Below are 288358 nucleotides of genomic sequence, written 5' to 3' on the forward strand. Positions count from 1 at the left end.
ACATTGGGGTAGCAGTTTCCACTAACTGCCATATTTTTCCATGTATAAGACCATGTTTTTTGCTAAATATTTTTGGTCAAAAATTGGGGGTTGTCTTATACACAGATGGTGAATGCACAGGGGTTCAGGCTCTGGTGTGGGCAGTCTTGGCTCAGGCTCTGGCCTGATTTCTTAATTTTGGGTTCAAAAAAACGGGTTGTCTTATACATGGGGGTGTCTCATACACGGAAAATATGGTATTGTTTACTGCACAATTTATGGCAATGTTTATTGTGAATATTTTATGCTATTATGTGTGAAATGTGTACTGCTCCTGATCTGCTTTAATTGAGCAATGAGAGATTATTTGCTTTGGGACTACAGATTCTGTCAAATATTTACAAAACTGGTTAAAAGGTATGCTCCACTTCATCCTTCACTAACGAGTACAAAGTATGGTTAGCAACAAGGCTGTGGTCCAAATGTTATCTATTTATTTAAAAACATGTAATATGAACAGAAATACCTATTAGCTAAAACGACACTAAAGCCTTTCTCCAACTCTTTACTTGTTGCCTTTAATCATGGAGACTAATAATTGCCCTTTTAAAAAGAAATAAAAATGCAAAGCCTATGCCTGGGTAAGTATGCAAGAATGTTTACGCTTTCTCTCATCGCTGCATATTGAAGTATAGACCTATCACATCTATGCAGAGGCTACTTTTGGGTGCCAAGTACATTGGTGGGGAGCCAGGAGCAGTGAGACCATGTAGAGCCAGACCCAACCTCGCAAGGAGGAGCATGAAATGCTTCCTTCATGGGAACAGGAATTCTGATGGCCCGGGCCTCTGGTACCATGAAGAAAGCCAACATGCATTGAAGCTAGTCATTGTAGCTAGAAGACGCTGCCAGTGTGCCCATTGTCAAGGGAATGGAGCTGGCCCATGCAGCCCCACCAGCTCCTTCATGCATTTAGTAACTAATGCTTAACGATTTAAGAAGAGCTTCCGTTCTTACCTAAACTTCAGAGTATTCTGTGAACAATTCAGGGAAAAATGCGGGCAATAAATTAGGTCATTCCCTCCCCCACCAAGGAGATTCACCGAGTAACTTTTATTGGTCACTACCTTCCCAACATTAAACAAAGACAGGCAGCAGTTTTTATGCTTGCATTATCTACAAAATAAATGTGCAAGTAAGACATTAAAGGTATCAGAGTATCTTGTCCAACTTTCTGGATGACATAAAACATGGGTATTTGCAAGCTTTCATAGAAAAATAATTCCAGTGGCAGCTTTCTGGCAGAGTTGTGTGTGTAATGAGGCAATCCAATATCAAATATTTCAACGCCATTAGATTACTGTTTACAGCAGTCTGAACTGTTGGAATTCTTTAAAGGTTCAATTTATCTTAAAGATACAACTACTAGCTAAAAGTTCAAACTAGGTATCCTGTCATGAATAAGCACAGCAACCTATAAAAATGTTGCTAACTACCGTAGTCATACACATGTTTGCAGAGACTTCAATTGGATTACCTTGAGATATTGGAAGATGGCTATCATATCTCCTCCTGTTTAAAGTAGGCAGGTGTTTGCTTACCTCCTCTTTTCCTACCTTGGGCTGCAGGTTCCTCTTTACATCATTTATCCTGTTATTACCAGGTTGGGCATCACTATCCTTTTGGGTGAAGACCAGAGGCAAAGTAGGTGTTGAGTAGTTCCACCTTCTCTTCGTCACCAAATAGCCATTGTCTCTACACAATGGACCTACCACTTGTTTGCTCTTCCTCTTGCTTTGAACATAGCTGAATAAACCTTTTAAAACTATTTTTAACCTGTCTTGTAAGCCTGAGCTCATTCTGAACTTTAGCCTGCCTGACTTTCACCCTACAACTGTTGGCTACTTGTGTATACTCCTTTGTGATTTCCCCTTTCTTCCATTTCTTACACGCACCCTTCTTAAATCTTAGCTCATCTGTAAGATCCATATGCAACCACACCAGCTTCCTTAGATGCCCCCCTCTTTTCTTGTTGGTATTTGGGTTTTCAATATTTCACCTTTAAGAAACTCCCATCCATCTTGGACTCCCTTCTCCCGGAGTATTTCTGGCCATGGGATCTCCCCCAGTAGCTCGTTAAGCTTCTAGAAACTGGCCTTCCAGAGTGCCTGTCTGACTACACTCGGCTTCCCCTTTCCCCTGTATCATGAAATGCAGAAGGACATGATAACTTCCTCCCAAGGTTCTCAACACTTCCAGTTTGACAGTCAGTTCCTCCGTGTTCATGAGGACCAGGTCTAAGATAGATGATCCTCTTGTTTCTTCCACCTTCTGGAAAATGAAATTGTCAGCAAGGCAATTGAGGATTTTTTCTGAATACAAAGTCTGGATCCAACCCCATAGTCATATATGTAGTCTGTACCCTAGGCATGTTGTATTAATATCAAAATGTCTCATAATAAGCATTGTTTTGATTAAGAAATAAAAAGACAATTCTGAAACAGAGTGAGGGACTCAAGCAATCTCTCTGTCCTGCAAGGCTGCGTCCTTCTGCATTCTTTCAGTGCAAAATAAATTGTAAATATGGGTTCTTTTTCTTCCCTCCAGTTTTAGTATAATACACAAATGTTTTTAGTTGAACTGTGTAATGCTTACAATACAATCTAATCAGCATACTTCTATATAAATATTTTTTTAACCTCCTGTCACAGCATGACAGGTTTAGTGCTTGAATTACAAGTGAACAAATCTTGCATTCCTTAATGATACCGTTTCGTTTTTGCATTCCATTCATTTAATTTATGTTTTGGTGCAATGTTAGGCACTCTTCCTATCATCATGAGCCATACAATTAATAAGAGAAGTGGAACGATTAGTTTCCTTGCATTTAAGTGCCATTAAAAAACAACCAGTTCTGCACAATCTTTTAAGGAACCAAAAGACAATAATTTTTGTCCAATTCATAGGGTTTTTCCCCAGATGAAATGTGCCAGTCTGTAGCCTGGGAAACAAATACATAATTTCCAATATCAGAGTATTTCAAGAGTTATGCAAAAAAAACTTGATTTATTGTAACGTTAGCTTTGTTCCATTTGTGGCTGACATGGGCAGAAACCTCCAGGTTAGGTTATTTCAACACATTATATATAGGGCTGCCTTTGAAGATGCTTTGGAAACTTCAACTGGTGCAGAATTTGGCAGCCAGGTTGATCACAGGGGCAAGATGGGTTGAGCATATAATGCCAATCCTGCCCCAACTGCACTGGCTACCAATTAGTTCCCGGGCCCAATTCAAAGTGCTGGTTTTGACTTATAAAGTCTTAAATGGCTCAGGACCACAGTACCTCAAAGACTGCCTCTTCCCATATGAACCTACCTGGACCCTGCAATCATCAACAGAGGCCCTTCTTTGTGTGCCTCCTCCACAAGAGGCCCAGAGGGGAGCAACACAAGAACAGGGCTTTTCTGCAGTGGCTCCCCATTTGTGGAATGCTCTCCTCAGGGAGATTTGGCTGGTGCCTACATTATGTACCCGTGTGGTGTAGTGGTTAGGAGCGGTAGACTCGTAATCTGGTGAACCGGGTTCGCTTCCCCGCTCCTCCACTTGCAGCTGCTGGGTGACCTTGGGCCAGTCACACTTCTCTGAAGTCTCTCAGCCCCACTCACCTCACAGAGTGTTTGTTGTGGGCGAGGAAGGGAAAGGAGAATGTTAGCTGCTTTGAGATTCCTTAGGGGAGTGATAAAGCGGGATATCAAATCCAAACTCTTATACCTTCAGGTGCCAGGTGAAAATGTTCCTCTTCAGCCAGGCCTTTGGCTGATTGACACCTGATGCAGACTCTCTAAGAGTCCCTACTTTCCAGGGGTGTCCCTGATTTAAAGAAGCCACCCGATTTCTCATTTGATCCCAGAATGTCCCACTTTTTCTTACGACGTCTCTATTTTCATTGGAGAAATATTGGAGGGTATGGAGTTATCTGACCCCGAGCCGTTTGAAGGCAATCCTGTTATATATGTTGGAAGCTGCCCAGAGTGGCTGGGGCAACCCAGTAAGATGTGTGGGGTATAAATGGTAAGATTATCTATATGGAATGGGACGTCCCTATTTTCATCGGAGAAATGTTGGAGGGTATGCTGATGCCCTTTTAAATGTGTTTGTGGTTATATTTTGTTTTTGCATTTATTATCTATTTTGTGTTTTTATCTTGTATTTTTATGTTTTGAACCACCCAGAGATCTACAGATGAAGGACATTATACAAATTTAATAAATAAAAATGAACATTTACACAGAATGGTATTTGCAGCGACTTCCATGAGAAATGCACTTTAATGCATACTAGGAAACATTAAAAAGCCGAGAGACCTAATAAATTTGGTGGCAATATACCCTGAAAATGGAGACTAGTGAGAGATAAATCCATCACAAAATGAATTTCAGTGCAAACTATAATCCACCGCAGCAAGTAATATCATGAAAGCTCATTCCAGTATGGTTAACTATTTAAATATAAATACATCTCTCTTAATAACAGTACATAATTTAACAGATTGGCAAGATATTTGGGGCTAATGGCATGATTAACATACTTGTGTGTAATTGCTTGATAACTCCCAGATGAATGTATTCTACTTCATCTCAATTAAAAGTGAAATAGAAGGAAGTTACCTGAAAGCTCTGTCTGTGCTGCAGATTAGTGACACCAGCCATCAAATTAGGAACATGCATGTATGAATTGGAACTTTTGCCTGACCTGTTTCTTTTACATTTGTATCATAGCTGGATGAATGGGATGACTTTTGCCTCATGTGGAATAACCCAAAAGATAGAACCATAAAGTGACACCCACATGTAAGGCTTCCCTCCTCTCCTCCAGACTGCCCCGTAGGGTTGGGGGGCCTCCTGGAGCAGATTGGAGGGCCCAGGAAGCAGCAGGAAGGAGAGGAATGGGTGTTCCTGTCATGTCTGTTGGTGCCATATCAAGACATGGCCACGGTTATGTAGGGGCTGCATAAGAGCGACGCATTATCTAATCTAAACCTCAATATTCCCAACAAAACAGTGAAAACAAAGAACACAGGCTATGGTGGGGAAGCTGAACCTTATATTGCATTGAAGCATGCATATTTATTGGATGGAATTCAACGTTGTGCTGTGTTGAATGTCCCATCTGCAGAAGCATATCAGCTTGCCAGATGGAATGATTCCTCCTTCCCCACAGTTCTGGGTATTCTCCCGAGCATGACAGGGAATTTCAGGGGGCAATGGGGCACATAGGCAGAGAAGGGAAGGAAGCCTTTGACCAGGGATTCTGCTGCCAGGGTTCTTTATGTGAAATCCCATTGGGTGTGAATGGGGTTGCCAGTCTGCCAGTTGCATATGGAGCTCTGAACCCTTGTAACCCATTCCAACTCTTTTTAGCATTGTGTCACACAAAATAAGTAGACTAACAGTGAAGTGAATAAAGATATGTCAAATTAAGAAGACACCATGTCATTTTGTTCCATGCTTAGAGTGGTGGTCTTCTTAATTAAAGAGGACTATAAGTTGGACATTCAGCTCAGGTGTTTTGTGTACTAGAAATGTATCATGAGCCCTAGGGACAATATAATATAATAATAAGAGAACAGGAGGAAGCAGTTATATTATATTCAAACTATATTTGAAAAAATGATGTGTGGATATAGACAGCCATTTACCAAGGTGCTAATTTAGGATAGTATACACATAATTACTTGATAAGCTGAATGCCATCTCCTCCTTCAAAGCAGTAAGTATTCCACATCCACCCACACTCACATACAATGGTTGCAAATATATCTATTGTAAATGGCTGTCTGTACCATTCAGGTGAGATTCTGAGTGTGCAGGAAAGACAAAGTGACACATAATCTAACTAAAGGTTATCTAAAGGAGTAACTTTCATCATCATACTCCAGTTCATCTACTTCATCATCTTCTAGAAGTCCATATTTAAATTTGCGATAGACTGTGCCATCTTGGCCCATATAAACAATATCATCATCATCATCATCGTCATCATCTTCATCCCGGTCCTTGTATTCAATCACTTGATCTTCATAATAACTGGTGCCCTGGTAGTGGTTACTTTTGAGAGAGGCAAGTGCCTTTGCATTATCTCCCAGCTTTTCATATCCACCTTGCTTTACTGGCTTGGGCTTGGCCCGTGATCTTCTCCATATGAAAACAGGAGCTCCAATGGCAAGGAGCAAGAAAATGAGTACGGCAACAACCAAAGCTGCAGCTTTGCCTTTCAGTCCCTCTGGCAAGTTAGCGATGTGTAATATACATTCATCTGAAAAACAAAGCCTTCATATATATACACATATATACACACAAGCACACATGCATGCACACGCGTTTTTAAAAGTGGAAATAAATTTTAGGATAAGGATGAAGAACCTTTTCCATCCAGTTTTGAATTCATCACTAACAACTGATTTGTTCATGCACACAAAGAGATAAACATGAATTTCTCTCTTCACACTCACACAAGGCCACCACTGCCAATACTGGTTTTGGTTACAATCGTAACCCTGCTTGCTTGGGAGTAATCCCTAATTCAATAGGACTTAACTTTGTGTAGGCATAGTTAGGATTGCACAGTTAGTTAGGAACAAACGACACTAGAGAATTTGCAGGTGAATTCCCATTGATAAAACACCTGAAGAAATTTTGAGGTGTATTTGTAGTGTCTGCTGCTAATCCTCTGTGACACAAAGCTTTGTCTATTAACAAAGAGAACCAGCAGGGCACAGGAGTATTGTGTTATGACCAATGCATGTAACAGATGCACATCTAAGGTGGCAAATCTGGATTTTACCACTGCAGTCTGCTGATTTAATTTCACACTGCAATTCTTCACAGGACTTGGATACAGGAGGGGGAGCGGGAAGGAAGAGAAGGAGAAGCTACTGTGTACAAGACCATTAAACATTTCCCATCAACTCTTTCTGCTCATTATTACCTTGCGTTTTACTGCAGTCACAGCACTCCTGAGTTTGCACAAGTTCAGAACTCTTACAGCATGGCACACAACGATTTTCATCCAGGTAGATCTCCATGTTAAGATGGCATTCTGTACAGTTGAAGGGACCAGGCCCCTTACACTGCATGCAAGTGTCATGACATTTTTCACATCTTGCTGGGTGCTCCTTAAAGTCAGAAACACAGGAAGAAACTTGGACTTTGACTCTATAAGGTGAAACCTACCATACAATATGAAACTGTCTGGTCCCAAACAAAAAGTGTACATGCAACAGGCCAGGTGGCTTTCCTATAGCCCTTTTTAAAAAGCCAGAATCCTGCTGATAACGCTGTTTAGCTAGGAGGAAGGAGCAGGGAGGACTAAATACAGCTATTGAATAGCCAATCAGAAATATTTCACCTTTAAAAAATGTGCATGTGTGTAGTTCTGCCTGTTGCATGGGCTAGGGAATCATGCACACTGTACCTATTTGTCCAGTTCTTTATCCAGTTCCTTATTCCTTGCAATGCCATCTTGACTGCGAGTCCTGCAAGACCTGCTCCTGCCTTTTCCCATTTGGCATGGAAGAGCAGAGCCCTGACTGACTCCAGCTACAAAGGTGAAGCTGCTGAACAGACACTTGGGCTGCGGTGTTGTTTAGGGTTCTTTTTTGGGGTGGGGGTTGTTATTGCTGTTTTTTGTATCTTTATTTTAGAACTTGTGATTTATGTGGAAATTGTTCAGTTTGGTTGTGTATTTTTTAATGTTTTGTTTATTGTTTATTACTACTTTTGTTACATTGTAGTTATGTGTTTTTCATGTTGTAAGCTGCTTTGAGCATGGTTTGAACTGTGACAAGGCAGCATACAAATAAAATTATGTATGTATGTATGGAAGTGAGAGCTGGACCATAAAGAAGGCTGATCGCAGAAGAATTGATGCTTTTGAATTATGGTGCTGGAGAAGACTCTTGAGAGTCCCATGGACTGCAAGAAGATCAAACGCATCCATTCTTAAGGAAATCAGCCCTGAGTGCTCACTGGAAGGACAGATTGTGAAGCTGAGGCTCCAGTACTTTGGCCACCTCATGAGAAGAGAAGACTCCCTGGAGAAGACACTGATGCTGGGAAAGATGGAGGGCACAAGGAGAAGGGGGCGACAGAGGACGAGATGGTTGGATAGTGTTTTCGAGGTTACCAGCATGAGTTTGACCAAACTGCGGGAGGTAGTGGAGGACAGAGGTGCCTGGCGTGCTCTGGTCCATGGGGTCACGAAGAGTCGGACACGACTAAACGACTAAACAACAACAACAACAACAACAACAACAACAACAACAACAAATGTATGTATTTATGTATGTATGTATGTATGTATGTATGTATGTATGTATGTATGTACTTGTGCAGAAGCTTATTTACATGCATGTGTTGCATGTAGCTGGATCAAGGCCACTGATAACCTTCGGAAGCTGGACCATAGGATCACGCTAGAGATAACTGTTCTTATTTGTTATCACAGAATCACAGAGCTGGAAGGAACCCTGCAATGCAGGAATCTTTTTGCCCAACATGGGGCTCGATCCCTTAAGCCTGAGATTAAGAGTCTCATGCTCTACCAACTGATATTTTTTTTCAGCATGCTAAAGCAAAGATTTGGCCAGCAAGTTCCGCTTGTTAGTGACACAAAGATCTCTTTGCTGTGCTTCTGTCTACCTTAATCATGGTCTTCTCACAATGGGTTGTAGATAGCCAACTAAGTCATACTTAGATATTTTCTAGAAGGACCATTGATGCAGCAAGTCCTTTTATCTGTATCAGAGGATTGTACTCTGTTCTTAAATCTAATCTTGTCCCTCCATTAGTTGCTTCATATATGAGAATAAGCGAGTAGGAAAAAATATGACAGAGCAATGGGTGCTGGTAATAATTTGTAACAAGGAGAGAATGGGAAGTTAATGTATGGATCACTTGGTGAAATGTTTCAGAATCACTAGTTTAATGTAACAATGCCAATGAAGGGGTGTGTGTGTGTGTGTGTGACTGTTTTTCTTTGTCGGTTGGTGTATGAAGTACCTCTGAGGCTTTGTATTCTCCCAGCAAGCATTCTGAGTTGCAGATTCCAGCAGCGAAATGGTAGCTCCATACACAGGATGTGCAGAAGAGTGGTCCTTTCCCTTAAAACAACAAATAAAATCACTTTAAAAAGGTAAGTAATAGAAAATCACCCAACTTGCAGTTCAGCAGTCTCCAGTCTTTGCAGTCCTTTAGGCCAAACAGATAGTCGGGAGCTCATTTCATCTTATTATTTTGTAAGTTGGTGCTGCTCTTGGTGCTGCACCTTAGATCAGGCAGCAACACAGTAGTGTGTCCCGACTCACTAGTTGAAGATCAGTGGTTTTTCATTTAATTAACGAAGTAAATAGAGTAAAATAAGCAGGTTGTTTGATCCCTAAAAGCTTAAGCTGATTTTGAAACAAAAACCATTCTAGAGGTATCTTGTCTAGGCTTCAGTTAAATAATTCAACTATTACAATATCAGTTTCAGACACTCCCCCCTTCCCCTCCATAATTACACTTGGGGAATTGTGGTTGTCTTATCAGCCAGCCCTCGGGTCTGCAGCTGCTGAATGCCAGGTTAGCTCTGAGAAAGACTTCCCTCATCCATGGTCTGATTGTGGGTGAAGAGACCAGTCTGACCTGTATCACTGAAACCTGGGTGGGTGAGCAGGGTGGAGTTGGTCTCACCCAGCTGTACCTATCTGGGTACTATTATCAGGGCAGACCTGAGGCCAGGGAGGGGGAGTTGCTGTGCTCCGTAGAAATCCCCCCCCCTCCAGGCTCTCTGTCCACTTGCAGGGGAATCTAGTGTGTGTGTTCCGGGCTTTGGGCAATCAGGATACATTAGCGATTCTGCTGCTTTACCGTTCATCTTACTGCTCAGCAGTCTCCCTGCCTGAGCTGACAGAGCTGGTCTCAGAGGCAGTGCTGAGGACTTCCAGACTGCTAGTTTTGGGGTGCTTCAACTTCCATGCCGACATTGCCAAGGCAACTGGTCCTGGGGTGGCTGAGGACTTAATGGTTGCCACAATGACCATCGGGCTGCCCCAACATGTCATCAGCCCATGTACAGGCCACACTCTGAACCTTGTTTTCTTAACTAGGCAGGAAGAGGGTGATCTGAAAGTGGAGGAACTTGACATCAGTCCCTTGTGGCGGTCAGATCACTTTCTGTTGAGATTTAGGCTTTCAGCACCTTTCCCCCTCTGCAGAGGCAGGGGACCTACTAGGATGGTCCAGCCTTGGTAGCTGATGGATCCAATGGGTTTCCAGATGGCTCTGGGGAATTTTCTGGTGAAGCTCCATCTGACCTCTGATGACACTATCATTCCTGAGCTCCCTCTCCTGCTTCGTGGAACCTGTTTGGTATACTTCAGAGCTTAGGGCGAGGAAACAAGCTGGGACACATATAAAATGCAAGTGGAAGAAAACTCCAGTTAAATGCAACAGAACACTGGTGAGGGCTCATCATTGAGCCTACCTAGTGGTGGTGAAGGCAGCAAAGAAGAAAAAGACTTTGTGAATGCAGAAGCATATAGTGTGGTATCTTACCACTGCAAGTACGGCAGGTTGGATGGCAGCGCTCACAGCTGCCTGCATCACGATCAGCATAGTAATTTTCAGGACAGGAAATGTGGCATTCATTTTTGGAGTGAAGCAGGAATAAATCTTTATCACAGGACAGACAGTCTGTAGATTCTGGTCCCATACACTTCTTGCAACTTTTGTGACACCTCTCACAAGAGCCAGTAGAATTGTCTGCATAGTACCTGAAACAGACGAACAAAGCACACAAGGATTCTAGAGAAGGGTAATGTCTCTTGATTCTCTTTGCATTTTGAAAATCTGAATTGTTAACAGATGCTGGGTGTTTGTGCTTTGTAATAGCCTTGAAGTTCTAACATGAAAATGAGTGAAAGGGGAATCTCGCAAAAGAAAAAGGGAGTGTGTGTTTGGTATTATTGCTATGCACCTTGATCATTTTGGCAAGGATGGCTCATAAATTTAGTCTCACTATCTTGGCATTCACTGTTATGCTACAGCCAGCAGTTCTGAAAGAGTTCCAACTTATAAACTAAACCTTCTTTTCGGGGAGTTGCAATATTAGTAAATATTGGTAAAAATATCTTCCCCTTTCCTCTTGGGTGTTAGTTGATAGGAACATTAACGATCATTTAGATTCAGTATGCCAGGACATCCTCAGGCTACACTCCTCAATTCTAAGGAAATTATGTTACAGTTTAGCATAGCTCCTATCCAATAGAGCTTTTTAACTTGACACGTAATGTCTTACCCAGTTGTACAAATTGATACACATCCCTTTTCTTGCTTGTACCAGCCTGGTGGGCAGGACAGGCACTGTCTGCTGTGCTTCCCATTGCAAGTCTCACAAGTCCTGTGGCAAGTGTGGCATTGGCCTTCATCCCTGTCCATATAATATCCATCTGGACAGACTTCAACACAGGTTCCATCTGCAGAGAGAACAGCACCAAATTACAGACAGGCAGCACTCCCTTTTTGCACTGCAATAAGAAACATCACCTCAACTGTGCTTGGGGATACTGAAAGAGTCTTACAAAAACCAATTCTTTCCCATTTTCGCTTGTAACTCAGGAAAAGGTTATGGAAATCCTGTGGCGGAGTTGCCAGGCACTATCACACGAATGTCAGTGGCAAGCTGGTGTTAAGGTGCAAGGAGTAACTGGTTTGGAAAAGTCAGTTCCCTAGATAAAATCTACTGGAAGATTACCATTAGCAGAAGGTTTGAGACTCTCATGATCTGATCCAGAGCACCTGCCCACTTTGCATGTTTCCCAGTGTCCTTGAACTGATTAGACAGCTCTGTGCAAGTTGCTTACTTTTGTGTTTACGTGATTTGAGTCATTCACAGAAGAACTTAAATACAGAAGATGAAGAAACAGAAGATGACAAAGAAGGATACAACCTTGGGAAAAGGGCAATGCTTACTGAGAAGAAGCAGATCTTGGGGACAGCTGAAACACTGATCTTCAGCAGGGCCTGTACATTCCAAACACTTCCTGTGACAAGGGCTGCATGCTTTGGTGTATCCATCATAGAACTCAGTGCTGGAACAGCCTTGGAGCATCTCACACAGGCCTGAAGTAGTCATCAACAGACCTTCTGCACAGGTAAGGCAGTCAGTGGAAGAAGAACAGGTCTGACATGTCCTGTCACAGTCTGAAATGTGAAGAATCACAACTGTTTGTTCAAGGCTCTTACAAGTCCCAGATGGCTACTTGGCTCCTTTTAGTCTATTTATACAGTTAACTGTCAATCTCTAGCTTTGCCTATGTCTCTATTGCAACTGTTTCTGCATCCATATCTGTCTTTTTCACAGAATGCATGCTGTACCAGGGATCACGTTACATTTATTTCCACTGCATTGGGTGGGCACTGTACTAAGAACAGGCACCCACAGCCAACACAGAATTTTAACACCAACTGATTGATAGGTGGTTGTGGTTTGGGGGGAAATTGCTTTAGGGACCAAATTGGACACCACTGGGGGTCCATGATTGGCTCATAAGTCAAGCAATCCCCACCTCTGGGGTAAACTTGCCTATAAGAAGTGTGTGTGCATGTGTGTGGGGGGGGGGACGATGACGACAAATAAGCCTTTAATTAGTTCATTTGCTGCATCCATACCAGTGGCACATCGATGTCTTCTGGCAGGGAATTACTGATCAAAATGACTTCTGACCTCTGCCTCTGAATTGAAAAACATACCTTTACAGATGTCAGTCTCTCCTTCATAATAAGTGCCATCTGGACAATTTGAAAAACATTCACCATTGTATAGATACAATTCCTTTGAACAATCAGTGCAGTCATTGGAATCTGGTCCATCACATTGTTTGCAGTCTTTATGGCAGGGGAAACAGCGGTTGGAGTCAGCAAAGAAGTCAGGTGGGCAATAACGTAAGCAATTCCCGTTGTGCAGGTGAAATGGTGGAATGCACACTTTTGAGAAAGAGGAGAATATATCAGGATATGCAAAAGAATACAAAATAGCACAGTGTGCTCTTGAATGTGCTATGAACGCTCCCCTTCCTCTGTTCTACGTTTTGCTGGCTGCAACGAAACTAAAATCCATTGCCACAGCTATGTCTCAACAAGCGCTCTTCTCTTCTTGCTATCTGCCGCTTAAGTCGACAGGCTCACCCTTCCCTAATCAGAATACAGCGATTTTCTTTCAGACTATATTAGAGTGGCATGATCCAAAACTCTAGTCATATCTGCATGTTTTTGTAAAAGTCTTTGCAGTACTGATGTGAGGCACCAAATTTACACAAGCCGCTTGGCTCTTGGGTGGACCCCACACAGATATGCTAGCTAGGAATAGCTGTCCAGGGAGATTCTAGATCAGAATGTATTGCAAAGTCCACAGGGCAGAAATATGTCAGACCTCAGTAAGCACCAATCTATTTCTCCCAGCACATTCTTCCCATGCTTTTGGTTTTGTCTCAAAACACCAAAATGGAAGAGCATTAAGCACGCCCCCTGCATTTCTAAATAGGCATTCATTTAACAACCTGGGTCAGTGCCATACTGCTGATTCTCTGCAGTACCTTTACACGAGCTCTTGATAATGCATTCCTGACACATCTCAGGGCAATCTCTACAAATGCCATCATCAGCAAAGTGGTTCTCTGAGCAGGCAAGTTTACATTCTGTTTGTTCTAGGAGAAAAGGACTTTCACAGGACAGACATCTGGAGGCATTTCCTTCACACGTTTTACAAGGGCTGTCACACTCTCTGCAGGCCCCGTCTTTAGTGAAAAAGCCCCTAAAGTAGAAGCAAAGAATTAAAAAAGATCAAGCAACAGAACATGCTGTAAATTCTCAGAGAAATAGAAAAGGCTGTTTGGGGTGAGCTGAGAGCTTTAAGAAAGCATTCACAGTAGACATGGCTTTGTGCACCATATGGCCTTAGATCTTGAGGTGTCAGGTCATCTTTTCTCCACTAATACACAGTATTATACAGCCCATAGGACTCTATGGCTGCAATCCTATCCACACAAGGCCTGAAGCACAAGGACTCATTTGCAATTGAATGGCACAGCTAAAAAAAGGAAATAGAGGACTCCACTCACATTATAAAACTCTTCAGTGAACTTTAACTGTTTAACCTGCTGTACAAATAGTAGTTTGGCATAAAATGTCATTTGGCTGTAATTATGCATGTGTTGCCTAAACATTAGCTTCTGGGTTAGAATGGGATATTTCATTATTTAGAATCATAGAATCATAGAATCATAGAGTTGGAAGAGACCACAAGGGCCATCGAGTCCAACCCCCTGCCAAGCAGGAAACACCATCAGAGCACTCCTGACATATGGTTGTCAAGCCTCTGCTTAAAGACCTCCAAAGAAGGAGACTCCACCACACTCCTTGGCAGCAAATTCCACTGTCGAACAGCTCTTACTGTCAGGAAGTTCTTCCTAATGTTTAGGTGGAATCTTCTTTCCTGCAGTTTGGATCCATTGCTCTGTGTCTGCTTCTCTGGAGCAGCAGAAAACAACCTTTCTCCCTCCTCTATGTGACATCCTTTTATATATTTGAACATGGCTATCATATCACCCCTTAACCTCCTTTTCTCCAGGCTAAACATGCCCAGTTCCCTTAGCTGTTCCTCATAAGGCATCGTTTCCAGGCCTTTGACCATTTTGGTTGCCCTCCTCTGGACACGTTCCAGTTTGTCAGTGTCCTTCTTGAACTGTGGCACCCAGAACTGGACACAGTACCCCAGATGAGGTCTGACCAGAGCAGAATACAGTGGCACTATTACTTCCCTTGATCTAGATGCTATACTCCTATTGATGCAGCCCAGAATTGCATTGGCTTTTTTAGCTGCCGCGTCACACTGTTGGCTCATGTCAAGTTTGTGGTCAACCAAGACTCCTAGATCCTTTTCACATGTACTGCTCTCAAGCCAGGTGTCACCCATCTTGTATTTGTGCCTCTCATTTTTTTTGCCCAAGTGCAATTTATCTATATGTATGTTGAAACGGGGACGCGGGTGGCGCTGTGGGTAAAACCTCAGTGCCTAGGACTTGCCGATCGTCAGGTCGGCGGTTTGAATCTCCGCGGCGGGGTGCGCTCCCGTTGCTCGGTCCCAGCGCCTGCCAACTTAGCAGTTCGAAAGCACCCCCGGGTGCAAGTAGATAAATAGGGACCGCTTACTAGCGGGAAGGTAAACGGCGTTCCATGTGCTGCGCTGGCTCGCCAGGTGCAGCTTGTCACGCTGGCCACATGACCCGGAAGTGTCTCTGGACAGCGCTGGCTCCCGGCCTCTTAAGTGAGATGGGCGCACAACCCTAGAGTCGGACACGACTGGCCCGTACGGGCAGGGGTACCTTTACCTTTACCTTATGTTGAAACAATTGTAATAATAATAATAATAATTAATAATAATAATAATCTGTTTTTAATACAGTGTATTCCATTGGGAGTGTATCCATTAAATTAAAAACCCCACAACACTGTTGATGGAAAGACTGAGGAAGGAAATGGTTGCTTACCCAGTCCTGGGGTGGACGGCGGTTGTGGCCCATTGCATCAGGTCCTGACCCCTCAGAGCAATGCTGGGCTGGGCAGCTGGCAATTAGAAAATCCCCATGCCAGCCAATGGGAAAGGCAGGAGTTTCCGCCAGACCCTGTTTGAATTCTGACCAACCAAGCCAGTCCAAGGGGGTGGGGCTTGGGAGCAGGCTTCACTCTGACCCACCCCCTGGCTATAAAAAGGCGAGTAAGACCGCAGTGCATTTCTCAGCACTCTCATTTGCAAATTGGCAATTGTTCTGAAGCATTCAGGTCATTATGCAGCTTTCTACAACCAGAAGGATTAGATCCATTTTGTGTCACAGAAAATATGGAGGTGAGAACAACATAGAAGTATGTGAAGGAAAGTTGCATGTCTGCACAGATTAATATAAATGAAAACGTACTTGGGACACTCCTGCAAGCATTTGCCTTTGTGCAAATAGCGTGGTATGTCTGCATCAGAGTGACACTCGCAACGTCTTGTCTTCACATTTCCCAAAGTTCCTCGTGGGCAAGTGCGGATACAAGACTTGCCAAAAAGAAATCTCTCTGAAAATAATGGAACAGGCAAAGCATGTTTTGAAAGACATTTGCATGACATTTTGGAAATTCCAACTAATTCAGGAATTAATGGAGAGTTTCTATTACAATGCAGAAAAAGGTGGAATGAGAATTAGGATGCTTTTTTGTAAGTAAGTAAGTAAGTAAGAAGTAAGTAAGTAGGGATGCGGGTGGTGCTGTGGGTTAAACCTCAGCGCCTAGGGCTTGCCGATCGCATGGTCGGCGGTTCGAATCCCTGCGGCGGGGTGAGCTCCCGTCTTTCGGTCCCAGCTCCTGCCCACCTAGCAGTTCGAAAGCACTCTTAAGTGCAAGTAGATAAATAGGTACCGCTTTATAGCGGGAAGGTAAACGGCATTTCCGTGTGCTGCGCTGGTGCCAGCTCGCCAGAGCAGCTTCGTCACACTGGCCACGTGACTCGGAAGTGTCTTCGGACAGCACTGGCTCCCGGCCTCTTAAGTGAGATGAGCGCACATCCCTAGAGTTGGACACGACTGGCCCGTATGGGCAGGGGTACCTTTACCTTTAAGTAAGTAAGTAAGTAAGTAAGTAAGTAAATGAATAAATACTGTTATGTTTTAATGAATTCTTAACTGTATGTTCTCCACTCATGCATAAAGCCCATCTTTAAACAATAACATTTTTTTTCTAGCATTAGCTGAAATCTATGAGAATATACGAAAACCTCTTGATAATGGCAATGTGTAGCAACAAAGAAGATAAATGCTGTTACCTTGGGGACATGAAGTGCATGTGCTGGCAGTTTTCTCACAGGTTTGGCATGAAGGATCACATGGCTCAAACTGAGTGGTTGTTGCTGTATTAGGAGATAAGGAGGAAATGAGTTAATAATGTCACTTTATATATTTGTGGGCTTGCGTGCCCAGAATACATGGTTCCAGCTATGATTATTTAGTATCATTTAGATAATAAAGGGAAATAAATGCAAATCTTGCTGAGACTTTCACCTTGACTGGAGATATTGCCCATAGTAACACAGAATATGAATGAAATAAGGGGTGGGAACAATGTCTACTAATCAACAAGGCAGCATCCATCTAGATTTCTGTTAATTACTTAATTCACTTTTTGCAACTGAAATCCTGATTTTAAAACGTGCAGAAATATACAAGCCACAGTGGTCTTCTACCTATTGCAATCCTATTATAACAGTTTTCATGCCCTCCAACATTTCTCTGATGAAAATAAGGACGTCCTATAACAACAATATTTATATCCCACCCATTTGCCTGGGTTGCCCAGCCACTCTGGGCTCCTTCCAACATATAAAAAGCACAATAAAACAGTTGCTGCCACTGTGGCAGCAGGAGCAGGCAAATGCATTCCTTGGAGGCTGGATCTGCTGCCTGAGGCGGTCGCCTCACCTTGCCTCGTGGGTGAGCCAGCCTTGCAAATCAGGTTCAGTGCAGCTGATAATTGTCCTCACTTTGCTGAAGGGACTTGATGATCCAAGTCTGATCACAGTGCCAGCATGAGACCATCAGAGAGTAACGATGTACCACCGTGGTGTCTATTGTACATGAAACATTGCCTAATCATGTGTCCCTACAAAGGACTAGCCTGTGACAGTGGCTTTTTGTTACCTGAAGTGAAAGGCAATATGATACCTCCTTCCCATTCTACATGCAAAAACCAACTGGACTGGCAGCTTGATCTTCTTTAAAACTCTGGCAGTACAATAACATTCTTCATTACACCTGAGGCAGTAAGCTGGTTAAAGGCTCAGGACAGGCCATGGCGTAAGCAGAGCTCTTTTGTACAACAGAGGGGAATGACTAGGGCAGTCAGAGGAGGAAGGAAAGAGGGCCAGGGGCCAGTGTTGCCTGCAGCACCCCTGACCATCATTCAAGGCACCCCAGGGTGCTGCAGCACACTGTTTGAAAACCACTGAGCTAGGGAGCTCAGGAGAAACAGAAGGAGTACGTCTGCTGACCGCCCCCACATCTACTGGCTGAGGCAGTTTCCTCATTCTGTTCCTATATCTATGATATCCTTATTTATCATTAGCTAGCACAGCTGATCTTACCCTCTGTTCTCAAACTAAAACAGTAATATTCAAGGTCTGCATAATGCTTTTTCCAGCTACAAGATTATTAGTGCTGTAATATTTCTGAGTCTCCACCAGAGGGGACTATGTACTAGGCATTGTGGCCTTACAAAGCACATGAGACATGAAATGCTGACCAGTCAACAATTCTATCTTCCAGTCAGGTGGAAATGCTTATAAATACTTACGTTCACAGCTGCTTTTGACATTACCCATCTCTTAAACTACATTCAGATATAATTTAAAAGGGGCTGCAAATGCATCTCTGTCCCAGGGAAGATCTGAAACCTTCCAGGATTTCCATGAATGTGCTTCTTCACAGGGATACAGAATCAGGTGTGCTACTTAAAAAGCTGCACATGTTGATATGATGCAAAGGTCTTGAACTCTGATGTAACCAAATATGCTTTCACTTCATTTAGTCTAGTAATACAGCAATATCTTCTACTGTATCCACCTGGTCTCCCTGAATGCATTTTGTCAGTAAAGGTAAAGGGTAAAGGGTCCCCTGACCATTAGGTCCAGTCATGGCCGACTTGGGTTGCGGTGCTCATCTCACTTTATTGGCCGAGGGAGCCGGCGTACAGCTTCCAGGTCACGTGGCCAGCATGAATAAGCCACTTCTGGCGAACCAGAGCAGCACACGGAAACGCCATTTACCTTTCCGCCAGAGTGGTACCTATTAATTTACTTGCACTTTGACGTGCTTTCGAACTGCTAGGTGGGCAGGAGCAGGGACCGAGCAATGGGAGCTCACTCCCATTGTGGGGATTTGAACCGCCGACCTTCTGATCGGCAAGTCCTAGGCTCTGTAGTTTAACCCACAGCACCACCCGCGTCCCATATTTTGTCAGTAGTCAAAGTAATAAGTGGCAAATCCAACAACATAATTACACCTATAGGTCCATGGGGATTAGGAATTCTACAATTTGCAATCACTAGGGCATGTGATGAACAACTAGTGGGCAACTGGATGCATATTTGATTTCTTGTAGGTCAGTGAACTGCTGCTCAGGCATTAAGCCACAGATGTATACATGTCTCAATATTATCTGGGCAAGAGTTCTTCTGATATTATGTCTATTCAAGGCAGCTAGATTGATATGCTCATTAATGAATAACCACTTTTCCTAGACAACTTATTGTCTTCAACTAACAAGGAAATCCCAATCATGTCTATTCAGAAACAAATCCTACTGCATTCAGTGGGGCTTACTGAATGCAAGGGTTGCAGCGTAAAACAGTAACTTTAGATGAAGCATAGCTCAACAGACCAATAAACCAGGCAAGGTACTCTCTGTACAAAGTCCTTCATTCCACACCCGAGAAATTCCTGTGATTACTTGTACAGAGTAGATTGTTGTTATCTCTTCACTCAGTACATTTACTATTATTTTCAGTGCCTGGAAAGATAGATAGTACTTTATTCGGCTATAAGCCCACAAGGTAAAACCAATCAATAAATAAAATAGCATTTTACATTCTAAAATATCAACTAAAATATTTCAACGCATAATCTCCTTCACGTTACATACAATCTCTAGATGTACCATATTGTGGCCTTGAATATAAAGATGGTGGATAGAGTTTACTAGATTTTTAATAGTCATGCAGCATTCCATGAAGTCTTTTATATGAAAGAACTGAATTCAGGAATCTGGCAACCTGTAATGTTCTATAAGAGTCAATGTCCTGGAGTAGATAGGCTAGATGTAATTCAGGTGGTTTAGCAACAGTTTCCAAAATGATTGAACTCAGAATCCTTGATCGGGGAACAATATATAAAGGACAATTAAACAAGATATGATAAAGGGATTCTATTGATTTGTTGTCACATGCGCATAAAACAGAGGTTTTACCGTTAGAAAATCTATTGCTCAGCACATTTGAGGGGAACACATTAAATCTGGCTCTAACAAAAGCGAATCTATGCGACGCAAGGTAGACAGATATTGAGGTATCTGGGACATAAATGTAATGCCCTGATTTATCGGGGAACATGTACCTCCACCTGTAGTAAGATTTTGTTGCAAATCAACCTCCTCCAATCTTTGTTTGATGACCTTTTTTGCTGTAATTAGATCTAAATTTGGTATATCGGAAGGAGAGATTCCATAAGACAACAGTTTGGAATGGATTTTTGTTGCCCATGGGCTGGTAAATTCATCTCTCCAAAGGCACTGAATAAGATGGTAATTGGGCAATTTATGCCAAAGGGACAGCCAGTAATTAAAGGCATGTCTCCACATCAGGATCTCTAAGGAGGGGGTCTTAAGTTCTAAGCGAATAGCCGAGTTGCTTACACAGGAGGGTAGTTTCAAAAGGCGTCTGAGAAAAAGATTTTGCAATGTCACCAGAGGCATGAGGTTTACAAAAGCGCCCCATAAAGGGACCGCATAGGCCATAGTTGCAACCACTTTTGCACTATAAACTTTTAAGGCAGATGGAACATGCATAGCCCCCTCTGTAAAGAAAAAGCGCAATAGAGCTTAACACAACGCTAGTGGGATTTCAAGAGGCACTGTAAAAAACAAATAAGTATTGTTTATTAGAAATATTAGGAGTAAGGAGGAATATTGGCAATACGAAAGAAGGGAATGTGTATTAAAGGTATAAATATGGATGATTGTCAGAGACGCTGAAGGAAGTCCAAAACAGATATGATTTGTTGTAATTCGGGATGAAATGTATAATTTGATGGAAACTAATAAAACTTATTAAAAAAAAAAAAGAGAAAAGACTCCTGTCTGAAACCCTAGAGAGCTACTAGCAGTCTATGTAGAGCAGCTTATACTGAGCTAGATATCCTAGCCATCTGTCTCAGTGCAGGGCAGAGTCCTGTGTCCCTAAGGCCTGATGGCACTCGTCCCCCAAAAGGCCTCTTGTCCATGTCATTTAGGGCCTCAATGTACATGCACATTTTTATGTTTCAGATATCAACTAAAACCATTTTTGTGAAGTGCAGGATTCAGCTGATAAGTTCCTCTAGCAGAAGCCAGTGCAAAGGCTCTCACAGCACAACAAAGCTTTCTCCAGTCTCCTCCCTCTTGGCTCCCCCCATGGACTTGGGGGGCAGGAGAACCCTGAGAATAGTGTGTGGTGGGAGGAGAGACAGTATTCAAATGATTTAAATTAATAAAAATAACATTTGCAGCAGCAGTAGCAGCTGTAACAATTTTATCTATTCAGCTATACATTATTATGACCATTTGATGTATAATATTCCTTGAATTATTATTTTTTTAAAGAAAAAGCTCAAATTTTAAAATATATGGAGGCCCTTTTGCAGAACACATATTCTTCTGGATTTATTTCCCTTTTGCTTCAGTGACCTGACTGAAAAACATGAAAGACTGGTGATGTAGCGTGTTAGTAATCTGCCACTCTAAAGCCCTTTCAATTTGTTAAACCTCTATTCTATTCTATTCTATTCTATTCTATTCTAGTCGAGATGTTGTGGGTTAACATACAGCGCAACAACCCCTTCACTATTATGTCTCATGGCTTCCAAAATAATTTCATCATCTGGCGCACAAGATAAAATGCAGATGTTCTTTGTGCTACGCATACTGGCCCAGACAATTTTTTTTCTTGGCTTACACTTAAAAGTCTGAATACCAGTCAAATTCAGACTCATCATTACTTTCTATCACAGTTTATTCACAGTTTACCCTAGTTTGGAACCGAGGATGAAATACTGTAGTGGAGTTATGTTGGATGATGGGCTTTAAGATTTAGTGGAAGACTCCCTGCAGTAATGCCACACCAGATACACAGTCAGCATGACAGATATGCCAGAACAACTCCCTTGAGACACCTGCAGAGTCACTCCACTAGTGAACATATGCCACATGGTGCCAGAGATATGGGTGGGATGGCGTAGCAGGCAGGAGTGGAATACTTCTTCCAAAACCCAAACAATACCCTCTCAATTCATTGTCATCCTCCCGTCAAGGGCATATTTTGATACCAACCTAAAATTTCACTCTTCTTGACTTCATTGGAAAGGGGGAAACCATTTTTAAGCCATCACACACACACACACACACACACACACACACACCCCACACAAGGAGACCATAGTAAGATGTAGCATGGGCCTCTGTCCTTAAGTGATGCCCTTATGTTGCACACACTTAGAATTCAATATCACAGGGAACACAGGGAAGCTATGGGAAAGGGGCACTTTGATCACAGATGAAGCACTTTGCTTGGCTTCAAAACATGTGTAGAAACTTGAATTTGTTGCTAACATTTCTCTGTCTAGAACTCAAAAGGGGTCTCAGCCTTGATACTCCAGACACAAACTTCTAACACTTAAGTCCACTTCAACAACTTGGGGTGCTAGAAAAGAGCACACTGCACAGGAAAGCAAGGGAAGTGAATGCCCTTTTGCTTTACAGGATCACACACAGTGTTTCAACAGCAGAAATATATGCACAGCCACCTCATTCTGTCCCTTCTCTCCCATGGCAGGGAGGCTGAGACAAGAACACTGGCAAAGCACTGAAGTGGCATTGCTCCCTCATCTTTCTTGCTCATAAATGCACCATGCACGCAGGTTGTGGATGTGTCTGCTATTTCCCTATGATTTTTGTATTTTTTTGCATGTGTATTTCCCCCACTTCTGCTGGGCTGAGCATACATTAGTTCTTGCTACATACATTTAAAGCACATAGGTTCCCCCAAAGAGTACTGTGAACTGTAGTTTGCTCCTCACAAAGCTCTAGTTCTTCGCACCCTTAACAAACCACAGTACCCAAGATTCTTTGCAGGAGCTCATGTGTTTTGGATATGCTTCAAATGTAAGTTGTGTACACAGTATCACAAGCTGTTTCACTGTGTAGTGATTATGTATCTCCTCCAGATATGTCATAAAGTAAGAATAACCATGCTCTGCATATTAATTAACCCCCCCCACCGCCTTTCCAGTGAGCAAAGCTGGTATCCTGTTAAATGAGGAAGGAAGCACATGTGCAAAAGCTGTTTGGGCATGTGAGTCCTGATTCAGACAAAAATACCTTCTAGCTGTATTAGGACAAGGCAGCTTTGTTACTGTCAGCTACACTTACTTGACACTTGCAAGTCCTAGAGGGATGCTGTTGATTCCTTGCTGATCATTACTACTCCAGACAGAATGGCAAAATTAACACAGGTGGCATATTCCATCTGTGCTTGTAGAGTCTTTTAGAGTCAATACTCCTCAGCTGGTTACATCTTCAGGTAGATAACTTTCCCCTTAAATTCCTGTTTATAGTATTGCAGTTTTAGAGAAAAGCAGCCCTTGGGAACCTTATTCAGTGAACTAGACAGCCCACCCTTTCCATTAAAGCCCAAGGTAGATAGTAATATTTAAAAACAGATTTTTTAAAGTCTTACATCGTTTCCAGACAATTGGGTTTTGGCGAACCTCCAGGGGAAAGGCCTTCCACAACTGTGGAGCAGCCACCGAGAACGCCTCTTTAAGTGCCCTTTCCGCCTGGATTTGGTGCACAAATGGTACCAACAAGAGATCGTTCTCAGCTGACCGTAAGGATCGTGAAGGGACATAAGGGAAGAGGTCTTTCAGGTCTGCAGAGCCCAAGCCATTGGAGGTATGCAGTTTCAGTCTCTCTATCAGTAAAATAGGATTGATAATCATTATTCATATTTATGAAAACAAATAAGAGCTGCAAGTAAGAGAAAAGTGCTATATGTCATGGTTTATTAATTATGTATTTAATTAATAGGTACTAATCAATCGTACAATAATATTAATGATTTCTCATTTACTTATTCATGTAATGCTATTGTTAAGATTTTTATTTTATTAAGATTACACCTTAAATTCAATTGAATTAAATACTTTTCTTAGATTTCTAAAACTATCATTATGCTCAAAACTGTGCTATATGTCAGGGTTTATTAATTATTATGTATTTAATTTTTAGGTACTAATCAATCATACAATAATATTAATGATTTATCATTTACTTATTCATGTAATGCTATTGTTAAGATTTTTATTTTATTAAATTACACTCTAAATTCAATTGAATTCAATACTTTACTCCTATCATTATGCTCAAAACTGTGTTCATCTCAATGTGTACTGTATGTTTGTGGTGGTGAGGAGAGAATGTGGTTTTCAAGTGCATGTGTTCTCATTTATTTTTCCTGGATAAATCCTAACCAGGTTATGATGTGATCAAAACATTAAACTATCAAACAATCTTGACGTACTGTTGATAGGGGAATGTAACTCAGTCAAGTGAGAGTCACTCCTGTGGTATAAAGTAGATGCAACAGTGCTGTGGTGAGTGAAGACTAATTATCAGAGGGGTCCTCTGTCTTCCAGAGGCAGTGCAGGAAGAAGCTCTCTGAGACTGTTGCTGCTGTTAAGGGGGTGTGTGACCTGTTAGGGGTTCCGGCCCCCCCACTGCATTTTATACTAACATCAAATGTTCACCTTCATTCATAAGAAACTACTGTATGTCTGTTCTTTCTGTGATGCATATAAATATTCTATTTGCATTAGTGAAGATGTAGTTTCTGTATATACAAACAGAATGATACTCATTTTGAGGCATTCAGGGTAATTTATATAATAGTTTGTTGCAGATCCACCTTCCCCTGGCATTGGGTTCAGGTCTGGTGTTAGTCGTGGGCCCTGCTGGGATAGTGGACTGCCAGAAGTTGCCAAGTGTTGATGTTGGTCCTGTATAAATACAATCACTTACATTTCTATACATAAAATCTACTTGAGAGTTTGGAAACGATGAGGTTTCCCCCCCAGTGGGTGTGGGCAGAGAGAAATGGTGGAAAAAATTCAGAGGAAGCATGGGAACATACCATTCCAGAATTTCCTATTTACTTGCTTTCTTTTGAGGTTCACGCACTTTCCATGGAGTAACTGTAAAATTCCTTTGCAACTAGTACAGTCGTTGGAGTCGAACCCTTTGCATGTTGCACAGGTCCGGTGGCATGGCTCACATTCTTCTGTGACCTCATCGCTGTAGTAACCAGCTCCACAATCACTCACACATTTCCCATCTGGAGGAAAAATAAAAAAGCCTTTATGTCATATTGTGACTGATGCCAGCTAAGTCCTGTTATTTGGAGCATTGAAAGTAGAGAACAATGTGTGATTCAATTGCCACTAAGCAAACTGGGGCACCCTAGGAAAGTTTATCTCTACTAGAAAATGCAGATGCACAGCCAAATCTCAAGTACACAGCCAAAATATAAAACGGGGTGTATAGAGCTGTAAAATTAATATATAAAGTGTATTCATCAATGAATGAAGTGTGTAAATGAAAATGCACAACTTTAATCTCTCCACAAATTTCAAATTTGCAAGATGTTTAAAATGTCTGAAGTACCAACGCTATTGAAGTACCAAAGTTAAAACATACCAATTTGCAATGATATTGAAATCTCTGTAGTGTAGATTTCTAATTGGGAAATCTGGTAAAACCCAGATATAAATATATAAGGTTAAAACATGTTTAGCACATGATTATATTTGGATTTTGTCACATTTGCTGGTTATAACAGTGGAGATTTTGATATCATTGCACTTTGGTATGTTTTAAATGCTGCCAGTTCAAATATTTTAAATATCTTTTAGATTTGAATTCTGTGGAGGGATTAAAGTGCTATGTTTTTATTTCCACATTTGTTATAATTTACAGATCTATACACTCATACCCAGGTTTGTGTTTTGGCTCTGCTACACGGCCTCCAACACAAAGTCTAGAGAAGTACGTACTCTAAGCATAATTTCTACCTTATTACTTACAACTGCTGGCCAACTTTCAGGAGCACTCTGGTTCTCTGTTGCAGCTTGGAGTATATGAAAGTTGAAAAACTGTAAACCAGAACCACAACTCCACCTCCTTATAATACCCCAAGCCTGATTTTCTTAACCTCTGACCACAGAGAATCCAGTTTGAATAAGATAACAAGGTCCAAATAACTTATGATAAGGGGACAAGGTATGTACAGCTGAGCCTCATAAAAGGTTCAAAGTGCATTTCACAGGTCTATACAAGTCTGGACTTCTGGAGTGTGGGCTGCATATTTGCCTGCCTGCAATTCCATAACCATACACCATAATAGGAGGCATGTGGATTATGCCACATGTTGACTGCAAAAAGTCACCTACAAAGAATGGAAGTGATGTGAAACCATTTTCAGGCTAAAGTTACTTTGTGCCATTCATTCATCTCTTATATTGAACAAATTAAGTTTGCATTAACATGCTTAAAATGAAAGGCTCATTGGGAGTTCCGTTAATAAATATATATTTCCTCTTTACCCCAAAAGTAGGGGGTTGTCTCTGAATCTCATTGCTGCCATTTAAAATCCAAAGTTGATTAAAGTTTAAATGTGCAGATTTGAAGACATATTTGTGCTTCTAGCGGCATTATTTCCTGAACCTTAGTTTACAAGCACTTAATTAAAATGAATGAAATTTTAACCTTGAATGCTTTAGGCTTATTGAAGCAGATGTCTGGGGGTCATTCTTTTTAAAAGGCAGTTGGGAACCTACAGTCCCATAGATTTAAGATTGTAGTTAGTCTCCCTTAGGGATGAAACGATCTGCCAATTTTAGTTGTCTCAGTTTCTCATGTTTCTAATCTTCAATTCAGTTGTCTACATTTTTTTAACCCTCATGAAAATTCTTCAGGATCTTTAATGTACGTTTCTCCTAATAAACGTATTTGTATATGCAGTTTTGACTAATGTACACATTTTTACAAGCAATTTTTCCTAATACAGTGCATTATTTAATGCTATTTTCACAAATATTGAGTCATTCTTATGCATATTTTCTCCTAATACATACAATTTTGCAAACATTGTTTGGTTGGAGAACTGCATTGTATAATTTGGATAAGTGGGAATTTTGTAGGATGGCTATGTTTTGGTTCTCATATTGTTTGAGAAAGAGCAATTTTGACAGATTCGGCTTGAAATGGGAACTGAATGGAATTTCTGCCCCTTCCCAGTCTCTCTCAACTGAATGCACATTTTGCATTCTTGGGCAAGGCATGAAATCATTTCCCCATGTAAAATACTTGTCACCTTTCTTACCTAGAAGAAAAAACCCTTCTTTACACCAGTAACACTCATATTTGTCGCAGCTTCTGCAATTTGGTTGACACTCTATGCAAAGGAGAGACTTTTCATCATTGTACGTATTCTGAGGACAAGTTCGATAGCATTGCTGCTTGTACCTGGGGGGGGGAGGGAAGCATTTTTGATCATCATAATTTTCATTATGGATGGATAATGGTGCATCAAACAATTGCAATGAACAAGCATAATCCTCTCATAAATGTACTCATGTGTGGCAAGCATCTCCTCTAAAATGACAATACTCAGGAATGTTTTTAAGTACAGTAGCTTAAGAGTTAAGGGAGCCTTTCTCAGACTCTGTCCCATGCTACCCCCAGGTTCTGTGAAGCAGTACAGGCAGGTCTGTGAAGAAAACAGCTGTAATGGCAGATGATGTGTGATTTCCATTGAGCTGCAGTCATGGGGATTAAATTAGTCAAGCAATTGTCCTGGAAATCCCTTCCTGTTTTCATTTCCTCACTGAGGTTTCCAAGAGTTAAAATCTGTAGCAGTGCAGGCAGGATGAAGTTGCTTATCTGCCTTCACAATGCTACACATCACTGCCAGTTACAAGAGGGGGAAGGGGAGGCAGCAGAGAGCTCAGGATGGTGCAGCAATGGAGCCTGTCCATCACACCCACTGTTTGCCCCTTCCCCCTTGAAGACAGCTAGGTTATGTTATGCTAACCTTTGGCTCTCCAGGGGTTCCTGAGCTACTGTTCCCATCAGCCTGAGCCAGAATTTCCAATAGTCACTGATGATGGGAGCTGTAATTCAGCGTCATCTGAAGGGCTATAGATTAACCATCGCCACCCCCCATTCAAACAGCATATTCCACCCTGCTTAGCTCTGAAATATCTAAGGCCACTCTATGGCCTTCCAATGAAAGCACTGTTGTGTTTCAGAAAATAGAGAAAGAGAGGGAAAGTGGGGAAGAGAGTACTAAACTTACATGTAATAATTATGAATGCATGATGTGCAGGCTCTTGGGTCATCTGGAATTAAAAGCAAACAACACATTGGAAACAAAATACTGTGCCAGTTTCTCATGTATCCAAATCTCAATTGGCTAAATGAACAGTGGGAAATTAAGAAATGCTTAGATAAATAGGGAATGCTATCAACATCGTTGTTGTTGTTGATGATGATGATGACCATTCTAATTTAAATAGCTTTGGTGAAAAATGTCTCCTTTGATATACAGTTTTTCTTTGATAGCAAGTTTTTATTGCCTGGCTTAAATTTGCTGTCACTAGAATTCTGGATACATAAAGACTTCATAAGGACTAGCCTCAAACTGTATAACTTACCTTCTTTATTCATTACATTTATATCTTGCGTTTCTTTTGAGGAACTTAAGGTGGCATACAAGAGACCGTCAATTCCATTTTATCCTCACAGTAAACCTGTGAAGTAAGTTAGGCTTCAAGATAGCAAGTTTCATGATCATGTTCACCCAGTGAGTTTCATAAGCAAGTGGGGATTTTAACCTAAGTCTCTCCAGTCTTTGTTTAACACTCCAGTCACTGCACCACACTAATATAAACTCAGGCCTATTTCTTAAGAAGACTCTGGTTCCGAAAGACATAATAGTCAAAGACATATGGGAACACTGAGCAGAACAGTGCTAAAGAAGGCAATCACTAGTTATTTTCATGCAGGTGAAAGGTGTAAGAATGCAGATTATATATTCTTGTAAAAAACAGTTTTTCCAGAGAACAGAAAAACTACATTTCTAAATTGCTAAGATTATCAAAATTACATTGGTAGGCTGGGGACAGACTTTTGGTGTGCCCCCTTTTGATATCACAGGCATCATCTAATAGATACCTATTTCCACTTTCCCCTCCCCAAACAATGCCTAACACTTGCACTGGTGGCAGATAGGACAACCCTCTCCTTTTTGAAGCAGCTTCCACTGGAAGTATAATTGCTTGCACAGAGTGATCTTCACATAATGAGATTGCTTACATAGTTGATGTTTCTTGACAGTTAGTTTCAGGCTGCAATCCTATAATACATACTGACCTAGAAGATAGTCACCCTCTAAGTCAGAGATGTCCTTGGGTCCTCCAGATGTTGCTGGAATACAACTCACAGCAAACCATACCACTAGCCACAGTAGCAGACAGAAGGCCAGCACAGGTGGGCTTCCAAACACCTTGGAAGTCAATGGGGAGCTCAACAGGTGTGGTGCCCATTTGACACTCCTGTTGCCATGCCCATACCAGCTGAGCTCCCACTGTCTTGCCCCTCCCTCTCTTCCTCCCAGGAAGCGTAAGCAGCGCTCAGGAGCCAGGAGAACAGCACAACTTCATCTGCCCCACCAGACGCTTCTGATTGACCATGTTGGTTGGGACCGATGGGAGATGGAGACCAGAAGCATCTGGAAGGTCACATCCAATGGTATTTTTCTGACAGTACTCAACAATACACAGTACCAACACTACCCCCCAATCTTCCAGTAAGGTAAATGGAGGGTTTGGTGAGCAAGCAGGCAACTGAAGATAAAAGGGGGATTGTGAAAAGCAGGATCATTGTGAGTACCAGCACCATTTTTCTATAAAAAAAGCACTGGCACATCTAAGTGATGGCTGTGTAGTCCCTCTAGAAGAGCAAGTCTCTCAAGAAAGACTGCTGGTTTTCAGTATTCCTGATTTTTTTTTTAATCCAGCTACTGACATCAATACTGTAGCCCACTTTTTATGAACTATTTATTATTATTATTTTAGGAAATATTTATAGCCCATTCTTCATCAGTGCTGATACAAGGATGAGGTACAGGACTAATTATTTCTCTCCCTCTTAAATATGGGCCTTGCTTCAGTTGTTATATGATTCAGCCTCATAATAAGGAAAAGAATTGGATGCCATAGTTCAGTTTTGTAGATTGGGACTTAACTTATACTAAATGAGTTGATGACTGTGCAGGAATTTGAACATGTGTGAAAGAGAACAATCTTCTGCATGTCTGCTCAGAAATAAATCTCAGCTGAGTTCACTGGGGCTTACTCCCAGGCAAAGGAGCCAGCCCCCAGGGGCTTCACTCCCCAAAAAATATATTTGAGGGAGCCACCCCCCAAGATGATGGGCATTGCCGTTCAAATGGTGTCCATGCACCTCGTCATGTGATCAATTATGCAGGGCATAATACTTGCCCCCCCATATTTTATTCAAGTTGGCACATCTACTCCCAGGTAAACAGGCATTAAGACTGCAGCCAAAGTCAGGCACCACTCTGAGTTCAGTACTGGACTACATATAATTTGCTTGGAATTTGCTGTGACAATACATTTTGTACTCCCTAAACCTTATGCCAGATGTGTTAGATATTTCACTACCTTAAGGTCAGGCAGTTGAAGATTTATTATGATTATGATTATTTATTCTTAAAGTTAAAATGATTAAAGAGCAATGACTCTTGGGGAGAACAAACTCAGAAAGACATCACCTTCTCTTATCTAATCAGGACTCACATAGTCCCTGTGGATCTCCCATAATTCTAACATATTGTATTCAGCATTCAATCAGGAACCTATTTTACTATATCATCTTTCCAAGTATACTGAATGTCTTTTTTGAGAGAAAACCAGCTCTCTTGCCAAAAGCAATTGTTTAGAACTGTGACTGCTTTAAAGTTTGTAAACGAAAACAAGAAATTACCCGAGGAAGCTGTCAGTGTGCTGCACTCAGTGTTGGGGAAAATCAACCATGTGGGCATCTATAAACAACAAACTACTGTAGGACTACAGGCGATGCTTTAGGCATACCAGGCTAATTTCAGTTCAACAGTATCCTTCCACTCAAATTCAGACTCACCTCCCTATCTGTGCATCCCAGTCCTATGCATGCAGCAGGAAAGAGACCTTACTTCGTATAACAAGGCTTATGCTTTGACATTGAACTATACTTTAATATAGTGAGAAAAGGGGGGGGGTGTACTAAAAATACCCAATACCTTTTCAACCTAGAAGACAACCTGCAGTGAAGCTCCCAACCTATCACATACTGTTTTGATTGCTGAAGTTTGCAAAACAATTCATATATACATACAGCATCAATTTAAATTTCCATTGAAATCAGAAAAATGGAGGGTAATCTGCTTTCTAGAGCAACAATATTTTCTCCCCCCCTTCTAATTAAATAAGCAAAATAACTATGCACAATGATGATATAATTTCATTTATACTGTTGTGGCATTTTCTTCAAAGGTGCAAAATTGATTACTGCTTTGAACAGTTAACAGCTGAGTTGGGTTTAGGAAACATGTCATTATGTTGACTCCAGTCCTTCTTAGAGAATCAGTCTCAGAAGGCGGTACTACAGGGGCTCATTTGGTTTATAAGGTGCTTCGGGCGTCCATTCTGTCCCCCATGCTGTTCAACACCTACACAACACTGCAGGGTCATTAGCGCCGTCTTTCCCAATCTTGTTGGACTACAACTCCCATCATCCCTCGTGAGCAGGGTCAGTGGTGAGGGATCTTGAGAGCTGTAATCCAATGTATGGGGGCCTGAGGTTGGGAAAAGTTGGTTTAGATTTGTGTAGGGATGGATAAATCTGTCAATATCAGTTCCTCATGCTTAAATTCAGCTGACAACAAGGGACTGCGGGCCTCAGGCCACTGTTAGTCAGAAGTAAAGAGTTTCGATTATCATATCTTGGCTGAAGATGAGCAGGCCCAAGCACACAGCCCCTTTACTTCTCCTTGCATACAAGCTGGCAAACAAAGCAGGAAGTTATGGCTTCCAGTTTCATTTAAATCAGGAAAGTATGGTTAAAAGAGCTTTGGATGCTCAGTGCAGGATTACATGGATCTTTGACTTGGTCCAGCTGACTTAAAGATCTTCGATGGTATTTGCAAAGTGCTGCTCATGAGAGAATCAGCAATCAAGTTTTCAGAATTCCAACTCACATGAAGCTCTCAAATCAAGTAGAACAGGAAGTATTTTGCTGCTCAAGAGAAAGGCAAGCAGCTATACAAATCTTAGGCTCTGTTTGAGGAAGGACTTATAATAAGGATAGTTTTCAGCTAAAGGGGGGGCGTTCTATAACACATGAGGTGTGTTTCCCTATCTTTTTGGAAGTCTTTACATGTGAGGTTCAATGTACCTTTGAGACTCTTATGTCTGTGCATCTTACTGATGTAGAATAGAATGCAGATGAGAAATTCAAGAGTCCAGGCTTTATGATCTTGTGACAAACAGGTTATGACACAAGAGACAACACCCTTAATTTTATCTGCTAGGTCAATAGATAAGGCCAAGCTCTCCGTCTTGCTAGGTATTGTAGCTATTCATCATCAGGCATGATTTTGAGATACAGTGTCTTTTTGTGTGTGGGGGGGGGGCTTTCTTTCCAACAGAAACCAAAATACTTTCTCCTAGTGAAAAATGTAACTGCCATAGTTCCAGCCATCAACTCATAAATGTGACAGTTGTGTCTTTTAGATGCATCATTACCTTCTTTCAATATTCCAAAGTCATCCTCGTCTTGCTCTTTCTTTCCTATCTCTGTACAGGATGCATACGAAATAGAATCTGCAGAACCCTTTTCAAGTTATTACATCTCGCTTGCAAATATGCCTGCACTAAATACAATTTAAATTTAAAAGATGGTTTTAAGGAAAGGTTATATTTGTGCCTGCATGAGCTTCTCAGAAAGACAGAGAGGAGAGATTGGGAAGTTTCGCAACTGGATACTCAGCATGCCATCTAAAGACAAGGATAGGTTAAAAAGGACACAGTGAGAAGATCAGTCACCACATGCTAAATCAAGTGCTATAAAATGTTGGTGCTCTTTTACCCCAGTTAAGGCCCTAGAGTGGGCAAATGCTAACAAGGTGATCCAGATAAGTGATTTGAAGCAAGGAGTGTTGAGTGCACCTAGGAATTCTGCCATGCTACTAGTGGTATGAATATAAATTTAGAACTGCAGGGTGCCTTCATGATAGCCACAGCCGTACTTCCTCCCAGTCACACCCCTTCTTTAAGATTATATAAGAATGTAATTGTAGGCAATAATAATAATTAGGGATGCACTTCAATGATCAATGGCGGTCTCCATGTGTTGCCTTTCAGCTAGCTAGATCTACTATCTTCTATTATGGGCAAATGGTTTGGAGTATGGCAATACTCAGAGTCATTCAAGTTGTGTTTACTTGTAGTTCCAACGCAAGAGTTGTTGAGCTTTTCTTTTGGCAAAGTTGTTGAAGGGTAAGGGTTAGGATTTTTGGAAAATCTCAAAAGTTTTTAACCTATTTTTTCTAAAAATTCTGCCCAGACACCAATTTTGACAGGCAAATCCCAGCTACGTCCAGGAAATTCCAGATGTATGGCAGCCCTACCCTTAAAGGTTAGCTTTAGAGCAAACAGAACAGCTATTCCTCACTGTTCTTCTGATGTCCTTTCTCAAGAGTGACCCTAGGAGCCAATCACCAGTGACTGACTCACCTCTATTCACTCGGATTGGCTCCCATCGCCACAAAGAGTGAGAAGACTTCTCAGTGGCTAAAAAGCTTCCCTTTCATGTTGATTGGGTGGGCCTAGGTCACTGGAGAGAGGGATCTGCTGCAAAAATAGCAACAGGTCTTCAATGCCCCATAATCTTGGACCCCTACACTTTGGATTCTCCCACAAGTCCTACAACTGTCCCAAGCCCTCATCAAACAGCATATCTACATGCAGAGATTGGGTGAAAGAGTGGGTTCCTGTTTTTTTTTACATACTTTTACACTCATTGCACCTCTTCTATTCCACATATTCATCTGAAGGTGGGAACAGGAAAGCTTCATATGTACAACTCTCCGGAAAGAGCCTCACAGAAGGATATTCAGAGGTTCAGGTTGTAGGCAACCCCCTTCCCTGACACCACATTTTCGCTGACTGTGGAAATGACCTCTGAGAAAAGAAACAAACCTGTTTCTGCCCAGAATGCAGGCTCCATCAGACCCTTTTACAGTGCAAAAACTGTACCTGCATTTTGCAAGTACCAAGCTGACAGTTTAGCAAACAAATGGTTGAGTAAGAGCACAGGAAGCTGGCAGGGGGTTGGACTAGATGACTCTCGGGGTCCCGTTCAACTTTTCGGTTCCATGACTAAGGCATCACAGCATCATCCTGTTGGCCTTTATCCTGGGGTGGGTTCTCCCAGATACCAAAATATTGGCTTTCAGGAGTTTGCAACCCTGCTTGAAGATGTCTAAGCTTATCTACATTTGGAACTGTCTCTGTGTGATACTAATTGGTTTTTTTAAAAACAAAACAAAACAAACTCTGCTTGTAACTCCAGCAGTTTGAAAATGTGTTTTCTCTGGGTCGTCCTGCTCCCATTCATTCCCAAGGTCATAGATCCTCCCAACATATTCCTTCCAGGCTTTGTGAGCACAAAAGTAATAAAAGTAGCAAAATGAAACGTCTTTGAACTTCTAATTATGTACCGTATAGCCCAGCAAACCACTGAGAGTATTATAAGGGACCAAGAACTACATCTTTCCAACTCTCCATCTGAGTTTGTCAATGTAGTCTGTCCATCTCTTCAGATGGTATTTGGATGGTGACTGCCAATATCAGCACAAAACATCAAGCATAAAATGAACATTTCTCTTAACTCATGGTTTATATTTGGCATTAATAAGCTTAAACATCACAGGAAAATTTGACCTATAATGGAATTTTAATTTTTTTTAAAAAAAACAACAGTATTATAATATACTTCAGAGTTTTCAAAGTTATAGGAAAAACAATAACTAAAGGATAAATTAGACATGACATGGAATATCCGTGATCAGATATCCTGATGTCTTTGATTAAAAGCAGCTGCACTGAGGTGGGGGGTGGGATTTGGATTGAGCTTGTGGTACTTGCTTAGGGGTTCCCTCCCCATGTCATGACAACTTGGCCCTAAGTAAAAATATAAGCAGGCTCAGAGTCCTGTTCTAATTTTCATCCAGCAGTTGGAAGGAAAGGAATAAAGAGATGGCATAAACAGGTCTCCTCCATTGCAGCCCAACAACATATAGCTTCTCCTGCTGCTGTCGTATGAAGGTTGACATACTGTAGTCCGGGAGCAATTTTTATTAGACTGTAACATACCCATAACGAAATCCCATTTCACTCTTTAGAAGCCTCTGGAATCAGAGGTATCCTATATATCAGAGGTTCTAAAACCTTTTACCCCCCAGGGCTCACATAATGACAACTAAGAATTACTGAGGCCTACCACTCACAAAAAACGATAGTGCAGGAGAAAAAACAGTCACAAAATGGTGGCAGAGGGAGGCAGCGTTTGGCATAATAGCAGCTAGTAACTATTGACATATTTTTTTACTGATCTCCAATCCATCTTCGGAAATTGTTAATTTCTTTGCTACAGTATTGCCACTGTGGCAAGGAGTTCCATAGCTCAGCTTTCATCAAGCTATGGGCATACATTTGCTCTGGAAGTATCATCACTCAGCCTAACCAGTTAAGTCAGAATTTGATGAACCACAGGCTTTAAGCAGAGAATGTTTTTTCTTTTATATTTTTTCCTTTCCTACCTGCCCCCATGCCCCTCAATGTATTTTTACCCATCTCTACTAATTTCTACTCACATTCTGTTGCACACTCAACTAATCCCTTTATCCGTGTGTAAAAAAAAAAAGGTAAAGAGACCCCTGACCATTAGGTCCAGTTGTGGCAGACTATGGGATCTCGCTTTATTGGCCGAGGGAGCCGGCGTACAACTTCTGGGTCATTTGGCCAGCATGACTAAGCCACTTCTGGCGAACCAGAGCAGTGCATGGAAACGCCGCTTACCTTCCCGCCGGAGTGGTACCTATTTATCTGCTTGCACTTTGACGTGCTTTCGAACTGCTAGGTTGGCAGGAGCAGGAACCGAGCAACAGGAGCTCACTCCATCACGGGGATTCGAACCGCCGACCTTCTGATTGGCAAGTTCTAGGCTCTGTGGTTTAACCCACAGCGCCACCCGCGTCCCATTCATCCGTGTGTGCCCCCCCGCAAATCAGTTTCTTTCATCCCTTCTCCCTGATCCCTTTATATTAACATGTTCGTCCTCTCTTATACCCTTTCTTTCTTTTCCCAGTTTATATATAATAATATGTAAATAATAATGAGCACTGAGACGCCACCTGAGGGTGGCCCAAGGCCCACTGAAGGGTCCCAGGATATTCCAAGGGGGCCACAGGTGAACACCACATAAATGGGGGGCCACGGCAGGAGACTCAGAGGCTATAAAGGGAAGCGAGAAGTGAAGGGGGGAAAAGATAATTTTTTCTAAAAATCCTGATTGGCTGGCTATCTGCTTAGCCAATCACAAGCAGGTAAGGGGGCAGCCCACCAGGGCCTAGTGCTCCTTTTTCTTGGAGCGGTCCCGGTTTGTTTCCAGGGGAGGAGAGGGCGATTGCTGAGGCTCCCGCTTTGATCCAGAACCCCAATGTCCAGTAAGTGTGGGCGTGGGGTGGCAGTGGGTAGGGCTGGGTGAGGCAGAGCTGCTTGTTGCCAGTCCTGGACCTGGTGGCAGCCCAGGTCTGACTCTGCAAGGCACAGGGTGCAATCCACCCCAGCACCTAGCAGAGTGGGGGCACCTGCTGCTGCTGACTGGCACCTAGTAAATAACTGTCTACTCAGAAGAAAGCCGCAGTGAGTTCAGTGGGCCTTACTCCCAGGTAGGGTGGGGTCCCATAGTGTTTTATCTAGGCAGCCAGGACTCCTCCAAATGACAAGATCTTTTTGCACCAGGTCAGTGAGGACCACTTGCTTTTAAAAATTCTCCCCTATATACTGAACTCCCTGTGTGTGGTTCGGACTTTATGTGTAGGATTCCCCCCCTGTGTCAAATAACTGGGGTCAAATAAGTGTTGTTTACTTTTTTATAACACATGGAAGATGGATCTCCCTCAGGAGGTTCTGGACTCTCCTTCCTTGGAGGTTTCTAAGCAGAGCTTGGATGGTCGTCTGTCATGGATGCTTTAGCTGAGTTTCCTACATTGCAGGGGGTTGCACTAGAAAGATGGCCCTCAGGTCCCCTCCAGCTCCATGATTCTGTGTTTTTCAGCTTCAACAATATTCCATTATGTTCCTATCAGTTTATGTAATTGTATTTTGTATAAATTATCAAAATTATAAATAAAACATGTTCTATTTACAAACAAAGCATTTAAAAAGCTACATTTCTACCGCTAGGACGGAAAGGGGCATGGGCGTAGCCAAGATTTTTGTTTTGTTGGGGGAGCAGAACCTCAGATTAGTATTGATTTGTATTTATTTGGGGGGGGGAGCTGCTCCCTGCCCCTGCTTGGTTATGTCCATGGGGGGCCACAGGAAGAAAACGAGGTCAGAATGAGGCCATAGTCAGAAAAAGGTTGGGAAACCCTGGTGTACTGTACTGACTGAGAAGGCCCTGAGGACTTTATTAACCAAACAAATATATGTTATTGTCTTACTATTTGTTTGGCATTATTTGTTACTTTTGGATATTAAAAATTGTTAGATATATCACTTTACTACAGAACATGACCATGCTCCATTTTTTTTTAAATGTATGCAGGAGTCGCTAACACCGTTGGCCTGTGGAAATATTTTGAGAAAGTTCTGTGGGTGCCAGTCACTACCTGTCTGTTGTGGGAGTGCCGCATAACGCAACATGGCTGTTATGGGGCAAGATGACTGCTGTGGTGACAGCAGTTGGTTACAGGGATAGTAGCTTCCATTGTGCCTGCATCCAGCTCAACTCCAGGCCCAGTTATCTATATGAAGCTAAATTATCCTAGTATGTGCATGAAACAAATTAGCTTTTGTAAGCTGCCAGGGGAGGGCTCTGCCCTGAAGGGTGGCATATAAGAATAAAACAAAAAACAAACATATAAGTACATATTAAAGAAATAACTGAAAGTACAGAAGTAGAAACTTAAAGATTAAAAAATAAAACATACCCAGGCTGCAGGAGAGGCATCCATCTGCGCAAAGAATACAGTCTTCCGAGTCAAGTTCCTCTGCTTCACCTGCGCATTGGACAGTCCATGAAACAGTCAACATACACGGATTTCACTTCATGGGAGTCCAAACATAATTTCTCTGAGACTAACAGAAACTTGTAACATTGGTCTGTCAGCAGCACTCCCCCCAAATATTCCATTGTCTGCTAATATCAATATTAAGGAGATGGCAGGTGACCATCAGGCACAAAGGTCTCAATAAATGTATGCCTGGGGTCTGTGCACCATAAATATACCTATTTATCAGAATAAATTGCCTGGAAATGTTCTCATGTCCACTTTTTAAACTTGTGACAGGGGCCTTTGGTGGCCAATAATGGCTTAAACATTGAGAACCACTGGCCTACCTTACAGGGTGGTACACTTCTCTTTATGCGTTAAACGACATGTGTGAGAGTTCTCCACATGGAGGAGCTCCCTAGGCAGAAGAGACATCCCCTCCATCGCACTGCTTTGGGTGTAAAGACTGAAGCCTCTTGTGTTAGAGCTCTTCTGGGCTGCGTGTGCAGAGGGGAGTTGTGTAATGTCAGGGTTGGACCCTGCTTGCCCTTCTGCTGATGCTGCTGCTTGTTTTGTTCTAGCACTGCTGCTGATTAGCTCCAACAAACTTTACCTGGGATACCACTGGGAAATAATTTTGCATCAACCTCTTTCAGTATAAACTAGGGCTGGGTCACTCTGGAGTCTTACACCCAAGTAAAGTGTAGCTGTTTTACTTTCAATCATGGGCATAGCTAGGCTTTTTGTTAGGTGGGCAAAACCTCAGTTAGTTAAGTATTTCTATTGATTTAGGGGAGGCCATTGCCGCCTGCCCTCGCCTTGGCCTTGCGCATTTCTCCTATGCTAGAGTCCTAATGGTGAAGCTTGTTTAGTTTTATTGTGAAAACAAAGCTTTTACACGTTAACAGTGCACTGTTGCAACTACCCCACTAACATTTTATTTTATTTCATCGTTGTGCCAGATGCAGTGTAGAGAACAGATGTGTCAAGCTGTCTGGACAGAGGGCATATTGTTAGACAGGCAAGTTTCTAATCCCAGAACAAAATGGTTTTCATAGCAAAAAAGCTTATGTACATTTCAAGTTCATCAAACCTGAAATAAAAACAAAGCTCTGCTCATGTCCTTCAGCATACGATGGCATACAAGAGTATTTAGAGTAAATTTGTTTATCATTTTGCACAAACCAAAAGGATTTTATTTGTATTTTCAGCACCAAGCGTTGTTGCTGTTTAGGGAAATGAGCAAGGCACTAATGTGATGGTTTTGCTCTTCACCAGAGGTCAGATTGTTTTAACAATATATGGTGGACGTGAAGTGGAAATGCAGGCGAGCTCCCGGCTTTGGGGAGATGACTTCCAGTCAGAGGTCTTGTACAAGCATGGCAATGTTGAACATAAATGCGTATAGCTTATAAACATTGATGAGTTTGCTGTTATAGGTCAAGTCAGTCTCTATTTTAAATTCAGACCCAATTTAACTGCAACCCCAATGAACAATTTACATGTCTCTCCAGAAGTCAGTCTGTGGGCTGCAGTGGAGCTAAGTCTGAGGTCAGCCTTAGAAGGGTCACCCAACAAGGTCAACGATTTCCCTCCCTGAAGAGAGGGTTAAGACTTTGTGCGTTTAATGTATTGACCTCTTTGGTTTTTTGTCTATTGATTTTAAATAAACATATCCACAGAGACCAGAGAGCTGAAATGCTTTCAGAAAATCTGTGTATTTGAAAAACTGGAGATTGGACAAAAAAATTCACTCTGCATCATTGCATCTTCATCAGAGACATTTTCATCAGAGCAAGACAATCATTTTTGTAAATTGTTGTTAAAGCGTCCCAAAGAGGTCAGCTTGTGCTACTGTAGGGGGATCTAATACTGGCATGAGATTCTTCTCCGCCCTCCAGTAAGCAGTTCCATGCTTGCCACTGTGAAGTGGCTACTTTAGGGCAGGTGTTCTGGGAGAAAAACTCTGGCAATCAGGAACCAGCTTATGGGCACCACATGGCCTATACTTGCATCCCCTCCAACATTCCTCCAATGAAAATAGGGACATCCCAATTCATAATGATAATTTTACCCTACATATCTTACTGGGCTGCCCCAGCCACTCTGGGCAGCTTCCAACATATATAAAACATAATAAAACATTAAACATTAAAAAGCTTCCCTATACACGATAGCCTGGGAATTGTCCTGCATGTAGGTGGAGTGAATTGTCCTCCATTAGGTGGAGTGAAACTGAGAAATGATCACTCTCAAATCTGGGTATGACCTCCATACAGTGGCGGAGCTTTATGCTCTGGCACCGGGGGGTGGAGAGCAGGCGGGGGCGGGGCTGGTGCATGTCCTGGGGTGGCACACCACCCGCAGGGATGTGGCACACGTCCTGTGGAGGCGTGGTGCCCAGCGTGGGCGAGAGGGCAGCCGCGATGGCACCCCACTGGGATTGCACCGCCGGGGGTGGTGCGCTCCCCCCGCACTCCTCTTTCTCCGCCAGTGCCTCCATATTCTTTATGTGAAGGAGAAGCTCCTCAGAGACAATGATGTACTCAATAGCACTCATCCTGATTCCAGACAAGAAGGTGAACTCAGCTGGATGGTCCTTTCCAAGGGTACCATTTAGAATGTCGAGGCTTAGTTTGAAAGACATTTGTGTTAGGCAGAGACCCACAGAGTTTGACATTTGGTCTTTTGAGTCTTGAGTTGTAAGTGGGCCTTCAACCTCCAGATCTGGTGGGGCATGGCCAGACTGTATGTATAAAGTTTGGTCATTTGGCCCTAGTTTGGCATTTAGGTCCCCTCCCAGTACAACCATTGCGTTCGGATTTTGCAGTGTAAGGTCTGGAGCATATCCTTCCAGCTCACCCTATTGGGCTCTGATCTCTGATTTCTAATGCATTGGGAGCCTGTAGGCATTTCTAATTAACAGAGCCTTCTCGTTAAGGTGGGGCAGAGTAGCCAAGGTGTATGTCTTCAGTGAAGAGAGGGGCCTTGTTGTGGAGTCGATGTTGCTAGAAATAAGGGTCCCCAGTCCCTCTTTTGTTCTGCCATGCCTCTTCCCTGGTTCAGCTCCCAATGTAAAGGAGAGGTACCCATTTAATGATATGTCATCCCTGGTCCAGGTTTCCTGTATCAGTAAGATGTGATGCTGTGATAGAAAGTCAGTGAAACGGGCCTTCCTGGTGGATGAAGCCCATCCAGCCACATTTCTGGTTAAGAGGGTAACCTTATGCTGGCCTGTTGGCTGTCAATCCCTCTTTCCCTCACGAGGTGGTTGGGGCTGTTAATTCCACCCATACCTTCGGAAGTATTAAAGAGGCATGCGCTGCAATGTGGGTGTCATTGGCCAGCAAGGAGCCAGCTTCATAAGCAGGGACATCATTTGTCCTGTTCTGTCAGAGATGTAATGGGAAGAACTGGTCCTCCTGCTTGTGCCTCAGTAAGTTCCTGAGTCTTGGAGGTCCGAATGTAGCCTGGGGACTGTTGTGTGGCTTCAGCTGTCTGTCAGCAGCATGATATTTCTTGGTTTCCGTAAAGGTTATTAGCTTAGGGGTAGCGGGGTTGCCAAGCTGCTGCCCTTCTTCTTTGGTGTTGCTGGAGAGAACATCTGGCTGATGCACATGTAGCACATGTGGTGAGGAGAAGTTGGATGTATTTAATTGGTGTGTTTCCAGCTTCTGTGTCCTTGCATCTGGAGTTGAGATTACAGGCTTAATGTTTGCTAATCTCCTCTTCAGATCAGAGAGTTCCAAGGATTTCTCATCCTTCTTGGTGTTGATAATGTTTTTATTACTATTTGTTTTGCTTTTGGTTTCCTCCACAGGGTCTGTTACTCTACTGATGATCAGCTCTCTCTTTCTTCCCTGTATTCTTTTCAGTGCTTGTTAAAAACATTTTTGTTTAGACAAGCCTATTCAGATGTTTAGAAAGTTGATGTGAGTCTTAATTTGTTCTAGTCTGCTGCTATTTTAACTTTTAAAATGTCTTAAATTGTTGTTATTTTTTCTTAGTGATAATTTTATTGTTTTATCATTTTTGTAAACTGCTTTGAAGGTTTTTTTAAAAAAACAATCAAGCAGTGTATAAATCTTATAAAAAAACTAAGCTGTAATTGCTATTACTGTTGTGTGTGGAGGTGGGAGGATATTGGCAACCAGCTGTTTGGCTGGTGCAGTGTGCCTTGATGTGGAACTGTTTCCCTTGGGAGGTTGTGGACTCTCCTTCCTTGGAGGTTTCTAAGCAGAGGTTGGATGTCCATCTGTCATGGATGCTTTAGCTGAGATTCCTGCATTGCAGGGGGCTGGACTAGATGACCCTGAAGGTCCCTTCCATCTCTACAATTATGGAATCAAGGAGAACATACTGAGTGTTTGGCCTTAAGTGTGTTAATGTGCTGTTGTCAGAAGTTTTACCTTTTCTACATTTGTGCTTCTGGCAGCTATTATCAGCCAGGTAGTATCCATCAAAGCATCTTTCGCACATGGTTTGATCAGGGCACACTTCACAATGCTCAAAGCACGGCAGGCAGGTGTTCTCTTCCTCTGAAGAATAGTGGCCCAGAGGGCAACTTTCTCTGCATTCTCCCAGGTACAGGAAGCGTGTGTTGCCTTTCTTATCTGTAAGGCAGAAAGCAAGACAAAGCAGAACAAAAAACACTAGGAGAATTGTTCATCAAAAACAAACAAATCAACCCCAAAGCTTCCTGTTTGTATTAAAAGATCATTTTGATCTGGGGAACTGATTAGTGGGAGCATTTGTGGCTGAGCCAACAGAACAGTTAATTGAGATTTGGAGTTGCTGCTGTCCCTTCTCTTACATTTACCTGTCTGCTTAGAAATGGAAAGGTTTCCCATTAACAATAACTGAACCTTTTTCTTTCAGAAACTCATTCTGAAGCCCATTATTTTCTCTGAAAGCCTGAAGTGCTTAATTAAATTAATGCAGGGAAATCTTCAGGAAAAGCAATGACTGGAAAAGAAAGGTTCCCTGAAGTTGCTCACACTGTAACCCAGGATACAAGCCCCATTGATACTCGGAAGTATTCTGGGGGTGCATTCATACTGCCATGTAAAGCATTGCTTGTTTCCCATGTGCTGTCTGGCTTGTTCAAACCTCTTGTCAAACTAGCTGGATTTATGACAATGAGAACTGGCCTGTTAATTTTGTTGAAAATAAATACCTAGATGTATCAACAAATGTTTAGAATTGCATCTACCTCTGCATGCTTGTCTTCTAGATAAAATCACACACAGTGGTGGGAGGATGTTTCACTGTTTTCATTATGAACCTTTTAACCTAAAGACATAGACTTAATGCAACTTGATTGAGTGTTTTCCAAGTCAATCCAAAAGGCAACCTGAGTTCAATCACCTTGTTTTTCCCCTAGCTGAGAATACAGTCTTAAGAGCTGCTATCCTATCCTTGAGATCAGGACGACTAAATGGGTTATCTGCCACAACACACACACACACACACACACACACACACACACACACACACACAGACTGTTCTGTAGAGTGGTCAGTTATGCATCACCAAAGAGAGGAAATGCATGTTGAAATAGAAAAAAAGAGGACCAAAGAGGGCACAGGCTGGCATAAAATTTACATTTGCACCAGAAGCAGATTTTTTTTTTTGGAGAACCTACTGGAAAGAATTAGGAGGAAAGAGGCCTCTTTGGGGACATTCAGAGGAACCAGAACAGTAACGTTTGATATTAACTGAATTTGGTTTCCCCCCCTTTCCCCCTTTTTTCTTTTTATGTTGAATAATTTCTGCAGAGAGGAGTATATTGTGAAATCGAAATAAAATATGGATTTTAAATGCATTACATGGAACATAAATGGTTTGAATGATAAATTTAAGAAAAATAAGGTTGAACATGTTCTTGTAAAACAAAAATAGGAATTAATCTGCTTGCAAGAGACCCAGAAGAACATAACAGAGTGTTAATTAACAAGAGATTAGGTCTAGAGTTTATTGCATCTAGTAAGGAAAAGGAAAGAGGGGTAGTAATATATGCTAAATCTCATCTGGAACCTAAACTGCTTTTCATTGATGAAGAAGGCAGAATAGTGATAATTGAAATAAAAATTAATTTGGAAAGGATAATATTCATCAGAATTTATGCATCTAATGAAAGAAAAATCAGAATTTTACCATCTATTAGAAGAAAAAGCATTGGAATACCGGGGGGGAAAGTTAATTCTAATGGGAAATTTTAACGGAATAGTTGGTAATCTGGATTGGACAGAGCAGATTAAAAAAAAAAGAAACAAGACAAAATAAGCTTCCAAACTCCTTTTTTCGTTTAATAGAACTTTTGAACCTAAATGATACTTGGAGATTCAAATATCCTCTTGAGAAACAATTCATGCACTATTCTGAACCGCATAAATCGGCAGGACGAATCGACACAATATGGATGACAAAAGAATTATTAAGTAAAGTGAATCACGTAGAAATTGGTCCTAGAACCTTATCTGCTCACAATCTTGTAATAATTAGGTTCAGAGAAGAGGAAGAAAAAACAAAAATATGGCGATTCAATGAAGGATTGATGACAGATGATAATATAGTCCAGAAGGCAAAGCGAATTTTACTTGAATATTTTGAATTCAATCAGAATCAAGGAACAGATGAAAAAATAGTATGGGATGTGAGCAAAGCGGTGTTAAGAGGGTTCTTTATCAAGCATAATGCAATCCAAAAGAAAATAAAGGAAAAGAAAAAAATGGAAATTTGGGAGGAAATTTGGTTAAATGAAAAAAAAAACCTCTTCCAAAAACCAGATGATGAACAGATTAAACTAACCATAAAAACTTTACAGACTCAATTTTCCATGATAATAAATGAGGAAATAGAATGGAAAATAAAGTTGATGAGACATAGAAACTTTGAGTATGCAAATAAACCGGGTAAATTATTGGCCTGGCAGATAAAAAAGAAGCAAGATGACAGAATTATTAGTAAAATTAAAGTTGAGGAAGCTTGGATTCAAAACCCGAAAGAGATCAGGAAAAGTTTTGTCAACTTCTATTCAAAACTATATAAAGAAGGCCCAGAGAAGAATGAAAAAATTAAGGAATTCTTAAAGATGTAAATTACCAATGATTTCTATGGAAAAATAATAACTTCGAATTCCCCCATTACAGCGATGGAAGTACAGCATGCTATTCAAAGATCAAAATCAGGGAAGACACCAGGTCCTGATGGTCTTCCAGCTGTTTATTATAAAAAATTACTGAGCAGCGCACCCTGGGCTTCGGGCAGATATCCGCAAGCCTGGGGAGACCGGCGGGAGTTCCCGCCGAGCTTCCAAGGCTTGCAGATAGCAGCCTGTTCTGGGAGCTGGGGTCGGGGAAAGCTCAGGCTTCCCCTGCCCCAGCCCCGCGCCTGGGGGGGAAATAAATTTTTTTCTTTATTCCCCCCCCCAAAAGACTAGGTGCGCCCTATGGGCCGGTGCGCCCTATACGGTAGATGTTTTATCCCTACCCCTAAAAGATTTAATGAACAACATCCTTAAAACTGGGAAGCTACCAGACTCTTGGAAGGAGAGCTCTATCTCTTTCATCCATAAACAAGGAACAGAACTATCAAATATCACTAACTATAGACCTATCGCTTTGCTAAACAACGACCATAAGATCTATGCTGATATCATCGCAAACAAATTAAAGATATTGTTGAAGGAGACAATTGACAAAGATCAAACAGGTTTTCTCCCTGGAAGATATATGCAATCCAATATAAGAACACTGATAAATGTATTAGAATACTTGGATCTTAAAATTGATAAACCAGCAGCCATCATGTTTGTTGATGCTGAGAAGGCTTTCGATAATGTGTCTTGGAAGTTTATGAAAGAATTGCTAGAAGAAATGGGATTTGGTGAAAATTTTAGTAGAGGAATAAAGGCAATCTATTCTGATCAAAAGGCAAAACTAATCACCAATGGTAATATCTCAGAGGAATGCAAAATTAATAAAGGAACTAGGCAAGTATGCCCCTATCACCCCTAATTTTCATCTTAGTAATGGAAGTATTAAATAACCAAATTAGGGAAGACGATTGTGTTAAAGGTATCACCTTGGGCAACAACACGTATAAGATTAAAGCATTCACAGACGATGTGCTTGTCATGACTGAAAATCCCAAAGAAAGTTTGATAAGAGTAATAGAATTGTTTAAAAACTTTGGAGAAGTGGCAGGCTTTAAGTTGAACACTAATAAGACTAGGTTAATAGTTAAAAATGTACCTACGACTGAAAAGAAAGATATAGAAGAAGCTACGGGACTGAAGATTTTCTGGAAAGCAAAATATTTGGGCATCTGGATTACTCCCAAAAATCTAAATTTATTTCAGGATAACTATATAAAAACTTAAGAAATTGAAAAAAACCCTTGAAACCTGGACTAAAGTTTGGGAGAAATACAAAGATTGGTTGGAGTAAAGGCCACAGTGGTAAAGAAAAAAAAACATGCTGGAAAATTGGCCTACTTATAAAACACTTTTAAAAGAAGAAGAGAACCAATTGAAACTTAAGAGCTTTGAGGAATTAAGAGATGTCATTACAGATTGGTTTCAATATTATCAAATATTCGAAAGATTTAAAGTAGATAAACAAAAAGGGTTCGCCAAGGAAACCTTGATATTTGAATCCGACGTAATAAATTCAAAAAGTAAAACCCTCTCTAAAGCTTATCGCCTCCTCCTAGACTGGGATGTCGAGGAGGAGGAAGTTACATCAGCCATGATAAAGTGGTCTCAAGACTGGGTATGCTATAACAATGTCCCAATGGGAAAACCTGTGGCAGAATAGTTGGAAATTTACTACGTGCTATGCCATACATGAAAACTTGTTAAAAATGCAACACCAGTGGTATTTAACTCCATGGAAATTAGCCAAAGTGTACAAAGGAGCCAAAAGTAATGGTTAGAGATGTGGAGACCAAAAAGGCTCACTGTACCATATATGGTGGCAATGTAGCAAAATAAAGAAATTTTGGGAGGAAATCCACTTTGAACTAGAAAAAATGTTAAGAATCTCATTTATTAGGAAACCAGAGGCACTATCAGTTAGGAAATCAGTTAGGCACTACTGATTCAGATATTCCTAAAAAAATTAAAGATATATATATTTTTATATACAACAGTGGCTGCGAGAGTTCTTATAGCTACAAGGAGGAAAAGCGACATGATTCCTTCTAGACAAGAGTGGATACAAAAATTGACTGAATATGCTGAAATAGATAGTGTATCTGAAAAAATAAACAATAAATCGAGAATTGAATTTGTATCAAAATGGGAGGCCTTCAGAACATATCTTAAACAAAATTATACCATGTTAAAATTTGTAGCAGCTTTTGAGTGATCCCAGCAGTTTTTATTAACTGCTTATATAAATACAAACATTTATAAATTGTGAAAATATTAATAAAAAAATAGTATTTTGATATGGCAGTAAATTTATGTAAAAAGAATTAAGGAATAAATGGGAGGTTGGGTATATATATGAAAAAAATCACATTTGTGAATAGAATGTCCCTATTTTCTAGGGAATGTTGGAGAGTATATTAAATTTATATACAGAGGTGCAAATGTATATGATTTAAATAGACATGCCATGCACCAGAGTGGGAGTAGCCTATGTCTGCTGTCAAGAACTTTTAAATAGAAAGTTCCAAGGCCCCTGCTGTCCCTTCTTAAAATGGTTATTTATCTTCAATGAGCCTTGGACCAGGCAGCCCTTCAAACAGAGGATGCCTTCAGACAGAGGACTGGCGTCTGTAAAGTGTGGCACACGGCCACTCTATCCCTCTGTCTAGGCTGCCACTGCTCAACAGGAGGGAAACAGCAGCTCCTTGAGTCCTGGCAGCAAAAATCCTTCACTTCCATGTTTGATACTGTCAGGACTCTGGAAGACTGGGAACCCATTAGCTAATAAATGGGTATATTTGGTGGGAATCCAGTATAAATAACTGGAATTCAGTTTTGGTCTGGGATTGGAATGGAGTGGGACCAAGAAAATCCCAGTTGTACAAAAATATACTGGCATACTAAATATATAAAATACTGCTTTTTAAAATAACAACGTCATATAAGCAACTGTACTATCCACTTTGGATTTTGAACTAAAATCAAGGCAAAGGAGTGAAGTGGTCAAAGAGCACATCCTTACCTTTTCCACAAGCGGAGCATTGGTTGGGTTCACCTCCACTGCATTCCATGCAGGTCTGATGGCATGAATGACACTGACTTTCAAATTCATATTTCCCTTTAGGGCACTGAAGAACACAGCGCCCATCATTCAAAGAACTGTTACAAAAGAAAAGGGGGAAGTTTAATACTAGAATCAAAGAATAGAAGAATACTTTCCTTTTAAAAAACAAGCTCAAACAGATTCTGAGAACTGCTTCCATGTTCGGTTATATTCCTTATATTCTTTGCACTTTGTTCTCCTATCAGTGTGAAACGTATTTATGACATGTGGCAAGATAAAGAGTAAGGTCAACTAAGCTGTGAACTTTGACTTTATTTTGCCACCTGGAGCCAGATTTTCGTAGACCATCCTCATTGATCTCATGTTCCTCTGTCTCCACATCTTCGTCACTGAAGTATTCCAAGATCCTACTAATTTTTTTAATTTTTTTTTTTTTTGGAAGAATCAATCACTTTTCATGTTCACACACACACTCTCTGCTTTAGCTCATCTATTGTAATTTTTACTCAATTTCGTTTGTGACGTGACCTCCAGGAATCCTAGTGTGGGTTTTTTTGGTGGTTTTTTTTTAAAAAAAGAGTCAACAGTTGATGCTTTTTATGAAGGATGTGTTTGTTTTGGCAGATGAATAGTTTAAGTTGCTAGAAGGATGCAAATGACTAGGTCCTTCAAATGTGGGCCTCATATCAATCTCTTTGTTTTTAATTACTGTATTTCACTCAAAATTTGTATGGGAAAGTTGTATTCTGGATGAGACAGAAATGTTGAAGTCTTCCTGCACTCTGATCTTGTGTGTTACCTAAAGGCAATGAGGAGAATGCTGTACCACAGCTTTTATTCAGAGGGACTTACTACAGCCCAAAGCTGTAGTATCTCCAGGGCCTTAGAGCAGGCATGTCCAACTGTGAGTAGACTGTGATCTACTCACAGTGTAAAAAGACCAGCTGTGATCTACCCATTGTCATTGCCAGGAGTTGTAGAGCTTCTTTTAGGGGAGGGTTGACCAAAGGCAATCACTACACTTTATTCCGTGATCTACCTGGGACACCCCCGCGATCTACCTGTAGATCACCATCTACCTGTTGGACATGCCTGCCATAGAGTATCTGGCCTTTGGCAGCCCTTTCCTGGCTCCTTACACTGTTTGTTTTTGTTTTATCTAGCGTTTATTTCTGGATATTATTCCTAAACAATTACTGCTTCTTAGGCCCTTGTTGAAACCTGATTCTGATTCTGAACATGGATTCAGTTGTCATATTCCTGATTGTGTTAGGATATTTGCTGGAAACAGACGGCATAGAATACACCTGTTCTTAGGGTGATATTTTTAAGTTTTATTATGGGAAATCAGCTTATTAAAGAGGTCTTGATTTTTCACAAATGTTCATTGCAATGTCTGTAAAGTGATACTGAGGAAAAGTTGCCCTTTGTTTGAAATAGCAGGCTAAAGTGCCTGACTGTTGTTTGTGTGCTTCTGAAGAGAAAACCATTTCAATTACCAAACATGAGTTTTTACTTGTGAGAACCTTGATTCATAAGGAGATACCTTAGCCTGCAGTTGCTGTTAATTCTGAGTAGGGTCACACCAGTGCTTTTTTTCTAGAAGAATAAGTGCTGGTACTCACCACTAAGTTGTTACAAAAATGACACTTTTTAACAACAACAAAAGAGGTGCTGGGACTTCCGGGTTAGCGCCATCGCCTAATGGCGGATTCCCTCCGAGCTCCGGAGGGAATCGGCTTAGTAGGGGTCGGGTCCTGCCGCGGCGGCGGCGCGGGGACCCTCAGAAACCACAGGCGCTGAAGCCTGTGGACCTGGTGACTCGGCGGGCACCATTTGCGCCCCCCCGACCCGTGAAGGAGCCTTTCTAAAGGCTTCGGAACGGGGGACAGAGAGCGGTGCGGTGCTGAGAGTCGACTGCTTCCCCTACTGAGTGAAGCCGCATGCCATGGACGGAGAGCGCTGACTTCTTTCTCTGAACATTTGGACTAAAAGTAACAACCCGTGAGTAATACGGAAATTGGACTTAAAAAGGGAAAATTTTTCTTGGGAATTAGGCACGACCGGGAAAGGCGCAAAGAGGAAGTCCGTCTAGCCGCCTTGTAAATATCTTAAAGCAAGGATTTGATAACTAAGGTTGAGAGAACACCTTTCTCTTTAGTGGATAAAAGTAATTAACTCCACGTTTTGGCAATATAAGTGATTTTGCTGGAGGATAAGAGCTAATATTGAGAGCGGAATTGTCACCCCTCCCCCAGGACCCGGGAGCGATCGGTGAGAGAGCCTGCTGAAGAGATATAGAAGACTTTGACAGCTGTCAAAGTTGGGAAAAAAGGAGAACTTTGTTTCTGTTGTCTTTGCTGGTTATATTTGTTACAATTTGGTAATAAATTGTTAAAAATAAAGAAGAAAAGGCTAATTTGACTTTTGGGTTGGAACTGGAAGATACTAAGAAACCAGAACCCCTCTAGAGGGGGTTCAGGACATTACAAGAATGGCTGTAAGTGGAAAAACACTGGCTGAATTGGAGAGGACTTTTTTTCTCTTGGGAAAGTTACAAGAACAAAGTGATGTTTTGGCTACAAATGTTACAATATTGAATGAAACAGTAAATAAAACTACTGAGCCTGGAAGGGACTTGACTCAAGTCTTTGCAACTGAACAAAAAGTTTTTGCAGCTGAACTAAAAATCTCTGCAGCTGAACAAGAAAAGAAATTTGAGAAATTTGAGAATGTGAGGAAAGAGATATATGATGATTTGAAGGAAAAGGAAGGAGGAGCTATCATGCCACAGATGACTAAGGAGAGCCAGAGGCCTGTTAAGATGGATACAAAGGAAAATAAGAACAGGATGATGAAAATTTGGTTTGAATTGAAGAATGGAGAATGGAGAGATCTCCTCATGTGGAGATCTGAAGACCTATGGATTACAAACCTGGCTAAAGTGGAAACTGGAGCTTTTGGGACATTTGGACTTAAGAGAAGCAAGAAACAAGATTTCGGCTCCACTTTTAAATATGGAGGTCTGGCTGGAAGAAACATGGACCTTATTGGGACAGAGCTTCTTCGAGATTTGGTGTCCAATATAAAGGACTATCAAAAAAACCGGCAGAGAGGAATTGAGAGAGAATTAAGAGCCTCGGACGTGAGGTCACCAGGCTGACAGCAGATAGACTGATGGACATTTGTTGGGGTTCGAAATCGGGAAAGGGGGGTGGGACTTTGGGAATCCAAAGGGTGTACAATTATACTCTGTTTCTTTTTATTCTGTTTTGCTACTAATATAAAAATGGGGAATTCGTGGAAGGGAATTGGGGTCGACCTTAGAAAAAGATTTTTAAGAATAGGTACTGATGTATAAAGACTGAGGTTTATAAGTTAAAATTGGTTAACTAAAATGAATTAAATATAATAAGGTAAAATTTGGAGACAAGAACTTGCTGAGCTAAAAATTGGAACTGGAATACAAGAAGGGGAGGTGTGGGGAAGTCAAGGAAATATGTTATTGAAAGTAAGGAATGTAAATTTTATGTGTTTTTAATTGTTTTTTTGTTTTTTCTTTATTTTTTGAAAACTTCAATAAATATCTATTAAAAAACAAAAAAACAAAAGAGGTGCTGGTACTGTGTACCCTTGAGTATCCCCCTTTTTTAAAAAGCACTGGCCATACCCACACTGTCCATTCAAAGCCCTCTTATACAACTTTGCTTCCCTCAAAGAACCCTGGGAACTGTAGTTTGTTGAGAGTGCCAAGACTTGTTAGGGGATCCCTATTCCCCCCACAGAGCTTCAATTCCCAGTACCCAAAGTGAACTCCTAGGTTTCTTTGAGAGAAGCCATGACTATTAAAGTGGTATAAGAGTGCTTTCAATGGATGGTGTGGAAATGACCTGAATCTATTTGCAAGGATGCATGCTAGTTTATTATTAGTCCCTTGCTCTGAATGACACTCAGTAGAGGCTTAGCTGCAAATAAATAAAGCAATAAAAATAGACTGCAGTGCTGACATAGCTTTAGAAACAGATAGCATAGTCTCAACTTGTGGGTAGTTACAGACGCTTCTTAACCACTAGTGGGCACAGTAGGCTGGTGAATTTGTCATCTGAATGAGATCTGGACATGAAGAAGGAAATAGTATTCCAAAGTGTTGCTGTATTATTGCCTAGATTGCCTCCATTCAATAAACATAAGATTCAGAGGAAAGTTTTGGGATGTGAGTGTTAGAGTGATGATGACCTATTTTTGAGAAATCATGAGGCACTTCAGAATGATTTTTGCCAACAAAATCTGGGGGTGTTGACCACACTGTACTGTGCTGTGTGTTTGCAGCTGCTGCATTTCCCTTTAATTGGTCCACATGAGGTTACCCTGAAACAACACCAGTCTTAATTCTATTCCTTTGTAAATTTAGGTGTATTTGATTTGTGGACAATCCAAAAAAAATGGGGGAAATCGGGTTCCACATCACTCTACTCACGGTCTCAGGTGATTTGTTTTCCATGTTTTGAGGTGGATGGATCAATGGTCACTTTCTGCTACTCCCCTTTCATTGCCCACTATGTCATATTCACCAACATTTCTCCAGTGAAAACAGGAATGTCCAATTCCATAATAAGAACAATTTTATTATTTATACCCCACCCATCTGACTGGGTTGCCCCAGCCACTTCCAAAATATATTTAAACATAATAAAACATTAAACATTTAAAAACTTCTCTATATAGGGCTGCCTTCAAATATCTTCTAAAGGTTGTATAGTTACTTATCTCCTTGCATCGGGAGTCACATAGCCCCATAACCTCCAACATTTCTCTGATGAAAATAGGGGCATCCTAAGGAAGAGCGGAAGGACAGATCGTGAAGCTGAGGCTCCAATACTTTGGCCACCTCATGAGAAGAGAAGACTCCCTGGAAAAGACCCTGATGTTGGGAAAGATGGAGGGTACAAGGAGAAGGGGGTGACAGAGGACAAGATGGGTGGACAGTGTTCTCGAAGCTACCAGCATGAGTCTGACCAAACTGTGGGAGGTAGTGGAAGACAGGAGTGCCTGGCATGCTCTGGTCCAGGGGGGTCACAAAGAGGCGGACACGACTAAACGACTAAACAGCAACAGCAAAGGAAGAGCGGGACATTGTGGGATCAGAACAGAAACTGGGACGGCTTCTGTGAAGCTGGGACTGTCCCTGGAAAACAGGGACACTTGGAGGGTCTGCTATTTCCTCAGTGCATTCATTTCTTTTCTGACTGTGCTCATTACTATTTTCAGTATGCTCCTGAATGGAATGATTTCTCTCCCCCGCCCCCGCCCCAGTAAAGGTAAAGGTAAAGGTACCCCTGCCCGTACGGGCCAGTCTTGTCAGACTCTAGGGTTGTGCGCTCATCTCACTCTAGAGGCCGGGAGCCAGCGCTGTCCGCAGACACTTCCGGGTCACGTGGCCAGCGTGACATCACTGCTCTGGCGAGCCTGCACCAGAGCAGCACACGGAAACGCTGTTTTTACCCACAGTAAAACTGTGGTTTTACCCACAGCGCCACCCGTGCCCCAGCCCCGCCCCAGAGATTTGCACAAATCTTAAAAAGTGCTCAAGCAAACTTACAATTGCCTGACTATGTGCTTCTGCCCACTTCATTGACAGGTAATTTAAAAACAAAAGAAAAAAGCATTGAGGGTTGGGGCGCAGCTCTCTGCATGTATTCCCAGTTGGCATATGAATAGCGTAATAAAATCAACAAATTAGGAGACAGGGGCAAATGCAGGGCATGCTTACTGTTATGAACAGGAAAGACTGTAGTTGCTCCTTATATACAGATTCAAATACATGGTGGTGTAGACTACTCTGATCAAATTTGAAGGGTGCGGGAAGCAGATAAACAGCCAAACAATGCTCAAATTTGGACAAACCATAAATGTAAAAATGTCTTCATTATCTTTTTTTGTCAGTGCAGATCTTTATCCTGAATTCTTCACAGCTTTTCTGATAAATTATGCTACAGAATAGATTATTCATCTTTTTAACTGAAACAGGTAGTGGCTTGATGCAAATAGTAATAGTAAAATAATAATATATAAAAAGGGGGATGGGTAGGATAGCAGAGCAACTGGTAATTTTCATGATGCATCAAGAAGCAGGAGCTTAGTCATTCTTTTTTAAAAATAGGGAAATATCCTGACAGCCGATGCAAACAATAGAAGACACTAGTTGTGTAATGTTATCCTAAAGGAATTTTTTCACAAGATTTTTCAGTTCGGGAAGACCCACAAGACTTGTTTCATACTTTGTGGAAGCAAAAGAAAACCTCAAGGTAGGAACTCATCTCCGCTGAATGTCTGGTGGCATTATTGAAGTGTCATTCATTACTTGGTTTGGTCCAAGCTGTTAAAAGGCCATAAAGCACCAGAGGACCCAGGAGATTCTGAGAGTGGAGAGGGCAGCTGCCAATGAATTAAAAATAGCATGCTTCAAAGCATTTTTCTTCTATTAGCCTCGTGACTTATTCCTATATGCAGTACAATCATTTATGTTTCACTTTCTTTTGCTTCTTATGATTTCTTATTGCATTTTCTATAACCTTAAAAGCACCTAGAGTGCATTAGATACATCTAGAAAGTTAAAAATAAAGGAAAACAGAGTAAGAAGAGAGGGAGAGAGAGAGAGATGTAAGAACTCAGGTGAAGTACAAAGGTAGAGTAATCTTATTTGCAAATAGCCTGTACATTGCAGAGGAAAATATTCAAAACAGTGATATGAATGGAGCGGAACTGAAACCATATCAGGCTATGTGGCTCTACAAAGAGCTGCTAGAAATCCTTTCATAATTTCGGAGACAATCAAACACTTCATTCAATTCAACATGTCTAACTAGGTCAGTTGTGGGGATCCTATGGTCATCCCAGATTGTCAAGGAGGATGGGAGTCATAGTCTAGCAAAATCTGAAGGCTCCCCACTCCTGAAATAGGTATTTTGTTAGACTGTGTGGATCATTCCATACTTGGATACATAAAACATGTTATTGTTTCATCACATGCTTGGCTTCGTCTTCAAGTTACAGAGCAGCTTGGACTGTAATGCGCTAGACATGGACCATGCTGCAAGTTTCAGGGAGCTACAGACCCCCCCCCCCACTAATGAAGAATAATCACGTACCTTGTACAGCCAGTGCAGTTCTCTGACGTTGGTTCTGGGCACTTAGAACAGGAATCGTCACAAGCCTGACAGTGACCAAGAGGGTCGATATTTTCCCCTGACAAATAAGAGCTTATTTATTACTTAATTTCTGTTATATGTTACAGACAAAGCCTTTTGCACAAGAAGGCATCATAATACCAGATGAAGAAAGCACCTTGTCAATTTTGTGGGTGTCCAAGCTCCTGTTCCTAAGCTTTGTTCGAGGCTTGCAGCGGTACTGGTCAGGCCACAGGCACAAATTGCTTAGGGCACAGCCATAGAGTTCAAGAATACATCAGGGGTCGGAGACCAGATGAAAGCTGCAGAGATGCCTCAGTGGCCAGGTGGGCAAGAGAGTCTGACTCGGTATAAGGTAGCTTCCTATGTTCCTGTTGTGAAGAGTGCAGAGTCCTGGCTGGTTCATCTGTGGAGAGGCGGTCCTTGAGTACTTGCTTTATAGGTCAAAACCAGCACTTTGAACTGAGCCCAGAAAATAATAGGTAGCCGGTGCAGTTGGGCCAGAATTGGTGTGATATACTCCCTGGTAGTTTATTCCAGCTGGAGATGTGTGAAAGGCTCCTAAGATGAGTTTGTGTTATGTAGAAGAATTATGAGAAATGGTTCTCAAGCATAGGGTGGCAATTTAAGGTATTTTTAAAAAGGGAATAAGGATGATGATGATGATGATGGGGATCAGCATTCCCTTTTTAAAAATACCTTAAATTGCCACCCTATGCTTGATGTCATGGAATACTTTATTGGGTTTGCTTGTTACAGGAACAGCTCCTATATTTACCTATGAAGGAGACGATCTAACTCCTCCTTTCACATACTGCTCTGGAAAGGCAGAAAGAGGTTGTGTAACTCATTCTTCTCAGCTGATGGTAACATGTGAAAACACCCTTAGTGGGTGATTCCTGCAAGCAAGTTGTTGAGATATTGCAATGGGGATGCTGGCAACAGTGTCTTTTTAAAAAAAATAGCAGATTTTTCCTGGAAGTGGTAGATCCAATTTAAATTGTAGAGGTGGTGTGGGGATTTTGGCTGGCGTTTTGATGCCAATAATATCTTGTGGATGATGCAAAGAACTTGCATACACAAGGAGCATTGATATCACAATAAACAACCATTTTGGAAAGCACTCGATAGCTTGGAATGGACAGTGCTTAATTGTCTTTTTTAAAAACATGGATTGGAAAAAGAAAAGCTAACATGTAGGGCATTGCACAACCAAGACTGGTCAATCATAGATTTTGTAAAAGCAAATAAGAATTCAAAAAGGGATGACCTACAGTTTGGAGAAACTCTTTACATGCTTATTAATGTGAGCTGAAAAACAAAACAAAATAGGTAATATCATGTGATGTGGCAGCCACAAAATAGCTAGTAGAATGAGGGAAATACCACCAGTTTAAAGGTACTTGTATTAACATAGGCGCAGGGTGCTTTAGGGGCCACCTCAACTCTTATATTGCAGCTCGGTCACAGAAATAATGTGTGGGAGCCCCATCCTGGGGAACGTGCTGCCAGTAGGGATTTGGGAGGCGCCTGCTGCTTTAATACTTAGAAGTCTCTGAAAACTTTTCTATGCCACCAAGCTTATGCAGGCAATTAAGAAAATATCTATCTGTAATAGCTGATTTCTGATTTAAAAATTTACATGCCTTTTTTGTATGTTTGTTGTAAACTGCTTTGATTAAAAAAAATGAATAGTGGTATACATTTAATTTTTTAAAAATATCTAAAGATTTGTGAGGGGACCGAAGGTGAGAAGCACAGGTGGACAGAGATAGCACATAAGAAGTAGGAAAACGTGTTTCTTTTGTGTAAAAGCAGGACATGGAACACAGAAGAACACCAAGCACACAATAGCTGAGTGCGGAGATGAAATATAGTCTGTATATAGAAGAATTTGGAAATGGGGGTCTTTCAAAATGTGGTTTTGGTTGGGATAAAAAGGGAATAGAATAAATTTTGGACATAATTTGTTCTGCTCAGCATAAATAAGCATGGTAGATAGCTAAAGCTCTGAGAGATAGAGAAATGACACATCTCTGGAGGAATTCAGTCTGCAGAGTTGGCTCTAAACTCATTTGGAATTCTCTATAACAAATGAACTGTTTTGCACCAAGGGATTTGCAAACATACACTGATTTCCAGGAATCATAAGCACATTTGTGTCTGGCAGGGAGTGAAAATGCTGAGCCTTTCCACCTTACTTTTTTGTCTACAAGAAATATTTTTAAAATGATATTTTACTTACTTTTCCTGTGCACATAGCAAATACAAAAGTATTAATGAAGAAATCCACATTTTTATCTGATTTATATCTGGTTTAGTAACACTTGTGACACAGCAAGTAGCATTTCTCCATTTCCAAGACCAGGATATATCTCAGGGAAGAAGGGAGGGCAGGTGGGACCTCCCTGACAATGAATGAATTCAGTATATTGGACAGAATGTTCTTAGTGTATTATCCTTGCTTAATATTTGGCTGCTGCTGTTAAATGGTTTTCATTGTATCTTGAATTCCATATACAAAGATGGGTTATGTTTAACTATATGCATACTGCTGTCCTGACTTTCAGCAGATTAGTGAGACAGATTTTCCATTACAGCATCTGGGGCTGAGATGTAATGGTCCCAGGTCAGTTTCCTCCTCCAAACTGGAAAACTGGTTTAATCACAGATTACTAACCAGGATATGAAACCAGGGATGTTAGCATCGAAACCAGGGTGTGCCAAGAGAAGAAAGAGAGGGGAGCATGTGGCTAGTCGCCGAGCTGATAAGCTGTGAATGTAAAGGTTACAGCTCCTGTGAAAGAACCCAAGTAAATGAGGACATGAAATGGAAGAAAGTCTGGTTTTCTCTCCAAAACCTGCATTACCCAAAGTGACTACCCAAAATACAGTTTAATATTTATGTGATCCATATTTATGGGAAAACAATATAGAGAATTATATCAACACAAATTATCTTTCAGGGAGATATGAAACACAAATAGATATTTTTTTCCAGTATAAACCATATATATTACAGGAAATAACAAATTTCCTCCAGGCATAGACCTGGTTTTTGTGCCTCTGATCCACAGAAAAAATGAAGCACCTAGTACACTACTGGGTGCTGTAAGGGAGTAATTATGCAACAATTCAATACACAGGATTTCCACAGAGCAATAAAAGCTGAAGGCAATACAGTGGAAAGAAATGTTTCCCTGAAAAGTTCTGTGGGTGTTCCTGTGGACTCTGATCTTATGATTTCCCCTGGGCTATAGAATCTGTCGATACACTATTAGCCTTGTATTAAATCATTCTTTGACCATTCCTGTTGCTCTCTTTGTACAATGTCTGCTGTACTGTGTACGTTCCCCCACCTTCAGCCTCTATCAAATTGGCTGCATTTGGCATTAAGGTAGACAATGCCCATATTTCTAAAATACTGTTAAAAAATCAATGGAATCATAATCTTTAAGTCATGTTCTCAGCAAGAATTGACACACTGCTTCTGCCTTTCAAGTTCTAAGTCCCCAAGTGCAAATCTGGAATATATAAAGATCACAATTAAGCAGCCGCTCACTCATCTCCTTATTTTATACCTTTGTGGGGAAATGCATTTTGGGGAGCTAGCCCAGAATTTAACTTCCTCCAAACACCTCTGATTAGATAGAGAATAGTTTGCAAATGGACACATTATGGGACCGATCCCACATCCACTTCGTGTGCAGAGATGGGTTTCTCCACTCCTTTCACCCTGATGGGCTCTCTGATCATTCAATGCTTGACTAGCAGAAGCAGGGACAGCCCCCTACCTTTTGCAATGCCCACCATAGTAACTATTTTTAGAAGGCTATTTTGGGTATGATTTGTCAATATTTGGTGAGAATCAAGAAGTGGGTGAGGCTTGTTGATTTCATTCACCATTCTGAAAATTGTGGCCGCCCTTCCTTTGGCTAATAATATTTTGAAGTAGAGGGAAGAGACTATCACAAATTCATTGGAGGGGGAAAATATTTTTTTCTAGTTATTTTTCCAACTACTGAAAACTGACAATAATGAATAAAATGCGGTGGCATGGTGAATTGCTGGTACTTTCAGTAATGGTAGACTTCATTGTTTGAAATGCATGCGCAAATTCTGTGACCCATAGGGACTGATTCTGGCCTCATTTATTTTTTCATATTAAATCAATACTGGCTCTGCCACACCATTCCTCTGTCTTTGTTCCACTGCTTCTGGGTGCTGAGATCAGTCACAGAAACAATGAGGTGGTGGTGCTGTGGTGTTAGCCGTGCAAGGCCTGAAGGTAAAGGTATTCTACTCTAGCTGGGTAGCAATGGCAGAAGTGAGCCAGGAGTCCAGAATAGTGCAGGGAGCCCATGCTTCCAGCCACCACCACTGCTTCTGCCATCCCCACCCATGGAGTACCATGGGGCCCCCACCTGTGCTTCTCTGGGTGAGTGGACCAGACAGAGGAATGGCCAGAAATGGAAAGGAAGCATTACTGCCTGCACCACTCTGGGCTTCTTAGCAAGTCACTTTGAAAATATCCTTCACCCTAAGGGCACTTTCTTGCTCAGGGCGCCCTCACAAGGAGCAGCTCCTGGTGGGCAAGGTTGCTGCCTCTTTCTCTTCTGGTAGCTGTGAAGCTCAAAATGGCTCCCCCCCCCCCATATTGACAGGGTAAGAATACAGGAAAGGGATGGGAACTCCATCTCTCCTGCATCCACTGCCCTCACATGGGTAACAATACAGCTTAGAGCAGCGATATTGAGCTGGGAAATCCCTCACTGGATTTGCAGGTGACCAGGCTACTTCAGACATTTTGTTTATCAATTTAGTCTCAGCAGTCATAGGTTGCCTTTCACTGTAATGCCCTCCTGAGGCAGTTCAAATACCTGATTAAAAATATAAAATACAATTGAAATTAATTTTTCCTGAAGGGAAGAATTATGGAACATTTCCTAATGCAGGCTAATTTCTGACTAGGGCTGATGGGATTTGGGATTTGTAGTCCATCCAGAGGGAAGCAGGTTGATGAAGGCTGTTCTAATGTGTCGCTTGAGGTAATGAAGATCAAAGTACAGCTTAAGTTCAATGGATTTTGCTTCCTAGTAAATATGCTTAGGAATGCAACTTTAGTTTAGAAATTTGCATCTTCATAAAGCTTTGCACATATTAGTGTTTGGAAAGGAGTCAGGTGCATAGCCTTTTAGTTGGCTTAAGCAGCGGCTTCTCTGCTATTGAATTGTCTGCATGGAAATTGGTAACCTGCTGAAGGTAGTTTCCATGTTACATTTTGAAGATGTAGGAGCACTTCTATCAGTCATTCTCCGTGTAAATATTATAATATGGGGAGGATTGTTAAAATGTGTTACTGCTTCAGAGAAACACATGTGTTGAAAGTTGTTTATGATACTTTGGATACATTTTTAGTCTATCCAAGTGCAATACTTATATTCAAACTGTGCAGAAAACAAAGCTGCAAGCAAGTGAATGTTCACATTACAGCCGCCCTCAAAGAATTGTTTGGCTGGAATTAAAACATGTAATCCTTAGATACAGAGAGTGTTCTCTGTATAGAACAGACTGCGGACTTGAGTTGAAAGACATTTCTGGAGGCAAGAAATTCAAGGCAAGGAGTCCAGAGGCAGAGGAAAGATATCACAGGGGGCAAAAAGGCAAAGTGCAGCAGCACAGGTAAAAGAAAAATGAAGAAATGAGGCTCAAGGTGTGGAGGATGTGTTTGATACTGTCAGAACAGTACGGAGGGGGAAGAAATTGGATTCAGTTCACATTCAAAGCAGAATCTATTAAAATCACACTTTCTGAAATAATATGAGAACTGAAGCATAGCCACCCTTTGAAATTTACTCTTGTCCAGACTTTGGGATGCAGCTTAGCTGTGCAACTAACCAGTGTCTATAAAAATGCATATATGGGGGGAAATGTCAATAAAAACAAATAGATTAGTGAAAATAGTGTACAAAATGCATTCTATCCCGAAAAAGTACTTGCAAAAATGTGTACAGTAGTAAAAAAAATGAGTTCATTTGAAGAAATTTGAACTAAAATGCTGAAGAAGTTTCCTGATTTTTTTTAAAAAATCAGAAAACGTTGGAAATATTAGAAACTGGGCTTTTTCATGATGAAGGGCCAGATGTAAATTCTCCAGGATACTGCACATTTGTTTGGTCCCAGTCAGCCAGAGTTTGGCTTACTGTTACACGTGAACCAGGCCCCTGTGACCTTTGCTCCATATTTGTGTATGATTTTGCAGTCCATTGGATATTATTCTAATGAACCAACATATTTCTCTCCCCCCTCAAAAAGCTCAACAACTCTGGTCAATCCAATGGGTAGATCACTGCCACTTTATTTACAGTGGGAGTAGATCGCAGACACCCCTGGCCTATAGGAATAAATGTCCAGCAGTTCTCCAACTACTTAATAGGCTACCATTACTTTAAGTTAGCCATGCTTACACGCCACTGTGTGGAATAAAACCCAAGCATGATTGCCTCATGATCATGAGGATCATGCTTTTTGTTTCTGCATGCACTAGAGCACATGTTGGCACCCTGTCACCCTCAGCTGCTCTCCATGTGGCTCACCCTCCTGCCCGGGTTATCAGCCATCAGTGGAGAAAACTCAGCTATTCCCATGTTGCTGGGCTGCAACTCTGGCTTCTTTGGAATTGCTGGTGGGAGATTAAAGCCTCCACTCTCGGGAGCCTATGGCTGCTGGTGGGGGTGGGGATAAGAGACACATATTGACATAAGGGAGGGGAAAGAATAGGAGGCTGCATATTAGAGAGTGGGGGAATGTGTGTGAGAGTGTGGAGAAGTACATGTGTGTGAGAGTGTGGAGAAGTCATGCACCTGTGTGAGAGAGTAAATTTGGATGTTCAGTCGTACCTTGGTTGTCGAACACCTTGGTACTCATCCATTTTGGCTTCCAAATGCCACAAACCTGGGAGTGAGTGTTCTGGTTTGCGAATGTTCTTTGGAACCTGAACGCCCAATGGGGCTTCCAATTGGCTGCAGGAGCTTCCTGCAGCCAATCAGAAGCCATGCCTTGATTTCCGAACACTTTGGAAGTCGAATGGACTTCCAGAATGGATTCTGTTCGAATTCCAAGGTACGACTGTATATGTAAATGTGTGTGTGTGTGTGTGTTTTATTAGAGTGGTGGAAGAATGAGGGGGATACCAGGTCTGGCCCCACCCACAGACATGCAGCTTCCTTGTGCATGTGGTCTTCAGTGCCCAAAAGGGCTGCTCCTTCCTCTGCTGGGTGAACTGTGTCACTCATTTGGCCCTTTGCATAAAGTGCAGCTAAGCCTCACTTATCCTCCTGTCCTCTAAAGTGAAAATTCTGCATCAGCTGAAGAGATGTCCAAGCTGATCGATACCAGGATTCAAAAACACTATCAGATTGTTGCAAACACCAGTATTTTTTCTTTTTATAGACAAATATATATTTAATTTAAAACATTATTTCACTTTATTTCAGTGATTTCTTTTTTAGTACCAAATTGCTTCATGAAAAAAATGGGGTGGGGAAGAAGAGAAGCCCAGAAAAACTACGTCCCCTTCTAAGCATAGAACTGTATGCATGTGGTTCATAAATGTGCTTTACTACACCAAAGGAACAGGAACGTAGGTTAATTTAATAAAAAATAAAATATGGAATAACATTGATTTTGGCCAATATCAATTACAACAGTACTACCCTATTTTACAAATAACAACTGGACATTTTACACATGTACAGTATTCCTCAGTAAAAATGTATCTGGATTTAACAATGTGTCAGTATTTAAAAAATTAAATTCTTCTCTATAGTTGTGTTAGAAGCATTTGTAAGTATCCAAATAAATTCTTTACAATTCAATACATTATATCACAATTAGGAATATATATATATATATATATAATATTTATTTATTTATAATATATATATACCATTAACTTAAACTTTGAAAGCATTATTTTCTTGTTAATAATGTTATGTAGAAAAACAAAGCATTCCAGACAGTACTAGCAGTTAAATTAGTACCAACAGAGTTGTGATAGTTTCAGAATTTTTAGTAAGTAGATAGATGCCAATGGAACTAAACATATCAAGCTGACTGTGGTTTCCTAGAAGACACAGTCACCAGCCCAGGCCCAGCAGCTTCAAGTCAAACTTAATTTCTGTTGAAATAAGCTTGACAAATTATCTGTGATTGACTTAAGCTCCATTGATTTCAGTAGGACTTAATCATAAATAACTCAGCTGCACCAGTGACATGATGTCTGATGTTTCCCCATTTTCACCACTTTAAAGCCAAAAATACTGTTAGCATTCCCAGTTTAAAGTAAACTACTTTTCAGGTGCTTTGTCACGGATCATCTGCTTGTGCATTTCTTTCTATTCTAGGTACCTCCTGAATGAGTTTTAGGGAATCTGTAACTTTCCTTTTGCTCCTTACTGCAGGAGGGGAACCTGAGAGCAGGTAGTGGAATGCAGTGAGTTTCTTGCTGTGTGCTGTGTGCAAAAGGCACTTGCAACAAATACTCTTTTCCCCATTGTGTGGATCCCGAATAGTTTTTAGAAGAGTTGTACTCTTTATTCTGTTAGTAATAAGTGTCTCCATTTGTCACTATGTTACTTGCATGTTTGTTTAGCAAAACTTACATACCACTTGATGGTAATAAAACCTGTAAGTGGTTATGATTATTTTATTACAATAAAATTTCCCCTAACTCAGAGAGTTGTCTCTAGAACATAAATGAAAGGAACTAACACTAACTGGCCTATTGACACCATCTTGGGCACTTATGCATACTTAATCCACTGCCATTTTGCATGTCTATTAATGAGTTTAAGTTTATAATAATAACTGTTAAATTGATAATGACAGTGTATATTCAAACCCTGAGGCCTAAAGTGACAAATCGTACAATTTTAATCTTAAAAGTGAGTTCTTTTGAACAATTTATTTGGTGGTGATCTAGAGGGAGTTATCTTTTGGAATAATTCAGCTTTTCTGTTAAAAGAGGGCTTTGTTGTTTCTACAAACTGGCACAACCATTTGTAATGTTTAGGGGCTATAGTGGTGCTTTCAGAAATCTGGAAAGTTCTGTTTTATTTCATGATAAACTAAACCTATTTTAGATTTGCCATACACAGTGAAACAAATTATTTTGAAGGAAGAAATTTGGGTCCCTGTTTTTATCTCAAATAATCTATCGTAATAATGTTTTTATCTCAAATAATCTATTATACGTTTATTTTCCCATGTAGGAATGTATGAACTGTACTTAAAGGCTATTTCTAGATTGCCTAGAAAATACAATATATATAGGTTTAAGGGGGTTTTTGCGGGTGAGATTTTCTCTACTTATTATATGATAGAAGAATATGAATAGCACCAGGCTTAGAACTATAAGTTAACTATTATTGCACAAGTACCATATTGGTCCACTCTTTTATGTTCCATTGATGATGTATGAACATCAATAGTTAAATTTGGTTCAGTGTATTTCAGTTATAGGCACCAATCATGCAAACATTTTGTAGAAGTTTCATTGCAAGATAGATCTCAACACCAATCCCTGTACACCATCGCCACAATCCAGAGAATGCAATCAGTGGGCAGAAAACAGCCTACCATGTATGTATAAGGTTTAGAATGTATTAAAACTCACACACAAGCCATTGTATATGTACCTCCAGAAGGGCAGGCACATGGCAGTGCATACATTGTAATAGTAGGGAGGTAACTTTCACTTTCATGGAGAAGGCAGTTCTAGCTGCATAAAAGGATGCAGGAGTTGGGATGCTCTAAGCAGTCAAGTGAATGGAGAAATCCATGTATACATCACAGCTCACATAAATTCAAAGGGTTTCTGGAATTGTGTGCTGGTCATCTGAGCAGCGCCCCATGTCTAAAAGAGTGGATCCATATTATTATTCATGATTATTGGTGCATTCCAGTTTCAAGTATGAAAACTACATTTTTTAAAAAAATCAAAACCTTAACAGGACTCTGCACCTTTCAGAGTTTATTCACAGCAGGAAGAAAGCCCTGAATGTTTAAGAACTTTGCACCTTTAAAAATATAATAAAACTATGACAAAAATGTCAGCTTTCAAAATATACCAGTTAACATGGCTACACCTTAAAATGTTTTTGGCAAAATGTAACAAATGCAGTATAATTAAAACAAACAACACACAATATAGGATACGACTAGAAACCATAGGCAGATGCATTAGAGTCTTCTAATATTGCAGTGGATGTTGAGCATAGCTCTGATTTGAAGGTTGTTTCTAACTCTCTTAAGGATTGCTTAATTGCCTAACATTCTTCCACATTCTGAGTATATAAGCACAAAAAGACTAATGCAAGCATATTTTTTGTTCTGTTTTAATCCTTGTAAACTTGTGTTGTATTCTTGAAACACTCTACACATCTTGAAGGGGAAACAACCAGGAAAAAGGAAATGAGAATGTGAAAAAAATATGCAGGAATATCCTTAAGTTGATAGGAAATCAAATCTTTAATTTTGGCATCAAATGCTTTGGTCATACCATACTGACACTGTGATCCAGGGTGCTTTGTTCTAAACACCCGGTTAAGAAAGGTAGGCTTGTTGTAGTTTTCTATTTTAAGTTCCAACATACAGTTCACTCTCTCCCCAAAGGGGAGATAGAGAAAGAGAGAGAGAAAGGTGGTTTGCTTTTTTTTCATTTTTAATAATATGGATTAATCTATAAGTCTACAGGAGCAAGAGAACTTGGGAGAGGTGCCCATTCAGCCTTTTAGTGTACATGTTCTGCAGCAAAGTTGCTGAAGTACTTTTCGTTGACAAAGATTGTTCTTTTTCACTAGCATACAGAAGCCTCCTTCGGCCCAAGATTCTTCCGTTGCTTCCAGAGGTCAAAGAGAGTGAAGAGAAGTTGAAGTTTTAAACAGCATGGTATCAGGTGAAGGAAGATTTAATTTGTCAGACAGGCAAATTTGATGGAAGAGACCATTCAGGAGCAGGTAGCAGGTAACAAACAGGAAATTGTGTTTTCATCAAAGGGAGTTTCAGTCACAACAGCATTTGTTTTCAGGAAGAAATATTGTGTTCCAGGAAGGAGTGATTTGTATCCATTCATGAAAGGAGGGGGGGGGGGGGGAGACCAGAAAGAAAAATATTAGAAAACAGTGAAAAATACAGTGGAAGGTATTTATTGAGTATTATGAATACTGTTGAATAAACAGCCACATCCCAAGAATATTTACATAATTTAAAATTGTACTGAATAGTGGGTGGTATTCAACCAAGTTTCATTTAGTTCATTAAGTTTAATTTAGACTGGACCTAACTTAATCATGCTCTTTAATTTCAACTGGCCTACCCTGAGTAAAGCTTAGTTGAATATCACCCATTAATCCTGTTCCTAAACCTTTCTACTCCAAAAAGAAGTGTTTATGGTTAGGAAACAACCAGTGACAATCAAAAGCTTTTATGGGCCTGTTCACTTGTTACTTTCTGGAGAAATCTTAATCTGGTCTGGTGTGGTCTTAGGTGTGGTCTACACCCCCCCCCTTACCTGCCTCCCACAATTACAACCCCTTACACAATATGAGTAAAAAGTAATGAGTGAACTGTATTGTACTGGTCATAATGTCTCTGGAAAGAATGAATGTTTTCACTCAGGTTGTAATGGAAATCCCATTATTAAAATAAATGTGTTGCACCTTAGTTCACTTTTTATTATCTCTCTCCAGTGCATATAGGGTTGAGATTTCTCCCTGGACAGTAAGAAGCAAACAGGAACTATGACAGTATTTCTACTGTAAATTGTAAATCATAGATCAAAGTATGGCTGAAGTTCTCGATTCTCTCATCTATCTGTCAAATGTTAGCTGGTGTTCTCTCGATGAAGCTTGCTCCACAATTGCAAACTTTGGCAGAATTGGAGGATATTAAGCGCATCTCTCTAATGCTCACCCAGTTACATTAGCATTACAGTATATCAGTGCTGCTTAGTTTCAGCAGTTTTATGCCTTGTGTATGAGTGGGGAAAAGAGTTTAGAATTTCTTGTGACAAAGTATCAAAAAATGAGCTATAGAATGTGAGAAAGTGCAAATCATACTTGAAAATAATCCATCCCTGAAAAATAAAAGGTCTTCACAGGAGTTTTGTTTTCTTAAAGCTCAGCATTAGTGGCAATCAATATGAAGTACAGTGGTACCTCGGGTTAAGTACTTAATTCGTTCCAGAGGTCCGTTCTTAACCTGAAACTGTTCTTAACCTGAAGCACCACTTTAGCTAATGGAGCCTCCTGCTGCCACCGCCGTGCAATTTCTGTTCTCATCCTGAAGCAAAGTTCTTAACCTGAAGCACTATTTCTGGGTTAGCGGAGTCTGTAACCTGAAGCGTATGTAACCCGAGGTACCACTGTATGTAGAACAGAAACCTACTTTCAGTAATGCTTCCATGTGTTGTTACGGAGGTTGCAAGCTGTCTACTGCAGGTGGCTGGTGCAACTTTAAGTCAAAATACTTTGCACAAAAATGGTTCACAAGCTAAAGCCTAGTTTCATTTACATATTTAGCATTTATATTCTGCTCTTCCAGAAGAGCTTATAAAAATATGGAAACATTAATATGGAAATTCATGAACATGACTAAGAGCTTTTTAAAACCAAACACAACACTGACAGAGTATCATAAAAAATATATCATAGCCCAATGCAGGGCTTTTTTCCAGCCGGAACAACTCAGGGGGGCACCACTGTCATCATTAGAGAACAAGGGAAACATTCATGGTCAGTTCTGGCACCTACTTTCTAGAAAAACAGCACTGACCAAATCTCAGTTTATCAGTCATTTTTAGAGTGGTGTATGTTTGTTCTATTCACATCATTCACAAATGACCCATTTAGACTGTCTAAATATACTAATTATATACAAATATAGGGTATCTGCATTGATGCATTGTAAGGTTACTCACTGATCCTAGCGAAAAAGATTAAAATTAGCTGAACAATAGTTTTAACATTCTGCCCCCCAAGATCACAGGAACTGGAGAAAAAGTATGACTCTTGAGTAAAGTGTGAAGTGGCTCTAAGAGCATCTAGGGAAGGGGAAGGCAGAATGTGAGGTAGAACCTGGAAAGGTGAAATTTTCAGTTTGGAGGAAATTGTCACTGGATACAAATCATGAAATAGGAGAAGACACTTGGGAAGGGTAGTGGAGTCATCAGAGCTAGAAGGGAAAGTTGCCAGCAGGTGTCCCACAGCCCCACAGTAGAGGATAAGGGGATGTTGGTAAGACACAAAAGCAGCTGGTTCACAGAAACGGGGAACAAAAAGCAGGCGATTTGGGGTGAAAGGCATGGGTGTCTGAAGACAAGGGGGCAATCCACACACGAGCCACCATTAAAATACGTTATTCTGTCATGCCAATCAGCTGAGGCTTCCTTAGTAATCTAGGAAATCTAGTAACCTGGCACTGTTTGTCAAACGGCTTTAGAGTTCCCATGGAGCTTTTCTCCCCTAATCAAAAGGAATAGCAAAACTGCGGTGAACTTAACAGAATCCACAGGAATGGGCTGCTCCATTGTGCAACTCTGTTCCAACACACTTTACTTTGAATGCTGATAAAGTCAACCAGAATGGACATTGTTTACAGGAACCAGTACTTTTTCCACTACTGTAAGCTTAGTCTTCAGTAAACATTTGATTAAGATTTCTGGGCTGTGCATCACAGCATAGTCTAAAAAGCGTGAAATATGTGAAAGGAGGCACAATTTGCTTGCTTTTCTCAGATAGTTTGTTTTTGTCTTATACACTATCTTTGCACAAGGGATTGAGGCCTTGAAGAAAGTAGCACAGGGAGTTGACGGAATAAGGATACCCATTTAGCAAAAAGTAATATGGTCAGCATACAAACTGTTTGGGTAATTTATAGGTAGTGCTGCTGATGCAATTAAGAGAATTTTACTAGTAACTCCTCTGGATTAAAAAGCCAGGAAAATGAACATGGTGGGAATCATCATCATTCCACAGGGGTGAATGCTACTGATGATCACTGGTCAGATGTCCACTTTGATAATTTACTTATTTTAAATAGTATGCAAAATTCTATCCTCTAGCCCTTGATGTCTTCTGAAATCTGTCCTTCAATTTTTAGACTAGTGCAGAAATATATACTGGAATTTGGATGGACCCTCACAACCAAACATATATAGTTGTCCAGCATTATCCCAGCTAAGATCCCCAAATGTGTTTTGAGAAGCACATTTGTATTTTGGGGGAAAAACATTTCACTCAATGAATGATAGTTTACTCATAAACAGTCTTTGGGTAAAAAACACATTAAAATTAAAATCAATAATAAAGGGATAGCAGGCACTATATAGATGATGACACTCAGAAATGTCAGTAATCACATTTTCATAACTTATTTTTCTACTGTATTGCAGTAAAAATAGACACGGGGCACCTATAATTTGATGGATGAATATATAGAAAAATGTACAAAATATTTGTACAATAGTATTTGGCCAGAGTGTGGTTTATTAATTAGAGCAAATGTGCATTTCTCAGAAGATATATCAGTCCCCATTTCCCACTTGTTACCCCCTTATATAGCTCCCTTTAAGACTCCAAAAATTAAAAATAACATTCAGCCTCTCCCACAAGTACATTTACTATTTTATGGAATGTTGTTCATGGATTCTGCTTCTTGTTTTGTGAATCATGGCATTTAAAGAGATAAATAAAAATAGATTATTACTTTAGGATACAATCCTGTATTTCCAGGGACAATAAGAGTAGATCCCAATGGAATGAATGGAAGGGGAAATGAGGGAGGCACCCAAGAAACCATGGGAGAGCTTTGGTGATTCTTCTGCCTCAGATTCTCCCTCTTCCACCCTGCAGAACTGTTGTTTCAGTGGAAGGGCAAGGCAAACAACAACAACAAAGTGTGTGATGTGGTTTCACTTTTTTTGCTGGCTGGTGTGAGCCCAGCAAGGCTCAGTTCCTCTGCTGCAGAAGATCTCTACCACCCAGACTGCTTTTAGTTTATAATATTGCTAAATATTTGTAAAGAGCTGCCCAAGTTATGGATGTTACAAATGAAAAAAATAAATAGTAGCACATGCATTCTTTTCTTGTGAATTGAAAACCATAATTAATTGAGTCTACTACGGTTATGTAATATGAAACAGATGTGAAGAATTTGGAAAAAGACAGAAACAGGTAAAATTACTTACCATCTTTACAGACTAGACCAACTGTGCAGAGACCTGTTTCTAAGATATAGCCATTTGGACAACTTGTACAGTTTTTCTCTCCTGGACCACTGCACCCAAAACAGCTGGCATCACATCTTAATGAAAAGACAGTAGGTTAAATATATGGTTAATCACATTGTCTCAGTATCAAAAACTGTTTGATTCCTTCATTTCATATCAAGAGGTGCTGAAGCTAAGTACAGAAAGTGGAATATGTCACAAATGTGACAAATAAATGACATGTGTATATAGGTGGAAGAACCCCAAGGCGCTTTAAAAGTGGAAAGGAATCTCATGGGCCCATTGCAAGACGGATGGATGGAATAAAATAATAAGCATTTATATAGCTCTTGTGGATGTTTAAAACACTTTATATACATTATCTTGGGAAACAATTGTGAAAGATAGAAGACGGAAAATGGTGGGTGGGTAGAAGAGAGATAAACAGTTGGGAAATTCTTCTCCAAAGGAGAATAGCATAAGACTGCTGAGTGCTGGAGCCAGATGAGTAAGTTTCCTGAAGTCTAGTAGTTTACTACGGTCACCCTATAGTGCTGACTGCTGAAGTCTCCTTCGGTGAAAAGCTAGCATTAATTTGGCTATGGAGAAAAAAAGTCTCCATTTCTTCCAAAGCACTGCCAGCTCTTTTTTTCTATCCCTGGACATGAATGTGATGCATAAAACTTATCTTCTAGCACATAATCAAATCTTACAAATACAGGAATTACACAAAGAACTCACAAGAAAAGCAAGTATTAAATTTATGTCTGAAGGTTTTGCTTGATTGTCATACTTCACTAAATAATAGTATCATATTGCCAGAACTATATTCTCCAATTAGTTATGGTTTACATATTAAATAGATGCATTTGATTTTTGAGGAATACTTTTTACCTTTTGCAAGTTTTGTATCCATTTTCTAGCGAGTGATCAAAGTAGTAGCCATTGTTACAAGCCAGCACACACCTTCCATTCTCCATAAGATACTCTTCGGTGCAATTTATGCAAGCGTCTGCTCCTGGACCTCAGAAGTCAATAGAACAAGGTAACATATTGACAAATTTGCAGCAGAGCATAGAGACAATGGATGTGTATTATACTATGCACATAGAAGTATGAATGACTACTGGAAATACATTGAATAGGACTGTGTACTTAATGAAAAGTTATTTCAAAAAGATTTAAAAAATGAAGCCAAGTATAAGTACAGAAAGGTTCTAGCACCGGAAGAAGTAGCTAATTAACAGCCTACAAAAAATCTCCCCCCCGCCCTTTTATCGCAGAAGGGATTTGTCAGGGAACTGCCATCGGAGCTAGAGGAGGAGGCAAGGCTCTCGAGCGATGCTGGATAGGCAGCCCATCTGCTGGGGAAGGCAATCAGCGTAACACCAGGGGTGAAGGGGGGCGGATGGGGGAATCGGTGGAAAGGCTCCAGGACTCCTCGCAGGAGACCAGCGGGGAGAGCACAGATCCTCCGCTGCCCACGCCCACCCTGCGCAGAAGACTTTCGCGCAGGGAGAGTAGGAGGAGACTTGGTGTCAAGGAACTTCTGTGTTGGAAGAAATTCAAGAAACGCCCACTGACGGATTCTGCTAGTGACTGAGCAGCCACGGAGCTAATGGCTGTCCAGACAAGAAGGGTTTAACCAGGCAACCAAGCCCAGAGTGGCAGTAACTTACGCACAAGCAACCCCTATAACCATTACAGGATTGAACATTGATGAAAAGATATCAGAGGTACCTGCACAAGAAGCACAGGAATGATGGCATGGCTCACAGTCCCTGCCATTGTAGTATTTTCCTGTTTCGCAGCGGATGACACACCTGGATCCTAGTAAACTACAGAGATACACAAGCAGAATTAGAAAATGCTGATTAGCATGTGGCACTTCTGTATGGATTTTTTTGGCAATAGTTAACATATTGTTAATGTTCAAACAAATCCATCTACTCTGAGGAACACTTGTGTTCAGTACCACGCCGTGAGTACAGGGTCAGTCTGGGGAAATGACTCGCTTACAGAGGCTTTCTGTAAGCAAGTCTTTCTCCGCTCCCACACTTATACCATGAACGAGTAGCATGCTAGTGCTGCACTCTGCTGAATTTTGTTCTGCCTGTCCTGGCGCCAGCAGCAACAAATTACAGGCCTTGCATTAACGTGATGTGTAAACCCAAACAAGCCATGATTGGAAATACAAGAACAAATTTTGGCTTACCACTGAAGTTTGTTTAGAGAGAAACAAACCACAACTTTTGGTTTGCTCATTATGGGAATCAAGGCTCCTGGTTAGGAAGGGTAGAATGAAACAGGATCAAGTCAAGAGCATGTGCTAACATGCTGCTCATTCACAGGAAGCCATGATTTATGGCCCACTTTGACATGCAAATGCAGGCACTGTATATTAAACGGACCACAGCTTTCATTTTCCTCAGCTTTTCATTTTTTTTATTCAGTGTTGGCCATGATTACACATATAATGAATATTACACTTCAGCAGATTGTAATGTGAAGGTTAAATAATATTATTTAACTTTCCTTGCTACCATGTTGAATACAATCTATCATTTCCTTACCTTAGGCCATGTCTGCATTCTGTGCAGGTTTGAAATTCAGTGCATGTCTTACAGTTTTCACTGCATTTACGGCATACAATCTTATCTGAAAAGAAAAAGGAACACAACGAAAAGAACCCAGTTCGATTACATGCAATAATATCTTTTTGTCTCCTTGCTTATTGCTACTCCTAATGTGATACCACAAATAGGAGCTGAATAAAATATACCGTATTGGCCCGAATATAAGCCACACCTGAATATAAGCAGCACCTTTAAAATTCAAGGGGGGGAAAGAAAAAAAAGACAATACCCGAATATAGGCAGTTCCCTTAAAATTCCGCAGGCACTCACACCCCTTCCATTTTACCGTATGTTTGTTTCAGCAGCGATATCATAAAAGCCAGTTTTTGTAAGGTTGCAAATTTAAGCTGCACTTTTACTTTTCACGGTCAGAATTTGGGGAAAATGTGAGGCTTATATTCAGGCCAATACAGTAATATTCTGTGCTGCTGAAGTACTAACATTCAAATAATTTCTATTATCTGATTATATAAATGATTTTAACATGGGGTCAATTCTGTAAACTTTTCCTCATTGAGTTGTAGTAAACCTTTTCAGTAATGCCAAAAGATAACAAGCTACATTTATAAAAAATATAAAATATTAGACTTTATTTGCTGTTCTTCATAGCACATAACCACTGGGTCCTGTAGAAATAAACTTCTTGTATACATATCCATGTAATAATTTTTATTATTATTAAAAATATGTACATGATGCTGTACAGAATTAAAGTGTAGATTGTAGACATTCATTATCACGGGGAACTTTCTTGTGTGTGTAAAAGCTCCTATTTTCTGAATAGTTGGCATCAGTGCTGCAGACATAAAGATAACCACCCTGACTGAGGAACTAAAATCAGTATGTTTTACAAAAACAATATGAAAAGAAGAGAAACAATGGGGGGAACCAGAAATGTGGTAGGGGGGCGGCAAGGCCATTGTAGAATGAAATGTCCTGGGCATAAAAAGAGAGGCTAACATCCCACGCATGTTTACCTAGAACTCAGTCTCACGGTGTTCAGTATGTTATTTCCACTAATATGCTAATTTTTATACAAACTTCGTCTCAATAAATGCATATTTGTAGACATCGTTTGGTTGGAGAATTTTGATTAGTACAAATTTTGAAAGAAGACTGTGTTTTGGTTCTCATTTTATTTCGGGAAGCGCAAGCTTTAGAAATTCACCTTTAAATATGAACTGAAATTAATTTCTTCGTGGTCCCTGATGTCTGACTGTATTATGCCAGATTTCCTTTATATTATGATTGTTGTTTTTTTTTATTGCTGTTATCTGTTTTTATGTGTTTATTTTTATGTGTTTATTCAGTGGTATTTTTAGAATTCTGATATGCGCCTTGAGTGTTCAAACTGAAATGGAAAGGCAGTATGTAATGGTTTAATAAATATCATCAGCCTTAATACAGTGGTGCCTCGCAAGACAAAATTAATTCGTTCCGCGAGTTTTTTCTTCTTGCGAGTTTTTCGTCTTGCGAAGCACGGTTTCCCATAGGAATGCATTGAAAATCAATTAATGCGTTCCTATGGAGACCGCCTTCAGACCAGGTCCGGGGACAGCGGGGAAGACGCGCTGCGCTTCCCCGCTATCCCTGGAGCTTGCGGGGCTGGCGGTGCGGAGAAGGGCTCTTCTCCCCACCGCCAGCCTTCAGAAGAGGTCCGGGGACAGCGGGGAAGACGCGCTGCACTTCCCCTCTGTCCCCGGAGCTTGCGGGGCTGGCAACGGGGAGAAGCAATCTTCTCCCCGCCGCCAGCGTTCAGAACAGGTCCGGGGACAGAGGGGAAGGCGCGCTGCGCTTCCCCGCTATCCCCGGAGCTTGCGGGGCAAGCTTCATCTTGCGAAGCAAGCCCATAGGGAAATGCGTCTTGCGAAGCGCCTAAGAAAACGAAAAACTCTTTCGTCTAGCGAGTTTTTCGTCTTCCGAGGCGTTCGTCTTGCGGGGTACCACTGTATGCATTAATGGCAACTTGAAGATTTCCAATTATTTCCAATATTATAACAGGGTTTTGTTTTTAAATACTTACTATTATCCAGGTAAAACCCATCTGAACAGCTGGTAACACAATTCCTGGACTCTTCATTGATATAGTAACCAGGTTTACAGGTATTACATTGATCACTGTGGCTTCCAAAACATGTTTCACAGTTGGGTGAGCACTTTTTACAGCGTTTCTTGTCGGCGCTGTAGTGACCAGGAGGACAGTTGGGAACACAGATTCTTCATTGTACAAGATAATAAAAGACTGAGTCAGAATTATCAATGAATTTGGCAGGAAAAAAGCAACTGCGTTGATTAAAACAGTGGCTCTCCTCTTGTTTATGGAAGCAGAGACTACAACCAGGGATGGCACAAACCAAGCCAGTCTCATTTGTGTCCAAAACCCTGTCCTAGTCCTGACACGATAAGGGAAGGTAGGCTCACTGAATCTACTTCCACTGTCACACCCCAATTACCGGTCCTGCTACCCTCCACTTTGTTAGAAGGCAAATGGCCTAGAGCAGGCCCGTAGGCTCTTGTATGATCAGGTTTAAAAATTATAGAGGGACCCTCGGCATGTAGAGCAGGCGTCCTTCTGCAGATCTTCAGTCTCTAATGAGTGGAAGGGAAGAGACCGACTGACATCAATGCATCAGAGAGGGTGGGCCTACCAGGTGTGTCCCCATTCTCCCCTTACCAAACCCTAATCACATGAAGGCTCAAACTCCTGAATATTGTGTCTAGATAAGATTCTTCACTCGCTTTTATCTTTTGCCCATTAATTGCCAAGCCCCTTCCTTAACATTTTTAAAAGTATTTCAGTTTGTATCCTCTCTTTCTGCATATAGAACCAATGACAGTAATATCAATATCATCAATATCAATACAAATATAATAAAACATTTGTAAGGCAACCAGGATTCTTAACTAAAATAAAATGGTGGGCAGATAAAACCTAGTAAAGACACAAAGCCAAAGGCTTGTCAAAATGAACAGGTTGTCACCTGAAGGACATCTGACATGGCGCCTAGTGGGCATCTCTAGGGAGGGAGTTCCACAGCTTAGGCACTACCATGGAGAAAGGTCTTTTCTCATGTCCCTCCTCATTCTCAGATATTGGCAGGATTGAGAGAAGTGCCTCTCTTGGAGATCTCTCAGCAGGCTTGTATGGGAAAGTCATAAACTGGTCTCAATACATTTAGGTTGGAACCAGCACTTTGAATTGTTCCCAGAAACAGAAATAGTAATTTAGGAATCACATGCTCCCTACATAACTTCCCCCAGTTAACAGTTTGGCTCCAGAAATCTAAATTGGGTAAAGTTCCAAACATTGTTCAAAGAGTATTCCAATTATATATAACGAAGGCATGTATATATAACCAAGGCCAGATCTGACACCTTTAGGAATGGGTATAGTAGGCACACTAGTGTGAACTGTCCAAAAACCACTGCCAAATCTGGAGATCTAGACTTATGAATAGATTCAGAAGAAAACTCAAGCTATGAACCTGAGCCTTCAAGTGCAGTGTAAGCAAATCCTAGCATGGTTGAACCCTTATTCCCTGATCTGCCATTCCAGTCTTGTCTGGATTAAACTTTAATTTGTTCACCCTCACGCAGACAGTAACGGATGCCAGACACCGACCCACAACTTCAGTTGTTTCCTTGTCCTGAGATAGAAAGGAGATATATGAGTGGGACACCATCAGCATACTGATGACCCCAAACTCCCAAAACTTGGACGGCTTCACCCAAGGAAGCAGAATAGAGCCCCAGGAGACACTGTAGGTCAATGGCCAAGGCATCAAATGGAAGTCTACCAGCTACATGTTTTGGAAACTTTGCTCCAGGAAAGATCGGGACTACCATAAAATGAGGGTCCTAAGTCCCATCCCAGCCATGTGATGTGTTGTATCTGTTTGGAGAAAAGTAATAGCAAGTGAGGAAATAATATATTACCTCCCCCTACTTCTTTACTCCAAATTTCACATCCTAAAGCTGCAGGTTTTGTTTTTTTTAAATACCCTGAATCACTTTTAATATGTGCTTTAATGTGCACACATTCATGTAACATATAGTTAGTCTCTGAAGCCTACTGATGCTGAAAATGTAAAAGTATCTTGAATAAGAATTTTGCTAAGATTCAAAATGGTTTGTCAAGTAAGTTAAAGATATTCAGTATAATCTAATAATTTTGTGGGGCAATATACTGTCTTACCGCGTGTTGTTCTTAGATTTGTAGTAGTAGTGCAGGCAGTCATTGCAGTGGTCTGGTCCTGGGCCACCACATCCTACTTTGCTGCACTCGGCATTGCATGGACCTTTGGCGAAAGCAGCGGGAGGGAGAAAGCAAATCACCATTTGTCTTTACTTCAAAGGAGTTGTTAGAAACTATTTGGTCTTATGTATTTGCTTTGGAAGTGAATAATAATAAAAAAATAAATCAAAACTGGAAATATGTATTGTGGGGAATTTTGGATTTCTGAACCAGACCCTGACTGATCTTTGAAGACTGGGAAAAACTATGGAAGGAAAATTTAAAATTCACTGCATGCATGGGATTGAAGGAAAATGTGATGAAAATGTTCTATAGATGGTACATCACACCTGTCAAATTAGCCAAAATGTACAAAACGGATAATAAGTGTTGGAAATGCAAAGAAAGGGAGGGAACATTTTATCACATGTGGTGGGAATGTAAGAAAGTTAAGAACTTCTGGGAAGGGATATATAATGAATTAAAAAAAATGCTAAAATATACTTTTGTTAAGAAACCAGAAGCTTTTCTTTTAGGAATCACAGGGAAAGAAATAAGAAGGAAAGACTGTAAGCTATTCCAGTATGCAGTTGTGGCAGCAAGAATTTTACTAGCCCAGAAGTGGAAACAGGAAGATACACCGACAATCCAAGATTGGAGAATGAAACTAATACACTATGCGGAGCTAGATAAATTGACTGGAAAAATAAGATACTCTAAAAATCAAAAGTTCATCGAACATTGGGGGAAGTTTGTAGATTATCTGAAAAATTTATGTGATTCACAAACAACGCTAGTGGGGTTTCAAGAAGCACTGTAAAGGTTAAGATGTATTGTTTCGGAAAACACATATTGGAAAAGGTGAAAGTTAAAAGGCAATGCAAAAAAGGAAATGCGTTATAGTTAGGAGTATATATGGATGATTACCAGAAAAATCGAAGGAAGTCTCAAAAGTATAATTTGTGAAAATTTGGTTAAAAATGTATAATTTTTGTTGTAAATTAATAAAAAGTATATTGAAAAAAAAAGATCTTTAGCCAGAGTCACTATCCAAGGTTTCTTGAACCAGGACATGACATTAATAGCATTATGTAAAAGCAAGAGAAAAGGGGACTGCTAATCTTTTACACTAGTATATTGGTGGGCATATTTGAGGCAGACACACCTGAAACATTCTGCTTCATATTACCTGCATAGTCATCTGCCCCATAATCTTCTGTAGGGTCTTCTATTGGACTTGAGCGCACTCGTTCGGCTTTTGGGAAATCATTTCTTGGGGAATAAGGCTGAACAGAAGTGCCATAAAGTACTAAGGACCATTCTTTCAATTTACCTAGGTGAGGCATATGAAAAACATGAGATGTGGAAAATACTTTTTCTAAATTTATTTTCTATATTTGTATCATAGACTGAGCTGTAAACGGAAAAAATGTAACAAACATTTTAATAGTTATAATTAATACTAATAACACCAATACAAAAAATAAAATCGCTCCTTTCCCCACCTGAAAAAACCTGTCAACAATGGCAGTATTAGTGCAGGAAAGAAATTACTCGGCACCACAATAACATAGGCCTTAAAATGTCCATTAAGCAATGTTGAGTGAGATTCTGATTTAGTCTTCTTCCATGCATGTCCCAGTAGTTTTCCAGTGCCACATATGCAAGCAATTTCCTACTATCCCCCCTCCTGCAGTACCCCACACTCTTAAACCTGCTCCAGAGGGCTGGAGAACCCTCCGGAGAAGATTTAGAGAGTCCAAGGAATTCCAGGGGGTTGGGAGGACAGCTGAACCTCTAGTAGGGCTGAGTGGCTTACAAGGAAGGAAATGGCAGGGAAAATTTGTCATTATTTCCCAAGGTGAGAATACAGTAAGCCCACAATTTACACACATTTAACTTGTCACATTCAAGCTTTACATGTTTGGTGAATCTATATATATCTGCATTTACTCACACACAAAATAAAAAGAGGGTGGAAAGGGGGAAGGCACCTGGGAAAAAAGACTTTGGTAATCTCACCCACCATTAAACCCAGTGTGTCTTGACTATACATGATTTGCCGGGATCCGCAGAACATAAACCCCCGCATAGGATACACATCTATTGTATTCAACTATTTTCATTCTACTACTCCTACTATCCTCCCAGTGTCTCAGCTACCAAAACTTATAAACATGCATTAAAATGAAATGTACCAGAAAAATGATTTTGAAGTCACCCCAAATGAAACAGGAACATGGAAGTGCAATTATTTTAAAAAGTTTTATATCTCTTTCTAGTGTTTGTAAGTAGCTTTGAGTTCGTTTTTTTTAAAGTGACTGATAAATATACTACTACAACTATTACTACGAGACTTTTCTATCACTGGAACCTAAATGCACATCACTAACAAAATTATAAAATTTGTACCTGGAGTCTTGACGTTTCTTAGCTGTGACGGGGTATCATAAATTTCCAAAATCCAGTCACCAGCTGCTTTTTCACCCCAGCAATGAGTTGTCATAAACTCCCAGCTTTTAAACCCTTCCATGGAATGGTCAAATAACCTTTTAAAGAAGAAGAAGAGAAGAGTTTGGATTTGATATCCCGCTTTATCACTACCCGAAGGAGTCTCAAAGTGGCTCACATTCTCCTTTCCCTTCCTCCCCCACAACAAACACTCTGTGAGGTGAGTGGGGCTGAGAGACTTCAGAGAAGTGTGACTGGCCCAAGGTCACCCAGCAGCTGCAGGTGGAGGAGCGGAGACACGAACCTGGTACATATAATATATAAACTAACATAAAAATACAAATACAAGAACAAATAGGAACATACTTTTGCACAAATGTTTTATGTTATATAAAGTAATATTATTAAAGAAACCAGGCAAGCCCATAAATCCAATTACAGTATTGGATCCAGTTAAAATGTACATTGGAGTTCCTGTCCCCAACTTCCAGGAGAAATGGATGCAGGGTTATTCCTTCATTGCAGGGGGTTGGACGAGAAAACCCTTGGTGTCCCTTCCAACTCTATGATTCTATAGGATGCTACAAAAAGAGCCTGGGAAGAATGACATGACATGAAAGTGGGAGGCTGCCAGAGCGTGGACAATTGAGACCAGCCTATCCTGGACCAGGAACAGCTATAACTGGTGGTCCAGTTAAGCAGGACATAAGCACTCCAGTGGCAGCTTGAAATTCAGATGCAACCCTTCCCAGAATAGGTTGTACACCTAATTTCCAGACTGGGAACTACCCACCAATAGCACCTCCATCTCAACAGGATTCAGCTTCATTTTTTGGCCTCCCATCGAGTCCAACACCTTCTCAGCCTCTCCTGATTCTGATGGAATAGAGAGATAGTGTTGCATGTCATCAGTACACTGATGACACCATGCTCCCAATTTTCACATGCCAGCTCCCAAGAGTTTCATATAAATATTAAATAGCATAGAACAGTGGTTTTCAACCTTGTTGAGTCCACGGCTCCTTTGACAAACCACATTCTTTTTGGGGCTCCCCGTGGAAGCCACTTATACTGGGGTTCTGTTACAGGACATGCATAAGTGGGGATTTCTCTGCCCCATTCCCCTGCCCCATTCCACTCTGTCCCTTTTGGGGGCTGTTTTTGGCGTGCGTGTAAGTGGGAGTGCATGTGTTGATGGGAACCCAAGCAACGCCACTGCTCTGCAGGGCTGAGCTGACACGCTCCACATGGCACCCCCAGCCTGCCTTTCCCAAAATTGCCACCTGTCATGCATTGATCTAGTTGAGATTCCTGCATTACATAGGGTTGGACTAGATGACCCTCAGAGTCCTTTTCAATTCTATTATCTAAAATATCTCTGTAACAAGTGTTTGTTTTAAACAAAGTATTCTGACTTTCAAAAGTAACCACTAGGCAATAACTTATTTGAGAGGAAATAAAGTTCTTGTTTTGTTCTAAAAGTGCCTCATCCTTATTTAGATTCGCTGGTTGAGATTTAATTGGTCACAAGTTCCCCTCTACATACAGTAAACACTACCACAGTTAATAAAAAACCTCTGTTGTGGGAATACAGGAAAATATTTATCAAATAACACACCTATAATAGCAGTCAGGTTACCCATCTTCAGTGTGGGTATGTCTGTCACACTTTCCGTCACCACTTTTTTGGGAAATATTATATAAACTGCTCAAATCTCTTTATTTTGTAACACTGAAAACTTTGGACTGCTGAAACCTGAGACCTTTGGGCTGCTGACAATTGATTTTTTTTTTATTATAATCCTTGAGTATTATAAAACTTGAACAATGAAATTAGGGAAACCAACAGTAATCTCAATATTGAATTTGAATGCCTTCTTCTTTATTAAAGGCCCAAGCACAAGAACTTTTCTGCTGGCCCCACATCTCAGGCCCCTGCTCCTTAAAAATAAATTAAAAAAAAATTCTTTCAACACGAAGCTTTTGTTACATTTCTTACAAGGTTGATTGGCATGCTGCGAAGTACAGTCGTACCTTGGATCCTGAACGCCTTGCAACTCGAACGTTTTGGCTCCTGAATGCCGCAAACCCGGAAGTGAGTGTTCCGGTTTGCAAACATTATTCGGAAACCAAACGTCTGACGCGGCTTCTGTGACTACCGATTGAGTGCAGGAAGCTCCTGCAGCCAATCAGAAGCCATGCCTTGGTTGTCAAATGTTTTCGGAAGTCGAACGGACTTCCAGAATGGATTCCGTTCGACAACCAAGGTACGACTGTACAGTACTAGTGAGTCCTGAGCACACACTATCTTAATTTGCTCAGAAACTACATATGCAATTTTTATGCAAATTTGCACCACAAACCTGTGTCAATTCCCCTGATTAACAGTATTTTGCATTTTGCCTTACATACAATAAAAATATAGGGCCCTGGAACATTGCAAAATAGCTGTTCTTTAAAAAATGTGTCTTTTTCATACTGTTTTGCAGTTTGAAAGAAACAAAAGTAAATGTTTTCCCCCCATCTCCTTACTGGTGCTGCTGTTTCCTAGTCTTCAGCAATACTTATTTCCCCAGAGCCATAGAATCTATTTATTTTTTTATTCACTGCCAGCCTGCCTGGAATGATGCTAATGCATTGGAACAGCACTTGTTTCTGTCAATTATATCAACAGAAACACTCAGGGCCTTTTGGAGGTTTCGTCAACATCCAGTTCAGACAGAGAAGTTGGGGCGTAGGCTATACAGCATTAAAAATGGGTAGAATACTTTTTAGAATTATATTTTTCACTGAAAAAAATAGAATGGAACAGTGGAAAGCAAGCATCTCATAAAAAAACAACAGGCTGAAGGGGATAACAGTGCATTTTGCTTGTTTGCTTTCATAGTTTGATCAAGAGCTTTCAGTAATTCAGTGGATGGTCAGGGTATCTGCCATGCTGGATCAATCTAAAGTTCCATGGACTCCAGCAGGGGCTGGCAAGATATTCTGAGGAAACTCAGAAGCAGGGTGTGGGAGCCCTCCCACCCTCCTGTCTGCCCACAGGATCGGATTCTCAGAAGTATATCGCCTCTGAAGATGGCATGTTCCATTTCTTGCAACTGGGGCTGCTAGCTGCTGAAAGTTATTTTCTCACAATACTATGCTAAATAAACCATAGTTTAGGGCAGCACTAGATCTATTGAGGTTAAGCTATAGGAGGGTAGATTTTGGTTCAACATCAGGAGAGACATATTGGTAACAAGAACATGGACGATGGAACCAATTGCCCAGGGATGGGGATGGGCCACCTCCACTACAGCTCCTCAAGGAGACGTTCTTGCTCTGGAATTCCTCCACTGAGCAGGGGGTTGGACCAGATGGTCTTAAAGGTGCCTTCCAAATTTATGATTCTATGTGTCGCAGTGAAAGTATGTGATCCCTCTCCCTTTCTAAGCTTGCGTTTTACTCTTATTTTCTTCTGTTCTGTCCTTTGAATATCCAGTCTAACCACGTGAAAAGGTAGGTGTTAACTGTCATAACTTTTACAAACAATGCAAAGACTCCAGCAAATGACAACAGAATCCAACCCATACCTAAAAGCAAACACTATCATTCTCACTACCTTAAGGTGTTTTTTAAAATGAGTAACCACCATTAAAAATTGAAGTATTCATAGACAAAACCCTAACACTGTCTGATATAATAGTTTAACTGTCTAATAAAATGCACAATGAAGATTTGTTTATGTTTTAAGAGTTCAAGTGTTAAATACATCTTTGCAGTTCAAGCAATCTCAATAATCACTTCCAAATCAAACCCACAAGATTAATGATGAATCAATGATTTTTCTGACTTCAGTAAAAACATGTGAATTGCTGCTATTAATCATGTGTATCCAAGGTTCACTGTGTCTGAAAAAAGTGTCTGAGTCAGTAGCAACACAGCACTGACCAAGGAGAGGGGATATCTGCTGCCAAGGCATTCTTGAAGCTAACAACATGCAACAATGTTTTCAAGCATTGCTTATCCTATCCTTCTTGCATTTTTGTATTCAAACAAGCTCTTTTCTACAGAACAATGATGATGCACATTTTCAACAGCAGCAACAGCCCACCACATTTATTTTCAGTTACTTAGAAAGAAAATAACCTTGTAAACATTATTTTTGCATCCTTTTAGACATTTTTAAAAGAGTGTACCAGAAATAATAATAATAATAATAATAATAATAATAATAATAATAATAATAATAATAAATTAAATTTATATACAGCCCTTCATCCGAAGATCTGAGAGCAGTTAACAAGATAAAAATACAAGATAAAAGCACAGATAAATAGTTAGAACAAAAACAAAATAAAACAAATCCTCCCAAACACATTTTAAAGGCCGTAGAATATTAATCAGCCCAAGGCCTGGTTGAAGAGGAATGTTTTCGTTGGTGCTTAAAGATGTATAATGAAGGCGCCAGATGAACCTCCCAAAGGAGAACATTCCACAACAGGGAGCCACTGCAGAAAAGGCCCATTCTTGTGTGGCCACTCTCTGGGCTTCTGATGGCGTGGAGACACAAAGAAAAACCTCAGATGATGATCCCAGGGTCTGGGTCAGGGGTCCTTGAGGTATTGCAGTCCTTCAAAGGAAAGCATGGGGGTGGGGGAGACACGGATGACCTACCTTTCCAATATTACTGAGGATAACCTTAAAATAAAACCTGCCAATTACCCCTGACAAACATAGGGTATGCTACAGGCAAAGTTTAACACTTCTAAAGTTGACTTAGAAGTCATGAGCATAATTCTTCCCCACCAATACTTAACCATGTATTGTTTTCAATTTGAATTTATGTACTTGATGCAAGCTGAACTTTATGTACCTTTCTTTTTATTTCTCTATTTTGTGTATTATCTAGACTTGGACAGAGCCAAGCAAAATGTAGTTTAAGGCTTGCAGAGCCAGCAGATTAGGCCAAATGTAACAGCTATACCAAAGCAAGATCACAAAATCTGACATTCTGTTAGTAGTGAAATGATGGTGCTGTAAGCAAGTATGCTAACTGAGGCTCCAATCCAAAACTTTTCATGCAGCATGTTGCATGCATAATGTGGCTGTCCTGTCCCCTCCTCCCCATGCATGTCTGTGCACTCTTTAGAGCTGATCCTAACAGTTGCAGAAGAGTTTGGATTTGATATCCCGCTTTATCACTACTCTAAAAAGTCTCAAAGCGGCTCACAATCTCCTTTCCCTTCCTCCCCCATAACAAGCACTCTGTGAGGTGAGTGAGGCTGAGATACTTCAGAGAAGTGTGACTAGCCCAAGGTCACCCAGCAGCTGCAAGTGGAGGAGCGGAGACGCAAACCCGGTTCCCCAGATTACAAGACTACCGCTCTTAACCACTACACCACACTGGCTCTCCAGCTGAGAGACTCTCCAGATCAATATGGGACATGCAACAGAGAGAGGAAGGAATTGTCAGAACTTGGGAGACTTGGCAACTTGCACATGTGGAAGTGTCACCTGCTCAGAGGTGGATTTAGGCCAGTGCAACGGGTTGTACTTCACTGGGCGCAGAGTCTAGGGGAAGCCAAAGGGTGTTGCAAGTATGATGTAGTGAATTGAACAGAATGGAAGGCGAGAGGCAGGGGTGCAGAATTTTGGGCGTGCCACTGAAGTTTGAAGGACAAAAGTTCACCCATGACCTGGTCATGCGAGAAGCTAACAACTCTGGAGACTTCGCTGAAAAAGTCCTCACATTATGCGGTATTAATTCTAAAGCGACAACAGCCCTAGCCAGACCATTAAAATTAATAGACAAGCCTTTTTCATCATTTCATTGACTCAAACCCAACCAACTGATTATGCTAAAGCATTCTTGGGCCACTTGTCCACTTACCCCAGAAAACAACCTCATAAAAATCAGAGTTCATAAAATATCCAGTTAGACGCTCTTGATCAGCACCAGAACTCAAGACAGACAGACAAGATCAACAATGGAACTAAGGTTTATGATAGTATCATGTGTGAAACATGCAGGTCAGACATGACAGGCTGGAACATCCACTCTGGCATTATCCTTATTTTGGAAGGACAACTTTAACAGCACGTCATTAGCAGCTATTCCTCTATCAACCATCGTCTTGCAATATTGATCTTGTTTCACTTCCTCTGTATTCTGCAATGATCTCATCCCTCAAGGATTTGTCAAAATCTATTGCGCCCAACGCTAAAGATTACAGCCTTATTCTAGCCCTGTTGATATTAACAGTGGCAGCAGATCTCCAATTCCACTTCATTTTTTTATTCTCTCCAAGACACGAGTATCTAAGCGGTTTCTCCAGTTGCCTTTATTTAAATTGGGTACACCCTGGACAGTCAACCCTTATTGGACTGAAAGTTGAATATGATTATTATACCTGTTAGCCAATAGTTGAGATTTTGTTCCAGAAGGAGACGTCAAATAAATTGCCAGGTCACCTCTCCGGGGATGTGTGACAGTGATGCGCACAACGACATGTTCCAGGTAGATGACATGGTGATTGGCATTATCTGCGCAGCCTGTCGCTTTGTATATTGAACGGACACCATTATCTGGTCCATTACGAATATTATCCGGTCGTATTGTTCTGTTTCAAAGACATCAACATAGTCATGGTCTCCAGTGAATACTACAAATAATTTGTTATAAATCACTTTTATCCTTGAACTGTGTATTGAATTTTGGTGATACTGAAATAGGCTTAAGCAGGACTTTTTTTTTACATGCCTGGGTAAGCTTAACATTCTATTCATTAGATGAAATCAATTATACCCTCACATAAATAGTACTACAGGCTAAAAGATAAGCATCACCACAGTTAACAAGAAAGCCAATTAGTTTACAGAAGTTCCAGATTGTGAAACAACTAAAGATACATGCACTATGACGTACGGTAGATTCCATATCATGTAAATCAGTAACTGTCCTTGGAAGTGAGCTTGTCAAAAACAAAAGTTATAACCAGGGCCACCAAAAAAACAAGGCAGGCTTGGAAACGTGAAGGGTAGAAACAGCAACCAACCCCAAGGTGTTAGAAGCTCTATACATTATTAAACTGGTTTCTCTGCCAAATATGTTCTAGTTTACTTTTGGCTCAGGCTTTTATAAGCCTCTATGAGGCTGTCATTATAATTTGATTGGAATTATTAGATTTAGGCCTGATAAATACCACCTTAGACAGAAAAGTTGAGATAGGAAACCTGAGATCCAGACCACAAATAATTTTTGAATTATGGAAAGGGAGGACTGCAGAATTGTGCACAAATTGCCATTGCTCATAATATCCTGGGGCATTGTCTCTGTGTCTGCATGGAATGCATAGGGAGCACAATGCTGTGAAGAAGCAGTCTGTTGAGCCCCACAGGGACCTGGCTGTGTATGGGCACAGCACCCGTACGGTATTCATCAAAGTAACAAAGGATTTAATTAAAATAAAAAATCAGTCTGAATGGAAACTTCATAAACTGACATTCACAGAACAGCAGCACAAATATCCTTAATATATTTCTTTATTCAAAAAACAACTGGTATCATACCTGCTGCAGTCCTCCCTTTCCCTGTGTGAGCTCAGTGAATGCATGTACAGAAGGGGGCAGGGATTTATGTTGCACCTATTTTCCTCTAGTCCTGACTTCCATGAATTCAACTGCAGGTCTGAGCAAAGCATATGTATGGTACAGACTGCACATGCATAGACCTCCCTGATCATATAGCCAGAGCCGACATGGACTGGGAGTGAGAGAGATCTTGGACCCAAACCCAGAAATGTTTGTGAGGTAGAAGTGTACCGAGTGCTGTCACTAGATGGATGCCTCTCAAATGTCTATATATTATTATTAAACACAAAGCATATTATATTAATGATATAATTTGTTATCTAGTATATCAAAGCTAACCAATAGATCCAGAACTACAAAAAAGAGGTTAGGGTCAACAATCAAACACATGGAAGAAAAGGAATGGCACGGCATGGCGCCTAAAATGTAAAAAGGTGCGTCTCCCAGGTGAGAATGTTCCACAATTGGGGAACCGCAGCTGAGAAGGTATTTTCTCTGCATCTCTTCCACCCAGAGGAAAAGCTAATTGCTGACTTGGCACTTGATCATATTGGCTTGTTGTGAGTCTCACAGGCTACAAGGCCCTGGCCTAGGGACCATGGTTTTCATAATATGGCGATATTTTCAATGGCAATGTTGGCACTGAAATAATAATTAAAAATATGAGTTATTATATATGTGCTTTGATTTGTAAAACACAAGCACAAAATTAAGTGATCTGCCAAGAATCTTCAAATGCCCAGTAGGAAAAAAAATGTTTGAGAACCATTGCCTTAGGATTAGCTTACAGAAAGCCAAACAAATACAAGCTGCAATGTACAGCCACAGTAAATGTATGTGCATGCATATGTGTCAACAAACGTCTTCAACAAGCATTACTTGATTTGCCGATCTGTATTTTCAACACACACATGCTGTGGAGGGACTGTTGTCCACTTTTCTGCTTCTATCACCATGGCTTCAGCATCCATCAATCCAAATCCATATAGGTGGCTAACTGCAAAACATAAACAGAATTGTTTACAATTACAAAGTAATTCTATGCTCTTTCATAGAACGCAACACACATTACTGCTACATTCCTCTTAATTCTCCTCCCTCGCCTAATTGCCAAGAACCATACTGCATATAGTTGCCAATCATATCTAAATTCATTGTTCAATTGTTAACTGGCGAAGTCAGATATGGGTCTGATTCACAGATACATGTGCAATCAATTTCCCCCATGTGATTGTAATGTAATTACAGAGTTTGTGGCAGCTGGAAAAATTGCAACTAAGATCACAGAAGTGACTGCCTGCAATCTTTGGATATCACCTGGTTCACATTAACATTTCTGTATGTGGCTGCATGCCGAGATAGTGTTTAAACAAAAGTGTGGCTTGCAGAATGATAATTATAGAACGGCAATGTTTCTGCTTGGATGCCTCAACCAGACCTACACCTGAGATTCTATAATACCAGAAAGCAATAGAAAAATGCCTGGTGGAGCACATGTGTGTGAACCAGATTATCTTTGAGTCTCTTTGGGCAACACTGCCCCACCTTAGCTGGTGCTTTCCCCAAGCTTTTAGAATGAAATGTTGGAATGTTATAAGGAGTAAAAGCCGTAATCAGAATCCACAAACACCATTGTGTGGAATTCTGAATATGATACAGCATAGACTATAGTATAGATTTATACTGTAAGCTCTTTTTCACTTTTTTGAAGCTGAGTTTTGCTTATGTTAGCTGTATAATGTATCATGCAAAGTTATCATGTGCTCTAGGACTCTATGAAGGCGATGATATATGGAAACCATCTCGATTTGAGGATCGGAAGAACGGAAAAATTCACACAGGATTATTATTGGTGTTTATCGGCTTAAGGAGACTATCAGAAGAGATCATAAAGAAAAAAGAGAAAATATATGAACAAGATGTGATGTGGAAACAGCAAGACAAGACTAGATAGAATTATGAACTCTGTTTGGATTGATTTGGACTGATTTGGACATTAATGCAGTAGCAAGAAGATGATCAGAATCCCCCTTCGGATCTTGAAATATGGGTCCCCCAACAAAATTTAAAATTCGGCTTTGTAATTTGGAATTTATGTGATGTGATTTAATTTGATTTGATTGGCCGGTTAATAAAAAATATTTAAAAAAAAAGAATTGCATACGTAGTTCAGCTAGCACCCTGATTCCATCACACTCTTCAAGCTATGGGCAGAAAAAGCTACCTTCCTATTGGCAACTTGATTTTGAATGTATTTTATTTAATAAGTCTATCTTTTTACTCCTGAGAAAAAGATTACCGCCCGACGTTGTGGTACCCACATTAACTTCCCATGGCTGATAGACAGTACACTTAATGTTTCAGAACTTTATTTTTGTGATGAACAAAGAGTAGCAGTAACATGTGCCCTGCCATTTTAAACAAAAATGCACGCACACAAGTGATTTAGACCCCTGCCAGCCAAATCAAAACAGCCTCGGTGGTGCTATTATGGATGGCCATGTGCAGCCATTCCAGACAGCTGATATTTGGCTGTCTGCAATGCTCATACTTCAAAGGCCCCAATCACATGGATTTGGCTAGCAGCTCCAGGTACTGAGACAGGCCCATCATTTTCACAGACTAAATAACAGCAATTTGGGAAAACATTACAGAGTTGATAAAACAGCTAATCCCCTACATCCTGACAAAAAAGATATGCTTACTCATGTGACCACACCATTAAAACGTTATCCATTTTTATATGTTTAAATTGGAATTGCTACTGTTGCTGAACCTGACATTATCAATTTCAGGAGCCTCTGGCAGTGCTATAAGATTCCTTTCAGGTAACATGTTAGAAATGCAATTGCATTAACAACTTCTTGGAAAGATAATGGGTGGGATATATACTTTTATTTATCATGAATTGCAAAGCTCTACCTGAAAAGGCTGATGAAATACTGTTATTTCTGTGCTACCAAAGGCCACCGCTGCTCTCTGCTGCTCTAAATACATGTCTTTATTATGTTCAAGTGTACTTTTACATCAATGTGAGTATTGTAGCAAGGGATCTCATTGTGAGCCAAGTAGCAAGGTGACCTGTGACTCACAAAAGCAGGGTAGAAGCATGTGGAAGACAGACACCTGCTGATGCAGTTCTCAACTAGCTTGTCTGTCCAAAAGAAGTAAATCTTTTAGACTGTTTAGGTAATGTAAATGAGGGAAATATCCACTTACTTTAAAGAATATTGGAACTGTGCAGTTCTGAAGCCTAGTTTTTCTCTAGACTACACAGAATGGTCCCCTGTGACAGTGATGGAGTGCTACATTTTGAAGTGAAGGAGCTCATCATGGCAGCCCCATCCGGACTCAGGCCACCCCAAGGGGAATTCACAGCTTCACCTCACCTCCATTATACAATTGTGCAATGAAGTATTGCCAAATTGCTAGCATGAAATAGAAAAGGAAAGAGCTATACAGCATCTGCTTGATTATTTCTCTCATTCTTTGACTTTTGCTATGTTCCTCTGCCATAAACAATCGTAAACCCTGAAAGCCTCACTTATACCTCACACTTAGTTGCCGGAGCAAGGAAAGTCCCTCCATCTTTTTGGTGCTCCTGCATATGTCAGTGTTCCTGCTATGAAAAGGAAGTCCCAAATCTGTTCTCCATACCACCGGATATCAAGTATGTCACAAGGAGACTGGATACCCATATCTCCCTGCCTGAAATACCGGTGCTTTGCAGACCACAAACCTGCCACAGGGATATGGAGATGTTTGATTTGGGGAAAGAGCAGATCAGCTTCTTGCTCCCTCTCCCCATAAACTATGTCCTTGCCCCAACAAGTCATTAATTAGTGTACGTGCTAGCATTGCTTCTCAATAGAGTCCTGGTGGGTTACAGGATCTTTAGGAAACTTTGAAGATGTGCTGGGAGGTGTAACTCCAGTGGTTTTGGTAAATGTAGATAGTCTTTAATCTGAGAAGGGACCCTAGTCTTGCTTGGGTTATTCCTACACAAGGGATTCACTGACTCCCCATGGGATAACAGCTGTAATACTGTGATTACCATTACTGCCAATTTATTTATTTGTATGACTTTTCTTCAGCAAAAGGGTTGCCAGAGTGGCACACAATATTAAAATTACACATAAAACAGCTAAACACAAAACTGTCATACTGGATAGATAATAAAAACTCAGTCAACCAATCAGCAGTTAACATCAGCTAAAGTTATGTTGAAAAGTCTATGACCTCTAAACAAACAAGTCTTTGCCTGATGTAGAAAACACTGCCTGGGGCTGTCTGTCAACGGTGTGTGTGTGCACACCACGGGGCATGTGGGGCATGTCATCACACCCCTGGCGTGCTGACATCCCTCGTGCACATAGCAGAGTATGGTGACATAGGTGCACATAGCGGGGCCTGGTGATGTTGTGTGAGCATGCCCCATGGCGTGCATGCCCAGCTGTGCTGCGCTTTGTGGGTGCCCAGCCCCCACATTTAAAATGTTGTGTGAACCACAGTATGCAGGGCCCCTGGGACATAGCGCCTAGGGTTGTAAGCCATAGCAGATAGAGATCAATAGTTCTGAGGCCTACAAAGAAAGGACAGAAAAGGGATGTTCCCTTGTTTTTGCAAGAGAGTGAGCTTTTATTAATTATTCTAAAAGTTGTATGAGGTGAAGTAGCAGGTTGAAAAGGAGTCTTTCTGTTTCTATTGAAGCACACTATAAATAAGCCAGATCTCAAGCAGTTAGAAAGTAAAAATGTAGTTTTCTGAGCTGAAAAAATGAATAATTAGAATTCATTTGGCTGATGGGAATTTAAAAACACTGTTTGCTAAATAGTCATAGTGAATACTAGCAGCCCATTCTCCAACACGCATAGCTGGAGCAAATATAAAGACACACACACGCACACACTCATTTATCTCCCATTACTGTGGGGAGCAATGGGTGCATTTCCAGCTCTTTCCATCTGTTTTCTGGCTTGAAATCGGTAGGAGCAACGGCTCTGAGGCACAGCGTTGCCATGCAAGCAAGTTAATCAGCCCACTGAAAAGGCATGCTGACCCACTTTCAGGTGCCAGCTCTCATTGACTCTTTGTTGAGTTTGAGACTCCTTCAGGTTTTTGCTGTTTTACTCCTCTGATTTCCCTTTTCAAAAGAAAGGCATTCTTTCCTTTTCCCTACTTGCTTCTTATTCATTTTTCACAGAAAAAGGCAGTTCTTCCGCATCCTGTGTTACAGTGAAATCCTAAACGTGTTTTCCCAAAAGTGTCTCACAGTGTTCTATAGAATCCCTAGGAAGGTGTAACCAAGAGTAATCATGTCTACTCAAAGTTAGTCCTACTGAATTCAATGGTCCTTACTCCAAGGCAGGTGGGGCTAGGATTGCAGCTTAAATCAGTTTTAGAAGCTTGCTTCCTTAATTTCTCAAATATGCCTTGGTAAGAACATGTCATGGAAGAAATATGTTTCAGCCATCAAGAGAATGATGGCACATTTCTACAAGAAACTCAGTCTGATCAGAGTAATTCATTCTATGAAAAACAGGCATTTAATTGTTATTCTTGGCTGTAGTTGAGGACAATAGTGAAACATTACACAGAATATTGCCATGTGCAATAGTAAAGTACCGATACATTCTTGCCAACAGCAGTGTGCAATTCTCCCCCCTCTCACATCAAATTCAAAGTTGGATATTGTTATTTAATCTAAATCATTTGCTTTTCCTTGATCCAAAACTAACAAGAGGTTTAGAGAGAGCTACAGTTTTATTGGAACCATTGCTCAGCTTTCATTGCCAAACTAATTTACTTAAAACTATTCTTTTTATTTGGGTTAAAGTTGATTCCTCAATTCCACAGTGATGGGGGCCATTTAGTTTTTCCCCTTTTCCAAATCCAACATGAGGTTATAGAACAATTTTGTTAGGTCACATTCTATTCTTGGTATCCCTTCATCTATGGCATTAATCAGGCAGTGGGGTGTGTGTGTGTGAACCCCACCCTAAAATATGGTTGACATATACCAGATGGCTCCCAAAAGCAGCTTAAAATAAAAGATACAGAATTACTGCAAGTGCATATGAATATTGCAATGTTTCACATATATACATATTGACAAATACTGTAAAATAGATTTCATAAATTACTGCCACTATGGCAGAAAGCATGACAAAAATAGTATTCTAGATATTAGCATGTATGAGCACATACAGAAAACAAAATGTGATGCAAAGAATTTGGTTGATTCCTGACAACCTATTTATTCATCCTGATATGTTTGCACGAAGTTTGCTTGCTTAGACAACATTGGCTGTTTATTGAACATTCATTCTGATTTGTTTGCAGGGTTATATAATGCTGTGCTAAGCAATTGTTACTTCACTCTTTACAGTGCATTTTCCAGTCAATTCCCCTATTGCAAAAGGTCTAATTGGGTCCTTTTTGGGGGGGGGGTTGTTGTTCCAAGAACTCTAAATCAACTTTGTGCAATCTGAATCTGCCAGCATGTGAATGAATCCCACATGAAAATAGTGCCTCAATATCCCACATAATATGGCACAGTGTACTTTCCTCTGGCCCTGCCATTTTATATATTCTTGTGCTTATGATACCGAGCCAAGATAGGGCACAGATGAAAAAATATGCCCAGAGAAAAGTAGCTGGCAAGTCTTGCCTGATGACATACATCTGGGGTGGGGAACCTCATCCCTGGGGCGCAAATGTGGCCCTCGTGGCCTCTCTATCCAGCCCCCAGGACATTCCCTCAGCCATGTCTCTTCCCTAGGCCATTTCCCCAATTGGCCACGCTTTGCACCTTCCTGGCCTGTTTTTAGCGGGCTAGAATGTGTCCAGAAATGCCTGCTGCTTGCCTGGATAGAGGGCGTTCGCATGGCTGGACTGTAGTCCACCAGGCAAAGGTAAGAGTCCCGTCTATTGCTCCACCCCCTTTTTTGCCTGACTTCACCCACTTGCATGCAGCCCATTTTAGTTTTATTGTTTTCAGGAACCAAAGGTGAAAGGGTCATATTTCCTTCTTAAATTACTGCATATGCCTTTTTGTTATTCAGAAATTAAATATCCATACAAATTGCATAAAGGAAATATCATATAAGCTTAGAAATACTGTATTGGCAAATATTTTCTCCAGGACTACCATTAAAAAAACCCAACAACTTTCTGCAAATGTGGTAAATGATGTCATTTATTATTTTGGCAGAATGGTGGCATACAGCTAATAGTTTACATCTTGAAGTTTGTTGGTGCATTTGAACTTGGAACTATGTGTTGGTTAGCTTCCTTTGTACTAGAGATGGAGAACTTGTGGCTCTTCAGCAGTTGCTGGACTCCAACTCCCATCATTCCTGTCCCATCATTGCCCGTGGTGGCCAGGGCTGAGGGCAGCTGGAGTCCACCATCTGGGCAGCCACAGGTTCCCTATCCCTGCTTTATACCATGATCCTAAATTTATAATAGCCAGTGTGGTGTAGTGGTTAAGAGCAGCAGACTTGTAATCTGATGAACCGGGTTCGCGTCTCCGCTCCTCCACATGCAGCTGCTGGGTGACCTTGGGCCAGTCACACTTCTCTGAAGTCTCTCAGCCCCACTCACCTCACAGAGTGTTTGTTGTGGGGGAGGAAGGGAAAGGAGAATGTTAGCCACTTTGAGACTCCTGAAGGGGAGTGATAAAGCGGGATATCAAATCCAAACTCTTCTTCTTCTTATAATATAGAAATATGTCTAACTGATTTCAAGGAACTTACTTCTAGGTAAGGGTTGTTTTGATCACTACTTTCAAAAAATCATAATGTTGTAAATACTATGCTAAACATCAGGCTTAAAAATCACATTTAGGCTTCCCAGCCTAAGAATTAGCTGAAGAGCATTTTTGCCTCCAAAATCAACCTATATTAACTGTTCCAATCAGGTTTCCTCTAACTTGCATATGGCATAGCTACATGATACAAGTGGCTGGTAAAGCCACAAGGAGGCAGACTTCCCAAATGTTTGACCTCATGGTCCTGTTTATCTTATTAATCAAAACAGAATAGCTCTAACTGGGAGGCAAAGCGTATGAGATTTTTCTCTTTTGGAAGGTGGAAAAAAGGGTTTGCAATGATGAATAGGAAGGGAATACTCACCCTTGTAACCAGCCCCATTGGTTTTCCAGTCATTAGCAATCAGATGCCCTGCCCGTGAAGTCCTTACAATGATATGCTGTATATCTCTCCATGTCAGTAGTCGACTAGGGAAAGACAGTGAACAGTCATTTTACAACAAAAAAATAAGAAAAGCCCAAGGAGGAGAGGGAGGGGGAGAGAGTGTCTCAAAGCAAAGAACAGAAACCTTTCTCAAAGTATTCAAGCCAATATACAGTGTTAAAAGACTGCAATAAATTTCAATCTTCATAATTTTCAGGGCAGAAAAGTTTTTACAAGCATGAAGTGGTTCATAGATACAGGAAGAACATCTGTCTGTCTATCTATCTATCATCTATCTATATCTATCAATCAATCAATCAATCAATCTATCAATCTATCAATCATCTATCTATCTATATCATCTACCAGTGGTTCCTAAACTACTTTCCCCATCAACCACTTGCTGATGTCTTGGAGGACAACTTAATGATCTCCCCGTCCCCTGACCAGAGAGCGATGCCAGTGTCACACTGCTGATGTGGAGTCTGCAGAAAATCCCATAATGGGGCATTCTGGGGACAGAGAGCAGTAGGGGCTATGTCGGCCTCACTGCCACCACATGACAGTGTTCCAGACTGGTGCAAGATTTGCCTGCACCCTGACCTTTGCTCCCATCTAAAGTGAATGCCATGGCTCCAGAGGCTTGTGGCTTCTTTAAACCCTGCTGGGTAGAGGCTGAAATTCAGATTGCACTGTAAATCTCTAGAAAAACTGTAACAGAAGAAAATAATTGTTTCTTTTATTTATTTAAACAATTTATAGAATGCTTAACTCTGTAGTGTCTAAATAGTAAGACTACTTATCTGTCCAAGAGCACTGAAATAATAGGCAACTTATGGTTGCTTTCAGGTATAACTGTGGTTTCTGTTAGCAATGGAATGGTGAGCAACTACTGCTAGTCTTGCTGCCCTTTTCCTATGCTGAGTCTGCTAATACATTTGAATTAGCAGCAATCAGTATAGTTCATGTCCAGGTTATCCTTGACTTTCATGTTAGTACATCAATGTGTCGATCACCCACAAAAAACCCACAAGGATTGAAAAAAAAATCCAGTCTCTAGAAGCATCTGAGCAGTAAAAAGAAATGAAACAGTAATATGGATGAGATTAAGTTGTCAGGTAAAATAACCATCCAATTCCCACAGATAATTCAAAAGGGTTTTTTGTCCAGCTCAATTTTGAACAGAACCCATATTCTTCCTACAACAGAATTAACCTATAGCACTGGGACAAATGCAGCTGTTGGACACTTTAAAATAAAACACATAAAGATTTTCTACTATGCTTCACATGCAATTCCTCAAATATTTTTTAATAATAATGGCAATATTATATGCATTCCAATCCTACAACTAAACAATAAAATGTACCATAGAAGATTCAAATAATGCTTGATTTCACAAGTATGGAAATTAAACAAAATAAAAGTAGGAAATGAAAGCTCAAGTACTCATCATTGCCTGCCAAATTTCTATCTATAACTGCTTGCCTATTTGTTGATGCATAAATGCTCTCATGTTCCCACTAATACAAATAAAAGTGGCTTGGAAACATTCCCCAAATCATCAAACTTTCAAAAAGGTGGAACTGTGAATATTCTGGGAAGACACAAAAGAAGTATAACTTTATGCGCCTGCTATTCAAACAACAGTGCTGAATTTGTAATTTTCCTAATCCGTTTTAATATATTCCAGACAACATGGTCTGACAAAGAGTTTAGCTTTTTGAAACATTGGATGTGTAGATATTTTATACAAAAGCAAGCATTGCCATTCGTTATTTTCTGCTGTAGATTAAATCTGTGAGATTTTCAAAATTCAACTTGGTCAGGAGAAATAAGTGCTTTGTGTTGCTGCTGAGGAGAGTGTGCCACTTCGCTTTTAGCTATATGCATACAATCAAGATGATAAACTTCAGATTCAGGGAACTAGAAATGGAAGTATGAGGAATCAATGCACATGCAAAAAGGAATGCAAACATTAAAGCCTTTGCGTAAAACTAGGATTCCCCTAGGCAACAAAAGGACATTGATTCCACCAGTTCTTCTATCTACACTCATTGATGGGGGCTCCCACTCTCTGCCAGGTTCAGACTGGAAACGGAATGAGGCCATGAATATGCATACTAAGTTTATGATGTTAATAATTTCCAGGGGAGATGTTGCAATAAAATACAGTGGTACCTCGGGTTAAGTACTTAATTCGTTCCGGAGGTCCGTTCTTAACCTGAAACTGTTCTTAACCTGAAGCACCACTTTAGCTAATGGGGCCTCCTGCTGCTGCTGCGCTGCTGGCATGCGATTTCTGTTCTCATCCTGAAGCAAAGTTCTTAACCCAAGGTACTATTTCTGGGTTAGCGAAGTCTGTAACCTGAAGCGTCTGTAACTCGAGGTACCTCTGTACATAGGAGATATCACTTATTGCTTTAAATATATAAAATTATCTTTTGTTGCTACAAACTAGCAACACAAATGCCAAAAATTAAAGCACATGCCTCACTTTGACCAACAATGTTTATGTGTTCAAATGCAAGATTTTAATAAAATATTTTCTCTTTCCTATGTGGTATTAAACCCGATCCAAACAATAATTAGTTATGTATTGAAGTTCTCACCCTGGCTACCAGGAGTATTGTGTATATAGTTTTCACTCAGGTCCACGTCAGTTACTTTAGGCGGGAAACCCTGGGTTGTTGTTGCTACAATATTGACAGCCGGCTGCCTATAAAAGCAGGCTGGCTGAGCTGTTTGCAGTTCAGTTCTGTTCTAGCTTACAAATAAAGAGCTGCTTTGGAGAAATCGCTGGTGGGATTGATGGACAACAGAGCACAGCCAGACGCAGCCACCCTCTGAGATGAGCTGAATCATGGAGCTGAAACACTGAGTGAAATCACGGAGCAGAACCAATTCAGAGCTGACCGTCTGGCTAGAGCACGGTGTTCCATCCATTGCCCTTCATGTCGGCATCGGAACCATAGCTTCGCTCGTGCCTCTACCGCCGTTTGCCCCAGCCTCTGAATCATGGGACTCCTACCTCGCTCGGTTTGACTGCTACCTCCAAGCAAATCAGCTGACAAGAGGGTCTGTAGAGCAGAAGCGGGGCCTCTTCCTCAGCCTTTGTGGCCCTGAAGTGTTCGCGACGGCCCGAGCACTGGTTGCGCCTCTAGCTGTCCAGGCAGAGCCATGGGACACGATTCAAGAGAAGCTCTGCAACCACTACACGCCAAAGCCGTTCAAGATTGCTGCCCGCCATGCCTTCTACCACCGGAACCAGGCAGAGTGGGAGTCAATTAACAACTACACCACCGCCCTCCGAGAGGCTGCAATGCACTGCAAGTTCCGAAACTTAGACGATGCCATGATGGATCGAATCGTCTGCGGGGTCCGGGACATCCGTCTGCAACGGCATCTCCTCGCCAAGCCAGTCCTCACGCTACAGAAAGCCATTGAGGAGGCCGTGGCCTCAGAAGCTGCTGAACTCTCTGCCCAGGAAATCCGCAAGGCCAGTTGCCCGTATTTAAAAGACTAAGTTCACTGGACAAACTGCACATGTAAAGCTGTATGGTAAATAGGGTCAACTGATATGCTTATGTGCCTTACTGAAACCAATAAGGGTATTGCTGTATGTAATGGAACCTAGAAAGCATCTTAAAAAGCAGAGACATCACCTTGCCAACAAAGGTCCGTAGAGTAAAAGCTATGGTTTTCCCAGTAGTGATGTATGGAAGCGAGAGCTGGACCATAAAGAAGGCTGATGGCTGAAGAATTGATGCTTTTGAATTATGGTGCTGGAGGAGACCCTTGAGAGTCCCATGGACTGCAAGAAGATCCAACCTATCCATTCTGAAGGAAATCAGCCCTGAGTGCTCACTGGAAGGACAGATCCTGAAGCTGAGGCTCCAATACTTTGGGCACGTCATGAGAAGAGAAGACTCCCTGGAAAAGACCCTGATGTTGGGAAAGATGGAGGGCACAAGGAGAAGGGGACGACAGAGGATGAGATGGTTGGACAGTGTTCTCGAAGCTACAAACATGAGGGAGGCAGTGGAAGACAGGAGTGCCTGGCGTGCTCTGGTCCATGCGGTCACGAAGAGTCGGACATGACTAAACGACTAAACAACAACAACAACAACAAATGGAACCACTATGATTGTAACTAATGCCTTATCTTGGTGGGGAGGGGTGTTATGTATTGAAGTTCTCACCCTGGCCACCAGGAGTATTGTGTATATAGTTTTCACTCAGGTCCACGTCAGTTACTTTAGGTGGGAAACCCTGGGTTGTTGTTGCCATAGTGTTGACAGTCGGCTGCCTATAAAAGCAGGCTGGCTGAGCTGTTTGCTGTTCGGTTCTGTTCCAGCTTACAAATAAAGAGCTGCTTTGGAGAAATCGCTGCATCGTCTGCTATGTCTACCCACTATTTAACATAATTTCCCTAGTGAATGCTCTTACTAAATATACCTGCAATGTGCCCAACACAAGGGGAGAAAAAACACTTATGGGAATGAGTTGGTTTGTGATCAAAGGTTTCCCCCTCCCCTTTCCCTTTGACCAAAAAAATCAAGAAATGGAAAACAAATCAACACACTTGATTGCATAATGTTACTTCTCATTTGTATATGTGGCAATAAATCTGAACAAACATAATATGTGCAAATTCACAAACATTTTAAAATACAGTGTTCCAATTACCATAGCTGCAAAAAGGCATGGATTAAAAACCTCTGAGCAAGACCACCCTGAAACAAATCTCACTAATGCAACATAGATTGCATTTGGCAGTACAAAGCACAGAACAGAGACATTTAACTTTTCCTTTTGGTGAAAGTACAAGAGAGAGTCCTATTTTTCAGAAATTTCCACTGCGGTGGCCATTCTGTTTTGGTCCTTATTTAAGAACTGTGGTGTACAGCCGGGCTCCTCTAGCTTCTCCAGGGTTGCCCTTGTCACAGTGTGTACCTGAGTTGTTGTTAAGTCTTGCTGTCACTAGAGGGCACTGTGGTGCCTACTAATCTCCTGCATACTCAACAGTCATGTTTTAAATTACTGTACCTAATATTAATTAACAAATATATTTTGATTAATTTCTCCAATGTTAACTACTTACTTACTATTTAAATTACTAGATATGCAACTTAAATTTTCTTAATTTAAATAACTATATTTCACCCGACATTTGAAGTAGCCATGAGCAGCATATGAACTGAGGGCCTAGCTGGGCTGTGACCATTTTTCTCAAAAAAGAAAAAAGGGTTCTGGCAGGTTTGCAAATTCAAGCATTTACTGTACTTTTTGCTGCTGTTCTTTTGAGAGTCTCCTGGATCAATCCTTCTCACCAGCTAGAGCTACTATGGCAATTCTTGGCCATGGAGATTCATGCATTTGTAACTTCAAGAGCCGATTATCGCAATGTGCTCCATGTGGGGCCACCCTTGCGCCTGGTCGGGAAGCTCCAGCTTGTGCAAAATGCTGCAGGTAAACAGTTGGCGGGGACAGACAACCACCAGAATGTAACACCAGTGCTAAAAAAAATTCTACTGGCTATCCCTATGTTGTCAGACCAGGTTCAAGGTTCTTGTATTCATTTAGTTTGTAATATATTGGGCTGTTTCAAATGCAGAACTTAAATAGAGTTTCTAGCATCATAGGAATGAGCCTCATGCTCATGTACTCCCCCCGTCTCATTTAGCACAGTCACAAGGCAGAGAATGGAGAAAGCCGCTTCTACTTTCAAATTTGGGATTACTCCCAAGTTACACCCAAACTGGGAAAACTGTGGTTAGTCGAAACTATTGTTTGTTAACAACCAGGATCATTATCCTGCATTCTGATGTAAAGGAGGACTCTAATTATTTGAAACACCTCTTGCACTGGAGCACTGGGTGTAGGGAATAAGAATCATAGAATCATAGACTTGGAAGTAATCCCAAGGGTCATCTAGTCCAACCCCCCGTTGAGGAGATTTCACCCCTCCCAAATCCAAGAATCTGCTGATGTTCTCTGCTGATTCTCCAGAGAGGAGGGGGCGATTTCTGCTCTCTACTTATTTCACTCCAGCCTCGCATCAAAGAGAGAGAGAGAGAGACTGAGTGTTAGAGAGAGATCGTGTGTATAGATAAGGTTGCTGCTAAGAGCAGCTGCAGACACTCAGTGCAGTTCAGCATTTTCGCTTAGACCTCATTTAGCTCTGTACATAGTTGTGTATTATAGTTGTAGACAGAATAAAAGAAGATATTCTACAGAGCTGCTCTCCGAGTCATTTATGCTCTGCTATACTCTGCTGTACGACGACAGTCTTCTTGTTGGAGTGAATCCGGTGCTCACAACTCTAAGCTGTGAGTCCACAGCACTTTGACCTGTTCCTGTGCAGAAGGTGGTCTCTGGAAGTGCTACCCAGCTCGCCTAGCCCAGTCGGGGCTGAAGTGTGTGAGTCCAGTTAGTGGCACTGGCTCAAGGGCGATGCTGACACCTGTAATGCAGGAATCTCAACTAGATCATACATGACAGGTGGCCACCCAACCTCTGCTTAAAAACCTCCAAGGAAGGAGAGTCCACCACCTCCTGAGGGAGACCGTTCCACTGTCAAACAGCTCTGACTGTCAGAAAGATTTTCTGAATGGTTAGTCGGAATCTCTTTTCTTGTAACTTGAAGCCCTTGGTTCAAGTCCTACCCTCCAGAGCAGGAGAAAACAAGCATGGTCCCTCTTCCATGTGACAGCCCTTGAGTTATTGGAAGATGGCTATCATATCTCCTCCTGTTTAAAGTAGGTAGGTGTTTGCTTACCTCCTCTTTTCCTTTTTTTTTTTTTTTTTTTATAATATTTTTTATTACGTTTCTTTCCAAATTTTATACATTACAAACAAATAAGGAGTTTACAAGAAACCATTTTTTTTTTTTTTAACAAAAATCCCAACTTGGACTTCCCCACCCCTTCCGATTCTGCGTTCTTTATATTAACAATGTCAGCAATTTGTTACCTTATGTCATACCTTATTGTAACTTTTACATGTTATGTATCTATATTCAATATATTATGTCAGAATTTTTATACCTTTAAAATAAACGTAACATGTTCAATTTCATATTATCTCCTTTTCTCTTTTATCACTTAGTTTACTATTTACTTAATCATAATCGCTAAAGCGTATCATTTTCAAATCATGCACCGTCTTAAGATTCATACAGTTTGTAATACTTTTGCAAGTAGTCTTTAAACTTTTTCCAGTCCACCTCAATTGTTTCTACATCCAAATCTCGGATTCTGCCGGTCAGTTCAGCTATCTCCATGTAGTCCATCAACTGCGTCTGCCATTCCTCCAGCGTGGGTAAATCTTGTGTCTTCCAGTTCTTTGCGATGAGTATTCTTGCTGCTGTACTAGCATACATAAACAAAGTTCTGTCCTTCTTTAACACTTTCTGGTCTACCATGCCCAACAGGAAGGCCTCTGGTTTCTTGGGAAAGGTATACCTAAATACCTTTTTCAACTCATTGTAAATCATTTCCCAGAAAGCCTTAACCTTTGGGCATGTCCACCAGAGGTGAAAGAAAGTCCCCTCTGCTTCCTTACACTTCCAACATTTATTGTCAGACAGGTGATGTATCTTAGCTAACTTGACTGGGGTCATGTACCACCGGTATATCATTTTCATAATGTTTTCCTTCAAGGCCGTACTGGCCGTGAATTTCATTCCGGTGTTCCATAACCTTTCCCAGTCTTCAAACATAATGTTGTGTCCAACATCCTGTGCCCATTTAATCATAGCAGATTTAACTGTCTCATCCTGTAAATTCCACATAAGCAGCAAGTTATACATTCTAGATAACAGCTTTGTCTTTGGTTCTAACAATTCTGTCTCTAGTTTCGACTTTTCCACCTGGAAACCAACTTTTTTGTCCATTTTGAAAACCTCTTGAATTTGAGCATAATGTAGCCAATCTCGCACCTTATTTTTTAGTTTGTCCTGGCTCTGCAACTTCCAATTGTCTCCAATTTTTTCAGTCAATTCCCAATATTTCGGCCAATAGGCCTCCATATTGGGTCTTTTTCGGGCCTTGGCCTCCACTGGTGATAGCCACCTCGGAGTTTTACTCTCTAGTAAGTCTTTATATTTCATCCAGACTGCAAAAATTGCTTTTCTGACAATGTGGCTTTTAAACAATTTATGTGCTTTAACCTTGTCGTACCATAGGTATGCGTGCCATCCAAAAGCATTATTAAAACCTTCCAGATCTAGGACATCGGTGTTTTCCAACAAAAACCAATCTTTCAGCCAGCAGAAGGCTGCAGCTTCATGCTTACCTCCTCTTTTCCTATCTTGGGCTGCAGGTTCCTCTTTACATCATTTATCCTGTTATCACCAGGTTGGGCATCACTTTCCTTTTGGGTGAAGACCAGAGGCAAAGTAGGTGTTGAGTAGTTCCACCTTATCTTTGTCACCAAATAGCCATCGTCTACACACAATGGACCTAACACTTAAAGATGACTTCCATATCTTCTCTCAGTCTCCTCTTTTCCAGGCTAAACATACCCACCTCCCTCAACCATTCCTCATAAGGCTTGGTTTCCAGACCATCAGATCATCTTGGTTGTCCTCCTCTGAACATGTTCCAGCTTGTCAATATGCTTCTTAAATTGTGGTGCCCAAAATTGGACACAGTATTCCAGGTGTGGTCTGACCAAGGCAGAATAGAGTAGTACTACAGAGGTACCTTAGGTGGGACGCGGGTGGCGCTGTGGGTAAAAGCCTCAGCGCCTAGGGCTTGCCGATCGAAAGGTCGACGGTTCGAATCCCCATGGCGGGGTGCGCTCCCGCTGCTCGGTCCCAGCGCCTGCCAACCTAGCAGTTCGAAAGCACCCCCGGGTGCAAGTAGATAAATAGGGACCGCTTACTGGCGGGAAGGTAAACGGCGTTTCCGTGTGCTGCGCTGGCTCGCCAGATGCAGCTTTGTCACGCTGGCCACGTGACCCGGAAGTGTCTCCAGACAGCGCTGGCCCCCGGCCTCTTGAGTGAGATGGGCGCACAACCCCAGAGTCTGTCAAGACTGGCCCGTACGGGCAGGGGTACCTTTACCTTTACTTTACAGAGGTACCTTGGTGTACAACCATAATCTGTTCTGGAGGTTTGGTTGTAAACCAAAACAGTCTGTAACCCAAGGCGCGCTTTCACAAGTGGGGCCTCCCCCCCCAAAAGGGGTTGTAATCCAAAAAATAAAATAAAAAATGCATTGTAATCCAAAAAAAGGGACACGCACTTCCAGGTTTGATGTGGTTGTAATCCAAACAGTTGCAAACCAAGGTACCACTGTATTTCTTCCCTTTGATCTGGACACTATACTTCTGTTGATGCAGCCTAGAATAGCATTAGCCTTTTTTTGCTGCTGCATCACACTGTTGTCTCGTGTTAAGCTTAGGGTCTACCAAGACCCCTAGATCATTTTTACATGTACTGGCTAGCAAGCCAGGTGCCCCCCATCCTATATTTGTGCATCTGGTTCTTCCTGCCTAAGTACAAAACCTCACATTTGTCCCTACTGAAATTCATTTTGTTAGCTTGTGCCCAGTTCTCCAATCTGTTACGGACATACTGAATTCTGATTCTGCCTTCTATGGCATTAGCTACCTCTCCCAGTTTGGTGTCACCTGCAAATTTGTGAGCATCCCCTCAATTCCTTATGCAAGTCATTTATAAAGATGTTGAACAACAACAGGCCCAGGACAGAACCCTGTGGCTCCCTACTTGTCACTCCCCCCCCCCCAAGTTGACAAGGAACTCCTTGGGTTCGGTCGGTCAACCAGCTACAAATCCACCTAACAGTTACCTCATTCAACCCACATTTTACCAGTTTCTCCACAAGAATATCATGGGGGACTTTGATAAAAGCTTTACTGAAATGAAGATACACTACATCCACAGCATTTTTCTGATCCAGAAAAAAGGAATTAATAAACTTCAGTTTGATTAAATTTGCAGGCTGAATATATGGACTCTCAGAACGTAACTCTCCACAGAAGTCATTGCCCAGCATATATGGAGCATGGGGCAAACCCAAAGTACCGAAGCTACTCCTGGCCCTGGGTTACATTTTCACTGAGCATGGTAGCTGCCTTAGAAGAAAAGGGATCTGCTAATTTCAAACACAGATGTGCAGTGTTGTTTGCCAATGCTGTTTCCCTTCTACGTGTGAGCCTCAGGTCTACTGGCCCTTTAACACCACCACGACTCAGACATGATTTTCAGAGTTGCTTTACATGTTGCTTTTTTTGACTCAGAATTATGTGGTATGTGCAGGGATAGCCCCCCTTTAAAGGTATGTAGAATAAAGTAGATGCAGGGTTTTTGTTCAGTTCTGGCACATTTTTTTCTAGAAAAATAGCACTTTTTCTAGAAAGATGCAAAATATATCAAAGTTTCATCCTTTCCTAGGCGAATCACTGACTCAGAGAAAAAACTCATTAATCTTAATTGATTCAGCACTCATTTAACCTCCCAAGAGATAGTTGTTAACCTCTTGTTAAGCCTCTTGAAAGCTGGGGGGGAAATGTATTAGCAAGACTAATAACCAATACTGATAGATAACTGGCCACATTTCAAAAACCAAACTATCTTTTTACCAGAAAAGAATCCCCAAATGGCTCACCAGCATTTGCTTACTGCTTTTGGATTGTGCACTCCAGAATATTTAGCATTAATAAAAATGAGCAAGGGGTGTGGGGTGTGGGGGTGAAATAGGGACCCATCAGCCAAAAAACAAATGGCAAATCTTCCTCATGTGATGCTCACAAGGAGTTGCCCTCACTCTTCAGGATGCCCCCAAAGGGTTTATAAAGATAGTAAATTTGAAAAACTAGAAGTGGAAAATATATATAATTAGCTCACTTCTGTTCTAAACAATGTCTGGAGAAAGTGTGCAGTCCCCACCTTACTGGAGAACATGGCTGATTGCCTTTAACATTTACTGTTCATTTGAATAATATAATGTGGCATACATCTGCTGTGCTACTTTACATAAAATTTTCATGCTTTGTTTTATTAAGTATTTTTATTTTGTAATTTCATATTTTTATGTGTAAACCAGATTGTGTTTGAGTTTATCATAAAAAGGAAGAATATAGATGACGAAGTCCTTCAAGTAATCTGGTCCAAAACAATATAGGGATTTAAAAGCTAAAACCAGAACTTGAAATTGAGCCCCAAACCTCATTGGTAAGTAGTGCAACTGTTTCAGTAATGGTGTCATATGGTCCAAACTCATTATTTGCACCAATAACCAGGGAGCTGCATTCTGTGCCAGTTGAAATTTCCAAACTTGTCTTTAAAATTAGCTCCACATGGAGCACATTGTAGTAGTCTAGTCTAGACACACTAGTCCATGACGAACTGAGGCCAAATCACCTGCCTCTAGATAGTGCTGCAGCTGGCGTATCAGTCTAAACCTGTAAAAGGTGCTCCAATTGCCTCCCCCCCCCCCCAGTTAAGGAATTGTGTCTAACACTTGCAACTGCAAAATGATGCCTTGGTCCAAAAATGGGTTCGTAAACTGAGGTCTCAGGATGTATACCCAACAGAGAATATCCTCAGATCTCAATTTTCACCTTCAAAGGATTCTTTTGCATGGTGAAATGGAGTGGGGGAGAGAATTTTTTGTTCTCTTTTGAAAGAACTGGGGGGGGGGAAGGAATGGGTAATTTCTTTCAAAGGAAAGGAAGGGGGCAGAAGAATAAAGAGTTCTTTGCTTTCACCCTATCCTCTGAATTATTCATAGGTCCCTATTTGTGCAAACTTAATAGGCTCAGTTACTTGACCAAAGGGCTCAATTACTTGGGAATAGCAGCAACAACCAGTTCATCTTGTTTAGAGGGTCACACATTCAGACTAGAGACAGTGTATTAAATGGGCAGGTTCAAAAATGAATCCTTAGGCTGCTGGTGTCATCTATCCTAAGGAGAGATGTTTTTGTACAAGCATGTCAGCAGCAGAATATGAAGGTACACGTGATTTTAAGAGGGCTGGGATAAGCAGACTATTTCCAAATGCCACCATGAAAAAACAACAAAGCAGAATATTAAAAGTGTGGGAGCTATTCAGTCAAATCTAACAATGAATGTTTTTTGCTAGTTAGCATGTGAAGCGGTTAAGACCATAGAGTTCTATTGCTAATAGGCTGACTCAGACCATAGAAACATAAATGGTAGAAAAGGCTCTATGTGATAATACTTCCCCTCCTCTTCCGGGAGGAAAGAAGCAGCAAAGAAGTATTTCCTGTTCCTTCCTTCCCCCATACTCTCTCTCCAGCCAGCCAAGAAGGAGGGTGTGCCCCCAATTGATCTAGCATCAGGCTCATGCCTGAAGCTGTTTTTGCGGCAAACACAAATATTTTACCTTCAGTTACTTTGAATGCAGTTACTGCTAAATACAAATACTCAGCTGTGAGTAAACGATATGTTTTAAATTTACATTTCAGCCTGCAGCATGTTTCTTTGATAAATAGGGTAATAAAGGGGAGATCAGTCTAACAGCTAATTCTTATGCTTCTAATTAAACTACCTAAGATGGGATTTAAACTCTGCTCGGCTCCGCACTTTTAACCACAAGTGGTAAGTGGATCCTTTTGTCTGTGAGTCTGTAGGGGAATAAAATATAGTTTACTTACTCCATTGAAAATGTTATGTATTGAAGTTCTCACCCTGGGCCAGCAGGGGGATACTGTAGATAGTTATGCAAATAAGGGATCGAAAGTGGCGTTCAGTGATTGGATAGTTTTAGAAAACTGTTACAGTTACATGGTACTGGAGCTCTATATAAGCAGGCTGATTGAACCCCTCAATTCAGTTCTGTTCTGGCCTCTGAATAAACAAGAGCTGTTTGAAGAATCGCTGTGTCGTCTGATATGTTCACCTACAACTTAACAAAAAATATAGAGGAATCAAGAACAACATTTTTGAATGGGATAATCCTTGTCTGCTTCCAGCAGCAGATGGCATGGTGGGGCACTGTTGCACAGCTGACCTCTAGTTGGTTGCTGCTACTTACCAAAAAGTAGAGGCATGAGGTAGCGGCAAGGCTGGTGCAGTATACCTGTGGAGTCAATCTGACATTCCTCCACCTCTACCTCCAGTTAAGCAGCAGCTATTTGGCCAACAAGGGGCCAGGTGAGTTGAGGTGCCCCACTAGGCTTTCTACTCTGTTATTCCTGCTCAAAATAAAAGAAAGTATACTGGGCTGTTACCTCATGGTTTGCAGTGAAGCAGGTGGAATAATATCAACAAGAGGGTTTTTTCCTAAAGTATGCTATACTGAAGTAACAGAACAATCCCATACATGCCTATTTAGAAGTGAGTTTAATGAGACTTGTTCCGAGGTGAGTTTGTATAGGATTACAGCCTTAGACATCAATCCAATGCACATTAACCTGGCAGTAAGCTCACTGAACACAGTGGGAGTTCTTCTGAGTAAACATGCATCAGATAGTGAGGTAAGAGACTTTCCAAGTATTATATAACAATAGAATTTTACATTTTTGCCAAAGCTAATTTTATTCACATCTTTGAACCCTTCTATGTTGCAACCCCTCTACTGTCCAATTAATTAATTTGCCAGTAGATCACTAAGAAAAAAAGAAATTAAAAAACACTTGTATTCCAACACATTTCCCTCCTCTACAGTTTCCACAAAACTCCACCCCAAAAGGTCATAAACAGAACATAAGGCAGCTGCCTGGCTGTTCCACAAATTACCCATCACTCAGAGACTAACCCAAAGAACTTCCAGTATTTTGTGCAGCTTAAGATAAATCCAAATCCAGTGATTCATCCAAAATTCACATTCTAATTTAAAGAACATTAGGAATATAATTCACAGCTCTGAGAGCAACAAATTCTTCATACTCTATGGAGAATTAATACATCTGTGTGCCTTCCAATTTCTTAAGACTTCAAAGAACCTTGTCCTTAAGCCATAGTTCATTGATAGTACAGATAAGCAACAATTTCCCACCCTTTTCCATTATCCCCAGACATTATACTTCAGCATGTATACTAGGAGTGGGAAACCAAATATGTCCCCCTCCCATAGCTGTCAACTTACAGATTTGAAAATAAGGGACCAGCAGCCAAAATAAGAGACCTGCAGCCTCACCTGTTCCAGGCACTCCAGTCTTCCTGTCCTCCTGCAGTCTGGTCAAACTCATGCTGGTAGCTTCGAGAACACTGTCCAACCAACTTTGTAACCAGAGGTTCAACTGAACAGAATCTGAATCACATGCAACACAAGGCCTATGCAGCCTCAACTTAAGATGGCTCCCCGGCCTGGCTTTGCACTGCAAAGTTTGCAGTAGCACGTGCAACAAAATGGCGTCCAGCATTCAAAAACCCCCTCAGCTTGCATTAACTAGCCACACAGACACAGCCTCCCCCCCTCACCACGAGATCGCCAGTCACCCACCATTTTAGTCAACCAGCTCCTTTCTTTTCCCCCATAAGTCAATCGAAGGAGCCTCCAAAACAAATTCCAAACCTCCCACGAGATCTCCTTTCCTTTCCCCCCACCATGTGCCCCCGCTCCAGACAGACGTTTTTGCTGGCAAGGGTGAGTGGGCCGTCGATGACGTATCCATCCGATTCCGATCCGAGCACTCAGCACAGGTATGTTCAACTTCTGAGCCCCTCTGAACCAAAGGCAGAAAGCCCAGCCAGCAGCCAAACGAAGCCTCAAGGAAAACCACCGTCACCTCTCCGCTGGGAAGCACTGAGCAAAGGAGAGTCCCCAGGCAACACAGCCGATTTGATAAGCACAAGGCATGCAAGCTCCACCCTGCAGTCGTTCCTGGACTTCTTATTGGGTGAGCAACACAGCCAAGCAACACAGTTGGAACCTCCCTCCTTCCTGGCCGGCAGGGAGGGAGGGAGAGGAGCTGCTTCCTTTGAAATTTAAGGGACATCATTTAAGGGACATCCATCAATAAGGGACAGCAGCGGGGCGTGGCGCTGGAATAAGGGACTGTCCTTTCAAATAAGGGACGTTTGACAGCTATGCCCCCTCCAGGCTTCTCCCCACTCCATGACCCTGCTGACTTTCCAACCTCTTGTTTTTGCCTGGCTGGAATGTGCCATTGAGCTCTGGTGTCTTTTGGTTGTCTGCATGGAGAAGAAAGGAGCATTTGCACTTGTTGCTGTGCCCACTTCTGCTTCTGCCTCCACCCACCACTGCCATCTGGCCTCTGGAAGGCTGCATAGAAGGGGATGTGGCCCTCAGGGTGGAAAAGGTTCACCACCCTTTATATATATCATAACATTCTGTCTGAAAAAATCAGTCACATTGAATTAGGTGTGGTGACAACATTTGAACTAAATCAGGGCTGTACAATAGAGTAACAGAATTGGATGCAAAAATTGTTCCAATGTAATGTTCTAATTTACTGGGCTATGTAACAGACTGTTCTTCTTTGGTTTGCATGTGAGTTATTTGTTCATGTTTGGTGATGCACACACCTGCTGCTAATTATGTAAGTCCTGGTTGTATATTCAGGTATCAGCATTGCATCTTATCAGATATGAAGGCTGATGAAGGGATAAATATTGGTTTGTGCCTTGCTTTTGCCCTGCAGTTGCTCTTAGCTTTGTTTTGTACATATTCTTGAATACAATTTAAAGGAAAAAGAGTGAAAAGTGCCACTCAATTTGATCTTTGGTGTTTGCTCCAAATGAGCATGTCCAAAATGAATGAAGGTACTCAAAGCATCAGCCACTGCCTTCAGCACCAACCTCTCCCTCCTCTTGCCTCCCCAAGGCCCACTTATCTGGGGCTGGAGAAAGGGGGAAGGAGCAGATGTAGCAGCAAGCACTCCAGTTCCACAGCAAAGCGTTACGTCCCACTGAGGAAGGGACTGGAACTACAAGCCCCACCAGTTTCCATGTCAGTTGCGAGGGCAAGGGAAGAACTCAGTGGGTACTCAAGGTGTGGATCTATTGGGACATATTCACAGTCTGCTTGCAAAACACTATAAACAGGCCATGCTTGACCTATACTCACTTTGAAGAAGTCAAACAAGGAAACATACTTTGATTTCTTGAGAGATTCCCTGCAGATAGTACTTAAATAGCCCTGGTGTGAATTTTCAAAACATTTATGGAGCATTTGGCTGCCTCTACTCCTATTTATTTTCTCAAATAATGATCTAAAATATATGAGATCATGTTTAACATTAGTTGCAACACTGCTGGGATTCATCCATCAGTATTATGAATTATACTGGATTATATCCATCAGTATTATGAATTCCCATCCGGAATGTTTACATGACGAAGCTCAGTTGTTACTACATTGAGTTCTAGAAATATAATGCAAGTTATAGTTACTGACAGTGGGAAAGCTCTTAGTGTATATAAAAATTTCCATATCAAAGTCTGATCAAACAACAGTTTTTTTAAAAAAAGTTGTAAGGCTTTTCGGGGGGGGGGAGCTTCCTACTGATGAATTTTTCCTTTGGTTGTTTGCTGAATAGTAGTCTAGACAGTGAACTCTCTCCCACATTAGGAAGAAAACATTCAAAGAATTGAATCCAGACTGGATTGTGTGGAAAGACCCTAATTCATCGCTCAGCGCTACAGCTTTTGTCATCAGTTAATATGAAAACACACACTCTTAAACTTAAAAAACAAAATCATATTACACCACTGCCAGGACTCAGCCAGACTTTGCAGGTCTTTAGGACATGTACTTGGACCTAGAATCTGGGGTGACTATCGAGAACAAAGACATGTGGATGAGGTCTATATATCAGCTTCCTAACAAGAGACTTTCAGGCTGTGGTATTCAACAAAGTTTTATTCACAGTAGTGTCAATGAAATTAATGAACCTGTCATGTTCTTTTATCTCAGTGGGTCTACTCTGAGTAAAACTTTATTGAATACCACCCAGTCAATCAAATATTTTTGTTTAGGACTTAGGGGAAAAAAACCAGCATGATGCCAGACAAAGTATTGTGTGAAATATACAACTGGCATTTTTCTGGATTTATAACAAGTGGGTAATTATTGTAAACAGGGGTGAAAATAGGCCGTATTTCATCTGGGTTAAAGACTCAGTTTGGCACTTCCCACTGCACAGACACACACAGAGAGGCTGGAAGCCTCAATGGCGCCCCCTGGAGGCTTCATCCGGGACAAAAAACCTCCCATAGCTACGGTTCAGGTGTAAGCATCTAAATAATCCCAGAACAAGGTTTAATTTTGATCAAGTTCAGGCTATATTTCTAAGTTAGATAAGTTTTATTTATTATTTACAGGTTCTGCCTTGTTGACAGAAGAGATGCAGTTTTCTTCATCTAAGGCAGGTATCTTCCACATTTAACGCCAACCCAAATATGCATTTGGGGACCCATTTTGTAATCTTTTAAACAACAGTAATTTCTGTGTTAATTGTGCACAGGGCTGAGCCTAGGGACTTATTCTGACTTCCTGTGCTTACATTTATTACGCTTCTCCTAGGCTCAGCCCTGTGCACAAGCAATAGCTAGCATTCCTTACCTCAATACAGTGGTACCTCGAGTTAAGAACTTAATTCGTTCTGGAGGTCCGTTCTTAACCTGAAACTGTTCTTAACCTGAGGTACCACTTTAGCTAATGGGGACTCCTGCTGCTGCCACTGCACAATTTCTGTTCTCAGCCTGAAGCAAAGTTCTTAACCCGATATAATATTTCTGGGTTAGCAGAGTCTGTAACCTGAAGCATCTGTAACCCGAGGTACCACTGTAATATCCTCCTATATCGACCCCACAGCCTTTCCTTTAGCACTTAGGAATTAAGGTTGCCACCTACCTGCTTAGCCTGTCAGCATTTTGGACCTCTGTTTTGGCAGAGGGAGGGAGCTAACCTCTTTGTTGCCTATTCATGCCTTTCTGTGCTCCTGAGGTAAGTACCAAATGTTATGGGGCTTTCCCTACAGCTGTTTCCTCCTCCTCTTCTCCCTTTCTCAGCTTCAAGCCTACAGCCCCATCACAACGTTTGTTTTCCGCAGTATGCTGGGAGAAGAGGCCTGCCCTTCAACCGGGTCTTGGCTATTACTAGAGAAGTGTTCTGCAAATACTAACACCGGCAAGAGCCAATTGTTCCTGCCTCCTCACACATAATAATGTGATGGATTTCAGACCCTTGGTAACACAGATTTATGGGTTGGGTGGTCTCATATTTTGATAGTTTCGGATATTACAGTAATTTGCTTCACTTTTCAAACAATCAGAGGCAATTTCAATTCATTAAATAAGTAATCATATATTTCTGTGTGTGTGTGTATGCACCAGTTATGAAAAAACTATGTTTTACAACAAAGATTAAGATGTTACAAGAAAAGTCATTTGCAGATAATATTACTGTATTAACTTTTCCCCAAGTACTGTATTGGTAACAATCTAATTATAACAAAAGCACCGATTTACTTAAGACAGTATCAGCTTTTCAATTACCATCTATTATTGTCCCTGATTCAAATTCTTATGTCTTTTTTATAATCCTGTACTCCTGTACTCATGCCCTGTAAATTCAGCAATAGCAATTTGACAAGTGCTAGATGCTGGCTCAAAATTATGTTTCCAGTCTTGTGAAACCAACAAAAGGGAAGTTTGCCTGGTGCCTTCATTATACATGTTTAGGCGCCAGGCAAAAACATTCATTTTTAACCAGGCCTTTGGTTGATTTAACTGACATCCTATGCCCTTTTAAAATGTGGGGGTTTTTTGGGGGGGGTTTATTGGGTTGTTTTTATTTTTATTCTGTATTTTGTGGTTTTATATTTTGATTTTATTCTGTGAACCGCCCTGAGACCTCCGGGTATAAGGCAGTGTATAAATTAAATAAACAACAACAACAAAACAAGCTAAAGCAGGTTTTTCAATTTTATGGTTAATTTTAACTACTTTTATGCTATACCCCTTTAGAATTGCTCCTGTACTCCTATTGTACACTGCTTAGAAACTGTGGTTTAAAATAATATTTAAAATAAATGCAAGCAAGTACAATTGGTTATAAGTGATATGTTGCAGCCAAACAGTAACATTTGTAGTAGAGACATTGAATGGTATCTAAGTCATTCCCAGAATAGACTCAATGGACGTCACACCTAATCTGTCCAATTGATTTCAGTGAGACTACTCTACTTAAGTCTGGATACAAACCAATATTCTCAGAAACTAGGTATAATTCTCATTCATGCACACAAATATGGTCCCACATCTGGCTTTATTTTGTAAGAAACCGAGGATAGTAACTATAAAAGCTGATTGTATGTGCCACTTGCATATTTTTAGTTCACAAGCCTGAAACACTGATCTATGATAAACCACTAAGCAGTGGCTAAATATAAACTAACTTTAAGCAAGTGAGAATCTACTAGAATATAACTACAGTCCAAATCCATCTTGATGTGGAGGCATATGCCTACATGTCTTAATTTTTCTCCAAATATCTCAATGTAAACGCAGCAAAAAAGCCAAAAATGTGCAAAGGCTAATGTCTTAATGACTGTTCATATCACTCAAATCTTACTTTGCTTCCAGAGCCAGTGCAATGATTCCTGCAGCCATAGGTGCCGATGCTGATGTTCCCGTGTGGCTGTCTGTGCAACGCTGCCTCAAGTCTGTGGTGATCTGGGGAAAAGGAGAGTATGTAATTGATGGCATGGTTTATTCATTTATTTTTTTATTCCTTAGTTTTATATACTGCCCTTCGTCAAAAGATCTCAGGGTGGTTCACAAGATTGTAGGAATCAAAAACATGTTTCAGTTTCAAAAGTTTCAAAAACATGTTTCAAATGACTTATGAGCACGTGAAATATATTTAATTACTGATTGGGAAGAATTTTGTTTAATTTTTTTTAAAAAAAACAGTCTTTGGTTTGAATTCTTTAAAGCAAGAGGATAAACTAGCTGCCTTGAAATTTCAAGCAACAGGTGAAATTGAAAGTCATTAAAATAATGGGTTTTATTACTGAGTTCTATCAGTTCATTAATTTTCAATATTCTATGCTAACATTGCATGAAAAATTAAACTCCCCCCTGCTTAAGTTTTGTATCTGTCAAAAAATAAACTGAAGATCATTATTGCTTGCACCATCAGTTGCTACAGAAAAGAAAGTTACCAAAACATAGGGTGTGGGGAGTAAAGCAGGCCACACTAGGTGGGATATAAGCTGCTTGGAGAAAGGTTGGGTGCTGTGCCTTGGCTACTCAAGTAGACATAATGATCCTCAGGAATATAATAGCCTGAAGGAACAATGTACAAAGCTGCTAAAACAATAATGTGGAATGCCGATTGAAAAGATAAATGCAATTGCCAGTAGAAAAGTTAACAGGGAGCCAAGAAGGTGACATACAATAGGAACTGAGTTATGTATGTGCTAAAAAAAGCTTGGAAGTCAGAATAACAATATGCAGGGAAGAAAATTATGTGAAAATAAAATTCTTACTTTCTCAACAGTTGTCAGGAATAAAATAAGTACCCCACACCAAGTCTAATACTACTGCATTCAGGTGCACTCAGGAAATAATGACAATACAGTGGTACCTTGGGTTACATACGCTTCAGGTTACAGACGCTTCAGGTTACAGACTCCGCTAACCCAGAAATAGTACCTCGGGTTAAGAACTTTGCTTCAGGATGAGAACAGAAATTGTGCTCCAGCGGCGCGGCAGCAGCAGGAGGCCCCATTAGCTAAAGTGGTGCTTCAGGTTAAGAACAGTTTCAGATTAAGAACGGACCTCCGGAACGAATTAACCCGAGGTACCACTGTATAAGAACACTACTTCTATCTATATATCATGGGCTTGACATATCTCTGAGTTCTAAAACTTTGTAACAGCTATCCTTCATAAGTGATGGCATACTAGTTTGACTCTTTCATGGCCATAGCCAGAAATATTATTCTTGTTGCTGTTGTTATTATTATAATAGACACCCAATAAAAGAAAATATTATTGGTGGTTTACAAACTCTTTTTTTTAAAAAAACACCTTGCATTCATTAATATACTAACTACTAACAAAAACAATCCCAGGAATCATATCAACAGCAGCAACAGTGAAACAATCAGAAGTATATGGACCATACAACCTGCAACAATCTACTTAACCTGGTGTTGGAAAGTTGTTGAAAGTTTGTGCCAGGCAGGTTTAGCTGAGACATCATTCCATAGCTGGGAGGCCACAACTGAAAAGTCCCCTTCCATGACACCACCCTCTGGTAGTTGTTGTAGTGTTGGGAGATAAGGGTAAAGATAAGGGGTCGGGTGGCGCTGTGGGTTAAACCACGGAGCCGAGGACTTGCCGATCAGAAGGTCGGCGGTTCGAATCCCCACAATGGGGTGAGCTCCCATTGTTCGGTCCCTGCTCCTGCCAACCTAGCAGTTCGAAAGCACATCAAAGTACAAGTAGATAAATAGGTACCGCTCCGACGGGAAGGTAAATGCGTTTCCGTGTGCTGCTCTGGTTCGCCAGAAGTGGCTTAGTCATGCTGGCCACATGACCTGGAAGCTGTACGCCGGCTCCCTCGGCCAATAAAGCGAGATGAGCGGCGCAACCCCAGAGTCGGTCATGACTGGACCTAATGGTCAGGGGTCCCTTTACCTTTACCTTACTAGCCCAAGATGTGGTTCTGTGTTAAGAAGAATTCATATGGTGACTCTCCTACTAGCAATAACACTTTAAGAAGTCTTGCTGCATCATCCAGATGCCGCCCATCCTCGTGGTGCTGCCTGAAACAGATTGCTTTTCCTTACTCCATGGCAGGCTCAACCCTAAGGGGGAGTCATTTTAAGTCAATGCAAAACAACAAAACCTTAATACAAGTACTCATATTTGTCTGCTGATTAAGTTTCCTTCTATTCAAATTATAAAGGCTAAAAATAAATGTTAAGTGTTTGACAATTATCAGTCATGTCAATAACCATTGCCTTTGAATTCATTATTCAGAAAGACGAGAAAGCAGTGCTGCTTAATTCTTGCAGTAAACATATAGAGAAAAGAATCACATGCACTTGTGGTGTTGTTTAAGCCCTCAAACAAGGAACAACTAAGAAACAGAAGCCATTCAAAAAAGAGAAACACACTGTTGCCTTTCAGCACTTAGAGCACATGAAAACTCTGTTGGGTCAGTTTCAAAAATTAGCAGAGAAAGGGAGAGCAGGCCTAGCTTCATGACCAAAGAGAGAAACGTGCAACTGGTTTGGGATGTTCAGCTCTAGCAGTTTTCTTCAACCCATTCTAAATGCCAACCTCTTACTTTAACTTCTGTAAAAAAAACAGGCTTTCATGCAGGATCAGTGTGAATGGGAGCTGTGCAAGCTGTTTTTGCTTGGTTAGACTCTTCCAAGGTTTTCCTCAGTTCCTCAATTCCCAGGACAGGTGTTGGCTGTTTTTTGGACTGCTGCCGTGAGATGGGAAAGCCTGTTTTGTGAGCAGCTTCCACGTGGGCAAGTCCTGGATTCAAGCTGATTTCCCCCCCAGTTGTTTGTTTTAGTAGATTTCATACATGATCTACAGTAGAACTAAAACTGTGGGCAACAACCCTACAGACAATCAATCACAATTTTGAGTTTCAGCTAATTAAAGAGCCCTTTCTTTGGCAAATATGTCACTATGGAAAATGTTGAAGAAAACTCATTGAGATGTCCCATTTGAGTCAACAGCAGTTAAGATATTTAGATGAAAGTCTAAAGGCTTAACACGACCCCCCCCCCCGTTGAATGGTTGCTGCTAAGATTGCCTTGTCAGGGACAGCTTGTATCCATCTTCAAAAACGAAGAGTGGGACCACCAAGAAGCAAGCAACCTTCAAGAAGAAAAATGATGTCTGAGATTCCAGGACCACTGAAGAACAACCTCATTAATCACAATGTAGAAATGTGAAGTTTGGCAGGGGTATAAATTTGACATAAAAAGAGGATGAGTGTGTGAAAGATGTCAGTCCATTCAACAGGGCAGGGACTGCACTAATTCTCCATCTTTTAACCACAGCTGATTAAACCCGCCTGCTCCATATGCTATCCCAACTGCTATCTCATGTTTGAGCTTGGCAATTACTTTAACGTGCCAGGTAAAATGACTTCAACTGAACTTAAATAACCATTTCATATGACTGGCACTATATAAATTTACATGACCAAAACAGTAGTTTCACAGATTTCAGAACAAGTGTAATCTTTCTAATAAACGTGGAAAAAGAAGCCTTACATGCCATTCTTATTGCAGCATTCCTGCAATACTACAATGGTTGTGTGGTTAATGATTTTAGAACCTCTAAATAGTATTATTTGTTTGCTTTGTGAGCAGAACTGGGATTTTGCCCTTCTAAAGGAGGCCTGGCTGTGGCTTGCACTCCACAGCTGACAGCCCATCCATCCCCAGGGCCACCTGTTAGCTGGGGCCAGCTGCCTTTCAAAGGACTTTGCAGGCATGGATAACACTGGCTATCAGCAAGCACAATCTATTCCTTCACATATCTCTGTTCCCAGGGAGTGGGACTGGGATGGGGTGCCATCAAGAATTGATACATGACTTCAAATATTGTCTTGCCACCCCATTCTAGCCTTGCTGCCAGGCAAGGATGCTACATCCAATTTAGGATGTATGAATCTCTAAGGGTTCTGGAGAGGAAGATTGCTGTAGTCTATCGGGCAGTATGATCCTCAGCTAATTCTGCTGCCCTGCCCCCAGCTTTTGATGTTCAGTTGCACTCTTTAAGGGCCTCATTATGAATTTTCAGGATGAGCAGTTTTGTGCTTACCTACACCTATCTAGATGACTAAGTTGCAACACTTTTCTTCAAGTGACTTGCTCTGATATTAGGGAGAAACTGCATTTCTATGCAGCTATTATGAAGGCATGCTATTGGGAAAGGTCAATTATTCAGGTCAAACATAGCTCCCTTGCTGATCACATTATCACTGTTTTGATCTTAAACCTATTACAATAGATTTCATGTTTCTTTCTTGAGACTGTAATGTTTGTAACATTATTAACCTGTTAAAGGTTTCGAGTTGGTTGTTTCTCAAAGTGAAAATACAACCCTAATAGAATCTTGAAGGAATCATTTCTTTCCTATTGTGGCACTTTATGATAGAAGGGCAAACAACATGCTAAACTGATTTTTTTTTTGTTAACTGAATCTGAATACGCAATACAGTGGTACCTCGGGTTACAGACCCTTCAGGTTACAGACTCCGCTAACCCAGAAATAGTGCTTCAGGTTAAGAACTTTGCTTCAGGATGAGAACAGAAATCGGGCTCCGGCGGCGTGGTGGCAGCAGGAGGCCCCATTAGCTAAAGTGGTGCTTCAGGTTAAGAACATTTTCAGGTTAAGTACGGACCTCTGGAACAAATTAAGTACTTAACCAGAGGTACCACTGTACTTAGTTGAATACCAACAACAGCAACAAGCTTTACACTAGATCAGTACAAGCTGAATAAACCAAGGATTCAGAAACTTTTTGTCAAATCACCTCTTGAACCACCCAAAGAGAATCCGGTCTCTTTTGTAATTCCACCTACCACACAGGAAATGGAGGTACCACTGATTACATTTTATAATACATCCTACCTATCCGGATACATCCTATTATGCCTTACAATTAGGCCTTACAATCTATGTTATTAGTGAATACACAATTCAAAATTTTAGTTTCATAGAACAGGCCAGCACAAATTCCACTGCACCAAAGTTTCCTTGGTGCAAGGCTTACCACTGTGTAAAACTCTGAAATTTGGACCAGCTTATGCGTAAATGCACATCACTTGATTTCTTATGCATGTATTACTCAGTACTTGAAGACTCTTAGCTGAAGTTTAAAAGTTTTGTTTTTGAGGTGATGTGAGATGCACTGAACTGTAGCATTTGGCCTGTGAAAGACTCATCTCCTCATGTGAGAACTTGCTGTTGCAGGAATCATCACATCAAGTGAGCATCCTTGTGTGAACCAACTCTAATGTGAATGTGGGAAATCTATACATATACCTCACTAATACGTACAGTAAGTATAATTGGTATATTTAAACATGTATTATCAGGCTCATGTATGGGAAGCATTTAGCTTATGAAATGTTGAGCTGGATTGTTAGAAAGATATACAAGAAACACACAGAGACAAAAAAATTTTAAGGCAACTCCTAGGACAGGAGTTGTGTAACTACTGCTGAATGTTGTCAATTTATTTCTTCGTTTTTACTGAAATATTCCAATAATTCCACACACAAGTCCCCTCCCCTCAAATATTTCCTTTTGTGCACTGATTATGCAATTTCCACCATGTTTTAATGTTGTTTTCATTCCAATTCCAATATATCTGTATAGTCAGACATATTAAACATAATTCATTAATTCTAACATTCAGTCTTTCTGATGAGAAGTTTTCCCCATGACATTGTCTTAACCCAAGTGTCACCCTGTCAAAATGCATTCAGTTCCATCCTGAGATATGGACTCAGGATGTAGTAGCAATAATAATTTTGTAAATAAAATAAAAACACAAAACTTAGGGTAGCAAAGAAGATACTGTTATGAATTTGTGGTGGCTAGGCTGTATACCTGAGCCCTGCTTCTCATTACTGGATCCAGCATGGATTCAATTACTGGAATAGCCAGGCAGCCTAGTAATGGCCCACTATATATGGGTCGTTAAGGTAACACAGGGAGTGGTTCTGTGTCAGAGGATAAATGGGCAGCCCCCCCCCCCCACTTTGGCCTTTGACAAAAGGCCAAAGTTGAGAACTGAGTTATGTTAGCTAAGAAGACAGAAACAAAAGCTGCAGGCTGGGTTTCCATTTTGAGCCCCTCCATCGTAGGATCAACTTGCACATATGTGTAAATAAACCATATATCACAAAGACACCAGAGTCTTTCCTGTGCCTCATTCTGAAGGAAACATGAATCTCACACCACTGGGAGATTAGGATGGGGTGCAACAATATATTACAACAGCTATTATGGAAGCACTTGCTATGAGAAAGCCTGAATATGCATTACACCCCACAAGGGACTCTCAGCAAGGCAACCAACACTTTTAGCTGTACTATTATTAAATAATTTTAAATACACAAATTACTCTAAGTATGGTGTGTTAGAGATTCACATGGTATGTATCAGAAAGCCTTACCTACTAACTTACCTATTCTCAGGAAGCAATGTGCTCTAAATTAAATCGTGTTTCCAAAGAAACAGGAAGTGGAAAACATCAGTATTGCACAAGAGGAGGAAGATATAAAATATCTTACCATGAACCAAAGGACCCACAACAAGATGATGAGAAATTTCATCAGAGGAATATGATTTACTGGGGAACTGAATAATCTGTTTTCCTATTATTATTATTATTATTATTATTATTATTATTATTATTACTATTATTATTATTATTACTATTATTATTATTATATATCAATGAGACGAAGGAAGTAAGCCACACACAGATACATTAAAAAAAGTAGATATGAATAGAAATATTACTGGAATGATGAATTACCTCAGAATTTGTCTTTAAATTAATCATTTGAAAACAGCAAAATTTCCAGGAGAGATGGTTAATATCCCAGATTACTAGAAGAAATGATAGACAATATTTTGAAAAACAGCTGATCTTAACTCCTTATTAGTAAGTAGCAAGAGACTGAAAAGGAGAAAATGTTGGGACAAATTTTTAAGGATGATGGAAAAATAGTAAAAGAACTGAACAGGATTTTTTCCTTCAATAGGATGATGATCAGGAGTTTTTGTTTCGTTTTGTTTATTTGACTTTTGTGCAAACCAGTTTTTGCTTGTTTGTGCAAACCAATTTTTGCTTGCACAAAGTGGTTGAGAAATATAAGTACTGATTTTCTACTCCTTTGAATGTGCCTGGTGTTCTGAGCAAAATTTTCTAGCTCAAAAAATATATTCATCTGCATAAAGCCTTAGTTGATATACTTTCCTTTCCCACAAGATGAGTTAAAGACATGCTTTGACAGTGTTGAAAATATTACATACTATTTTCCTGTCATAGGATTCTCCGCTGCTGTAAGTTGTGGCAAGTGTAGATGCACATTCTTCCAGATACCAAGGTTTCCGCCCACTTTCCGCTGTGCTGCTGATGGAGATCGTGTAGATGCTGTTGGTGTAGCCATCACAGGAACAATGGTCCTTACTCCTACCACCATTTCCAGAAGCCCAAACATAAATGGAGCCCAAGCTGTTTCGGCCCTATTTGAAATAAGGAGGGAAAGGGGAGTTAATGCAATTTAGTAAGCATGTAAGTATCCCTTATTTGTTCTCTTTCTTTGGGGGGGGGTGCTATTTACAGCACAATCCCATACCTTTCTCCCCATAAACAAGTTCCACTGAGTTAAATGAGTTCCTCCCACATATGTGGGGTCAGGATAGAATATTCCCTGAAACCAATATATAGCCTGATTACCACTGCAGCCCACTCTCCCCCCCCCCCCAGAATAATTGGCCTGGAGGAGAACTGAGCAAATGATGGGAGACTGCCTACTTTAAAGCACCTGAACTGGCCCAGACAGAATGGAACAAATATTTCTGGTTTAAAATCTAATTTACATCTTAATTGCAATTGATCAGTCATATAGGATTTGCAGTGTACCTTTATTATCTCTGAGAGCATAAAATTCCAAGATATCTGTACATCTTTACTTGATGGATTTCTTGTTCTCTTATTTTCCATTTCTCAAATTTCCAAGAATTAGAGAAGACCGGAATTTTTGTCTTCTCATAATTTATTGAGAGTTTATTGGTTTCACAATAGGAAACCAGGGAGAATAGAAGACATTTCAGAGCTATTGTCGTCAGTGATAATAAGGCCATATCATTTGCATACAGTGGGACCGGGATTTGATTGATTTTGGGGGCATGTGATTCTATTTTTTGAACGTGCTCTGGAAGATCTGATAAAAATAAATTAAAAAGAAAAGGGGCAAGAATACACCCTTGTTTTACATCTTTCGTATTAGGAATGTTGGAATTGAGGTGACCTTTGGCATTGTGTTTGATCTGGCAGATGTTAAAGGGATATAAATTCTGTATTAAGATCAGCAAGTGTTGATTGCTTCCTAACTCTACAAGCTTCTTCCACAATATCACATGATCAACTGATTCAAAGGCACCATGAAAATCTGTGAAAACTGAATAAATCTTAGACTTGTTTTGAAGTCTATATTTTTCAACCAAATGTGTAAGTATGAGACAATGGTCTAAGATAGAGCAGCCTTTGGAAAAACATATTTGTTCTTTTCCCTGGTAAGTTTAGATTTTTCATCCAGGTAAGTAATTTAAGTAAATGGCACTATTTAGCAGGAAGGAACTCCTATGAAAATCCTTGTTATTACATATTTTTCATGGCTGTTTATTTGTATATATCTTAAAGTTTTATATATGGATGTTTTATGATGGCTTATATTTGCAATGCCTAATAAAGGTTTAGTGAAGGAAGGAAGTATTTTGATATGCTTTGGCTACTTACTCTGACTGTATACAATTTCTTCCATTTAAGTCCCATGGAAACCAATGGAATAAGCTAGTTTCAACTAACTTTAGCTGGACTGAGGTTTCTGTGTATGAGGTACAGTACACAATTAAGCATTGCAATTCAATTAGCACTATAGAAAACACATACTATTCCCAATTCATCATTCAAATCTGAGCATTTGTATCTTCCATGTGAATGTGGAATTATTTTAATTCACAGCTCTCTGCTATGATCTGTTTTTCAACTCACTGATCTCTTTCAAGGAACGATTAAAAATCTTTGCTATTTCTAAAGAAAGACCACTTCTTACATTCTGATCTCATACTAATTACCATCTATAATTTCTCTTCACAAATGTATCGTTTAAAAATTAAAGACATGAAAAATAACCTTTTAAAAAACCAAAGGTTTGGATTCTATTGTCTTTGCTATCTGTGTGGTTAATTTCCTCTCTTTGGATTACAAAATTATTAGTACCAAATTGCCTGCTGTTGCCCACAGCTTCTCCTGTTCTAATCTCTCCAGGTCACTGATTCTGTCTTCCTGTATATTTCCTACCACTTAAGATTTAGTTTTCTTTCTCCCAGCCAATTTGGTCACTGTTGAACTGACTAAAGAAAGAAGGGAAGGGGGGGGAAGTAAAGAAAGACTCATTAACTAACTTCAGTTCACATTCAGCATACCTGTCAGTCAGAGAAATGTGATGGTGCTGATTTAGGCAAGAGTTTGTTAATTTTATTTTAGGTGATGTGATGAAAACCAAATACTTAAAGTCAACACTGTATAACTCTAAGCTACATTTTTCTTCCATCAACAGGCTATTAACACAGTGAGACATTTTCCATGATTGACTGGTGCTAATTTCTCACTGGCCTTGAATGCAAGTTTGGAGGGAATGAACTGTTATCTACAGGCAAATCTGGAAGCACATCTTGCCATGTCAAATCCCAAAATATAATCTCTTGGATATAGAGTGTTTCTTATTGTATTTGGTATTATTCAGCTCTGCAGAGTTCAGAGATAATTTTTCTTCTGGCCTAATTGGCTAGGGCTTATACCACTTCTTGGTTCCTTCCAGAAATACTGGTAATGAGTTTTGCTAGTTAAGCAGTTCATATCCTGTTTCCACCACAATTTTCAAATGCTAAGAACCCTGATACAACCATCAAGAACCTATTGGTGAAACTGAAGGGAAAGAGGATCTTAAGACACTCATATGTTGTATAGAGCCCAGAATGTACATTAGGTTTTCCCCTGTCTCCCCAGTCTCTCTATTCCTGCACAAAGTCAGCTTAATGGTTTCTGGTTCATAGTAAATTGTGTTGCCACAGCTATTTATTGGCTGGTATCTACAGTCACAGAAGACAAGCTTTTGCAAGCTTCATAAATTTTATTTAAAAGAAATGGTATGAATGTATTTGAATCAGGTTGCTATTTTTTTTGCTTTTAATAGAGGGGAAAATGAGAAAGGTGCCAAGTTAAAAAACAAAAATATTGTCCAGGATTTTAAGGAGCATTTTTATTCTAGACTGTTGTAGAGGATGGATTTTAAATGCATAAATTGGCATGAATATGCTGCAGTATCATAACAGGCTATGTAGTAACTCTGAATTTTGCTTTTCTTTAGAATAACAGCCAGAACAGCTTCAAGCTATTCCCCAAAGAGCTATAATTAGTATTTAACAGTGCAAACATAAGAAAACAAAAGCTGCTGCTGGCTGGAATCTGAAATCGGAACCTGTGGAATGCAAGACATTTTACTTTCCCAAACACAATAAAGTCAGCAACATAACCACATATTGTGCATTTTCACTCTGGCTAACAGTTCAAGCTGTTAGTATTAGTAGTAGCCTAGCTTTCCTCCTCAAGAGAGAAGTATTTCTGAACATTTTTGTCACTAGATAGATGCTCTGAGATCTTGAAAACAACCTTATATTCACATTTGGTTGTATTAAATATCTTCAACGTAGATTGTGATAAGGATTTTTTTAAGGGTGATAATTTGCTTAAGTCGCAGAGCAGACCCACTGAATAATTTCAGTGGGTCTACTCTGTGACTTAGTTGGATAACACCCAATAATGTCTCCAAATGTCAGAGAGGCAATACACTTATTTATTTTCCAACAAACTCATACAGCCTGAATCAGAATCCCCTTCTGCACACAGCTCCCCCCCCACTCCTGACATTTTTAAAACCAAAAGCAACTGTGAAGCCAGCATATTTAAGTGGAATAATGGTGGCAAGCTGCTTAACTCCTTTCTCACTGGCTGCTTTACCTCCTGCACATAGCTGCCTTTCTACCCAGGGGGGAAAGAGACAGATACAAAATCTACTATGGAAAGGGGGAAAACAATTTGGGACTATGACTAGGTATGTGTGACTTTTAATTATGGAATATGTGACATGCTGCTTTATGCTTTAACAACAATACTATGCATTTATTATTAATAATTTCATTTATAGACCACCCTTCATTCAAAAAACAGAATAGTTATGTACAAGTAACAGCACTAATACTAAACTCAATATATCTGTCTATTGTGCAGATGCCAGGGTTAAGGGATAAAGACAGCATGCTATGACCATGCAGCCCCTCCACAAACCCTTTCTGTTTTGTGTGCAAATCCACCCCCCCCACTGGCCTTAACCAAAGTTTGGGCTTACATCGCTACTCTTATTGCCTGTGCTCCCCTCCATTTCATGTACAGAAGTTAACTGGACTGCCAGTTCAATCTTACTCCAACACTGGCAATGGAGTAGCACACCACCACACCTGAAGCAACGTGATAGTCCAGTGACCAGGATGGGCTGTGAAGCATGTACAGCTTTGTTGTTCTCCAGAGGGCAGTGGTCTGGGTTTACCCCCAAGCCTCTGGTTCCCGAAATGGTCATCCCCCTCTGCCTGGTGTTAGGCTTGGCTTCCCATTCATGATGGTGCTCATGCAATCTTAAAGTATGGTCAATAAATACCTAATTTACGGAAACTGGAGTTGATGGAAAGTGACTTACTCAAGGTCACACTGTAAGTCTGTGGCCTAAAATCTTTCAGTATACAACAAGCACTTCTGCATGAATCGAATGTATCATAAATACACAACCATACAAGAACTGTGCAAACGATAGCATTACAGTGGTACCTCGGTTTACCAACTCAATCCATTCCGGAAGTCCATTCTTAAACCAAAACCGTTCTTAAACCGAGGCGCGCTTTCCCTAATGAGGCCTCCCGCCACTGGTGCACTTCCACCATTCGGAATCCGTTCTTAGACCAAGGTAAAGTTCTCAAAACGGGACACTATTTCCGGTTTTGCGGAGTTTGTAAACTGAATCGTTCTTAAACTGGACTGTTCTTAAACCGAGGTACCACTGTACCTTAATCATTTTGAACACTACAGTACATTCCGTGAATTTTTCTGTGATGGAATCAAGTGATCCATGCCCCAGGCAGAAGCCACTGTGCTGCAGTATTTAGAATGTCAGACTAGGACCTAGGAAACCAGGGTTAAAATCCCCATTTGGCCATGAAGATCACTGGGTGGTAGTGAGCCAGTGACTGCCTCTTGGGCAAACCTACCTCACAGGGTTGTTGTGTAAGGGGGGAAACCATGGTATGCCATCCTGAGCTTTTTAGAGGGAAACGCAGTATTGTAATATTTCACTGAACATTCTTTGGTCATCCTTAAGACGGCCCAATGAAAGGGTTTAGAAAAATGCACAATATTTTTCTTGCAAATTCCATGCCTATAGGTTTCATGGGGAAATAAAGGAAGCTTATTTCATGGAAGGCAACCAATGCCAACACTAAAAACAACAACATACAATTTACTTTGGAAGCAGGACCAAGTACACTTAGTTGGAAAATGTCCATAACATCCAGTACTTAGGATCACAGCCTACTGAGCAGTTAGAATTCATAAAATACAATTGTTACCCTTTAGACTGATGCTTCGGACTCTTGTTTCCATTAAAAAAACAACTTATTTCTGAATAATTAAAAATCCTTCCTCCGCCTTCAGAAAATTGACAGTTGTTTTGTGGTTGTAAGAGCGCCTTCTGTTCCTATCAACACTTTGAACACACACTCCAATGCCAAAGTTGGTGAAGCGAGAGAGATGAAAGGGGGCAGTGATGATGAGAGGGGAGGCACCAAGCAGAGTTCTCACAAGAGACTCAGCAGCACAACATCTGATCATTAATGTCCATCAAACATTTTGGCTCTCATCCAGCTCACGTAAGAGAATGGTGTATTGGGAACAAGAAGGAGGCCACTGTGCCGACCCAGGCAAAAAGCCAAGGTGTCTGATTTAGGTTTCAGAGCCTGTCCTCCCATTCTCCATTACATTAAGAGTGATATGCTATGCCAGAGCTGTGCAGTACTTCATGAGTATGCAGATCTAGCTAGCCCTGCTAAGTATGCAGCTTGTACAGCATTATCATTTGGCTAGCTAAATAATTTAAAAACCTATTCCACAAAAAAAGCTTTAATTTTCTAAAAACCTGACGTTTTGGCTTTGGCTATAGTTTCTGTAAATGCAATGTCAAAATAACATAATATTTCTAAAACAATGCTAGGTAAAATCGTATCCATGAATTAATAGTGGTCCACTGTAAGATGTACTTTGACTCTTTGAACTGATTTCCAACTCTGAGATAATTTCAGCGAAGGCCACACTCTGCAGGCCATGGTCCCATTGAAAATCAACACACCCACCTGAATAATTGTGAAAGGGTTAGGACTGACTGCCCATCAGACCATAGGTCTGAAAACAGAACTGCTAACTTGTGCGCAACCTGAAGAGGAAAAGCAACAGCTGGGTGCAGCGTAAGTGCCATCTCCTTGCCCCACTTGATGCACACCCCACAAGCCAAGTGCCTCTCCTTGCTCTCTGCTTGGAGGTTCCTTGGAGGTTCTGCAAGTGTTAACAGCTGCAATACAGCTGCCAATTCCTAGAGCGGAAGGGAAGGTCGGTGAGAGGGGAGTTTCTGTTTCCCGTTTCCTGGGCTCTGCCTCTTACTGGAGAAGAGAAATGTAGGTGAAATCAGAGAAGTCAGTGAGCCCAGGCTAAGGAGCACAGAACCATCGGCTCAGTCCTCTGTGAGGTTCTTTTCCATAGCAATGGTTTTCAAAAACATGTATATTGAGGAATATTTTCCACAAATGCATAAAGCATACAGAAGTTTATCCACTATGAACATTACAAATAGCTCAGAGCCCTATTAACAATGCAGCACAACAAAAGCAGTTAAGATAATAGTTACTCACAAGTTTGCTGGGAAGAATTAGCACTCCCACAAGTACTTCAAATGCAGCCAGTGAATCAAAAGCATTTCAGTGCAGGAATCTGCAGCTGTCCCACATGGGGGTGGAACTGCAGGCTCTAACCAACTGAGCTATCCATTTAAATGGTTTTAAGGTCTTTAATGCTGTTTTTAATAGGGTTACTTATTAAACTGGTTTTCAATATTTATATTTATTGCATGTTTTCAATGGTATCTGTTTAATTTATGCTGTGAACTGCCTTGGGTCCTGAAAGAGTTCCGTTTGATTACTCTGACCTTTCTTACATGCTGCACACTGGGCATTTTGAGAAGTATCAGCTCTCTTTTACACTGGACATGTTCTGGTCTTTGGGTGGCCAAAATTGGGTCATATAGTTGTAGCTCCACCCACTAGGCATCGGGTTCATGGTATTTTATAGGTAATTACATTTGACTTTATTATATCAGAATGTCCTCACAATGAGCATCAGTCATGGACAATCAGCACACTTTGTGTGGAATATGATGCATTAAAATGCAGAAGTGAAATCCTAATTTTTCTAAAAATCACAGAGCATGAAGTTTAAGTCTCAGCAAACTAAAGAAAGTTATTTTTCTCTAGAATATCACAGCAGTAGGGTATAAGGGACAAGCTGGTGTTCCCCCCTAACTCGTAATAATTTTTATCATACCTATTTTTGTTTATTCTGGATCTTACTTATATCCTCAATACTGGATTCATAGAATCATAGAACTGTAGAGTTGGAAGGGACCCGGAGGGTCATCTAGTCCAACCCCTCTGCAACGCAGGAATCTTTCACCCAAGGTAGGGCTTGAACCCGCAACCCTGAGATCAAAAGTCTCCCACTGTACTGACTGAGCTATACTGCAGCTTCAGCTCCTGTCAGCCCCAGCCAGGCCAATGGTCAAGGCTGATGGGAGATGTAGTCCTGTGACATTTAGAGGCCCAAAGGTTCCCCACCAATGCTTTGCATGGCTATGCGCTCAAGCAAGAGACGTTATCCCAGTGCAAGGAAACATTCTGGCCAGGCAAAGGACTTGTGGAGGGTGTGGAGCAGGGCCTGGAGAAGATGCAGAACTTGCAGAGAATCCTGAGAGGGTTGACCACATTTGGCCCCAGGCCTGAGCTTCCATAGCAGTTTTACAGATAAATGAAAAACAGTAGATGGCATAAAAGGAAATGACCGCTCTCCACATCAGAGGGCGCCCTTTGTGTGCCCACGCGCAGCACCCCCGATCCTACGTGACTCCTGGCAGAGCATTCCTGGACTGCTTCCCCAAGTTGCAAACCTTGAGGTTCCTGCCAAACCTCAGTTCAAAGAACCCATTGTGACTGGGGAGGTGTAGCCAGGGGAGCGGGCCAAGTAAGGGTTGGGTCCGCTCTTTAAGCATAAAAGGGGGTGGAGCCTACATGGGAGCTCTCAGTCTCCTACCTCCCTTCATTTAGGCCTTTTATTGCAGGTGAACGTCTTCTTTACAGGTATGCAGGCGCTGCTATGGTCTTACGATGGTTGCTATTGAAGGACCAGGAAGAAATTTCCCTGCATTGGCAGGTTCCGCCTTCCCCATAGCAAAAAGTCACAACTTTGGCGGTTATAGGCCTTGGGCGGAATCCTTTAGTCTACTTTCCCTAAATGGGGTGTGGGGTGTGTGTGAAGCGGTGGCACACGCCCCCCCTGCAGCAGCGATCCCAGGGTTCCCCGTTAAAGGGGTTGTGTTGAGGGGAGTCACTGGCCATATGCTGAAAGGTTGTCAGTGCACTCCCCTGTGTTGTGGTGAAATGGGGGGGGGGAACCCCTCTGCTTCAACATACGTCTTCCAGAGCCAGCCCAATCCCCGGACAGATTGGTTAACCCTGATGTGCCCCAGATTCCCCAGCTGGAGTCCGTAAGGGATAAATGCCCAATGCCTAAGCCAAGGTCATCCTACATCTGAAAGTTTAATAAAGTTGTGGCCAATTTTTATCCCATAACACGTTGTCACAAGCCATTATTCCACCTGGGTGTCACCTGGGGTCGGGGGGGTCTCCACCTGGGCACACAAAGGGAATAGGAAGGAAGGAGGAAAGTAACAAGCTAGCCATGTATGAATTTTTTAAAAAATTCATGGTGGCTATTGTGAGTGCTGCAATATCACAAAAAGTGCTTTTTCAGGGTGAGATCATGGCATGGGTAACGTGACTTGCCCAGGAATGCAGCATGGAAGACACTCAGCCCAGTTATTGACCTGAAAAAGTTGGGTAGTATTCTATAGCCACAGTTGCATAGGAGGTTTTAATATATGTTTCTTCACAGAACCAACCAGAACTGGGGGTTTTTCCTGGATGCTGTACAATTTTACCTTTGACAACAAAGTACTTTTTGCTCACAGAGTAAAAACATGGAGTCTTCCGTGTTCAAACTCCCCGGCATTGCAGTTTCCTGGCTATTTTCTCTTTATAAGGTATGCTACCGCTTCTGCGAATGCAAACAGCTAATTAAAGTTTACTTCCTACTTTTCTTTAAGAAAACCTCAAGGCAAGGAAAATGTAAATAAAAGGAAATAGAGCTCCTTTGAAAGACAAGAACCATGTCCCTTGGGCACAGAAAATCTACTGACTTGAGCTGTCATCATAATTTATTGGGTCCTGTTTAAACGTACAGATGATACAAACAGCAGAAATCTGTTGCAAGGCTTCTGTTGCAGAAAACATTGACTTAGCTCTGGGGCTGGCAATAGGTCAGTTAGTACATAACTGACCATGTCCAATGGAGATTTTTTAAAAAATAGGTGTAAATGTTTAGACCAGTACTTGTATCTTGATAAAAGCATTGTGGACGCCAGCACAAACTGTAAAAATCACAGATCCAGAATTATACAGCAGAAAAAGCCTCAAGGCACACAATTTTTGTTTCAGTGGGCTCAGCTCCTCTCAAGAGCACCAGGGAAGGTCTTGCTGGACACCCATTGAGGACACTGGGATTAGACAGCAATGTGCTGTGAATCAAGGGCTCTCCTGCCTCCTAATAGGGGTGGTGAGAAACTTCTAGTCATGAATGGTGGGGGTGGCAGCACCAGGTCTTGCACCAGCCCAAGCGCAAGGTCTGGAAGGAAATGTGGTGGTTCCTTCTCAGATCTGCTATACATAAAGAATGAGTAATGAAGTAACAATGAATGAATAATAAAACAATGGGTGCATTAATATATCCATGCATTAATGCTTCATCCAAATTGCATCATTTCTGGAAAGATTTCTAAAGTTCAGAATAGAAAGAGCAGTAAAAGAGCTGAAGCTGAGAAGGTCTGTGTCTGAGTCAGTGCCTGAAAGGGAGACTCCCTAAGGACCTAATGGACGACACAATGAATTTCATAATGGAAGGTAGGTGGAATATACATCTGTGAAATAAATACAATACATATCTTTTTAATTGTGGACAATAGTTCAAGTGATGGAGGTTATTATGTATCATTTGGTGTTTGTTAAGATTTGTTATGATTTTAGCATACACACTTTGACAAAGCTCTATGAAGTATTCAGAGATGATTCTTTGTATGTAGTTGTGCCAGTGTGGTGTAGTGGTTAAGAGCGGTAGTCTTGTAATCTGGGGAACCGGGTTCGCGTCTCCGCTCCTCCACATGCAGCTGCTGGGTGACCTTGGGCCAGTCACACTTCTTTGAAGTCTCTCAGCCCCACTCACCCCACAGAGTGTTTGTTGTGGGGGAGGAAGGGAAAGGAGAATGTGAGCCGCTTTGAGACTCCTGAAGGGGAGTGAAAGGCGGGATATCAAATCCAAACTCTTCTTCTTCTTCTTCTTGTTTTAAATAAGATTAAGAGGGGGGGAAAGCAGTTGATCAATTGATGAGTATGGAAATGGAGATAAGTTTAAAATCTGAATTTATAGTACAGTCCTGCGTAAGGGGTAAATGTGCCCAGAATTGCAGTCTAAACCGCAAACCCACTTATACACATTTACCTGGGAGCTATTGAACTCAGTTTGGCTTGCTTCTGAGTATTCATGTAGTGTGGCAATACTGTACAAGTTTTTTTGACGCAGGTGGCGCTGTGGGTTAAACCACAGAGCCTAAGACTTGCTGATCAGAAGGTTGGTGGTTCGAATCCCCACGACAGGGTGAGATCCCGTTGTTCGGTCCCTGCTCCTGCCAACCTAGCAGTTCAAAAGCACATCAAAGTGCAAGTAGATAAATAGGTACCGCTCCGGCAGGAAGGTAAACGGCTTCCGTGTGCTGCTCTGGTTCGCCGAAAGCGGCTTAGTCATGCTGGCCACATGACACAGAAGCCATATGCCGGCTCCCTCGGCCAATAAAGCGAGATGAGTGGCGCAACCCCAGAGTCGGTCACAACTGGACCTAATGGTTAGGGGACCCTTTACCTTTACTGTATGAGTTTAATTTTTTAATATACAAATAAATTATTAAAAAATAATATTTTTAGAAAACACTGCTCCTGGCTCCTTTTAAAATCCAAGTACTATAATCCAACTGGCAGAATTTAAAGGAACATGAAGCCCAATTCATATGGCATGTTTTTCCAAAGATACAGTGAAAGGGGAGTTGAATTAGTCAGTTTAAGCTAGAAGGAACAAAAAGAGAAGTGCTTACTTGGCCAGAAAATGAATTGAAAAGATCTTTAAGAGACTTGCATTCCAAGACCATGCAGAGTTAGTTGTGCATTAGCCCGTTGGTTTCAACAGGAATAGCAAAGGCCTCAATAAATATGTGTTGGGATATGTACTTTAGCATTATAGATTATGTTTGGCTGGGTGAGTTATGTGGAACTGGGAACCTCCAGATGTTGTTGGACTAAATATCCCTGTATACTGGCAATGTTGGCTGTGGTTGACTGGAGTTGGAGTCTTCTAACATCTTGAGGGCCAAAAGTTCCCACCACATTTCTTTTATATGATAAATGTGTTGAATGTTAAATTGTAAAATCCATTAAAAATTTATAAATACAGTATATATAAAGTTCCCCACCACTGGCTTAAATAATGAACTTCCACAGTAACAATTCCATTTGCTGTAGAGTCATGAAGGAAAATGGTACCTGTTGAATCTTTGCCTGAAATGCAGATTTCAAAAAGCATAGGATTGGTCCCGCTCAAAACACAGGATTCTCAAAATTTAAAAACTTAACTAACTTAACTTGCTTTCTGCTCTTTTGAACAGAAGATACAATGATTTCAGATTGCTGCAACAAAGGGAGCTTGCAATCTCTGTGGCTTTAAAATATAAACATGATGTTGAAATTCAGCAAGTTAATCACTTCCAATCTTGGTTACTCTATTCATTTGAGTTTGCAAATGTATGAATAGAGAGCATTATTGTTTTGAAACACTACAATGAAAGGGAGCCCCAGCCCTTCTGGTTTTATCTGAGATTTTATATCCATTTGTTTTTACTTCTACCCTTCATGCCCCACATGTAAGCCCTTTCAAGTACTACGCACATGAAGGTCGTCATAGAAATACTGAGGAGCAGGGCTGTGCCACTGCCCCTGGCATCAAGTATGCCCCTGCTCTGCCCCAGGGATAGCCACATATTTGCACAGATGTCTATGGGAAGGGGGCCTATGTGTGAGTGACTGCTTGCGTGTAGCCTTCAACACTATCAGAATTTGATTACAGAGTCCCAGTCATGAGGAAGCCTTTATACAAGCAGCTACTCATGTAAAGCTTCCCTTCAAATGTTCATGCCAATGTTCGGATGTTCAGGACACATGCCTAATGCTAAGACATGGGCAACCATGCAGCCAGTCACAGTAAGATAACCCCTTAATGAATACTATTTGTGAAGGTAGCTATGGAAGATTCTGAAATTAAGATTAGAAATTAAGTGTTTCTCTAGAAATCTATGGAGACTGTAGTCCTTAGCAGGTAGGACAGAGGAGGCCACAGAGTGAGAGCCTGCTGTTTGGCTAGCATGCTACCGTGCATGCTGCGTCTTTCAGAATTAAAGGAAACCTGCTGAGATACACTCAGGCCCGCAGTGTGGCTTGAACAAGAGACATCAGACCTTCTTTCCTCCATAATGATTCTGCCAGAGGAACATGGAGGACCCAATCTCTGACAAGCAAGCTGCCAAATATTTTTAATTGCAGGAACTTCTCCCAACACTGGATTATTTTGAACAAGGTCACTCTCATTTCCTATGATGCCAAGCTGGGCATGCTCAGAGGCCTCTAGTTTCTGGAATGCTGACTATGTAATCAGTGTGCAATTCATTTGTACTTCATAATGTCTGGAGTTTTCAGTAATTAGTTCAGGAAAATTATGGAACAGAACCAATGGATTCCTCCTACCCCTGGTTTCAGCAAAACCTGGTACCATAAAATGTACCACATTATCTATTTTTCATTATCTTACTATATTACTTTATTTTTCTTCTTTGCCAAATGCACAAATAGAGGACGTGTGTGTACAAACATACCGTTCTGACGCCATTCTCAAAGGCCTGGCGCGTTAAAGAAGCAGGTCCATCAACTGTCTTCCCATCATCATCGGGACCCCAGCTAGCACTGTAGATGTGTATGTGCTGGGGATTGAGGCTAAGTGATTTGGCTTCTACCATGTCTGTAACATCACCATCTAGCATCCGTACTCCTTGAAAAGAAAAATGGCAAATTGTATGATAATGGACATATTGAAGCACATTGGTGGGGAAAAAATGGTTGGTGTTTTTAACTGACTCAAACATACTTTGGGCCAAAAAGCTTTGTTATTGTTCGTATTTCATGTTCTGCTTGACAATGTGTTCTTTTATTTTATTAATAAACAAAATAAACCAAAGATAAATAGCATTTGAGCATTTTTATGCTCAAATGAAGTCTTTGGATTACTTGTTTTCACAGGATCCAATCTATTTAATGTTTTTTAAATGGCCATTTTCAAACAAAACACATTTTTTAAAAAAGAAAAAAGGGTTTTTCCAGAAAGTAATGGTGTGGAAACAAATTATAATACATTTTTAATTGGCCTCAGTTCATGATGAACATGCCAATCATCCATCTGAAAGGAAGGATAAGTGGGGTGGGGAAGCCAGCACACGGTGCCCCTAAGTTCCTTTGAGCTGCTTGCTAAAGAGACTGTTCAAGAGCGGGGGGGCTGGGGGGCTGGGAGCTGCTGTTTACCTGAGTCCTGGATCACTAGAATGCCTTCTGGCAGTGTCTACAGCACTTCCCTCTAGGTAACTACTGTTACCTCCACCATTTCACCCCACTGCCATTCAAATCCCACTTGGAGAGCTAAACCAGGTAGTTAGAATGTGGAATTATTTCTCTGTGGCAGAACCTGGAAAAGCTCTCTTGGTGGTGACACAAATGGTATATTCACAATCTCAGCAGGGCACACTCAGGCCTTGGCACAAAGACCATTGGTGGTGAAAGAAGCAGGGATAGTAGTGGCAGTGAGAAGTAGGCCCCTTGCGTTCCACCTCACGGTGTGAGGTTTTGTTTCCTCGTGTACATGCATCTTATGTATGTGTACATAGGGCTAAGTCCAGATTTTCTATTTCTCTCTCCTCTCACTTTCATTTCATATTGGTGCCCTGCTTTTCCTTGCAAAACGAAGCCCAAAGCAACTAACAACATTCTAAAGCAAATGTGATTAATATCAAAATATGAAAAAATTCTATAACAATAAAAATTTACAATATTATTTTTTTGGGGGGGGGAGGTCTCTCTGCAATGTCTCCCCATGACCTGCCTCACTGTCACCAAGGTGGTGCTGGTGTTTCCCCCTTTTCCTCCACCAGACAGAGGGCAGGCAGTGCCCACAACACCATTGCTTGCTACGGCCACTCACCCTAGGCAGGTGGGTGATGACGACGGATGCTAGGAGCCACCACAGCAGCTGCCACCCAGAGGAAGGGAGGAAGCAAGTGAACAGCACTTAGCTGCCAGTGCCACTCACTGGAGCAGCAGCTACCACTTGCTTCCTTACCCTCCATCTATGGACAGACATTACTGTTCACTTGCCTGCTTGGGCAGGCTAGTTAATATCACCAGCTGCTGGCTGTAGTATAGGCAACACTGTTGGTGGCATGGCACAGAACAGGGGAAAGAAGGCAGGAAGGGTGGAACCAATCCTTCCAAGCAGCCCAAGGCTAGGGGGCTGCCCCACAATGACAACTCCTGACACCAGCCTTGTGTGTATGCAAGTGTGAGGATGTTTGTTCTGTTTGCTGTCTGTTTCCTTTCATGTAGCTGTGTCTATTGTTCACAGACCCTATCCATGTTTACTCAGAAGTAAGTCCCACTATGTTCAAGCCTAACTATGCCTAACTGAGCTTGATTCATTCTTAGCTTGATTCATTCTTGAAGCATAGATAGATATAAGGTGAATTCCACTGAGGCCCTTATTTGAGTGATGTCACCTGATGAAGTGTGTTCAGAAAAGAAGTGGCCTATGGTGCGGTATGTTTTGCTGGTATTGTATTACATTGTGTTGTTATTATTGTATGCCACCCTGAGATTGCCAGTTTAGAATAGTGTTAGATATATATATTTACTATATGGGAAGGTTTTCTTGACCTTATTTATTATTGCTACAACTATTTATTAAACTTGTTAGTCACTTGCTACACAAAAGGTTTCCAACCAACTAATCACATATTTAACCACCTATTTCTTCTTCTATGCCTCCCTCCAAAAAGGGATGTGGAGAAGAGTCTCAGTTGCAGATTCACATCAGGAGAGGCATTCCATGTTTATTAACAAACACATGGCTCTTCGCAGCCTCTTCATTACACTCTCTGTAATGTCTTCACTCCATAGCAAAACTAATCAGTAACCAAGGATAAAGTAACAGCAACCAATAATTCAAGAACAGACCTCTCTGTATTGCTGCAATTTAGCATTCACTTCAGAAATGGGCACCTCCTCCACATTTATATATACCCACAGAATTCCAGTTTCTTTATCTTTGAGGCATTTATTTATTTACTAAATATGTCCCTTGCCTTTTTATCTATAAAGGGGATGTAAGACTGCTCACAATACTTAAAATACAATACAATAAATCACATAAGAGTAATCACTATATCAAAGGCGTAAGCTAAAGCATCAGCGGAAGAACAGAAGTCCCAAACTATCCAGCCATTATCTGGCCCATATGCTTGCCTAAACAGCCCTGACACCTAAAAGCAGGCCGGGAAGGAGCTAGGGAGGCCTCCTGGAGCAACACAGTCCCAAGGCTGTGTAGGTGTCACTTCCAAAAAGGCCTTTGCCTCTGGACTTTGGACAGTGATGGGACACAAGAGCAAAACCCTAGCCTAGGAACTTAGCAGGCAGGTGGAGGATGGCATTTGACACTGGAGATACTGCACACTGCCAGGAGATTGTTTACATAGAGAAGCAGACGGGGAGGCTTGGAGAACCATAGGTAAAGGTACCCCTGCCCGTATGGGCCAGTCGTGTCCGACTCTAGGGTTGTGCGCTCATCTCACTTAAGAGGCCGGGAGCCAGCGCTGTCCGGAGACACTTCCGGGTCACGTGGCCAGCGTGACGAAGCTGCTCTGGCGCGCCAGCACCAGCGCAGCACACGGAAACGCCGTTTACCTTCCCGCTATAAAGCGGTACCTATTTATCTACTTGCACTTAAGAGTGCTTTCGAACTGCTAGGTGGGCAGGAGCTGGGACCGAAAGACGGGAGCTCACCCCGCCGCGGGGATTCGAACTGCCGACTATACAATCGGCAAGTCCTAGGCACTGAGGTTTTACCCACTTTGGAGAACCATACATGAATCCAATTCATTGCTTATATAAAACGTGCCTTCATTCAAAGAGTGGCATCATGTTTGGATCTAATATGAGCTGAGGACTCTCAATATTATTTTCTAAAATGCAGTTTCTATTATTCTGCCAGAGCAGAGATTCAACTTAAACCAAACAGCATACCATGTCTTGACAACCTGCAAGTTATAAATGTTTCTATTTATAAACCAAATTAGCATCTTTTAATTATAAAACATAACAGCTTTGTTCCCATCTTTGCTATGAATTAGCTTGAGTTGTTTATTCAGTTCTTAACCCAAGCCTGGCTGTTCTATTGAAAGAGCCCGCCCCCCTTTTCTAATTGATTCGAAACAAAACTGCTCATGCTTTGCGAGATCACACTTGTCCAAATACTGATCTCACTGTGAAATTTACTTTATGAAAAAGAATAAACATTAATTCAGGTCGCAACCCTTTTACTTTTATCTTAAGGATGTAAATAATCAGAGCAAGCAAGTTACGAATATAGGAAGCTGCCCGCTGCTGAGTCACACCATTGGTCTGCGCTGTCTGGTCTGGCAGCGGCAGGCCAAGGACCCAAGAAAAGTTCTTTCCAAGCATTCAGCCTAGAAAAGCTTTAAGTGGAGATGCAGGAAAACGATGCTGGCAAATCATGTGCACTTTGGTGAAGTAGTTGCTATTGTTTGCCTACAGTTTGACATTATTTAACTGGATTGCCTGGCACAATCCTGTTGGTCTTTTCAGCACAAGGTGAAGACTTTTCTGTTCACTTGGGCCTTTTAGATAACACATAAGCCTCTTATGTTAAGTTTTAAATTGTGTTTTTTGTTTTGAATTAATATGTTATAGTGTTATTGCGCTGTACATTTTCTCTCTCTCCTTTGTGAGCTTCCTGGAGATCTCCAGTTATGGGCTGTTATATAAACAGAGTAAATAAAATAACTGTAGCCTCTGATAATATTTTATTACCGTATTTTTCGCACGATTGGACGCACCGGACCATAGGGCGCACCTAGTTTTTTTGGGGGGAAATAAAGGAAAAAAAATTTCCCTTTATTTCCCCCCCAAAAGCAGGTCAGGGAAACCGAACCAGGTCGAGGAACAGCGGGATAGTGGCGCTGCGCCTCCCTGCTGTCCCCCGAGCTTGTGGGGCTGGCTGATGTCTGCCTGGCGCGCGGGGCGTTCTGCTTCAGGGCGCCCCGCCCGCCGGGCGGCAGGCTGCAATCCGCAGCTTGGGGAGCCCTGCGGGGAACTCCTGCAGGGCTCCCCACGCTGCGGATGCCTGCCCGGCGCGAGGGGCGCTCTGATTCAGGGCGCCCCGCCCGCCGGGCGGCAGGCTGCTATCCGCAGCTTGGGGAGTCTTGCGGGGAACTCCTGCAGGGCTCCCCACCCTGCGGATGTCTGCCCGGCGCGAGGGGCGCTCTGATTCAGGGCGCCCCGCCCGCCGGGCGGCAGGCTGCTATCCGCAGCTTGGGGAGCCTTGCGGGGAACTCCTGCAGGGCTCCCCACCCTGCGGATGTCTGCCCGGCGCGAGGGGCGCTCCGATTCAGGGCGCCCCGCCCGCCGGGCGGCAGGCTGCTATCCGCAGCTTGGGGAGTCTTGCGGGGAACTCCTGCAGGGCTCCCCACGCTGCAGATGTCTGCCCGGCGCGAGGGGCGCTCTGATTCAGGGCGCCCCGCCCGCCGGGCGGCAGGCTGCTATCCGCAGCTTGGGGAGCCTTGCGGGGAACTCCTGCAGGGCTCCCCACGCTGCGGATGTCTGCCCGGCGCGAGGGGCGCTCTGCTTCAGGGCGCCCCGCCCGCCGGGCGGCAGGCTGCTATCCGCAGCTTGGGGAGTCTTGCGGGGAACTCCTGCAGGGCTCCCCACGCTGCGGATGTCTGCCCGGCGTGAGGGGCGCTCTGCTTCAGGGCGCCCTGCCCGCCGGGCGGCAGCCTGCTATCCGCAGCTTGGGGAGCCTTGCGGGGAACTCCTGCAGGGCTCCCCACGCTGCGGATGTCTGCCCGGCGCGAGGGGCGTTCTGATTCAGGGCGCCCCGCCCGCCGGGAGGCAGGCTGCTATCCGCAGCTTGGGGAGCCTTGCGGGGAACTCCTGCAGGGCTCCCCACGCTGCGGATGTATGCCTGGCGTGAGGGGCGCTCTGCTTCAGGGCGCCCCGCCCGCGGGGCGGCAGGCTGCTATCCGCAGCCTAGACATCCCTGCGGGACCTCCCGCAGGGTTGCCTAGGCTGCGGATGTGTTCCCGAAGCGCCGGGCGCTCTGCTTTCAGGGCGCCCGACGCTCCGGGAAGCAGGCTGCTATCCGCAGCCTAGACATCCCTGCGGGACCTCCCGCAGGGTTGCCTAGGCTGCGGATGCGTTCCCGAAGCGCCGGGCGCTCTGCTTTCAGGGCGCCCGACGCTCCGGGAAGCAGGCTGCTATCCGCAGCCTAGACAAGGCTAGTGGAGCGCTAATCCCGAAGCTTGGGGCTGCGGAGCTCAGCGCGCCCCAAGCTTCTGGGTGCCGGCAAGGTCTAGACGGCTAGCGGAGACCTTGCCGGCACCCAGAAGCTTGGGGCGCGCTGAGCTCCGCACGCCCCAAGCTTCGGGATTAATGCAGCGCTCCGCTAGCCATGGGAGAGCTGGGTCTCCCACGGCTAGCGGATAGCTTCCTGAAGCCTGGAGAGCGAGAGGGGTCGGTGCGCACCGACCCCTCTCACTTTCCAGGCTTCAGCGAAAGCCTGCATTCGCTCCATAGGACGCACACACATTTTCCCTTGCTTTTTAGGAGGGAAAAAGTGCGTCCTATGGTGCGAAAAATACGGTAATTGCTATTTTTTAAGGTGCTAAAAGATTCTTCATTGAATATTTCAAATAGTTATACCCTGACGGACAATCTCCAACATACTCTTTGTTTTTCCAATAACAGACCATTCTTCAAAACATTTTGGGTTTCTGGTAACAGGAAAATCTTAATTGTCTCTCAGCCAATTAAGCTTGAGACAGTGAAATCTGGTTCTGGCAACATCAAGCACAAGTTTGTTCACAGGTTTTAACAGATTATTGTTATTCATAAAATGGGCTGTATTCAACATTTGTCATACCTACTAAAATTTATAGATTTGAGTAACGTTAATTTCAATGGGTCTACTCAATGTAGAACTTAGCTAGGTAACAACAATGCTATTTTCTTCCTTCAGTTTTAGCTGAAATACTAAGATTAAAGTGGCATTATTGAGCTGAATAATGAAATGGGAAAAAACCACCTGAAAATGTTGAAACAAAGAATTTCACTTAAAATTACTGACTTTAAGCCAAGAACGGTAGGCTGGTAGTATAAATTACAGAGGATGTGCAGCTACTACAAAAAAGAACAAGTCTGTATATCCAATTCCCCTGTAACATAAAAAACTCATGAAGAGGCGATTCCATGCTCCTGTTTCACTTCATTGACTGTTGCTTATGAAACTGAGGAAGCATAGGGTGTGATAACAACTTGCAACACCATGTTGCATCCTTGGGAATTATAGGAGGAGAAACAGGATCACTATTTTTAATGGCAGCCAGGCATGTCCCATAACATTGACTTTTAGGCACATTTAAGCAACAGAAATTCTTGTAACTATCTGGATAGACTATCTAAATTTGTTCATCATAACTCAGGAATTGTCCTCTAACTGAGATTCAGCCTAGCAAATAACAAATAATTTAAATTCCACTGTAACTTCAGAAACAGCAACAAAGCAACAATCTAGCTGTTAAAACATTTGGATGGACTAGGGCTGTAAAAAACAACACAGGCAAACATTAATCCAGTTCTCATGTACGTAATGCTAAGCCAAACCATTACTTAGCCATGTGTGGATGGCATGGCAGCAGCAAGATCAAAGGCGGAGTAGCTCCATCCTCCATTCAGGGAAACTGGACATATGCTCATTCATGCTAAGCCATAGATAGGTCGGTTTAGTATGTGTGGATTGAACCCATGTACTAGTGGAAACTGCCTCATTGGGCCATGTCAACAATCCATCTAGCCAAAGAACTAATTTCCAACAATAGTTGGTAGCATAAAATGATTATTATAACAACATTATCATAGGTTTTGCATTTGAGATGTGCTTCTAGAAACAGTGCCCCTGACCAAGCGTTGCCCATCCCGTTTGGCCACCTGTGCCCCCCACCATGGCCACCACAGCCACTGCACCCCACCGCTCATCGAACGCGGTGGGAGCCGGAGGGCTCCTCAAAACTTTGCCGCTCGGTTTCTCTCCCCACCCCCTGCCCGGGGGGAGAGTGGAGTGGCAACATGGGGCAAAGGAATGCCTTGGCTCCTGCTGAACTTGGCAGGATCTGGGGCACTCCTCAAAGCTTTGTCGCTTGGCTTCTCCATCTGGGGGCAGGGAAATGAGCAGCAACGCCACATGTCGGAACACGCCCCGCACTGACAGTAGAAGCAGTGGAGCGGGCACAGTGCCACCTCTCACACTTCCGCTGCCTGAGGTGGGTGCTTGACCCTGCCTCATGGCCCCCGAGGATGTATTTCCCCCCATCCAAAATACACATTGAACAAATCTCATGTCTAGCCAGGGATTTCACCACTTGAGATGAAACAGGAAGTGCTGCCCTGACACGGCTGCCTGCACCGCCCTCTCCACCACCTCCACTGACAGCATCGGCACTGATTCCAGGTGAGTTTACTCACACACCGCTAAATCTCACCCAAAATTAGTGGGGCAGGTGGGGTGCCGCCTTGAGGGCTTCCACTGCCTGAGGCAGCAGCCTTATCCCATCGATGGGCTGCACTGTGTCTAGCTTTAGAGTGTTTTCTCTCCCTCGTCTGGCTTATTTCTGAGCAAGCCTGCTTATGATTCTGCTCTTAGGTTTTTACATTAATCATAGACAACAGTTACACTTACCTCCAATTCTGGCATTATATGCAATTCCAACTATACAGTGTGAGTTGTTTGCACTAGCTGCTACTTCTCCAGCACAACGGGTTCCATGCCTATAGGAATAGACGGATATTTTAATATAAGTACTATTAACCACTAAGAGAGAGATTGTCTGTATTTAATACCTTTGATTGTGTTCATCTTCAGCTGCTATGTGTAAGATGCCCCAGTCTGAAACATGCACTTTAAATATATATACACACCACCATGTATGTTTAGAATTCATTTAAACTTTTGCTTCAGGCACTGCTGCTTAGTCATAATCCTTATCTTTCCAATGATGTCAAACCCAATAACCAAAACTATGATTTTGCTTTTAATCAACATGTTTAGACAACTGCAGCATGAACACAGCATGTTATAAGAACATATGGAATTGATATCAAACTTTAAAAAGTATCACACATCTTAAGCAGATGCTTTTAGGACACCATCATTATAAATTTTAAAAAGCACTTCAATCTATAATAAATACGGCTATGAACACTTCCGTGCCCCTTGGTCTTACTTGCAGCCTCCTCCTTTTCAACCCACTGGCTTCTTATGGGCAGGGAAGTACCACTGTGCAGATGGGAGTTCCAAACCTACAAAGTCACCCTTTCATTTCAACAGAGACTATGTAAAAGTACTTATTCCTGTCTGCATCAAAGTGCACCTGTGGCCCTGAACAGGAACATGTGTTTCTTCAAAATAACTACTGCTGAATTGTCAGTCTCCCCTTCTTGGACAAGGTTCTTAAGTGAATGATCAAAGACCAGATCTAGGCGCACTTGGAGGAAACTGTTTTCTGGATCCATTGCAATTGAGGTTTAGGTCCGATTTTGGCCCAGAAACTGCTTTGGTCACCCTGCATGATAGCCTCTGTCAAGAGAGAGAGAGGGAAAATATGTCCCTGTTCATTCTACTCGATCTCTCTGTGGCTTTCAATGCCATCAGCCATGGTATCCTTCTGGAGCAGCTGCCCGAGTTAAGGATGGGTGGCACAGCTTTGCAGTGGTTCTGGTCCTATTTGGATGGCCATTTCCAGAGGCCAGTGCTTGGGGAGTGCTCTTAGATATGAGTTTCCTTGGGGTTCAGTTTTATCACATACAATGCTTAACATTTACATGGAACTGCTGAGTTGGGTTATCCAGAATTTTGGAGTACACTGTCAGCAATATGATGGCACACAGCTCTACTTTCCCTTTACATCGGCAGGTGTAGCAGAGGGTGTGCTGGACATATTACACTGATCGTGGCTCAATGGCACTGGCTGCCAATTGGTTTCTGGGCCCAATCTGAAGCACAGGTTTTGGTCTATAAAGCCTTAAACGGCTCAGGACTGCAATACCTCAAGGACCCCCTTCTCCATATGAACCTATCCAAACCCTGCAATCATCAATGGAGGCCCTTCTTCATGTGTTTCCTCCACAAAAGGTCCTGAGAGTGGGAACACAAGAGCAAGCCTTTTCTGTGGTGGCTCCCCATTTGTGGAAAGCTTTCTCCAGGGAGACTCACCTGCGCTTTCATTATCTGTCTTTAGGTGCCAGGTGAAAAAAATTCTCTGAAATGTGCTGATTAACATTCTATGGTCTTTTAAATTTGTCGGGGGGGGGGGATATAGGTTTGTTTTTGTTTTCCTATGTATTTTGTGTTCTCATTTTGGATTTTTATGCTGTGAACTGCCCTGTGATCTTTAGATAACGGGTGGTATATAAACTTAATTAATTAATTAATTATAGATAGCAGACAATCAGATAACCAGCTGCCTAAGTGACCTTGGTGGTGGTTTTTGCACCAACTTAGATGTTTGTTAACACTGGAGTTTTGGAAATCATGGTTTATTGTACCTATGAAACAACTCCATATCCTATTTTAAGCATTCAAACTGTGGAACATGATATACTAAAGAGGCCCTTGGGTCTTCTTGACCTGGTATACAGTTTTCACATGGAGACCACATTCACACCATATATTTAAAGCGCTATGATACCCCTTTAAACTGACATGGCTTCCCCCAAAGAGTACTGGGAGCAGCAGCTTGTTCAGGGGGCTAAGAGTTGTTAGGCGATCTCTATTCCTCTCCCAGAGCTACAATTTTGAGAGGAGTTTAACAATCAGTCCCTCTGCAATGAATCAGTATAAGAAACAAGAGAAACTTACTGGACTACAGTGATACTGCACCAAAACTTGTGAGAAGGAAGACATTTTGAAAAGCACAGAGAATATAAGAGCCCTTCATATTGGTCACATCATAGAACTAGTTAAGTCTAGTTAGTATTGTTTTAAAACATGAGCAACGCATTCATGGATGTATAAAAGCATAACACCTCCCCATTTAACAAAATTGCAAAACTTTTAGTTAAATATTTTATGTATGAAAATGAATTGCATATAATCACTTTATTTTTGTTTTTATAATTGAGATTTTGGTGCTTTCCAAAGTAATAAATATTATAATTTTACTGGCATTTTAAGCCTTTTATTATGTTCAATTCTGAAATCCATGTTTATAAAATTTTCTGCTTGATTAATCTCTGTTGTTTGCAATTATCTTTATTTTTCAATGTTGCTTAATGCAAACAAACCCATTGAAGTATTCTGAAAATGAATACTAAAATGGGGGGGGGGGATTTTAGCAGTAGGAAAACAATGCTGAGAGGATGATAAATTGTCACACATGAGTAACATATTAGCATCATGTAACCAAGATATGTCACTACCCAATAGTACAAAGACTCACATTTCTAAAAGCATTAAAAAGATAAGTATGAACTTATTTGTGCAATGTGTCCTTCGAGTTGCTCAGAGCCGTATCAAAGCATTCTCAAATGATCTCTCAGCTATGAACAAAAGGAGAGCCCTGCTAGATCACATCCAGGGTTTATTTTGTCCACCATCCTGTTTCCTAATGCCAACCAGATGCTTGTGTTCCCTAGCCACTGGTATTCACAGGCATGTTGCTTCTGAATTTAGAGGTACTATCCAGTCATTGTCCCATTTTAAAGCTATCTAAGGGAATGGCCATCACTTCTCATAGCAATGAATTCCATAATCAATGTGCTATAGATTGGCTAGGTGCAGGTCAGGGCTGGGTCTACATAGTTTTACAGGCAGAACGCCATAGGGTGTTTTAAAGCCATTTTCTTGATATGTTCTTAGCACCAATACTTTTTCAACAGTTATCTCATAAATATATTGTTTAAAGAACTACTGATGCTATTTTTGTCCTCTGAACTCTACACATTACAACTTTTTCCTTCATAGGTTAGTTTAAGGTTACCAGGTTTTAAGTTGAACAAAATGAAAACTAAGGTGCTAGAGAAAAATCTAACAGAGATTGAGAAAGAGAGGTTCCAGAAAGAGACAGGACTAACACTGGTTAAGAAAGTGAAATATTTAGGGGTTAATATGACAGCTAAAAATGTGAATTTATTCAAGGATAATTATGAAAAATGTTGGATGGAAGTGAAAAAGGATTTAGAAATATGGTCAAATTTGAAGCTATCAATGCTGGGCCGAATTGCTGCCATAAAAATGAATGTATTGCCTAGAATGTTGTTTTTGTTCCAAGCATTGCAAATTATAGACAAAATGGACTGTTTCAAGAAGTGGCAGAGAGATATTTCAAGATTTGTCTGGCAGGGCAAGAAACCTCGAATAAAATTTAAGATATTAACAGATGCTAAAGAAAGAGGCGGATTTGCCCTGCCAGACTTTAAACTTTACTATGAATCAGCCGCTTTTTGCTGGCTGAGAGAATGGTTGCTTCTTGAAAACACTGATGTGTTGGATTTAGAAGGTTTTAACAATGTATTTGGATGGCATGCATACTTGTGGTATGATAAGGTCAAAGCACATAAAGCATTTAAAAACCATATCTTTAGAAAATCTTTGTTTAATGTTTGGACAAAATATAAGGATTTGCTTGAAAATAAAACCCCAAGGTGGCTGTCTCCAATGGAAGCGAAAGCTCAGAAAAAGCTCAATATGGAGGCCAAATGGCTGAAATATTGGGAAATTTTGGAACAAGAAGGAGATAGATTGAAACTACAGAGCTTTGAAAAATTAAAAAATAAAGTGCGTGATTGGCTCCATTATTATCAAATAATGGAGGCATATAATTTGGACAAAAAAATTGGATTTCAGATGGAAAAATCAAAACTAGAAATACTGCTGTTAGATTCCAAAAGTAAGAATTTGTCAAGAATGTATAACTTGCTGTTGAAATGGAATACTCAGGATGAAACTGTGAAATCAGCTATGATTAAATGGGCACAAGATGTTGGACATAATATTATGATGGCTGACTGGGAACAGTTATGGACCACAGGTATTAAATTTATGGCATGTAATGCCTTAAGAGAGAATATAATGAAAATGATTTATAGGTGGTACATGACACCAGTCAAGCTAGCAAAAATCTACCATTTGCCTGATAATAAATGCTGGAAATGTAAAGAGTCTGAAGGTACATTCTTTCACCTTTGGTGGACATGCCCAAGGATTAAGACCTTCTGGGAAATGATCTATATGAAATAAAAAAGGTATTTAAATATACCTTCCTGAAGAAACCAGAGGCCTTTCTCCTGGGCATGGTCGGCCAATTGGTGCCAAAGAAGGATAGAACTTTTTTTATGTACGCCACAACAGCAGCAAGAATACTGATTGCAAAATATTGGAAGACGCAAGATCTACCCACCCGGGAAGAATGGCAGATGAAGGTGATGGATTTTATGGAAATGGCGGAAATGACTGGCAGAATCCGGGACCAGGGAGAAGAGTCGGTGGAAGGAGATTGGAAGAAATTTAAAGCTTATCTACAGAAACATAGCAAAATTGAGGAAGTTTAGAAGGAGGCTGGAATGAAGTTATGTGACTTTTGCATAAACATCATAAAGGACTTAAGCTAAATAGATTGTTGAAGGAAATGAGGGAAAGTAAAATTATATTATGCTAAGATAAATTAATGGATAAAAATTGGGGAAAGATGGAAAGGATTTGCTGAAATAGCTAATTGAAGCAGAATACAAAAAAGGGAGGTGTGAGGAGGTCAAAGAAACAAGCAAATGAAGTTTAGTTATGAAAGGTTTATTCTATTTTTGTGTATTTTCTTTTTTGTTGTTTGATTGTTTTTATTTTTCTTGATATTTTTGTTGTTTCTTTTTTTTTCTTTTGCTGTATCTTCAAAACCTTAATAAAATATTATTATTAAAAAAAAAGTAGTTTAAGGTTACCAGATTTTTTTCGATGAATCCAGGGACACATTTCAACTTCAATGGATTTTGTATGGGGACTGATTTGTAAATCCGGGGACTGTCCCTGGGAAACGGGGACACCTGGTAACCTTAGGTTAGTTCTCACTATGCACTGATGGTAAAAGCAACCCAACCTCTTCGCTTTCTTTGGTCTGTTTATGTCAGAATGTAGGCTGATGCAACAGATCAGCAGAGTTATTCTGAGATGAAGATGCTCAGGACGTGGGAAATCTCATAGAATAACTAGGTGACACATTCATGTATTATGCATAATAACTACCTCACTTGTTTTAGAACGTATTGCCAGGTTGCTCTCAAAATGTTTAATTAAAAAGAAAAAAAGAAACCTGATCCATTTTGAGTTTGTGTAAGATTTTAGTCAAGGCAGAAAGTCAAGGTGTGATTTTTGCTGTCTCAACCACCTGACCTTAACATTCATCCTTTCATTATACACAGTTAGCCTGTTTACAGAGCACACTTCTACCAGATTTTTTAATATAAAAAAATCTAATCCAATATAGAATTTAATAAGCAGAACTGCTTTTCAGTCCCACATATTTGCTGACCATTCTTCACTCTTTTAAGATAATCTTTTATTCCCACCAGATGTAAAGGAGAGCCAAACTAGACATGACCTTAACTATGCAGTTCTGCCCTCAACGCAGCCCCCCCCCCCAAATTGCCAACATGATGAGAGGAGGTTGATGCAGACTAGGAGCTTATGGTGTGGGAACAGGGGAGCCTTAAGCCTTTGCTATGGTGCCAAACTTGATGTGGCTGCCTTTGAAAGCAAAACAATTTCTCCCAAAATATAGAAGCTGAAACGTGTGTGCATTTGCACCACTTTGGAGAGAGGCAGGTGGGGACTGGAGCTAAATTCACTACCTTCCTGCAGCTGCCAGTTGCCCAAACCTCCAGGAGCAACACTACAAGATGGCGCCATGCTAATCTGAAGAGGGATTCTAGGGGAGCTCCCCTGCTGCCGCCAAATCCCTCATCAGGACAATGCTACATCACATAGCGTCATTCTAGGAACTGTGAGAAAGAAGAGAATGAGAGCCACCAGCTGGAAGGCATTGGGAAAAGCTTCAGTAGTATTTTGCCCTAATTCCCCACCATCACCAACCATGAAATATGATTGAAAAAGGAGTTCAGACCTTTCTGTACCCACAAATTCAAAGTGATTTTTAAAATAGAAATAATAAATAAGCCTTAATTAATAATTATAAAGGCCATGAAGGTGAAAGACTGACATTAAAAGGGAAAAAAATCTTATTAGTCTGACCAACCACTCAAGTGATTTTGTTGGCAATATGATAAAGATTAACAGCAACAATTCAGTAACAAAAGTCAACCCCCTTATGAAGTTGTATCAGTCTAACCGTTGATTTACTTATTTTAGGAGTTTTTGCAGCAATGAAGGCATTTGCAAATAATACTTTAAATTTATAGGGTTTTAAAATTCCCGTTCCCTGGTGTATGCTGTGGAAATGAATTTGCATACAAAAGAATTCTGGCAAAAAGCAAGTCACAAATATTCATGTTATTAGCTGTCTGCCCCAAGTACGTCAGCAGTGTTTGTGCAGCTGTCTTGGAAAAATTTCAAGGGATTATATGTTATTTTCTTCTGCCCTCTCTGTTCACCACGGCATCCACCTGCTGCCTTGGCTGATAACTTCCTTAGAAGCAGTATTGGCATACACAGCATCACAGAACACAGCCTTGTCATTTTTTATGAAAAGGGTGCTACCATAGTTGACAATAAACATATACTCAGCACCTAATGGAGGATAAACATCTGGCAGGGATGCCAACAGACAAAAGATTTTTAGTTAACAATTTAAAATAAAATCTCAAGTCCCAAAATATAATATAACTACAGGAATGATCAATTAAAGTCTCTGCATCAAGAATGTTGGGAGAAGGGCAGGGGAGGGTCAATTAATTTAATTTCCACAAGAAAGAGGGAGTTAATAATAATAATAATAATAATAATAATAATAATAATAATAATAATTTGGGAAATGATTATTTTGATGATTAATTAAAGTAGCCACTTCAGAAATAAAGATTTGGAGGAAAGGGGAAACAAACAGTATCTTTCACCCACTGTATGGATGAAATGTTCTTGAAATATTATTTAATAAAAGTGCAGATTATGAATTATTAGTACACTTTTGACTCGAGAGCCAGTGTGGTGTAGTGGTTAAGAGCGGCGGACTTGTAATCTGGTGAACCGGGTTTGCGTCTCCGCTCCTCCACATGCAGCTGCTGGGTGACCTTGGGCCAGTCACACTTCTCTGAAGTCTCTCAGCCCCACTCACCTCACAGAGTGTTTGTTGTGGGGAGGAAGGGAAAGGAGAATGTGAGCCGCTTTGAGACTCCTGAAAGGGAGTGAAAGGCGGGGTATCAAATCCAAACTCTTATTTATATAGCACCATCACTGTACATGACCCTTTACACTAACAGAATAAGAATTCTATGCTGAAGGGCGTATAATCTAAAACTACAAATATAAATAGTACAATAAAAATTAATAGTTAACATGCACGCTTCACAAGCCATTACATCAGGTATACTAAAACAGCCATCCCCAACTGGAATAGATGATAGGTGATTGATTGATTGATAATGCACACACAACCGCCCTCCCCACCAACTATATTTTCCAGTGTAGAAAGTCAGTAACAATTCTGCTTATAGTTTATAGATGGGAAACACTTGTTGTTTAGTGCTAGGAGCTGTTGTCTGAAAGCTTCCTAAGATTCAAGGAGTTCCTCTGAATGATTATTTACAGTGTTAAAGCAAAAGGAATTCCTGTGCGTTTGTGGAACAGGGGCAACAAAAGAAAGTCCTCTACAGTGGTACCACGGGATGCGAACGGGATCAGTTCCGGAGCCCCGTTCACATCCCGAACAGAACGCAAGACGCAATGGCATGTGCGCAGGTCATGTTTCGCTGCTTCCGCACATGCACGTGATGTCATTTTGAGCGAGCAGCGAACCCCGGAAGTAACGTGCTCCGTTACTTACGGGTTGCCACGGAGTGCAACTCGAATGCGCTCAACCCGAAGCACATTCAACTTGAGGTATGACTGTATAGTGTTTGTGCTTTCGAACACCTTTATATCAATACAGTTTTGATGGAATTTGAATGAGTAACTAGAAATGTAAATGTAAATCCTCTTACGAAATTCGCTCAGATGACCCTAAGTCTTTAAGGAGAATTTGGGACAAAGAAAACAAAACATATTTCTTTATGTGAATGGCAGTATGTGAATTATGGGAAGAAAATGGTTCAGATATCAGACAGTAACAATATAGGTTTCTGTTTGTTTTTAACATTGGGTATATAAGTAGAACACACAAAAAATGTGGTAGCCACAATTCACTTGGAAAACTTGTCATTTAAAAAGCATGTTCCTAACCCTCAGGATTGCTGAGAAAAACATGTCAATGTCCTGCCAATTTTTGCTGAAGCTGTACGAAAAAGAAAAGGAAAGGAAAAAGAGAACATTGAGAAACAAAATAAAAAAATTAAATAATAATAATAAATAATAATAAATCCTTCCAGTAGCACCTTAGAGACCAACTAAGTTAGTCTTGGCCTCTAAGGTGCTACTGGTCTCTAAGGTGCTACTGGAAGGAATTTTTAAAATTTAATTTAATTTAATTTGTTTCGACTACGGCAGACCAACACGGCTACCTACTGTAACTATAACGCTGAGAATTCTAGTGCTTGGTTGTTGGAACTTCTTCCCTCAAGCACAGCTATTTTCACCTCCCTCCACTGTTGCCAGAACATCCCACTGCCTTAAAAGAACTATATCCCTTCACGGTTGTATTCTTTCCAGATATTCCCCCAAAAATCCTCACAACAAATTCAGGTCATATAGCCAGAAACAGCCAACTGTGCAATTCTGCACATTTTGTGAGGCATGCAAATTAAACACCTTTTGTATTGCAAAACTTCTGCACTTTAATATATTCCCATAATTTGTGTTTTGTGACTGCACAGTTCACAACGTTTTACTACAGAATTCTAGGCTGGATCTACACTGATCTACAAAAGCGCTAAGAAAAAAATATTACATAGCTGTCAATGCAATTTTCCATTGATTTCTGTACAGTGCCCCCTGGTGTCACATTTTTATCATGCATTTATAACGTTATCACTCACTAGTATAGATTAGTCCCTAGCAGCCCTGGCAATTGACTCAGTACACAGTGAACATATTCTACAGCAAACTGTAGTAGATTGTTGTTGTTTTAAAGAGATAAAATAGCAAAATCTTAAGGGAATTCATTCTGTGTCTTTGTGCTAAATATTATGCTCTAGTGTAGATTCTGCTGTTTTGTACCAGGCTGTAATATTAGACATCTGAAAAGGGAAATTTGTTTTCCTTTTAATTTCCCAAGAAAGCAATAAAAGAAGGTGTGTGTATGTTTGGGTACAGGTGGAAGTTAAGTGGAGAGAGAGAGAGAGAGAGAGAGAGAGAGAGAGAGAGAAGGAGTGAGTGAGTGCGCACCCTTGGAGTTATGTTGACAGAAAATCATTTAAACGATGACTTTTGTCAACTATACGTGATCCTTTTCAATTTATCTTACTGGTAGGATTACTGCAGACAGGTTTTGAGCAAGTTTACACTGGAATATTTTGCAGCAAGGAAAAACCAAAACTAAGGGCCAAACTAGATACTATATTCCCCCCTTTTTTTTATTAAGGAAAAATAGTCTTTTTGGGGCTGCATTCCTTTCACTGTTTTTTTTCCTAGACTAAAGCAGTACAGGGGACTGTTTAACTATTTCCCCCTGGGCCACTTCCCCATTCACTGCCCACCTAAAGCTGCTTTCCTCCCCAGAGAAGCGGAACTATATGGCTCTGCAGAGGAGAAAGCAGCTTGGCCGGCAGATTTGTATGGGGGAAATGGCAGAAGAGGAAATGATTGCGGTCGCTTCCCTCCTCCTCTGGTGCTCCACTCAAGATTGCAGCCTGCATCTGTTGTTTTTCCTTAAGAAAAAATGTGAAGGGAAAGTTGCACAAAGGTGCATGTGAAATGAAGTTTGGTCTTGAGATGAGCTCAAATGGTTCAGATTGATTGGTTGTGTGTTTGAGGATTTCCATTCTTCTTCAGAGGACATGATAGATTTTTACAAGTATGAATCAACTAAACAAAAACACATTATTCCCTAACATATCAGTAGGATGTCCACTTGGGCATAAGTATGTCTTAGATTGTTCAAGAAATTGTTCCTCTCTTTGCCTTTCTGCATTCGGGTGGGTGCCCATTGCCAACCTAAGTCCCTCTAGCAGCTTCTGCATTCTCAGAGGAACTCCTAGGAATCAATAAAGGATGTATCTGTGTGTGAATGAAATGAAAATAATAATTTAAAATACTCCCAAACTGTCTGACAGGAACCTGTGAGTTTACAGAATATTAACAGCCATTTAGCTCCTTCCTTTCCTTGCCATCTGCATGAAATTAGGCCAAGGGCTGCAGGCTAAATAAATACTGATGTTTCTGCCCCCCCGCCCCCGCCCCCAATTCTGAAAATGAATGAAAAGTTGTTTTCTTTGAGGCCAGGGGCTATTAATCCCATTTCTTAAAGCTAAATGAATGGAGCAACCCTATGTGTGTGAGAGAACCCCACAGCAAAGCTATGGCTCACTGTTACTAGGACAGTGGGTGGCAGTGAACTTTTCAAGCCCTTCTTTTGCTTTCATTAAACCTCTTTTTTGATTTTGATTTCCAGCCCCACGATCAACAGGAAGGAATTAATTGTGCCAGGAGTGGTACAGCTGAGGGCTCCTTTGGGGAATCTGTCAGGGGAATGAGGCAGTTTAAGGCTCTGCAAATCTTCAGCCATCCCCAACATACCCCAATTTGAGCCCCACATTCCTGGAACATCGCTGGCCTCCAGACTGTCATATTTGTGATTCAATCACATAGCAGAACTTTAGGTTTGCAAAACTAAATTGGATTAAAGCACTCGGTCGTTTTACTGCAACAAATTCACTCTTTTTAAAAACCAAACAAAGGGACCAGGGAAGTGCTGGGAGAATGCATTGGAAAGTGTGAGATAAATGAACGATGAACAAATGCTCAGTAGACTAGATATGCCACTGCCAACAGCTCCTAAGATGGCCTTTGGTCAGCTCTAGAATTGTACCAGGTCAGTTCTTCATACCAAGGCCCAAGCAGTCTAAGACCAAGGCAGGGCAAGGGGGCTGATGCTTAAACTGTAGGAAAACAAGCAATGGAAGTAGAAGGGCCCAAGATGGGCTACTGGGAACTGCAATATCAGGAAAAGTCAAGCAGAGACTGAGCAGCTTTAGGCTAGTGCAACCAAATTTCCCTTCCTGGTCATCAGTTGAGCTACAAGGTGCTGCAGGTGCCTACTCAACCGGAGTAACCCCTCCTTCTGATTATATATTTTATTTTTGAAGTCTCCTTGCAGACACACAAGAGCTTATCCACCGATTTTTAACATCCCAATGGGTCCCCCTTCATCAGTACTCCATGGAGAAAGTGGCAGAGTTTGATCTGTGATGTGGTGAAGGGCTTTGTGGGCTGAGGCCATGATGGGTCCCAAGTCTCTTTCTCAGACAAAGTACCGTATTTTTCGCTCTATAACACGCACCAGACCACAAGACGCACCTAGTTTTTGGAATAGGAAAACAAGAAAAAAAATATTCTGAATCTCAGAAGCCAGAACAGCAAGAGGAATTGCTGCGCAGTGAAAGCAGCAATCCCTCTTGCTGTTCTGGCTTCTGGGATAGCTGCGCAGCCTGCATTCACTCCATAAGACGCACACACATTTCCCCTTACTTTTTAGGAGGGAAAAAGCGAGTCTTATAGAGCAAAAAATACGGTATATCCCCAATGTCCAGGTCAGGCTCCTAACAAAAACCAATTGAAGTGAACTCTGAATGTTAAATATATATTCAGTCACACACTATGTTCACCTTTCACTTCTTAGGAGAAAATATTCATTGCTTGGATTCATTGTTTGTTTCTCTTAACCAACAAAATTAACTGAAGTTGCTCATGCTTTGTACAGAGTATTCCTTCTAAAGATTTCCATTCTATGTACAGAAATTATGTCAATCAATCATGCTTCCTAAGCAGCAACATTATATTAAGAACAGAAATCAGACAACTAAATGTTTTATAAGCATCCAATTCTGCATAGATGTTTAAGTGGAAGGTCTACATAAAATTGCAGGGGGTAATTAGTTAAGCGTGATGTAAAAAATTTCCCTGGAACCTAGCCTAGATTATGGAACCTAGCCTAGATTCTAATTTCAACACTTACTAACACTGCAGGGATATGGTTACATTAATGATAAGAAGGGCTAGTCTTACAGTCTATCCAACAGATTAAATATCCAGCTTTCTAGTGCTCTGGTAACTCAAGAGTTAGTTGCTTTGTTGTTAAAATGTCAATGTGATTTTTGGTGAGATGAGAGATCCAGATATTGCCTTGCAAAATCCTGTTTAATGGCATATATAATTCATAAATCAGTTAAAATAAGTACTTTTTATTCAAAATTGTTAAAATAAGTACTTTGATTCAAAATTGTTTAAATCATTGTTTCGCTGGTTTCAATTCTCCCCATGTTATTTAGTTATAAGCAGCTACGAAAGATAGCATCCTTTGTTCTATACTAGTGTAGACTAACCTGCTTTCTTAGATTCAACACTAACAACATAATCCCGTGCATATGCCTACCTAGAAGTAAGTCTCATTGAGTTCAGTGGGGCTTATACCTAGCTAAGTGGGTATAGTATTGCATTTTAAATTTTGTAAAGTAACACTATAATTATGACTGCAGATGTGAACATAAATAAATGTTAACCGATGAAAAAACATGTGATTTAAACAATGTATGCTTTAAAGATACATTTTAATATTATCTTGGCCTCAGTGTAAGTGCTTTTCTGTGACATTGGGGAAAGAACACTGAACAACTGTATTTCACATCATATTTTAATCCAATATATACTGGTCTACTATTTAATTTTTAGGAACTGTATAATACAGTGGTACCTTGGGTTAAATACTTAATTCGTTCCAGAGGTCCGTTCTTAACTTAAAACTGTTCTTAACCTGAAGCACCACTTTACCTAATGGGGCCTCCTGCTGCCGCCGTGCCGCTGGAGCACAATTTCTGTTGTTATCCTGAAGCAAAGTTCTTAACCTGAAGCACTATTTCTGGGTTAGCGGAGTGTGTAACCTGAAGCGTATGTAACCTGAAGCGTATGTAACCCGAGGTACCACTGTATGCCCTTAACTACCTTTTAGTGCCTCTATTTCTTTCTGTATACTTTTAAAAAAGATGCTATTTTATGTGTTAAAAACATGTAGCGTCCTGGAATTGATGTCCGGGGGGGGGGGGATTTCCGAAAGGTGGCCCTTTGTCCTAGATCTTAGGCAAGTCAGTCGAAATTTTTTGGGGTGTTCTGGCTTTTAGTTTTTGAAATGTGGCAACCTTAAAACATGGTGTTTTGATATTGTATTTTTTCTTCAAAAATTAAGGAAAAGGTTATTCACAAAAACCCTTGTATCTCACACCATTAAATGTAATCTTTAATCATTTTTTTTTCTGTCTCACAGTAATGAAAGTAGTCTAAAAGTTAGTATGTCCTTGCCTTATTGCCCAGCTATTAAATTTCATCCTCACTAATAAAAAATTGGAACACTTTAACCAGCTAAAACTTTAGTTGACTGATGTATTAATTAAACTGACTAAGGAGTAGGTCACTTCAAGCACAATGAAACCTACCTCTGAGTAAACATGCAGAGGATTGCACTGAACAGCTTGTAGCCCAAATTATAACATGATTTCTGTTTCTGACATCTTTATAACCGCTTTGAGGAATTGCAGTCTCTGAGAATCTGCTGCAATTTAGGGTGAGTGTACATAGCCTTGTCACCTCTTGTAACCTCAAGCTGTAGTCTCAGAGATCCTGGCTTTCTGAATGACTGAAAATGAGGTCTAGCTATGAGCTGACGTGAGTTCAACAAGCCTATAAAATCAGGTCTGCTAAACCTTTGTGGCCTCCAATTAGATTTTATATGAATCATTCACAAAACAAAGATCCATACAGATCCCTACTGAAAAGTAATTCTAAAGCATATTCCACTGAAAATATGGTTGTATGGATTTATGCTTGATTCTGGGAGTGCTTCCTGATTGTTGACTCTGTGCAGGGACAACCTTTTTGGACCAAAAGGTACATTTCCAGTTTTGAGAAAGTGCTGTAGGCACCTGTCACAAAATATCTGCCATGGGGGTGTGGCATAACACAAAATGGCTGCCATTGGGGTCATGACATAACACAAAATTAAAGAGAGTATAGTCATTGCGGCTCCCTCACCCCATCCCTGGACAATCTTATGCTTGCAGTGAGAAGTCATGTATGCCCTGCTAGTGCTGATTGGAGATCACACAATATTGATTCCACACACAACTATGCTGTTGCGGTCTAATAACAGGGAACATTCCACAGTACCGGGGGGGGGGGGAATACAAGGCGATCTCACACCTCTCACTTACAAACGCTCACCACACACATACAGACCACAAACACACATGCAGTTGTTTTTCATAGACATTCATACACAGAGACTGCCCATCCCGTTTCATTGCTTATGGCTGCGACTGCTGGCTTCTGGCAATATCTCATGAGAGATCCAGGAGATCTCACCTGAAGCTGCTTCTCCTTGCTTCTCCAGTGGCAGAAGATGTGAGAAGAGTGCCTACAGGGGTGCCACCCCTTGGGATTCTGCTACCTGAGGCAGTTGCCTCAGTCCTCCTGATGGGCAAGTCAGCCCTGTTCATGCACTTTGCATATCTATAACCACACACACATATCTTCTCTCTGCTCAAGTGGATCTCTCACTCTTCAACAGACCACACTCACAAACAGACCACACATCTCCCCTCTCTCTTTCTGACACAGGCTCCATATGCATATCTCCCTCTCTTTCTGTCACACAAATACATAGAGCATACTTAAGCACACTCTCACACACACTCAGAAGAGCCCCTCTGCGAGTGAACAAAGTGCCTGACCTTTTTTGTTGCTGTTGTTGTTAAAAAAAATCTTTTAAAATTGGTCCCCACTCATTTCAGATTGGTGGCCCCTGCTACTCAGTCATTTTGATGTAAGGTATAATACTGAATTGCAACTGACCTTGCAGACTTCAGGGAGTGTAACATTCTGGGTTACATTCTGCTATGGTCCATGCACACTAGTGGTACAAGGCAAATCACCTATGCACGTCTTTTTAAAAACATGCATGAACATGACAGGCTTTTCTTCAGCCACATCACCCATGCAAATTACCACCATAAAACTGTATTTGTGAAAGTTTCATGCAGTGATGTCCACAGGGCTGCACTGTGAATAATAACTTCTGAAATATACTCAGAGTCGCGAAGTGATTTCATGCTCTTTATTCAGCTCATAGTGGTGAGGAGGAATGAATGAATGTCCCCTCAAAGTATCTGCTTTATATACATTATTTACACAATGGGCTGCACATGATTGGCTAATTCCGGAATTCTACTGTAAGCCAATCAGGTTGTGGATTCACTTCTATCTGGGGCATGATTGGGTAGTTCCTGCCAACCAATCATACTGCTGCATTGTTCTAGGACCAATCAGACTGCTGCATTCTGAATCCTATTGTTCTAGGACCAATCAGACTGCTGCCTTTTGGATCCTATTGTTCTAGGACCAATCAGACTGCTGCAGTTTGGATCCTATTCAACTCAGTACATAACACCCCTCCCCTCTAAGTTCCAGTCCTGCCCGGGAGGTCGCATTCATAGTCCTCGAGGTACGCTGGCGGACTACGTGTGCGTTGCGGCCTGGGGTGTTCCCTGGTCCGGGGTTCAGGTTCTGGCTCGTGTTCCAAGGATGCTGGCTGTGATGGGGCTATTTGGTCTGGCGCAACCGGCTCGCTCAGTCGTGGTTCTGGTTCCGGTGTCCTTTCGGCCTCGCAGGTCCTCTCTGTATTTACTGATTCTGCCTCTCCTGCTGGCCCCTCGTGCTCTATGGGCCTTACTGCCCCTCTGTTCCCTTGGGACTCCTCTGACCTTTCCTCCTCCTGGTTTTCTCCCGGGAATCGTCGCCGTATCTGGTCGCAGTGGCGGCGCCAGCATTGCCCCCCATCTGTTAGCACCTCGTACGACACGGGGCCAGTGACCCTGGTGACTGTGGCGGGTACCCATGCTGGGCCTGCCCCAAAATTCTTTGCGTACACTGGGTCCTGGGCCTCGAAGGTCCGGGGGTTCCTGCCTTCCCCCACCACTACCTCATCCTGAGCTCTATCAGGGTGAAGGCGGTCCAATCTGATTGCCAGGCGCCGACCCATTAGTAGTTCAGCGGGGCTCTGGCCAGTCGTTGAGCTGGGGGTGCTGTGCTGTGCTAGAAGGAATGTGGCAAGGCGGTACTCCCAATCCCCTTGCGTCATGCGGCGAAGGGTGTCCTTGGTGGTCCGCACCATGCGTTCTGCTTGGCCATTGGTGGCAGGATGGAATGGCGCCGAACGGATGTGGCGGATGGCGTTCTGCGCTGTGAAGGTTTGGAATTCTCCTGACGTAAATGCAGTCCCGTTGTCTGAGACGAGAGAGTCAGGGAGCCCGTGGGTTGCAAACAGCCTGCGTAGTACCCGGATGGCTGCGGACGTAGAAGTGGACGGTACCAGTGCGACTTCCAGCCATTTGGTGTACGAGTCCACCACTATGAAGAATGTTTTCCCCTGAAAGGGGCCAGCGAAGTCCACATGCAGGCGTGACCATGGTGCTCGGGCGGACTCCCAGGACTGGACTGGGGCCCTTGGGGGATCTGGGCGGGATTCTTGGCAGGCCTGGCAGTGTTTGACCCAGGCCTCTATCTCTCCATCGATCCCCGGCCACCACACATAACTCCTGGCAAGGGCCTTCATTCTTACTACCCCTGGGTGTGTCTCGTGTAGGGCTGTGAGGACCCTTTTGCGGAGGGGCTGGGGAACAACGACCCTGCTTCCCCATAACAGGCACCCCTTGTGGGCCGACAGTTCATGTTTGCGGGTTGTGTAGCCGGCGAATTCTGCCCCGGGGCTGCTGCTGGGCCATCCCCTCCACACCCAGTCCAGGACCCGGGAGATGACCCTATCTTTCTTGGAATGGTGTGCAACTTCTTGTGCCTGAACGGGGCGGTCGGGAAGCAGCTCCAGGCTCATAACCTCTTGTGCAGGTGCTGGGTCGGGGCCTGTTTCCGGTAGTGGTAGCCTGCTGAGGGCATCCGCATGGCCCATCGCCTTCCCCGGACGGTGAATCAGTGCATACTGGTAGCTGGCAAGGAAAATTTACCACCTGAGGACGCGAGGAGACAGCACTTGGGGGGTCTGCTTTTCAGGGGCAAATAAGCCAAGCAACGGCTTGTGGTCAGTCACCACGGTGAAGGGCCGCCCGTACAAGAAATCATGGAATTTTTTTACTCCCTTCACGATTGCCAGACCCTCCTTGTCGATTTGCGAGTAGTTCCGCTCGGTTGCGTTGAGTGTCTGGGAAAAGTATGCCACCGGTACCTCTCTTCCATCCGGGAGTTGGTGTCCCAGGACAGCGCCAATTTCATAGGGCGAGGCATCGCATGCTAGCACCACCGGCAGCCTCTCGTCGAAGTGTGCCAAGACCGAGTTTGAGACAAGCAAGTCCTTGACTGCCTGGAATGCGGCCTCCTGGCGCTGGCCCCACACCCAAGGGGCCCGCTTGTCCAGGAGTCTGTGTAGGGGCTCTGCTACCGCCGCCTTGTGGGGAAGGAAGGAATGGTAAAAGTTCAATAGTCCCAAGAAGGCCTGAAGTTCAGTCTTGTTCTTGGGCGCTGGGGCATCACAAATGGCCCGTACCTTGTCCCCAGTCGGGTGGACCCCTTCTGCGTCCACCATAAATCCCAGAAAGTCCACCTGAGGCACTCCTAGTAGACATTTTTCCCGCTTCACCTTGAGACCCGCCGTCTGGAAACGGTGCAGAACGGTGCGGAGGCGGTCCTCAAACTCCTCTGGTGTGGGCCCGGCAATCAACACATCATCGAAGAAGGGGGTGACGCCAGGAATCCCTTTAAGTAGAGAGTCCATTAGATTCTGGAATATGCCTGGTGCCACGCTGACACCGAATTGCAGCCGCTTTACCCTGAATGCTCCTCTGTGCGTCACAATCGTCTGTGCCTCTGCTGTGGCCTCATCTACTGGCAGTTGTTGATATGCTTGGGCCAAGTCCAGCTTGCCAAAAATTTTCGACCCAGCCAGGGTGGCAAGAACATGGCTGACCACTGGCACTGGGTATGCATGGGCCATGAGGGCCTTGTTTATGGTACATTTGTAGTCTGCGCAGATGCGGACTGAACCATTAGGCTTGACGGGCGTGACGATTGGGGTTTCCCAGGGGGCATTAGGCACCGGCTCCAGCACTCCTTGCTCCACGAGCCGGTCCAATTCCTCGTCTATACGGGGTTTCAGGGCGAACGGGACCCGGCGGGCCTTGAGCCTGACCGGTCGTACTGCGGGGTCAAGCTGTAGAGCAATGGGGGGCCCCGTGTACTGTCCCAATTTCCCATCGAAAACCCCCGGAAATTCCTTGCATATGGCGTCCACGTCCACTTGTAAGCTAGTGTGGTTCACCCCGGTGACGGCTAGCCCCAGTGGTCCAAACCATGCCAATCCCAGTAAGCTAATGTAGGGGCCCTTGACCACAAGCAAGTCCAGTTGCCGCGTCCGCCCTCGGTATTGCACCCTGAAGGTCCCCACCCCCATTGTGGGGACCTTACGTTTTTGGAAGTCCCGGAGGGTGAATGGGGCCGGTCTGAGTTTGGGACCCCCAGTAGGACACAGTTTCCTTAAGGTCCTTGACGAGATTATGGATAGAGTTGAACCCGTGTCAAGCTCCATGCGGCATGGGGCCCCCTTCTATCTGTACGTCAACATAAATTTTCTCTACGTTGGGGTGGGGCAACTGGTATACCTGGAAGTCTGTGAGCTCTGTCGAGTTGCCTTGGTGCGTTGGGCCCCGGGACCTGGGGCTCTTGGATTGGTCATCTGATGCCTGGCGTCGGGTGGGCCGAGCCCGACACACCCGGGCGATGTGTCCCAATTTTCTGCAGTGCCTGCACTCTGCGTTGCGGAAACGGCAGGTCCTCCTCTCGTGACTTTCTCCACAGCTTGCGCAGTTCCCTCCTTCTCGTCGAGGCAGCTGTGGTATGTGGGCTGCTTGAGTGCGCTGCTGTACTCGGTGCACCTCCTCCCTGTCGGATCCTGAGTCGTCGGTGAGGTCTTCGTGGTGGACCCTCGGTTGGGACAGCTGGCTCAGCCGTGCCTCTTGCGTCGACCTCTCGGCAGCTTCCGTTGCCAGGGCCTCCTCCAGAGTGACCTGGAACGTTAGGTCCTTCTTAGCGTAGAGGCGTCGTTGCAGCTTCTCATCCTTCAGGCCACCGACGAGGCGGTCACGAAGCATGTTCTCCAGCTCTGAGAAGTTGCAGAACCGGGCGGCTTGGCGGAGAGAGGTCACAAACCCAGTTATGGTTTCCCCAGGGGCTTGCCGCTTTGCGTAGAAGGCATTTCGACGAGCCACCACTGAGGGCTGCGGTGAAAAGTGCCCCTTCAGCTGTTCCATTATTGTTTTGTATGGAACAGTAGCGACGTCTTCAGGCGCAAGGAGAGCCCGGGCGATTTCAAACGTCTCCTCTCCGCAGACGCTGAAGAATATCGCCCTCTTCTTGGCGTCTTCTTCGTCGGTGACCCCTTTGGCTTCTAGGAGGAAGGTGAAACGGGAGGCGTACGCTTCCCAGTCTCCAGATGCTGGGTTGAATGGCGAGAAGCTGTTGTCGGTTGCCATTCTGAGTTCCTTGTGTCCCGGAGCTGAAGCCTGGATACACGGTGCGAGGCAGCGGTGTGGCAGGTGGCGGTGCTGCAGTGCTGTGTGTGGCAGTCAGCTCAGCGGGATCCCACCTTCGTCGCCAGTGAAATATACTCAGAGTCGCGAAGTGATTTCATGCTCTTTATTCAGCTCATAGTGGTGAGGAGGAATGAATGAATGTCCCCTCAAAGTATCTGCTTTATATACATTATTTACACAATGGGCTGCACATGATTGGCTAATTCCGGAATTCTACTGTAAGCCAATCAGGTTGTGGATTCACTTCTATCTGGAGCATGATTGGGTAGTTCCTGCCAACCAATCATACTGCTGCATTGTTCTAGGACCAATCAGACTGCTGCATTCTGAATCCTATTGTTCTAGGACCAATCAGACTGCTGCCTTTTGGATCCTATTGTTCTAGGACCAATCAGACTGCTGCAGTTTGGATCCTATTCAACTCAGTACATAACAACTTCAAACATGCAAGCCAGTCTTGCAACCTAACAGAATTATCATTACAATGATTATTTTCCAGAAGAGATTAAAGATATACAACCTGCATTTGCACTCTAAACCTGAATCTTGTTTTGTGTTCTTAACAAATGTACTCTTTCACAATACATTTATATTTGATGATGCAGTGACCAGATTAATTTCTAGAGCCTGCTTTGCTGATCATTATCACCCCAGTTTTGTTTCATCTGCACTGGCTTCCAGGCAGTCTCCAGGCAAAATTAAAAGTGCTGGTTCTTGCATATAACTAGCTTGTGACCCTATGTTGGAAGGACCCCCCCCCCATACAGTCCTATCCACTCATTGTGTTCAACATCAGAAAATCTGTTATGCATCCCACCACTTTAAGAAGCACAATTTGTGAGGACCTGGGACAGTTTTTCCCACTGTGGCATGCTGGTAATTGGGCTCCCTACCTGCACAGGTGTGGCTGCTCCCCTCTTTTAAGGTCCAGAAATGATAATAAGACCATGTTATACAGCTAAGCTTTGAACATACGTTAAAATTCTTTACCTTTTTAGGCCGATTACACATCGCTCCTGGTTTTTAATGCATGAAGTCTACTAATTTCTGGCCGATTGCTTAATGCCTGCTAATGATTAGGGTTATGATGAATAATACTAAATTAAATAGCCTTTTTTTGATATAACAAGGTATTTCTTATTTTCTAAAGCAAGAATTCATAGAATGATCAGCTAATATGGATGAGGTTTAAATAGTAAGATGTTTAGAATATGGATTATTGCTTTGTAAATGAAAAACATACAAAGTCCATGAGAATCTTTTCTTTTAAGGCAATCCAAGACTAAAGTCAGCCCACCTTTGCTTTTAAGTATATTTACAGGTAAAACCTGTACATGATAGAGGTCAGAACAGGAGTTTCAGCATAAAAACAAAACAAGACACTTTGCATAGCAGAAGTGATTTCATACACAGCTGACTCTTGTCTTTAATGAAGCAAACATGAAAGTCTAGTGTGGGCCTGTGACTCCGACGACTTCATGAGTCTCTGCCAATTTGTTCAAACCAAACTAATTATCTGGCAGGACTCCTGCATACCATAGTAGTTAAAGAAACCATAATTGCTTCCTAAAAATTATCACAGGGCTCAAGTGATGAATGTTTGTAGGCTTCTTCCTGGCAGAATCCACACTTCTGAAAACTTGGTTTTAAAAACTGAAAGTGTCATTTAGCTAGTATGTATAGCCTGTCAGCAAATGCAATATAATATAATGAAAGTCTTATAATGGAATCCCTAACGGACAGTTACTTGCAATTTGACCAAATACTGGCCAACTGGCCAAAATAATTACATTCTCTAATCTTTTGATATATCTGCTGTATGTTCCATTTCACTTTCATTTCACTTTTAATTTGTATGCCGCCTTTCTATATTACTGTGCACAAGGCGGTTTACAAACTGAAGAAACAACAAAACGACAGCAAAGATCACATATGATCCAATACAAAAACATTCATAATAAAAACAACTTTAAAATAAACAACCTACTGTATATCAAATAAAGAAATATTCAATAATCCATTAGAATATAATAGTAAACAGTAAAATCAAATACCATCAAATAATGTGACACCTATTAAAAAGCAATAAAGTAGTGGGCAGTGATAAAGAACTACTTTTGACAAAACGATGCCTGGCTAGTTACCAAAGTATAAATTGCCAAAGCTGAACTTTAGTTGGCCACTGAATGGGAGCCAACACAGGAAGTAAGCCAAAAAGAGCCAGCGGAGACTACCATGGCCCAAGCAATGTTGTAGCCTGAGCAGGGTGTGAGTAGCAGATGTAATACCTTCACATCCTTCATTACTAGAGAGATATTCCAGACTAGGGTTGTGGGCAGGGCTTTTTTTCCAGCTGGAATGCCCCGGAGCAGCGTTCCAGCACCTCTCAGACAGCGGTACTGCTGAGCAAGTGGGGCAGGCTGCCTGTTTTCCCAATCCCCACCATCCCCAGCCCCACATCCCTCCAGACCTGTGAAGGTGACTGAGGCACCTCCGCAAACGGAGACTGACAGAGGCTGCCTCTGGCTCACAAGGAGACCCCCCCCCCTTTGCCAGAAGATATTGTCTTTGGGCTTTGGATGGGTCTTCTCGGGGAGGCGAGTTCTGACACCTTTGGAGCTAGAAAAAAGCTTTGGTTGTGGGGGTTCATTACACATGAACAGGGAACTAACTACTTTAGCCCTGGCAGCTCCTGCAATAAATACTAAGAAGTGGTCTTGTTTTGGATTTCTTAATATTAGGAAAAGTCAAATAGGACATGTAAAAGTGTCTCTACAATTTAAGGCACATAAATTACTTAAACTGAGGTAACACGCAGTACTTTTTTTTAAAAAATGAGGATATTACATAAACAATACTGGGCAACCTGAAAATTGTAGCTGTTTCACAGCTCAATACTTGATACTTGTGACACCAGCAAAATAATAATAATAATAATAATAATAATAATAATAATAATAATAATATGCTCAGGATAGCACAAATATCTGTAGCAGGTATTTCCATCCTCTGAAGTTCTTAAGAAAGAAGAGATTCCTCATTACACCCCACCAATGAACTCAAGCAGCTAGAAGTCTATGCCCCCACGTTTTCCCACTCTCATTCTTTGAAGATTTTGGCTTTCATGTTTTGGGCCAAGCTTTCTAATCTTGCAACCTTCTATTCCTGCTGTATTATAGCCCCATATTCTGTTTAATTATTTTATATACATGCCAAATTAACAAGGAAGTTTGACTATGCTGTTTTCACCAGCCAAAGCCAACAAGGACAAAAGGCAACTGGTACAAAATATGACGGCTAGAATAATCTATTGCACATGTTAGGGGAGATACTGTTTTAATTGTTTTGAGTTTAGGTGGCTGATTATTATTATTTAAATGGTCAACTAGCTTAGAGGTCTTTTGTTCTAGTAAGTAGTATACATGTTTTATTAAATAAATAAATAAAAATTCTTAATCAGTACCAAATGTCCTTCAGGGGGCAATCTATGGATCTTGAGTGGGCATTCAAAAAGTACAATTGTACCTACCTGAATTGTAAGTTTTTAATTCCCAATGAAAGGTCAGCAGATTGGGCCTTGGTTCCGCCCACAGGTTGCAGGCAGGCAGCAACGTTTTGGGCCGCAAGACTCCCAGGATTCAGTTTGTGAACTCACAAAGCTTGAGAAAGGACAGGAGTTATAGAAGGAAAAATCAAATTCTACGCCTGAGACAGAGAAAGGAGAAAGTAGAGCGAAAATGATAGGTACTGCAGTCTGCCTTAAGGGCAGATCCTGCACCTTTCATTGGGAATAGCAAACTACAATTAAGGAAGGCACAATCATACTTTTTCCCATTTCCTGGTCAGGGAACATTTTAAGAGTTGCCCCTCTGAGGAATCATTTCAAGAGTGGATGGGAGGAGAGATGGAAAGTGAATGGTCATGACAGGATGGAGGAGAGAGCCACCACTTCTTGATAGTTTTTGGGCAAAGGCCTCTACCGAGGCCATTCTGGAAACAGGAAAAGATAGTAGAAAATTCCAGTTTCTGGTAGGAACATCTTGTGGTCATGCACCAGAGCCAAAAGGTTTTCTGGGTGGATTGGTATAAGTAGAGGGCCTCCTGGAGTGGAGTTTATCAGTGATGTCTGCAGGTAAGTCCAGCTTAGTTAGGTGTCACCGTTCAAACTACATGCAGTCAGCTGGAGCCACTCGGGATCTGGCTCAAGAATCGGACCTTGAGAGAGAAGATTTGTTCTGTGAGGTGCAGTATTTGAGGGAACAAAGAGCAATGAGGCCAAATGGTGCAATGAGGTGGACTCTCACCTTCAAAGGTGGGAGCAAACTGAATCCTGGGAGCCCTGCATCCCAAAATGTTGCTGCCTGCCTTCGACCTGTGGGTGGAGCCAAGATCCTTATCTGCTGACCTTTCTTTGCAGGAATGGGAAAACTTGCTGGAGTAAATAATGTTGGAGTTTTAAGTAGTTCCCTTCCCTCCTATCCAGAGGATAAAATCCTAGATGCTAGATTTCTCTGTTAGGCACTTAATTAAGTGGAACATAGCAAAGAAAAATCAAGCAAGAATGTCCATCACTACTTGGCAACCATAACAAAAAATACTGCTCCATCATTTGCAATGAAACTAAATATGTGAAACAACAAAGGGACCATTGTAATTGCTATGATAACAACAAGGCTAGAGAGAAATAAGTTTTCGAAAAAAGTATCAATTGGGTTAAGATGAAAAATTGACTCTTTTAAAAAAGAATCGTTTCCTTATGCTCAGAAATAGTGACTTTTGTACAGAGTCTGCTTGTGTCATTCCCCTCATTGTACTTACTCAACCATGCCTTTTGTTGTCGATTTGCTTGGCAAAAAGTGTGGCCTCTGGAGTACAGTGGAAGCTTGAGGTCTGAGCTGCCTATTATTAACAAACCTAACATTAATGAGTTGACTGGAGGCCATCAGGTACAAGGGTTATATAGAATGTATGGCTGAGATCAGTGTACTGCCTGTAGTACATGTGAAAAGGATCTAGGGGTCTTGGTGGACAACAAGCTTAACATGAGTCAACAGTATGATGCAGCAGCAAAAAAAGCTAACACTATTCTATGCTGCATCAACATAAGTAGAGTGTTCAGATCAAGGGAAGTAATAGTCTCACTCTATTCTGCCTTGGTCAGACCACACCTGGAATACTGTGTCCAATTCTGGACACTACAATTTAAGAAGAATATTGACAAGCTAGAGTGTGTGCAGAGGAGGGCAACCAAGATGACCAAGGGTCTGGAACCAAGCCTTATGAGGAAAGATTGAAGGAGATATGATAGTCATCTTCAGATATCTAAAGGGCTGTCATGTGGAGGATGAGCAAGCTTATTTTTTCTTGCTTTGGAGGCTAGGACCTGAACCTGTGGATTCAAGTTACAAGAAAGGAAATTCTGACTAAATACCAGGAAGAACTTGCTGACAGTAAGAGTTGTTCGAAAGTGGAACAGACTCCCATGAGAAGTAGTAGCCTCTTCTTCCTTGGATTTTTAAGCAGAGGTTGGATGGCCATCTGCCATGGATGATCTAGCTGATATTCTGGCATTAGAGGGGGTTGGACTAGATGGTTCTATGATATAATAAATAGGTCTTACTTGGAGTTCTGTTTTTATGTCCTCATTTTTAACTTTTTTTTTACTTGTGACTTTGGTGGCATTTAATGATAATGGTGGCCAGAATTGGATTATTCCAACATCTATGCCAGCACAAAATTCTAAATCATGGCATTGCATTTTCATTTCAGATGCACCAGGATGGTGACACTATTTGGAATCAAAGCATTTGGACTGATTCATTTTGCATAGCAATCCAGGCATAATGAGATAGAAACTCTGAGCATTCCTCTGTAAAATGAATGGCCTTTGTGCAGTTATCTATGGTTTTGTAACAACCACTTTTGATTACTGAATGCGGCGTACGTCGGAATGCCTTTGAAGAGCATTTAAATACTTCAGCTAATTCAGGACATACAGTGGTACCTCAGGTTACATACGCTTCAGGTTACAGACTCCGCTAACCCAGAAATAGTACCTCGGGTTAAGAACTTTGTTTCAGGATGAGAACAGAAACCATGCTCTGGTGGCACGGCGGCAGCTGGAGGCCCCATTAGCTAAAGTGGTGCTTCATGTTAAGAACAGTTTCAGGTTAAGAACAGACCTCCGGGACAAATTAAGTACTTAACCCGAGGTACCACTGTAGTTGTCACGTTGTTAACTTGGACCCTCATATCAAACATATATTGCTGATGCTTAAAGTTCTGCAGTGTATCTTCAGATGCAATTCAAAGTGCTGTTTTAAAGTCCTAAAAAGCCTGCAACAAAGATATCGGAAGGGCTGCTGGTCAGCCAGTTCTCAGATGTCCACAACAGAGAAGTCAAGTCAATAAAACTGCTCTGCTTGGTCATTCAGAAAGGAAGTGGCACATCTGCCCTTAGGCCCTGACCATACCATTCCCACCATAAATGTGTTTTGTTTCCTAAACAGGGGAGAAGCATATTCACTTGTGTTTTTAAGAATTATGGAGTTTGTGGAGCTTCCACATAGGTTTTTTCTCCACCTTTCTGTATCCAGGTAATAATAGGCAGACTAGCCCCATACCTTGTCTACACAACTTGACAGCCACTGTTTTAGTCTACCTGTCATGTATGGTGAGCCAATAGGAACTCAGTAAGCCTCTTGGTTTTATAACCACCCTGAGTCTGCAAAAATGACGCTTGCCAGACCACAATACAGTGAACTATGTTCAACTATGTTCCAGTCACAGACAGACAGAAAAAATAGGCATTTTATGAACCTAGTGAACAACAACTCTACGTATTTGATTCCTGTTTGGTATAGACACAGCAACCAGTTTCGGATTACTCAAAGCAGCACCTAGACACCAGAATTACAAGCAAGTATCAGAAGCTACCTGAGAAAGTATCACCAATACCATTCTGAAAATAAATGCAGTTCAAATATTTGTAACTCAACTTTATTCAAAGATCTAACCATATACATAGTTGTTTTAAATATTATATATATATATATATATATATATATATATATATATATATATATAGGGCATATTTTATATGCTCAAACAGCTTCTTCACCATATGTCATGTATATGTGAGATGCAAAAGACACAGTTCATACTCTGCATTACCTTTACTAGATAAAAGTTAAAAATTCTAACAAAAATAGAATTTTTCAACTTGCGCAATTAGTGCTGTAGAAAAAAGAGAGAGCACATGATACAACTGAATTCACAATGCCTTGCATTCCACAGAGGAGTGGCCTTACTTGTTTTCATTGCTGGCATCATAACGAGGCATGGGGTCAATATCATTACCATTGACATCAAAACTGGCATCTGGGTCCTGTAGTCAACAGAGAAGGGAAATGGAAAGAGAGATGGAAAAAGAATGAACTGCAGATCCTCATTAATTAGCCATTGACTCATCTGGCTCATACATTCCTCAGCAGGTTTCTACAGGAGTGTAATTAGGTTAACTAACATTCCTGTGGTTTTGTGGTTGCTGCATGGTTTAGGAAAGTAATACATGTTCTAAACCTGCAGGATTTATATATTATTTAAATTACTTCTGGAAAATTAAAGTTGCATTAAAATATGTTTTTTTATAATTTATGAAAACTACTGTTTTAATCTAAGTAGTACTTAGTTGTGTAGTTTTAGTTATTTACTATATTTCAAATTTCTTTTCTTTATCAAAATCCTCTTTATCACAGTAATAAATAGTTTGTTCACAAACTTGAATTACATTATTCTTGTTAAAAGGCCAAGCAATTTAAATAATTCTAAGAGAACATTATTTGCCTGAAGGAAACATTTCAATGCGTCAATGAAGAATTTAAACATACAGCTTGAAAAATAAAGCCATTTGGGGAAAGTGTATCTTTATTAACAGTAGCTACTAGATGACATATTTTTTTGTATCTTCAGGGAGCATATACAACTTTTAATGGATGTGAAATGTGGTTTTGTCTTCTCCACATTTGCCTGTAGAAAACAATGTAAACATCTGTGTATCTTTGCAACTCTTGTTATTTGATGTGGTAGAATGATGAGGCAGATTAATCTTTATTTCACCTTCGTTCAAAACTAATTAGTCTATTGGCTTCAAGTGATTCTGTATAACATTGCCAAAATATATTCATTCACATATGTAATACAATTAAACATTAATGTCATTTTCTCTTATGTGAATTTTTTAGCTTAGGTAATAGGTAGCAAACGACGTGGAGAATTAAGTTGATCTGTTAAATTCATGAAGGACTTGAATGGGGTGGAGTTAGTAATCTCTGATTAATTTATGCTCAGTGAGAATCTAGAAATGTGTTAACTACTGAGATTCTAACCATGTCCTAATAATATATTCTAGCAGCAAGCTAAGGATAGTGCCGAACAGGAAGTGTAGCAGAAAATACCACCAGATACTTTTGAATACTGGAGTTTGGAAATATTATTGGTGCTTTGTTGGTATGGTAGCTGGACTCGCAGCAATCAAAACAGGGATCATGGCCCTGAACATAGATTATGTGTGAATTGTGCACCAATTCAGAATCCTGTTCATCAGCAACTCTGTCTGAAACAGGGCTGCCAACATTGGGGTAGTAGGGTGTGGCCTGGCGTAAGAGCCCTCTGGGTTAGAGGGCATGGATTGCGTGTGACTGATGCAGTGATTCAGAATATTGCGCACCTGAAAAGTACACCAAATATGGCCACATAGCAAAAGACCAAGACAAGATTAATTATTGAAACAACACAGCAAATCCATTACATTTGAGCTTGTTTGTGTAGGGCAAGACCAGATTCGGTTTACTGATAGGTAAAATTTCAGCAGTTAGTGGTGCCCATGTCTCAGATACATGGCTTGCAAAATGAAAATTGTAAGTTTCATTCTACTGAGTCTCCTGTACACCTTTTCAGAGGATACTGTAATTAAGAAGTATACAAATTGTTGAAATAAACAAATAAGCATAAAAGAATAAAACAGCTATCCGAAGCACTGTGGAGACTCACATAATTCTGCATCAAGTCTGGGTGGTTTCTTTCAATGCCATCATCCAAGATGGTGATCACAATATTCTTTCCAGTGTAGCCTCTCCTCCAAGCACCTACAATATTCATATCTGACTGACAGAGGTTTATATTATCGCTGCAGTGCTATAGGAAGAAAAACAAACAACAAGCAAAAAAAAGCAGGAAATTAGTTGCCAGCGCAATGCAAGGAAATATTAGCCTATTCATTAGTATAACCAATTTAATTATCCACAAATGAGCATATTGATTCAAACTGGAGAGACAGAAAACCAATGCCCTAATTAACAAACAGCAAGATAATTTGAAAGGGACGCTAAATGAAATGAAAATAGAGCTAGTTATTTCTTTTGAGATTGCTCATCATATCAGGGTATAGTTATTAGACCACTTAATTGTTATTATGGGCCTTTGGAAACCCCACAGCTCTTTTCTAAGCATTCCATAGTACAGTACACTTGATTGCTGGGGGGAGAAAGTGTATTTGAATTTTCCAACACAACTGCATGTGGATAAAAGTAGACAAAATGCCTGCACAGAATAGCCATGGAAACACAAAAAATGCTTGGGGTGGGTGGGCAGGTTGGGAAGGGAGAGGCAGTCTTATGTACTGTATAATCCCTGAAATAGCTGTCTGGAAACTTATCCAGATTCCTTTATAGCTACAAAAAAAGAGTTCCTGGCATGTTTAGTGCAGCACCAGCAGGAGGGGAAGAGCAGCTAAGGACCTGTAGCCAAAACAATTCCCCCCAAATAATTGCCACTTTAGGTGCTTATTGAAGAGCAGCTATGACAGAACTTTTGCACACCAGTTTATGTTAAATGAAAAATGAACTGTTCTCTCTCATATTTTCTTTGTTTTGTATGGAGGAGGTGAGTTTATAAAGAAATGAGGCTGACATTTGGGAACCACAGAGGGTGTGAATCCTTTTAATGAGTATCCTATTCAGGCCTTCCTCAGGAGTGGTGCTTTGCTCCAGCTCCCCTGGGCTCCATGAGAACAAGCAGAAAAGGGGGGAATAAATTCTTAGAACAAGTATCATAGCAACACATGCTAGCCACAGGAGTTCTCAAAAGTTCATTCACTCCCCCCCCCCCGCCCAAATCCGTTCCCTTGTACTCCATGCAATCTATTAGTGCTTTGGAATTTGTAAAGGTGGCAAGTAGGTTGTTTTTTTTTAAAGTGCCATGTATGGCCTTATTTCTATATTGCTTATTTCTATATTGTGTCCTAAATCTTTAACCCTTTTCATCATTACCAATTTCACCATTTCATCTTTCGCCTCCCATTCTAATAATAATAATTTATACATTTTGAATTCAATTTCTCTCTTCCTTTAAGCATTTCCCCCCCAAAATCACAACTCATAATAAAACCTTTTAATAGATCTTTTTTAAAATACTCATTGGTGTGATAATATTGAAACCAATCTGATATCCATTCTCAGATTTCTTCAAACTTTTTCAATTTACATACATTTCCAGAAAAATATATCTCTATATTTACCCCACTTCTCCATCATATTTATTTTCTTTTGAGTACTGACTGGCTTCTATATGTGATAACCATAAAGGTGTTTTCTTTTCCAATAAAGCTTAGTATCTAGTCTATATTCCATATATACTCCTTCTTCTGCAATGATTTTAAAATTCTTTGTGTATTTTTACCTTATCATACCACAAATAAGCATGCTACCCATAATGTTTCCCATAACATTCCAGGTCTAACAATCCTGTATTCTTTAATTTCTTTAACCAGATGATACAAGCTGCTTCATAGTACAGTGGTACCTCGGGTTAAGTACTTAATTCGTTCCGGAGGTCCGTTCTTAACCTGAAACTGTTCTTAACCTGAAGCTTCAGGTTACAGACTCCGTTAACCCAGAAATAGTGCTTCAGGTTAAGAACTTTGCTTCAGGATGAGAACAGAAATCGTGCTCCGGCAGCGCGGCAGCAGCAGGAGGCCCCATTAGCTAAAGTGGTGCTTCAGGTTAAGAACAGTAGTTTTAAATCTGGCAATGAGAATCCACCTCTTTTTTTTACAACTGTTAAAATTTTAAATTTAATCCATGGTCTTTTCCCCTGCCAGGTAAATTTTGATAACTCTTTTTGCTAGTAATTCCTTTCTTTCTCTTTTTTTGTGTACAACCATTTTACCTCAATGTATTTTTAAAACCCTGCTTTTTCTCATTTTTTACTTGCCGTATTTTTCGCTCTATAACACGCACCCAACCATAACACGCACGTAGTTTTTAGAGGAGGAAAACAAGAAAAAAAAAATATTCTAAACGAAACAGTGGATGTATGATTTTTGTGGTTCATGCTGTGGCCAGACATGTGATCTGACAGTGAGTTTGGGGTAGCCCAATGCAAAAATCCTGAGGATCCATGTGGATCCATGCTTTGTAACCATGTTTTAAGTGGGGAGGGAAGGAAAAGCACTCAAGGGACAAGGAGCACGCGTGGGGTGTGTGGAGAAGGATGCTGCTAATAATGCAGAAGAGGGGAATAAGGGGAGAAGGCTCCTCTCCTCTCCCACTTTGCTCCTTTGAAGCAAGCAGGCTCTGCTTTTCTCCCTCCTCCCCACTCATCCCCGGCTTAGAGAGCTGAAAAACTTTGCTGCTATGTAGCGAGCTGAGTGGGGAGGAGAGAGGGACAGAGAGCCTGCTTGCTTTAAAGGAACCAACCGGACAGCCGGACACGAGTGTAAGCGGCTCCTCTCCTTTCCCACTTTGATCCTTTAAAGAAGCAGGCTCTCTGTCCCTCTCTCCTCCCGCTTTGCTGTTTCAAAGCGAGCCACGGAGGAGGGAAGGAAGAGGAACCATGGATCCTCTGCTCACGACTGCAGCAGATCCCCTCCGCCACCCGTAGGCATTCCCTCCATAATACGCACAGACATTTACGGTACTTTAGAAATGCCAATGCAGTATACCTGAAGGAGCGTCTCCACCCCTATTGCTGAGGTCCAGCACCAAGGGCCTTCTGTTGGCGGTTCCCTCACTGCGAGAAGCCAAGTTACAGGGAACTAGGAAGAGGGCCTTCTTGGTAGTGGCACCCACCCTGTAGAACACCCTCTCACCAGTTGTCAAGGAAATAAACAACTATCTGACTTTTAGAAGACATCTGAAGGCAGCCCTGTTTAGGGAGATTTTTAAAGATCAATGTTCTTATTATGTTTTTAGATATGTTGTAAGCCGCCCAATTAATAATAATAATTAATTGGCTTTATGTCAGCCCAAGAAACCTATCTAACCTTTGTATTTATTGCTGCCAAAACTAAAGAAAAGAATGGGCAGATGAAGGTGACGGACTACATGGGTTTGGCAGAAATGACGAGCAGAATCCGAGACCAGGGAAGAGAAGCAGCGGAAGAGGAATGGAAGAAGTTTAAGGATTACTTAAAGAAATACTATAAAATTAATGACAGTTAGAATGATGTTGGGCTTAAAATAAATGGTTACTATTAGTAATGGTTAAGACAGAGAGAATAAGGATGATTAACATAAATTTATAGTAAAATAAGGGAAGATTCGCTGAATAATTGTAAGAACTTGGAATACAGAAACGGGAAGCAAGAGGAAGTCGAGGAAGTAAGGTTTAAGAAATTAGGACATGAAATGGTACTTGTTTTTTGTTCTGTTAATGTTTGTTGTTTGTTTTTGTATGTTTTGTTTGTGGTAATATAAAAATTGTTTAATAAAAAATATTATAAAAAAAAAAAAACTAAAGAAAAGAATGCACTGACCAATGTCCAACCCACTCATAGGTTTTTCATCTCTTATCTTACAATAAAATAAACGACGAGTCCCGTTTATTCTTCTTCATCCAAAATATCCAATTGATCTGGCAGCTTTCTTCCATTTCTATTAACGCTAAGAAATTAGCCCATAGGCAGCTCACTGAGGGAAATGACTCATAAGTTCTGTTATTTGGCTCAGACAAGCCATGTACCTTGGGCTGTAGAAAAGGGTGTGAGATTATAAACCCTATTCCTTTGAAAAGGTTTGGAAACCTGCCACAAGACAGCTTCTTTCTCCTTTAGTGATGTTAGCAGACTGTCCTTGCCTGAACTTTCTCTTCTCCATCACTGGTATGCCTTCCTTATATCTTCTTCTTCTTTGGCGATCACTTGTAGCTGAGTAAGATTGTCTTCCATAAACACGGTTTTAACAATGAGTCCGTAAGTGACTATGGAGGCCAATTCTGGATCCAAACGTCCTTCCACAGTGGGGACATTGATTTCTGGGCGGGAGTTGATAACGGTGTGGATTTGCCAAGCATGCCTTCCTGAGTTCGAGTGTCTTCAAAGCCCATGACACCTTTGATAAAGGCTGTTCTCCAACTGGAGCGCTCGCAGGCAAGTGTTTCCCAGTTGTCAGTGTTTATACTATATTTTTTAAAGATTTGCCTTGAGAAAGTCTTTAAACCTCTTTTGTTGACCACCAGCATTGCGCTTTCCATTTTTAAGTTCAGAATAGAGTAGTTGCTTTGGAAGAGGCATCTGCACAACATGACCAGTCCAACGAAGTTGAGGCTACGAGTGATTGCCAAAGATCACATGCAATGACATATATATGCTGTATACAAATGGCAGGGTGCTCTCAGCCTCTTTAAAGTGTCTTGTGGGAAAGGTTGTATGAACTTGGGCAGCATGTTTTTCTTAGAAAAAAGTTGCCAGAACTGCCAGCCCTCCCCCTGCGCCTGCCTGCCTGCCTCTCCCGCTGCCCGCACCCTTACCCCCGACCTCCATGTGCCCTGCGAGCCCTTCTGCAGTGATCAGTTTCAGATCATGGTGGTGGGCTTCTTGATGGGAGCAAAAGGCAGGCAGGAGGAGTGGGCAGGTGCCATCAGCTCAGACTCAGCCAGCCACTGATGGGGCGGAAAAAGAAAGGGAGCATAGAATCATAGAGTTGGAAGAGACCACAAGGGCCATTGAGTCCAACCCCCTGCCAAGCAGGAAACACCATCAGAGCACTCCTGACATATGGTTGTCAAGCCTCTGCTTAAAGACCTCCAAAGAAGGAGACTCCACCACACTCCTTGGCAGCAAATTCCACTGTCAAACAGCTCTTACTGTCAGGAAGTTCTTCCTAATGTTTAGGTGGAATCTTCTTTCCTGCAGTTTGGATCCATTGCTCCGTGTCCGCTTCTCTGGAGCAGCAGAAAACAACCTTTCTCCCTCCTCTATGTGACATCCTTTTATATATTTGAACATGGCTATCATATCGCCCCTTAACCTCCTCTTCTCCAGGCTAAACATGCCCAGCTCCCTTAGCCGTTCCTCATAGGGCATCGTTTCCAGGCCTCTGACCATTTTGGTTGCCCTCCTCTGGACACGTTCCAGTTTGTCAGTGTCCTTCTTGAACTGTGGTGCCCAGAACTGGACACAGTACTCCAGGTGAGGTCTGATCAGAGCAGAATACAGTGGCACCATTACTTCCCTTGATCTAGATGCTATACTCCTATTGATGCAGCCCAGAATTGCATTGGCTTTTTTAGCTGCCGCGTCACACTGTTGGCTCATGTCAAGTTTGTGGTCAACCAAGACTCCTAGATCCTTTTCACATGTACTGCTCTCAAGCCAGGTGTCACCCATCTTGTATTTGTGCCTCTCATTTTTTTTGACCAAGTGCAATACTTTACATTTCTCCCAGGGGGGACAGAGAAGAAATAACCGTGCACGAGAGGAGGACAAAAACAACAGGGAGCAGCAGATTGAGCAAGGGAGAGAACACCAGGAGGGAGAGGGGACTGGAGAGTGCAGCAGGAGGAGGAGGAGGAGGGAGCAAGAGAGTGAGATGGGGGAGAGAAAAGAGGAGAGAGGGACAATACACACCTGGGGGGAGGAGGTAGCACAGGAGCAAAGCAGAACGAGGCACCCAGATATCCCTCCGTGAGAGAAAGGAGAAGGCAGGGAGGGAGAAGGTAGAACTGTGTGTACCCACACATGCAGCGCTGCCACTGCTGCCTGAGCCCAAACCGAAGGCACGTTCCCGGTCAAAGGTGATGCACACACAGCTGGGCTGTCACATGGCCTCCCTGAGGAGGAGGAGGAGGAGGAGCTGGAGGACCAGGAATGACCTTATATTAACAAGGAAGAGTATAACTGAATTGGAAAAACCTATAGGTCTGGGAAACAGCTGGTCTTTGCCTCAAAAATAGCTCAAACTTTTGGAAATACTGCCCACAATTTGCGTCAGTCTGGCTTACTGTGGCTCTAGACACTCTTTGATGATGGTATGGTGTGTGACAGGTAACCATAATCAGTGCTGGACTTTGGGCTCTCAAATTCCAGCAGCGCCCTGTGTGACGCTAAAATTCAGCACACAGCCCCACCTCTTGCACTCCATTCCACAGCACTGTTTTGGCATCCCCTGCAGAGCAGCACCTAGTGCAACTGCCTTTGCCATTAGGCATGACCAAATCTGAACTATCAGGTAAATTTAAAAAACACCATGAGCAAAATCTTTAAATTAACAAGATTATGTGATTTATTAAAACAAAACAAAAAAACAAAAAACAAACAAACTACCATATACTTCCATTGTCTAGTGAAATATTTAAAAAATAAACACTGAAATATATATCTCAAACTTCCCCAAGGTCAAAACTGTTGCAGTTCATGTGGTATACATGGAATTAATGTAACCTTTAATTATTACTTATTGATTATTAAGGCAAATGAGTTGAACATGCTTTATATGCCAACTGAGGTATATAAATAATAATATAACAATTCAGCTGAACAGGGAAGCAAGGAATCAATATTAAAGAGTTGTTCATTTTAACTTACAAAGTTTCTCTTGGCCACAGAGCAATGAAAACAAGCTACAGAAAACCAGAGAATGTAATTTATCTCTACTGATGTAAATTAAGGGGCTTGTGAATCTTGTGGCACTAAAAATGCTAGGCCTGATCTAGGTTCTTTTGCCCATGAAACTTAAGTGTGTAGTGGGGATCCTTACAAAATGCATGATAATAATTCCCCTTCCATGTTAGGCATGCTGCTGCGTTGCTGTATGCTGTGTGTAGACACCTTGCCGTTATTTTATTTATTTAGTGTGCCCTTTGTCTTTTGATCTCAGAACAGATTACAAATCAATTCAAATACAAACAACCTAAAAGAGCTGATAATACCTACCTAGAAACAACTGAAGATAAGTAATAAAAACATTGAAGCAAAAGGCAAACAATGAGGTCTTAATCTGGTACTGAAATATCAGCAAAGTTTGCACCAGGCACAGCATTCTAGAACTAGAGCACCACAAAGAAGACCCTCTCTCATATCATCTCCTGATGTGGGACCATGAGAAGAGTCTTTCTCTCAGATCAAAGAGACATGGCAGGGTAATACAGGCAGATGCACTCCCTTTGATATTTGGGTCCCAAGTCATTTAGGTCTTCATGGGTCAACATCAGCATCTTAAATTCTAGCAAGAAGTGTACAGTCGTACCTTGGATTCTGAAGGTCCTGGAACTCCTGACGTTTTAGCTCCCGAACACCGCAAACCAGGAAGTGAGTGTTCCGGTTTTTGAATGTTCTTTTGGAAACCGACTGTCTGACGGGGCTTCCACAGCTTCCTGCAGCTTCCTGCAGCCAATCAGAAGCCGTGATTTGGTTTTTGAATGTTTTGGAAGTCGTACAGACTTCCAGAACGGATTCCATTCGACTTCCAAGGTACGACTGTATATGTATCCAAAGAACCTCTTTCAGGATTGGTGTCATATGGCAGTACTCTGACAACTGTATTCCGTACCAATTATAACTTCCAGGTGATTTAAGGACAAAGCTCCATGTAGAACACATTGCAATACTACAAACACGACATCACTAGAGTATGGCCAACTGTGGTCAGTAGTCTCTATTCGGGAAGAGCTGAAGTTTGAAAAAGGCACTCCAAGACATGAAGGCCATCTGTATCTCTAGTGACCATTCTGGATCAAAGAGTACCTCCAGACAATGTACCTGCTCTTTTCAGGGGAAGAACAACCCTACTGAGAACAGATGCTCTACCTGATTTCATCAAGCAGAATGAGGTATCTTTCTCAGGCACCTCAGCTATTCCCCTGAGCTCTTTAGCTGTTCCAGTCCTCCGGCAACAACATCCCAGCAGAGGCAATTGTTTGTTGCTGGCTTAGGCTGGAAGCTATCTCACCTGGAAAAAAACTCCTCAATATCCTAAATCATTGTGCTCTGGAACACTTAGTCATCGAACCGACCAGAGCGGAGGCAAGCCTGGACTTAAATCTTTTTATTTTTATTTTATTGAAAATTTTAATTAAATGTTGTAATAATCATAGCAAAAATAAGTTTTGAGTCTGAAATTATTACAAACAAGGATCGCCAGCATCCAAAAAACCGTAACAATGCATTCACAGCTTGTAATACCTTGCACTGCATAAGTGTAGCTTTCCAGAATGAGTGTTGAGAAAATGAGGGCTGTAAATCTCTCATGTGACAATTTTCCTATGTGAAAAAAGGGACTCAGATTTCATCTGACTTATCCTGCTGGATTTCACCTTGGGCTAAACTGCACTGATGTTATTTTCTCAGTTAGTGCTATATGCCATATTTCATAGGTTGGCATATCGTCTACTGAGTGAAAAGCCTTTCTTGGATTTTCAAAAGTGCATGATCTCCAGTCAAGCAGCAATCAATAACTATTATAATCTCTTCATGGACCACATACTGTGTATGATTGTATCATATAAATGTTTAGAGCACACCTTTCACTAGTAATTTCTTGTAAATTTTAGAACTCCTAGTGTGTCTGCATTTGACTTTTAACTTTGCTATCCCCATAAGCAAATAATATTTATCTGCCTCTCTGTGCAGATAATGTTATGTTTCTCTTAAATATTTCTCTTAAAAATGTTATGTTTCTCTTAAATATACTTCCCTAATAACTGATTTCATGGCATCCCATATCCCACATCCCATACAAGGTTAACATCCAGAGTACTATTCAAATAAAGGCATTCCTTTAACTTGGCTGACAATTTTTCTTGAATTACCATATTTTTTCACTCTATAAGACGCACCAGACCATAAAACGCACCTAGTTTTTGGAGGAGGAAAACAAGAAAAAATATATTCTGATTCTCAGAAGCCAGAACAGCAAGAGGGATTGCTGCGCAGCGAAAGCAGCAATCCCTCTTGCTGTTCTGGCTTCTGGGATAGCTGTGCAGCCTGCATTTGCTCCATAAGACGCACACACATTTCCCCTTACTTTTTAGGAGGGAAAAAGTGTGTCTTATAGAGCAAAAAATACGGTAATTGCTTTGACAATACTGAAGCATCCAATTGCCAAACCGGATTGTAAGACAATATGTTTCCCCACTTGACCTCTACAGTAATGGCTGCATGATCCAAAAGGAGCACTGTACCTATATATGTATTTTGTATCTCAGTGAGTTAGAGATGAGGATGTAATTAATTGACAAATACATATTGTATCCCATGGAATAGAACCTAGTTTTATCAGTGGGGTGAAATTCCCTCCACAAATTGTACCTTGTGCAAAACCATGCAGCTTCTCGTGTACTTTGAAATAATTATTTGTTTGGGCCACATACTGTGGCTCAGGTAAGCAGGCAATCACCCTGATGTGATGTGGCCCTGAAGAAATATGTTGCCACTGGAAACAGTGATATGTCTCTAAAATAAGACTGGTTAAAAAAATACTCTTATTTTTAAAACTGGCTGAATACAAAAAGTTTGTTTGATTGTGTTAGTGAAATATGGAGTAAAGTAGCTGTGTGTATAAAGAATACTTTGAATAGTTAAACCTCACAGAAATGCTGCCTATAATAAATGATACGTCATTTGAACGATGATGAACAAAATGGTATTGTCATTCTAGAAAAAGGATACATGCAATTTATGGGAATGAAATAATTAAGAGCCTCACATAAATTATGTCTGTATTTATCAACAATTCCTGTTTATTAGGACTTTGGAGCCATTAAGGTCTATTGGTTAAATACTCATGTACCACTCTATTAATTCTTCTCTGCTGCAGCAGCAATGAGTATATAATGAGCTGCTGTACTTTCAAATACTTATGATATTCATACTAACAACTCTGAGGTGTGGTTACTGAGAATGCATACTGATCAGGAGCTAAACATCAATAAAGTCAGCAAATAAGTCTATGAGCTCAGTTTATTACACACTCTGCCATCATGATTTGCAATGCCTCAAGCAAACATGAAAAAGGAATATACTGGCCAAGGGTCAAAGAACTGTAAAACTAGTTCTATGGGCCAATGGGAGCTTTAGAGTTATTTTTCTCAAACAGTAGCTCCCCAACAATACTTCACAGCAAACAGAGGGGAGTTTCAGAAGCAACTTGTGACACCTCTCTTCTGAAAGCCTAAACAGCTCTTTGAATCTGGACCAGTATTTTTCATTTAAAAGCCATACACCGTGCCAGTAGAATTCACAGGCATATCAACAGTATAAACTGATGCTATGATAAGCTAAAGATCCATCACCCTTGACATTTCTTTCTCCCTTGCAGAGTTTAAGATGCTTGTGGCATTTTATTCAGCAGGTTCAGAAGCCAGTAAATGGAACTTTTGGCAGCTCCCTCCAGGAATTCAGTTCACATGCATTTTTTGAAAAACAACAAGAAGAATTCTTTTAAGAAACGTGTCCGTTCATACTCCTGAAAATGTTCATCATAAAACAAATTGAGCTTGGGAGACCTCTCGTAAGCTGCTTTTTCTAAGTGAACCAATAGCTGGGACTATAAAGTTTTATTTCAGCCACAGCTAGGGCTCACCAAAGTTTACCAAGAACATGCTTTAATCTGCAGTGCTAGGACACAAGAGCTAGTGTGCGTAAACATGTCATGTTGCTACACACACTTTGCACACATTGACCTGACTCATACATCATGCTAAGTTAGGGTCTGCCAAATGTTTGTGGGCAGTGGGTTGGATTATTTTCTCTGAAAGTAAAATCAATAGTCATACGTGAAGTGTCCAACAATTACTGAAACCCCACACTATGTCAGGGACTGGGCAGAGGAGGAATGGTGGAGACTGCCTCCCAGCCTGACCCGTCCAGAGAAGACGACGACAGTTCAGAATTGCAACAGGGGTTTGAGGGAGATCATAGCTCAGAGGCAGATGAGGGGGAAAGCTGGGAAATAATGGGAGAGGAGGAGGAGGAGGAAGAGGAAGCACCAGGAGGGCAACAGAGGGTCTTTAGAAAGCATTGCAGACCCCACTCCCAGAACCCGGTGAGCCTTGAAAGTACAATGGTACCTCTAGATGCGAACGGGATCCGTTCCGGAGCCCCGTTCGCATCTAGAAGCAAACGTAACCAGCAACGGCACATCTGCGCACGCGCCCGTCGCTTTTCGCCGCTTCTGCGCATGACGTCATTTTGAGCGTCTGTGCATGCGCAAGCGGCGAAACCCGCAAGTAACGCGCTCCGTTGCTTCCGGGAGGTTGCTGCGGAGCACAACTCGAATGCGCTCATCCTGAAGCACATTCAACCCAAGGTATGACTGTAGTAGAGCAGAGAGCTCAGAGGCAAAGGGCCCTCAGCGCCCCCCGTAGGGGAGATGATGACAATGATGAATGGGGAAGTGGGAGAAAAGGGGAGTGGAGAGTCACTCGGGACAACGCCATTATTCCAAGAGGCTGTGTTCCAAGCCTCTCTCTGTAAATATTGAATAAAAAGCAGATGGCAAGGACTTTTCCTTGTCTTATCCACTCCTGGGGATTGTCTCCTCCAGTGTCTGACACACTATAGACCAATAAAAAATTTAAAGTGAAACCATCTCATTCTCAGCAAGGAGAAAAATATCACCTGATAGGTACTAAGCTTAATGTTACCACTTGGACCACCATTTAAGTAATTTCCCCCACATTTTAAATGTATATTTCGTTGCAGGTTTCAACGAATTTTCTCTTTAAAACCCACACAGAAACAGGACAGCACAGACTTAGTCCTGTCCAAAGCTTATTTTCAGCTTGAACTCAGTTCCAGCACCTCTCACTATTATAAAAGAACAAAAGTGAGTTTGTGGTGAGTTCTCACACCTCTAGAAAAACAGCACTGGTCTTTTCTAGAAAAATAGCACTGGTTTTGTCCCCATGTAAAACTGGAACAAATTAACACTGTAATAGGCTCATTCATCCCTAGTCAAGATTAAATGTCGTATTTCTACAAATTTTTGTGAAAAACGCTAGTTTAATGAATATTGGTTCTAGGGACACTTTACTAGAAAATTATTTACTGCTGCTCATTAAGAAGTACAAATGTATACACATCATTCCCATAATTTAAAGATAAATGTGTGGCCTCAATTTAAAATGGTGTTTGAGATGAAGAAAGTTGATGTGCCACTTAATCTGATGTGCCATCAGAGAATACTCTGATCTGCCACTTAATCTGTTGTTTGTTTAGTTCTTCTCTTAGGTTGACTTATCAAAGCATGGCTTAAAGAGTCTTCATAAGATCTATCTGGTCTTTCCATCCCATCCCACCCACACATCTGAATGTCAGATTTGTGCACACCAGAACCTGTACTTGCATCTAATTTAGGCTTGAGCACCAGCTCCCACCCCACTTCACTCATAAAGATGATGCTGTAAAGGTAAAGGTAAAGTTAAATGGACCTCTGACCATTAGGTCCAGTCGTGGCCGACTCTGGGGCTGCGGTGCTCATCTCGCTTTATTGGCCAAGGGAGCCGGCGTAGAGCTTCCGGGTCATGTGGCCAGCATGACTAAGCCGCTTCTGGCGAACCAGAGCAGCGCATGGAAACACCGTCTACCTTCCTGCCGGAGCGGTACCTATTTATCTACTTGCACTTTGATGTGCTTTCGAACTGCTAGCTTGGCAGGAGCAGGGACCGAGCAATGGGAGCTCACCCCATCATGGGGATTCGAGCAGCCGACCTTCTGATCGGCAAGTCCCAGGCTCTGTGGTTTAACCCACAGCGCCACCCGCGTCCCTAAAGATGATGCTACGTATGCCCAAACTCCAAAATACTATGTACATTTGAATGCAGCATCTCCAGAGTCTTACACTCCAAACTCTGCTTTCCCTATAGCAATTCTACTCAGAATCAGTTCTAAAGATGAAATTATTTTCAGATGTGACCCTAAATTAATTTAGACTAGTAGTAATTATTCCAAGTAACTATGTTTATGAGTAGCATATAAGACAGTAGCATGCAAAGCATGCTGAGCTATGTCTCTTAGATAGTAGGAGTCAACAGAATTATAATAAAGATCATTTGAGAAATATGAATAAAAGGTCTTTGATGAAGAAGTTGGAACAATAAACTTAGGTCAGCTCTTTTCATTGCTAGGCTATTTGTTAATCAAGATCTGAACAATTGCATAGTGGTATATTACTATTTTAAACATAATGGTGTTATAGCCACCAATGCAAACACTAGTTACTAATAAAACTTTCTAAGTTGTTTGTTTCTGCACCATTTGCTCAAAAAAATGGAAAATAATTTCATCTGCAATGATATTTACATTCATAAAACAACAACACAATATCTGGAAGGATTCTTTTAAACTTATCACCTGAAGCTACTTGTTGAAATATCAGACCAACTGTTTTACCAGCAAAGTGCCTCCTCAATCCAGTCACAATGAGTTCCTTGAAATAAAAACATGTTGGATGGGCAGGGCTGTGCATTGCCCCCTCCACCTTGATCTTGCCATGTTAAACAGCAAGGTCTGAATGTTTGCTTGAAAAGCTTACAAGTCACCCTACATGACCAGTATTCCTGATCACAGGGAGCCTTGAAAGCAAGCCAACTGATTGAATAGGTGAAAGGGGCAGGGTTGGCACGCACAGCCCCCGGAGTCTCCAACACACTTTAACTTTAATAATGCCTGAATAGGGCTTGGGAGCCTTGAGAATAAGTATAACAAAAGACAGCAGAGAATTTTATATGGAAAAAATATTATAAACAAATAAAACAGCAAATTAAAAATTTGAAAAATTAGAAAGGTTATAGCAACAGTAAAAACAGCTTTGATAAGGCTCATTCAGAAGTGTTACCTTAAGAATCCCTAATAAAACTACATTGTTCTTTGTGTCCTTCTTAAAGTGAGCATTGATGGAGAAAGATAATATATCCTTTGGGAGGCCAGCATTCCATGTCTCGGTATCAAATTCCACCTTTGTACTTACCCACCAAACTTCTGATTGGGTGGGGACAGAGAAAACAGCCTTAAAAGCAGAATCATCTTCTTGGGCAAGTTTATAACCAAGAGGGTGATTCCTGAAATACTATGACCTTTAGGATTTTAAGAGTAAAAAAACAGAACCCTGAAATGAGCACAGAAAACCCTCACAACTAGTCATATTGACCAAGGATTGGCATAATGTTATGTGACCTGCTGATTCCAGACCAAACCCTTGTGGGCTGCTTTTTGCACCTACAGAAATTTTCAGACTTTCTGAAAATTTCTGCATTGCAGTAATCCAATTTGGGGAGAAAGGAAGAAGCTTGCACTAATGTTGGTCAGAAAACCACAAAAGTACCATATCATCACTCTGGGATCTATGCTTCTTCTCAAGAAATTATAGCTTTAATTAAAGATAAATGCAACATCCTTCAAGAAAAGAATTTCTCTCTGCTAACACAGGTTCCCGTCTCCCTCTACCATGATAAAACCTAGCGTATTGGAATTCTAAACACAGATCCTGAATTGGTAACAGCTCATATGATCAAGTTTCATAACCTTTATGCTTCACATAAAACAAAGTTATGGCATTCTATTTTGTTTACTATGAAATATTTTAGTCAAGAAATAGCCTATATGAACTTACCATGTACCACATACTTTGCCATTTGGGATCATTAAAATACACGGGTTGGATGCCACCAGGTTTGTAATCCCTCTTTGTCCTTATTTTTACAACCTGCTGTTCTATCCATTCCACCTGTCAATAAGGAAAACATGTGGTAAATACCAAAATAACACCATGGTTATCCTAAATAAATATATAAAACCTGCAGTTGTTTGTTCCAAAAAAGGAGCTGAATACATTTCTTGGTGCAAAATTCAGGTTGATGGACTACTTTTCTTAAAAGTAAGTGTGTGGGGGGGGGGAGAGCACAGTGCCTTATATACTCTTAAAACAGGCTTTCAAGCTATACAGTTGTTAAGAACGCAGGGTGGTTTTTCTATTATTACATGCAGAAGATCATGATAGAGAAGGAATGAATGCAGTCTACTCGCAACTTATGTACTTAATTTGCTTATCTCCCAATCAATCAATCAATCAATCAATCAAAGGGGGCAGGCTTCCAGTGGGGGTGGGGAACCATAGACAATCTCAGCCACCATTACACTCGCCTCGGAAGAGCATTCAGAGGTGCAGAGAGTGAGTGTTTTGACTATATGCGGTTTTGGTTTTACATGCTATCCCCAGAATGTAAATCCCATTTAAGTTGAGAGTCAACTTCATAGCAAACGATACATAAATGTCTGCTTAAAAATAATGATTTTGTGAAATATTCTGTGTATTTATTGTATCCCAATTATACATAGCCTACTCAGATCTGCAAGTCCATTCTGTGCATTCAGAATCTTCAATAAGTTTCTGACAATAAGTAACTTAGTTTCAAAACATGACCTGGAACCCTGATCATCTTCTGTTTGGCATCCCTTTTAAATTACCTGTTGTAATTTAACCTGCTGCTCATTGTTCAGCTCTTTACTTTCCTGGAAAATGTTTTATTTTTAAAATGCTTCTGAACATTCAGCTGTGCATGAAGTTTGATAAACAATCACTTCTGAAGTGAATTGCTACCTATTTTTTGTTCTCTTTCTTTTGAATGGAATATTACCATAGCCACAATGAAACCTTTTGGTATATGTTACAAGATTAGATATTGATGAGAGCAGAGAAAACAAAACAGAACATATAATCAAAATAACAATAGTCTCTCATTTTAAAAAAGAAATATAATCACCACCCACATACAGCACATCAAAACCACTATAGATTATTTTCTATAAAGTGTAGCACAGAACAGTTGCTAACCTGTTCTTTTCACATTATATCTAAGAAATGCATCTCTGAATCACATTGCAATACAAATGTTTCATGGTGGGGTTTTTTAAACTTCTGTCAAATGAAGTTCTGAGGCTTACGGAGTAGCTGACATATGGTATATTTACAGGAAATTTACTGCACTTTATTCTGCAAACCTATCGACCTTTCCTGTAAATATCCCAGTTTGGATTTCCAGGATTTTGCAACCCTTGTGCAGGGTGACTTTTTAAGGTCAGCAATAGAAGCTGCGAGCAGAGTTCATCCAGGGTTGAGAAAACCAACACACAGCAGCAAAGGACAAATGCACATTTGATTGTTCCTGTGTTTCCTACAAAATAATAAACACTGCTGATTCCTTATGTGTCCCGTGTAATCTGAACATGAGTGGTCTTCTTTCAAGGATGTCAACTGCCTGCAGCATCACTTAGAATACTGAGGCCACCGTGCATGACTGCTCCTACATGCACACATCCCTTCAGCTCCCATAAATTCTCCCTCATGCCATAGAGATTTGAGTAGACTGATGACTGCAAGAATTGAATTAGGAAAGGCTCTGTTGCGTTGAGCTTTTTGGTGTTAGCTTCTGTGTTATACCCATCTCTGCTATTTCTACTTCTTGTTTTTTTTTTAAAAAAAAACAAACCAGTTTGAACAAGTCCTCAGTATTCCTCCATCCCTGCTTTACTCAACTGTGTGCCATTTTTTAAAAAACCATTTTTTTCCCATCTGTGTCCCTCCACCCTTGCTTTTCTCAAACTTCTACCATTGTTTGAGTAGAGGGAGAAGTGAGAAACTCTTCCATTCCTTAGCTTCCTTGTGTGAGAGAGATAAAGAGCCCTCAAATATTCTATAGCACCTTCCCACAATCCTGAATTTCACTCCTGGTACAGTAATTTAGAAAAGATATTTTATTAACAAGCAAACACCCACATGTGTACAACATCCATCAACTTAAACTAACATTCTCTAACTTAATAAACTAACAGCCTTGCTCTTAAAATCCTATTCATCTTAAAGATACAGCATCATATATTAGCGTCAGTTGTGAGTGCAAAGAAGGATGCAGAACCGGAGAGAGGTGGGAACAGGGGTGATCTGTGTGCAATGGAGAGTTGTGAAAAGTAAGGAGGCGGGGAAAGGAAATAAAAGGTGAAAATGGGAGAGCAATGGAGGTTGCAAAAGGAGAAGGGAATAGCAGGCTTGGGAATGGGGCTAAAGATGAAAGCAAGGGGTGAAAGGATCTGAAGACTAGGAGGGGATGATGGCTTCAAAGTCGGGCGGAAGATGGAAAGAGCACTTGGTGGGTGTGGGAGATGTGGGAGGTTACAATGGATGTGGTCTATGTGCAAGGGAGGTTGCACAAAATGAGGAGGTGACCTATAGACATGGGGCTGAAGGGGAAAACAGGGTCAAAAAGCAAGGATGCAGAAAAGAAAAGTGGCTTCCGAAATGTGGTTGGGAAAGTGAAAAGTGAGTTGAGAAGTTGCGTGGGGTGGGAAGGCCTTTTTTGGCAGCCCCTGGTGCACAAGGGAAGGGGGGCCTGCAGGCCGTGCTGTCCTGCAGTGTCCTTGTGGAGATCCTCCATGGCCGACTCCAAGGAAGGGAGTCCGTGCTGCACTGCTTTGATCCCCCAATGGTGGCAGTGGAGGTACGGCTGCTCTGGAGCTGTCTCCCGTGTGCCGCTCACAACAGCAGCGGTAGACTGTTGCTCACTTGCTCACCTGGCAGAGTGGAGCTGAGCACCACCTGCCTCAGCAGCCATGTAGTCTGCCCTCCTGCTCCTCCTTCACTGCTGCTGCTACAGTAGTGCCTCCTCCTCCTCTCTTCCCACCCCAACACAGCTAGCCGCCTCTCCCTGCTGAACCAGCCACTCACTTTGCCCTATGACCTTCTGCCACCAGGCTGCTCCTACCTGCTAAGGCCAGGCGGGGGCTGCGGGAGCCACTCTCCTCCCCCCGGGGCACTCTTCTTCTTGGGCTGCATTTATTTACTGGCTTCACAGGAGGCGTGAATCATTTTTACTAGAAGCCTTATAAAATAATAATGATGATAATGATATCACTATTACAATTCTTAAAACCCCTCCTTTTTATCCTGACAGGGATTCAATGTCTATGTTGTTAACAAAAGTGCATACATATGTTTGTGTATTAATATTTTTAAATAAATATTTTAAATATAATTAGTTTAATTATATTTTCAATTAAATATATTAATTGTGTGTTTTAAATAATATCAACTATATTGTGAACTCTTTAATTTACATTAATTCAGTTTAATTCAGTGCACAGCTCACAGGTTTTGTATCAAAGTACTTTTATGGCCCACTTGGTCTGAGATGTTAGACCGCCCTGCTCTAGGGGGTAAATGTAGGGGGAATAATGGGGGCATGGGGAGCAAAGTAAGCAATGGTGCAGCCCCTGGTAATAACATACTAGCCAAAAATTTGAAACCTACATACTGCTCCACAGTACTTAAAGGTAGCCAAAACCAGCCTGTTTTGGCATGTGTTGGCCTGTATGTTATCTTGTCTTATTTTCTACATTTGAGCAATGCTCAATATTTTCTATATTTGAGCAATGCTGATAATCAAAATAAATTTATTCCCAGCTGGGTATAAATTAGTAAAGAAAGTTGCAAAAAAATTAGCCAACTGTATGTGTTCAAAGTCATATGGGATTAGTGTTGGGGAACTACTTCTTTTGGATTTTTAAGTGAGTTTCCCCGTGTGCTGGGTTACCATAGTTTTAAAATTCTTTTTTTTGTAATTGCACTGATTATATAGGTGGAGCTAAAGCAGAGAATCACTGTCTTCAATTTATAAAATGTGTCTTAATTTGCACTGAGTCCACAGAGTAACTAAGTTGAATATAATAAGTGGGTTTTAGTCTTAGCAGCTATTTTCTAGTAATGTCAGTAGTTTCCTATGAATATTGTATGGATGTATGGACACATTTCTCTAATAGCTGATATTTTTTAAGTGGTTTTTTAAAAGTGTTTTCATTTTTGAAATATCAATAGTTTGACGCTCATACGCCCTGAAGAAGAAGAAAATATATGGAGTAATTGATTATACAGATTTTCATTTCTGGAGAAAATGAGAGGCTTCAAAAACAAGGCTTCTTCACATTTAAACATTTCATAATGTCACACTTAGCTGTAGGAGTAATTGTGCACATTTCTCATTCAGTTCAATTCCAAAAGTTCTATATTTCTATTTCCTGAATGTCTAGAAATCAAAGCCAAGCCAGATTGAAATCTAAATAATTGTTTAAAATACATTATTTCCAGTCTTGTCATCTCAGAGATCGCTTTTGTATTCAATGCAGTATTTTATAAACACTCTTCTAGTGGATAAGAATTGTCCCAAGTTAACATTAAAAGGGACATTAAAAGAAAAAAGAAAGAGAAAGAGAATAAGATGCAATCTTTCCTAAAGCAAAGCAGTCCCCTTGAGTCATCAACTTGCTCTTAGGAAATAAAGGCTTACAATATGCCAAGGCTGCAATCCAAAACCCCAGTCCGCCAGAGAGGAAAGGTTTGGTTGAGGCAAAGGTGTCCACCCAACAAGCCTTGTTCTGCCAGCCTCCACCACAGCATCTCAGTGTTTGCCTGGCAAAGGATCTGTTTGATCCTGAACCAGCACTGCTGCCATCACATGATTCAGCAATGGACCAAAGCCAGATCTCTTTGTTGCACTAGCAATGTAGTGTAGCAACGTAGCATTCTTGCCTCAACTCACCAACCACTGACGTGGTTGCTGCTTTGAAAACCACAGTGAGTCCTACAAGAGAAACACATCACTTTCAGGCTGTTGCGTGTCGAGGTCCCCAAGCCACCCCCCAATAATTCACACATCACACTGTTCCTCACCTCCTTCAACACATCAACTTTGGTTTGGGTTTTTGGCACGATTTTGGCCACAACTTTATTTAAATACACACAAGTGAGTGGTTGCTTAGGCATTGGTTCCGACTATCTGTCCTTGCCCAGGGACAGAACTGACCTCCGGATTCCAGCGGAAGCCAGTGAGGGAAACAATTTTGGGGAGAAAATGAAGCTGGGCCTCAGTCCCTCACTTCTCACCCTCATGCTCCTGGTGGCTTGCACAGCCCAAGTCCGATGCCAGGGACAAGGACGAAAAGAATGGCAAGCCCCTGGATTCCTTTAACGGAATTCCCTTTCCGCACCACCATTGGAGGGGTAGGCACTTACCCCTCCACCAACCAATTTGAACCAATGCCTAACCGCCAACCTTACAAGTTGTGACGATTTGCTACGCAGTAGGCAAAACCAAATGGCACCAGCCAATCAGCCAAATGGACAAAATTCCTACCAGGCCCCTGCCTCAAAGCAGACAACCCCATGACAGGCATAGCAAGGTCAAGCGAACAACCCCCCCAATACAGGGAGGGTGGGTGGGTGATCTGGTGCAAGCAGCCAAGAGGACGCCCAAAGTTGGGCGACCAGCATTTAAAACCTCTGACCCCTCCTTCAAAATTGACAACAAGCAATTCTCCCCAGCGACCCAATTAACCAATTCACTGCCTGGGTCACTCCGCAAATCCGCCCAGCAACACTGGGGTGGCTTGTATCCCCCACCGCAACACGCACTCTCTGCTAGGGAGAACACGTTTTGCTATTTTGAAGTCATATTAAATTACATATTGGCAAGTTCAGGCCACATATTTAAGTTTATTTGGAACTCTCACACAACAAACCTGCTTCCCCAAAAGCTTGGAGTTACTTATTTATTTTAGTAAATAAGTGAAGTGAATGAATGCATTGGAAAGTGGGCGATATCTGGTTTTCAACATTGTGATATATTAGCAGCTAAATATCACAATATGCTAATATACCACAATGTCTGGAATGTATCTCAGCTGCTTCTTTCTCCCCACCTTAGAGGACAAAAAAGCAGCTGAGAAACTAAAAAAATCCAAAAAATGAGGATTTTGGGTCCCGTTTCAGACTGACTGCACAGAAACCCATTCCTTCTCCCTTCAAAACATTACTCAGACCTACAGCTGAGCAAGCCTCCATACGGCTCCAGCTCACACAAGAGGGAGAGGTGGGGCTTCCTTAAACTGCTCAGCTGGGGAGTGGGAAGCGAGCCCCCCATACTGCTCCGGCTCACATAAGTCAGAGGGGCACAGGAGCTTCCTCAAAAGTGCAGGCAGGCAGGCAGACGGAGCCCAAGAAGGTGCACGGCAGGAACCTTCTCAGGCTCTGTACACCTGCCTGCTTCCACCCTTTTCCTTCCTTGACCGCTCAGGTGGAGGCAGGCAAGCAGGTGGAGCCTCAAAAGGTTCCAGCCAAGCACCTTCTCGGGCTCTGTCTGCCTGCCTGCACCTTTGCACCTGTCTGCAAGCAATTTGAGCTAGGAATACAAAATGTCTGAAATAGGTATTGCGATCTGAACGCCATACTGGTTTCAGACAATTTTCCAATATATCATCCAGCCCTACTTGGCATAGCATCATATAATGACCACTAGGTGTGCCATCTATGCAGGGCCATGGAGGATGAGGCCCCCTCAATATTCTGCGGCTAGGTGGGTCTCGTCAAGCACCTCCCAGGCTGCCACTAGGCCCCACTGGGCCTCCTCCCACTGTGTGACATCACATGCACACTGCGCCCCCATGTTGGGCAGAACCTGGTACACCTGATGACCACATACACAAATAAGATCAGATACTCAATAAAGACGTAATCTGGAAGTGACCTCTGACAATGAGATTTAACCCAAAGAAACCCCACACTATTTTGTTTATAGCCAGGCAGTTGGGAGTGTTTGGAATTACCTATTCTAGGCAAGGATCCGCCCCACTATGACTTGATGTATACATGTTGATAGCATTTTTGGGGGGGTTCCTTCTGTTTTCTATGGAATGCTTCCATTGTTTAAGGCAATTATGTATGGCTAGCAAAATCCAGGGACAAAAAGAAAAGCACTAAACACAAACAAACAAAAATCCAGAATACACATGTTCAAGTATATTTTTCCAAAACATTATTCCACCAGCTAGTAAAGTGTTTACTGTGTGGGGAGGCCAAATATAAGACAAAAATAAATACCTGTTGAATACCTTGGAAGTAGGAAGCAAAACTGTGAATGTCTGAAGAAGAAAGATCTGTGTGTTGATAAAATAAGCAAAGAAGAAAGAAAGCAATTAAAGAAGAAATCAATCAATCAAAGAAGAAGAGATTAATTAAAAAAACAGGTTGGGGAAAAGAGAAAAACAGAATTTAATGCAAAAGAAGTGAGAATTCTGCTCATCCTTAAGGTATTTCATGGGCAGAGAGACGAGTGAGGAGAGTGTTAATTGGAGACAGTCACTGACAACTGAAAAAAATAGTGTGAACAACTGCAGGTAATTGTCCATAAGCAATGTAGATTCTGTCCAATATTGGCTTTAAAAGAGGCTTAGACAAATTCATGGAGGCTAAGGCTATCATAGCTGCTAGCCTTGATGCTAAGCTCAGTGCCTTTACAGCTAGAGGCAATAACGTTTCTGAATACCAGTGGCTGGAAACCACAAGAGGGAGAGGGCTTTGAAAAGTCATCTAGTTGGTCACTGTGAGAACAGGATGCTGAACAGAACGGACCATTGGAGAGATCCTGCAGGCTCTCCTCATGTTCTTATGTGGAGTTACAGACTGAGCCACGGACTGAGGGAGAAACTATAGCAGAGTAAATATGGTAGGAAATATAATGAAGAACAGAAACCTGCAAAGGAGAAGGAGAGAGAGAGAGAGAGACGGAAGGAGAAGAATGATGAACAAATTTGTAAAATGTATAAAGATTAAAACACTAAATAAATAAGGAAATGATACACAGACAGTTAGAAAACTATGGATAAGGTTTCTCTGCTTAGAGAAGTTCAAAGACCAGAATTGTTTCAAGTTAGAAAAGGAAACTTAACATGAGGAAGGAGCATTAAAAGATAAACACTCTGTGTGCAAACATAGTAATCCTGCGAAGAAAAAAGCGATGACAGCTGTGCTTATATTGAAAGAAAGATGGGGGGGGGGGACAAAATGAAAGGGAAAATTTGTAGAAAAAAGCATTAAGAGTCCCCCCCCCCTTCACGGTAGCAACATTAAGGGATTAGGGTGTGTTGAATTTTTCAAATTTCAAAAATTAGGGGTGTTAAAAAGTTGTAACATGACTTGGGAATTTAAAATATGTTTTGGTTAAATTAATGTAATTTAGTGTTACTTGGTAAATAACCACATAAAAATATTGGCTATTTTGCATTTTTGTGGAATTCTCAATAATTTTAAACTTGTCTTATTTTTAAAAAGTGTGAAAAAAATGTGTGTAAAATTGCAGAAAAATCATTAAAAATTATTGTCAAGTACTTTTAGTTATATTGTATATGCCTGAGCATAACAAATAAGCCAAAACGCGGAAGTGGCAAGAGGAGAAGGCTTGCTGAATATAAGCAGAGAAGTAAGCAGGTTACATCAAATGCAATTGTTTTCTCTGCTGATGATAAAAAAAACCCCACAAATAGCTGATGACCAAGATGGAAGTTATGAACTGACATTAGGAAAACCAAGTGAGCCTTCCACTTCTAAGAAAAACAGAGTACAATACAGTAGAAGTACATAAAGTTGCTACGCAGAGCATGAGATAGGGTGTTGGCCTGCTTGCCACAGCTGCCATCACCACTGCCATCTTTATGGATGCTGACTTGATCACTGAAGAAGAGACTGGTAGTTGATCACAATAAAGTCAAGAGGGCTCAAGAAAAAATTATGAAATCCCTGGACCAGGAATTGGATTATCTTTGTCAGAAGGGTGAAATTGACTGTGGCTGAAAGCAGACAATTCAGTTCAGCAGTTCCCCAGTATCATCACAGAACAGCAGTATTCTGTGTGCAGAATACTGTGAGCCAAGTATCTCCGCCGCTTCACTCTGGAGAACGGCTCAAAAAGAGAAAAACCAGCTGAAGTTATTGCTAATAATCTTGTGGATTTCATGAAGAAGAAGGGCATAGGTTAGATCTGATAAATTATTCTGCCCTATTTTTCTTATTTGACTATGGAAACCACTCCTGTGTTGTCCTGTGATGTAGTATCTCTTCACAGCATCCAATTTTAGGCTGGATTTTGCTGTACTTCGGCTGAACTTTGATATCTGTGTGTCTTTGTTTAGTCTTAAATCAATGGTTTGGCCAACAGGACTTTGTTCAAAAGCTCTGCTGCCAGACAGCTGAACTAAGAACTGTCAATTCATAAAGTTCTGACATACCTCAGGGTATTCCACAGGAAGACTGTCACCTGGTGATAGTAAATTGTCAAGTACTCAGCATAGTTCACCTTGTCATAAGCAAAGCAGCAAGAGTTGCTATAGGGGAAAGGTTTAACTGCCTTGTTGGGCAGCAAAGGAAGAAGCACATTTATCAAGTTCTGTATTTTGTGAGAGAGAGAACCAGGGCTGGCCCAAGACATATTAACACTTGGGGTGAACCACAAAATGGTGTCTCCCCCAGCCAGGGAAGAAAGGGTGGGATAAAGATCTACATCAGGATCTGCTACCCCTGGGAATTCTGCTGCCTGAAGCAGCCACCTCACCTGGCCTTGTGGGTTGGCTGGCCTGTTGGCAGAGTAGCTAAATTGCAGCCAGGAAGCCAAACCACATGCAATACTGATTCTTTTCTTGAAATTAAAACTATGTCCAAACACTAGCTAAAATATTCAAAAGATTTTACTTGCAGAACATATAGCTAGGTAAGAATATATGCAAATATTTTTATTCATATGCTTATCCAAGCATGGGCTCAGTTTTTTCTTAGTTGAAGATTACAGGTTCTTCCTTAACATTCAAACTAAATGTGTCTTTCTCTCTTTCCAGTACTTGCTCTCAACCTTCTGGACATGACCCAGCTTGGCCATGCAGCTGCTTCTGAGAAGTTTCCACTTTCTCCTTCCAGCAGACTTCTCCTTACTGCTTCTTTGGGAGAACATCTTCTATACTTCTTTCTGTCACATGCATTCACACAGAAACATTACCACTCCTCCTGCATTGTGTTTAGAGACAGAGTTATCTAACACTGTCTCTTCTTCAGTGTTCTTGGAAATGCAGCCATTACAGTCAAGTACTCACACTAGTGGTGCTGGAAGACTCTTGAGAGTCCCATGGACTGCAAAAAGATCAAACCTATCCATTCTGAAGGAAATCAACCCTGAGTGCTCACTGGAAGGACGGATCCTGAAGCTGAGGCTCAAATACTTTGGCCACCTCATGAGAAGAGAAGACTCTCTGGAAAAAAACCTCTGATGTTGGGAAAGATTGAGGGCACAAGGAGAAGGGGATGACAGAGGATGAGATGGTTGGACAGTGTTACAGAAGTGACCAACATGAATTTGATGAAACTCCGGGAGGCAGTGGAAGACAGGAGTGCCTGGTGTGCTCTGGTCCATGGGGTCATGAAGAGTCGAACACGACTAAACGACAACAACTCACACAACAAAATGGACACTGTAATAAGAAACATCCCATATGACCAGAGTTAACCAATCACACAAGAATTACTGGGGAACATTCCAGAATTAAACACACAGTAATGCATAGCTTTCCAAACTTTTCATGCCGGTGACATGCTTTTCAGACATGCATCATTTTGTCACACAGTAATTCAGTTTTACTAGCAAATCAGAGGTTAAACAAATCCCTTTCCAGCTCTGGGAGGAGTGCAGGGAGCGTTTGTGTGACACACCTACACACAGCATTGACACACTAATGTGTCGCCACACAAGTTTGGAAAGCTGTGCAGTAATGCATTTAAGGACTCTCAATTTCAGTAAACTAAATCACGATACTTAACATGACCCTAATAAGAGCCTCAAAAATGGCCCAGGGTCTCTTTTTACACTGCCCCCCTCTCTCAGTAGTTCTCTAAGAGGAATATGGATGACCAGAGATCCAGAGAGGTGGCTGACTGTGGGGTGGAGTAAAGCTGATTTTGCTTAGTTGTCCAGCACAGCCTGCCTCTTCTTTATCTGCAAAGCCATGACGTTCCCCTAGTTCCAGTGAAAAGCTCTGCATTGCTAAAAAATTAAAAAGGAATGAGGGGGAATCTGAAAATCTTCCATTATTTTCCTGCTTTATGATCACATCATTTGATTAATTGCACATTTGATGTTTGATCCATGAACCTCCCATTGCACTGTAAAGTTCATATTAACTTTTTATTAAACTAAAGCAAAGCCCCATAATTTTATCTAATATATGTTATCAAGCAAACATCATTTTAGAAATACAAATTATCTGATGAAGAATCAAAGGTATTTCGGAGGTGTAATTTTAATAATCTGCCCTTTTCAATTACTTCATAGAATCATAGAGTTGGAAGAGACCACAAGGGCCATCGAGTCCAACCCCCTGCCAAGCAGGAAACACCATCAGAGCACTCCTGACATATGGTTGTCAAGCCTCTGCTTAAAGACCTCCAAAGAAGGAGACTCCACCACACTCCTTGGCAGCAAATTCCATTGTCGAACAGCTCTTACTGTCAGGAAGTTCTTCCTAATGTTTAGGTGGAATCTTCTTTCTTGTAGTTTGGATCCATTGCTCCGTGTCCGCTTCTCTGGAGCAGCAGAAAACAACCTTTCTCCCTCCTCTATGTGACATCCTTTTATATACAGTGGTGCCTCGCAAGACGAAATTAATTCGTTCCGCAAGTTTTTTCTTCTTGTGAGTTTTTCGTCTTGCGAAGCACGGTTTCCCACAGGAATGCATTGAAAATCAATCAATGCGTTCCTATGGAAACCGCCTTCAGACCAGGTCCGGGGACAGTCCCCCGACCTCTTCTGAAGGCTGGGGGGGGGACAAGGGTTTTTCTTCCCACCGCCAGCCTTCAGAAGGCTGTTCTGAAGGCTGGCGGTGGGAAGAAAAGCCCTTCTCCCCACCTCCCGCCCCGCAAGCTCCGGGGACAGGAGGGCTTTGCTGCTGACCGCCAGCATTTTAAAAGCCCCCGGGACAGCGGAGGTCTTCTGAAGGCAGGCGGTGAGCGAAAGTCTTTGCTCCCCCCCCCGCCTGCCTTCAAAGGCCGTCCGGGATAGCGGAGAAACGCGCTGCGCTTCTCCGCTATCCCGGAAAGGCAGGTGGGGGGGAGCAAAGACTTTCGCCCCCCGCCGGCCAGGACCTCTTCTGAAGGCCGGCGGTGGGCAAAAGTCTTTGCTCCCGACGGCCAGCATTTTAAAAGCGGTCCGGGATAGCGGGAAAGCGCTTCCCTGCTATCCCGGACCGCTTTTAAAATGCTGGCGGTGGGGAGCAAAGCCTTTCGGCCCCCGCCGGCCTTCCTGGACCTCTTCTGAACCCCACCGCCAGCATTTAAAAGAGGTCCCCGGAGTCTTCCCTATGGGCTTTCTTCTTGCGAAGCAAGCCCATAGGGAAATTCGTCTTGCGGAACGACTCAAAAATGGAAAACTCTTTCGTCTTGCGAGTTTTTCGTTTTGCGAGGCGTTCGTCTTGCGAGGCACCACTGTATTTGAACATGGCTATCATATCACCCCTTAACCTCCTCTTCTCCAGGCTAAACATGCCCAGCTCCCTTAGCCGTTCCTCATAAGGCATCGTTTCCAGGCCTTTGACCATTTTGGTTGCCCTCCTCTGGACACGTTCCAGTTTGTCAGTGTCCTTCTTGAACTGTGGTGCCCAGAACTGGACACAGTACTCCAGGTGAGGTCTGACCAGAGCAGAATACAGTGGCACTATTACTTCCCTTGATCTAGATGCTATACTCTTATTGATGCAGCCCAGAATTGCATTGGCTCTTTTAGCTGCCGCGTCACACTGTTGGCTCATGTCAAGTTTGTGGTCAACCAAGACTCCTAGATCCTTTTCACATGTACTGCTCTCAAGCCAGGTGTCACCCATCTTGTATTTGTGCCTCTCATTTTTTTTGCCCAAGTGCAATACTTTACATTTTTCCCTGTTAAAATTCATCTTGTTTGTTTTGGCCCAGTTCTCCAATCTGTCAAGGTCGTTTTGAAGTGTGATCCTGTCCTCTGGGGTGTTAGCCACCCCTCCCAGTTTGGTGTCATCTGCAAATTTGATCAGGATGCCCTTGAGTCCATCATCCAAGTCGTTGATAAAGATGTTGAATAAGACCGGGCCCAAGACAGAACCCTGTGGCACCCCACTAGTCACTCTTCTCCAGGATGAAGAGGAACCATTGATGAGCACCCTTTGGGTTCGGTCAGTCAGCCAGTTACAAATCCACTGAGTGGTAGCATAGTCAAGACCGCATTTTACCAGCTTCTTTACAAGAATATCATGGGGCACCTTGTCAAATGCCTTGCTGAAATCAAGGTACTTTGGGGGTTCAGATTCTGAAATAGCAATGTTTTGAGCTTTTGTGTTAAAAAATGTGTTAATATTATATTAAAGGCATGGTTGAGCCATCAAGTTGATTTCTTTTCTACTTAGCCTAGCATTACAGCTCAGACCATATATAAGCCCTTCAGAAATCAGCATATACTAATTTTAAGTATCCTTAGATCATTTACAAAATAAATTATTCTACTGACCAATCATGCACTGAGTTAAATTCTGCTCAAGGAAACACAAGCATGTATTCAGAAGAGATATTCTAGTGTCCGAGCATTTATACTAAGGTAATAGTAGGATTACATTATTAAATCATGAGATTAAATGCCCCTAGGACACAGCATACGTACATCATTTTAATGTGTTCCATTGGTGACAAAATAGCCCAGAAAGCATAATGCTTTGCAAACATCATTTAGCACCACAATGAGTTTTGCAGAAGCATCTCCAAATACCAAAACACCTTGCCCACACCTTGTCCCCAAGGTCATCAAGTGCTATTAATCCATGGACAGAAAGGAGGAGCAGGACTGGTCAGTTAGCCAGTCTAAGGGAAGAGGTGGCAGAGGAAACAATGTTTGCTGTGTGGAGCAAGGGAAGCAGCCAGACACAACCCAGGGGAGGAGAAGCCAGGCTCTAAGGTTCCACGGCTGCGAGGATCCTCCGCTGGAGGGCGGCTCCTTCCCCGCCCATCTCTTCCCCACCAGTCCTGGCCTGCATCAAGCCTGGGGTATGTGGCCTCTCCGTCCTTTCTCTGTCTCCCTTCTTCCAAGGGGGCAAAAATAAATAGGACAGAAGCTCTGTTGTGCCCCGGCTTGTTCGAGGGGTGGCAGTTAGAGGCAGCTTCAAACCCCCTGTGGGTGCATTGCAAGGGAGAGAGAAAGGCTGGGAAATTGTCACTTCTTTAGTGCCTAAATCCTTCAAAATGGGAAGCAGTGGCTTTGTGGTGTCTATTCTCTGACACCTACTGTTAGTGTATTATTCTGAAGTCAGCCGCAAAGTCAGCAGCAACGGCACCTTGCTACTAGCAGTATATCACAGCTTCTACAGCCTACATATAGTAGGGAATGGTCGTAGCCAGGGGGCAGCTGCCCTCCCAATCAATAAAAATACTCAACTAACTGTGGTTCTGCCCCCTCCCAACAAAAATCCTGGCTATGCCCATGTAGTAGGGGTATTTGAAATGAGAGTTGTCATAGTGATCCACAGTTAAAAGTAGAAGTTGGCAAATGTGTCCTCTTTTTTGCTCTTCAAAATACGGCATCCCTGGCTTGAAGTAACTTAGACATAGAAATGAACAAGAGAATGAAAGAGTAGTCCCTAAGCTAAATAATAATAACAACAACAACAACAACAAAATGTTTTTAATATACAGTAGAAGCAATCCAAGGTGCACTATGGTCAAAATAAGTTGAATATTTGTTTGATGGCCCCAATATTAATATTATTAAGCCCCAATATTTCATGTCATGGTTTTAGATACCACATGTCTTAACAAAACTTGAGAGCATTTTATATACAGTGGTACCTTGGATTAAGTACTTAATTCGTTCTGGAGGTCCGTTCTTAAACTGAAACTGTTCTTAACCTGAAGCACCACTTTAGCTAATGGGGCCTCCCGCTGCCGGAGCATGATTTCTGTTCTCATCCTGAAGCAAAGTTCTTAACCTGATGTACTATTTCTGGGTTAGCGGAGTCTGTAACCTGAAGCGTCTGTAACCTGAAGCGTCTGTAACCTGAGGTTCCACTGTACTGCTTAGGCTGTACTCCTACACACTTATATGAAAGTAAGTTCCATTGAACCCAGAGGTACTTCTGAATACACATGACTAGGTCTGTGCTATTTCTGTTCCATAATTTTTCTATTGAAATTGAGCAGGACTCTTCTGGTGTTCATGTTTTCTGGATTAAAACCACCATGGGTGATGTATAAATGTGTATTTGATTCTGACCTTTTTAATCAAAGCAGCATTTTTCTAAGTTTTTACCATATTTGGAATCTTTATGATAATGTGATAAAAGGCAAAAAGAGGTAGAAAATGAAGTAAATTTGTGGGTATAAGTGTCTGCGGAATTGTAGCAATTGAATAGCAATTTGCGATTTTAGCAATTGTATGGTACTTTTTGTGGGCTTGCAAGATCAAAGGCTTAAATTGGCTCAGAGTTACAATTCTACCAACCGCAGCAATTTTCAGCCTGTAACCCAATTTTAAGGGAGCGGCTTATATTCGGGTATTGTCTTTTTTTCTCCCCCCCCCCCAAGAATTTTAAAGGTATGGCTTATTAGCGGGTGTGGCTTATATTCAGGCCAATATGGTATTTTTGGAAGCTGAACATCCAAAGGGGCTTCTGCAGCTTCCAGCCAATCAGAAGCCACGCTTTGGTTTACAAATGTTTTGGAAGTCAAAGGGACCTCTGGAACAGATTCTATTCGACTTCCAAGGTACGACTGTATTTTCTTCTCATGCATGAGAGCTACTACCATTTTTACTACATGATGATGGGAACTCCCCCCTTATGTTCAGGAATAGAATACATAATGATGCCACTTTTATGTTCGTTGGGACACTTTTTATATGCACTGTCCTCATTCTGGATCAGAACCCACAGACTACTGAAAAAATATTAGGAGTTTCAACATACGTTTCTTACATATGGAAGAGTTTCAACCAGCACTTTCCTTTTAGAATTAGCTAAATAACCTAATCATGAAAGTAACTCTAAATATACAGTATTAAAAGGCAGACACATGCCTTTATTTCAAGTTGTTATGCAAATTCTGAATTCAGAGACTGTTGGACCTCTATAAAACTAGCCCTTTGCTCTTTTCACATTCCTACTGCATTCTGCATAATTTCTTTCCAACATGTTCCCCTGCTCTCTCACCTCTGCTATAGGATCTTATGTCAGCCAGCTCTGTAAATTAGCTTTTCTTTTTCCCCAAATTATTGCCCCTTATGATACAAAACAACTATTTCTCCATTTATTCCTTTTCGAGATCAACCTGAAACACACCAGCCTGTCAGCTAGATTAGCCACTTGCCGTCTTTCCTTTGCTGGCAACATAAACTGAATAAAGTCTCCTAACATCTCCCAGAGTGGAGCTGACAGCAATCTCCCCCCTCCCTCCCTCCATTCCTTTAGGACCTGGTCCTGTTGAACTCTCTAAATAAGCCTTGAGTAATTCTGAGTCTCTGTAATATTCTGTCTCATATTGAAATGTGAAAGCCTTCAACTGCTGTTTTTCAAATAATTTCACCACATTATTCTACATATGTACCAAGACAAGATGAAAAATAATAAAATAATTTCCATGCACTTAACATTTATAAGTAAATGCTTTATACTGAAATGCATAACTCTCATCTCAAATGCTCTGATTTTAAGATGACTTTAAATTGTCCCCATTGTGAGCTGGTGTGCCCCCCTTTATCCACTTTTCCATTTCCTGCCTGGGATTCTTCTAGCTACTCACATACAGATTATGTACAATTGCCAATGCACATCATGAACACCTGCTATTTGCTTCACACCAAACATTCTGGGCAAAAAAGGAAACAGCAGTGTTTGAGCAAAGGAAGCTGTTGAATGCATATAAATTAATTACAAAGGGCTACACGATACAGCATAAATGGGTTTATGAAAATATGGCTGTGTCTGTGCTTCTCTAGAGTCATGCTGTATTATCCCATGACTCATTCAGGTGAGTCTTTCATCCCACATTCCCCTCTAGGGCCTACTCAATATAATCCAGCATTTCTGCCAATATGTGAAATTCAAGAGTAGCAGTGTTGTACATGGTAAGAGAAGGGCAATGACAGGAGAACTGATTTCCTTGATTTAATAAAAAGAAGAGTTGCTAAGATGGGCAGGCACTACTTGTTTCCTTTTCTTCTCCCTCGTTATCATTTCACTCATGTAGGGCTCTGTCCCTTCTTCATCGCATTAACTGCTCATGTCAGGGTCTTCTAATTCAGAATAGTAATCTGCAATCTCTTTACTTTCCCTAAGTGAAAGAATGGTTGCTTTAGGGAGCAGTTACACTCTCCTGTGTAGGTTTTGCTGAGGCTCCCTCCCTCCCGTCAGCCCTTTATAGCATTATCTGCAGCCAGTGGCGTAGCAAGGTCAGGTGATACCCAGAGCAGGAAATTTCTTGTCACACCCCCCCCCCCCACACACATTGAAATTATTAAAAGAAGGAAAAATAAGATAGTGTACTTACAGTTGCAAGGGTTATTTTCTGGTTTATTTACTTAACATTGTGAACATAAGCACTTAAAACATTTTTTTCCTAACTTTGTTCTCTGCAAATTTTGAAATCACATCATCAAAATCAATTCCTTTCGCTACTTTGTTTTCAGTTGACAAAATGGCCAAGCCAGAGAGCCGAGCTTGACTCATAGTGGACGTAAGACAACTCTTGATTAATTTTTGTTTTGAAAAACTCCTCTCACATGATGTCTAGCAATGTAAACTGAATTTTAGAATAACTATTCAGAGATTTGAATTAAGGCTCAAAGCAAACAGGAAATTGCCCTAAAAATGGCAATATATACATATATTTGTATTTCCCTTTTAGGCTGTGTACCTGTTTCAGCAATTCACATAAGCCTCTAATAAAAATATCATCTATGGAAATAGCGGGAGTTATACAAACAGGTCTTACTCAAAAATGTCAGAAAGCTACTTTGCAACTACTCACTTCTAACCTAGGACTGCTTCCTCTGCAAGGAGATAGAGCAGCTTCAAGCCTATCTGCCTAATGCAGGCCTAGGAAAACTCAGCCCTCCAGATGTTTTGGAACTACAACTCCCATAATCCCTAGCTAACAGGACCAGTGGTCAGGGATGGTGGGAATTGTAGTCCCAAAACATCTGGAGGGCCAAATTTGCCTATGCCTCGCCTAATTATAGAACCACCTTGTGATTGTTAATGTCACTCTATACAGCAGCTGCACCTTGTGTTCATTGATCTTCAGTACTTAGCAAGTGAATATAAAGTAAAGCACCAAGCACCAAGCACCAAGCAGCAGCAGCAGCAGCAGCAGCTGCTCCTCCTCCTCCGCTGCTTTGGTGCACAGGTGCGCGAGGCTGGATGGAGGAATCGCTGCCCTCCAAAGCCGCTGGGAGGTTCCGGGGGCTCTGGAGCTGGCGAGGTGAGGCTTGGGAATGGCTCACATCGCTCCTGGGAGCAGCCTCTAGGGGCAGAGCCTCCTTAAAAGGGTGACACTTAAAAGGGCAAACAGGATTCTATGGGTCCCACCAGCGTTTATTTGTGCAAAAGGGGGTTTGGATTCAGCCAGCATGTCACCCCACCTCATGATGGCACCCAGGGTGGACCGTCCCCCCTGTCCCCTCTTATACGCCCCTATCTGCAGCTTGAGGTCAGCTGGGATTCGAAATTATCTTCAGAATGATATGGAGTGACAGTGCTAGTTTAGCTTCAAAATATCTGCCTTTATATGCATAATTCTCCCACTTGAAATTATGGCAGTATCACGTTCTCTGGCCCTGATGCTCCATGAGGTTCAGAGGCAGATTTGGAGGCCACAGAAGGCACTTCAAGTTTCTGCCCCCGGATATGACTTACCACTAGAACTTGACTGGACCATCAGACTGGACCCATCCTTGCTCTTTGAGATGCAAAATCTCTCTCTTCTAATTACATGTGCCCTGGCTTCACCCCAGCCTCCCCTGGGAGGACCTGAGGCAGGCTGAGGCCATGTTTAACAAAAATGCAGTTCTTCATATGGGTGATCCATATGTCTGGCATAATATATAAAGGCTGTTAGCCTGTATGCTGCCCTGTATGCATGACTCAAGCAGCAGTTTTGCAGCATCTGCATGGGCTGAGTCTTTTAAACATTATGTGGGATGCATGGAATACTTCTAGTTAAGGACTATAGTTAATGAGGCATAGTGGAACCAAATATATCACAGTAAACACACACACACACACACACACACACACACACACACACACACACCTATGTCCTCTGCAAGATCAATGCTATTAAATGTTTAGATTTCATCAGGTTGTGTTACATCTCTTGCAAGTTAATGGAACAATAACCAGCTTTCCTTCAACGTAAAAATCCAAAGACCTTAATCTGCCTTCAAGACAAGTGCTATCAACACTGCAACTTGTTGGAACATGACACCTGCCTGTTTTTTGTAGCTTAGGTTTCTGATAACAGGATAAAGTGGACAATGGATATTACTACTTTTTTCCACAACTTGCTTCAGCACAGTGTATTTATACAATCTCAAAGTGATAGTCCATCCTTACAGCCAGTCTAATGAACAGTTTAAGTAAAAGGAAAGGAATGAGTGCAATCTTATTGACTACATTTCACATCCTAATCTATTTGTCACACTGATTAGGAAGTGAATCATTGTAAAGTTGTAGATGAATCTTTCTTGTTCAGCAATCTACAATGAGATTGTCAGACTAATGGAACCTCACAAAGGGCTTAGGAAAGAGCGAGGGAGAGAAAATATTCTGATATGCCATTTAAACAAATGCATGCACAATTAAGAATATGAAGGCTGAATCTTTTGAGCCATTTGCTGACAGTCAGGATAATTATGAAGAAGGCGAGCTATAAATGCAAGAAGTCAAACATGGCTTTTATAACAAGGTAAGATCTCAGTTCGCCAGTGAACATTTATGTTCATTTCCATCAGTAATCCTATGTTGTTAGTAAAACCAAGTCTTTCAAATGGCAATTCTAATATGAAATTCTAGCTTGTTTAATGAACAGAATGAAAACACAACAATTAATAGAAAGATAAACAAAAAAACAAAATAGAAAGAAGAGTTTACAATGCGCTAATTTTCCATACATTGCTGCCAAATTAGCCATGTGGTTAAACATTAAGATATTCTGTGAAATGCAAATAAATTGGATCACATGCAACAAATGACCAACAATTGCTTATCTCTTGCCAGAGAAATGAGACTGTCTTATAACAGTTCTTGGTGTGGGTTTCCTCCACTTCCATGGTCTAATAACATGCATATACTCTAGGATTTGTACTTGTGACAAAGATGGTGCCACATTACTACTGCAAGCTATCTGGCAGGTAGCATGTACCTTTCCAAAGCAGGAGGGCTGCTTGCTGTGCTCTGAGAAGCAGGTGGGAGGACTTTGGGACCCTGTCAGAGTTCTCCTGCCAACTTCCCGAAGCCCAGCAATCAACCCCCGCCCCTAATTGCTTTAAGTGATTATGCCCAGGAGCATAACACCTGTGTTGTGTTAGCTATCTGTAAATGTTGTACTTCAAGACATCAAGCAACTGGCATATCAAGTCTTAGAATCAAGACACGGACTGAAATGTACAAGTTCCTTAATTGGCTGTGATGGAAATGGCAGCCAACAGGTAGCTGAGAGGGGAAGCACAGTGGATGTTACCAGCCATGAACAACCTTTGGGAAATGGCATGCTTGGAAGAGGTTTACAACACTTTCCCTCCCCACACATTAAAGTCTATCATTCCAGCCTAAAAGAAAAAGAAAAAGTGAGGGCCAAAGTTTGACATAGCTATAATAATGGAAAAGTATCATGAGAAGTATGTTAGAGGAAAAAGATATCTACAAATTCAACAGAAGTCAGAATATACTATTAAAAAACAGAAGTGTAAAAACTGAAATTGTTCCTGATACATTAAACAAAAACTCATCAAATAAGTACCATCTTTCTTTTGCCCATGGAAGAGCCATACATTGTAAAGTTGCATAACAATAAGAAATTAAAGAGGCACAACTTTTCCATCTTCTGCATTCTAGGAAAAGTTGGTGTGTTGCATTTCTGCCTGTTGTGAAGCAGTTAAAGAAGGCTCTTGTTAGGAAAAAACAGCAGACATCTAGCAACCTTATCCACAAACTGCTTGTGGCTGGTATGCAATACCCCTCAAGTCATTTACATTTCAAAGCGCTTCACCAAACAGCTGGACTACTCCAAAGTAAGGAAATGGTTTCAGGAGACTGCAGCCTCTGAGTGAACACAGGTGCAATGCACCTACATCTGCTACACTGTGCCAAAGGCTGTAACCCAGCCAGAACAACTGCTGTACAACCTGCAGTTTATTGAGATTGCATAGCAGAACCATCTACTGTCACAAGGTATATTTCTTCATTCTAAGACAGGGCTACTACTTGCAAAGAGAATACCAAGAAACTATTATACTAGTTTGGGGCTGCTTAAATTAGTGAAGGTTGATCTACAGATCACCAGATACATACACCAGTCCCTTATGAACTAGGTTGTACATCTTAGGACAGCACATCCGTTAATAATACAATATTGTCTTCATTATATCCTAATGTGAAGCAGAAGCTCAATGAACAGATAATATGTCAGCTCTTGAAATCTTAGATGCCATCCAGGTAAATGTCTCCTAGTGTAAAATTTCAAATTAAAAATGTAAGTGCTTGCATCTTATATGACTGGCTAGCTGTGTTATCTTACCTTTGGTTCCATTGAAATGAAGCTGTGAGTACCTCTACTTGAGAGAACTGACCTTTTAATCGTTTTACTATGGTAGAAGTGGTAGTAATCCTTCAGTGCTCCAATCTGTAGAGAAGGGGGAAAGTGGAGAGGGAGAAAAGAGGGAGATTTAACTATATTAAAAACAGTTTGTCTGGGTTGTTTTTTTTTAAAGAAAACCAGCACTATAAATTATGCAATTTCCTGCTGTTTTACTTGATCCTCAGCGCTCATCTTTCAAAAGGACATATGATATGAAATGGATGGACTGTCCTCAAGGCATAGCTGCATAACCATATATTATAACTGAACTGCTTATTCTGTCTGTCTCTATCTTTTTTAATGTCTAATTTATATGCAGCATTTTAAGTAATTTTGTACAAATTATCACCCAACTATTTTCACAAAAAAGCATAAAAATAATCAGTCTCCCTCTCACACACACTCTTTTCTTCCAAGGGGCTCAAGGTGGTGTACATGATTCTCCTCCTCCCAGTTCATCTTCACAACAAGCCTGGGAGATGGGTTAGGCTAAGAAATGGTGAGGTAGTAAGAAATCTCTTAGCAGGGTGACCCCATGAGCTGCATGGCTGAGTAAGGATCAAGCCCCAGTCTCCCAGGTCATAGTACAACACTCTAATCATTATGCTGTATTGCTATCCAGTACGCTCAAGGAAATTTATTGTAAAAGGTACTATATTCAGCTTTTTATATCATTAGTTCACAAAACAAAATCCATCTGAAGTATCACAAGGAATAAATTCTATTAGAACTTTAGATTATTCCTTTTATTAAAAATTAGAAAACCAGCACACAACTATCTTTTTAAATGAACATTTTTTTAAAATTATAGATTCACTTTAGATATAATTTAAAAAATAAGAATACCACTGACAATTCCAGCATTATAAATATTCAGACCTTTACAAAGCATGAGGTTAAAAGACAAGCCTCGGGGGTTTGAAAGCCTCCATTTCAAACTTACATAACCCCTGCTTTAAAACAGTTGTGTTGGTTGCCAATTCATTTTCCAGCTGAATTAAATATGTCCACATTAGTGTTTAAAGCCCTAAATGGCATTTGAAAGACCACCCCCTTCCCTACAGAAACTCTCTTGTGTTAAGATCGGCAGTAGGAATCCTCTTCCATCATTTTTACATGTTCAGGTGGTGGCAGCCCAGGAGAAATGCTCTCTGTGAATTCTCTCCCTGCAGAGGCAGGTTTCATATCTTCATTCCAAAGTATTCACTATATGCAGAAACCAAACCATTTCTTCCTCATTTTCTTCACGCACAGGTTTGGCATAATTTTTGATATTTAAACTGAACTCCTTTTGCAGTCCAGTCCAGTTTACCAAAAGACTTAACACACTGGAGGATGGGGAAGAATTGCAGGCAGCAGGTAGGTGTTGCCAGCATTGTATGCTGTCCATGTCACAGAGATGTCTGACAGTTATGACAGCACAGTTGGTGCTATAAAGCTTGCAAAGAGATAGCAATGTGTGACTACCTGCTATCCAGTAGTGGTTCTCCTAACCAATCTTTGTAGGTGATCCTATTAGAAAAAACTATTGAAAAGGAAGTGCTCTCTTATACCATCATAAATATCAAGTCATACAACTATCTAATCTTATAGCAATAAGCAATATAGGTTTCACTTCAATTGGCTACCTAACAAGACATTGTCTGTGGGCACCTAGGCACAATAACTCACAACAATCAAGCAAAGGATTTGTGCTTATAGGCTCAGCACTGACAAAAGCCCCATTCAGGAGTTCATGCTCCTCACACATAACCAAAAGCAAGGGTAGGAATTCAACGTCACACTCTCCTGATCATTCAGTCACTGCAAGCATTTCTCCTCTCATCCTCCCTCTCTTGACCCTCCAGAGAGGATCTGGGGGCAGCACGGGGGGAGGAGAGCGAGGAGCCCCATTGCACTAGTAGAAACCCTTGTGCTAGGTTCCACTAGCATGCTGGGTTAATTGAATCTGGTCCCCTAGGAGCAAGAGTGTGCTGTCATGAACTACCTGCTCACAGGATCCTCTTTATTGCGTTAACAGCCCTCAGTGAAATTGAGAGCAAAGGTCTGAAGCAAGGAGCTTCTTCTACTCTTGAAGGCTCCCCAAGTAATTTAGGGTTTTCAATTGTGTGGGGAGCTTCCACATACTGTAGTTATTAAGCCAAAATATTCAATGTAATTTCATCTATTATGTGCCTCTCTTTAATTAACACAGATCAAAGAGGTTCTACTTTTTAATGAGGAACCTTTACTCCACCCCAATGACTGGAGTTATTGTAAAGCTATAATATTAGAGAAAGAAATTAAATTCTTTTTCAAATCCATTACTTGGTGCATACAAAACAAAATGCATTTTCATAAAAAGAAAAGGAACTGAAAGTTTTATCCAGGCCGTTCAGTGTTTTAACTGCCTGCTGCTGATTTAAGAATACAGTATGTTGTTCTGGTGTAGTTCAATATGGAATTACTTATGTACAATGCAGCAATACTCAAAGAAGAAACAGACAACTCTGGTGCTCAGAACTAATGTATATACTGCAGTGACACCAGGCTGCCCCCAACATTTATTTTTTTAGGGGGCAGCGCATGGCACGTGGGTGACACGGCATGCATGTGGCAGGTGATGTCACACATCTCTTGACATGTGCAGGCCAGTGCAGCCTTCTGTTAGGCTGTGCCAGTCCCCACAGTCTGCAGATACCACGCAGGCTGGCGCAGCCTTCCGCAACATTGCACCAGGTCCCCTCAATATTTGGGGGGGGGCTGAGCCCCCTTCAAACAAATATTGAGGGGGCGGAAGACACAGATGGGGAGGGGTGGAGTGCAGGGATCTTGGCTCAGTGCAGCATGTGGCAGTGGGAGGGGCAGAGGCAGGGTGACTCTGTCTCTTTGCGCTGCACCAGGCTAAGTTCCCCACCCCTCACCTGCCCCCTTACCCCTCCCATTTTCCTCTTGGTAAACATTAGAGACCCACTCTGTGGGGAGGCCAGGAGAGCAAGGTGCCCCACCCATGCCACCTTACTGGCTGCTGTTGGGTGCACTATTCTTAACAAAAAGAATGATAATATTGAACTTAGATTTATGATTGCAGCCTTAACAGCTACATATTCCTTGAGTAATTTGCTCAAAAGGCTAGATGGGCCATATGTTCCCTGCATCTCTTAACTTTGTCTGAATGTGTGCGTAGCTAATTAATGATTATGTTGATAGACCGTTGTAACTGTTTAAACTCAATTTGCAAACTACTACTTGGGTACTTGAAGCCTGCATCCAAATATTAGAAGAATTTCAGCATTCTGCAGCTTGGCTGCTCTTGGCCATACACACCTCTCTTCTCTGTCATTCTCTCTTGTCAGGTTCGCCTTCTCTTCTCCAGCTTTTTACCTTCTTATTACTATGGACCCCATGCTTTCCTAAAGCTATGTACACACTTTCATTTACTCTGCATCAAGTGCACTTCCATGGATGGTTTGGGAAGTGGTATACACACATTAGTCACAATCCATATCTATTTTGTATCTCTCTTGTCATTTTTTAATATACAAAATACTGCATTTTTCCCCAAGCCAACTTCGATCTGAATTGAGAAAAAGAGCAACTTAGCTGCATTTTAAGCTGGCCATGTACACAACCTCAGGCCCTGGTTCCAGTCCTCCTTGCTGATCTCCCTCCCTCTCCCTCTCCCTCTCTCTCTCTCTCTCTCTCTCTCTCTTGTGAACCTCTTACTTTTTTCACTTCTCTTCTTCCTGTGTATTGATTTTTTTAATACTCTCCTTAAATTTAACAAAACTCTCAGGGCAGGGCACAACAGTCATAATAAAATAAAATAAAAGCATATGGATTAACAGAGCAGAACAATAAACCCCAAGCAGAGGAATAAAAGGCAGCAGCCCGCCCCTGCCCCCGACCTTTTCACATTAAAGCCACACTGAAAATGCACCTGGGGGCATTCCATACGGAGAGCGTCACAGCTGCAAGGGCCTTCTCTTGTCACCACCACCCTCACCTCACTTCAGAAGGCAGGGGAATTCAGAGAAGCGCCTCTGGCAGCAACCTCAACAAGCTCAAGTGGTCTTTTTGATATCTGAATCCCAAAACTTTAAAGGTAAGGACCAGCACTTTGAATTGTGCTCAGGGAAGAACTGGCAACCAATTTAGTCGTGTAGAACTGATGGGGTTGTTTTCCCTTTGGTCAGCTCCAGGTAGTAACCTGGCAGCAGTGTTCTGTATGAACATAAGTTTCTAAGAAGTCTTCAAAGGCAGTTTCACATACACTGTATTATCTCTTAAGTCTGCCTTACCTATCTCTCATCTAAACTCTGAGCAACAGCTCAGTCAGAGACACTTAGAGATTCTTCTACCTACTGCATTCTGCTGTGACTTTATCACACATCAGCCAGCCACCTCCCTTAGTCAAGTACAGTATCGATTTTAAATATAGCAACACTGACATCTTTATCTAGCTTACTGATTTTTTATATTTTAAAAAACCTTAGTTACCCTGAGAAGCTCAATAACAGCAAAAACACACTGCATATACGACTAGGAAAATATATTCAGAAACTGACTAAACCTCTGAGTGACTGAAAGTGGTGCTTACAGTTAAACAGGTTTTTTAAAAACCTGTTTTCCTTGGGCAACATACAATTTGATGATATTTCTATAGAGATGTTTTTAAGAATGGATTATTCTCACTTTAACGTCATCTCAAAAAACTTCCTCTGTGCTTCTGATCATCTGATTATTCCAATTTCTCTCTCTCTCTCTCTCTCTCTCTCTCTCTCTGGGTATTGCCCTTGTTTTGGATTGCTATATTTAGAATGTATGCAAGGAAAAATGGAAAATAATATTTACCAAGATAAAATATTGATACTTCTGTAATCTTAGTCCTCCTTAAATGCAAAGGAGGTATGGTTAAAAATTAGACCATTTGTTTACAATTCCACCAATGATGAGTTTGTGCCTTTCTACATCTGTGAGCTCACACAATTTCACTGCAACATTTACATTACTCCTTTCTACTGCAGATGCATAAAATAAGATTGTTTCAAGCAACTGTGAAATAAATATTCACCTCTCATCTTAATGAACATATGGCAAATGCTAGGATTTCTTCATGTCCTGCAGTGGAGCTCTGTGTTTGAAACACTATCTCTTTGAATCAAAGCAATTGGTCTAAAACAAGGACATACTGCTTAGTAAGCTTCTAAATATGATTTTCAGTTGGCTACATCAGTATCTTTTGCCCCCTTCCATTTCCACTTTGAAGATGCTGAATCTGCACATATAGTTAAACATCAAATGCAATGTCACTGAGAAATGACACTCCTTCAAAGAGCAGATTAAAAATTGCCAGAGAGCAATCTGGCATAACTGTCATGCCTAGAATTCATATGCTTCAATAATGATTCCAGCCTTCTCCCTGGTACATTTTGAAATGGCAAAAAGAGATCTGTTGATATATACATTTAGTAACTACAAGACATGTCCACTGTTATTTCTTTCTCTTTTTTTCTTGTAAAGTGGGCAATCTTTATGCAATGTTATTTATCAATACACTGTGCAAATATAGTGAGAAATTATTTACAATTTCTGAATAGTCTTTATATTTCATCTATTGATATGTCAATATAAAATATTTTATTTGCATTGTGAGTTAATAAAAAGTGAAGGGGGAATTATTCTGTAGATTTTCAGGAGTAACTCATACATAAACCTCTTACATAAACCTTCATTTAATGGAAAAATGGTTTGTTCAACCCTCTGCAAAAGCCTTTGTGCACCTCAGAAGGTTCAAGCTTTTGCTGAGCAACAGCTCAAAACAACTCAGTTGCTGGAAGTCAACCAATATTAACAGCACACTAAACGAAAAAAATGTGTTCCTTATAAATAAAAAGTCAGATTAGCCTCTCATCGGCTTTCAGTCTTGAGATTCCAAGAACAATGGAGATCCAGCATTGTGTGGTGGAGAAATATTGGAATGGATGGAGAAATCCATTTTAAATCCCTGCTCATATTGGATGACTTTGGGTCACTCATATTCTCTCAGCCTTAATTCACCACACAGGCCAGTTATGTGGATAATACTCCTTTGTATGCCACTGTGCCCTTGAAGAAGGAGTTGGATACATATAATAAGAAGGAGTTGGATACATATAATTAAGGATTATTATTTTCCATAGAGGGAGCTAAGGACTGACCTAGATGGACTAACCATTCTGTATATATAAACATAGACTTGCACCATTTGGGTAGAAAAGGGGTTTGTATCAAATTTTAAAAGCCAAGGGCGAGGGGAATCAAATATTTCCTTATCTACAGTTTAAAAGGTAAAGGGACCCCTGAATGTTAGGTCCAGTCGTGGCCGACTCTGGGGTTGCGGCACTCATCTTGCTTTATTGGCCGAGGGAGATGTACAACTTCCAGGTCATGTGGCCAGCATGACTAAGCCGCTTCTGGAGAACCAGAGCAGCGCACGGAAACACCGTTTACCTTCCCGCCGGAAGGTATTTATCTACTTGCACTCTGATGTGCTTTTGAACTGCTAGGTTGGCAGGGGCAGGGACTGAGCAATGGGAGCTCACCCTGTCGTGGGGATTCGAACCGCTGACCTTCTGATCAGCAAGCCCAAGAGGCTCAGTAGTTTAGACCACAGCGCCACCTGTGCCCCTTATCTACAGCTTAGCTCTCCCCAGATCTCTCTCCTCCAGGTGCTTTTCTGCTAGTTTATTTTATTATTTACATACCAGCCTTTCATTACAAAATAATAATAACAACAACAAGGTGGTTTACAAAATAAAGCAGATACAATAAAATATGAAAACTGGAATCCAGAATTCTGTAGAATCAGTACTAAGGATCAGCGCCTAGTTAGGCCTATGTGAACAGGTAAGTATTTACTAGCTGGTAGAACACTAACAGCAGATCAACCCATCATATCTGCAAGGGACGTTTGTCTACAAAGTCCTCCTCTAACTCACCATAAGTTGTGACATGTCACAACTAGACTAGATCCCCCATTTTCAACACATTTAAGTACATGGAAAAGCTGCCATCATACTGCATTTGGACCAGATACTGGTTTGCCTTCTGAGAACTTCCTTTAAAGAGGTAAAGGTAAAGGACCCCTGACAGCACTGGAGGAGGAAGAGGAGTGGGGGGGGGAGTGCACCGCCCCCGGCAGCGCGATCCTGGTAGGGTGCCATCACGGCTGCCCCCCCTTCCCACCCTAGGCACTATGCCCCTGCAAGTGGCATGCCATGCCCCCAGAACGCGCGCCAGCACCACCCCCGTCTGCTTTCCGCCACCCCCCCTTGCCGGAGCATGAAACTCCGCCACTGCCTGGCAGTTAAGTCCAGTCGCAGAGGACTCTGGGGGAGCCGACGTTTGTCCGCAGACAGTTTTTCCGGGTCATGTGTCCAGCATGACTAAGCCGCTTCTGACACAACGGAACACCAGAACCAGAGCAGCACACGGAAATGCTGTTTACCTTCCCACTAGATGGTACCTATTAATCTACTTGCACTTTTTGGCTTCCCTTATTTTTGTTCATCTCCTTGAGCTACCAAATAATAAAATTGATTCCCTATTCAGAGTAAGCTATGTAAATTGCTCAGTCTTCTTCACACTGATTATTAGTTTATCAGTTAAGCAAATGCTGTATCTACTCTGATCTAATTTCATGTGAACCAGATGTAAACTCAATGCAATTAAACTGATATGAGCAAAGGAAATCAGCCTTAGAGAAAATAAATAATTTGAGATATTGATGAGTTTTGGAACAAGGCGTGTCTGTTTAGTGTAAACTACAGATTTGCATTTATGCCAAAAGAGCATACAGTACATCAAAGCAATTAATACAGTAACCTACAACAGTTATATTGTTTCCATAGTACACTTAATAACACAACAACCAATAAGCCTTTTAACATTGTACTTCGCCTTACAAATCAAAAGGCAGAAATGACTGGTCAGGATAATTGCAATGTTTTCATTTTACTGACTGCAGCATCAAGGTTGATTAAGTAATTCCCTATCATCAACTCCAATATAGTTTACTGTGAAATAATAACGCTCCAACCCCTGGGTATTATTGGGGGTGAGTTTCATTCACTAAGTGATCTGTTGAGGTATTAAATATCCATCACACCATCTCATCCATTTATTTTATCAGCATCAACTGTCACAGCAGTAAAACTTTAACAGCCTTGTTAGACTTTCTACTGAATCAAAGTCTGCCCCATGTGCCTATCTGTAAAAAAAAAAAAAAGTTTAACAAAGCATTGAAAATGGTAAACACCATTCTACAGTTTGATATATCAGTAATAATATACATAGCATTTATTTCAACAATCCAAGAACCATTTATAAAGTCTATGCCATTGCAGGGAGAAGAAAAGGCGAAGCAGTAAATCCTGCACAAGTTCTGAGTGGAGTCCCTAAGATAGTTGGGACTTGCCTTGTAAGCCTCCTTCCAGCACCTCCGGAACCCAGCCTGGTGCCAAAGGCACGCAGGCCAACATTTTCTGCCCCAATCCCGCTGCCTGACCTTTGCTGGCTCTCTCTCTCTCTGCCTCCCCCGCCTATCCAAGGCTGCCAAGAGGCCTTCGAGGCCTGCAAGGCCACTGCCACTTTTTCTGTCGCCTCCCACAAGACCTGGCAGGCCGCTGCTGCTTCTTCACCGCCTCCTGCCACTGCAGCGAGGCCTGGCAAGCCGTCACGGCAGCCGCACCTCCAGAATCTGGCTGTGTACTTCTAGAAGCACACTTCTGGTGGCAGCTTCCAGAAGCACGTCAGTGTCAACAAGGCCGAGAGTGGGGTCCTGTCGCCTGAGCAGCGCAGGACCTCCATACACACTGGCCAGGCTTGCTCCTCAGGGACCCAGTCACTTTAGCACTGCTAACACAGCATTTGACTTCACTCCCAATGGAGGCATTGTCTCTTGAGACAGTCGGATGCCAACCACTGCAGGAATGAAATATTCAGCCTTGTTTCTTCAACCATCAATTCTGCAGAAATTGTTTAGGGGGGGCTATTGTCTCATCCAGGAACTAATATCAAGTGAATTTTATTTAAATATTGTTTACAACATTGGTGGAATCTACACACATATAAAAAAGCACCGAAAATGCTTTTTTTAAAAATAAAAAAAACACATTGATTTTGGCATAGCTCTCTTTTGCCATCTAGTGTCACATTTGTATACTGCACTTTACAACACATTTAAAACCTTTTATTTGCAGTTGTATAGCTGAGTCTACCGTCACTCAAAAATAGTTTGGCTGTAATCCTAAACATACTTACTAGGGAGTAAGTTCCATTAGTTCCATTTTTTCCCCCTCCAAAGCCTGCAGGGAAGTGAAAGAAAAGACCTACATTCTGCCTCTCCCTCAGTTCTCTGGGTCTTGCTGTGTTGGAGGGGGTAACGAAATAAGAGCACCCTTCACCTTTTAGTTTCATGCAGCATGCTGTGGACTTGGGAAAGTGGAGGAGTGTGCAAGGTGCTGGGGGGAGAGGGAGGACTGGAGCAGCATGACTGGCACATAGCTAAACTATCATAGGCTGATGCGGCCCACTAAGGGTGCATTGCATGAAGGCCTTCAAATTCTGCAGCCAGTACTGCTGTGAAGCAGATGTGAGTGTTGATGAGAGTATAGGCCTCCCCAAGCACTTACTGGTACTGTTCCCTGTATTATTAGACTGTTAACAGAAACATACAAATTGGTTAGCCCCTATGAAAATACATGCCTAAAAATGGGCATAAATACTGTACTGTTCTACATTTTAAACATTAGCCTTGGAGATAATCTGACTTTGGAGGAAGCAAATGTGCTGAATCCTGATCAACTATGATTTGTTCAGGGTCACAGTGGGCATCAGGGCTGCGGTCCTTGACAAAGCTGTTCTCCCGTATGCAACTTATCAGGAATGTTTTAGTATAAAAGCACAAATGTATTTCTGGCACAAAGCTGTGTTTACAGGAAATGGGGGAAGCCACAGGACTTAAGATGATACATCATTATACTGTAATTTTCATGGCTGCATTCAAATCTCTTGCTTCCCCCTGCCCCCACAAACTGTACCATGGTATTGTTGCTGTTGCAGCATTTATTTGAACTCTCTTCAGGAGATTGCATTTTTAGGATATACTTCCTCCCAGTGCGTTTTTTCTTAAAAATATATATGTTTAGGGGTACTCTCATTTTGACTCAAGAAAATCACCATTTTATAGTTCAGATCCAAAAAACCCCAAAGAAGATAACATAGTGAGAAACTATGTTCAGATCACATCTTTAGGAATGCTGTCTAGTGTCAAGCCTAAAGAAGTACATACCTCTGGTAGAGAGAGCATTTCATAGAAGAGGTGCAGGAGCTAGAGCTTCAGTCCTACACCAACCCCTGCAGTTACCTGTGGTCCTGAGTGAGAAGACATTAGGGTTGTAAGCAAAGAAAGGGCAAGGCCATTGTTCCATGTTGGAAAGAACCAGCTGTATTTGTGGAAGTTTGCAGGTCAAAGCCTGGCATCTCCAGAGAGGGTTGACCCTGCCTGAAACTTTGGAGAATCATTGCCAGCCAATGCAGACAACGTTGAGTGAGACGGATCACAAAATTGTAGGGTTGGAAGGGACCACAAGGATTATCTAGCTCAACCTCCTGCAATGCAGGAATCTTTTTGCTCAACACGGGACTTGGAACTCAGGACCCTGTGATTAAGTATCTACCTGCTGTACCAACTGAGCACCAACATGACATGACAGCTTCTTTTCCTAACTATCCAGATATCATCATAAGGAAATGGTGGCAGGAGTTGGGCTCAGCTTTTCAACAGCATTTTTAACTTTAAAAGTTATTATACCCTCCAATACATCTGCGTAGTTAAATGCCTCAGCTGCTGGCCATGGCAGATCCTAGAGACAAAAATACAAATAATCCTAACTGAGAGACTTTGAAGGATACCTGAACTGAACAGAATTGTATTATTAGTTAAAGGGAAAGTATTTCCATCCCTTTCAACCAATGTTGTCAGAAGTAATATCTGACAGCTCTTCATGCATAATACAAGAGCACACATCTAAATAAGCACATTTATATTTTGCAGAACATTGTAAATTTCCCACAATAATCTGCAACAGTGACACAATTTAACATTAATCTTGTCAAATCTGGGACAACAGGGAATGGTGCATGGGCATTAGGAGGGCAGGACAAATATATATATATATAAAATGTAACATAACATAATTGAATAACTAAGCTCCATGCCCAAGCATGAAGCTGGGCATGTTTAGCCTGGAGAAGAGGAGGTTAAGGGGTGATATGATAGCCATGTTCAAATATATAAAAGGATGTCACATAGAGGAGGGAGAAAGGTTGTTTTCTGCTGCTCCAGAGAAGCGGACACGGAGCAATGGATCCAAACTGCAGGAAAGAAGATTCCACTTAAACATTAGGAAGAACTTCCTGACAGTAAGAGCTGTTCGACAGTGGAATTTGCTGCCAAGGAGTGTGGTGGAGTCTCCTTCTTTGGAGGTCTTTAAGCAGAGGCTTGACAACCATATGTCAGGAGTGCTCTGATGGTGTTTCCTGCTTGGCAGGGGGTTGGACCCGATGGCCCTTGTGGTCTCTTCCAACTCTATGATTCTATGATTCTATAAGAATAAAGGTTTTATTTGAATTCTGCTGCATCTTTTTTCCTAGGAATACAGGTTGAGCATGAGGATGGGGAGAGCAGACCATAAATTATGAGAGAAAGGAGGATTTTTTTGGGTGTCCCTGCCCATTTGATTTTGTGTATCTGATGGTGTGTTTGGTATGGAGGGAGGAGTGTAAGTAGAATAAATATTCTTATATCTTGAAATATATAAAACCATTCTGCTGTAGTTCTTGGTTATGGTCCTGTGCGTTTGTGACAGTGGGTGAGATTTACTGGTTATGTGTTGCCTGCTTTTTGAACCCAAATCTGCAGCATGAGACAGAGTCTTTCTAGCCCTTCCTGGAGATGAGTTAGCAAAGTCTGCTGATGACACCAAGTTGTTCAGGGTAGCTTTTATCAAAAAGAGACTGCAAAGCACTCCAAAAAGCTCTCTCCAAACTGGGTAAATGAGCCTTGAAATGATAAATCTGATTCAGTGTTAACAAGTATAAAGTGATACATGCTGGGACAAAATGTTAGATTACATATATGCTGTTGAGGTCTGAGCTGGCGGTGGCTGACCAAGAACTAAGATCTTAGGGTCATAGCGGAAAGCTCAGTTAAGATGTTGTGGTTAAGATGTTGTGTGCCAGGTTGTGGCAGCAGTAAAATTGGTGAATTATAGTGTAGTGACCATTAGGAAAAGCATTGAAAACAGAAACTGGAAATACCATAATGGCCTTATACAAGACAATGGTGCAGCGGCACTTGGAATACTGTGTGTAATTCTGGTTACCACGTCTCTTAAAGGATAGCATAATGCTGGAATTTATTTTAGAAATGGTGGGTCATCACTCTACTTTTGTAAAGGTTTGCATGAGAGTTCCTGAATCATTTTCATTTAAGTGCTTTTCTTTACAGAAATAAAAACATTCAACTTTGAAAATAATCATGTTCTGTTGACATGAATGGACAGAATGAAACAATATCTCTCACTGGCAGCTCCACGTATCTGTGACTTTGCAAATTGGGGGGGGGGGGGGAAGGTTCTCTGCTGTCTGTAGGACTAGGACCTGGGAGACCACGATTCAAATCCCCACTCAGCCATGAAGTTCACTGGGTGTTACTGTCCTATACATGCCTAAATTTAAGTCTCACTGTGTTTTCTGTATGAGCTGTTTTGTTATGGCTGGTCACAACTTTCCAAATACCACAAATTGCAAAAAGAACCAAATAAATTTGATCTGCACCAAGTTTTGGCAAGCCATAAGTAGCACTAAGCACACTGCGTAAGATGCCTGGCCATTAACCCTAATGAGAGCATGCTCTCCATCTTATTGCTATACCTCCATCACTGCCCCCTCTTCAAAAAAGTAGGTAGTGGTTTTTTGTTTACTCTTTTAATTATGCCTGGACATTGCAATTCCAAGATAAAAACCAGCAAGAACTGTTAAGTCTCTTTCATACACTTATATAGTTTATATTTGCATAACTTTCTGATTTGTAAAAATGATTTTTCAATTTATTAGAATGCATTGTTTCACAAAAAGTTAACTTGGGTTTTCTAATATTAGCAGAAGTCTACTTCTGAGAGTTCCACTAAATTAACGCTTTGAATCACTGCTGCACTGATTGTAACTAAGGGGTATTATTAATTAATTAAGTAATTAAATTTGTATACCGCCCTATACCCACAGGTCTCTGGGCAGTTCACAAGATTTTTTGATGTGAAGTGAGGGGGCCACAGTATTCCTGAACATCCACTATTTGGGTTTTTTATATTTTTTGTGACTGTTCACTGGTATTCACAGTGTGTCTTGTTTGTTGCTCCTGCACAATTCCCTCTCACAAACTTCCTCTTCTTGTCCTGGGACTCCAGTCAAACTGGGGTCTTATAGTAAATGTGATATATAGTGATATATATAGTCAGTGCTTTTTTTCTTTAAAAAAATATATATTTAGGGGAACTCCCATTTTGACTCAATAAAATCACCATTTTATAGTTCAAATCGGGGAAAATACAGTAAATGGACAAAAGTACAAAGATTCACAAAATGTTTAGGCGTATGCGTACCCCCAGAAAAAACACTGTATATAGTGCTATGTGAAGCTGAGGCTCATGAGAAGAGAAGACTCCCTGGAAAAGACCCTGATGTTGGGAAAGATGGAGGGCACAAGGAGAAGGGGACGGCAGGGGACGAGATGGTTGGACAGTGTTCTCGAAGCTCCCAGCATGAGCTTGACTAAATTGTGGGAGGCAGTGGAAGACAGGAGTGCCTGGCGTGCTCTGGTCCAGGGGGTCACGAAGAGGCGGACACGACTAAACGACTAAACAACAACATAGTGCTATGTAGCTCAGTAGATTTGGCTATGTGATGTCATGGAGGCAATTCAGAGTGAAGGCAGAAAGCATAGCCTTCGTTCTGAAGAAGTGCCAGGAAGGAAGCCAGGATGCAAACAGTTTCATATCTGAAAATGTTTTACAGTCCTGAAATTTGCTGAAGAGTGAGGTAGTTTTCAGGGAGAGGAAAAAAGTTTCTGCAGTGTGCCTATTTCAGTTAAGCATAACCTTAAATGTTGGAGTAGCATTTTTCAACATTTGACCATATTTTAACAGTATTTGAGAGGTTAACTGACTATTTTCGATTAGTGAAATAGTCAACTACTACTTCTCTCAAAATTAATTTAGTATCAATATTAACAGTTTTCTCAAGAACTGGTTTGTAAGATCTGACTCTTGTCTTCTCTTTTAAAAAATATTTCCTGTTACTCATAAGTTCTGAAGAATTTCCTCATTCACTGAAGTCTAAAGTTTTCTATTCCTTTGGGCCTTTTGGCCCAAAACTTCATCATATTAAAATCAACATTTTAAGCCTTCCATTGACTTTCAGAAGTTCAAGGTTAATGTTTGTCTTTGCTAATCCTCAAATGAGGCCCCAATCCTATGCACACTTATCTAAGAGTAAGCCCCATTGAATTACTGTTTTGTTTGTGTAGGAGTATGAAAACTTTCAAGTTAAACAGTAACCTTAATTAGGCAGAACTGCAAGAAAATTTACAGAGAGAAAAAAAATTGTTCCAGATTTATTTCCTCCCTGCCCCCTTCAAATATGATGGTTGTAAGGCAGGGTCCTCAAACTTTTTAAACAGGGGGTCGGTTCACTGTCCATCAGACACTGTTGGGGGTCGGACTATAGTTTGAAAAAAATATGAATGCTCAGTGCTCAAACATATATATACTGCAACATTATTAAAAATCCACAATAATAAATAGGTTTTAGATTTTGATGCCAGACTGTCACCCTGGTTCTGCCCCACTCCACCCTTTTAAAATTTACTAAGAATTTCACTCAAAGAACTTCTCCCTAAATGAGCTTAGGGAAGAAGTGTGAAGTTAACGCAGAGACGGGGAACCAAGCAGCCCATTCCTTCTGGGTTGAATTTACTCCCAAAGGCACACAGCTCAGGACCCAATTCTAAAGCCCTGAGTGTGCCCTCTTGCACCCCAGAGACAGAGTCGTTTTCTCACGAGTAACCCTGGTCAAAAGAGAAGGAGCAGCTCAAGAGGCTGGGGAATTGTGGATTGCAGCTTGGACCTGTTTGTACTACTGCAGTTCCCTAACCAAGGAGCCTCCCTTCATTATGGGGAAGCCTCTTTTTAAAAATCCTGATATCGGAGATCTCTTGGGAAACGAGACAAGGCCTGGGCGACGCCACGGAGCCGACCCGGGTGGGAACGGAGCAGAGGAGAGCAACAAAAAAGAAACAGACTGCAAACCCCACCTTGGCTGGTCAGTTTCTTGAATGGGGAAATAAACAAAAAGACGGGCCATGGAAACCGAGAGAGGTGTTTGCCACTGACTTCAAGCGGGACATGTGCGTCGTGTGAGATCCGTGTGTGCCGAGACCGGGAAGAGGCGCCCAAGGACAGAGGGGGAGGCAGAATGAGGGGTTGGGGAATGAGCTTGAGGCAGAGCCTGAGGCTGAGGTAAACCTGGTGTGGCGTTTCCACCTCGGACTTTGCAGCGGGTTCTGAAATGGCCAGGCAGGCTGGATTTAGGACCCTGGGGGCTGGATGTGGCCCGTGCGCCAGAGTTTGAGGACCCCTGTTGTAAGGTGTCTGCTTGAGGGGGGTGGGAATCAAAGAACTAGTCAGAAAATGGGGTAAACGGAATATGAATAAAATTATACACAATTTCTTTTACAAATTCACATAGAAACGTGAATATGAACAAGAATAGTTTGTCACCTCTTAAGAATTCCTGACAGGGCTACTACTGCCTTTCTGACCTCTTACCTCATGTCCTAAAAGTAAACCTGCTAAGGTAAACTAGTTTGTTACCTGTTAAAAATTGCTGACAACATAATCACTGCCTTTCTGACCTCTTACTTATTGTCCTAAAAGTAAACCAATTAAACAACCTCCCTGGGAGTATTTGCTATTTTTTGGAATACAAAGGACAGCAAAAAACCAGAGACCTTGGATTCTTAGGTAATGGCAGATATATGTGACCCAGCATCCATTGAACTATAGATGTATTAGAGCAGTATTTAGTCATCTTTCACCTCTGTCAAGTTAATAATATTAATACCATTTTAATACCAATTTTGTTTATTATACTAGTATATGACCATTCTCTCTAATGAAGTGTTCCAAATTAAATTGCTTGCATAATTGAATGGCAGCTTGTCATATAAAATACTTTGACATGTGAGATAATTCAGTGCAGCAATATTAATCAAAATCTGAGATGTAGGAGGGTTGGGGTTTTTTCGTTTTTTGTTTTTTTTTAAGTGATCTGCCATGGAACAATCCCACAGGAGAAAATAACAGTGGTTACCCAGACCTCATTGCTGGTTGCGAAGGGGCCCCCAGACCTGTTCAAGCTTCACGGTCTCAAAAAAGGAAGGTCCACCACTGCATAGATGTTAAAAAGCATGTGGGAGAGGGCAGAGCCCTGAGGCTCCCTACAAGTGATTGCCCAGGGGTCCAACACCACTTTCTGGACACGGCCCAGGAGGAAGGAGCTGTACAAGCAGTGCCCCCAGCTCCAAACTCCTGTAGACGGTCCAGAAGGATGCCATGGTCATTGGTATCAAAAGCCGCTGAGAGATTCAGCAGAACCAGGAAACAGTTTTCACCTCTGTCCCTAGCCCGCCAGAGATCACTGACCAGCTTGACCAAGGCGGTTTCAGTCCTATGATGGGGCTTGAATCCCAATTGGAAGGGGTCCAAATGGTCCACATCCTCCGGATATTCCTGGAGTTGTTCAACGACCACCCACTCAATCACTTACATTTCCCAGATAATAAAGTTACTTTTGAAAGAAGTTGTGAAGTCTACTTCTTTCTTATAGAAAGGTGATAATTGCAGTAAGTACTAAAAGGTCAAGATGTTTGTTTGTACCTGCGAGGGTCACATATAGTTCATTGATGGGTATATCTTATAGTAAAGCAATGCTAGCTGGACCAATGCCATGATCTGTACTCATCAACAATGTAAAAATCCACACTAGCACATCATTACAATACTGTAATGGTTGGGAATATGTTTTGCATGCAGGAGAGCCAAGGTTCATCTCCACTTGAAAAAGTCACAAGTAACATAGCTAGGAAAGAAACACTCTGCCAGAGAGCTTCTACCAATTAGAGGAGGCAGCCCTGTAGTAGATGGGGAAATGGTTTGACTAAGCAGAACGTAGCTTGAGAGACGGCCTTCTCCCTATCCATTGCCCAGGAATGGAAGATTTGAGACCAGGCAATAATTGGCCACATTGGTTGGTGTTGTTGTTGTTTTTTTTAAGTGGCTCTTTAAGGGGCTCAGGGAAGATACCCTCACAGAAGGAAACATTCACCACCCCACAGAGCCCATTGCCCAACCCGCCTGGCTTGTTTTTATGAGTCATGATTGGTAAGGATCAAGGAGACAGGTGGTTGCTTTCACTCGTCCTATCCACAACCTCGGAAATAACCGGTTGAAATTGATCTCACATAACCTGATTAGACAGAGCTCTGGAACTCTCTAATAGTGGAGGCTATCTCTTTCTGAATCTGAGAAATCTGTTCTCCTTGCAGACTTGTCCAATATTTATCTTCCCCAAGTTGAAGCTTAACTAGTATTTTATTAATACTACCAGTGTGTGGCATTATTACATATAAGCAATCTCATGACACCTATTCACTGTATTGCTTGAGTAACCTAACAATAGTACTATGTGTACATGCAATATATAATTCACGCCTATATGTCTTATTGAGCCATGGAGCATGAGAAAATAATAATCTGGGATTTTTTAAAAAAATCTAATCAATTCTGTTATCTATCTATCTATCATCTATCTATCATGTTGCTATGATTCAACTATAGAAACAGAAGTAAGAATAACCAATACCAAAATACAGGAAGAGTTTAGAATTGTCGATGTTATTACACAAAATGCTGCTTCTAGTCAAGATCAGCATAGAATGACACTTCAGTATTTGCATTATTGTGCTCATTTATCTAACAGTTTTTATTAACTGACTGAGCACCAACAGGTAGACTGTAGATCAGTTCCTTTTGACTGTATTTTAGTGTATACAACTTCAGTAGCTGACATCAACTTTTATTATGCAAAGATTTCTACACTGCCTGTGCAGTAACACTTTATTTTCATAGAAGATGAGAGAAAGCTCTTCAAATTAAGGGCCATAATAAACTACTTTTTGAAACTTTCACTGTAATCATGCAGTATGTGTGAACTGATTTTATGACACAACATAACAAAAATGAACAAGTGTTACTGTCCTTTGATCTGAGCTAGTTGGTAAGGGAGAGGTTGATAGTATGATAGCTCGGGTGTATTTTATGGGTTCTTACAGCATAAAATAAAGATCTGTATTGTATAGGTTGAAACTGGTGCCCTAGACTTCTGCCTTTGTGTAATAAATATGTTAACCAGAAGGAAACACTATCCTGTACTGGGGTCATAAAGAATAAGTGCAAAACTCTTATTGTGTGTTATTTTAACCATGCCATCCATGGCTTATGCTCTGGGTTACATGCTTCACACCTTGGCTGGCTAAGTGCCATGAAATGTGTGATGTGTTATCACGGAGACTTTGTCAGTAATGAGAATCTATTTTTCCATCTTTTCTAGAATGACAGTTTAGCAGCAGGGTATTTTCTAAGTGTTACTGCATGCAGCAGGTGTTTCCTTACTGAGTGACTGCATTTGTCTGGGTCCAAGTATTTTCTCATTGCCTTTTTCTTTTTTGGCAGGGGGATGTAGCTAGTTCCAGGTGTTTGCTAACCAAACATCTGTGGATTCTGCAAATTCCAGGTGTTTCCTATACGAGTAAATTTAAATCAAGTCAGATAAGTGCAAGCCCACTTTAATTCAAACATTAGACATCTCCCAAACATCTGCATTAAAGAACCTGCCAACCGCATATATGGAATGAAAAGTCAGTAGAAATACCACTGAAGCTTAAGTACTTTTCTAAAGCACTTTGAAAGTTACATAGTGTTCCTCAAAACGTTTATTGAAGACTTGAACATTTCTTCTACAAACCTGAACACCTACACCTCCTCTTGCATAATGGTTTCAGCACTCCCTGGATTTTAGCAGGACAGCTGAATTTTTAGCCACTCTCTAGATGCTCCTGACAGTCAATTAGTTGAGCATGTCATGTCAATTGGCATTCATTGTTCCCATTATTTCCAATGGTCATGGGGTCACCAACCTTTTGGGGCTCATGGACACATATGCAAACCAGAGAAACTTGCTGCGAGCAGCAGAAACACAACCAAGCACACATCGCAACACATTATATTGGATACAACAGAATTTTAATTTCAAGCCTTATTTCAAGTGGAGGGAGGGGATGCTGTGAGGACCAGGGAAAGCTTTTTGTAGGGATATGTGCAACCCAGTTGGCAACTCTCTCAGTGGGCCTTCAGACAGCCTCCACTGTTTTCAGTGTGTATTCTCGTCATTCATTTTCCTATGTCCCCTCAACAAAGGTCCGTGGTCAGCACAAGGCATCATGCAGTAGCAAAGCCTCTGTAACTTTCCCCATCATTCAGCTTAAAAAATAAATCAACATGATTAAGTCTTTACCCACTATCAGAAATTTGTTTAATTAAGGGGGGGGGCTTGAGGTTCTAGCACAACTGAAGTTTCAGCATCAGATTCAGAAGCCTGTGTCCTAATTGCAGAAGAGTGGAGTTGATGGAGTGGGGTTCGCTTACTCCATCTGTGTTCAAAGGTATTCCTAATTATACTTCCCGAATGCGGGGGGGGGGGGGAATCCCTAGTAGTGAAAAGTTCCAGGGCTGATGCCTAATGGTACAAATGTGATCCTGTCTCCCGCCGCCCCCGCTGCCTTCTCTGTTATGCTGGCTGAAGCCGAGGCGAAATCTTGGCCCGTCTATGAGGAGGGACACACACCATCTGCTTGTTAAAATGTTGATTTCCATTTGCTGTGCTCAAAGTCCACTGCAGAAAGAGCAAGGGAGAGCTCAGGACACGGGGAAGGGCCAGGCTGTAAACTGCGAGAGCTCCGACTACTAGCTGCTTAGGGCGGGGGGGGGAGAGCTGCCCCCCCCCCAGCAACAGAATGAAAACCCGGAGAGAAGCAGAGCAAGCACCCGGGCAGATGCATCAAATTCCTGCTTTCTGACTCAGGCGCCGGAGCCCCACCAGCTCCAGCCCTTCGGGGCGCGGGGAGGATTCCAGGGGAACCGAGAAATCCACCTGGTCGGCAGCGCAGCGCGCGGCTCCTGCTCCCCTCGCGGCGCCCTTGGTTTGCGTCCCAGCTTTCGGCGCGATTGTCACCTTTTTACGACCGACGAAGGGACACAAACCAAACCGGCGCCGCCTCCTCCGCCCTCCACTTCCCCCTCCTCGGAGATTTAAAGCCGGGAGCCATTCCTTCCGATTAACGCCCAGCCCTATTAGCCTGTCTTCAGCAAGCAGCCTGGAGGCAAAGCCCCACCGGAAAGGTGTGAGGGATTCAAACGCAGGCAGAGCCAGCTGCGTGTTCCGGGCGGCGGGTGAGTTCTGGGGCGCCTTAAAGAATAGCCGAAGCCCAAGAGTGAGCAAATCCACGGGCTTGTCTTCCGGGCAGGGCGCGAGCCTCGGCGGCAGCGGAGAAGACAGGGAGAGTCGTCGTCCCCCCCTTTACCTCTTCAACACAGGAAGTTTGGGAAGGGCTGCTCAGCGGCTTGGCTCTTTCCCCGTTTTCAGAAGCTGCCGAGCAGCGCCCCATTGCAGCCCCGGGGCGAAGGAAGATGCCCCCGTCGGAGGGAGCTTTCCTCCCGCCGCCCTCCCCAGCCTCCTCGCAGTCCTCCCTCCCTCTCTCGCTCCGCTTCCCCCCAGCCCGCCTCTCCCCTTCCCCAGTCGGCCTGCCCTTCTTCCCCCCGGGTCTCAACTCCGCAGCCGTCGAAACACTTCCCTCCCAGCCCGCGAGTTGCTCCTCCAGAACTCTGGGGCGCGCACGAGGAGGAGGGAAGACCTGGCCAGACCTCTACCTGCCCTTTGCGCCGCCCGCCCGCCGCAGGAGATGACCGCGGAGGGGCGTCCGCTTCCCGGCCTGGCCGCCGCCTCCCCCTCCCCGCCCGGCGGGACGCGAAGCCGTGGGGCGAGCGCGGGGCCCTTCGGCCGGAGGGTTACCTGTCCTATATTGATGTAGCCGTACTTGCTAGCTATCCTGTTGGCTTCTTGGTTCCCGCCGGTTATCCGCACCGCCCAGTGGTTGGTGTAGAGGCGAGTCCTGCAGGCGGGGAGCAAGAAGCCCAGCCAGAGGGTCAGCAGGCACAGCAGGTCCGCTCCGCTCCGGACTCCGCAGCAGCCCCAGCCGCTCTTGCAGCCCATCTTGGCGGCGACGCGGGCGCGAAAAGACCTCGCCGGGGGCGCCTTGTTGTTCCGAAAGAAACTTCTCTCCGCTCCTTCCTCGGCTCCTTCGGGCTTCCCCGCTCACCTCCGGGCACCTTCGCCCGCCGCGGGAACCGAGAGCGACCTCGGGCAGGAAGCCAGCCAGAACTTGGACTCAGCGCCTGGGCGCTCCGAGGGGCTTCACTGGCCCAGCGCCGCAGCCAGAAGCGCCTCCACGTTGCCCAATTCTCCTCCAGGCGCCGAAAGTTTGTTTGTTTCTCCAGAAAACCCCGAGCCTCCCGCCCCACTTTCTGCAGCGCGCGTCCTTTTCCTTGCGCCACGAGAGTCTCGGGGGAGAAGGGAGGGAGGGAGGAGGGGGCTGCCTCTTTCTCGCGCTTCTCGGGGGCTTTCCTCTCGGCGCTCGGTGCCGTCTCGCTCTCCTTCCCCGTCTCCTCCTCACTTGTGCAGAGTCGAAGCAGCAGCAGGCGGCAGTGTGTGAGTCTTGGCAGCCGAGCGCCCCAGCTCAGTCAGGCTCGGTCGCCTCCCTCTCCCCCCCCTCCTCCTCCTCCTCCTCGCCGCCCTCCCGGTTCTGGAGGGGGAACGCGGAGAGCGAGTGGAAATGGCAGCAGCAGCAGCCGCCGCCTTCTCCGCATATAAGAGCTTCTCGATTCCCCTCCCGTCCGATGCCCGCCGTCTCTCCGTCTCGCTCGCTCTCCTCCGGGCGCACGCCTGGTCCTAGCGCTTCCCGATTCTGACTCGACTGGGAAGACGTGAGCCAGGCGGGGAGGGAGGGGAGTCGCTTTTTAAAAAAGAGTACAGCCCGTGGTGCCTTTTTGGACAGACAGAAAGGAACGTGCAAGAAATACAGTTTACTAGTATTTTAAAATGCGGGCAACTGCGCTGGGCCGCGAGAGCGAGAATCCACGCAGCAGCAGCAGCAGCAGCAGCAGCAGCAGAACTCGCTGAAAGACCCCCTGAAAGTCCCAAGCAGGGAGCATGTGCTTCAGTGCCACAGTACTCTTCTTCCTGGAGCCTGGTTTAAAAAACAACAGGTGGGGGGGGGGGAGAGATGTAGTTAAAACAAAAGCAAAATGTTCCTAGACAGGGTGAAGAGCTGAGTCTGCAGGAAGGCATAGTCTTCAAATGTTTCTTTCCGGAAGCTTTTTGCACCGTCAGGCTGAGTGGTGCTTCCAGACACATGTTTATTGTGGGACTGGTGTTCGTCATACAAACAAGTTTAAAAGCAACACACTAAATTATTGCCAGCTATCCATTTGCTATATCTCAATGATCCATTTACAGTGAAGCTCCCATCTGGAAGTTTCTTACTGAGTTTCTTATGCCCACTATATGAGCGTAGCCAGGGTTTTTGTTGGGGGGGAAAGAACGTCATTTGCGTTGATTTGGGGGGCAGATTTGGCTATGCCTGTGGTCCCCAACAAAGCTCTTATGGTAGGGGAAGGCCCTTGAAGATATAAAAGCCAGCTACTTGGTGGATCTGTTTCTAGCACTAATTGGAGTACACAAGCCACTGAATACCAGTGCATAATAGTAGAGGTAAAACCAGTTATTTGTTAATTTGGTGATTAGATTGGCACATTAATGATAGTTTTAAAACATGAATTTGTGTTGAATTGTGAATTTTATAGAAGCTTTATAAACTTCTGTGTTTCAGCTGAGCAAACATGGGAAATGGCATGGCAGAAGATTTAAGGTTACTTCAAAGTAATCACCAAAGGTTTTAGTTAGTTAAGAAAGTTAATGATTAGACAGAATCATTAACATCTTCGGTTTTTGTACACCAGTTTCATCATACCCAAGGCTCATCAACAGTGTCACCAGATCAGAAGCAATCCAAAAGCAGTTGAAAAGGAACAGACCATGATTGTTATGAAGACAAGCTGGTAAGACCCTCAGGCTCTCGCACTCTTCCCCCCTCCTCTTCACACAAAAAGGAAATGGAAGGTTTCCATTCCTGGTCGCTTGAAACCAGTGTTTCTCAGGTTGTAGGTCAGGTGGGCTTCAGTACTGCACCCCTGCCCCAGCCACACCTTAGCCTTTTGGTTGGGCTACTGCCAGCAGCAGCTCTCTACATATGCAGTGCTTAGACAGGGTTGAGGCAACTTGAGCGTGAAGCTGTGGCATAGAAAACTGGAGGAAGAAGAGAAGAAAGGAAATGGGTAATGGAAATCCAGAATGGCCCTGGGAATGTGAGTGCAGATGAATGGAGAAGTGAAAGGGGTGATCAAAATGAGGGAGAGGAAATGGAGTGTCCAGGGCTGCACACCTGCCCCTTCTGCTTCAGATATACATATCTGCACCCCAGCACTTGGGTCGTCCTTCCTTCTCACCCATCGTCCCACACAACAAGGAAGCATCTCATTCTTTTTTTGAGGACAGGACAAGTCCAAGATATTTTGCTGCCGGATGGAAAGAGCCTGGTGTCCTCCTCCATTCCATGCACTGAAGCTGATCCAACTGTACTTCAACACTGGCAATGAAGGGCCCTGATGATCCCTCCCATATAAAAGCTGTGTTTGTCAGGCGGGGGAGCCCTGCAGATGCAGCCCATGATTTGTGCAAGTGCAACATTTTTATAAGACTCAAGTTGGTCATTTTATGCAGAAAACTGAATCCTGTCATAACATGAGTTACTATCTTATATGTACAGTTGTGTCAAAAAGTTGTGCCATAAGTTTATGCTGTTATGTATAGATCTCATGCAGCCCTGATGCGACTGATATATATTTAGAACTATTATTGTAAACCATCTGGGCAGTTTTAGTCTTATCACCAACTAATAAGTTTGTTCCATGACCTCCAACACAAGCACCCACCCACCCCAATTCCTTTTGGGTATTAACTGTCTACTTGTAATGTTCTTCCAGTACTCCAGTGCAGATATATTTCAAGTAATCAAGATGTACACGGGTTCTAAGAAAGACTTTCTGAGAGTTTGACGAAAGCACTCTCTTGAGAAAACAGTTACGACTCTTTTCATCTTCTACTTCAAATACACAACAGCATTATCAATAAAGTGACTTTCTCTCCCATATCCACTTCCTCCCTTCTTGGTACTCATAGGCTTTATTTGTCTCTAATGTAACTATGTAGTAGAATTAACCTCATATAGATAAGTGTTCATTGACGGGTTAATAACAGGAGGATGTCGACCACAGTATGAAGCTTAAAAAAGCAGCATTCACCAATGTGTGGCCCTCCAGTTGTTTGGTTTTGAACTGCAACTCCCACCAACTACAGCTGTTTTTGATATGTGCAGCAACTGGCAAGCATACAGAGAGACCTAAGCAAAGAACGCTGAGGACCAGGTTACTCGGGACAGCCATGTGGTGCCCCCCAGATGTTGTGGGACTACAACTCCCATCATCATTGACCGTACATTGGCTGCTCCTGAGGTGACTGGATATTGTTCTACGGCTCTGTGATGGAAGGGCATGTTGTTAAAGGAGATGAGTGTCAGGAGGGAAAGCTACATTTGAATGGCAATATTTGAGCAGTCAATGTGACATAATCCTAATTAATTGGGATTAATGTGATTAATCCTAATTAATCACTAGATATTAATATATTTTCCAATTTATTCCTTATAAACAAAATCATGAATTACCCTTGATTTCCCCCCTTCAGCTTGGAGAACTGGAGCTTGTGTCAAGAATGTGAATATGTATGTATGCTGTGCTTAAGAATGAGGGGAAGTTATTTACATAGCCATCCCCTTCAATTTACAGCTCCCCCTCTCTCAGGGAGTCCTGTCCAGGTCAGTAGGTTTGAGCTGGCATAAGCAAATTAAGGATAATGACTTCTGTGAAAAATACTTTTGTTTCTGTTCTGTATTCCCATCAGAAGAAGAGATAAAATAAAGATGAATTTTCAAATGAGTTCATTCATAAATGCTGGCTTTGACATATTATTGATTTATCGAGTCTAAGAATTCTACAGAGTGCACTCCATGCCATTATGAGTTTCCCCATTGACAGGACTATAACTTCCAACTTCGCATCAGCTATTTTCATTGCTTGTATGGCTATGTGAAACATCAGTTCATAAAAAATATTGTGACTCTATATTTCTTTTTACTTCTTATTGGAAATATATTCTACTTGAGTTGAGAAACGGAAGTACATTTGAGTGACTTTTGAGCTATATATATATATATATCTCAAGACACCAAGACTTAAAGCAGAAGCTGAGAATAAATTTCTTGTGTTTTAAAGCTGAGTATATAGGTATATTTTGTCTCACATAAAATTGTGATAACCTTGCTGGCTTTTGGTTTGCACATAGTTTCCTTATTCATTTCTTTCCATAATCTTACTATATTTGCCATATATTTAAAGTGCATTATTTAAAGCACATGACTCCCCACCCCCCAATCATCCCAGGAACTGTAGTTTTCCCTTCACAGCACCTCTAACTACAATTCCAATTATTCTTTTTTTGGCAAGAGGGGAGTCATCCGCTTTAAATGTACTTTATATCTATGATGTGTATTTACAACAGGGAAAGGGAACTGCCTTGAGCCTGGCATCTTATTCGCACGCTCTCACCATTCACTCCTGTACAAGGGAAGGGGCCTCCAGTCTCCCTAAGTATTGAGGGCACCTCAGACTGTGCAAGTGTCATGTTGATCCTATTAGCTTAGCCCTGATTCTATTTCACACACATGCTTGAGTGACTAAAAAAATGTGTGGGTGCTTTCCCATGTCTAATGTCACCATACCACCACCAAAACTATGTTAGAGTCAGTCATTGAAGGTGCCCCATCTCATAAGTCCATCTCAAAGTCACCTTTGGCTGGACTTAAGCGTCCAGGGGCCTTATCTTTTACCTTACCTCATAAGCATGGGTGCAACATTTGGAGGGGCAAAGTCTGTCAGCAAGAAACAAGGGGCTTATATTTTATTATAAACCTTAAAATGTTGGCAATGTTGGGGTTTTCAAAATTACTGTTAGTGTTTCTTTAACAGTTGTGGGTGATGACTTTTGTTAGTCTGTACTTGGAAGTAAGGAGGTCGTGTGTGTTGCTGAATCTGCCTTTCATCTCATTCCCTTCCAGGGGGCAAATCCTCACTCATTAGCAAGAAGTCTATAGAATGAAGACAGCTTGTGGCTTTTTGACTTGAGACTGTTCCCATTTTGATTGCAGGTCTAGGGAACTAAGTAAATGAACCAAAGTTCTCCAATCTCAACTAGAGAAGCCACACAATGCTGATAGGGAAGGAAAGGAGGCAGATACAGGTTTGCTGTTGACTTCTATTATCTTGGGTATTCCTCTTTAATGGGATTTTCTGTATGCAGTGCACCCTCTTTGAAGTGAGTATGGAAGATCCTGTAAATTTTTCAGGTCACTATATCTGTAATAACAGAGCTGTGTTTATAAATGCTGGAGTTACAAGTTATTTACTTTATAAATTATGATAAAGCACACTATGTTTGAGTATTTGATGTGCCTTTAGACCTTTTGAAGCAACATCATCATTAGTCAAGGCTGTTCAAGAGATATTCATTAAAGCTATAAGGGCAAGGGTGCTGTCACTGACTTGAAGCAACTCCACTCTTCCAAAAGGAACAGCTGATAAATAGTGTGACCTGTGTAGCCACTGTTTTTCAAGATACACCAGCATCCTTTCAAAAAGCCACAGGGTGGGTAGATGGAATCCATTGCTGACTGGAGAAGTGGTTTTGGGGGGAGTTATTCTTTAGCTTCCCCCTTCCTTTTTTCCAGACTGAAATTGCCCTGAAGCAGCCCTCCCTCTAGCCCTGCTGGAGAGGGAGGCGGAAAAGGCAAGCATTGTGTTGTATTCTGCTGCTCTTGTTTTTCCAGTGGGATTAATAGCAGCTTCTGGGGGAAAGAACAATCTTGATTGTGTCACGTCCGTTTTGGTCCCAAGCATTTTATTGTGTATTTATTTTAAGTGTGTTTGGTTTGTATGAGATGAGATTTCATGTATAAAGTCTTGGAGGAACGTTAACTAGTTTTTGAAGTGAAGGTGCATTTTTCCCTATATTTCTTTATATTGAGGCCGCCACCTCTTCCACTGCTGGGAAATTAAACTGCTACAGTTCATGTGGAAATCAGATTAATCACAAAAATGTTTCAGTTATTCTGGGAGAAAACCAAGGACACAATCCTGAAACTATTTAAACTTAAGTAAACCTTCACTGAAATCTATAAACCCTGAAGTAGGCAAGGTGCAAATCATGCCCCCCCACACACACTTTGCTTTACGTTTTCTTCCACTGCTTCCTGTTATTCCTGTCACATAGTCTGCATCTGTGTTGGAATTGTTTTTAGGATGTTTTTAGGATGTCTCTACTTTGGAACAAGGGTGGCGCTGTGGGTTAAACCACAGAGCCTAGGACTTGCCGATCAGAAGGTCAGCGGTTCGAATCCCCACGACGGGGTGCACTCCCGTTGCTCGGTCCCTGCTCCTGCCAACCTAGCAGTTCGAAAGCATGTCAAAGTGCAAGTAGATAAATAGGTACCGCTCTGGCGGGAAGGTAAATGGCGTTTCCATGCGCTGCTGTGGTTCACCAGAAGTGGCTTAGTCATGCTAGCCACATGACCCGGAAGCTGTACGCCAGCTCCCTCGGCCAATAAAGTGAGATGAGCACCGCAATCCCAGAGTCGGCCTCGACTGGACTTAATGGTCAGGGGTCCCTTTACCTTTACCTTTACTGTTTTATTGCTTGATGTTTGCCACCCTGCCACCCTTGGCGCCTTTGGGAGAAAGGGCAGGATGCAAATTTAATAAAGAAATAGCAGTATAGGAGCTAGTTTAGTTCTTAAAACTTTATTCGCATAGTGAATATGTGTAATACAGAAAGATCAGGTTAGGCAGTCGAAAGTCTCCTTCTCCCACCATGGATCTTACAGTTCTCTCGTTTAAAGGTTTTATTTTATGCATGCACATTTGGTGAATATCTGTTTAAGAGGAAATATTTTGGAATAAAACCTTAAAGGTAAAGGATTTGGTGTTAGGAAAAGTGGCCCTTCAGTTGGGTGATCTCATAAGGCTGAGGGAAAGTAGAAGGGAATGAAGTGCCCTGTCTCACAGAAGAAGATAGATTAGGGCGTCCCCCCCCCCACTTTCCAGCTCTATGGTCCTGTTCCATGCCCAGTCACGCTGGCTTTTCTGCTAGAGCTGTCTGTCTTAAGGCTAAATGTCTGTGGCAGAAGCAAACAGAAAATGATTTCCCTTCCATGTGTTTCCCTGATGCACAGTTTCTGCTGCTCAGGAACAGCAGTGGGTGAAGAAAGGAGAGAGAGCCTGAGGGAGGCAATGAGAGGGCCAAGGAACAGGTAAGGAATTCCACAAGCAGGGGCAAGAGGAAATGACAAGTCCAGCTGGTTGCTTGCGGTCAGGATCTGAGGCATAAGTGCTCCTGCACCTGGCTAGCAAGGTAAAGGAAATGGGCATATGGCAAATATGATTGTTGACAAGAGACCAGTAGCTCATGGAATGACAGGAACTCTGGTGTGTGTCTGAGGAGGTACAGGTACTATCCTAAGATTTCACAAGTGCATAACTTTGCCTGAATCGTGTCGTAGTTTTTCCATTATACAAAGTGCAGGGCAGTTCTTCTCACTTTTGACTTATCAGCAGCTGTCCAGTAAGTGAAGTTAAGTTGGGGGTTAGTGGCAAAGATACATTACATTTCATGGCTGAGCCAGCATGTGAATCTTTGCCTCTCCACTTTAGGTCTAACACACCTTTTGGATCTGGTATAAACTGAAAGGTGGGGTGCATATTAAATGAAATGAAGCTAAGTAAATGAAAGAGAAAACATCTTTTAAAAAGACAGCCAATGTCTGCATGGCTAATAACTAATAAACACGTTGATTCAGAGAATGCAATTTTAATATGAAACAACAACAGTGAGTATGTTTGGTTGAGTCCTTGTCCAACGGTATAAGCACTTTGCTCCAGTATCTCAGATAGTCCCTAGGGAGCAGGCTGAGACCAAGGGAGCTTGTTGCCTAGCTATAAAGTTCTTACCCTCCAAGTGTCCCTATTTTCCAGGGATGTCCCCGATTTAGAGAAGCCATCCCGGTTTCTGATTTATCCCAGAATGTCCCACTTTTCCTTAGGATGTCCCTATTTTCATTGGAGAAATGTTGGAGGGTATGGAGTTATCCAATCCCCAAGCAGTCTGAAGGTAGCCCTGTGTAGGAAAGGTTTTTTTAAAAAAATGTTTAATGTTTTATTATGTTTTTATATATGTTGGAAGTTGCCCAGAGTGGCTGGGGCAACCCAGTAAGATGTGTGGGGTATAAATAGTAAAATTATCATTATGGAATGTGGAATTCCTATTTTCATCGGGGAAATGTTAGAGGATATGCTGAAGTGAAAAAGGCCATGGGAACTGTGAAGAAGGTCGTAGGAACACTATAATGATGCTAGGAACATAGGAAGTTGCCTTAGATGGAATCAGATCATTCGTCCATTTAGCTCTGTATTTTTTACACTGACTGGCAGTGGTACTCCAGGAGTTCAGGCAGATGTCTTCCCTAGTGTTACTTGAGGACCTTCTGCATGCAAAACATGGGTTTTACCACTGAGCTACAGCTCTTCATCTACCTTTCTGCTACGGGTAGGACCTGTTGAGGAGGGGTTCCATATATCTCCTGCTCTTCTTAATTCCTTTCATTATCTGCCCAGACTAACAGGCCCTCCTGGAAAAACAAGCCCAGCACGAATTTAACTAGAAAGACATGTGATCTGCATAATTGTTTTAATTGCAGGCAGCTGTACCCAGAATAGTTCTGCTGTCAAACAGACCAACAACTTTGGGGCAATATCACAGCCTTTTTAGTATAACATAAAAGGGATGAAATCTCTTATGATCCCAGTCATTATTATTGTATTTTCTTCTTTAAAAAATATGAAAATCTGTTACTGAGCATGGGAGGGGGGAAGAAACCATCTCTTCATGGAGAGTATTTTAAATGAATTTAAATTATGAAGACAAATTAAGTTATGCACCCACTACTTAAGAAGAATGGAAACCGGAACCTCTATATACATATCTTGGTAGTTAGCATATTTTAAAGGCTCAGATTGACAGTTGTTATATCAGAGAACTTCATGAAGGTGCCAGGTACTGGCACTAGGCCTGGAACTTATATATTATGTTACCTCCCCTCTGCTTGCCTGAAACTGCAAATACCTTTTAGTTCAGCTTAGAATATTATCTTACCCATAGAGGCTAGTGGTGCAGGGCGCCAAGTTCGGGGGGGCACCAGGGAAGAGGCGGAGGCTGGACGCTGCCCACCTCCTTCTCTAGCCTCGCCGGCAGCACCGTCCTCCCTAATAAAAGGTCGACAACTCTGGGAAACAGGGGAGCTTTGCACCTTGGCACCAGAGTGTTGATTTACATGTGTTGAGAGTGCGCGCACACACATGCACATCTGTTTCCATAGGCAGTTATAGCAGTTTCAATTGAAAAAAATCAATGGCCTGGATAAATTACAGGCATAAAGACAGGAATGAGCAATAGAACAGTAAGGAAAGCCAAGTTCTTCCACCTAAGCATATGCTAAACTCAGTTTAACTGCAGCACATACAGCAAATGTGATTCCTCTCATACTGAGCAAGGACTGCTATTGCGAGAACATGCATGTTTACATTTTAGGGGTGGGGAATCTGATCTAGAGGCTGCATTCATAATCCCAAACTCAGTACGTGCGGAACCACAGGTTCAGCTTCTGCTGCATGTGCTTAGCTTACAAACTAATGGGGTGGAGCTGCCATGTGTAGGTTATAACTGTGTGGCTGTGTTAGAATAATTATTTCTCGCCACCCCAACACACACACCCACACACCAATACCTATATCCAATAATAATTCTGCTCTCTTAATTCACTCAGCAGGCTGTCACATTATGAGCAATATGACTAATGAATAAATCTTAAATCTACCACATTAATGTCATTGAATTAGCCTGAGATATCGGTTCACTTATTTGAAAAATGAATGACTTCACACTTTGTTTTATTTTTCACAGAATCTTGTCTGTGGCCCTGTCACGTTTCAGAACAAGACATTTTGGCCTATTTTTCAACTCATATACGAAAGAGGAGCCTATAACTATTAAGCCGCTGAGTAAAACCTTTCTGTCAGGTGCTGCTGGTGGTCGCTCGTGAGTAACCAGGCAGGCCTCCAACCTGCCTTTTACAGGTTTTGTTGTGCAAACTATTTACAAAGTTCTCCAAAGTTCATGTCCGTCTTAGTCACTGACAGAATCTGGGAGTGGCCCCTTCCGGCTTCTCCCCCAACATAAGAACTTAGGCACCCCAAATCTCCTCCTCCCCTCCTTGCGTTTCACCCTCTGCGCAGGCTGGGTGATGGAAGTGACATCTGTGCCTCCTGACCAGCCAGGCTTGGTGAGGCGCTTGGGCTCTCAGCAGCATCTTTGAGCCCTCTCCTCGCTTGGCTGGCCCCTTCCCTCTCTGCTGCACTGGAGGTGTGGCGAGCTGCTCCTCAGAAGCCTTGGAGGCCCTCTTCCAATGGCAGTCCCCTGACTCTTTCTGCACCAGGAGGTTGCATGTTCTTGGACTAGGGCTGGCTAGATAAAAACAATGATTCTGAAGAAATTTCATATTGAAATGGGTTGTTTCAATTTGTCAGTTATTTTGAGAAATAGCAAAATAAATAACCCAAAGATGCTTTATTCTTAAACCCAAAGGTCTAAGAGACAACCATGCCAAAGTTTTCATGTGGAGGAATGCAATCCTATGCATGTCTAATTAGAAGAAAGCACCAGCGAGTTCAGTGGGGTTTCTTCCCCAATAAATGTGCTAATGAATCTGTAAAATGATTTGGTAAAACCAAGTTGGGGAGCAGGAATACCAGGTATTGGTGGTTTTCTGGCAAGAAAAAAAGTGAAATATAACTAAAATTCAGCTCAGATATGAAGGGTTCTGTGACTTCAAAAGCTCCCCCAAATCTGGCAACCATTCTGAAATCCATCATAATTTCAGCAAACCTGCTTCAACTTTTCCTTGCCAAATCATCTGTATTTTCACTATTAAGACCTCTTTGCCATCTATCCATTACTATCATTATTTCCACACAATAGCTTTAACCTTTTAGAGATGGCAGTTTTGCAAAACATCCATGCATAAGACTAACAGCCCTCAGACTACAAATGCCATGATGTTATGCAGCTGAAATAAAATATAGATGTGCAAATATATGCAAGTGAACATTTGATAGTATTGAAAGAAGCGATAATACTGAATGAAGTGATCTGCAATCAGTACAAATCAGAATTTGAACTAGGAGACAGATTTTTCTCTGAATTCTGGTGCTCCTAGCCAAATAACAGAACTGAATCGATATAGTTGTCTTATATGTAGTTAAACCATTTGTCCATTTAGTCCACTATTGCCTACCACAACTGGCAGAAGTATTCTAGAGCCTGAAACAAGGTTTCTTTTTAGCCCTACAATTTTTTTAAGCTGTTGATGCTAGGGATTGAACCCAGAATTTTCTGCATGCATACCTTGAGCAGCAGTCCCTCTTTATGTGTGGAGTTCATATCTGCTTTAATATTGGTCTTTTCCACTCATTATTCACATGTAGGACATATCCATGTTGACAGTGGAGTGGAACCATGCTTTAAGTCCCTCCACCACTATTGCTGTGCATTGCTGTCTGCAGAAGAATTCTGCCATGTGAGCCATGTGTCTGTGCAGTTGGGCCACCCATGCAGCTTGGTACCCCAGTCATACACAGACCCTAAATATAAGAAGATGGTTGCACATCTGGATTCAACCTGAGTTTTCCTCCATTTTTCTTTCTTGCAGCTTCGTATCTGCAAAGCTGACACTTAGTTTCTGCTTTGAAACAAGGGAGTCATAAGAACCCAAGAAGAGACCTGCTGGATCAGTCCAAAGGCCTGTCTAAATGTAATCCAGCACCCTGTTGCCGCAGTAGCTAGCCTATTGGAACCCCACAAGCAGCTTATGAGCACAATCACACTCTCCCATTCATGTTCTTTAGAAACCAGTCTCTGATGCTGGAGGTAGTATAGAGCCATCATAAGTAGTAGCCATTGACAGTCACATTCTTCATAAATTTGTGTAATTCCCTTTTTAAACTATTCACGTTGGTGGTTATCATTACATCATGTGGCAACAAATTCCATGCGCTTTGTGGACAAGTCCTTACTTTTGTTTGTCTCAAAATTCCCACCGCTCAGCTTCATTGGATGACCTGAGGTTCTAGTCTGATGAGAGAGGGAGAAGAAACTCTCTCCACCATCTTTCTTCACACTGTGAATAATTTTATGTATCTTTGTCTTTCCTTACTCATCTTTTTCCTAAGCTGAAAAGCTCTCCTCACATGAGAGTTGTTCCAGCCTTCTGATCATTTTGGCTGTGCTTTTCTACACAGTTTGCAGCACTAAAATATCCTTTTGTCAGATGCAGTGGCCAGACCAGACAGAATTCCAAATGCAATTGCACCATATTTTTGTAAAACAGCTTTATGATATTAGCAATTTCATTGATTCATTTGCTGGAGTTCATTACGAAGGAAGTGTTCTCCTAAACTGCTCTACAAACTGATTATTTTAAATAAAGTAGATGACAATGCTATACAAAAAGGTGAATAAAAGCTGTGGACAAATTTAGCCTGCTTCCAATGTATCTGAAAACTGTGTGTGTGTGTGTGTGCATGTGTGTGTACATGCATGTATACATGTATAAATCAATGGAGGGTGAAGGACTCAATTCTAGAAGTCCCTGAGCTCTGACAGATTCTCATTCTCTAAGAGATAAGAGCACTAGGCAATCGCAGGATCAGCCTCTAAACCTCCCAGTCAGAGCTGAAAATGTTTGATTAAAATAAATCTTCAAGGACATTATTTTCATTTTAGATGCTGTTTTTCACCTTCAGAAGTCTCTGGGAGCCTGAGATCTTATGCTTTGCTTTGATAGCTTTTGTTGATAATCTGAGGAACACTAAAAAGCAAGCACTTTTTGATCCTTAGGTTCACTGACTACCAGCAAGGGGAAAAGCCTCATATAGACAAGAAAAGAAGAATGACAAAAGAGGGACCCAACCATCTCCTTTGTGATCCATCTACTTTCTGACGCTCCCTAAGCATTGTTAAGCAAAAGTGAGATGAAGCAAGGCAGTTCTAGTTCTCTACTGATTGATATACTTTCTCTCTGAAGAACTGAGTAATTGTCCAACTAAAGAACATCATTCCTCAAATGCAGCATTACACTTGTCCATGTTGTAAAAATCCTAAACATAAATGTTATGGGACAGCCCCTAAAACACACCTAGACAGGACTAGAGGACTAACTCTGGGCATTGGCTCACTGAATGGGGATAATGTGTTTCTAGATTAGCCCAGGGCTGATCTAGCTTCAATGTCTTGGGCAATTTTAGAAAACGGAACTGTTTTCCCCAAACTTGTCACATTCTCCGTTTATTTACCAATTATCGGCCAAACTGGACCCCATCATGCCCCCGATTATGTCATTAGTGCATACATCCAAGTGCAGGTAAGCCCTTAGTTGAGTCTTCCATCCAACCTCCATTTAGCTGCCAGCTCCAACAGCCACGGGAGCAGTGAGAGGTCTCTTAGCCCTTGGCTGCACTGGCTCTTTGGAAAACTTAATTTCTCAGGTCTGCTTGTGCCTGGTAGTTACACAGACGTGTGCTGGACATCAAAGCCAGGAGAGAACTCCCACTTATGCCACTGATGTCTGCAGCCAGGTAAGTAGATGGAATGGAGGGTGGGAGGGAGGGAGGGAAGGGAAAGGATGGTTTGAATGTGATTGTGAGAGCCTGGTTGGGTAGGAGGGGGTGAAGAATTCTGATGGTACCAAGCAAAAGTTTGCAACTATTCTGACACTACTTTTTATTGTTATCCTAACAGAGACTTGTGAAATTACCATCATCATCAACACCACCACAAAATGAACACATGTTCATGCAGCTGGAAGTGCTTGTTAAAAAAAGAAATATCTTCCGTTGTTTCTGGAAAGTGCAGCCAGAGGGTGCCTGTCATAACTCTATCATATGCTGCTTAGACTTACTGTGGAGTGGGCTTCTGATGTGGAGAAAGGTTTCCTGCAGAACAATATGAGCATTACTGTGTGTATGATAACATAAGGGATAGGGAGAAGGCAGTCTCTCAAGCTATGTTATGCTTAGACTTCACAATTAAATCTTCTTTCAAAAGTAATTTTATTATCTGGGAAATGTAAGTGATTGAGTGGGTGGTCGCTGAACAAATCCAGGCATACCTGGAGGATGTGGACCATTTGGACCCCGTCCAATCGGGATTCAGGCCCCATCATAGGACCAAAACTGCCTTGGTCACACTGTTCGATGATCTCTGGCGGGCTTAGGGACAGAGGAGAAAACAGTTTACTGGTTCTGCTGGATCTCTCAGCGGTTTTTGATACCAATGACCATGGCATCCTTCTGGACTGTCGACAGGAGTTTGGAGCTGGGGGCACTGCTGTACAGCTCCTTCCTCCTGGACCGTGTCCAGAAAGTGGTGTTGGGGGATGAGTGTTCAGACCCCTGGGCAATCACTTGTAGGGAGCCTCGTGGCTCTGCCCTCTCCCACATGCTTTTTTTTTTTTATAAAAAATTTTATTGGTTTTTCAACATATAATATAAAACAGTACAAAAGACAAACACTAACAAACAAACATATAAACATGTATAATTTCATAAATTTTTTCATAAACCTAATTTCAGCGACTTCCCCATGCCTCCCTTTTCTGCATCCCTGTTTTGAATTTTCCAGCAACCCCTGGTCTAAACTATTTATTAACTCCTTTCTTTGACCCTTTTCTTTCCTTTTGTCCAATCATTTATCGCTGCAAATCTGCTATGCTTAAACCATGACATTTTAACACTCCATAATCTTACAAGAATTTTTAAGATAAAGTTTAAATTTCTTCCAGTCTTCCTCCGCCGTCTCTTTCCCTTGGTCACGGATTCTGCTCGTCATCTCTGCCAGTCCCATATAGTCAATCACCTTCGTCTGCCACTCTTCCAGTGTGGGTAGTTCTTGTGTCTTCCAATACTTTGCTAGTAACATTCTTGCTGCTGTTGTAGCATACATAAAAAACATCCTATCTTTCTTTGACACCAATTGGCCTACCATGCCCAGGAGAAATGCCTCTGGTTTTTTATGAAAGGTACACTTAAGCACCTTCTTAATTTCATTATATATCATTTCCCAGAAGACTTTAATCCTTGGGCACGTCCACCAAAGGTGATAAAAAGTACCTTCAGTTTCATTACATTTCCAGCATTTGTTATTGGGCAAATGATAAATTTTTGCTAGCTTGACTGAGGTCATGTACCACCTATAAATCATTTTCATAATATTCTCTCTTAAGGCATTACATGCCGTAAATTTTATACCGGTGGTCCATAACTGTTCCCAGTCAGCAAACATAATGTCATGACCAATGTCCTGTGCCCATTTAATCATAGCTGATTTAACCATTTCATCCTGTGTATTCCATTTCAGCAGCAGATTGTACATTCTAGACAGATTCTTAGTATTGGGTTCTAACAGTTCTATTTCTAACTTTGACTTCTCCACCTGGAAGCCTATTTTCCTGTCCTGTTTGAAAACTTCATTTATCTGATAATAATGCAGCCAATCTCTTACTTTAAACTTCAATTTCTCGTAACTCTGTAGTTTCACATTTCCACCTTCTTGTTCTAGAATTTCCCAATATTTTGGCCATTTAGATTCCATATTAAGTTTTTTAACTTCCTTGGCCTCCATTGGTGACAGCCACCTAGGGGTTTTATTTTCCAACAAATTTTTATAGCGAATCCAAACATTATATAATGCTTTCCTAACAATACGGTTTTTGAAGCTTTTATGAATTTTTACCTTGTCATACCATATATATGCATGCCAACCAAATCTATTATTGAACCCTTCTAAGTCCAAAATGTCTGTGTTCTCTAGAAGTAGCCAGTCTTTCAGCCAGCAAAAAGCTGCTGCTTCATAGTAAAGTTTTAAGTCCGGCAGGGCAAACCCCCCTCTTTCTTTTGCATCAGTTAATATCTTAAATTTTATTCTGGGCTTTTTGCCCTGCCAGACAAATTTCGATATATCTTTCTGCCACTTCTTGAAACAGTCCATTCTGTCCACAATCTGCAATGTTTGGAACAAAAACAGCATTCTTGGCAAAACATTCATCTTAATAACAGCAATTCAGCATAACAAGGAAAGTCTCAGATTTGACCATATCTCTAAATCTTTCTTAATTTCTGTCCAGCATTTCTCATAGTTATCTTTAAATAAGTTCACATTCTTAGTTGTTAAATTAACCCCTAGATATTTCACCTTATTTGCTACCATTAATCCAGTTTCACTCTGAAACTTCTCTCTTTCCTCCACTGTTAAGTTCTTTCCCAGTACCTTTGTTTTTTGTTTATTTAACTTAAAACCTGCCACTCGACCAAAAACTTGTATTATCTCCAAAACTTTTTTCGTACTAGTGTCTGGCTCTTGCAAGGTTAAAACTAAGTCATCTGCAAACGCTTTCAGCTTGTATTGTTTAGCTCCGACCTGAATCCCTTTTACCAGCTGGTCCCCTCTAATCATATTTAATAAAACCTCCAGAACAGTTATAAAGAGTAATGGGGATATTGGGCACCCCTGTTGTGTCCCTTTTTCAATAGCAATTTCTTCAGTAACCACGTTATTTACAATTAGTTTCGCTTTTTGTTCAGAATAAATTGCACCTATACCATTCTCGAAACCTTGGCCTACCCCCATTCCTTTGAGATTCTTTTTCATGAAACTCCAAGAAATATTATCAAAGGCTTTCTCCGCGTCCACAAATATTAATACTGCCTTAGTGTTAATATTGTTCTCAAGTAACTCCATAATGTCTATTATATTTCTCACATTCTCAGATAAGTGTCTTCCCGGGAGAAAGCCAGCCTGGTCTTTATGAATCTCCCCCACCAAAACCCTCTTCAGTCTTTTTGCCAAAATATCTGCAAAAATTTTGTAATCCACATTAAGCAATGATATAGGGCGGTAGTTCTTGATCTGGTTCTTTTCAGTCTCAGATTTTGGTATAAGTGTAATATATGCTTCTTTCCACGATTCGGGTGCCTTCTTCCCCTCCAAAATTTCATTGCAGACTTCCTTAAATGGTTGAATCAACCAATCCTTCAAAGCTTTGTAATATCTGGAAGTCAGGCCATCTGGTCCTGGAGATTTTCCCAATTTCATATTTTGAATGGCTCCCTCTATTTCTTGCTCAGTTATTTTCTGGTTTAAAATCATTCTACTTTGGTCAGATATTTTTTGTAATCCATACTTTTTAAGGAATTCTTCCATCTCTTTTTCCTCCACCGGCCCTTGTGCATAAAGTTTCCTGAAATAACTCTGAAAACAGTTTCTAATCTCATTTGGCCTAAAAATGTTCTTTCCTTCAACCTCTAAACTTGTGACCGTATTCAACTTTTGTCTCTTCTTCAATTGCCATGCCAGAAGTTTCCCACATTTATCTGCCGATTCAAATGTCTTTTGTCTCATTTGCTTTATTTTCCATTCTATCTCCTGGTTCATCAATTCCATATACTGTCTCTGGTAATACTTTATTTCTCTTAAGATTTCATGAGACTTTGGCTTTGATCTCAATTTCTTTTCACCTTCTTTTATTTTTTCCAAAATCTTATCTTTCTTTTCATTCTGCCTCTTCTTTTTTAAGGTATTCTGCTGTATCAGGAATCCTCTCATAACGGCTTTACTTGCGTCCCAAATTATTCTTTTTTCCACCTCTGTTTTCAGATTTATCTCAAAGTAGTCCTTGATAGTTTTCTGGGCCTTTCTATACACCTCTTCGTCTCTAAATAGGGAGTCATTCATCCTCCATCTGAAGGAACCAGCTGTTGTTGTGTTCATTTCCATCTTTACGGCGTTATGGTCGGAGCAAGTCTTTGGGCAGATTTCCACTTTCTTTATCTTAGGTGCCATTCCACTAGTTACCCAAATTTGGTCGATTCTGGTCCAGGTCATTTTTGCTTCAGAGAAGAAAGTTCCCTCTCTCTCCAGAGGGTTTCTTGTTCTCCAAATGTCAATCAAGTCCATGTTATCTGTCATTTCAAAAAAAGTCTTAGGTAGCCTCCCATCCTTGGAAACCACCTGTCTTAGTGCTTTGTCCATATTTGTAGAGACCACTCCATTCATGTCTCCCATCATAATTATATTGTAATCCATATAGTCCATTAATGTCTCATGTAGTTTCTTAAAGAACTCTGACTTCCCTTCATTCGGAGCGTAGATCCCAATTATCAACAATTTTTCTCCCTGGACTTGTATTTCAATTGCCAGGTATCTCCCTTGTTCGTCTTTAAACATCAACTTAGGGGCCAATTTTTCCTTAGCATAAATCACCACTCCTCTTTTTTTCACTTTATCTGATGAAATAAATTCCTGTCCCAGTCTTTTGTTAACAAGTAATCTTCTATGTATTCTAGTCACGTGGGTTTCTTGCAAACAAATCAAATCCAATTGTTCTTTTTTAAAAATATGGAAAACCTCACGTCTTTTTCTGGGAAGGTTCAAGCCATTACAGTTCCAGCTTAAAAATTGTAGAGCCATTTTGTTGTTTACTTTGTTGCTCCTCCAACTGCCCCCAGCAATTGTTCTTCCTTTGTTGGGGTCTGAAGTCCAAATGTCAAGTTCGATATATCCGCTAAGTCCTTTGCCTCAGTAGTCAGGTCCACCACTCCCTTCACGAGGTCCTCTTGATTTTTTTCCAAAAACTGTTCTTTATCTTGCACTGTTTTTATTTTAATTTTTTTCCCTTTGTAGTTAAAAGACAGGCCTTGTGGGTACTCCCATCTGTATATTATGTTGTTCTTCATCAACAGGGTGGTCAGATCCCTGTAGTAGGTTCTCACTTCCAAGATAAATTTAGGAATATCCTTATAAATCTGCACAAAGGAGTCTTCAATCTCCAGAGATCTTTGATATTGTAAATTCAGTATTTTATCTCTCTCCTCCTTAGATCTCAAAGTTATCAGGCAGTCTCTTGCTTTCTTTTTATTCTGTCTTCTACCCAGTCTGAAGGCCATAACTATCTTGAATTCCTCTTCTTTCAAATTCACTTGCCAAAAATCCAAAAATTCTTTTGTGAGGAACTCTGCCAAATTGTCCTGCTCACTTTCTGGAACGGCTCTCAATCTCAAGTTCCTCTCCTTTCTCTGAAGATCTATTAAGGACAGGGCCGCCTCCTGCTCCTCTAGCTTTTTACAAACAGGTTCTAACTTTACCTGCGTCGATTCAGCTATAATTTTTGCCTCTTCAGCAGTCTTACGAATTACAACATTTTCTTCAATTAATTTATTTATAGTCTCTGTATTAGATGCAACACTTTTAGTATTCAAATCAAGCTTCTCTGATAGCTCTGTTAATTGTTTAGAATTTTCTGTACCTTGCTTGGTCAAGGCCTCTAATGATTCATTAATTTTTAATAATGCTTGTGTCACTGTATCCATCCCTTTTTCCTGCCCTTCTACACCTGCAGGGGCTAAGCCTGATATAGAACCCCTTCTCCTTTGTGCAATTTTTGTTTTTGCTCTTGTTTTTATCTCATCCTCTTGGCCTCTCATGTCCCAAGGTCGTTCCCACAGGAATTGTTTCAGATGGAAAACTCCACTGACTTGTTCTTCACACTGTTAAATTTTTCCTCAACCCTCTAGAGGGAGCAATTCACAGTTCAAGATACAGGGAAACAAAGAAAGAGGAAACAAAAATGGCCACAACTTTTCTAGTAACTTTCCAGTAAAAGAACTGTCATTTTATATCCTCAGCCACCAACAGTAGCAAATAAAGTCTCTACTTTATATCCAACTTGCAATGCACCAACTTTGTATCCAATCTCAAGTGACAGTTCCCAGTCCTGGTGACTTAGTCCTTTTTTAAAGCAGTCCTTTCCCAAGGGTTTAAAACAGCGGAGTAATTTTTCCTTTCACCTCTTTCCAGCAGGTAATACTAGTTCAAGTTCATCCCCCCCGCTCCTGCTGCCTGAGGATCTCTCCCAGCACCTTCACATAGATGTTAAAAAGCATGTGGGAGAGGAATCGACTTCCGGTCGGCGCCAGTGTTCAATGGCGGTCTCCTGCTGAGCTCCGCTCAGGGAGACTACTCCGTGAGTTCGGGTCCGACCGCTACGGCGAAGCGGGGACCCTTAAAATCACAGGCGCGGAAGCCTGTGAACAAGGAGACTCGGTGGTAAGGGGGGAGGTTCAGGTTCAATGCCTAGGTTGAATAAAAATAGAACTGTCTTCCGTCAAATTGCAGCTTATATATCGTTGCTTTAGCTGTCATGCAGTCCGGGAAAGGCAGACTTCCTTATTTTAGCTCTTTCCCGTTTTCAGCCAAATTTTCAAATCTTTTCCTTTAAATCCCGGAGATTTCCCAGTCTTACTCACGGGTAATTGTAAATCCAAATCCAAATGCCAGGAAGGAATCGGCGCTCTCCGTTATGGCGACGCGGCTTCACTCCGCGAGCTGGGTAGCGACTCTCAGCACCGCGCTCTCACCCGCTGCCGCTCCGGAGCCTTTAAAAAGGCTCCTTCACAGTAACGGGGGGCGCATCAGGTGCCCACCGAGTCTCCTTGTTCACAGGCTTCCGCGCCTGTGATTTTAAGGGTCCCCGCTTCGCCGTAGCGGTCGGACCCGAACTCACGGAGTAGTCTCCCTGAGCGGAGCTCAGCAGGAGACCGCCATTGAACGCTGGCGCCGACCGGAAGTCGATTCCTCTCCCACATGCTTTTTAACATCTATGTGAAGGTGCTGGGAGAGATCCTCAGGCAGTGGCGGACCTACATTTTTGGGACCCTGAAGCTTGAACAGATCTGGGGGCCCCTTCACAACCAGCAATGAGGTCTGGGTAACCACTGTTATTTTCTCTTGTGGGGTTTTTCAATGGCAGATCACTTAAAAAACTAACAAACGACCACATCTCAGATTTTGATTAAAATTGCTGCCCTGGAATATTTCACATGTCAAAGTCATAGTTTTCAAGTTACTGTGATATTCCACTGACTCTCAAATGTTGTGCTACTGACTCTCAAACTTGTGAATTGTTGAGCTATATACAACAACAAAAATAATCAACTGGAGTTGTGCAATGCAAATTGGGTCCACGAGACCAAAGATTGTGAAGCCATGTGGATTAAAATCACTTCTGGGGGCCCTCCAGGATTAGGGGCCCTGAAGGTGAAGCTTCATTAGTTTCATAGTAGATCCGCCCCTGTCATCAGGGGGTTTGGGCTGAGAGTTCATCAGTATGTGAATGGCACTCACCTCTACCTCTCATTTAAATTGGAACCAGTGATGGCAGTGAATGTCCTGTGTGGGTGTCTGGAAGTGGTTGGAGGGTGGTTAATGGATCAAGGTTGAATCCGAACAAGACAGAATCCCTGGGGGAAAGGAAGGTGTGGGGATTCTCTGGTTCTGAATGGGGTAACTGTGCTACATATTACCTAGGTGCATAGACTGGAGGTCATTATAGACTCACAGCTCTCCAGGGAGGTGCAGGTCCATCTGGTACACTGGCTGAGACCCTACCTGCTTGGCCAGAGTGGTACATGCTCTGGTCATTTCCCACTTGGATTACTGCAATGTGCTCTTATGTGGGGCTACTTTTGTTGTTTAGTCGTTTAGTTGTGTCTGACTCTTCGTGACCCCATGGACCAGAGCACGCCAGGCACTCTGTGGGGCTACTAGGAAACTACAATTAATCCAGAATGCAGCTGGCCAGACTGGGAGTGGCATAACCACGTACCGCTGGTCCTAAAAGCTCTGCATTGGCTCCCAGTACATTCTGAACACAATTCAGTGTTGGTGCTGACCTTTAAAGCCCTAAACAACCTTGGCCCTGTATACCTGAAGGAGCGTCTCCACCCCTACCACTCGGCCTGAACACTGAGGTCCAGCTCCGAGGGCCTTCTGGCAGTTCCCTCGCTGTGAGAAATAAAATTACAGGGAAAGAGGCAGAAGGCTTTTTCAGTAGTTGCACCCACTCATTGGAATGCCCTCTTGGCAGATGTCAAACAATTAAGCAACTAGAAAATTTTTGTAAACATCTGAAGGCAGCCCTGTTTTTGGAAGTTTTTAATATTTAATGTTGGTGGTTTTCCCTCCCTGTATTTTTGTTGGAATCGGCCCAGAGTGGCTGGCACAACCCAGTCAGATGTGTAGGGTACAAGAAATTGATGATGATGAAGAACCATTTGGTTACTCCAAACGAAGGTCAAGTTCCCTCAGCTTCAAACTTATCTTAGTAAGCAAAATGGTAAACTTGTAGGAAATAAACAATTCTTCAAAGGCTTCAGATTCCACCTTAGTCAGTCACTCAGGAAGCCCTCCTCCCATCTCCATAGAGTTTAGTTGGCTCAAAATTGTGTTCAAACCCCACACTTTCAACAGCCAGGTAGCTCACACCTCTTCTAACAAGCCCCCTTTGCAATCTCAAGGATCACACCTGGATTTTGCTGGGCCATGGACCAAGAAACAGGTGAGAGATGCCATTGCCTTGGTGGCAGAGGATTCTGAACAGGAGTGCTTAATTCTCATGGGTGGCACAGTTCCCTTTGTGCTCCACTTGCTTTTAAAGCAGGTATAGCTCTAACCTTCCTTATTTTCTTCTCTTTTTAGTGTGGGTACTGTGACAGATTTTCATGTTTACTCTTCAGGTTTGGGAAGTTAGGGACTCTTATAATTAAGGTGTGTATGCACTGTTTGATTTCCTGCCCACAAATGTGTAACCCTGATGTCTGACACAGCATCAATATATTCTGTCTCATTTATTTCCGTGAAATAAACCAAACTTTCTGTATTTCACTGGTGTGTGAACTTCTTTCTTATACATAAGGGTAAAGAGTATACACACATTTTTAGCGAATGCACATGCTGACTCCACACAAAAGATCCCAGTCCTCTCACTGAATACATGTGGGACAAACACAACACTACGTCCCTCCCTATATACGTTGCTCTCTGTTAGAAACTATGGGCTGTTTTATATAAGAAAACAAAAATACTGACTGTGGGCTGCTTTCTTCTCCAGTGCCTTTTCAAAGCTAAGTTCTTTTTTTTTTTTTAGCATAGGGGAATAATATAACGCTTTGTGGGTCATGGACATTTATTTGCTAAGCTCTGTTTTGGTGATGCTGCTATCACAACAAAGCCATGACTGAATGGCTGGAGATGATTTCTTCCATTGTTGACACTATGCTGATGGTGTGTCATAACCTTTAAATGACACTGAGAATATGGAGCAAAATCCAATCACGAATTTCACCCTGACATTCCTAGTATAGAAAACATAACATAACCTGGCTGAGTGTCTCTGAACTATTGTTAACCTCCTTTTTCCCTTGACACCCAGTTGAAGATCCTCATGAGAAGCATCTCAAACCTGATTCAGCTTCTGGTTTTTAGTGAGGGGTGGGGAGTTGCACTGAATCTGTTAATTTGTGAAAAGAATTGTATTGTGAGGCTGTTTCAGAAGCTGTCTCTGAATCTGGACAGATATTTTTAACAACTGTATCCCAAGGGGAAAAAAGTGAGTGCAAATAACAGGGATATCTTCATATCTTTAGTTTAAGAATATGCTCACTTTTGATCCTTTCTGATCTCATGGAGCTAATATCTATTACTGTAATATGCTTAAAATTTTGCCTTATTTTATGGTTACCAATTGCCATTACCTTGGCTTTTAATACACAAGGTGTCTTGAAAATTCGTTTGCTTCCATGGTAGGCTAATAAGGAAAAAGACATACTAATTTTCACAGCAGAACAGCAGAACTATACAAAATTGTTTTTAAAACATTTGAAAATAATTAGATATAATCACAGCTAAGGTTGCCAGGAATGTAGCCACATGGTTCTATTCAAAACAGCAGAGGCACACCAGATGTAAAAACTAACATGGGAACACAGATTGCAACCCATTAGACATCTCTAGTAATTCTGCTGCTCCTCACCAATTATTTTCTTGCTGCCACCACTCCCAGGGTGCACAGAAGATGCCAAGCTATGCAAAAGGATGGCTGAAGAACCTCATGTTATCACCTTGTGCAGTACACACCTTCTGCATGCAAAGCAGATGCTCTACCACTGGGTTATATAGCACTGCTTGGAGGATACTGTTTTAGAGACACTTTCGTTTTAAAAAAGTGGTTTGATGACTGCAGTTTTATCCATTGTGTGCCAATGTTCCAAACAAATCTAGCACACACTGGATCAAAACAACAAAGCCAATGGCCTCAAATATGGAAGAGTCACCTTCACAAGATGCACTGTATTGGCATCACACAAAGTGGTTATCCAGCACAGAACTAGGCAGAGGTAGAGGGGAAGCCAAGCAAATGTGTGATTATGTGCTTAACTGGCCGAAAGAAGGTTCTGAGTCTCTTCCTGGCAGAAGCACTCCACAGCAGCCAGCAAGCTGTTGCTGAGTGTCATGGCAGCTCCGCAAAAACCCAGCCTTAACAAACATCCTCTCATAGGCTAAGAGAGAGCAGATTGCCCAAGCCCACCCAATGAGCTTCATAGCTAAGTAGGGATATAACATGGTTTATTAACTCCAGGTAGAGCATCCATGTTCCTGGCCCATATTGATACACAAGCTAAATGTCACTAATATGGTGCACATCAATCCTTAATTGGTTCAGAATGTGTACATTTGCTTGTCTTATAAACAGGACCATTAATTCAGATTTTTAAGAACCTAGCATTTTGTAAAAATGGAATGTCTTGTTCTACAAGCTTCCCAGAAAAAAATATTATGCAAAATCCACACATTTTGCAAATGTCAATTATTATTCCGTGAGATGTGTCAATCAAGAGCAATTTGATTTGAGATACAAATCAAGAGAGATGGCAGAAATGGCCACTTCCATGTGTTCTCACAGTCATTTAAGACATTGTTTCATGTACCACAGAGCTATATGTATGACTAACACAACCCTTTGGGTTGGGATATTTGTGGTCTTTCTCACATTCCACCGGGAGTGCTAACCAGTTCTTCCTGGAAAAGACTTCCATGATTACCCCATGTTGTTGCATTATTCATATGGGAACCCTTGCAGTGTGAAACTGCGTCACATAGAAGCTGCTCCCAGACTGTTAGGAAGAGGGCGGAACATATAATAAGGGCCGCCCAAGACATTTTGCTGCCTGAGGCAAAGGACAAAATGGCACACACATGCACCCAATCCACCTATAGTAGTGAATCCTCCTTCAGTACTAGCAATGGGACACAGCCTTGCCCCTGAGAGAGATCAGTAGGTAGACAGACAGAGGGGGAGGGCAAGGTGCCTGGCACACAGGGCTAGCCTCCAACCAAAGGGTATAGTCAGGGAGCTCAGGAGCAAGAGCTGAGGAGCACCATGACTTTCCTGCATCTGCTGCCTGAGGCAGTTGCCTCACTCTGCCTAATGGTATGACCAGCTGTGGGGACAGGAATCTGTGAAAAGTGAAACAAACTCTCATTCCCCCCCCCCCAGGGCAAGCTTATCCCTATAGCTTCAGATCCATTAGCTTATATTTCTCAACAGTCAGTCTCCAGAAGTATAAGGTCTAGAAATCTCTTTGAACAGCTGAGATTCTAATGGGTGCTTGAATGCTAAATCCTCGATTTCTGGCAATACTGGTCCCTTGGTTAGAGAAGCAGAGAAATTTTATAACTTCCACTCCACTGTTCAATCCCATTACCAATAAGTGAGGTTCTCCAAGGCAGGTTTCTTGTTCCTTCCCTGGGCTTTGCCTTTAGGAGCAGCTGAAATGCATTTGCCAAGCTATACTTGGGACTTCAATTTCTAAACGACACTCCATAAAACTACAGCTCTGTAGACCTCATTTTATGTCTAACAAGATAGCCACTTATTAATATTTAATCATCTTTGGCCATTAGGAACACAATTAACAAAAACGGAGTCTGAACAGCTGGTTAATGCTGTATTTATTCACTTTTGCCATCATTGTTGCAGCTCATTACATGTTCTTAATTATGGATGGTACAGTGGTACCTCAGGTTAAGTACTTAATTCGTTCCGGAGGTCCGTACTTAACCTGAAACTGTTCTTAACCTGAAGCACCACTTTAGCTAAAGGGGCCTCCTGCTGCCACTGCGCTACCGGAGCACGATTTCTGTTCTCAACCTGGAGCAAAGTTCTTAACCTGAAGCACTATTTCTGGGTTAGTGGAGTCTGTAATCTCTGAAGTGTATGTAACCTGAGGTACCACTGTATTTGATATCTCATTGGTTTCCTAATTAACTGTCTAGTTCAGTTTTCAAAGATGCGTGGAAAGCAACAATAGCTTCTAAATACCCCTTTGCAGCCAGAAGGTTTGCCTTGCAAATGTTAGTTCTAACATTTGCTTCCATGCTCCCACTTAAGATATGTCTCCCAAACCCTTACTGAGCCACTTTCCACTGCCGTCCTCTTCCTTTTAAGGTTATGTGTACTCCACATATACAGCTCAGTTCACAAACAATGCGGAGAAATGCCATGTAGACTTCAACCAATGCCTCTGCGGTTTGTTGCTACTAGCAATGCCTGAAAGGAAAGAAGCATTTCATTTTGCAATCAATATAAACAACTGCTTCATCTCATCCATAAATTTTCTTGAAAGACATAAACAAAGCCCAATCCCAAATGAGGTCCTGCTCTCATTCACGCCTTTAATCTGAGTTTGGTTTATACTAGGACTTTCATTCTCACCCACTCATTTTCTCTCTATGTAGTTTAGCTATTGAGGAATATAAAAGAAATGTTTCAAATAAATGACGAGAATGTGAAATAGCAAAATGAACTTAATATTCTTCATGATTTTATAGGATGAGAATGTGCAGCCAAACAACAGCAGGAGAATTTCAGCATTCTGGGGAACTATGATCTGAGGTTAGACATTGCAAGGTCTGAGTTCACGAGCTCTTGTTTGTTCTGCATTTCAATAACACACTCTCTGCCCTTCTCATGGGTAATACTTTCCACCTGATTGACGGAGTCTGTCTGGAGCAGTGGTGCAGCTCGTGCTGGACCTCTGATCCAAAGGCAAACCCCCCCCCCATTTGACCCCCATATTTTATATTCAGGCAGTGATGGAGCTGTGGTCTGTAGACTTTATGCACAGCCTTTTATTCATCCACCTAAATATGTCTGAAAATACGTTTGACTATGTTTGAAAATATGACAGAGCCAAATGCCTAAGAATGAGTTAGTTGATAAAATCTTTCCACGGGCCTCTGGATCATCTTGTTTGCTGTTTGGTTTTGTTTCATTTTTAAGAAGTATAAAGAAAAGTCTCTTGCCAGTTTGCTTAATGAGAAGAAAAATGTGCCATTAACATTCTATCAAAGTATGACACAACTTAAATAGTTTAAACTGAGGAGGGGGAGACATGATTTGGAATAATGAGCCTCAAAGCTTGATGGCATGAGCATGCAAAAAAAGGAACCTGCTCCCCCAGTGCAGAACCTTGTTTGTATTTAATATGTTGATGATTCCACAACATACTTTTTAAATCAAAAATATAAACCCACTGGGTTGTAGCCAATCCTAGTCCTACTCAGAGTAGATCTATAGAACTTAATGAACAAGACTAATTTAGCTCAAATAATTTCAAAGGTCTACTCTTGGCACACACACGTGCCCCAAGTAATTCTACACAAATTCCCAAAGTCTGATTAATACGGCCCGCTTGGGCCTGCTTTCTACTGTTTGACAGACTTAACCAGGCCACCTTCTCCTCGCCCCACAAGCCCAAATTCCAAATCTGAGATAGTCCAAAGCTGCTGAAGAAGCTGGTTGTAATCACTTGAAATGATGTGGCTGCCTCATACAGCAGCTTGAGTGCCACACCTTTTACCCCAGCTAGGCTCTGCCAGGAGGAGATTTTGTGTTTTTAAACAATCTGTCCACTAGATCATACACCTGTTCTCCTGGAACTGTTAATCCTGTTCTTGAGAAGAAACTCAATTATGTCTTACTCAACCTGGATTGGCTTTTCACAAGAGTGGGCATATACAATAATAATTGGTCCACTCATCAATGGGGTGAGTGCCCAGTGTCCTTATTATAGGTTGGGAACTTTGTTTCTGGGATTTGAGATTTGGCAGTGATGGGAGCTTTCTACCAAGATGCAAAACTAAAGACGCTTGGCAATTTGATTCAGTCTGCATTTTTCAGTGAACTGATCTAATTTGCAGTTCCTGGACCAATAAGCAGATCAGAATGCATTTATCCTTCAGTTTCCACACATTTCCAAATTTTACAATACAGTTCTCAAAGAAGCACACAGATTGTGCATAAATACATGTATTTTTGTCTTGTAAAAACTGGAAAAGTGCATATTTTCATGCATATTTGTTTTAAATTAGATTGATGCTGAAATTTGACAATGGGCAGTCCTCTCCAAGCATGTGGAGTGATGGACTCTGTGGATGTGTCAAGAACAGATTATTTCCTTGCTCAGATTCGGGCTGATAAGGAGTCAAAAATATTTCTACTGGTAAACAATACATACACATCTGGGAGACAAACCTGAGTGCTTCTGACTACTTTTATTGCACTCAGGAAAGTTTTTTAAACTAAACTAAGAATTCCTTCTTCTTTCCATTAAAAAAAGGTGGGGAGGGGATAACTAGTATAAGCTCTTGGCTCAAGAGGGAAACTGTGCAGAGGCAAGAAGGATTTTAACTTTGATAATAGCGTAAGAGTAGTGCCAGTCTTGGAAGTCAGAATAGGGAGAATACCCTTTGGATAACAACTGTGCGCAGAGTGCAAGGTAATATAAATATGTCAGGGTAGCATTTGTAAGAGGGGTTTTCAAAGTTGGTACTCTCTTCAGCTCTGCCTCCAGGTTCATTCATTTTGTGAAATTTCAAATAGAATGAGAAAATCCGGAGAACAAATCTTCCAGTATGCGGCCTTTTTTTTTGCGGCCCCTTCTCCCAGTCCCATTGTGACACTTTTTTCTAAGGATGCCAACACTTCTTATTTCACAGCATTTCATAAGTTTGTTGTTTTAGCCAAAGGTCATGACAAACTTGTAGCAATAGTATTAATAAACTCATGCAGAACATACATCCATAATATAAGCCACCATTCATGATGTAAGATAATAAGTTGCCAGAGACACCAAGAAAGTCAAATCCGGTTTGATTTCAAATTATACCTTGGAATCACCACAACAATTTATAAAAGATTTTTCACTTCATTTCTTTTGCAGCCAGTGCATAGAGGGCCACTGTGTGAGTTATGAAGCTATTATTGTCACTCAAAAGAAACCAAACCATTTCTGCCGAGGTATACCTGCTTGCTTGTGTGAACAAAGGTTTCAGAAAGCAATCTCTTGGGGGCAGGCTAACAAATAATGAGTGTTGTCTTCCACCTGAAGTTGACCACAAATACAAAGTGTCTGTGTATGGACCTTGTAGTTGCCATACAAGACTGCATTGGGCATCAGTCAGAAATGCAGCTCAATAAAGTAATTTCTTAAGGAAACTGGTGAGAGTTTGGTCAGCTCTAAAATGCTCTTTTCTCAATAGTGGATAGTGAAATAGTGAAAATTTGGTGATTCTGATTAGTTGCAGGTTCTTTCTGGATTCTGTCCAGAAGAGCCAATCCCTTAGCCATAGCTGTCAACTTACAGATTTGAAAATAAGGGACCAGCAGCCTTGAAAATAAGGGATCAGCAGCCAAAATAAGGGACCTGCAGCCTCATCTGTTCCAGGCACTCCAGTCTTCCTGTCCTCCTGCAGTCTGGTCAAACTCATGCTGGTAGCTTTGAGAACACTGTCCAAACAACTTTGTAACCAGAGGTTCAAATGAATAGAATCTGAATCACATGCACCGCAAGGCCTATGCAGCCTCAACTTAAGATGGCTCCCCGGCCTGGCTTTGCACTGCAAAGTTTGCAGTAGCACGTGCAACAAAATGGCGTCCAGCATTCAAAAAACCCCTCAGCTTGCATTAACTAGCCACACACACACAGCCTCCCCCCCCTCGCCATGAGATCGCCAGTCACCCATTTTAGTCAACCAGCTCCTTTCTTTTCCCCCATAAGTCAATCGAAGGAGCCTCCAAAACAAATTCCAAAGCCCCCCCTCCCACGAGATCTCCTTTCCTTTCCCCCCACCATGTGCCCCCGCTCCAGACAGACGTTTTTGCTGGCAAGGGTGAGTGGGCCGTCGATGACGTATCCATCCGATTCCGATCCGAGCACTCAGCACAGGTATGTTCAACTTCTGAGCCACTCTGAACCAAAGGCAGAAAGCCCAGCCAGCAGCCAAACGAAGCCTCAAGGAAAACCACTGTCACCTCTCTGCTGGGAAGCGCTGAGCAAAGGCGAGTCCCCAGGGAACGCAGCCAATTTGATCAGCACAAGGCATGCAAGCTCCCAGTCGTTCTTAGACTTCTTATTGGGTGAGCAACACAGCCAAGCAACACAGTTGGAGCCTCCCTCCTCCCTGGCCGGCAGGGAGGGAGGGAGAGGAGCTGCTTCCTTTGAAATTTAAGGGACATCATTTAAGGGACATTTAAGGGACATCCATCAATAAGGGACAGCAGCAGGACATGGCGCTGGAATAAGGGACTGTCCCTTCAAATAAGGGACTCTTGACAGCTATGCCCTTAGCTGACACTTGTTCAAGCTCAAAGTAGAGCTTAGTTCTGGGAAATAATGGTCTAATGGTCTAAACCATCTTGACAAGCTGCTTTCCAGAGTTGGTTATCACCCAATTCTATATAGCACAGTGCAGAAAAATTATCAATAGGCATAGTAGCAATTTTTAAAATATACTTTAACTGAACACAGTTCACTCTTGCCCTGTTAGCCACACAGATTCTGTATGAAGAAGAGCTGCTAATATTTCTGATGGTTAAGAGTATAGCTTCTGGGAGGGGGGGATATTCTGCACAGTTTCCAAAACTTTAATGAAGTTCAAATCCGAGTCCCAGATTTCAACACCACAGAACATTTGAGTAAGCACTTTGCTACCAAATATCTTGATGGCAGTTTCAATCAGCAGCTTTCCCTTATTGTAACAGAACTTCATCAATGCTTCATCAATGCCCCTATGGCTTTCTGTGCTTGACTTTCACTGTCTCTGTATGACACTTCCAAGAGAGTTTCACTAAAGGGTATAGCCCGAGTATATAAACGAGTAAGTTTGCTCTATAGCTTACTGATAGAGTAAGTTTGCTCTATAGCTTACTGATAGAGTAATTTATAGATAGGCTTCCCTGTTTACAGTTGTGATGAACACTTCCAAGAGATTTTTGAGGCCCAATTGTGAACGAGAGAGGAGCACTAAATCACCTGCATACATCAAGATTGAAATCTTTCTGTTCCTAATTACTGCAGAGAGGGACAAAATAAAAAAAAATTCCTTCCAGTAGCATCTTAGAGACCAACTAAGTTTGTTATTGCTATGAGCTTTCGTGTGCATGCACACTTCTTCAGATACACGGAAACAGAAGTCACCAGTCCCTTATATATAGTAAGAGGGTGGGGAGGGGTATTCCTCAGAAGAGAGATAGTTTGCATTGGCTAAATATGGCACCAAATCATTGATATAAACATTAAAAAGAGTGGAAACCAGAAAGCAACCTTGCTTCACTTCTTGTGACATTTTAAAAGTGTCAGTCATCCCACTATTTAAACCTTCCATATTGCTGTATAGTTCTTCACTAGCACAAGTCTGCAGTCAACCTTAGGAATTTGAAATTTTCCCCAGAGTCTGTTTATACAGTCGAATACAGCAGAAAGATAAATGAAGATTGTTCTTAATGTTCTTAGCATACGTTCTTAGTACTCGGAATAGTACTCTGAATCCCACTTGTTCTTCATGAATAATGTTGTTATTTTGCAACCAGTATGTAATTTTTGAGGAAGATACTGTGCGTACAGCTTTGAGAAGATCTCTAGCCAGTAGTTTTGTAGATCCTTCCAATACTCATTCTCCATCTAGAGGGCATTTGGCCCGTGTTGTTTATGGTGGTAAATAGAGCTCAGGTGGAAGCATATATTCTCCAGCAGCTTTATTTGATTTCAGGCAGGAAATAAAAGCCTTTATCTCATTACAGGAGACTGGTTGCCATTCAGGTAGGTTTGAGAAATACTTATACAGTGCTGGTACATGTGATTGCCCAGAATGAGCACCAAATATGTTGGATAAATATTTAACCCAATCAAGAGACAGGAACCGAGGCTTCCTGTGATGATATCACTTCATTTAAACCCCAAGACATCAGTTCCCAGAATTTGTCTTCCTTCTGTTCCATTCCTGCTAGTTCCAATTCCTGCCACTGGGTTTTGATATAATCAGCTTTATTGTTTTTGAGCAGACTGCTGTATTCCAATCTATGTTTGATCAAATTTTCCATGGATTCCTCTAATGGATTCTTAGGTGAACCCCTAATTGCCTTAGCCATAACTTTATTAGCCGCTTTGCATTGGCTGTCAACCAGTCAAGGTGTGTTGATTGTGTGTAGTTATTAATTGTAGAAGCTATCAAATAGAGCTCAAGTTCTGTGAAAATATCTTCCAAGCCTAAGCCTAAAGGTAGCAAGAGACCTTTTGCAGTTGCTCCAATTCAGGCATTAAAATTCCCAAAAAGAAGTATAAATGCTGCAGGAAATTTATGACTGAAGTGCTCCAGTTGGGATGTTAGATCTGACTATAGCTTGGTGGTCAGTGACAGACTATTAGTAGGGGGAAGGTAGATGTTTATACAGAAAAGAAAGATTCCTACTTCAGTTTCGATTTGTACCAGCAAAAGATAATTATTTTAAATTCAAAAATCTGCTATCCAAACTCCCCCTGCCAAATCAAGTGATGTAAACAGCTTTTAACAGCTGGCTGGCTAAAAGAGTTATAACTCTGTAAGTGTAGGGGAGGTTTACCGGTAAGTCCGTGAAGCCAAGTCTTTTGCAAATATATTATATCAAATAGCCCAACCCACCAGGTTCCAGGAAAGAATGTTAAGACCTTTCTGGATGTTTTCTAGTCAGTTACGGTAACTTAAAGGAGAGCTAAAGATACTGTAATTTGCATACGATGCAGGAATTCAAGCCATTGTAGGGGCTTCCCTGGATTTAGGAAATGGTTTACATTGAATTCCTGCTTGCAGTTCAGATTCTATTTTCATTTTTCCATTGGATTTCTTCACTAGCCAGTTATGAATGACCACCTGTGGAACATCTGGAGAGATCTTTCTAGATTTGAATTTGGATTTCCCCTCTCATTCCCTGTCTTTCAAAGTATGTTTATTAATTCACCATTCACTGCATTTTCCTCCCATCTGCACTGTAGGGCAGGAAACAGGGAGGGCCAACCTGAAGACCCCAAAGTTCCATCAAGAGACACTAGTTCGGGGCTTGAACAAATCCAATTAGGTGACAGGCTGAGATCACAGGTTATCAGCATCCTCCTCCACTATCCAGTAGCCTTGGATATGAAGTGGTTAAGTTAAGAATGGCAAAAGATTCCTCCAGGTCCACCACTTGAGCATTCATATTGGTGTAAAAGCAGCTTTCAAGTTCAAGTTCCAATCTTGATAGATGGCCTTTAAACGTTTGGTGGGACACGGGTGGCACTGTGATCTAAATCACCGAGCCTCTTGGGCTTACCAATCATAAGGTCGGCAGTTTGAATCCGTGCAACAGGGTGAGCTCCTGTTGCTCTGTCCCAGTTTCTGTCAACCTAGCAGTTCAAAAGCACACCAGCACAAGTAGATAAATAGATACTGCTGCGGTGGGAAGGTAAATGGCATTTCCGTGCACTCTGGTTTCCATCATGGTGTCCTGTTGTACCAGAAGCAGTTTAGTTATGCTGGCCACATGACCCGGAAAGCTGCCTGTGGACAAACGCTGGCTCTCTCGGCCTGAAAGCGGAGATGAGCATCGCACACCAAAATCAAATTTGACTGGACTTAACCCTCCAGGGGTCCTTTACCTTTTACCTAATTGTTTGGTTATTGAATTTGATGGGTACTTGGCCAACCTAGACCTATCCCCATCTTGATGTACCTTCAAAGCATCACTAGCTTTAGTTTCTTTGTGGGTACTTCTCACCTGCGGCGCTACAGTCAGAATTCCTGTCTCCACTAACCAGACCAGTGCACCAATTATGGCATTCAAACCAGAAACTTCCATTGTGTCAATTCTGCTAAAGATTCCCTCTGCTGTTTGTTTAGACAGGAGACAGAGGTCACACAGAAGTTTCCACAGAGAGAAAATTTCAGGGCCATCCACACTTAACTTTGTTCCACATTTCTAAACATAGATCTGAGCTTTTCAGGTCCAGGTCTGAACACTCTTCTTTTTGCCCTGGCACTTCCCCTGTGAAAACCCATTCTTGGCTGCTAAATTGGAGCAAACAACAATTCAGTGTTAAAGAGCAGGTTTTCCTGGGGAAAGTGGCAAAAAACAAAACAAAAACAAAAACAGCACTTGACTGTGGACTGCGAAAGTCTGGACCTGTGCCTAGTAATGACAGGGCAAAAGGTAAGAGTAGATGAGCCTTCTGTCTCTGTTATGCCGAGTCTATTATGCCAAGATTGTTATTACACATAGTTGAGGTTTCATTATATGAAGGAAGCTCAGGTTACCCGGGAGCATATATATCAGCTCCTAACAAGTCCAGATCAATTGACCAGTTAGTTATATTTCGTTAGAGGAATATGTAGCAAAACCTCTTGCTTGTGACAAGACATCTCCAGCCCCAGTACTTGCACACTCACCATGTAAAGGACCTGGGCTGTCCTTGTAAGACATATTAATGACATCTTGCCACAACAGCATTGCAGTTATCTCTGTCTCCCTTGTTCCAGTTGCTGAGTCAGTATATATATATTTATAATTAAGTAAATAAATAATTGTCCTCCCCTGGTGCATGAGCAAAGGTACAGCCTGCATTTCAGACTCTTGATGCTTTCTCCATTTGAGTCTATTTCTTGCTGGATTGCTTCTTTCATCCCCATTTTATCGGGTGAAATGTCTGTGCCATTCAATCTTATCTCTATCCATTAGTTGCCAGTCAACTTTCAATCCAGAGCTGTGCCAACCTTTCAAGAGCTCTTTCCATTTCCCTCCTCCCTTCCCTCCTGTCCGCCACCCGCAGGACATTCCGCAACAAATTCTATAATCCAAATTCTATAATACAGTTATGCAGTTCTAGTATCAAATTCTGTAGTGCACTGAAAGAAGCTTAAAGAGCCAAGTGGGCTTACTATTAGATTAAGTAGCAAAGGGTAAACTATAGCTGATTGCATTATTTAATAAAATCCACTTTTTATTTAGCGTTGCCATGGAGTTTAGTCTCCTGTACTGAAGAGCTAAGGAACGATGGGCTCTCGCTGAATAGTGTAGTTCAGATATGCTGTTGCCAATGCAAGACTTTCTGTGTAGGAATAGAAGAAGGATAATTACAGCACAAATATCCATTATAGAGCTCTGAAGAGGTGCCTCGAGAGAAACTAATGAGGGATTATTCTAACTGCTCTCCTAATAACTTCTTTCTACATGCAGTCAATTAAAGCCATGAGAAATGCAAGAAATGCAAAGCAAGCAAGCAAGCTTTCTTCTGTCAACCACACGTCAGCCTGTTCAGACAACCCAACGCGGAAAGGACGATGGCTCAGTGGTAGAGCCTTACTGGACATGCTGAAGGTCTTGGGTTCAAGCCTCCAGCTAGGGCTGGGAAAGACGCCTGAAAAGCGGCTGCTGCTCAGAGTGGACAACACTGACTTTAGTATAAGGCAGCTTCCTAAGTTCCTAGGAGACATTGCTACAGCAAGCAAATGTTTTGAACATGAACAAATGGCTGATCCCCAATTTAGGGCCTGCACTATCACATTCACAGCACTCAGGATGGGGCATAAGCTCATCATACTGAGTATTAGTGATTTCAGTTCTGTGAGTGCCATTGCTAATGTAGCCAAAGTAGCATGAGCCGTATAAGGATTCCTCAGCAGGCTTGGGGGAAGTTCAAAGTTTGCAGAAGTACACACAATTTATATTATTTATTATTATCATCATCATCTTGCTCTGTCCTTACTTTCATGAAAGCAGAAGAACCCCTAAGGGACGGCGGATCCCAAAACATTCCAGTGAGGCTGGAATGTGCTCATTGGCTATGAAATTCTAGCAGACTATTGGATGCAGGATGACTGTGGTGATGGGGGGGGTGGGGGGGTGGAATGGACCATCTAGAATCCCGAACAGCAGCACTTCACTCTGCAGCACTCTGTTGTAGTTTCCATTTGTGGTACCACACCCTATAAAATATCACAGGGTGGTGACCCCCTAACTGGCATTTTCTGCTGTTGCCTCTGCATGGAGCGCCCTTCCCCAGCCCACAAGAGAAGGAGCAACCACCAGCTGCTTCAGATCTCTTGTAAAGTCATACCTTTTTGCCCAGAATTTCCCAAGCATTTCCCTGAATTCCAGTTTTTATATACTTTTATAGTACTGTACTATTTTACTGGTTTAATATTGTATTTTGTTTTAATAATATTGTTCATTTTTTATGCTGTATGCAGCTTAGAGGTTTATTTGTTTTTTGAAATATGAAGCAGTCTATAAATGCTTTAAATAAATGAAGTTATGGTGCCACCTCTACTGACACATGCCTAAAGGCCTATTAGTACAAATATTTGGCTGTTTTATCATAGGGCTGCCGCTGACAGTAACTTAGCAGGACAGCTGTGCGGCACATAAGCCCAGTTGTGAGATGTAACAGCAAGAGCAGAATTAACAGGTGAAAGGCAGTTCCCAAATGCTCTTTATGATGGATTTGCACCACGTTTTTGTCGCACACTTGCATTTATTATATGAACATTTCATGATTTCACAGAATCATACAATCCACAGAACTGCAGAGTTGGCAGGGATCCTGAGGGTCATCTAGACCAACCCCCTTCACTGAAGGAATCTCAACTAAAGCATTCACGACAGGTGGCCAACTTTCTGTGGGACTACATACCAGTGGTGGGTGGGCCAAAATGAAAATGGGGGTGGCCAAAATTGGAATGATGAGCGATGGTAGAGGGCAGGGCCACCTCACATTGTTTCACCCCATACCCCTAGCACTGACATCCACAACTCTGTCTCTCACTCTCACTCCCCACCCCACACTCCAAGTAGCAGCAGGCAGGGATGGTTATCCCCCCAAAATGCCCCCTGTGCAGTGGCGGAGGAAGGGGGTGCAGGCTGCCCCAGGTGTCATCACTGGGGGGCGGACAAAATGACAAAAATAAGAGTTTTTTAAAAATTAAAAATTGGGCTCACGAAACTTTTTATTCAGTCAACAAACGTAACAAAACACGGCTGGCACTTATCGTGGGTGTGCCTGCAGCGTGCCTGAGCCACGCATCTCTCCTGGGAGTGACATGGTGGCTTGGGCGCCTGCAGGCTCCGCACTCCCTGAAACGGCAGCACGGGGCTTGCGTCTGCCCACCGCCTCTCCCTCAGCAGCCCTACAACTGAGGGGGAGGCGGCGGAGAGGCTCCATGCAACGCGCTCCAGCCCCATGGGCAGCAGGACGCGTGCACCACACCTGGCACCTGAGCGGCCAGCTACGCCGCTGCCCCTGTGCTGCTTGAATTGTTCGAATTTTGTTTGAGTATTTTTCTCCAACACAAATGGCAGCATTGGAGGAGGGGGCAACACACTGGATGCTGACGCCTCACGGGCCAAAGGTTTCCCTTCCCTGGCCTAGAGTATGGGCCTCACTTCCTTCCATTTTGGAGGAAGGCTTATATTGAATAAGGGCAAATGTCATTTATTCTGATATTCTGGGCAAATTGGTCACTATGGAATATTTTTTTCATCGTCCCAGTCAATCACACACTTCTTTTAAATGTATATGCACTTTCTAATAGTATATGCACTTTCTAATAGTTTTGGTATCTTCTCAGCAGGGGGGGACGGGAGGAGGTTGAAACAAATCCAAGCAATCTTCCAGCTACCCAAAATCTGCAGGGCTTTGTGACACCAGCCATTATCACAGCCTCGTCCTCCTTTGCTGTGGAGATGTTTTGGCAGCCCCCAAGGGGACGCAGGAGCAGCAAAGACACCACAGTTAATACTGATTGATGTCAGTCTTTCAACATCTTCCTGCCTGCAAACCGCCTTCATCCTTCAGTGCCAGCATTAGCCCCGAGTGCTGAATTGTTTCTCAGCATGATCACATGGTCACTTTCTAGAATGCCAGCAAGAGATCACTCTTTCAAGGTTCTGAGTTGAAAGGCATCTATCTCCCTAGTAATTTATCTTGTGATCTTTCAAATGTGGATCCCCCTTCACACACGCTTAGGGGGCTGGCAGGCTTTTTTAAAAGCAAGTGTCTAATGGATCTGGCTGGAGGCAAGCTTATTAATGCAAGCAGCAGTTTTGTCATTTTCTGGATAGCTTTTTACTAACTTTGTACAATAATTGATACTCTATAGTAAAATTGAGGTAATATATTCCAATTAACATGGTTAGTTCTGTATATCAGGCAAAAACGTGTAGCCATTTAAATGATGGATAATGATAAATACTTTTACCTGCAAACATTTTTTTAAAGTCAGTGTAATATAATTTTATTTAAACATGCTGCCTTAACTCAATATTCTTAGCTGAAATGATGCAGAGACTGAAGTGACACAGTTACAGGCCCATATGATTAGGGCGGTATGCTGCCTACCAGAACTCTCTGAATACTTCACTTACAGTGGGTGCATGGCAGAAACAGAGAGATAGTATTTGTCCACATTAGGAGGAATTGCTGAGATAGATGACCAATAGCAAAACCAGCAAATCACAGCAGCTGATCCAGCCATAGCCACTAGTGACCTCCTCGTGGTGCAGCAATAAAACTGCTAGCACATTTGCAAAACTAAGCAGGATGTGGTTTCAAACTGGATGGGAGACTGAGTGTTGAGATTCCTGCATTGCAGGGGGTTGGACTAGATGACCCTTGGGATCCCTTCCAACTCTTTGAAAGGAGGAGACTGAGCAGCAATATGATACAGTAGCTATCTTCCAGTATCTCAAGGGCTGTCACATGGAAGATGGAGCAAGCTTGTTTTCTCCTGTTCTGGAGGGTAGGACCTGAACCAACGGATTCAAGTTACAAGAAAGGAGATTCTGACTAAACGTCAGGAAGAATTTTCTGACAGTAAGAGCTGTTCAACAGTGGAATGGGCTCCCTTCCTTGGAGGTTTTTAAACAGAGGTTGGATGGCCATCTGTCATGGATGCTTTAGCTGAGATTCCTGCATTGCAGGGGGTTGGACTAGATGACCCAGGGGTCCCTTCCAACTCTATGATTCTATGATCCATTGTGGTGAAAGTAGCTATATGAGCATTGTGGGCCCCTGTGGCCTGTGGCACCTGTGTGAAGGACCACAATTCACTCTGCCATCTTAGATTACCATATCCCTTGAAAGTGTATTTCAGGTGATTATTGTTGTTTTATTCAGATATGGTGCTCCACTGCATACAGTTTGTGAATGCACAAGCTTTTCATTAGCTTTGCCCCTTCTATATGGGGAGGTGGGGCTCGTTAGCTCTAGTAAACCACTAGAGAAAATCACTGTTGCCACTTTTAGATATCTACCCCCCCTCCGAAGGAGCCTCAGTTGTCATGCCATTGAAACTGCTTATTATAATATTTCAGGGATGCGGGCTAAACCAAAAGGGGTTTTGAGGTACTCATATGTAAATGATTACCAGACTCATTCCATCCTCAAAACTGGGAAAACAGGGAAAATATTACAATGCAATAGCAATAACCGTGTGTTGAGTGTGCCTCTATATACCCAGTAGTTGGCTAGAAATGTGTTTTGTTCTTTTCGAGGGGTTGCTATATAAGTAAATCATTGCCAGTTTTATCAGCTTTATTACACACAAATGGGGCCAGATTAAACTCACCAGCCAGATAGCAGATGCCTGCTCAGTGACACGTTGAAATATATATATATATATATATATATATATATATATATATATATATATATTGCCTGCAAAAATGGTTTGACTTTATTCCATATTTTGGGGGGTGAGCGAGAGTTGATGAGCTGTTTTTGCAGAAATCGTGTTCCTTGCGATGAAGAGTCAGCTTGCCGCCCTACAGGGCTAAGTGGGAGCCGGCAGGCGGACAGTTTTGGCAGCAGGAAGCCTGCGTGCGTCAAAGCCACAGCATCTCTCACAGACGTTGAGTGCCGCACAGCATTTTGTCACCCCCCTCGGAGGGGACACCCCCCGGGTGTACTGCACCCACCGCCCCCACCTTGCTTTGCCTCTGCCCCCCCATCAGTGCAGGTTGGGAATGGGAGGAGAAGGGAGGTTATTACATCAGGCAAGCAAAGATGCTTGTACAGATGGAAGACTCTCCTTAGCACTATGTTTAATCCCTCCATTTTGTCTAACCATCTTATACACAGCTTCCATTATACTTTTTTTCAATGATGCAGGTGAAATAGTTCTGACCCACTCTGCTGGTGAAATTCTTGGCCATGTCAAGCTCAAAATGCTGATTTAACAACCACCACTGCTTGTATTGCTGCCCCCAAGCAACAGTCATGTATTTGGTTCTAAACATTAATTTGCCTGGTCACCCTGTTTTGAGACTTCGAGCAGCTCCAGGTTTTATGTATCACTTATATTTTTTTCCTACAAATTCGCTAGTATAAAACTAGTCCTTCCTGCAACAGACATGCAAAAGATAAGAATCACACATCCTGAAAAATACATTTTTTGCCCAGACAGGTGGATAATGACACATCCTTGAAAATACATTTTTCCCCCTCATCTGAGCATAAATAATCAGTGCTCCCATCCCTATGTATTTGAGTGTCAATCATACTTTATACATGTGTACTGTGGAGCTAATGGTCAACTTCAGTGTTTCTTTGGCCAACACCGTTACTCTCTAACACAGTGATGGTGAACCTTTTAGAGACCAAGTGCCCAAACTGCAACCCAAAACCCACTTATTTATCACAAAGTGCCAACACGGCAGTTTAACCTGTATATCTCATTTTTTCTGTGTTTCTACTTTCTTCTTTATGATTGCTGTAATAAATAATCTTTCATAAAAGTTATTGCATTACATTTTTCATTAAATCATCTTTCCATTGATATATAATTTTATGGTATAACTCAGTGCTTTTTTTTCCTAAAAAAATGTTTAGAGGTACTCCCATTTTGACTCAAGAAAATCACCACCGGGAGAAAATAAATACAGTTCAAATCGGGGAAAATAAATACAGTGAATTTCTTCTCCCGTTAAATTCACAAAATGTTTAAGGGTCTGCGTCCCAACAGAAAAAAAGCACTGGTATTACTCCAAAACAAAGTGGTGTTATGAGCCATCAAACCTCAGAAATACATTTTTTCCAGAAAGTTCCACAATTCTGGCCACTAGTGTACACTGGAGGGCTGTACTAAGAGCCACCCTCTCTCAATTTTAATATGAGATAATAACGATTGCGTGCGCACATACATATAAATATAAATAAATAAATAAACCCAGCCAGATGGATGGGGTAATAATAATAATAATTAATAATAATAATAATAATAATAATAATAATAATAATAATATGTTGTTGTTGTTGTATTTTGCTGTTTCTTTGGCTTCTGTTTGATCGTAGCCTCCACGGAATGAATTACTCTATTGGCTTCTGCGGCAAAGCTCAGCGAACATGTGAACCCAGCAACCCTTTCTTAAGTTGCCGTATTTATATGCTTACTGACCTGGGAGTTAAGCCCTGCTGGACTCAAGGCGGCTTACTCCCAAGTAGGAAAAAGAGACTGACGGGAGGCATAGCTGTCAACTTACAGATTTGAAAATAAGGGACAAGCAGCCTTGAAAATAAGGGACCAGCAGCCTTGAAAATAAGGGACCAGCAGCCTTGAAAATAAGGGACCAGCAGCCAAAATAAGGGACCTGCAGCCTCACCTGTTCCAGGCACTCCAGTCTTCCTGTCCTCCTGCAGTCTGGTCAAACTCATGCTGGTCGCTTCGAGAACACTGTCCAACCAACTTTGTAACCAGAGGTTCAACTGAATAGAATTTGAATCACATGCACCGCAAGGCCTATGCAGCCTCAACTTAAGATGGCTCCCCGGCCTGGCTTTGCACTGCAAAGTTTGCAGCAGCACATGCAACAAAATGGCGTCCAGCATTCAAAACCCCCCTCAGCTTGCATTAACTAGCCACACACAAGGCATGCAAGCTCCACCCCCCAGTCGTTCTTAGACTTCTTATTGGGTGAGCAACACAGCCAAGCAACACAGTTGGAGCCTCCCTCCTTCCTGGCCGGCAGGCAGGGAGGGAGAGGAGCTGCTTCCTTTGAAATTTAAGGGACATCATTTAAGGGACATCCATCAATAAGGGACAGCAGCGGGGCGTGGCGCTGGAATAAGGGACTGTCCTTTCAAATAAGGGACACTTGACAGCTATGACGGGAGGCCCTGGCGCATCAACAGTCAATGCCTGCTCAGTCCCTCACTCATTCACCAGCCTTTGGATGGCGCAGGCGAGCCCTCCCCTCCCCCCCAGCACGGAAGCTATGGCCCTGCGGGGGCGAAGGCGCGTGTGCCCACAGTGAGGGGTCGAGTGCCCTCTCCGGCACGTTTGCCATAGGTCCTCCACCACTGCTCTACCCCTTGATACAATCAGCTCATACCAATGCAGTTGGCAAAAGTGGAGTGTTTATCCTAGAGGTATTTTTAAAAGGCTCTCAGACATTGGTCTCAGCCTAGCTTAATTTACCAGTTATTGTCTGTATCAATCATATTTCCTGCAGCAACTTAAAATAACTTTTGAATCAACACTCCTTCATGTAGCAAACTCTCCTTTTTCAGTTTTTCCTCTTGGGATGAATTCACCGTCTTCCTGTGGTGGCAGAATATCAGTCAAGTCTTGTGTACATCTAGCAGAAATGTCATTTTAGATGACTAGGATTATTCCTTTTAAATAAACTTTTCAATTCTATATGTGGAATTGAAAGAGCAGCAACCTGTTTTCCACCTCGATTTATCACATACCAGAAAGTAATAATTTGTGTCTCTCTTCCTGACTTTCTTCCTATTGGCAGGTTTAATGTTATGATGACTTGGGTCTGATTTAAATATTAGCCCCCTCTAGTGGTACAACCTCAGATATAAGCACATGAGATACATCAATTCATTTCCCACAAGTCTCTCGGAATCTATTATTTCCCCTTCAGTTTTTTCATTGGGCTCCTGTTAGCAAACTTTGAGGTGCAAAGTTTTAATTACCAATACATTTTCCAAATAATTGTGATTGTGCCAAGTAGATCAATTAAAAAGTACCCATTCTAAATAGCATGGCATATTGGGTGGAAAAGCTTGAATACAAATCTGTTAAAAATAAAAATGTGAACATACTACCATGAAGTATCAAGGGCAAAAATGTGAGTAATAAATGCTGGTGCCAAAGTTTGTGTTCCCCTCCCTTCCCTCTTCTTCCATATTTCCATATTTTGCCTTCTTTGTAATATTTAAGCTGCTATGGGAGTATTTCTGGCTGAGGAACAGAGTAAAATAATTTTAAAATTCCAATTCATATCAATGGGATTTATTTCCGAATAATTAAACTTATGAGCAAAGCATAAGCTCTACCCAAAGCAGAATGTTTTGACTACCTTTTGACTTCAATAGGAGTTGGTGGAGGCTAACTTTTGCTGGGTTGTGCCCTAAATGTGGATATAACTTATTTCCACTGAAATACCGGTAAATTGAATTTCTGAATCGCCTTACTGTCTGAGCCTATATAATCCATTTCTACCCCAACTTTCATGTCAGCCTACAAAAGTTAAAAGCATTGATCACGTGTAAAATGTGATTCATTAGTCCACAAATAGCTCTTAAGAATTTTGCACTCGGGGGGGGGGGGTTTGCATACATGCAAAGTATGATCTCCGGCTCTTCTAGAACAGATCACTTGTAGACACTTGCTGAAATTGAAAGAAGTGGCAACACCTGGAATTAAATAATTTAATAACCAACTTGTTATTAAACTTGAGCTTGTTGCATTTTTTTTTGCAAGGCATCACCATATATTTTTGACATGCATTGTGAAACAAGGGCAAAAACAAAGTGTGCAGTTCAGACATTGAAACATTCCTGTCAACAGGCCCTGAGCCACATTAGTGCCATTGTTTGACAGCACAGACCCTGGAGAAAGACCACAAGGGGTTATGCATTTAGCGTCTTCTCTCTCCTGTTCTATTAGGAGGTTCAAAGCATTGTGATCTTTTCAAATGTTTTGTCAGCACAGGCACTAATGACAGCCAGGATGGAGTCAATGAGTTTAACAGACGCCGCTTGATGAGCGATGGCCTGAGAGAAAGCCCTGGGCTCAAGCAGTCTTACTCAAGCGCTCTTTCCCAAGAGGTGAACCTCCAGGGTTACACAGGCGACAAACCTACATGGCTCTGTCCACTTTTCACCTTCCCCAAGTGCAGTTATATTTCATTACAACAGTAGTAGCAGGGGAAAAACTTAGCATTTTTCAAAACTATTTTTTTCTTACACATCAATTCTAAAGTGTATTTACTCAGAATTGAATCATATTGATTTATTTAAAGGGGTGGGGGTGGGGAAAAGAAAGGACAGGGAAGAATTATAACTACACAACTCATGAGGGTCCAAATTCTTTACCTGTTGTGGGCACTTCCAGCCTGTCAATATTTTGGGGTGAGATTCAATGACATGCTGGGAAATTCAGGTTGCAGAGTTATAGTTGACTGGGTGGTCTTGTGCAACACGTCTACTTCCCCGGAAGACTGGACTGATCGCAATAAGGACAGTGAAAGGAAAATGAACCAGAAAGTGTGGGATAACACTTGATTTGAGGCCACATCATCTACCCCTGCAACAAATCAGAATGAATGCTCATTAAACAGTCAACATCATCTAATCTCAGTGAAAACAGATCAGGAGAAATATTAAGTAAGCAGGTCTTCCAAATAGCAGAGATGGGAGAAATAACAAATATTTTAGACCCAAGGTTCATAAGCATTATACTCATTTCACTGAAACCAAGACAACCGGGGACAAAAGATAAAGGATCCATTTGGAAAAATATGGAAAGCATTTATTGACACACTGAGGGAGAGTGGGTGGGAGGCTGGCAGTGTCAATGCCAAAGCCATGGACTGGACAAAATTTACAGACCTAGTTTGGACCAGAAGGAGCAAGTCTCCTAGATGGCAGCACCCAGACACTGCACTTGGGAGCCAAGTGAGGACTTTGATTGGCTCCCAGGTCTGGGCAGAGACTAGTGTGGTGGCAGCACCAACCAACCAAGGGGCCAGATTGCTCCCTCCCACCCGTTTGTGCTGCTTGTGAAGGGTAGCAAGCTTGAAATGGTTATCATAAGCTCTGCATCAAGTGAGCAGACAGAGATCTCAGAACAGATAACTTGAGGAATTGAGCCAAAGAACAGATTGTGTAATCTATATGCTTGAAGTTAGTTGTAAAGAATTAAGTATGCCTAGAACAATTTACAGATAGGGAGTAGAGGCCAATATTCCTTGATCGATGGTAATGATTGCTTTCTTTCTCTGTCTCTCTTAGACAACTGCCCTTTGTGTTCAAACAAGTACTAGCAGATACACCACCAATGCACCAGCTTCTCTCTATCCTCTATTCCAGAAGAAATTCCCATTTCCTATTGAAAGGGATGGAGATTGTATGAAAGAAGCCCCCATTCTTTTTAGCTGGATGTGCACATAAATGTTTCCTGATGGATTGTGAACTTAGTGAAAAGCGAGGAGTGGCACCCAAGACAAACTGAAAGGCACAGAATTACAGAGCTAGAAAGGGCAGTGAAGAAATGCTGGAGGGCGACCAGTGTTCCTCATCACATTGAGGTGCTTGAGATCTCATTTGCCACTAATGAAATCGAACCTCTAAATTACAACTGCAAATACAGGTATTCAAAACATTTATTGAGAACTGGCAAAATATCTTGGCCAATGAGTTCACTATGTATCAGATGATTATTATTATTTTGACCTGTGAAGGGGTCAAACACGAGATTGTGCATTTGTTGTTGTTGTTTAGTCATTTAGTTGTGTCTGACTCTTCGTGACCCCATGGACCAGAGCACGCCAGGCACTTCTGTCTTCCACTGCCTGCCGCAGTTTGGTCAAACTCATGTTCATAGCTTCGAGAACACTGTCCAACCATCTTGTCCTCTGTCGTCCCCTTCTCCTTGTGCCCTCAATTTTTCCCAACATCAGGGTCTTTTCCAGGGAGTCTTCTCTTCTCATAAGGTGGCCAAAGTATTGGAGCCTCAGCTTCAGCTTCACGATCTGTCCTTCCAGTGAGCACTCAGGGCTGATTTCCTTCAGAATGGAGAGGTTTGATCTTTTTGCAGTCCATGGGACTCTCAAGAGTCTCCTCCAGCACCATAATTCAAAAGCATCAATTATTTGGCGAACAGCCTTCTTTATGGTCCAACTCTCACTTCCATACATCGCTACTGGGAAAACCATGGCTTTAACTATACGGACCTTTGTGGGCAAGGTGATATCTCTGCTTTTTAAGATGCTGTCTAGGTTTGTCATTGCTTTTCTTCCAAGAAGCAAGCCTCTTTTAATTTCGTGACTGCTATCGCCATCTGCAGTGCTCATGGAGCCCAAGAAAGTAAAATGTCTCACTGCCTCCATTTCCTCCCCTTCTATTTGCCAGGAGGTGATGAGACCAGTGGCCATGATCTTCGTTTTTTTGATGTTGAGCTTCAGACCATATTTTGCGCTCTCCTCTTTCACCCTCATTAAAAGGTTCTACAATTCCTCCTCACTTTCTGCCATCAAGGTTGTGTCATCTGCATATCTGAGGTTGTTGATATTTCTTCTGGCAATCTTAATTCTGGCTTGGGATTCATCCAGCCCAGCCTTTCGCATAATGAATTCTGCATATAACTTAAATAAGCAGGGAGACAATATACAGCCTTGTCGTACTCCTTTCCCAATTTTGAACCAATCAGTTGTTCCATATCCAGTTCTAACTGTAGCTTCTTGTCCCACATAGAGATTTCTCAGGAGACAAATGAGGTGATCAGGCACTCCCATTTCTTTAGATTCTTTAAATTAGAGTCCTAATTTAAACAAAATGCCATTTGCACAGGATAGTAAGCACTAAGATAGTAAGGAAGACTTAAGATGTTCCTTTTACATACTTGGCTTGAAAAGAGCTGGATGATGACTTGCACAACATCCTGTTTTAGACATTTCTTACAAAATTATGCACAAGTGTGGTGCAGTTGTTTGCCCGTATCTTGTTCTATGTGGAGTGCTAATAATTGCAAAGCTAGTCATTTTCTCGGTAAGAAAAGAATGTTGTTGTTTTCATGCTTTTACTTCCAGGAACTGCTCTTAAACAACTGACACAGAAATAGGTTGTTTTAGTTGGCATTTTAGGCACATGTCTCACATCCCTGAAGGCAAACATGCTGTGAAATGTGTCAGGCTGAAAAAACAGTGTGTGTGTGTGTGTGTGTGTGTGTTAAAAACTGTATAAAGGGAAGGTGCATTCAGTCCTTCTACGTTCACTATTCAGCCCTGCTGTTCTTATGCTACAGATTTGTACATTCTGTATTATGCTATTGCAAATAATACTACTATGAAAAAACATACCTAGAGTGAAATAGCCTTAAATGGACATTGAAGAAAAATGGCTTTCTCAGGGTGAAAGAAAGGCTCTTATTTGAGAGGATGGAGAGAACTAGGAGAAATGCAAGACCATCACCAAAGGATGGAGAAATTCTCTTGAACTTTTCTGTCTCTTTTGTTTTCAGATAACACTTGATCCCCCACCCCATAGCTAAACATTTGTTTGCAGCATTTATATCCCACCTTTTTCTCCAAGGAGCTCAAGGCGGCATTCTCCCCTTCTCAGTTAATTCCCACAGCAGTTCTGTGGGGTAGTTTAGGCTGAGAGGCAGCGACTGGCTCAAGGTCACCCAGTGAGCTTCATGGCTGAGTGGGGAGGTGAACCATGGTCTTCCAGGTCCTAGTCTGATACTCTAACCACTACACTGGCTCTCTGGTCAGGTCATGAAGCATTTCATCCTAGCAACCCTTCCTTTCTGCTCTAAATTCCTGTGCTTGAGTATGAATCTTTTAAAATGGTAACATTATTGTTACAAGCCACCCCAGGATTCCAGGGGCCCAGGGTTTGTGTTTCCTTTGGAAATTAGGCACAGTGAAGATTGCAGTGTCTTTATTATATACGGTTTATTTACACTTATTTGCATCCTGAGCCTACAATGGAGAGAGGATTAGGTCTACAGAGGAACCAGCCATGCTGCCTGTCCCTTTAGTACAGCCTATTCCAAGAGCCCACCAAGAGTTCAGCTGCCAGCTTCGCTCCCACTTTTCAAACTTCTTGCAAAACACCACAATTTTCCTTCAGCCTATGTTATCTAAGCTGAAACCCTAAGCCCTTTTCTTCGTTGCCCACTAACACACACAGCTGGAGGAGAAGCCCCACTGCTCCCTGCTTCTCACAAGCTGAGCCCTACTGATGACTTTCCCAATATGTTGATGAAAGTCCACCATCAGCCTTCATTCCTCTTGACAGCTTATCTCTCACCGATACCCTGGTCTGGAGAAACAAGATTAGCCTGCATTTTTACACTACTGAATTCAATGTTTATCAGTTCATTTTGATTCTCAAAGCACTGATCAAACCCTGGCACCCAGGAATCCAGAGGGGGTCAGGGCACCCACAAACCCACAAGTGTGGAGCTACTACAGAGTTCTCCATATGTTTTAGGCTACAACGTTCATCAGCCACAGCCAACATGGCCAATGGTCAGAGATAACAAGAGTTGGAGTCCAGAACTTCTGAAGGGTACAATAATGGCTATGTGAGACTAAAGCAACAGGTTAAAATCCAGGCACACTTCCAGACTATGAATCTGTTCCTTCAGAGGGAGAGCCATGTTTCCCAGAATAGCTTTTCCACCCAATTCTCAGACATGGGGACTGCCGACCCACAGCATCTCCACCTTGATCAGGATTCAGCCTCAGTTTATCGCCCCCCCCCCCCCACTACCAGACCATCACTGCTTGGCCAAGGATTGGGAAACAAGTTTAATTCATAATCCTATTCCTAGAAAAGACTGATGAGTAGGTAGATGAATAGCTGTGGAGAGTCCACTTGACTTCTTCTAATCGCTTCTGACAATCTAAAAGCATCCTAAGCCAGAGGGGTGATATTCTGACCATTCTGAATAGGTGTGAGTAACTTTCTAGTCTTGCCATAAATTGTTGTTGTACATAACCTCAGCTCCAGTTATTTACACCAACTGGACATTGCTTAGAGGGACACAACATTATTGGAAGTGCTATCTTGCCAATCAGCTTTGTAGTGAGATGTTGAATATTATAAAGAATAAACTTAAAGGCATCCTGCAATAATGACCTGAGGTGAGCTGCACCACAACAGGAAACTAATTCAGAATACACATTCATCACATTTATTACCATACTTTTATTGTTCTCCAACACCTCAAGAAAATAAAGAGCTCAGCAACAGCAAACTCATTTGCTGATGTTTTACATCACTAAAATAAACCTCAATTCAATATCCTGTGTATTGAGATATGTATTATTCTTTTTTAATGCACCTAATCTGTGTATGTCTGACAGCAAGAAATATTTTCCTCTATAGTCTTCAACTGTTCTAAAAGTTTTTGTTCTACTGCTAGGGTTTGACTTTATCCTACCCATAATGCATTATGAAAATCAAGCTATGTCAGTTATCTTGCTTTCCAATTCCCAAAGTACTTAAAAAGAACAGTGAGCCTCACTGTAATATTAATTAGCAACAATAATATAGGTAGTCAAAACTTGAAATTAATATTAATGTCCTGAAAGTTTTTCAGTATCTTCCTGCAGCTCAGAGTTAGAGGTTCTAGCATTTTGAAAATGTACTTCAAGCCTTTAGTGTACACTGCCATGAGTACTGAGTGCACCTTTCTGTTTATCAATGTGTATACGGCCAATCACATGAGCACATGTAATGAAAGAGGTGGGGAGGTATGCACTTCTCACACATATCACAGGCCGTGCCCTGGAGATGGCAATGTGCACAAATACAGTAAGTTGCCAATAATACAATGCTGGCTGCTTGATACTGCATGCATTGCAATTTGAGACTACATTGTTACTAGGGATATGGTTAAAGGCTCAGAATGGGTGTTGTACAGCACTTACATAAACTGAAGATTTGTAAGGCCAAGTCATTGCCATCACAAAAAATATGTGTATTTTTGTGTCATGCTTTACTGTTGACAGTTCTTTATTCTCTTAATTGTACCTCTGTTCTGGCATTAAGGACTATGGGTGTAGGTCTGGGTGATCCTTGGTATTCTTTGTTCAGTAAACACAGGAGACTTCCGAAATCTGGAACAATGTGGGAAGGATGTGCTTGTGAAAAGTGTGAGCCTTTTTGGTCAAAGTTGTTGAGCTTTGACCCACTTCTGACATGGGTTGCCATACGTCAGATTTCCACCCGGACACTGTACTATTTCCAATGGCCAAATTCTGGTAATGTCCAGGAAATGGCAACCCTATGATACATAAGGCTCTGCTATAGGAGAGAACTGCAGTCCCACTACTATCAATTAGGCTAAGCAGGCATAAAAGGAAGCACTTCAGTGTAACTTGTAGGAAGCGGGTATTTACGGATGCTGCATCGTGACTGAATGACTGAAACTTTCTGCCATTACTTTCAAGTAATTGCATATAGACAAAGTCATACAGCTAAAGCTGCTTAGTAGTATTTACTACTGAACAATGTTTACTACCACAGAAGTATATACGATGCCCTTTCTTGCCAGGGAGCAGCAGCAGAAAAATATTCTAAAAGGAGTTTGTCCTGCCTTAGGAGTCTATTTTCTTGCCCATTTATTTCCCTATGTTATCATCATGAGAGGAATATTTTTTGTACAAGGGAATTCATATTACTTTGTGATTCCACTTTCTGGAATAATTGAGTTACATTTCACAGAAGTCTCTGTCTTTGTTTAAAAGATGCTAAACAAAAGAAAGAAAGAATCTCTCACACCACTTGATTTAGTAAATGTGTTTTATGAAGATTTTCACAGCTGTTTGCCTTGTACCTGCAATACAAATAAACAAATGCCTGGCCAGAGGTGAAAGGCCAGAGTCCATTAAGTTGTCCAAGTCACATTCCATGAATGGTTCATTCTGTACTCAAGCCCTCCCCCTTCTAGCATTGCTTTGCAAGGCCTGGAAATAGCTAGCATACTGTTGAGATTCACGGCCTGCCCTTTTGGGAGCCAAGCTCTCCGTAAGCTCCTGATGGCTCATCAGTGGGTCGGAGGGAAGGGCTTTTGAACTGCCTATCTGGCTTACTATCCAGTCCTCCACTGGGGAGATGTGTCAAGCGGAGAACAAGATCACAGATTCTTCAGCTAATTACTAGACTACAAACCTATTAACACAATTGACTGGGAATTTGTGTCTTGAACCTCTGCCTGCTCCAGATGTGCACCGCAGCCACTATATAATAATAATAATAATAATATTTTATTATTTGTACCCCACCCATCTGACTGGGCCACCCCAGCCACTCTGGGTGGCTTCCAGGATATATAAAAACATAGTAAAACATTAAGCCTCGTGGTTGCCAGAAGCATCTGTCTGTAAACTAGGCCAGACGGGCCAGACGTACTGCCTTGTTTTGACTAGAGCAGTATTCCCTTCTCAGAAGAAAATCTGAATCTCTCAGCTGAGTTAGCATGGTCTATCCCAAAGCCTTTTGTGCCCCTCAAATAAGAATTAGACAGAGGATCTTTACTCCATCTTTAGTAAACACAATGAAGTGAGGTAAGGGCTTAGTTTTGGGTGCAATGCCCCAGCTTGGTCTTCATAGCAACTAAATGTTTTAATACTTTGCAGATGTTGAGAAAATATGTTTTGGAGAACAGGAGAGATGTTTTGGCTATATAGAACCAGCAATCACTGACCGTTGGTTGATCCTTTTTTATTGCTTTATTAGTTTTTTAAAAAGATAAAACAGCCCACAAACGAAAAACCAAAAGATAATACAAATTACAGAAAGTAAGTAGATTTCTTACAACACAACTTCTATTATGACTTCCAGTCACACCACCAAGGGTCCTGGGTTACTTTTATATAATACACTTTTCGTTATCACTCCAATCTTATCCCATATCATTAATTTTATAAGGTTTTCTATGTTTCTACAGGGGTCCTTCTAGGCCTGCCAGAGATTTAACATTTTTACAATGCTCTTTAAGATATTTTCAGTCAATATCCCACTCTCTGTATTATCTGTATTATCTCTAATTCTTCCTGTTTACTTTACTAATTCTGTAAATTCTAATAATTTTGTCTGCCAGCCCACTTTGGTCGGGTTAGAATCTCTGTTGCATGTAAGAAGATCTTCCTCATATTTTGGGGAATATCCATACCTGTTATACCCAGTAGAAAGGCTTCAGGTTTTTCCCCAAAGAGATTTTAAACATCTTTTTGAGTACCAAAATTCCTTTATTTTCCTACAGTTCCACCACATTATCATACTCTCTGCCTCTACATCTCCAACAAATGCTTGACCTGGTTCTGTACATTTTTGCCAATTTTGATGGTGCTAGATACCAGTGGTATAGCATCCCTGTCTAGTAGTCTATCCATTGCTCATTGAATCTGCTAACATGACAAGCAATAAGGTTAATTATCCCACACAACAAAGTTCAGTTTTCAGGATAATGATGTCAAAACAAAAAACAAAGCACTGTGCATTTATTTCCTTCCTTCCTTCCTTCCTTCCTTCCTTCCTTCCTTCTGCATGTTTTCCTCTTCTGCCTCAAGGAGATCATGGTTTGAAAACAGAAGGTAGTATTCATTGACGTTTGTTCAGACAAATGATTCCATATTCCCAGAAAATATGGACAGGTTTTTAACCACAATGTATTATGGAGAGAGCTCCTGAAATCTGAACTATCTATGCACTTATGAACAGTTTGTCACCTTAGCTGTTTCCTGTTCCATCTTATTTGTACAATGCAGCTGCCTTACTTTGATGTTTGACTGTGTTTAGGTTTTATGTCATAATGACAAAAAACAAAAATATTGTGATGGACAAAAAACAAAAATATTGTGATGGATGTTCCAGAAGGCGGACGTACTTAATAGTTGCCACTAACTGTGTGCTTAATGCATCTATCTATCTATCTATCTATCTATCTATCATCTATCACCTATCTAAAATTTTAAATAATATTTTTAAGGAGGATCATTTCTCATTTATCTCTTGGGCCTTAGAAATGGATAGCTTATCTCTGGGACAGTGAAAAACAAAGTTTTATGTTGAAAATCAAATCAGAATTAATTTCTGATAGCAGACTAGAGATACATTTTGGGGGTTTAGTACTGTTGAAACTAAATTAATATTCTTTTGCCCATTTGACACCAAACACCCACTGATTGATGCTGATGTTATCAGACAGGACCAGTTCAGAGAACCATGCATGGACCATGCATAATCAGTAATCCATGTAGTTTATCGGATTGCATAGTAATGTAGTTATTAAGAAATGACTGCCTGACACTCTCAAAGGTGTGATAATCTGCTGTCAACATCAAGGAAGTATAGTGAATACAGCAATTGGAATTGCGTGTTAAGATCCCAAGACCTCCTCCAATAAATAAAGACACAATTGACACAGAATTTAGTTTAAGGTTATTGGCATAATTTTGGCCACAACTTTATTGATTACAGATCGTGAGTGGTTTGCTTAGGTATTGGTTCCCGACTAGCTGCACCTGACCTTAGCAGGGCAGAACTGATAACTGGACTCCGGCAGAGGTCAGTAAGGGAAAACATCCTGGGGGAGCACTGGACCAGGCTCAGACTCAAGCTCACCCCAAATGCTCCCAGGGGCTCTGGCGTGGCCCTAACCCCCAGAAGGGGATCGGACAAAAGCAAGGGGAGCCCCTGGATTCCTTTAATGGAATACCCTTTTGTGCATTGGAGGGGCAGCTGTGACAACCTCAGCTCCCCTCCACATTGAACCAATGACTAACCGCCAAACCTTACAAAGTTGTGACGATTTGCTATGCTGCAGGTGAAACCCGAGTGGCACCAGCTAATCAGCCAAACGGGAAAATTCCTACCGGACCCCTGTCCCAAAAACAGACAACCCACGACGGCATAGCAAGGTCATAATGAATCCTAAATATAGGGAGGGTGGGAGGGTGATCCGATGCACGAGGCAAAAAGAGGAAGCTTAACGCAACGTGCAGTAGTACATATAGGTCCCTCGCTTAATGCATGAAACGATCCCATTGGCCAGAATTACCCCAGAAAACGAGGGACCACTAATCAGGTTGTTGTGGCTATCCAATCACTCCCACCCACAACAGCAGTGAGGTCACTCTTGAGGATCTCACCGCAACGCATGCTTTCTGGGAGGAGGACACAATTTATGAATATAATGGACAGGGGTAAAAGATAAGCCTGGCAATATTAAAATATAACTATTGTACAAGATGTCTTGGACAACCCGACAAACTCACCATCTCTAAATTGGTCACTTGCAAGTAATATCGGAATGGAAATGTGTTCTACATCTGTATGAATATTAATGGTTATTGAAAATAACCCTCCAGCCCCTGAAAAGAGCTCAGATGCTGACACTCACATTCTACACTGATTCACATGTATACGGATGCAGAAACCTTCTGGCATGGATTGGTCCTGGGTCAAGGAACATAACAGTTCATATGTACATTCCAACAAGACATAAGTGGCAATGCTTGAATTATATGAGAAAAAGTATAGGGAACCTTTATGAAATCCACAAGCCCTCTTATGCCTTTCCTGAACTGTTCTTTCTTTAAAACACTGTTAATGGAGTGACTATTTACCAAATAACGGGACCAGCACCCCTCTGACAGCTGCCATGCAAATGATTAGAGCCAACAGAATGGAAGAACCGGCTTTAGCACTTGGCACAGACTGAATGACAGAGTTGCTTACTGCATATGTAAAACTTTTGGCTCTGCCAATGCAAGCTGTGTCTAGGAACAGGGTAAGCAAATACAGGCAAAATAACATTCTGTGGCTCTCATTGAGCCCATATTCATCTACATTTCAATGTATTCTAGCTAGCAGTTATCCAAAGATTTTACTCCCCTAGGCCAATTGTTAGCAGCAGTAACTCCTACAAAATATTTTATATTTATTTCAAGTCAGTTCAATTCATAATATCGAACTCATTCAGCTTGATTGCATCTGCCAACCTGATTCGTGACATGAATCCTCTCATTCTACTTCATATAATATCTTCATATAATATCTCAACATCACAGAATTGGTCCATTCTGTCTACATCTCTTGGATCACTTTTAATCCCGCTCCACTGGTGTTCTCCATATTCTTTCCATGTAACGAACCTGGTCTGTTTGTTCTCCGGGGCTGGTTTCCTTTTTACAACACACTAGACTAAGACTAAACATGTTGAGTATGCCTGACAAAATAGCTTGCTTGATAATATAAATAACTGCTGCTTTTGATAGAATGCTAATTATGAGTCAGAGATTTACGGGAGTTTTATTCAATGTTGAACTTCTCTCTCTCCCTGTGTGTGTATGTAATAAATTTCAAATTGATTACAGACATTTCCCCCCATTTTTCAGTCAGTGACATGGACTTTAACTTTTCACAGTATTATTTATTTAGTGGTTTTATAGTATCATATGGTATTATGGGGAAGATTTCTGGATGTGATGGCTTCTTCAAATAATGAATACTCTCATTTTGCTGTTGAACTCATCTCACTATTAATATCATATTATTTGTCACAGCAATAGGTAAAGAAGTTGTAGACAAGATATGTATAGCAGGCTGAACACTTAGGTAGGTAGCCAGTATTTGACATACCCATTTAAACCAATGGAAGTAAGCAAACTTAGGTAACATTGATTCCAGTGCATCTGCTCTGAGTGTGACTTATTTGTTATCCATAAAACAATACCAATGACCAGTGTTATTTTCTGGGGGGGTGCAGGGGGATGCAAACCCCTAAACATTTTGTGAAGCTTTGTACTTTTGTCCATTT

At 41.7% G+C, this 288358-nt stretch overlaps 1 protein-coding gene and 1 long non-coding RNA gene across 6 annotated transcripts; one reads left to right on the forward strand and one right to left on the reverse strand.

Annotated features, from left to right (window-relative positions):
• Nucleotides 1-5619: 5619 nt before the first annotated feature.
• PCSK5 (proprotein convertase subtilisin/kexin type 5) lies at nucleotides 5620-232530 on the reverse strand. 5 transcript variants are annotated; one of them, XM_053408618.1, is made up of 38 exons: nucleotides 231950-232530; nucleotides 210623-210727; nucleotides 188576-188689; nucleotides 173742-173885; nucleotides 172001-172077; nucleotides 144475-144563; nucleotides 136283-136455; nucleotides 123081-123293; nucleotides 115618-115718; nucleotides 96021-96124; nucleotides 88765-88882; nucleotides 86706-86915; nucleotides 80272-80408; nucleotides 79049-79192; nucleotides 77821-77923; nucleotides 75649-75842; nucleotides 73563-73647; nucleotides 72730-72827; nucleotides 71884-72013; nucleotides 70969-71084; nucleotides 55683-55779; nucleotides 48493-48629; nucleotides 42724-42927; nucleotides 38252-38320; nucleotides 28268-28310; nucleotides 27293-27435; nucleotides 25046-25246; nucleotides 23594-23827; nucleotides 16880-16963; nucleotides 15993-16137; nucleotides 13614-13831; nucleotides 12772-13005; nucleotides 11992-12222; nucleotides 11318-11495; nucleotides 10576-10793; nucleotides 9040-9140; nucleotides 6968-7154; nucleotides 5620-6295 (listed from the first exon to the last, which is right to left on the reverse strand). In XM_053408618.1, the coding sequence occupies exons 1-38, from the start codon at nucleotides 232148-232150 to the stop codon at nucleotides 5883-5885; spliced, it is 5793 nt and encodes a 1930-aa protein (XP_053264593.1). In that variant the 5' UTR covers nucleotides 232151-232530; the 3' UTR covers nucleotides 5620-5882. The 5 variants fall into 5 exon arrangements, with proteins under 5 accessions (XP_053264593.1, XP_053264594.1, XP_053264595.1 ...); XM_053408619.1 differs by lacking the exon at nucleotides 231950-232530 and adding an exon at nucleotides 231462-231560; XM_053408620.1 differs by lacking the exon at nucleotides 23594-23827.
• A 6485-nt stretch (nucleotides 232531-239015) lies between these two features.
• Nucleotides 239016-246735, forward strand: LOC128423454 (uncharacterized). Its single transcript, XR_008332760.1, has 3 exons — nucleotides 239016-239575; nucleotides 245171-245907; nucleotides 246071-246735. It is a non-coding gene; the product is annotated as an uncharacterized LOC128423454 (long non-coding RNA).
• The last annotated feature ends 41623 nt before the right edge of the window (nucleotides 246736-288358 follow it).

The sequence above is a fragment of the Podarcis raffonei genome, chromosome 11 (genome assembly GCF_027172205.1).
Source record: "Podarcis raffonei isolate rPodRaf1 chromosome 11, rPodRaf1.pri, whole genome shotgun sequence".
NCBI lineage: Eukaryota > Metazoa > Chordata > Lepidosauria > Squamata > Lacertidae > Podarcis > Podarcis raffonei.

What these genes read in the sequence shown, in the direction of transcription:
- PCSK5 (XM_053408618.1), bottom strand. Translation starts at nt 232,150, where the DNA reads ATGGGCTGCAAGAGCGGCTGGGGCTGCTGCGGAGTCCGGAGCGGAGCG. An exon ending in ATGCTCCGCTTGTGGAAAAG is followed by an intron (nt 42,928 to 48,492) that starts GTAAGGATGTGC and finishes TCTGCCTTACAG; the next exon opens with ATAAGAAAGGCAACACACGC. An exon ending in TATCAAGAGCTCGTGTAAAG is followed by an intron (nt 13,006 to 13,613) that starts GTACTGCAGAGA and finishes CTTTCTCAAAAG; the next exon opens with TGTGCATTCCACCATTTCAC.